The sequence below is a fragment of the Neomonachus schauinslandi genome, chromosome 4 (assembly GCF_002201575.2).
Source record: "Neomonachus schauinslandi chromosome 4, ASM220157v2, whole genome shotgun sequence".
NCBI classification, from domain to species: domain Eukaryota; kingdom Metazoa; phylum Chordata; class Mammalia; order Carnivora; family Phocidae; genus Neomonachus; species Neomonachus schauinslandi.
The window spans coordinates 75,575,537-75,863,894 of NC_058406.1; the positions used below are offsets into that span (position 1 = coordinate 75,575,537).

The 288,358-nt window shown below is 41.8% G+C and overlaps 2 protein-coding genes and 1 pseudogene across 4 annotated transcripts in view; 2 read left to right on the forward strand and 1 right to left on the reverse strand.

The window, feature by feature from the left end:
• Window positions 1-35,093: 35,093 nt before the first annotated feature.
• TGFBR3 (transforming growth factor beta receptor 3) lies at window positions 35,094-233,685 on the reverse strand. 3 transcript variants are annotated; one of them, XM_044914558.1, is made up of 18 exons: window positions 233,394-233,685; window positions 209,035-209,206; window positions 151,718-151,902; window positions 110,545-110,682; window positions 88,807-88,990; window positions 84,153-84,321; window positions 82,111-82,258; window positions 76,963-77,152; window positions 76,629-76,633; window positions 74,930-75,262; window positions 74,378-74,530; window positions 71,740-71,880; window positions 71,391-71,549; window positions 66,533-66,832; window positions 63,506-63,626; window positions 53,328-53,369; window positions 50,939-51,046; window positions 35,094-38,558 (listed from the first exon to the last, which is right to left on the reverse strand). In XM_044914558.1, exons 2-18 carry the CDS (start codon window positions 209,120-209,122, stop codon window positions 38,440-38,442), a joined length of 2,583 nt encoding a protein of 860 aa, XP_044770493.1. In that variant the 5' UTR covers window positions 209,123-209,206; window positions 233,394-233,685; the 3' UTR covers window positions 35,094-38,439. The 3 variants fall into 3 exon arrangements, with proteins under 3 accessions (XP_044770493.1, XP_044770492.1, XP_044770491.1); XM_044914557.1 differs by lacking the exon at window positions 76,629-76,633 and having other exon boundaries at window positions 50,939-51,043; window positions 74,930-75,264; XM_044914556.1 differs by lacking the exon at window positions 76,629-76,633 and having other exon boundaries at window positions 74,930-75,264.
• Window positions 185,327-186,180, forward strand: LOC110580470 (annotated as a pseudogene).
• Window positions 233,686-287,257: 53,572 nt separating the features above from the next.
• Window positions 287,258-288,358, forward strand: part of BRDT (bromodomain testis associated) — a 67,771-nt gene continuing 66,670 nt past the window's right edge. Inside the window, exon 1 of the mRNA XM_044914066.1 lies at window positions 287,258-287,446. Within this exon, the coding sequence (XP_044770001.1) occupies window positions 287,258-287,446 (189 nt within the window). The remainder of the gene's footprint in view (window positions 287,447-288,358) is intronic.

A 288,358-nucleotide genomic window follows, 5' to 3' on the forward strand; every position in this document is an offset into this window, starting at 1 on the left:
CAAAAAGAATAAAATTGGAGGCATCACACTACCTGATATCACATTATACTACAAAACTATAGTAATCAAAATAACATGGCATTGGCATAAAAACCAGTGGAGCAGAATAGAGACCCCAGAAATAAATCCACACATTTATGGTCAACTGATATTTGACACAGATGCCAAGAATACACAATGGGGAAAGGACAGTCTCTTCAATAAATGATGTTGGAGAAACTGGCAGAGGAATGAAATTGGACCCTTATCTCACTCCACATACAAAGAGCAACTCAAAATGGATTAAAGACTTAAACATAAGGCCTCCAACAATAAAACTATTAGAAGAAAATATGGGTGACAAGCTCCTTGAGATTGGTCTGGACAATGATTTTTTTGGATTTGACCTTAAAAGCACAGGCAACAAAAGGAAAAATAGACAGGTGGGACTCTATCCAACTAGAATCTTCTGCACGGCAAAGGAAACCATCAAAGTGAGAACTGACAACCTACAGAACAGGAGAAGATATTTGCATACCGTATATCTGATAAGAGGTTAATATCCAAAATATATAAGAACTCAACTCAATAGCAAGAAAACAACGCAGTAAAAAAAAAAAATGCGGAAAGAACCTGAATATATATTTTTCCAAAGACATACAAATGGCCAATGGTTGTATGAAAAGGTGCTCAACATCACTAATCATCAGGAAGAAGCAAATCAAAACCACAATGAAATATCACCTTACACCTGTTGGGATGACTATTATCGAAAAGGACCAGAGATAGCAAGTGTTGCTAAGGGGGTGGAGAAAAAGGAACTCTTCTACACTGTTGGTGGGAAAGTAAACTGATAACAGCCATTATGAAAAACCATATAGAGATTCCTCAAAAAATTAAAAATAGATCTACTATATGATTCAGCCACCCCACTTCTGGGTGTAGAGCCAAAGGAAATGAAATCAGAATCTTGAAGAGATATCTGCACTCCCTTGTTTAGTGGCATTATTCACAATAGCCAAGATATGGAAACAACCTGAGTCCACTGATGGATGAATGGATACAGTAGATGTGGGATACACACATACACACAGAGGATGGAATATTATTCAGCTCCAAGAAAGGAGGAAATGCTGCCATTTGCGATAATACTGATGAACCTGGAGGACATTATGCTAAGTGAAATAAGTCAGACAGAGAAAGACAAATGCTGTATGGTCTCACTTATATGTAGAATCCAAAAAAAACAAAAAACAAAAACAAGAAAAAAACCCAAAATAACAAAACAAAACAAAACAAAAAATGTCAAACTCAGAGAAGCAGAGTGTAGAAAGGTGGTTGCCAGGGTTGGGGTAGTTGAGGGGGGTGGAGTGGGGAGATACTGGCCAAAGGGCACAAAGTTGCTATCAGGTAGGATAAACAAGTCTAGAGGTGTAGTAGATAAGCAGGTTGACTATACTTAATAAAACCGTACTGAACACTGGGAATACGCAAGAGAGTAGATATGAAGGGCAGTCATCACACACATAAAAAATGACAAGTAGGTGAGGATATGTTCATCAGCCTGCCGGCAGTAATCATTTCACTATGAGTATGTATATCAAATCACCACGTTTTTTGCCTTAAATGTATACAATTTTTATTTAAAAGTATATAAATTTTTTTTAAAGATTTTATTTATTTGACAGAGAGAGACAGCGAGAGAGGGAACACAAGCAGGGGGAGTGGGAGAGGGAGAAGCAGGCTTCCCGCGGAGCAGGGAGCCCAAAGCGGAGCTCTAGGGGTTCAGTCCCAGGACCCTGAGATCATGACCTGAGCCGAAGGCAGACGCTTAACAACTGAGCCACCCAGGTGCCCCCAAAAGTATACAAATTTTTAAAAGAAGAAAAGAAAGCCAGTTCAGAGCAAAGCTAAGTGATACAGATGTAGGATAAAAGATGAGGTCAGAGGGGAAGGTGTTTTATTTAGGGGCATACAAAGGAAGAGTGGGGAAGATCATGTAGAGCCTGTAGATTGTTATAAGGAATTTGGTTTTTCATCTGAGCAGGAAGGGGAACCATCAGAAGATTTTGAGCAGATTAGTAAATTATCTGATTTACATTTTAACACACTTCTCCATTGGAAAAGACTGCAGGGAGGCGGCAGCAGGAAGACCAATTGGGAGGCCCAGTAGCTCAGGCTCAAAAGTCAGGAGGCTTCAAGAGATGGTAGAGGAGATGGCGAGGAATGATTAGCATTTATACATATTGTGAAGGAGGAACTGACAGGATCCACTGCTGACAGATCCATTGAGACACTTGAGAGAAAGAGAGGAGCCAAAGAGAAATGAAAGTGAGTTAATATATGTAAAATGCTTAACATGGTGCCTGATAAATAGAAACCAGTGGGGATGTCTGGGTGGCTCAGTCAGTTAAGCGTCTGCCTTCAGCTCAGGTCATGATCCCGGGGTCCTGGGATGGAGCCCCGCATCGGGCTCCCTGTTCAGTGGGGAGTCTGCTTCTCTCTCTGCCCCTCCCCCTGCTTGTGTGTTCTCTCTCTTTCAGTCTCTCTCTGTCTCTCCGACAAATAAATAAATAAAATCTTTTTTTTTTTTAAAGATTTTATTTTTTATTTATTTATTTGAGACAGAGAGAATGAGAGACAGAGAGCATGAGAGGGAGGAGGGTCAGAGGGAGAAGCAGACTCCCCGCTGAGCAGGGAGCCCGATGCGGGACTCGATCCCGGGACTCCAGGATCATGACCTGAGCCGAAGGCAGTCGCTCAACCAACTGAGCCACCCAGGCGCCCAATAAATAAAATCTTTAAAAAAACAAAAAATAAATAGAAACCAGTGAATCAATTTCAGCTATTATTATTGTTATTCTTACCGCCTCTCGTTACACATGTCATGGAAGGTAATGTATGGAGCCTGCAAGTAGTACCTAACATATAAGGTGTTCATAAAACTATTAAACTCTGAGAGATAAGTCCCAGCAGGAGTTTGTGGCCCCATCCCAAGGCTGGGTGGTGGGCAGGTGAAGAAACATTAAGCCTTGGAGACAAATTAAATGACTTATCTAGGTCCTTCCTAAGGTTGTTGAGTAAAATCAGTAAGTGGCCATACTCTATCTCACCCAGGACTTAGAATTTTAGTTATCTTCCGAGGTACTATTTTTGTAACATGTACTATGTATTTTTAGTAAAATCAAATTCATATTTAATGCAGAGAATTTAGAAAATGTAAAGGAAAAAAATTTAAACTACCCAGGAATAATATCACTCTAATATATTTCTGAGACATATACATTTTTTAAAAATTAAAACTGGGGTCATACTACACATGCTGCCTGATTCGTGTAACAATACCTTGTTTGTTTGACATTACACTTCCACAGCATCCTTTTCAATGGTATATAATGAATGAATCACAGTTATGGAATCCCTATTGTTCAACACTCAGGCTATGTCTAATTTTTTGGTATTAAAAGCAGCCCTGTGATGAACATCATTAACAGTATCTTTGCTCACAGCCCTCATCAATTTCCCAGAAGAGCTTCCCAGAAGTGGAGCTGCTAGGTCCAAGTTCATTTGTAAAGCTTTTGTGGTATGTTGCCGCAAACCTAACATTGATTGTCCGGAACACACGTTTTTACAACTAATTGCCCTCCAGGCCCGTGGCCTCCTCCTCAAGGAATATGACAGAATTATAAACTATGAAGAACTTCAAGTCCTGTCTTTATTTCCTATATGAAGCTGTGAAATAGTTTTACCTCTATTTCCCAATGCCTCCATTTGCCAAATGAAGCTACAGCACTTTGCTCAAGGCAGTGAAAAATTATCTTTGAAAAGATTATGTCTTCCCAAAGCACACATTATTTAAATGAAAGAATTCTTAGAGACCAGGCCCTGTCCTTAAAATTATCCTTCATCTAGAGAAGCGGGAAGAAATCTCCTTTGTCTTCCAAGCCATTTTTTCCTGTTTTATTTTTAATCACATCTGGAACTTTACTGATCTGAGAACTGAGGACAAGGAATCAAATGGCTCAGGACCTAACTGTCCGGGACGGCACACTTTACCCTGCTGTCTAGTGTGAGTGAGCAGTTTTAGCGAGGAGGCAGAGGGCTCTTTCCTCTCAGCCACAAGCCCTCGGCCTGGTGTTGAATAATGCATGTGTTGAACTTTGAGATGGTGGGCTGGGCCAAGCCAGCTGACCCAGGGGGATACCCCTCACCCTCACCCCAGACAGGGGAAGGTGGTGTTGGGCCACCCCCAAAGGGGTCCTAGGAGACAGGAGTGGGCAGAAGGGAGGATGGAAGCAGGGGTGGCAGTGTTCTTAGTAACCATGGGAGCAGCCCTTCCTATACCTCACTCCTGGGCCACCCATGAGCCTGAGACCCGAGTGAGTCGACATCATTGGGCATCCAACTTGTCTGCCTCTGGCTGACAAAGCAGTCCCCATAGAGTAAGCCAAATTTCCTCATCATGGTTGAACTGAAGCCATTTACTTGGATGAAGCAGAACTGGAGTCCAGCACTGGACTTTTACTTTGTCCAGGTCACATGACCTCTGAGGACTTGCTGGATAGCAGTGCTTCCCCAATACACTGTGAGTCACCCCAGAGCTCCTAGGCCATGAACTTCACAAACCCTGAGCAAATTATGTGAGGCATGGGAAGAAGGCTCCCTAGCCAAAACTCGGAAGTCTCTAGGCAATCTCTTGGTAGACACATTTGGATTCCCCTGGAAAACCTCTGAGCTCACCCAAGGCACATGGCTTTCACGGTACTCCAAAGGGACCCACAGTTGCTTTTTTTCTGGGTGGAGACCGGAGGCACTTGCTTGCATGAAGTCATCTCACCCAAGGAGCGCAGCACATGGCTCCTCGGACGGCAGAGCTGCCATCCTTTCCTGAAAAGTGCCCAGGACCCTCCCCTTCGGGTTCTCCCATGGACCGTGTTCTGGGGGTATCGCTCCTTGAAGTGCAACCAGTGGCCCTGAATGTGACCCGAGGTCCTGTGGAGACCCAGAGACTAGAGGTCCGGGCAGCCGCAGGCACACGTGTCATCATGACCTCAGGGGTCCGCCCTCAGGCAGGCCGGCTGGATGTCACAAAAATTAATTAAATCATTTAAATTGACTGTTGGGGTGTTAACCCACAGCAGGCACTGACACTTCCTCAGACTTTGAGGGCAGTGAGAGCTAATCTGAGTCATTGTAAGATGGGTCCCGGTGGAATCCAAGGAGAAGCAGGGAGGTGCAAGTCTGGCCCACTCCCCACTGAGTCATAGCAGGCCTCCCTCTGGGAGGGTCCCTCAGACGTGGGTACTCCTTCTCCCCTGTGGGGGGGCTCACAGCCCACAGCAGTTCACCCTCCTGCATGGGAGGGCAGAGTGAAGCCTACTCAGGAATCATCCAGCTGGAGGGAGGGGACAGCAACTCTTTCTTGGTTGGTTTTATTCCCATTTCTGAGTAGGTGTAATTTTCTTCCTCCATCTCCTTCTCCTCCTTTCTTTTCCTTTTCTTTGCTTTCTCTTTTCCCACATCCTACTTGGGAAGGAGGAGTTGGCGAAACTCAATTCCCCAACAGGTAAATGAACATGGTGCTTATATTCCAGAAAAATCAGAACAACCTAAGAATTGTTTGGAAAGAATCCGCTATCATATCATATATATTATCACATACACAGAGATACACATCAGGAAAATCATACCATTGTTTAACTTGTTGATACTTTCTTTGTGGTCTAGTTTAGTTTTTTGTTTGAATTATAGGAGCGCTCATGGGAATAAACAGCGTCATCTTTTCTGAAGTTAGAGCCATTAAAGTCCTGTGGGCAAGGGTGGTGAGTTTTGAGAAGCTGAGGTCAGGGTTGGTACAGATGGGAGACAAGCTTTCAGACCTAAAGCCATGTCCAAGAACTACGGTCGTATTAGGGATTGCTGCTAGATGTGAGTGGTGGCAGCTTCTTTGGGAGGCAGCAGTATAGTGTGGGGTCAAAAGCACACACTTTGTGGTCACACAGGCTGAGTTCAAAACCCAGCTCTGACATTTACATCCGGAGTGATCTCAGTGAGTTATTCAACCTCTCTGAGGATCAATTTTGTCATTCATAAAATAGGTGGTCCTGAGGACTGAATGAGCTCACATGAGTAAGCCACTTGATACATAAGTATTAGTAAATGATAGCTAGTATTTTGCAACATAAATTTTAAAAGCAATTCTGCTGTTTATATTAAGACTTGCCACAGAATAAATTATGCCTCCTTTAAAATGTTTTCTTGTATCATTTCATTTTTTAAAATACTTCTGTTTTTAGCAAAATAGAAAGACCTTCTATTTAGGGTTGTTAAATAAGGCAAATAAGCTCTTAGATTAAGAACTTAAACCTCAATACTGGTATAATTTATTAATTTGCTCAGTTGATGGAATTATTATCATCATCATGGAAGCCAATTAAGTTAATACATCAATTTCACCCATAATTTAAACAAAGAACAAAAAAAGATCTAGAAAGAGTGGAAACACTTTCTTACCTAGGCTCTGTTAATTATCAGTTTAAATTAACTTAGACCCAAAGTTGGAAAGCATGGGAAGGGAAAGGTAGCTGACCCACGATGACAGGGGGTAGGAAGCTGGGGGAAGGGTTTCCATCTTGGAAAAGACCAAAACAAGAGCTTCCACGGAAGTAAAGATTCACACAGGAAAGGCCTGGAAAACCAAGAGCTAAGTAGAGGGCTCCCACTGTGGTCCTGATCCCCCGATGGTGACTGATAACCCCCATTGTGTCCAGGCCTAGTGTTTCCGGGCAGGAAATCCCAGCCCCCACACGGGGATAAGGCCAGCCTGGGAGCAGGTCCTATGGGGGCATCTCACCACAACTTCTCACTCTCCTGAGCGGGGTCAGGTTCAGGCTCCCTTTCCCAGGACCTCAGGGGTCCGAGAGGTCAGGGCTGGGCAGGCTGGTGTGGAATCCAGCCTCATCTGTGTGGACGTCAGTGGTTAAAGCCGGGCCTGGAAGTGAGAGTGGGGTGCTGGCTGAGGGGAGGGGTGTGAGGAGCGTGAGGGATGAGGAGCAAGAGAGAAGATACAAATGTGAAGTTTCACAAGGTGGCTTGCATCTGGAGGACACAGTGAGATCAAGGGTCAGAGCAGAAAGTGATTTGAGGGTTAAGGTAGAAAGAATTCTCTTTCCCTTATATTTTAATTTTTTTCCTGGTTTTAACTTTACACTTTGGCTAATTTGGTTAATAGCTAAGGACAAAATCAATCTTGAGTTACTTCTGTTTACTTCCGAGATAGTGCTTGTGAGCCCTGGGAGGCCCAGCTGAGGCTCTTCTTGGGGTCTTGTTGGTATATCTTAGACACGTGTTTGGACTAGAGTCCCAAGTATGCAGGCATTAAAATGCTTGACCTAGGTTTGCCTCTGCCTGTGCATTTTTAAAGATTGGATAAGAGAATTTGAGAGAATTTTTAATGATAAAAGTAATGATGACAATGATAGTAAGAAACGCATGCAACACTGTTCTAAGTGCTTTAAATGTAAGAACTCATTTAATCCTCATAACAACTCTTTGAGGTAGGAAGTAATATATATATATCATCAGTAATATCATGTATGATATATATATATAGACATAGAAACAGAATCACAAGAGTCACATGCGCCACCCACTGAGCCAGCCAGGAGCCCCTCATATCTTAATTTTAAAACAAGAATCAGGGGCACCTGGATGGCTCAGTGGGTGGCGCATGTGACTCTTGATCTCGGGGTTGTGAGTTCAAGCCCCATGTTGGGTGGAGAGATTACTTAAAAATAAAATCTTAAAAAAAAAAAAGACTTAAATGAATAAATGAAACAAGAATTGAAATTTGATAACTGCTTTTTAAAAATCACATTATTTTTTTTCTGATTATAAAATTTATAGTTGTAGGAGCGCCTGGGTGGCTCAGTCATTAAGCGTCTGCCTTTGGCTCAGGTCATGATCCCAGGGTCCTGGGATCAAGCCTCACATCGGGCTCCCTGCTCCGCGGGAAGCCTGCTTTTCCCTCTCCCACTCCCCCTGCTTGTGTTCCCTCTCTCGCTGTGCCTCTCTCTGTCAAATAAATAAAATCTCAAATAAAAGAAAATAAAATTTATAGTTGTAGAGAATTTGAAAAAAAAATTTGAAACATCACAAAGAATGAAATTAAAACCACCTATATTCTTGCCATACAGAAATAACTACTATTAACACCCTGATGTATTTTCTTTCAGACTTTTTTTCTATGCATAAATATATGTACATTATTGGGCTAATACTCTACAGATTATTTTGTAGCCTGCTTTTTCCCCTGGACAATATATTGATAATGTGTTCTTATGCCATGTGGTGTTCCATCACGGATTCCCCACAATGCCTGACATACCCAGTGCTCTACCTCGCATTATTAGTTCGAACCCGGCCCTTTTGCCTCAACCATCTAAAGCTCCAGTCCCATCTCTCAATAGTTCTAAGCCTCTCGATTTCCACACTTAAAACATTCTTCTACTCTCCTCCCACCAGCAGCCTAGTAGAGGTCACTGCCTGACCTATTATCGCTGGAGTTGTGCACACTGTCAAGAAAAAAAGAAACTCAAAGTTAACAGATAACAATACAGAGTTTAGCAGTTTGCCTTCCAAACTGTAGTAGATACTTGATTACTCTTGAAACTTAGAGTCAACAAAACACAATTGCTTCAGTTTACTCTGGACAAAGATTTCCTCAGCGACAGAAAATCCTGCCCTGTGCTTCATATTCCTTAGAGTTCAGTTTACATTTTGAAACTCTAAAAGCTCCTGTTACTCTTCTACAAATGGTATCTGCTGTGACCCACACAGTGACCACATCACTAATGCCAAGTGAGAACAGCGGGAGGGGCGCAGGCAGCCTCATGGCAATCCGGGTGTTTTCAGTTTCCTGTGTGGTCAGGAGCTACATGAGAACCCAGGATTGCAAAGCAGGGAGGCACTGGGGACAACATTACAGTGCAGTGTTCCCGCTCTCCCCCTGCAAAACATCAGCAGCTTGCTCCCTGCAAAATGTTCATTCTCCTTCCTTGACAGGGCTTTGAGACTAATCTCCTTTTTCACTGTAACTTGTATTATTTAAATGGCAGAATTCAGCCCACTACTGGGCTAGCTGCAGTGGAGATTTGCAAGGTGTTGCTGGGGGCATGCCAACCTTCTAGCATGAAATCACAAGGGACCTCAAATTAGCTTAAAATCTTCTCAGCTATTTATCCTCAGTCTTTTAAAAATGCTGCAAACTGTGGGAAAATAAAAGAGGCTCTCTGTAATCCCCGAATATGATGATGGGGCAGGAAATGTGACTTTGGGGGAATGAAATTGAGGCATAATTGAAGAGGCAGCACGATCTAACAGGTGGAGGATCAGACCAGATTTTCTGTTCCTTCATCCACGACTAGCAGGGTTCTAGAGAGGGCTGGACACTTCACCTGTCGATGCTTTAGTTGTCTTTTTTGTAAAATGAGAATCACACTACTCGGTACTCTCTAAAGTCCTGTACAAGGTTCCGTGAAATATTTTTTAAAGTGTTTTTGCACATTTATCAGAATTGAGAAAGCTGATAAATGCGTTTAATAATAATATGTGATAGGCAAAGAGCACGAACAGACAAGTCATTAAAAAAACACACGTAACTAATGAACATTTCAAAGAAGGTCAACCTTACTAATAATTACAATTTTCGACTTATCCAAACAATACATCTTTTTTAAAAACAGCTTATACTAAAGAGGTTTAAAAAAGAGTCCCATGGAAAGTTGAGATAGTCTTGCCTGCTTGGAAGATCATGGAGGTACAGGTAAGCCTCTAAGTCAAGGAGGGGTCTAAGCCGGGGCGGGGCGTGGGGACCTGATGTCCCACAACCTGCCCAGCCTGGTGCTTCGTGGAGGCTCCATTGGTTCTGTTTGTTGGGAGCTCTTGCTCCTTCCACTGTCAGCACTGCTTGGTCAGCCACTCACCCCTGACCCTCAGGCCATTTGTTTCGGGGATGCTGGTCAAGCCCTGGTCTGTTCAGTGGAACTCGATCCTGGGATTTTGTCAGAATTATCAGGAAAGGGAGGTGTCTTTCTGCTGGCACAAATAGCTGTAAGAAAACAGCAGAAAGTAGAATGGTGGGTTGCCAGGAGCCAGGGGTGGGGGTGGGGGGCAGGAAATAAAGAGTTGTTGTTTAATGAGTATAGAGTTCCCATTTTGCAAGATGACAAAGTTTTGGGGATCTGTTGCACAACAAGGTGAACACACACTATGTGAATATACACTACTAAACTGTACAATTAAAATTATGAAGATGGCAAATTTCATGTGTTTTTAATCACAGTTAAAACCTTTTTTAATTACAAAGTAAGAAAGAAAGAAGGAGGGAGGGAGAGAGGGAGGGAGGGAGGAAGGAAGGAAGGAAGGAAGGAAAGAAGGAAAGAAGGAAAGAAGGAAAGAAGGAAAAGAAAACAGAGGGGCCAGGAAGTCCTGTGCCCCATGAAAAGGGCCTAACTAAAAACAGAGCCAATACAGGGAAAGTGAAGGTGAGAAACTGAGTCCTGATAACTTTGTATGAGCTCCTGAATCCAGTCATGCCTGAAGCTGGTCCTATCCATGGACTTTTTATGTCATTATTTTGGAAATAATACATGTACAAGGTTTTAAAAGTCCAATCATATTACAAGGTTTATAAACAACAACTACCGAAGTCCCCTGCCTACTCCTTCCATTTCCTTTATCTTCCTCTTAAGTGTTTTCTGCTACTTTGTATGGTATTTATTTCCATATTTCTAACCAGTAGGGTTATACTGCTACCTCCCAAGTCAATACTTCCACATATGATCTGCTGACTTTTTATACAGAAGATGAGGATTTAGCTCTATCGCTTATTATCCTTCATCCTACTTCATCCTTCCAAAATAGATATTTTTTTAAAGATTTTATTTATTTATTTGAGAGAGATAGAGAACACGAGTCAGGGGGAACGGGGAGCGACTGAGGGAGAAGGACAAGCAGACTCCCCACTGAGCAGGGAGCCCGATGCGGGACTTGATCCCAGAACCCTGGGATCCTGACCTGAGCCAAAGGCAGATGCTTAACCGACTGAGCCACCCAGGCGCCCTGCCTGATATTTTTTAAAGTTTTGGTTAAATCACTATTTAGTTTTCCTCTTACTATGAAATGTCACGTGATTACATTTCCTTCTTTCACTGGTCTTTCTAGAGGTAATACTTTCCTCCCTTTTACCTGTTGCTCATTTTTCACTATCATAATTTCTTCCTACAGTTACAAAAGCATTGTAAAACCCTCTGAATTCAACCTCCTTTTTCAGCTAAACGTCTGATATTCTTTCAGTTCCTTTTGTTCCTACAGATATTCCCTCCTGGAGACTTCCATCTGCCTGTTTCAATCTGGACTAGTTAACCTCCAGGCCTGCTGTGAGGCTTCCTTGACTTTCTTTTCAGCACTTCCTGTGGCAGAAAACAACTTGTCCCTCAAAACTGATGCTTTTTCTTCCTAAGCACAAAGCTAGAGGATTAGTTTATCAGTTTTAGCTGATGGAATGTGAGCAGAAATGACGCCCACCACTTACAGACCTGATCCAGAAAACCCTCTAGAGAGCTCCTCTTTCTCTTCCCCAGGCTGACATTGGAAGCTACGCACTAAAGATGGCGGAGTCTTTGTCTGCTGCACCCAGAATAACTTTGTGGAGCAGACACCCATCCCACTCTGCCATCTTTTATCACCGATTGCATTTTATAAACAAGAGATCATTTTTCGTATTGTTTAATTATTCCTTTTTATAGCATCTGTTTCTCATTCTAATAATGCAACATCATCTGTTATCTCTTTGAGGACATTGAAGGATTTTTGTTGTTTTGTTTTGTTAGTTTCCTTTTGCTTCCTGCACTCTGTTTCCTCCAGGTTCTTTTTGCCATCTATCTGCTTTCATAACTGTCTTTCAATTTGAGTTTTTCCTCAAGTATATGAGTATCATCATTGACTTTCTGACCATATTTGAGAGTGAGGTACTAAAAAACTGATTAAAAGCTATGTGACCACAGGTGAGGTATATTGCCTGGTGATCTGCATGCAAGTGATAAGGCGACTGGCTGGCCTTTTTAGTTGAGAACCCTCAGATCTCAGTATGGTAGGTTTTTTTTCTCTTGGGCTGGCCAATCTCCCTAGAGATGAATTTCCTGTCTAGACTCCTGCTGGGTCTCCATAAGCCCAAGTGTGGGAGTTCTGTGAACTGAGCTGGGGGTGGGAGGTGGGGGTTGGAGGTCTCACCATTCTGAATATGGAATTACCCTTGTTTTCAGAAGATTGTCCCCACCTTTTGCAGTTTCAGGGGCCTCCTCTACCCCTTGTCATATCTACTGTCTCAGGGACCGGAATGTTTCTGGTTAATCCACCACAGTAAACCTTCAGTCCTCTCCAAGGCTGGGGAGAGGTAGGAACCTCCTCATATATACTTGGAGACAATGTCTCTGTTTTCAGCCTCACGCCTCCCCCCCCCCCCCCAGAGGCTCCTGCACTGCCACTTCCTGAGCCTCTCCCGGGCTCTGTGGTGTGAATGGGCTTGATACTCCTTTGAATCTCTTTGTAATGAGTATTGGGACACACCGCCCTGACGCTCCCATTTTGACCGATGCTCTCATTTCCTTGCTGCTGGGCTGGTGAAGACTTACAGCTGAGTTCCTTCCCAGGGATCGGCCCTGGATGAAGGGACAGACTCACCCAGAGGTATCTCCCTTCCAGGGTCAGCCACATCCAATGACTGGTCCGTGAAGGTGTACAAAGGTCTGAGGCCTTGGCCTCCATTTGGGACCCCTCCGAAGAGCTTCCAGTGAGGTCAGCTGAGACCGCTGTGACTGACTCTCTGCACAGCTGTGTTTCTCCCGCCCTTCTGCAGGTGTATCTCCCAGAAACTTCCTGTAGTACATCCCCGTCTCGGGGTCTGCTTCACGGAGAGCCCAATCTAAGACACCCCCAGCTCTCTTGTGCTTTCATCTGATTTTCATATTTTAAGAATTTCTTGGCATTTCTCATTTGCTATTGTCTCCTCTTTTCTGTTTATATCTGTTTTTTTCTCCTCTGCTCTCATTCTGGTGATATTTTTACAAGGCATCTGGGATGAACACATGTATTCAATCTATCGTGTTGAACCAGAAGTGTGAAAACATATTCATAACACCATGGAAAATATAAACCCAGCCTTCTATAGGCCATGTGAAAATTATTAAAATTAACTCCGTTTTTTTTTGAGAACCATTTGAGATGGAATGTTAAATGGGAAACCACAGGGTAAATGTGACAGATCCAGATCATCAGTGAAAAAGCTAAAGAGTAGCCCAGATGCTCTCCTGACATACCCTTACCCCACCTCTAGACTCTGCTCCCCTCCCCTTCCTGGAAGAGGCCACTAAATCCACACCAAGCTCTGACTAGCGTTCTCTTTCCTCTCCAGGCCTTTGCACATGTTGTTTTCCTGGCCAGAAATGCCCTTCCCTCATTTCATCTGGGCAAATCCTCCTAATCCTGTGGAATCCAGCAGAGAACACCATCAAGCTCCACACCCAGCATCAGGTCAGGTACCGCCCTGGTATATCCAAAGCACCCCACATCTACCTTCATAACATCACTTCAACACCAGGAGTATAATTGCCTGTGACTTTGAGCTCCCTGAGCATAGGAACTGAGCATTTTTCATCTCTTTAGAACTAGCACTTCCCACAGTACTTGGCACATAGTAGACGCTCAATCGTGTGTGTGGAATAAATGAGCAAATAAATGGATCAATGGATAGATGATTCAAACAGGCTTTCCCTGGGGGTCGGTCATAGAGGAGCAAGCCCTCATGCTTGGGGAGAAAAGAAGACTTGGAGTCTATCCAAGCCCTCACCCACACTTTGATGAACCAGAGCCTAGAGGCACCAAGGCAAAGGAATCATTACAACCAAGTGCTAATTGGTCTGGGTTGGCAGAAATGGGGGGTGGGGGGAAGATATCAGACTAGCTATTTTGGAGTACTGACCCTAAAAAGGCAGAAAAAGGGAGACCACACATAAAAATCATTATTACCAACCTGACATGGCAAAAGCTTACAAAAAGGAACCTCTCTAAGAGCCTGTAATATCAACAACAGCATTACTACTAATACATATTTCAGGAATTTCTTAAAAATCTGTATGTTTTATCTCATTTTATCTTCACAATAGTTTTAGGAGTTACATGCTTATTTATAATCTACTATAGATAAGGAAACCAAGCTACAGAAAATTTGCCCCAGGCCATTCCGCTGGGAAGTGAGAGTGTCAGGATTTGAATCCAGACAGTCCCTTAACCACAGGACAATAGCCCCCACTCCTCCCATTTCCAGATCTCACCCACTCAATGCCTACCCCAGGTTGACAGAAAGGAAATCCACCCTTTCGGATAGAACAGCAATATTTCTGCCTTGGGAGCATTCCCAGCTGTGTTCAGTGCCCTAGCCCAGGTATCACAGAATTTAGGTGAAGAGAGCTGGGAAGGAGAAGGACCCAGTGTGAGGGTGATTTTACCCTCATCCCTCAACAAATGAATTGGGAGAAAGAATCAGCCCAGAGAACAAGGGGGAGAAAAGAATCTCTGGAGGGCAGGGCCAACCAGCTGTGCCTCACTGCAGAGCTGTCCCCTCCAGGCCTGGCCACGGGGACTTGGTGGTCTGCTCTCAGCTGATGGGCTTGGGTTTATGGACCCAGGAAGAAGGGGCCAATAGCAGCAGGGAGCGAGTCAGAGCCAGTGACTCACCCCACATGGGGCCGGAGGTTCAGGAACACATCACAAGATGCTGAGACACGTCTCAAACCCTTGCCAGCTGAGTCCATCTGGAACATGAGTTCTGAGCATGAAGGAGTGGGGAGACGAGGGGAGGAGTCCTAGCCCTGCGGGTCACCGACAGCTGACTCAGAGCTGACTTCCAAGGCCAACTGGGATGGCCCGGCCCGTCGCGGACCGTCCCCATAGTGCTGTGAGAGGTCATGAGAGGCGCCGGGGTGCACCTCCAGATAGTTTCCCAAGGAGGGAGGCAAAGCGGCTCCTCTGACGTCCTGCGGCTCCGTACCCATCCCCCTCAGATCTCCTTTCCCTGTCAGGGCCCTCTGTTTTCCCAGGACTGCCCACCCCTAAATGTGGGCGGCATAAGAAAGGAACCGCCACCAAAAATCCCTGGGGGCCGGCTTGTTGCTGTTCCTCTGAATCCTTTCAAAGGATTCAAAGCAAGGCCATGAAATCGTTCCCACTTGCCTAAGCAGAGCTTTCACACTTGAAATTATTGAATCTGTGAAGTTGAATTATTTATTTCATGCCTGTCTTTCCCACCAGGCAGTCAGTTTCACCAGGGGCGGTTTAGTCTTGTTCTCCAGCGCCTGGGAGAGCGCCCAGTACACAGTTGGTGCTCAATACGTGTTGGATAAGTGATGAACTGTGCATGATTTATTCCAGCCCTTAGAGGTTAGTACGAACCAACCCCACTCCACACCCCACCCCCCCCAACGTCTCTCCCTCCGCGGACCGGCCTTCGGATGCATCAGATACTCTGGTTGCCCGGTCCCCCGCTGACCGGGGCCTGGTTCTGCATTTGCTGAGACGGTAATTAAAGCTCCCCCAAGAGCCTGAGAGCTCGAGCCCAGGTCACGTGGCTCGGGCCCCAGTTACAGCTCAGGTGTCAGGGGCGGGGCCGGGCTGGGCTGGGGTGGGGGTGGGGGGGCTGGACTGGGAGGGCAGGATCTCTGGAAATCATTTGGGGACTGAACGACACGGACGAAGAATTTGAGAAGTTGGGGAATCAGCTTTTGAAAGGAAATGTCAGTAACTCAGGGGAAAAAACGAGGATGAAGGGCGAGCTCCTTGGCTATGAGAAAGTGTACTGGCTCCCAGTCAAACTGGCCCTCTTCCAGATTTTTATTTCTGGTGTTTGGTGGTTAAATTAAAAAAAGCCCATAAACTTAACTCCAGTTAGGAAAAAATACAACTATTTCAAATATTGATCCTGAATAATCCCTTCAAACCAGGCAGTGTTGGGGGGTGGGGAGACCACCCGGTATGCAGAAAGGGAGGGGCCCAGTGGGGCCAACCACAGTCCGGGCTGCTGAATTGGAATAGCACATCCCCTGCTCTGGGCACGGATTTTATTGGTCACCTACCCACCTACCCACCTCGCATTGGATTTTAAGGACCAAGGGACGGAAAGTCAAAGTCAGTTTGCAGGCATGTAGCTTCCAGCAATGATTCTCAACCTTTCTAGACCGCGCACGTGCTAACGTTTATATTTGACATTCGGTGACTCTTCCTCTCTAGGCAGAAATTATTTTTAACTCGGAAATGAATTTCAAATAATTTTATCAGATCAATAAAAACGTTACAAATACCAAATAGAAAAACTGGGAAGGGATGTGAACTGCTAGTTCACTAAAGGAAAACAAACCCCCTGAAAAGATGTTCAAAGGAAAAAAAGATGTTCAAAGGAAAACAAACACCTGAAAAGATGTTCATCCCCAACAGTTGTCAAAGAAATACAATAAAAACAATGAGAAACCCTGTTGAGCCTTTCCAGATTAAAAGAAATAATATTATTTGCAAATTTTAACTTTTGAAAACCCAGAATCAACCAGAAGACTACAGAACTGAGATCTCAGTCAAGTGACTAGTCACAATATTCTTGTTAAAAAGCAATTAATAGGGGCGCCTGGGTGGCTCAGTCATTAGGCATCTGCCTTCGGCTCAGGTCATGGTCCCAGGGTCCTGGGAAAGAGTCCCACATCGGGCTTCCTGCTCAGCGGGAAGCCTGCTTCTCCCTCTCCCACTCCCCCTGCTTGTGTTCCCTCTCTCGCTCTCTGTCAAATAAATAAATATTTTTTAAAAAGCATATAATAATTATATATATTTATATATATAAATATATGTGTATGTGTGTGTATATATATATATTTCTTCCCAAACACCCACAATAACCAGCTATAAAATGCAATGGAAAAAAAAGAGTTCATTCACAGTAGCAAAACAACAAAATTTAAAAAGTCCAGTAATTAATATAATAAGAAATGAGGACCTGTATAAAGAAAAGCATTCTGCTTTATTGCGGGACAATGAAAACAAAGACCCAGGGCGCCTGGGTGGCTCAGTTGGTTAAGCGACTGCCTTCGGCTCAGGTCATGATCCTGGCGTCCCTGGATCGAGTCCCGCATCGGGCTCCCTGCTGAGCAGGGAGCCCGCTTCTCCCTCTGACCCTAACCCCTCTCATGTGCTCTCTCTCATTCTCTCTCTCTCAAATAAATAAAATCTTAAAAAAAAAAAAAAAGAAAACAAAGACTCATACACCTGAAAATATCCAGAAGAATTAAAGATTTAAATGTAAAATATTAAATCATAAAAGTCCTGGAAGAGAATATAAGTAATCATGTAATTCTGAGATAGGAAAGCCCTTCTATGGATGACCCCAAAGGCAGAAACCATTAGTGAAAAGTTCAATAAATATGGTAATATCCAAGAAAAAAGATTAGTTTCAGTATGTTGATAAATACCATAAACCAAACTAAAAGGCAAATAATAAACTAATTACTATAAATATTAAATATTTTCTCATTGTTTTTTTTTTTAAAGATTTTATTTATTTATTTGAGCCAGAGAGAATGAGAGAGAGAGAGAGAGAGCACATGAGAGGGGGGAGGGTCAGAGGGAGAAGCAGGCTCTCTGCCCGATGCGGGACTCGATCCAGGGACTCCAGGATCATGACCTGAGCCGAAGGCAGTCGCCCAACCAACTGAGCCACCCAGGCGCCCCTATTTTCTCATTGTTAAAAGAAAACATTGCCAGCATACTTTTTGTTATGGAACATTTGTTAATATCCATTCCAAAGGAGTATTTTGGGGGAAAGTGTCAGTAAGACCTGGTTAAGTTCTTATTTCTCATCAGTAAATAACTCTGTGGGCTTTCTTTTAGCTCCTCAAAAACTATCAAGATTTTTGGTCCTTAATGTCCTTCACACATGCTGTTGTCTTTGCTTAAAAAGTAAATATTCATTCTGAGCAGCCATGTCTCATTCTTCTGGCTTGGGCATAAATGGTGTCTAATTCAAGTCATCCGTTACTGTTTATCCCACCAACATGTGTGTTTCCTTTACAGCGTTTATCAAAACCACACCTTGTAATTATAAATGTATCTGTTCATTTGTGACTTCAATACAGAGTAAGATCCTAAGGGCAGCACAGGAAGATGCCTACCTGACAGACTGGCAAAAAGCAGTGTTTGGTACAGAGTTTGGCATAAGCCAGGCAGACAACACATGTTTGTGGGATGAATGAATCAACCAACATTCATCTGGGTGTTGGAGATGTAAGAGAAAATGAGACAGTCCTTGAGTCCTGGAGCTGACATTTCAGACATTGATTGATTGATTGAATATATGGATAGATGAATGAATGAACAGGCTTGGATGAGCCTTTCATGGTAGTATTCTGTAAGGATTGCCTATCTGGTTTTTACCTCTTCTGGGAGGACCAGAACCTCGACCTGAATCATATGGTAGGGTCCAAGTATCTTTATCTACCTTAAACCCTACCCTAGTCAATACCCACATGCCCAGTCCAAAACCACTGCTGCATTCAAGGAGTGTAGTTCAACAAAGAAATTATTGAGAAGGACTTTCATTTGTTCCTCATGTGTTGATATTCAAGGGAGTCCAGTTCATAACCCCTGCAGGACTTCCCTATCTTTTTTCTCTGTCCCAGTTCCCTCTAGTCACACAAGAATCTAAGTCATCTAAATCAATCTAGACCTTTCCTTTACTAAATCCCCATTCCCCTTCTTTCCCAACAACCCCATTCCCCTCCCTAACTCCCAACACATTCCCATGACCTCTTCCAGTCCTAGCTATCTAATGGGACTTGATCCCTTTTTAAGTCCTTTCCATCCCCCTACCTTTTGGTCTGCGTCTCTCCTGTCTTCAGAATTTGTTTTTACCAAAGTCCAGGAATAAGTCTGACTAAGGCATTCTCTTGGAAAGATAGGGGTAAGTGCAAGAGAGCAAAGATCTGGAAATTACTGGAATCTGTTTGGTGGCCCGCAAACAGGGATGGGGGGGCATGGGAGAGGAGGAATCTCACTATCCATCATCCATAAAATCCCTACATGCCCATCCTCTTCTGGAATCCCTCCCTTCAGGCCTTGTTATATCTGAACCTTGGCTGAACACTGAGCATTCAGCTGCCCCTGCTCTTAGTCCTGCTATAAAGCCTCTACCAAAGAACATTCTCTCACTCTTCTTTAAAACCTCCAGCTCTGAAGCTTATGACATAGGACATACTACCAAGGAGCTCTCCTTTTTATGGCCTGGTCCCTCCCTGCTTGTTTCTTATAGATCAATCTCTCTCTCTCTCTCTCTCGCTCTCTCTCTCACTCTCATTTCTGTGACAGACCCTGGCTTTCTTATCTCTCTCATCTCCTAAATGTAGGAATGCTCTGGGGGAATTTGACCCCTTCTCTCTCTACACCTAATCCCTAGGTGATGTCATCCAATCCCATGGATGGCCCATTTACCCATAAGCTAATAACTCCTAAGTTTTTATCTCTGTACTTGGACCTCTCCTATACTCCAAACTCATATATCAAACTGCCTACTCACATCTCTATCCAAATGTTTAACGGGCATCTCACTCTTAAGAGAACTCTTGATTTCCCCCATGTTAAAAATAAAATGACAGACCCAAAATGGAGCTGCTTACTTAGCATAAGCCCCACATCTCCAAACCAAGACTTAATCACAGTTTCAGCTCTCTCAGAAATGGAATCTTAAACCAGTCAATCAGGAATTGCCCGATCAGCACTAGTTAGATAATCTGCCTTATGAACCCCTGACATTCCAGCAAGGAAAGTAACCTTGCAACAACCAACCTGCTTTTTTGCCTAGTATTCCTTGTTCCTGCTCCCTTCTGCCTATAAGTCTCATTTTGTGCAACTCCTGGAGCTCCTTTCTATCTGCTAGATTGGTTGCTGCCCGATCCATGAATTATTGAATAAAGCTAATAAGACACTCAGTTGAATTTTGGTTTTTGGCACCCACAAAGCTCCTGTCCTTACAGTTCTTTGCATCCCAGTAAATGTACCTTCCATCTTCTATTGCTCAGCCCCCTAGCCTTAGAGTCATCCTTGACTCCTCTCTCACACCCCACATTCAACCTATCAAATCTTGTCATTCCAGAATCTCCCTACTTCTCACCACTTCCACCATGTTTTCCTGTGTCCAGGCCAGTTCCCTTATGCCTTGATTAGTGCCATAACCTCTGAGGCAGACATCCAGCAGCTTCTCTCCAGTGTGCTGTTTATCACTTGGGTTAAGCACAGTGTCCTCTGGGCCCTCCTGAAGAACAGAGCCATGGGGTTTCCCAGGCTCACATAGTGTAGCCACTCCAGCACGGCAACTGCTCTGAGCCGTTTGGTCCCTCTTCCACCATCTGCCACAGCAGTTTTTACATTTCTACTTTGCTTAATTTGGGACATTGCTTTCTCTGAGCAGCACGTTAGCACTACCGCTTAGCGGTCTTACCAGGGTGTTAAATCCTGCATCACAGGAGAATGCTCCCATACCAATAAACCCTCTGCAGCAAGAGGCTCAAAGTGACCCCCATGACCATGCCTCCTGGTATTCACACTCTTGTGTGATCTTTCCCCTCGAGTGTGATCCAGACACGTGCTGAGATATATGGGATTATGCTGCATAAGAGCGTAACATCCTTCTTGCTAGAAGACTGTCTCCCTTGATGGTTTTGAAGAAGCAAGATGCCATGTATTAAACTGCCCTAAGGAGAGGGCCATGTGGCAAAGAACTGAGGGTAGCCCCTGGGAGACAGCCAGCAAGAAACTGAGGCTCTCATTACAACAGTCTGCAAGAACCTGAATCCTACCAACCACCATGTGAACTTGGAAGTGGATCCTTCCCCAGCTGAGCTTTCAGATAAGATCCCACCCTTGGCTGACACCTTGATTGCAGCTTTGCAGAGGATCCAGCTAAGCTGTGCTGGAACTCCTGACCTGAAACTGTGAGAAAAATAAATGTGTATTGTTCTAAGGCACTCAGTTTGTGGTAGTACTATTATGCAGCAATAGATAGCTAATACACTTACTCTTATCCAATCTTAGGTTCTGCCCATCATTCTCCCCTTGATCTAGCACTCCCAGGATCCAGTCCCATCACACTCTTCCAGCTTCTCTCAGTACACACTGACCAGGTCTTGCAGCTCCTTTCTTCCTTTAGTAGGCCCAGCACTTTGTGACTTTGCCCTAGTTATCGGTTTTAACAACTGTCTGTTACATTTTGCCAGAATCTAGGAGTACTCACCAAATCTCACCACCCCATTCCTACCAAGGCAGTTTCCATTCCTACCAAGAAAGGGCACGTCCATTCTTCCAATCATTTATTTAGGTCAGAAAACTGGTGTCATCCTTGATTTTGCATTTTCTCTCCTACCCTACATCCAATCACTTAGCATCTATTGTCAGATTTTCTTTTGAAATGTGTGCAAAATCTGACCCTTTCCTACCAAATTTGCTGCTCCTATCCTGGCCTAAATCACCACAGTTCTCATCAGTACTTTTGTAAGAGCCACCATTGGTCTTCTCATCTCAGTTTCTTCTCTATATCCAGAGTGATCCTTGTAAAATGTTAAGATCATATCCTGCAATTCAACACTTTCCAATGGTTTCCTATCTCATCCAGAATAAAATCCAAAGTCCTTGCCGAGACTATAAGACTACGTGCTCTGGCATTCTCCAACCTCTAACTTCCTCTCTTACCTACACATGGCAGCCCCATGGCCTCCTTGCCAGGTCTTCAGCACCTCAACAATACTGCTCCCACCGCAGGCCTTTGCAGTCCTTGTTTCCCCATAGATAGTAAATACACACACACACACACCCCACCACCCTGCCTGCCAAACGCACACACTCTCTTTGGGTCTCTGCTCAAATGTGCTCTGTGTGCGTACCTCCTCCCAATATCAAAAAGGCATTTCTTAGCAGCCTAACCTATTCCCAACACTCTAACCCTGCTCTAGTTTTCTGCATAGCATTTGTTTACTGGATTGCTTTCCCCTCTAAAATGCAAGTTCTCTAAAGGCAGGTCTACTGTCCACTGATGTGTCCCCAGCATCTAGAATAGTACCTGATACATACTGAATGTTCAATAAGTATTCGCTGGGGACGCCTGGGTGGCTCAGTCAGTTAAGCATCTATCTGCCTTCGGCTCAGGTCATGATCCCTGGGTCCTGAGATCGAGCCCCACTCAGCAAGGAGTCTGCTTGTTTCTCTCCCTCTGCTCACCCCCCCAAAAATAAATAAATAAAATCTTAAAAAAAAAACAAAAACCCAGGAGGCAACAGGTAGCAGCAGAAACTGGTACATGAGCTGCCACTTTTTTGCAGTCTAGGGATTTCCCATCTTGTATTTGTTATTGTCTTATCATCTCATTCAAAATACAGTTCTAAAACCTTATGGCTTCTACCCAGACCAACAAGGTTTATGACACGGCACAACCAAACCCCTTCTTCCTTCCATTTCCCAAACATACATCCACATCCACACCCACACTTAGACTTAGCAAACAAATTCCTCACAGAACACATTAAGCCAACCAAATATATAAAGATCTATATTTACAAAAAGATTAGGAGGAGTTTATGCATTTCACAAAAGGACCCTTTGCTTTGGAAAAGGATTCACCACAAGAATCCTTTAAATAACTACTTCACTAAATGATTTTAAAATAGGACTTGGCTTCAAGCATCTCCCCTAGAAAAAAAAGAAGGCTATATTTATCAAATATCTACTTATGTTCCAGTTACTGGGCCTGTACCATCAACCATTATTTTATTTTATACTGATATTCTGTGACTTAGTGAGTTACACCAGGAATATATCTAGTTCTTACATTAGTTTATTTGTATCTTTTGAGTTTCTTTGAGTTTCTTTATTCTTTCCCAGGAAAATATAAAAATATATAGCACTCTGGGGTCATTTAGTTTGGGGAGCAAATAAATGTTACACACCGCAAAACCAGAGAATTCTCAAAAGAGGAGAAATGAGCTTTGAAATTAGCTGGCCTCATTTAGATTGTCATGTATAAACCACGAGTTCTTGGACAACTTCCTTAGGGGTGTATTTGAGTCTCAGCTTCTTTACAGATAAAAATGGGTATAATGCCAGCCAGCTCAGAGTGACCAGAAGAACTGAATGAGATGTATAATAAAACCTAGTCCAGTGTTTGGCACATATTGGCAGCTTAAAAAAAAAGTTATTTTCTATCTTCTTTCTACAGGATGTGACAGATAACACTCATTGTAAAGACATGTGAAATGCCTAAGAAAAGGAGGAAAGTATTCATTAATTACCCAATCTGCATGATATGCTTACTATGTGCCAGGCACCGTTTTAAGTTATGGGGATCCAGTGATGAACAAGACAGACCCTATTTTTCTTAGAGCTTCCGTTCTAGATAGGGAGATACTGACAATAAACAAAGTAAAACAAATGAAAAATATTAGTGAGGAATGAGTGCTGCATAAAGAATTAAAACTGAATGATGTGATGGAGAGAAACTGGGTGTCCTCTGTAGGCTGAGTGATATGGGGAAAGCCTTACCCATGTGATACTTGAGCTTAGATCTGAATAATAAGGCGTAGCCAGCTGTGTGATGATCTGGGGGAGAGCATTCCAGGCAGAAGAACAGCAAACACAGTCCTTCAGGCAAGAAAAAGATCACAGAACATCGAGGCTAGAGCGTAACAGGTGGGCAGGAGAGTGATATTAGCTGAGGACAGAGATGAGGAGGGGTCAGATCCTTAGGGCTTTGAATGCCAAGATAATCACAAATAAAAGGCTAATCTTCCTAATATGTAAAGGATTCTTAGACGCTAAGAAGGTAAAGGACAACAACCCAATAGAAAAAACAGGCGAAGGGCAGAACAGACAGTTCACAAAAGAATACATGGTCCTTATATATGTATAAAGACACACAACGTGACTCATAAGAAAAATACAAATTAAAATTACATTGAGATGCCATTTATACCCATTAGATCGGCTAAAATACCAGAGTTGGATGATGCACTCGGTTGGTGCAGCTGTGGGAAAACAGGCCTTGTTGATAGGGGTGTCAAATGGTGCACCTTCATTCTGATGGGTGTGAGGTGATAGCTCATTGTGGTTTTGATTTGCATTTCTCCGGTGATCAATGCGATATCACCTCACACCTGTCAGAATGGCTAAAATCAAAAACACAAGAAACAACAAGTGTTGACGGGGATGTAGAGAAAAAAGGAACCCTCATGCTCTGTTGGTGGGAATGCAAACTGGTGCAGCCACTGTGGAAAACAGTATGGAGGTTCCTCAAAAAGTTGAAAATAGAACTACCATATGGTAAGATAATTCCATTACTAGGTATTTACCCAAAGAATATGAAAACACAAATTCAAAAAGGTATGCACCCTTATGTTTATTGCAGCATTATTTACAATAGCCCAAATATGGAAGCTGCTCAACTATCCATCAATTGATGAATGGATAAAGAAGATGTGGTTTACACACACACACACACACAGGAATATTATTCAGCCATAAAAAATAATGAAATCTTGCCATTTGCAAAAACATGGATGGTGCTAGAGAGTACAATGCTAAGTGAAACAAGTCAGAGAAAAATAAATACCAGGTGATTTTCACTCCATCTGTTGAATTTAAGAGACAAAACAAATGAACAAAGGAAAAAAGGGACAAACCAAAAAATAGACTCTTAACTATAGAGAAAAAACTAATGGTTAGCAGAGGGGAGGTGGGTGGAGGGAGGGGTGAAATAGGTGAAGGGGATTAAGAGAACACTTACGGTGATGAGCACTGAGTAACGTGTAGAATTGCTGAATCACCATATTGTACATCTGAAACTAATATAACACTGGAATTATACTGGAATTAAAAAAATAAGTGAAAAATAAATAAAAAAGAATTAAGTTGTAATATCCAAGCAAGAAAGAGCAAAAAAGAAAAAAAAAGGTGCAACTTCATAGGATACAATTTGGTAATATTTATTAGAAACAGAAATGCATTCACTCTGTGGCCTAGTAATCCTTTTTCTGGGGCTTTTTCCTTGAGATATTTCTGCACACAAACCAAAGAATCTACACATGAGGCAACCCATTGCAGTTTGTTTGTAAAGCAAGATATAGAAACAAACCAAGTGCTCACTAAGAGGGGCAGGTGGAATAGATTGTGGTATATTCCCACAGAAGAATCCTATATGAGAAAAAAGGAATGAGGAACTGCCTAATATTCTGATATGGAAACAAAATATATTAAGTGAGAAAAGCAAATGCAGACCATGTACAGTGTGCTCCTGTTGTGTGTGTAATAAAGGCATTCTCATTTGCTTGCATTTTAAGAAACATGACAAACTTGTAAAAGTGATTACCTATGGGGAAAATGGGCTGGGTAGACACAGGAATAGGAGACAGACTAATACATACTTTTTTCTATCACTTAAATTTTCAAATCATCTGAATCGTCTTTTTATTCAAAACTTAAAAAATAAAAAAGTTAAAGACAAAAATGAATAAACAAGAAAACCTACCGATTGAGCTAAGAACCAATAAAGGCCTTAGAATAAATTCCAAATTCTTTACCGAATGTGTTGGGAAGTTGTAGAGCTTTCAATGAGGGTTTGACAAGATCTAGCATATTTTGAAGAGAACAGTCCGGCAGCCACATGGGGAACAAACTGTAGTGGGACAAGAAGGACACAGAGGTCTGTGAGTGGAGGGGGGGTGGGGGAAGTAAGGAGTGTTCTATGTGAGAGGTCGGGATGAATTAGACTAGACTGAGGTGCTGACAGAGGGCAGCAGAATATGTTTTGGAAGTGAAGTCAACAGCACTTGGCGATAGATTGCCCGTGAGGGGTGGGAAAATAATAAGTTTGTGCCATGAGCAATGGGGTGCACCGTGGTGCTACCAGAGCTCAATAAGGGGTTAAAGTAACTCACAGACTGGGCAGTTCCAAAGGTTCTACGGAGAAGGGTGTGTACCAGCAGAGCCATAAAGGACCCTAAGATGTGAACAGACATTAACACGGTGAGAAGTCACTGCAGATGGATAGGAAGGGGCCCCTGGGCAGGGGGGCAGGAGGAGCGCTCTGCCCTGCAGAGAAGGCAGATCTCTCTCCTAAGAGCTGCTTCCGTTTTTCTCCACTGCAGCTCTGCTCAGACCCAAGGGCATGAAATGACTTGAAACCAAATCCTATTTCCATGACATACTTCTCCTAACTCCTTCCTACACTTCCTCTGTTTCCTTGCAGTTCTATCACACACATTGGCATTCTGAGAATATGCTGAAAGGGACAAATCAAGCAGGGAAAATGGGGACTGTCTGGCTAAAGATTTGGGTTTTTTGCCATTTGCTCATAACAGCGGATTTACCTTCTCTTGGAACTGTAGTGGAATGGCGAAGAACGATGGATTTCCCTGAGGTCCACGTTGGACACTCCAGCAGATGCTTCTACTTGTAAGGCTAACTGGTAGGCTACGAAGCTTTTTGTTTTCACCTCTCCTCTCCACTTAAGATTTGATAACAAGACTGCCCCGTGGAAAGACTCCTCTGCAGATGCTTGTACTTATCTTGAATCAAGAGCAGTGACCCTAGAAGTTTGTGTTTCTGATGAAGAAACTACTTGAAGCTCTGGTTTCCACTTTTGGGGTAGATTGTTATTATCTGGGTTGGGTTTTAATACCAATAATGCAGTGTTCTCTTCTTCTACCCATCCCCTTCACCAAACAGAATCCATGTGTTTTTCTCCTTTTGAAATTCAGCATTATTTCAACACTCTTGTTGAGTGCACTGTGTTCTTTGCAGGAACTATGTCATAGGCAGTTTATGAACCGGGATGAGTAACAGACCAGCATAAGCTGCTCCACCCAAATCACTTAAGAAGATTTTCAGCTCTGGATCTTTGATCGGTCAAGTGGAAGGAACCAAGTTGGGTTTTAAAGCTGAGAAATTCTTGTTGTCCTTGCCCATCCTTCTTGTGCAGATGGTGTGCTTAGTCTATAAAAGGCTCATGTTCTGGGGCTAGAAAATACTGAGAACATGTTAATAAAAAAGAAAGCAGAAAATGGCTGAGATATAAGTGTGGGGTGTGTGTGTGTGTGTGTGTGTGTGTGTATGCACACTCCTAACCCTTATTTCTTTTTAAGATAGAATTCATTTCAGTCATGTGGATCTACCTTGAAAGTTTTTTTTTTTTAAGATTTTTTTTTTTTTATTTGCGAGAGAGAGAATGAGAGACAGAGAGCATGAGAGGGAGGAGGGTCAGAGGGAGAAGCAGACTCCCTGCTGAGCAGGAAGCCCGATGCGGGACTCGATCCCGGGACTCCGGGATCATGACCTGAGCCGAAGGCAGTCGCTTAACCAACTGAGCCACCCAGGTGCCCCGAAAGTTTTTTTTTTTAATGAAATCTCAGGGGCAGTAATTGGAGGTCATTAAAAATCAACTTAAGGGGCGCCTGGGTGGCTCAGTTGGTTGGGTGACTGCCTTCGGCTCAGGTCATGATCCTGGAGTCCCAGGATCGAGTCCCGCATCGGGCTCCCTGCTCGGCAGGGAGTCTGCTTCTCCCTCTGACCCTCCCCCCTCTCATGTGCTCTCTCTCTCAAATAACTAAATAAAATCTTTAAAAAAAAAAATCAACTTAAGCTATGACATTTTATGGAAAGAGAGGTGATATCATATGACCTTGATTTTAAGTGTGAAATTAAATCTACATAAAGGGCAGTGTTCAGCTCCTCTGAAAAAGCTGAGATAGAAATTTAGACACAAATGCAGCCAATATGCTAAAACTCAAACTTTTGATCATCAACCACATCTATTAAAATTTAAACCAGCCACTTGCCCATTTTTAAACACATTGTGTTAGGGAAGAACAATGCTATATAGGTTTGGCTTGCTTCGAAACAAAAAAGATGTCTGCATTTGTCTGGAAAATGCTGTCTGGTAAATTTCTTCACTTGACAGAATTATTATAATATTCACAAGTGGCTGGATGAAATCAATACTTTATAAATGATGTTTGATTAGCTAATATTAATTTTTCTATCAGCATTTATGGGGAGGGAAGGAAGAGGAGGAGTAACAGAAATCAATTTCTGTTTTAGCTTGGGCTGCCATATCAAATACCACAGACTGGGTGGCTTACACAACAACATTTGTCATAGTTCTGGAGGCTGTTGGTCCAAGATCAAGGTGCTGGCATATCTGGTATCTGGTGAGAGCCCACTTCCTGGCTTGTAGATGTCTATCTTCTCATTACATCCTCACATGAGGCGGGGAGGGAGCAAGCTCTCTCCTGTCTTTTCTTATAAGGGCACTAATGGCATTATAAGAGCTCCATCCTCATGACCCAGTTACCTCCCAAAGACCCATCTCCAAATCTCATCATGAGATTAGGTTTCAACATATGAACATATGGAAGGAGACAAAGATCCAGTCCATAATGTTCCACCCCTGGGCCCCCAAATCCATGTCCTTCTCACATGCCAAATATGTCCATTCCATCTCAACAGTCCCCAAAGTTCTAACTCATTCCAGCATCAACTCTAAAGTCCAAAGTCTCATCTATCATCTAAATCATATATGAATGAGAATGAGGTAGGAATGATTCATCCTGAGGCAAAATTCCTCTCCAGCTGTGAACCTGTGAAACCACATTCTGTGCTTCCAAATTACAATGGTGGGACAGGCATAGGGTAGACATTCTGAAGGGTAGCAGAATACGCCATCCAGAATATGACTGTCAGAGTTCAGGACATGCCACCCCAAGTATGCCACTTTGGTACATTGATTATTTTGAGCTGTAGGTACTTGAAAAACAGCACATGCAGGAAGGGACTTTTCTGAACTCCCCTTTATCTGCCTAAAGGCAGACCTTCCAAAAGGAACTCAACTATCATAAATATTCTCTCTGGGAATTTTATCAATCAGGGAAGATTGACTCATCATGTGAGAGAGAGACTAGAAATTGACACCACACCCAACTTTGTCACAAACTATCATACCTCCTCCCATCTATTCTTCTAAGGACCCATTCATCTTCCATAAAAGCCATTTACTCTCCCCTAAGAGACCTATTATCTCCCCCTACCCTTTCCCTTTTAGGATGATATTTAATCCTGAATTCTAAAGCCACCTCCTCTGTTTGCTGGGTATCTCCCACATACAGATGAGGTACACATGTTAATAAATGTGTTTGTTTTCTTCTGGTATGGATGTCTTTTAGTACGGGGTCGCAGCTAAGAACTCAGAAAGGTAGGGGGAAATTTATTTTTCCTCCCCAATAATTCCCATTCCAAAAGAGAGAAACAGGACAAAAGGAGGGGGTGACAGGTTCCAAGCAAGTACAAACCCTAGCAAGAAAAATTCTGAGATCTTAAAAACAATCCTCTTTGGCTGGATGCTCTACCCTCCAGACCCACTAGGGTAGCAACATCACACATGGCTCAGCTGTGTAAAACCATGAAAAGTTTGAGGCAGACCCAGTATTAATCAAATGTTTGTTTTTCAGACAAAGTTTTCTTTTTTTGAGAGAGAGAGTGTGCATGAGTGGGGGGGGCAGAGGGAGAGAGAGAGAATCTCAAGCAGACTCCCCGCTGAACATGGAACCCACTGCGGGGCTCCATCCCACAAGCCTGAGATCATGATCTGAGCCGAAATCAAGAGTTGGACCCTTAACCAACTGAGCCACGCATGCGCCCTCTTTTTTTTTTTTTTTTAAGAAGTAAGCGCTATGTCCAATGTGGGGCTTGAACTCATGAGCCCACAGTCAAAAGTTGCATGCTCTACCAACTGAGCCAGCCAGGCAGGCTGACACTTTTTTTCTAAATGTTTTTAAATAACAGGAAAAAATAAAATCTGTTTTTTTTTTTTTTTTACAGTGAAAATCAGACAACCTATATGTCTTTTTATGGGTCATGGATCCTTTAAGACACTGATGAAAACTATGACTAGTTGTCATATGTTAAGGTCCCAATGAATTAGGTCTATTCCTGATTTCTTTATCTGTTTGAGTAATCTATTTAATTCTTCCTATGCCACTACCATACTATTTTTATTATAAGATTTTATACTAAATGTTAATATCTGCTAAGGCCAGATCACTCTCACCATTCTTTTTCAAAATCTTAATCCAATGGGAAATAAATATAACTTTTTAATAAATACTTCTGGGAGAAGTGAGTAATCATCTGGAAGAAAACAAAAATAGACCCCTATCCTCATACCATCACAATAATATGGAATAAAGATCTAAATTTTAAAAAATAAATTAATACAAGTATTAGCATATATCTTGAGTTAGAAACTAAGCAAGACAGGAAACCCAGAAGCCAAGAGGAAAAGACAGAAATATTCAACTACATAAAATTAAGCATTTTATTTTGGCAATATTCATAATAAGCAGAATGAATGGAAAGACCATCATGGATTAGAAAAATATTTGTCATATATGACGTGTGACATACCATATCACTAATATGGAAATTATTAAGGAAAATAAAACTTAGTAGAAAAATGGGCAAAGGAAATGTTAATATACAGAAGGACCTGGAAAAGACTAATAATTGTATTATAACAACTTAAAACTCACTGGCAGTGGGGTGCCTGGCTGGCTCAGTTGGTAGAGCATGGGACTCTTGATCTTCGCGTTGTGAGTCCTAGCACTGCGTTGGGTGTAGAGCTTACTTAAAAAACAAAACAAAACAAAAACCTCACTGGCAATGGGGATAATACAAATTCCCAAATAATGTGACATAATTTTTCAACTATCAGATTGGCAAAATTCAAAATATGTAATGCTGGTAACAATAATGAGTAGATGATATTAATTAGTACATATTGAACTCTTTATCTGGACTTACATCATTTAATGTTCATGACAATGCTAAGAAATAGATTTCTCTTAAATTAAGGAAATAGCTCAGCTAGCAAGTGGCAGAGCCAAGATTCAAACCCAGTCTGATGCCCAGAGTCCAAGCTCTGTTTCAACATGCCCAGCACTGATGGGGAGACCGTGGCAGTGTGATTTGCTACAACTGTTAGAGAAAGTAATGTAGTAATAGGTATGGATATTAAAAAAACTCATTCCCTTTGACCTGTCATCCCCCAAATAAAAGAATTACCATGATCTGGTATTTCTGATTCTTTGACTACTTGGTAGAACTTACCTGTAAAACCATGTGAGTTTGGCAGGTTTTTTTTTTTTTTTTTTTTAATTTTGCGTTTTGTTGCAAGTAGATTCTAAACCACTAATTTTCTTTTCTTTTTTTAATATTTATTTATTTATTTTGGGGGGGCAAAGGGAGAAGGAGGAGTCTCCCTGCTGAGTGCAGAGCGAGATGTAGGGCTTGATCCCAGGACCCTGAGATCATGACTTGAGCCGAAATCAAGAGTCGGCTGCTTAAATGATTGAGCCACCCAGGTGCCCCTACACCACTGATTTTCTTAATGACTGTATTTCCGATTTTCTGTCGCTTCTTGAATTGGTTTTGGCAAATTAGTTTTTCCAGGAAATCATTTATGCTATTTACTAAGCTTTGGTCTCCCAGTGCCCGATCTACCCTTTTCTTCCTGGTGCTGGAACTCAGCAAACACCTGCCAACTCCAAGTTCCTATCATCTTCAGCCCCAAGGAGGTAATTTTTCCTTGTGTGTTAATTAATTCTGATACCTCAGTTTCCCCTTTTTGCCTTTTCAGCCACTGGGCACCTGCTTAACCAATTCATTATATTAATTTCCCTGTATTGAAATATCCAGTGTGGTTTCTGTTCCCCCAACAGGATCCCCAATAGCACATCACCACGTAGTAAGTTTTCAGATTTATTAGAATGAAGTTGTTTATGGTGATCCCTTCTTTATTAAAATCTCTGCAGTATCTTGTTTGGTCCTCTTTTCATTCCTAATGCATGTGCTTATTTTTCTTAATTTTTGTCTGTCTTTTGTAGTCTTTTAAAGTAATTACTAGTTTTTGGCACTTTTCTTAACTTGCTATGTTGGATATGCTTTCATTTTCAAGGTTTTTTTTTTTCAATATAAGCATTTTACAGGTATAAATTTCTCATAAATTACTACTTTAGCTGCATGTTTGAGTAGTACTTTCATTATTTTTTCAAATCTACCTATTTCCTAATTTCTATTAAGAGTACTCTTTGAGTCATGAATTATTTAGAAGTTTAAAGATTTTCAAATGTATTATTTTTAAATTATCCTTTTCTTATTGATTTCTAAACTACTTGGATTGTGGTTAAAGAACTTGACCAGTGGGGCGCTTGGGTGGCTCAGTCAGTTAAGCATCCGCCTTTGGCTCAGGTCATGATCCCAGGGTCCTGGGACTGAGCCCTGCATCAGACTCTCTTCTTGGTGGGGAGCCTGCTTCTCCCTCTTCCTCTGCCTGCCACTCCCCCTGCTTGTGCTCTGTCAAATAAATAAGTAAAATCTTAAAAAAAAAAAAAAAAAAAAAAGGACCTGACCAGTATAATTAAGTTTTGTGATATTTGCTGAGACTTTATGGTCTAACAGTAATCAATTTTTATAAATATTCTGTATGTACAAAATTCTCAAATTTGGGGGTACAGGATTCTGTGTATGGCCATTAGATCAAACTTAATTGCATTGTTCAAATCTTCCATATCCAAATCTTTGTGATTTATCACCTTCTATAAGTAATATGTTAAAATCTATGATGATGAATTTGTCAGTTTCTCTGTGACCCTGTCACTTTGCTTTAGCACACTAGAATGCAAGGACTTATGTATAAGGATATTAACTGCAGCAGGGTATCTTGGCAAAACCCAGAAGTAACACTTCTAAATGTCCATCACTAGTGAATAGGCTAATTGTATGAAATATTTTATAGTCATTAAATTTGTTCTGTATCTATTAACCTACAGGGAGGACCATGTCCAGTGAAAAAGGCAAGTTTTAGAGTGTATATATATATATATATATATATACTCTCTCTCTCTCTCTCTCTCTCTCTATATATATATAGTGATCCCATTTTTAGTAAACAAAACAAAAATCCCTCCATCTGTGAACACATTTCATATGTTTGAGTGAGAAAAAAGCTGTTAACATCACTTCCTCCAGGGAGATGTCTGGGAAAGAGCATTAACTTTGTTTTATTTATTTACTTGGCAATTTAAGGAAAATCTAGTAAAAAAAAAAAGTGATGATCAATACTCACGAAATCTGATAGGAAAATAGGCCATGTGCAAAAAAGCAAGTCACAAATGCTATGATACGATTTTATGCATTATAGTGACATGTACATGGTGATATGAACTAAGGAAATGCCTGGGAATACACACAATAAATCAGTATTATTACCTCTAAGTGTGAGGATTATGGGGGCTTTTCCACTGCTACATGTATTATTTGCATTCATTTTATACATGTATATTAATTGTGAGTGCAAGAAAAATCTTTAGGAGATGCGGCTACAAAAACACTATGGACCGGGGCGCCTGGGTGGCTTAGTCGGTTAAGGGTCTGACTCTTAGTTTTGGCTCAGGTCATGGTATCAGGGTTGTGAGATCGAGCCCCACATCCAGCTCTGCACTGGGCATGGAGCCTGCTTAAGATCTTCTCTCTCCCTCTCCCTCTGTCCCTTCTCTCCCAACCCCCGCGCTCACTAACTCTGTCTCTCTCTATAAAGGAAAAAACAAACCCCACAAAAGCCCAGACACATCAATGCAAAATTTTACATACAATTTCAGGTAGTTAATAGACTCTCTGAAGCTCATCTATGCATCGCCTAGGTTTCTGCTACAGTAGATACATGGACAGTTTAATGGCAGAGAAAGTATTTGACCTGCATTTCTCCCTCTGGCCTCGGAGAAGTGCTGGCTCCAGGACAAAACCTTGGTGCTGAAAAATGGCTGGACTCTCATCTGTAACAAGGGCTTCCACCTTACTGGAGTGAAATGTTACTTAAGCTCCTCACACTGCTCCTGCTGTGTGGGCACCTACCTGTGTGGGGTGTTGGGGGAGGGACTACTGGCCTTAATACCATTTTGGGTCTCTGCTTCTAACCATCTAACTCACTAATTCTCAAAAGGGGGGAGAAGGTAGGGACATGTGAGAGCAGTTTGTAGACATAAACTCAGTATCATATTCAGTATCATATTTTAATCCTTAACAATAAAAAAACAAGCTATTGTTTTCCTAATATAAGTATGTCAAATGGGGGATTTGCCACATAGAACTTGAGCTTCAGAGAGATGAAAGAAGTAGCTGGGAAGGTAGGCAGATTATTCTCTTTAAGTCATACCTAGGAGGTTGAACCTTATCCTGAAAGCAAGTGGGGGGACTACTTAAAGGCTTTAAGCTGGAAAGTGACATGATTTGAGCCTTTTTTCAATTCTTTTGGTTGCACAGTGGAGAAAGAATTAGCAGGGGACAAATCTGGAAATCAGCATACTAGTTAGGCGGTTGTAGTCATTCAGTTTAAGAGATAATGGGCCTTGGATTCTGGGTAACAGACGTAGGAATAGAAATAAGTAGGTGGTTTGGAGAAAGAGATACTCCAGAGGTTGAATAAACTTGGACTTATTAATTTGGTGTGGGAAGCCAAAGAGGAGTCGAGTTAGATTTCCAGATTTCTGGCTTGGGCAGTTAAAAGGTGGTGGTTATCCAGGTCCATAGAGAATGCTGGAAGCAGCACTGGGGTATGTGGAGATCCAAATACTATTATTTCCCATTCCTTGCTTCTAGGAGGTTGACAGAAAGGCCAGGAATGGATGCAGGGGCTGACACCCACTTCTGGGCCGCCCACATTTTTCCAAGAACAGTGACAGCCCCTGCTGAACATTTCTTCTGGTCTATCCATTCTTTCCCTCTGCTCTACTGAGTTAGGGTTTTCTCTTAGCCTCTTCACTCCGGACCCCTCACCAACACAGTTGGAACAGACGATCAATTTAGGAGAAAGTCACAAGGAAAAAGTTACATCAACCTGAGGATAGAATTTAATGACAACCAAACAAGACATGCATTAATAAATTGATATATATCATTTTTATTATGCACAGATAAAGGACTTAAAACTGTGGTTATCAAAACTATACATCTAAGCATGTTCATAAAATTGCCAACACATTGAACAGAGAAAAGAATACAACAGGGGTGTTCAAACTGGCCACAGGGATTTTAAGGGTACTCTTTTTACCCTGATAGATGAAAAACAGCAACAAAATCAGGCTCACTCAGGAAAAACCAGAAGAGAGAAGTATTGTATTTGGAAACTGATAATAGTCCTTTTTAGAAAAACATCTGTCAGTTTCATGAACAACCCCCAGATAAAACAAACAGGAAAAAGGTCACACACACACAAGTCACCCAACAAAATGTGCTCTGTTAACACACCCAGCAGTACGAGCATCACTCACACCATGAGGTAGTTACAGTACGAAAAGAGTGGCACGCGTGTGCGCACCCCACACACCCACAACCATGCCCACTACAGAACACTCACAGAAAATGGGTTTACAATCTTATTACAGACAAGGAAAAGACCATTTTCATTTGTTTGTATAGAAAATGCTATAGAAACAGCTCAGACAGATGTCTCTGACTCTTAAAATACAGAGTAATTGCTGGTAAACACATCACGAAAAGCTAGAGGGCATTACACGGACCCTCTGCCTTGGGAGTTTAGAGCATTTCAACATAGCTTTAGCTTGAACAACAAACAAAACCAAATGGTCTCTGTGAATAGGGTGTAGCCTGCTGAAGTAACGAAAGACTTTGTAGACAGAAGCATTTAACTGGAATATAACAACAGTTTTAAAGAAACTCGCAGAACTTGTTATAAAGTATAGCTTGTATTTTGTATTGAAACTGTGAAGTATGAAGCGATTGGAAATGTAATAAGAAGCTAGGGAGATAACACTTTCTTTAGAAACATTTTTTAGAGACATTTCTGAGATACCTAATGACATTCACTCTCCAATTAACGTGGGATCAGGTTTATCAACAGATTTCTTGATCTGAATAATACTTCCGACAGTAAGACCTAAACAAATAAAAGGTGATGTTTTTCTTTCTTTTAAAATCTTTTGGTTTGCATCCATAAATTTGTAAATTAATTTTAAATTATGTATAAAATCATTGGCAATGTAGCATCTCTCTCAAAAATATACATTTAAATATAATCACGAAAGGCTTTAACCCTGCCCATCTGAAGATTTGGATCTTTTAATACCTCTTAATAGCTAATTTTCTTTTTAATAGGATGGAAAGGGTTTTTTAAACAGCAAAGAACTGATCAAAAGAATTCACAGTAACTGAAATTAAACATTTCATATGGAGTAATTTAAATTTATCGAAAACACTTAAATATATCTTTATACACAAATTTTTGTAGTAAAATATAGCTATAAGTGACTTAAAGACTCTAGTCTTCCTTGAAGACATCTTTAAACTTTTTTATACATAGAATATGCTAAAACAATACATTCTGCTGAAGGTTAGGCAAAGCGCATTATTTTCAAACACAGGTAGCATCATCTAATTCCTCCATTCTGATACCCTTGTGTTAAAAAGTTAACTGAAGGAAATAAATTCTCTAATCTCATATCTTCTTTTGTATGTGGAAATCTGCAAAATTTTCAAGAAATCAATGTAGATAGCCTCGAAATCGTAGCTCTCAAGTAATCTGTTTTGGTTCATATTATCCAGATTGAGTATCCACACTTCTCAAAGCAGAGTATTACTCTATGAGTGGGTAATATATCTGTCCTATCAGTGACTAGTATGATCTATCAGTATCCTAACAATGACTCTCAGTATCTCCACCTACTTGTGTGCCTTTTAGACACTGCCTTCAGGTCTTGGGTGTCATCAACATTTTCTACTTAGGGTTCCATTCAGTGAACTAGGCACAACTTCCTTATTTTAAGGGCGGCGAGATTTGTTTATGAATATTTTGGGGTAGAATCTAGCCTTCTCTGTAGGTTTCTGAGTCATTTTGGGGAGAATTCTGGAAAAAGGTTAATATTTACCTGCAATGAAGCTATCCTCAGTAGTAAATGAATTGGCATGGAAATTTCCCTCTGGCAGTCTTTTTTTTTTTTTAACACAGAGGTATCAGTTGAGCTTATTTTAGCTGCAAAGTGGCATCATATTATTCCATTTTAATGAAATCCACCTCAAATCCTTTTTGAGTTTGGAAAACATTTAAGGCAAGAGAACTAAAGCAGTCCCAAATGAGTGCCCTTTTCCAGATCTCAGCACTTTCTTGGCAGACTTGGTGACACTGTTCAGATAACCAACCGGAATCCAACAGGATCTGCTGTGCATTTGCACGAACAAGAGCTTCGCTTTGTACAAAAGGGTCTATTAAAAAGGTTGACGTGTTTTGAGTGGAAACACGAATTCTCCCAAATACATTTGAGAGTAAGTTCCAACTCGGAGGCATAGGGCATTTTAAAAAGGGGAATGAATTCTCTTTTTTAACTGAGAAAACGAATGTGCCAGATGACACAGTCTATACCTGTCCTTGCATATACCTTACTGTGCAAATTCCTCTTCTACTTTAAAATTAAATTTGCCCCCATCTATGCATGAGTTTTTCCGAACACAAGGTCATAAATGGGCACAAATCTGCAGTCCCAGACTTTGGCCATTTTCAATTTCTATCTACTTATAAAGAAATACAAAATTTGCATTAAGACATTTTTGCAGTCGGTGTGCGAGTGCGGGAGAAGGGGGAAGCTGATAAGGTCATCAGCTCGGGTTTTGGCCCAGGGCACCAGAAAGGAATGTTGCTGTGATGTGTGTCAGGATGCAGTCCCCGAGGGCAGCACCCGTCAAGCCGAGAACGTCAGCCCCTAGAGGGTGTGACAGCAAAGTGAGAAGTGTGCATCCAGAAGGTGCAGATTAGACGTGGAGGAACACACTTAGAAAATCCTGAAGTACTCCTGTCGTCTTACATCTTGGTTCAGTTACCCAAGAACCTTCGGCCGTATCTCCTCACGGGTCCTACTGCCTGCTTCTTATCCTCTTACCGACTCCTCGCGTCAGGATAAATCTCAGGGCCCCAATTTACGGATAGTCTTACCTGGACAAAGCAGCATTTTGAAAACTGGCATGTGTTTCACATTGAAAGCCCCCAAGCCTGTGCGGGGCTGGTGGAGAAGGCCGCCACCTCGGCTTTCTCGCGTGAGTTCTAGTGCGCTACGGAAGTCCAGGGGTCACACGGGGGTTAGCCCTGGGGGGGCGGGGACGAATACGACAGGTGGTCTCGGCAGGGAAATCCCTCCCTCTTCGCAGGGGCGCGGCGACGCCGTCCTCCGAGGCCGCGGCCGCGCTGCGGGCCCCGGGCTGGCGCTGGCGGCGCCACGGCTAGGCGGCGCTGCTGCTGGAGCAGGGCGTGCTCTGCGTGCTGCCGATGCTGGGCGCCGCGCTGCTGTTCTCCGAGGCCGGCGGCGTCGTGGGGACTTGCTGCCTGCCCGCCGTCTCCCCTGCGGGGAAGGAAGGAAAGGGACAAAGGAAGACGCGTGTGACCTGTGTGCATCCCTCACCGGACCGTTTCCCCGTCCGCCCGTTTCAGCCGCTGTTTCTCTGGGCGCCACGGGTGGAAGCAAGCCGACCGGGCCTCCCACAGAAAGGCCTTCGGTGTGTTGGTGTTTTTAAAGCCTCTTGCGTGGCGAGAAGAGAAGGGTTTTCAAGCTGACTGATGGGCAGTTTTAGCGACTAAGACCCGACAGAGGCCACTGAAGCCTCCGAATGTCGGTGCCTCGGCCCCGTGAAGAAACCACCACCACGTGTACTGTGTGCACTACGCAGTGTGTGCCTCTTCGCACGGAGAGGTCTGCAGGGTGACACATTTACACCGTAGCGAGAGAGGCCTGGCCGCTCGCGGGGCCTTTTTCTGAATCGACTTGCTCAAAATGGGGGTGGTGAGCCTCCACTTTGCTGGAGCTGTAGCAGAGAGCTGTGTGCCCCAAGCCCACAACTCACCTGAGAAATGGACTCTAGGGCAAGCCTGCTCCCAGAAAAATCTTTGCGGGGGAGGAGCTGAGCTGATCGCACGCGGGGAGCGTGGTTGCCAGCGAACCACCTCCTCCATCCTGCAGTTCGCTGGGGGTGCAGCGAGAGTATCTCCTAACACATGAAGCATCCCACTTTTCATGACACATCCCACTGCATTTTAACGAAGCCCATTCCTTGCGCCAAATGTGCAGTGCTTTGGAGGAGGAGGAACCCCTGGGGTCACACACATGGTTTGCATTTAGCACTGCAAAAGGCCCTAGAGGGAAGTCTTTTCTTCAGCGAAAATGGTCTCAGGGCGGCCCTCAAAAAATGGCTCTGCGTAGGGAAAAGTGATCAGCGCTCCAACGAAAAACACTGCATGTTCTCTGAAAAGTCACAGCATAAACTTAATAAACTTCTGGTCAGCGGTCTCCTGGCGCTCCTCCTCCCCCAATGTGGGAAGCCCCAGAGGGCCAGGTCTCTTGATGAATGAGCCTCCTCTTTCCTGTCATGCTGAAATACACAGTTATCAGCCAGAGAGATAAGCAACCCTCTGGCCACTTCATTAAAACAAAACTCACAGAGCAAAGGCTCTACGCTTCAAGGGCAGGATCTTAGCCCGTTACTTCCATTCCCTTGCTGGGGCCCCTCAAAAGACTCTGCCAAAAAAGCAGCTCTGCGAAATGTAGAACCGGCTCCTGCCCTAGCGTCTGGTTACAGCTTTCCCTGTCACCCATTTCATAAACCACACAACTACCACACACATGCTGGCATCAACCTTACGGCATTTATATGCTCGCTGCATTATTTGGCCCGTGCTGGATTTCCTCTGATTATCTTTTCTTCTGGGATTGGTGGGATAGAGAGGGGATAGGGGGTCAATATGCCTCAGAGGCAGAGAAACTGTATTTTCACTCTTCTTGGGTTTTTTTTTTTTTTAAGGCAATCTATATTTTGGCCCCTCCCCAGCATTGCCCTCTACCCTGCATGGATGTATGTAATAAAAGATGGGGAAATTTGCCTTATTGACAGTGACTTTTCTGCCAGAAATTCACTTTCCCCAGAGTGGGAGCTTATTTCTAGAAGGAAATCAAATCTCTTAGCTATTCTGATGTCAAAAACCAAACCAAAACAAAAACCCAGAAACAAAAAAAACCAAAAGCCTACAGAGACCTGAACGACTCGTGATATATTTTAAAAATTCAGCTCCCTTAAACCCACATGTTGATCCACACCAAGCTGGATCCTTATGTTATCAATTAGAAGGACGAATGTGGCTGTGCGTGAAGTACATTTTAAAAACATCTTTTCCCCATTTAAATAGAGGATATACCAGAAAAGCAGGAGGAATCGACACCTCACCTCTCCTTCTGGCTCACCTGGACTTCATTTGTGCAGCCTGATAGCAGCTAACGCAAGATGGCCTTGCCTCATTTGTCGACAATGAACAAGCGTCTCATCCAGACCTGGACATGTGCTTGATTATTCTGAGTCAGGAAAGGTGCCAGTTCTACTCCCTGCCCAGGAAGTCTGAATACTTGCTTTCTGATGTCTATTTGCCAAATACAATTTGTTGCCATGCCAGTTTATTTTAATCAGTGCCTATTAAAAAGGTCTTTCAACTTCCAGTTTTGGAAACTCTGGTGCTAATGCAAAACACTGTCCAAAATGAAAGCTCAAAACCAAGAAGCCCCCTATACTCAAGATTGCATTCACCATGGTGTACAAGTCAATTTAACCTAATAATCTACTGACTTTGAAACAGCATTATATGCTGACAGATGGTAGCTACACTTGCAGTGAACGTTGCAGAATGTATAAACTTGAGGAATCACTATGTTGGACACCTGCAACTAACGTAACACTGTGTGGCAACTACACTTGAGGGGAAAAAATTAGGAAAAAAAATAATCTCCTGACTTTGAGCCAATAATGTGCCAAGCCAAAGAGAATCTTTATCTGAGAATCTGCCCAGAAATACGGAAAATACCCTCTTCTACCGTGGTGGCTGTTTTCACATGTAAGACATCAGATTTCTCAATATAACCAAGTTATTAAAAACTTTTACCTTCTCAGAAATTAAGACAAAGTTTTTCTTTGTCTGATGGAGGTGGTGCTACAGAAAAAGTCACCATGAGAAACAAAGTTTAATGTGCAGACACTTCTGCTTAAAAAGCCAATAGAGTTCCCCTGGGTTTTCTGAGCTGGGCCCTTTGGTTTTCTGCTCTCTATCACGGTGACCTCTCATTTCCTGGAGTACTGACTTTCTCTAACACATCCCTTGGGTGACAAACACAACCACCCTTCTTCTGGAGAAGATGGGCAGCGAGGACCACAGGACTAAGCAGAGTAGCCCCACTTAGCAAATATAAGGAGTCCAAGGAAGGATCCTTGCTGCTCATAAACATCATAGTTGGCCATCGGAAGAAATGTGTTCAGTCTTCACACTTTGCTCCTAAAATTTCACACCCCACTGAGGAAGAGAGATATGGGGAGGAAGGGTAGTAAGGGAAGAGGCATTTGGAGGAGGGTGTGTTAGAACTAATTTGACCCAGCTCACATATTCGCCTGTGGCTGAGCTGAGCTATTGCCAAAGATGCTTTCAGAAATAGAAAAATATATTTCTTAAGGGATAATGTTTTCTTTTGCTTGACATGGAGTTGTCCAAATCTGATTTCCTGCCACCTTTGGCAGTCTACTTTACAACTGGATTCTTATCTCTGTGTCTTTCAGCATGGCAGGTCGTGGGGGAGAAACTTTATCACAGAAAGATGTGAACAGAGAGGCTCTATGGGGAAACAACAACAGAAGAATTTTAAAGAAAGGTGAGAGGAATCTCAAACATTTAGCCCAAAGGAGAAAGTTTGCAAATATCACCCAAAGAGGATTATTATAAAGAAGAGCAGACAGCTGTTCTTTATCTCTCTTTAGGGCAGAACTTGAGGAAATGAGTTTAAATGGTAGCAAAAAGGATTTAGGTCACAGAGAAAAGAACTTGCTGATTGTGGGGACTGGTTAGTTATAAGGGGAATTTATGGAATCTCTTTCTTGGAAGATACTTAGGCACCGGATTGAAAACCATATGCCTGGGGGTGATTTAGATTTAATATTACTTGATGCTGGAAAGAAAAAGATACTGTCCGCTACGCCAATGTGTTGTTTGCAATTATGTACCAATCAATGTCTTAATCTCTTGATATCTTAACTGTAATTATTTTACAAGCTTACTCCTGTAAGGAGAGTGAACTAGACTACCATTAGTTTGTAGAAATTTTCAATCACTATTTATCATTTTCAAAAATTGTCCCTCCCTACTTTCTGAGCTAAAAGACTTTCCTTCTGCAGGCAAACTCAGCATGAGGGGTAAATTTGATGTTGTTATAATTTATGAGGAAAGGGGGAAATATTCCAAGGCAGGAATGAGTGAATGAATGAATTTATTTTTAAGATTTTATTTATTTTTTTGACAGAGAGACAGAAAGCACAAGCAGAGGGAGAGGGAGAAGCAGGCTCCCCGCTGAGCAGGGAGCCCGATGTGGGGCTCGATCCCAGGACCCTGGGATCATGACCTGAGCCGAAGGCAGACACTTAACAGAAAGAGCCAACCAGGAATCCTGCAAGGCAGGACTTTAAGACCTTTCAGAATAGGGCGCCTGGGTGGCTCAGTCACTAAGCATCTGCCTTCAGCTCGGGTCATGATCCCAGGGTTCTGGGATCGAGTCCCACATCGGGCTCCCTGCTCGCGGGAAGCCTGCTTCTCCCTCTCCCACTCCCCCCTGCTGGTGTTCCTGCTCTCGCTAACTCTCTCTCTGTCAAATAAATAAATAAAATCTTAAAAAAAAAAAAAAAGACCTTTCAGAATATCCTGCCTATCGCTTTCTTTCTATATTCCTGCAGTATGGCCAACCTATTTGCACCTGCATTTTGGTTTTCTATGGCTATCTTACTTTATTTTTTATTTTTAAAAAGATTTTTATTTTAAGGAATCTCTATACCCAAACGTGGGGCTCCAACTTACGACCCCAAGATCGAGTCCACCTGCTCTACCACCTGAGCTGGCCAGGCGCCCTGTAGCTATCTTACTTTTTTGTTTGTTTTGTTTTCCTTTAGAATTATTTTATTAAGTCATAAATGTACAATAGCTTCTTAACTCTACACACGGTGGATCCTGCCGTCTTTATGGTCGCACCTGGGTTCCCACCTGGATCTTTCTGATTGCCGGGACTGAGTCTCTTACCCCCTACTTTAGTCATACCTGTCTTGCTGCTCCTCTCTTCACCTGGACTAAACTTGGGAGCCTGAAGAAACTTCAGATTTCTAGAAACATAGGAAGCCCCCCCCAGATTCTCCTAATTAAAAGCTCTTATCTGACTCAGGTAAACCTAAGGATGTGCTTGACTTCTGCTTTAAGAACACATAGTATGGGGGCACTTGGGTGGCTCAGTCAGTTGAGCATCTGCCTTCGGCTCGGGTCGTGATCCTGGGGTCCTGGGATCCAGTCCCGCATCGGGCTCCTTGCTCAGCAGGGTGCCTGCTTCTCCCCCTCTCTCTGCTGCTCCCCCTGCTTGTGCTCTCTCTCTCTCACTCTCAAATAAATAAATAAAATTTAAAAAAAACAACACATAGTTGGCTCAATTCAGGATTGCTGAATAGAAGCCTGAGGGATTAGGAAAGGCACACCTAATTCAAGACCTCAGCATTTTATTTTGTTCTGTGAAATGCAGCATTCCTTCCACTCTTAGATTTTTCTCTGCCTACACATCTGAGAAACCTTCAGTATCTTACATTTTTGGAGGACTTGGGAGTTCAGGAGACCTTTCACATGCATTCTTGCTTAAGCGTTCTTACTGCCAATAATCCTGGAGAATAGGGATCAGGTTTATGTTTACTAAAAGGAAATGTGGTTAATATACCTGGCTCAGGTAACAAGGCTAGCAGTGGAAGTAGAGCTTCAAGTCCAAGGGTTGTACAGATACACGTGGAGGGCGGCCTCCCCCCAGGACCCCCTTCCTTTTCCCTCTTCCTCTCCTCTTCCTCTTATTATCATCAGATAAAAAGATGTACATTCAGATAATTTGAGTACATTCTGTTCAGGGGCCATAAGGCAAGTTAAAGTAAAGGTAAATGATGACAACATCTAACCAACCCATCCTCCTGCATGGATTTGTTTGCAAAAGGAAAGTGTTTTTAGCTTGGAGAATGGGGAGGCACAACTTTAGAAACTGATAAACAGCAGCTGAAAACTTCTCTAAACTAAAAATAGTCTAGTTCACTCTTCTTACAGGGTGAGCTACTGAAATCATTACAGTTAGGATATCAAGAGACTGAGACATTAACTGGTACAGAATTGCAACCTACACAAAGGCCTGGAGGAAAATCTCACCAAAATTAAAAGGCATAAACCTGCAAGATAGAAGAAGAGGAAGAGGAAGAGGAGGAAGAGGAGGAGGAAGAGGAGGAGGAGGAAGAGGAGGAAGAGGAGGAGGAGGAGGAAGAAGAGGAGGAGGAAGAGGAGGAGGAAGAAGAGGAGGAAGAGGAGGAGGACGAGGAAGAAGAGGAGGAGGAAGAGGAGGAGGAAGAGGAGGAACAGGAGGAACAGGAGGAGGAAGAGGAGGAGGAAGAGGAGGAGGAAGAGGAGGAAGAGGAGGAGGAGGAGGAGGAGGAGGAGGAGGAAGAGGAGGAGGAGGAGGAAGAGGAGGAGGAAGAGGAGGAGGAAGAGGAGGAGGAAGAAGAAGAAGAAAAATAGGAATGGAGACAACAGCAGTAAAATATTGGAAACTGGTGAAGAAATGGGTGAGTGACCTAGCAGATTTAAGAGAGCCAGAACCTATGCCAACAGTAAGAAAAGCTGAGAAACAACCAAGGTATAACCCAGAACCCTCAAAAACTCAAGAAATGGTGGCATCAGATACCCCAAAAGAGAGGGTAAACATGGGGCTGCAAGCACTGGGGTTGGCTGACTCCCGTATAAGTAGCAGTGAGATTTCCCTAAATCCCCTTCTTTACTCTGTGTGGTGGGACCCTGCCCCTCTTCAGCCGGGAGGAAAACAGGAAGTTTACTCTCCACAAGATGAAACAGAGAGTCTGACCAACACCAGGACAGCTGAGAGCAGAGAACCCAGCTGAAAGAGGACCCCCAGAACACTGACAGCCAGATCTACACCCTCGAGAAAGAAAACAGGAAAACCTGTTTTACTGAAAACCTGATGAGCTCAAGAGGAAAGATCCAAAGATGTGTTATCAGGAGTTCTTCCGATAAAAGGCCCAGCCAGATCACCCTAAGGGAAGTTCACAAGCAGTATGTCCCATCCACAAGCTCAAAACTTACTCATTCTTAGATAATCCTATTTTAGTCTTCTCAGAGAGATAAGATATTATACTCATGAGATAAAAATAGGATATATATTTTTGATTCATAGGAAAAATGTTTTGGAATTTAAAGATTTGAATACAGTATGTAAAAATTCAGTAGGAAACTGGGGCGCCTGGGGTGGCTCAGTCAGTTAAGTGTCTGCCTTCAGCTCAGGTCATGATCGAGTCCTGGGATCGAGTCTTGCGTCAGGCTCTCTGCTCAGTGGGGAGCCTGTTTCTCCCTCTGCCTGCTGTTCCCCCTGCTTGTGCTCTCTCCACCCCCCTCTGACAAATAAATAAAATATTTTAAAAAATAAATAAAAAATAAAAATTCAGTAGGAAACTAAAAGATAAAGGTGAAGAAATCTCTTAGAAATTAAGGGAAAAAGTGGAAAACAGAAAAGAAAGGAAAATTAGGTTATCGTTCAAAAGGTTCTTTTTTTTTTTTTTTTTTTTAGAGAGAGAGGGCTGGGCAGAAGGAGAGGAGAAGAATCTCAAGCAGACTCCCTGTTGAGTGCAGAGCCTGATGTGGGGCTCAACTGCATGAACCTGAGATCATGACTTGAGCCAAAATCAAGAGTAGGATGCTTAACTGACTGAGCCACCCAGGTGCCCCAAGAGATTCAATTCTAAAATGATTTCTAGAATGAGAGAACACAGAAAATAGGAGAAAACAAATAATTCTAAAAATGTTAATGCTCAAGGACATGAGTTTCTAGACTGAAAGGACTCGGTTAATGCCTGGCATAATGTATGAAAATACACCTAAATCAAGGACTGTTGTAAAATTTCTTCCAGAAAAAACCAAACCAAACCAAAACAACAACAACAACAACAACAACAAACAGGCCAGGAATCTGAATGGCTTTGAGTTTCCCAAAAGCAATCTTCAGAGCTAAAGGTCAATGAAGAGTGCTTCTAAAATTCTGAAGGAAAATTATTTATGACCTAAAATTCCATACTTTGCCAAACTATCTACCATGTGTTTGTATAAACTGAAGATATTTTCAGATATGCAAGGTGTGACAAACATTTACTTCTTATGTACCTTTTCAGCAAAGAAGGAGGAAGACATGGGATAGATGATACAAGCCATTCAAAACTCCAAAGTGCAGGCAACCCCCAGAATGGTGGTGAAAGAATATAAGAAGATAGCAGTGTCCAAACAGAGAGGGTGACCAGTTCAGACAGGAACAGGTAAGAAGGCTCCAGGAAAGATTTAGTGAAGGAAATGAATCAGAAGAAGATCTGTTATCTGAATGTGTTAAGAGAAAATTGAGTCCACTGGCAGAGAGTCAACAGATGAATTAGTGAGAAGTATACAGAAAACTAAGCTCATGTGTGTGCGGGGGGAGATGATCATTAATTCTAGGGAAAATTAAAAGTCATGCAGGAATGGGGCGCCTAGGTAGCTTAGTTGGTTAAGTGTCCGACTCTTGGTTTTAGCTCGGGTCATGGTCTCGGGGTCGTGAGATTGGGCCCCACATTGGGCTCCACACTGGGTGTGGAGCCTGCTTGGGATTCCCTCTTTCCGTCTGCACACTGCCCCTCAGAGCCCCACTTGCATGTTCTCTCTCTCTCTCTAGAAGAAAAAAAATCATGCAGAAGGAACAATAATATATTACATAGCTAAATTGTGATTAGCACTTAGGTAGTCATAGTAATGTAAACAGTAAATACTGATCTACCCAAAATTTCAGTATAATTCTGTTAGGAGGATGGTGGAAATAGGGGGGCAATTAGGGGCATGAATGTATAATTGGGGCACAGGAATGAAAAGGAAGTAAATTTTCATTTTCCATTGTAGGAGGTGGACAGAAAAGGCCTAAAAGTGATAACAAGTGGCGATATTATACTCCTATTATTTCGATTTATGGATTAATGTCCAAAATAATCAGCTAAGAATCAAAAATGGTGCTCTGAGGAGCAAGAAAAGGGAGTGGGGCAGTAGGGGACTCATGTCCTTCATAACATGAACAATAGTTCTTATAGAACTATTTCAGCCTTTAAACTATGTGCAGGTACTACTGTGATAAGGCTAGAAAGTTTTACTAAAAAATAAAAGTAAATACTTTTGCCCCTCACCTCAAAAAAACCTTTATGGACTACAGATTTGCGACTCTTGAACTAGTAGGGCTCTCAGGAGCATCAAGATTCTACGGTTCCTTTCTAGCACCATTTCCATTCCAACTGCTCCTTCTCTTTCGCACCATCTCAGTAGAGAAAGTAAGTTTCAGGAATGGAGTTTTCCGGGGCGCCTGGGTGGCTCAGTTGGTTAAGCGACTGCCTTCAGCTCAGGTCATGATCCCAGAGTCCTGGGATCGAGTCCCGCATCGGGCTCCCTGCTCTGCGGGAAGCCTGCTTCTCCCTCTCCCACTCCCCCTGCTTGTGTTCCCTCTCTCGCTGTGTCTCTCTCTGTCAAATAAATAAATAAAATCTTAAAAAAAAAAAAAAAAAAAAAAGGAATGGAGTTTTCCAAACAGGGTTAATATGGCCTTAAGGAAGTATCCCTTATGGTGCCCAAAGCTATGGTATGAAAAAGGAGGGATCCAGCTTTCTTAGACTAACACACATTACAGGTATGTAAATAGATAACCCCAATTCAAACATGTGACTTGGTTTTGTGCTCTGTGTTCAGAAGGAACAGAAAGCATAATCAAAGAGAATCTGTCTAAATTAAGGATTGTTTCTGACACAGAGGCAGATGCTGCTCGAACCCCAAATTATGCCATATAAGGTCTGAGTTCCACAGCTTAGATTACTGCAGAAATTGAACGCACTGAGTCTGTGTTTGTATACACACTTCTCTCCACTGGCTACTGCATTATGATCTTTCTTCATCTAAACTTGCCGCTTAGCTGATCCAGATATGAAAACGAAGGAGTTCTGGACAGGATAGTACCACTGGGGTCTGAAGCGAGCCTTCTTCACACTCATGTGATGTTGGCTTCCCTTAGGAGAAGTCTTTAAAATGAACCAGAGGCTACGTCTGTTAGTAAAAAGTCATTCTGAAGCTTTATCACATGTGATGCTAGCAGGGTTAGAGCCCAAATGACAGTGTCTATAAACCTTTTAACTTCCAAATCAGCGTAACTTATATTGCTGGAAACCATAACAGGAAGGGTTTTTGGGTTTTGTTTTTCTTTCATCTATTTCCAAGCCTATTTCTATATTAACAAAATGTAAAAACTCCTCCCCTTCAGTCTCTGGTTTGTAGGGGAAGGGAGCAGAAACAATAAACTTGGGAATTTTTTTTTTTTTTTAAAGATTTTATTTGACAGAGAGAGAGAGACAGCGAGAGAGGGAACACAAGCAGGGGGAGTGGGAGAGTGAGAAGTAGGCTTCCTGCAGAGTAGGGAGCCCGATGTGGGGCTCGATCCCAGGACCCTGGGATCATGACCTGAGCTGAAGGCAGACGCTTAACGACTGAGCCACCCAGGTGCCCCTAAACTTGGGAATTTAATGAGCAGAGCAATAAAGGCTTTTTATCAGGTTTGTGAGCTTGGCTGTGCACGAGAGTCGGGGATTATCAGAGTGAGTTCAGTGGGGTGTGTGCCAAGAGCAAGGGCTATGCGGTAGCTGGACCTGGCTTCCTGGCCCTACCTGGCCTTAGATGAACTCTCAGGGTTTGAGGGTGTAGCTCAATGGCCAAGGCTAGTCAGGGCTCAGCAGGCACATGTTAAGCCCATATAAAATCCTCAGGGCTACAGAGTCTTCTTGGCATAGTTTCAAGTTCATTCCCAACATACAGCAGAAGCTGCCAACAGCCCTAGAACCTCCTAGCCACGCAGGACATGGGGAAAGATTGTGAGAAACGGCTAGTGTGAGATCTGAATGTGTCCATATTCCCGTGGCAAAGTATTTATTCTAAAATGCTACTCCGCTAAAAGCTGTCCCTTCTGGTGCTTTGTATGAGCTGTTCACAAGGAAGACTATTCCTAACTCGATTCACAGTGGTTTGTATATCCTCAGAATCATTACATGTAAGGTTAAGAGTCGTATTTTCTCTCTCATATGAAATATACCTCCCTCAAACTAGGAACAAGAATCTGAGGACTCAAAGCCCCACTATTACACTCTCCTCAACTTTTGCTTTGGACTGTGGGACTTCCCCAAGCTAGGCACAAAAGGATTCGTTCTGCCACAATCCAAAATGACTCAGTTGGAGGATGCAGTATTTGAAGTGAAAATTCTGGTAAGGATTAAGATATGACTTCTCAAAATGCCCTTCCGTACTTCTCCTCCCTTTAAAGCAGTCTTCTTTTCAGATTGTCTGGTTGAATGGCGCAAGGTAAGGCCAAAGATGAAGGCATTCATTGGTTCAGTGGAAAATTAATGAAATTCTAAACAGAAAGGCTGAACCTGCCACGGCCTCTGACTGATAAATCAAGCACAATTTACCTGGGTTCACAGTGTAAACTGCAAGGATCCAAGGACATAGAAGCCCAGCTAGCTCACTAGACATACCCCCAAATGCATATCTTTCTTGGCTATATCTATCTGCACGGAAACTAAGAAGGAAGTAAGCAGTCCATTTGTTTCTTCCCCACTGCACTAGAACCCCCTTGCCAGGCCTGCCCTCTGTACTGGGGTCAGAACAGGTTCTCTGCTCAGGCCAGAAGGTTTCAACCTTGGGATTGAGGGGAAGGGGCAAGAGAAGGGTGCGGGGGCACATAAGAATTTTGGGGGAAGAGGAACATAGTTTGAAAACAAAGTGCTTTGTTTCACCATTTTTGTTTGCAATTCATGAAAATATATTTTAAAAAAATTTAAATAACTTTATAGAAGAAAGACATGAGAATTTCATGCTTATCAAAGAGCACATAGCGGGACGCCTGGGTGGCTCAGTTGGTTAAGTGTCTGCCTTCAGCTCAGGCCATGATTCCAGGGTCCTGGGATTGAGCCCTGCATCAGGCTCCCTGCTCAGTGGGAAGCCTGCTTCTCCCTCTGCCTGCCACTCCCCCTGCTTGTGCTCTCTCTCTCTCTCTGACAAATAAATAAAATCTTAAAAAAAAAAGAGGACATGGCATGGGTTTTAAAAGGGTCAAGAAATTCTGGTTGAAGTCATTGAGATTGGGGACTCTGGTGGACAGTGCTCAGCCTCTTGGCAAATATGGTAATAAAATCTTAGCTTCCTTTTTCACTTCCTGCCCATTCATACGTCTGTACTGAAGTCTTGAGCGTTGAGGGAAGGGTTTTTATTTCCATTTTGTCTACATCAATTTTCTTTAATTAAACCCTAACCACAGAATAGCTTTATTAGTAGCTAACCTTCACCAACATCTCAATTGCAATTAGCATAGTGTAAACATTCCTTTTCTAACGGTGCTTAAAGCAAATAATATTTTTGCAAAACCCAACTGATGCCAAATATGTCCATGTGCAAACTGTGGGAATGACCTTTCTCTCTCGTTCATTATTATTCCATCCACTCATCCATGTCACGAAACACTGAAATGTCTGCTGTGTGGCAGACACATAGGACACACACCAACTAATATTCGATGGTCACACTCACCTGTGTGAGAATAGATGTACCACAGGGCCCCCGTCAGGAGCGCTCCGATCACAAACGCCGCAAACGCAATGCCCATCACGGTGAGGGTGTCCAGACCGTGGAAAACTGCTATAAGGAAGGGAAGCCAGTACATACTTTCAGTGAGTCTGCACCAGATGTTGCAATTTTGTATTTGTTTCACAAGCACTGTCAAGAAGGCTGGGCACGGACTAAGAAAATGAGGACAAAATGAGAATCCCAACCAAATGCAATGTCTTCAAAACTTGCACATTTTTTTTCCTCAAAAGAAAAATGAAATGATCAGATTTCCAAGATAGCCTCAGGTTGCATCCTCAGTCTGAAGATGCTTTGGAAAATGAACTGAGCTCCCATTATCGCAATGTGGCACATTGCTTCTTATTCATCAAACACTTCCAACAACGAGACAAGAAAACACAGAGAAAACACATTTCAAATAATCTACAAATACATTTTCGCGGACATTTATAGGTATGAGAGGTAATAGGAAGATAGGGGGTGGACAAGGAGGAAACATAAGGTAAGGATCAACTATTCCTATAGATTCTAACGTTTCGCTGGTCCCCTCAGATCAAACCCTCCATCCTAACAATTCTGTATTGTGTCATTTAAAACAACCTACTTTTTAACACTCTTCTAACCATGATCTTTCTATGAGGGGGACGGAAATACTTCTCACTGTGGAGTTATGTCAGTTTTATGGTCAGCAAAACATATAAATAGAACCAATTGTTCCTCCACTTGGCAAAGATGTTTATATTTGAAATTAATTCCAGGCCACAGAAATAGAACATTTCCTTTCATTTAAGAGAACTACCTTCTATGAATCACTTATAAGAAGTTAAAATCAGCTTCCAAGAGAAAGGGTTTTCAGTTGAATAAAATTTCTAGGGTGTCTATTTTTTTAAATGTAAATTTAGGGTGTAGGATCTCCCTACTATCTCAATCCCATTTCTATGTTCCTCTTGAGTCAGAAGCAACTCCGGCTGATCTCTATGTAAATTAAATCCCTTTGCCTTTCATCTTACTTCAGTGTAAAATATCTGGTTGTATGGACAAATGTGACACCCCCCTCCCCACCTCCAAGCAGCCCCAGAACTTGTAAGGGCTCAGGAAAAGTATGCCATGCTGCCAAAGATTTTGGAATTTTGGAATTTCCAAGTCCTGGTGGCTACTTTTCTAGCCATATGCCCTTTGGTGTGTCAACTTCTGGAAATGGGGATAGCATTGCTTCACCTGCCGAAGGCAGGGAGTAAACAAAAGGAGTTTGTAGAAGGTTTGGGGATTCCGAGGAAGGAATATGAACTGGGAAGAACTCTGGCGGTTAAGACGAACCAAACCATACACTCCACTTAATTTAGTCTGTAGGTATTAAAAGATGATTTGCCTTTTATGCTTACAGATGCAAAAACGGGGCACCACTGAAAGTTTTGAGGAAAACTCCTCTGAAATTCTAAAAATGGAGATGTCATTTATGAAAATCAGGCTGGGTCAGTATGAAAGAAATATATCCACATGTGTCTCTTTGTGGGTTCATGATACTCTTTCGTGATATTGTTGAAGTAAGACACTTAATTGTAACAGTGTAGTGCTTTGCATAAAGGAACTCGCCAGACTGTTATGTGTATGAGGTGAGCCATGGAGACTAACCTAGAGAGCTGTAGGAAAGAAAAAAAGCACAGATTCTCCCCACAAGGCAACACCATCTAGAAGAGCTATGGGTGCAAAGCCAGAAAGCCCAGGTTATAGTCCTGCCTGAATGCCAATTATAACCACGGGTAAGTCACCGGAATATTTCTTGGTCAGAATTTTCTTCTGTATGGTGACAAAATTGGCTCAGACAAATCCCAATGCATCATTCTGTAGTAGTTGGTCTCTTCTCTTTTTTTTTCTTACAAGTCCCCCCTCCTCCCCTTTCCTTGCACACCCCCACTGGACTAGAGATCGTCTCAAAGAGACAGCAACTAGTTTCCTTAGCACTGCTTCCCTGAGCAGGTAACTACTATCGATGACAAGTAAAGCAAACCACTCCCATAGCTGTGATTTATCGGTTTTAGATCACAACTGGTAGAAGTATACAAATAATGAACTCTCTCTAAAGCTAAGTAAGTTACTACCTTCCCATTAAGGCCACACATGCCAGTGGGTCCACCAATTCACATTTAAAAGTGGCAGACAGGAAAAAAGAAAGAGGATGAAGGAAGGACAGAGGAAAGGAAAAAGTAGGAGATTATGAAAAAAAGGGGGAGACAGGGAATGAGAGCAGAGGTCTTCTTATCAAAACTCAAAGTTTGCCAAATGCTCTATAACCAACTCATTCTTATAAAAAGCCCAGGAGGCTTCCTTTCGAAATAGATGCATGAAGACTTACGTGGAGAAATTGGACTCGGTTCCTTAATGCTTGGACCTGTTTCTGGAAAAAAAAAAAAAAATGATGATGCATTCCACAGAGAAACCAAGTTTTAAGCAAAAGTTCATCACAATCTCAGCAGAGATTGACACTTTCCTATTGGTTAATACTCTGTGAGATCTTTGTCAGTTATCCTCTTTAGATGTCAAAACTGTAACATGGGCTACTCAGAAATGTTAAGCATTGTACTTTGTCAACAATCAATTGTACAGGCTCTCCAATCTGAAGAAAACTTGAAGGCAAACTTAAGGAATTTGAGTCTGACAGCATGTATGTGTGTGTGTACACCTTTATATTTATTTACAAGAGGATTCAATACCTTTAAATACCATATTTCTCCAGTGTATTCATGATGTTTTTCCACTTTCAAAAAATTCTTTTAATGTACACAAGTTTTGTGGGGTGCCTGGGTGGCTCAGTGGGTTAAGCATCTGACTCTTGGTTTCGGCTCAGATTATCTCAGGGTTGTGAGATCGAGCCCTGCATGAGGCTCCATGCTCAACTCAGCAGAGTCTGCTTGGATTCTCTCTCCCTCTGCCTCTTCCTCTCTCTCTCTCTCTCACTCAAATAAATAAGTAAGTAAATAAATAAATAAATAAATAAATAAATAAGATCTTTGAAAAAATGTACGTAAGTTTTGTCAAAGCGTCCTTATTCTTCTTTCCTTAATGCTATTATCCTATAGTTCAACTCCTTTTTTAAAAAATAAGAATTTAGGGGTGCCTGGGTGGCCCAGATGGCTAAGCATCTGCTTTTGGCTCAGGTCATGATCTTGGTCCTGGGATCAACTCCCATGTCTGGCTCCCTGCTCAGCAGGGAGTCTGCTTCTCCCTCTTCCTCTGCCTCTCCCCCTGCTCACGCTCTCTCTCTCTATCTCTCTGTTTCAAATGAATAAAAAATTCTTTAAAAAAACCCAAGAATTTATTTATTTATTTATTTATTTATTTATTTATTTGAGTGAGCGATAGAGCACGCGCCCACACACAGGGGGAGGGGCAGAGGGGGAAGGAGAGGGACAAGCAGACTCTGTGCTGAGTGGAGCCTGACGGGCAATCTCACAATCATGACCTGAGCCGAAACTAAGAGTTGGATGCAACTGAGCCACCCAGGTGCCACTCAGCATCTTTTCATCATACATTTGCATTATTACAGAGCTTTCCTAACTGGTCTCCTTGTTTCCACCCACTGCCCCTGCTCCTGCCCCAAATATTTCCTCCTCCATATTTTCCCCTCGGAGTGAATTTTCCAGAGCCCAGAGTTGATTATGTTATTGACCTGATTAAATTGCTCCATGACTTCCTGCACTCATAGGAAAAAAATCTAAACTCCAGCCTGGCACACAAAAGTTCTGCCTTCCTTCTCTACCAACCTGTTGCTAGCCTCCTTTCCTAATGGGCCCTTCACCCATGCTGGGCTCCTCATACTTACTTAAGCTCCCCAAATTCTCTATGCTGCTCTGATCATCATACTTTTGCAAGCCATCCCCTGAAATACCCTCCTCCCTCAGACCTGCTTTGTTGGTATGTTCACTGGGAGACTTTCTCTGACTCTCCCTCCAACCTCCACCCCAGCAGGGCCAGTCTCTACCCATGTGACTTATTCCACCCCCCTGTTGTCCTACATATACTCCATCACATCGTAATTCTCTAGATTCTTTTCTGCCTGGAGGGCAGGGTCTAGTTCTTACTCATCTGGACATCCCAGGGCTCAGCCTAGCATGGAACAGGCCTGCCAGAAATCGGTGAAGGATGACTAGAATGTTGACAATGGAGACAACAGAGGGAGCTGGGAACAAGGCTATACAACAGTGCTTGTATGCTTTGACATTTCTATAATGCTTTCGTGTTCAAATCTCATTTGAGTTTCACACCAGCCCTGTGAGAGAGGCAGAAAAAGAATTCTTATCACTATTTTACAAACGAGCATCCTGAGACTCTGCTATCATGTGACTTGCCCAAGGTCACAGCTGGAAAGCATCAGGGCAGGGGCTGAACCCAAATTCCAGATTCTGCTTCAGAGGCTACATGACTGGGGAGTGTTGCTCTGTCCTTAGCAGGGGAGCACTGATTAAGAAGCTACTTGTGACTCAGAGTGAGAACAGCACAAACTGGGGGGTGGGGGTGGCGGCGGAGTGGCTGTATCATGGCCCAACACTTGTTTTTGTATGGCTTGTGAACTAAGAGTACATTCTGTATTTCTAAGTGACTGGAAAAAAAACCCCAAAGAATAAAATTTTATGACATATGAAAAGTATGTGAAAGTCAAACCTATTCCATAAATAAATTCCATAAATAAAGTTTTCTTTGAACATAACCACACACATCATTTGTATATTGTCCATGCCTACAATGCTGTAGGAGCAGCCCAGAATCGTCAGGGCAGGCACTGTGCGAGGAACAGACCTGAAACACTCACCAGCTGACCCTTCCCAGAAAAAGTGTGCTGCGTCCTGGGACACACTCCGCCCCTGCCCTTTCGAGTGGCAAGTGGTGAGTGTTTAGTGCGTCTCTCTTCGTCTCCATTTTCATTCAGTGAAGAAGGAACACATACCTTGTGTTGGAATCCACAGTGGAGCAAAAGAAATTGTGAAAAACTGACCAAACCAGCAGCATTTGAGGTCATGTTTATAAAAATAAAGAAGCTACATAGGATTGTAAATTCTCAGGATTAACCACCTCAGCTGGGCTGCCTACATTCCTGCAGCATGGGGTGCTCGGGTCCAGCTCTAGGGGAAGGAATGCTACGGGATGAAGCAAAGCCACCACAATGGAATGGTGCCCCCCAGAGTTGTGCAATGTGGTGGCGCAGGTTGTACTTAAATAAAATTACTAAAATTAAAATAACTGTGAAAGCTTTTAAGAAAATCTCTTTTTTTTTTTTTAAGAAAATATATTTCAGTATGCATAACACTCACCAACTACAAAATAACACAAGAGACTGTCTCCAGTGGGTTTGGTCCCATCAGCCTAGTGGCAGAGATAAAATAATGATGGTGACGCCTTCCATTTATACATGTGTGTGGTGTTTTACAACTGACAAAAAGCCTTCGCTTAGATTTTCTCATTTTAAACTCTCGAGAACCCTATGAAGTAGGGGTATCTAACCACAAAATTCTACTTCCAAGAAGCAGTGGTTGGATTCACTGAACTAAGTCCAAAGGCATTTAAAGGTCTCTATAGTGTTCACCATGTGAGAAATATACACACTTCTGGGAAGAGTTCCATCCAATCAACCACCCATGGCTGAACTTTGTCACTCAGAATCCCTAAGTGGTTTTAAATAATGACTCTCCCTTAAGGAGACCTCACATGTGAGAATGTGGGTTTTAGAGCAAGGCCTCTGTGATGGATGGCATTGTTTTAAAATTCTTAATGGACTTATGCTATGATCTAATCCTTCTCCCCCACCCCAAATAGGGGACTTCTCTCAGCGCTAAATAGAAACAGTTGTTGCTTATTTCCCCTGGGTGAAGTTCCTCCATAAACAATAACAAGTACAAGCTGCAGCACTAAGGTTATAGGATTGTATCCTCTTTTTTGTTCCAAAAATTCCCAATAACCCCTGTGTATGACTAAAGGAGTCTGATCTCCACCGGAACCCTATAATCGAGCTGGCATGCTGAAAGGAAAACAGGGGAACACAGCAATATTTACTTTTGGTTTAAGGGTAAAATTGTTAAGAAAGGAACCCTTGCTATTGTTGCAAAGAGAATGTTAACAATAGAGATTTATTTGCAGAAAGAACAAACTATAATCGACATTCTGAATTAAATCTCTTCATATACTCTTGAGCAAATTTCGGTGTGCCTCTAGAACCAGATTTCCCTCCTCAGATGGTTAGGCATGGTTTTCATAGATGGGATATTTCTGGGGTTATGCGTGAGTAACTGACCACAGCATTCAGCTTCCAGCTTTCAATTCAGTTCTCCTAAACATGGTAGGATCGAGCAGGCCCGCAGGGAAACAAGGTGCCTACTCGGTACCCACATCTATTGGTGTTTGGCAAAGAGGCAGAGATAGGGAGATGAAGAGAGGCCTCTGTGCAGATCTCTTTTAACATACAGTTTTTATTAACTTCACTATAAACAATCCCCTTCTCTGGGTTCTTTCAATATTTATGGCATTCACTGCAATTGCCTGGTCACTTATCTGCACCCTTCCACTTGATCAGTGGTTCTTATCTAGGGTGATTTCTGCCCCCACCCCGCACCCCACCAGGACATTTGGAAATGTCTGGAGACATTTGGGGTTGTCACAATGGGTAGTGCAGGGGTTGGCTATGGGCATCTAGTGGGTAGAGGCCAAGGATGCTATTCAAAATCCTACAATGCACAGGACAGCCCTCTACGACAAAGAGTTATCCAGCTCAAAAGCATCAACAGAGTCAAGGTTGTGAACCCCTGTATGACACTGTAAAGGCCTTACAGACAGGGTAATGTGTTTACTGTATGCCTGGCATATAATAGGTACCAATAAACATTTTTTGGAATAGCCGTAATTGTCATCTGTATCTTATTACTGTGTACATCTCCCCAAAACCAAACTTCATGCTGCTTTCGGGGTAGTCTTCCTAAATGATCTGATCATTGGTTCCTTACCCAAGAGCTTTTTTTTTTTTTTTTAAGATTTTATTTTTTCTAAGTAATCTCCGCACCCAACATGGGGCTCAAACCCACAACCCTGAGATCAAGAGTTGCATGCTCCACCAACTGAGCCAGCCAGGCACCCCGATCTTTTGGTGGTTCTTAACTTTTAGAGGTGCATACTGGAATATTTATGGATGAGATGAAATGTCTGGATTTCCTTCAAAGCAATCTAGGGACAGAAAGTGATAAAACAAGTTGGTCCATAAATGGGTAGTTGTTGAAACCAGAGGGAGGATTCATGAGACTTCATTCTACTATTCTATTTTTGTATATAGTTGAGATATATATATATATATTCCAAAGTAAAAAGTCCCTATGATACCCCTCTCCCTTGGATGAAGACTGAATGACTTAGTCTGTCCATTAGGCATTTCTACCATCTTTCTCCTCAGCTTCTCCTCATCTCTACCTCAGCCTGAGGACAAAACCTGGCTGGGTGCATTAGAGTATTTTTGTTCTGGAAAAATCAAGTGTGTTCCAAAAAGTAATGCCTCTCTTGGATTAACTTCCAACTGACGTTCACAACTTTCCTTTTCATTCCCCGTCCACCCCTACTCTCCCCAAAAACCTAGTTTGGCTGAGAGGTTAAGAGGAAGGAAAGGAAATTAATATTTACTGAGTGCCCATGATATGCCAGGTGCTGTCCCGAGCACACTTATTTTTGAAAAGTTATGTAGTGGAAATTCAGTATTTTGAACATTTAACTTGCTAAGAATTACATGTCGTACATAAATCATGGCCTGTTTGGGGATGATGTTTATTGTTCTTTCTCACTCACTTTTTTATATGTGCCCTAAATTTCAGAAAAATGATAACTTTTCCCTTTCACCGTTCGCAAAAAATTATCACTGACGTGGTATAGCCATTTTTATTGTGTAAGCCCTACTGTTCTCAAATGCCACAAAAATGGTCACAGCATCCAAAGCAAACCGCACTAACATGCCTATACTTCAAAATAGTTCAGAAAATATGGCAGGATGGCACTACCTCAACTATTTTAATTGTTTTGCCATAAACCATAATGTGCATAAAGTATTCATGTTTTCTGGGCTTTTTTTGTGAGTTACAATTCAAAGTCACAGAACTTCTAAATTTTAAGACTCTCTTAAACAGCTTCCATGTTTCCCAACATCTTACCCTCTGGAGAACAGACTTTTTTCCTAAAATTCTTCATCTTTTCAGTTCACAGTCAATTAGAGTATTTGGATGTGAACTTGAACACCAATGTGATATGTATGGCATGAAAAGGAGAAGGAGGTGGGAAGAGGATGTCAAGAGGTAGATGTCAATGTTGCCTGTAGTTTCTTAAAAACTAGAATCAACCTCCACCTAGCATAAGGCAAAGGGTTTAGAAAGGCACAAACTCTGGAATCAAAGTGCCTGGATTTGAATCCCAGATCCACCACTTATTTGTATGTGGTGTGACCTTGGTCAAGTTACTTAGTCTTGCTCTATACTTGCCTCACAGAAGGGCTATGAGGATTAAATACGAGGATCCACACAAAGCATTTAGCACAGAGCCTTGTACCAAGTAAATGCTCAGTAAATGTGAGATAATCATTGTTGTCATTTCTACGACTATCATCACCACCAGCACCGTTTTAGCAGCAAAAGAATGTTAACCCAGTGCTGGTTCCCAAGGGACTGAGATGGTGGTTCTGTGCTGCAGAGGCTCGGGCAAGTTCCATTAAAAATGGTGGCCCAGAGGAGGGACCCAGAGTTATTTAGTCTTGGCCTATTCTCTCTGTCCACAGAAGGAAGAAACACCACCTGAAATGCGTCCACGCCATTGGTATTGGGAGCTACAGAGCAGCTCTCTGCTTGGCTGTGAAGCCAATAACCACAGACTTTATCTGCTGTTGCCCCAGAAAACCCAAGTGTTGAAAAATAAGATGGACCAAATGACCATGGAGACCTGGAACTTCGGCACAGCCTTCAAAGAGTATCTGTGTGGTTAAAAGAGGACAGTGAGGGCGCCTGGGTGGCTCAGTCATTAAGCATCTGCCTTCGGCTCGGGTCATGATCCCGGGGTCCTGGGATCGAGCCCCGCATCGGGCTCCCTGCTCGGCGGGAGGCCTGCTTCTCCCTCTCCCACTCCCCCTGCTTGTGTTCCTGCTCTCGCTACCTCTCTCTCTCTGTCAAATAAATAAATAAAACCTTAAAAAAAAAAAAAAGAGGACAATGAAACATCCCACTGCTTGAGCAGTTTTTATCCCTAAAATTCATTCCAGTAAGAGATACTTCCAGAGATACCATAGTATCTGTGGCTTACAACAGTAACATACAAAGCTGGCAGGAAGAATGATCATGACCCTGCTATTATTCAAATAAACTAATGCTATTAGGCAAATGGTCACATTCCCACTTCAAGTTACTATTCCAATTCACTGAGAGGCAGAGGGAAAGCACAGACTCCAGTGGCCTGCCTCATGGAGAAATGATTCCAGAGTCAAAAGAAAATAAACATAAAAGGTGGGAGGAGTCACTCACAGAGCTGAAAACTGCCAGAAAACCGACCCCACTCAGTGCAGTTAGAACGCACATTTGCACGCAGCCCCTGGGAAGCTGGCCTATAGTCTAACCTGCATTTGTTTAACAAACCTAAGCAATGAACTTTCTTCACTGCACGTTTCTCCACTAAAAGCTACTCTCGTGAAACTGCTTTGATATTTGGTAAAACTTTCCTCTTGAACTTTTATGTAAAAGAACACTGAACTTTCAGGATAATTACACTAAGTTTAAATAAAAGTAACTACCTAATTTACAAGAGGAATTACTTAGAAAAATACCACCAAACTTAAAAGAAGCATGAATGAATTACTAGAAGTTATACTACTGCAGTATTAATGCCCAATTATTGTCGGGCATAGAAAAAAAAGCAGGCTGCTGCCATCAGTTACCCACAGAACTGTATCTCTGGAAATAGGTAAGAGTAACAGATGGAGTATGAGGTAGCGGTTGTTATTGTTAAACCACTTTCACAGTACAAAATGCAGCCAGCTGTTGCCCGATTGTGATATACTTTGCAACCCAATTAATTTACTTATTTCCTCCCCTTGGACCCAATAAACAGGGAACTCTTTGGGCAATAAATTTAAAAAAACACAAAACAATTTTTTTTTTTTTTAAAGTGGGCTCCATGGAGCCCAATGCAGGGCTTGAACTCATGACCCTGTGATCAAGACCTCAGCTGAAATCAAGACCAGAGCTGAGACCAAGAGTCGGATGTTTAACCAACTGAGCCACCTAGGTGCTCCTGGGCAATCCATTTAAAGAAGGACTGTGGCTGGTACACTGTTTCAAATGGTTGAAAACCGGGGCACCTGGGTGGCTCAGTCGGTTGGGTGACTGCCTTCGGCTCAGGTCGTGATCTCAGGGTCCTGGGATCGAGCCCCGCATCGGGTTCCCTGCTTGGCGGGAAGCCTGCTTCTCCCTCTCCCACTCCCCCTGCTTGTGTTCCCTCTCTCGCTGTGTCTGTCTCTGTCAAATAAATAAAAAATAAATAAAATAAAATAAAATGGTTGAAAACCAATCAGTCAAAGTAAAACAAACAGCAACAACAAAAGGTGTTGAAGAACTAATGAACATCTACTATGTATGTTTCACACCCCTTTCGGGATGACTGGGAAATGAATTAACATCTATTTGGCTTCTTCAAACAGTAGAGCTGAGTGTTACAGCTGAAAGGGTCTTTGGAAGCCATCTGGTCTAAACCCTTCCTTTCCCAGACATAGAAAATGAAAGTCAAGGACAGAAGGAGAGATCTCCAAAGTCCCATACCCAGTTAGCAGGGAAAGAGTTGTGCCCCAGGCTCCTGACTCTAAGCCACACCCTCCCCACTATACTCTCTTGCCTTTCCAAAGTGAGCATGCCCCTAGGAAAAGGGCAGATGCCACCACCAGATATGTCAGCAAGAATGGCACTGCTATTTTCACAAAGGTCACTCCACCAAAGAACAAAGTAGACAGCATCCATTCTATTAGGTGCTGTGTGCTTATTCTATTAGCCCCTGCTGCCTGGCCTTGCCAAATCCAACAGTGCTTAGATCAGAAAGGCCATCCCAGGGCTGCCCCCAAGCCGAGGCGTGGTAGCAGCTCCACCCAGCAGGTCTCCCAGCCAATGCTCACCAACTGGAGACAGGATGCTTGCTGGCTTTTATCAAGGCTCCAGTGCCGTGTTTCTCCTCTGCCCCTTGGGGTGGTGGAAGGAGGCCCAGAGACCTAGCCCCAAAATATCTAACCCCAGAGGCTAGGAATCCACTTTTACTCTCCCAGACCTCTCTTAGTTTGGCACCCTTAGACAATGTTTCTAGGTAGTCATAGGTTGTTTTTAGTGACAAATGTAGCTGCCCAGATAGCCTGAATGTGCCTTTGGTTCCATCCCCCCCAGATGTTGCCAGCTGCTTGATGTGTTCTTGCCCATCTGTGCCCTTCAGTTGTGATACCCGTCCCATCAGATGCTCTCCACAGTCCACAGGGCCTCAGGTCCATTCCTAACACCCCCGTGGAGCCCAGTTCTGCTTCTCTATTGGTTTGGCTGACTTGGCCTACACTAGGTCTGGCTTTGCCTTGCCTGGCCACCTGAGGCCACATCTCCTAGGACGGCAACCTTCCTTTTCTCCTACAAGAAAGTGCAGACTGCTGAATGCTCCTATGTGTGTAGGAAGAGGCACCCTTGGCTTCAAGCAACAAATGTGACTGTGTACAATTCTGAAACCTGAATTATAAATATGCATTTGGACAGTAGTTCTCAACCTTTCTTCTGCTCTGACCTAAGATGGATGGTATTCACAAACACAACACCCTCCCCCCGCAACAAGGCATCTGCGATCTGGACACAGCCCTGGGACTGCTTGTACTCAGCACAAACACTGCTAGTAGATCATGAAAGATGGGCTGGGGGCTGTTCAATCCCGGCATGCGAGGAGGACCTCGGAGGCTTCCCTCCATACTTGAGGAAGATATTTGAATGGCAAGGGAGAGTGACATTGGGATAGGGACAACTTTGATCTAATATTTAAAAGAGGAAATCGTTGGCAAACCTATCACTAATAACTCAGCCATAAGGCAGAGCAGACCCAACTATATAAAAGGCTCCTTTGGCAAAAATCCTTTTCTAAAGTTACTAATTGGCCCCCTTTTCTTTTTTTGATATTTTATTTATTTGAGAGACAATGAGAGAGAGAGAGCATGCGCACGCACGCATGCGTGAGGGGAACGGCAGAGGGAGAGGGAGAAGCAGACTCCGTTCTGAGTGAGGAGCCCAACTAAGGACTCCATCCCATGACCGTGAGGTCATGACCTGAGCTGAAGCCAGATGCTTAACCGACTGAGCCCCCCAGGCACCCTAGCCCTTAATGTATCTTTTGAATACAACTGTACTTTGATTTACAGTATTTGAGCTACTGCTTCTTTTTCACTGTTTTAATACTGGAGCTTCTTAAAAGGAGCAGCCCTCAGGCCCCTATTCTCTGACTGAGCCTCCCAAAACGCACCTTTAGCTTCTGCTTGCTGGTGGATCACAGCGAGGGGCTTGGTGAATGTCTTCTTATTCTGCATCATGGCCCAGATCATTGAGGCATCCAGTGAGGTGCAGGCTTCATCCGGGGGCACACACTGCAGAGAGGCAGAGCAAAGCAGGGTCAGGGGTCACTCTGAAGAGCCTGCACCCGCTCGGCCTGCACAGTTGTCCTGCGCCCCTTATCAGACAGCTCACAGCTGTTTACCACAGAAAAACAGGAGATCTGGGTGTTTTCCAAAGAACCATAAATAATCTGGGAGATATAGTGGCAGACCCAGGATAGTCTCAGCTGCACTTGAAGATTCAAATATCACTGGATGGCTTATAAACACTGCTTTTCTTCCCCATCTTCCCACAAAACAGCTAGAGGTTTTAGTGTTATTTAGTCTGAAAAGTAAAGAAACTATATGAGTGCTGGCCCTTCACCAAGCTGGCTTCACATAAATGGTTCCTGTTTGTGATTTGTGATTGTGGGAAACTTCACGTGCTGCCTTATGAAAGTGACAGATTTTACATTTGTTGTCCAAAAAGATAATCATGTTGTCCAGTTTGTTTGATTTTTAAATCCTGGTATAGGCTCATTCAAAATGACGCTTTCCAGGGTCGTCTGCTACAGTGTTCCAAACTGGAGCCCTGGGGAATTGTACCCACGTGTGGGGACCATGAGAACAGTTGTTTCCAGTTATTTTCAGGCCCCAAACTTAGAATTAGCATGCCCAAGCTCGGTATACCTGTTTTTAAAAAGTATGATCACACTCCCGTCCCTTTTTCTTTAAAATAACTTTATTCCTTGCCTACGCTCATCAATAGGTGAAACTCTAATGTAAATGACATCTACTTGCTTTTGTTGTTAAGAAATAGATCTATCCTTTAAAAAGCCTACAGCAAGCCATTCCCCAAAGCTAATAAATTTCAAATCACAAAAGAGCAAAGTCTTTTGGCTTTATTGTCATTGCTGCTCTGAGCAATGTATTATAAGAAGACAACTTCCTCTCCCTCAAAGCCCAGAGAAAGGCCTTCACAACAAGCGTCTTGCACAGGGAAACAACAGATTGTCTGTAGAAAGGCCTCATTATTGAAAAGATTTGCATTTTAGGAAAAGCCTTCTTACTGTGCTATCAGTTCTTCACTTAAGTAAGGGTCAACGATTGTACGTCCAACTCACAGCTCGACCCTGGACAAGATACTCAACTCCAGCCTTAGTTTCATCAGCTAAGGGCCGGGCTGGACTCAGTGATCTTTGAGAACTCCTCCTAAGAAGATTCTTTGGCTCTGTGTTATCATCTGAGAAGTCACTAGAACTGTGGAAATATTAACTACAAGCAGTAAACACAAAGACAGTGGTAACAGCTCATCTGAAGCCACTGCTCTATAAATGGCAGACTGTTGTCAAATCTACTGTCTCCTTTGTTCCTCTGCTCCCGAGGGAAGCCAGGTACTATTATTTCACTCTTCCAGATGAAGCCATGCAGATTCTGAGAGGTCAGGGGACTTGCTTCAAGTCTTGTTAGTAAGCAGCAGACCTTCCTTCTCAGTCCTCATGCCCTTTCCAGTTTCTTGTGCCTTGGGTGTAAATAGGGACTTCACATCCCATGTCATCCACTGGGACTTAGAGCTCTCCATAGAATGTTATGGAGGGAAATATTAGGATTAATATTCACACACTAACATGCTACGGATGGTGCTAGGCCAGGCTCAGAGACAGATAACAACCAAGCCACCAAAAAAAAAAAAAAAAACAAGCCAACAGTAAAGACCCCTAGTAACCGCCAGGCCTCCCCTCCTAGATCTCTAGCTCCTAAAAGTCATCCTCTGGCTGTAGGGAGCAGCTGTGTCTCACAGCCAAGCATTCAGCTTCCGCATGACTCTACCACAGTCCACTGGTGGTCCCTGGAAGGCGAATGTCCACAAGGTTAAGGCATCAATGTTTCCAAAAGCAACCTAAAGAACATAATCTGAATCATCTTATACATTCATGCTCCCAAATGATTATGATCAGATTTGCTACACTGTCATATGTAGTATAAAATTTTCTTTGGTGTTGTCAGAGGAATGGATGCCCAGGGAAATATAACAATGTAAAGCATTCAGATCAGTGGTAATCTATCCAATAATGTAATTTTTCCTCCTCCCTCTGTACCTCTATCTTACAACCTATATATTAAGAGAGAATTCCACACATACATTTATTGATAACTGCTCAATCATTAGTTTTAGACACTGACTGATATGTGACTACAAAAGTTTTATAAGTCACCTGACACTGTATGAGATAATTACAGAAGAAGTGCCCATACGGAATTATAAAAAATCATGGCAGATCACAGAAACAAAACTATGGCAGAAGACACCTTTCTTGCACAAGGTCAACTAATGAGGTATCGTCATCAACCTTGCAGATTTCCCCTTACACGGCCATTCCAACAAGGTCAAAGTGTTCCGATTTCTGTTGTGGCAACAGAATGTACTGGGTTCAATACGGGGAGGGATATGAGGCAAACATGGTGAACAAATATGAAGCTGAGAAAAATTAAAATACTTGTTAGTTTCCCTTAGAAGTCCTCCTGAGACAAGTCAACCTTATAATTCACACAGAGAAGGTCAAAAAACAATTGCAACGCAAGTCTCAGCGGGACCTGGAAAAATTAATCCTCACACTGAACTTGTCCTTTCGGCTCTCTGTACTTTTGGCACCGCACACTATCTGAATTGCAAAGATAAAGCCAGACCTCTCCCTCAATGGAAAACAGTCTTGATTTATCATTTGTGAGATACTACTAAGTAGCATGCATGGAAAAAAAAAGTCATACTGTCAGGATTTATTCTCTAAGACTCCATAAAACTCACGGTTCCCTGCTAACACAGATTTTATTACTTCAATTGGGCAGTTCCCAAACCAAAAACCTCAACCTGCAATAACTCGTGATTAAACTTCTCCGGTAGGTCATTGCCTCACCTAAAAATGTCGAAATAACACAGAGATGGATGAAGGCCCGCTAACCTTAGGTAACTTCTGGGGGTCTTTTTCCTTCTTGGTGCACAACGTGAGCTCACATTGTAGAAAGAGCAGTGAGGTGTTGAAAATGGACTTAAACACAAAGCTGAATCGCTTCTTGTCCATCTCAGCTTGTGGGATAGGAAAGTGCACCCTCTTGGGATTGTAAAATTTCACAGATTCGTCTTTAGGACAAATGTTTTCAATGATGGTGTAATCAGACATCCTATCAGGGTTTGAATATGGAGAGATAAAGCACGTTTGGATGGCAAATCCCAATTCTTGGTCAGCCTTAGTAACAGATACCTACAAAAGAACAGAAAGAGCAATGAGATCCAAGTTGGCATCTCACTTTTACTTTAGGCACAAGGGTAACATGTCAACACGGGGCTTCTGATGAGGGACATTGCTTTATTTTCATAACATAAGTCTTCTTTCTAATTACAAAAGTAATATATACTCATTGAAAAAAGATGTTTTCCATCTAAACTTGGTATGGATGATGACAGTGAATTATTTAGTTCAAATGCCAGTCTGGAAGATTCTAATACAAGATGAATTAAGTCTCTTCAACCTCCCATAAGTCCTCTGGGAGATAAAAATAAAAGCATAGCATGCACCTAAAGTGGATTTCCAAAATAAACAAAGCACCAACAGGCAAAGCACCTAATGTCATAATACTGTGTCATGTCTCAATAGGGTACCACCTGTAAAGCAAGCTATTTTTCAAAGCTGCTCGAAAAATAAAGTACAGAGGCAGAATCTATTTAACCTAGGCAGAGAGGACTGAACTTCTAAACTGCCACAAGTCATAATGAGCCTAAAACCTTGCAGTAAAACTGCAGATTCATCTCAAGTCCTGCTTCATAGCAAGCAGGCAGAGCTGGCCTACGGGCTTTGGTGTCCGGGACCGTGTAATCTGGTGGCGATCACAAGCCTGGCAAAGTGTCCTAGCTGCTCACAGGTCCAAACCAGGCCTTGCCAAGTACTCTCCCTTCACTCTTTAAGCCCAAGGGTATTTTAAGGGAAATCTAATCTGGAAATGTTTCCAACTCATTATACTTCCCTCTTACAAAACATTCGTATGGGCTCTGTCCAAACTTGCTAAGGTTCTTTTCTTTAGAAACAGGAAGTGGTGTTTGGCCAAGTATAAACAGAATTCAAACCTCAACTCTCCTGAACTCAGCTAAAATTCCCAGACCAGAGTGGATTCTCCATTTGGTGACACATGGATCGCTGCGTGAACTGCCTTTCCCCTCATGCTTCATTCCCTGCCTAAACCTAGGATCAAAATAAACTTAAACACTTTAGAAATAAAGTTAGTCCTTAACCATAAGCCAATAGCCCCAGAAGCCTTTCAAAAGGCGTGGAGATATAAACACACTTTCCATCCTGAGAACCCAGGGGAAACCCCTGACAGCGCATGGGGCTCTGAGGACACAGCACTATTTTGAAAGATCCCTCCGTGGTAACTCCAAGACACTCAGCAATGAAGGTGATTGTCATTATGTCACTGTAGTGCTTTAAAGTTCAATCCCTCTGATGGTGAGATAAATAGTTTCATCTCCATTTTGGAGGAAAAAATGAACATACAGGATAGACGACTTGTTCAAAATCCTACCTGGGAAGCACTGGATAAAACCAAGCCTTAAACCCAAGTCTTCCAACTTCAAGCCCATTTTCTCTTTACTATTTCACTGTAGCCACAGGGTTGATTCAACCAAACCCACGATGTGGCCTTGGGAGAACACCTGGTGGGAAATCTTTCTAGGAAGTAGTGTTTGGGAGTCTGCAAATATTCACACATCATTATTTTGCCAATATTTCTGAAAAATAAGATATTTTATCTCGGAAAGATGGCAAATTACATATATCCTATTACTAAAACGTACCCTTTAACATGACCTCAGAACCCACAATGCAAACATGTAGACAGAAGAAGAAATGTAAATCTTTTCTCGAATCTCAAAAAAAGCATGTAATAGTAGAAACTCTACGGTATCCCAAAAAGTTGTTTTAGAGGAAAAAATATTATCAACAAGTCCTTTAGTCTAAAATGCCCTGGGCGGGGAGGGTGGGCACAGTCAGTTAAGTGGCTGCCTTTTGGTTTCGGTTCAGGTCGTGAGATCGAACCTTGCATCGGACTCTGCACTGAGCGTGGAGTCTGCTTGGATTCTCTTCCCTCTTTCTCTGCCTCTCCCGCACTCAGATAAATAAATAAATCTTGTAAAAAAATAAAATGGCCTGGAAATGAGTAGTAGAAGGACTACAGGTCTCAGAGGGAGACAAGCCTCAGGAAATTATGTGGCTCATGCCCTGTGAACTCTGAGCCTCAGTTTCCTCCCATACAGAAGAAGGGCACCAATACCAACTAGAAACAATTACTGTGAGGATCTGTAAAGTCACAATTACATGCAAACAACATAGTTCCCAGCTAGTCAATACATGACAGCTGTAATTAGCAGTACTATTCTAGATTTAAATTTGGGGGGTTATAAACAGTTCTTTTTAATGCCCCAAGACAAATGAACTAACAGAAAAGCTGCCATGATGTGACCAACTATCACCCAGAGATGACCAAAGACCAGGTGGCAAAATCAATAATGTCTTGGAACAGGATTCTGGGGGTGTGATAAGGATGGCTGGGAGAAGAAACTTGGAAATAGTTCTCTAGACCAAACCAATGATTCAGTGAGTTTTACTTACCTTAAATAAAAAAATTTTCTTACCAGCATTGGAGTCCAAACAGAAACAAAGATTAGGTGTGGCTGCTATTTTATTTTGCAAAATATTTACAGATTCTCTATTTTAGGTGGTTTTAAACAACTTTAAAATAAAGCTGTTTAAAACATATACCACCCTCTTCAAACTCTCAGTACACCTGATATTTAAAATGGTAGCAAATAGGGGCGCCTGGGTGGCTCAGTCGTTAAGTGTCTGCCTTCCACTCAGGTCATGGTCCCAGGGTCCTGGGATCAAGCCCCGCATCATCGGGCTCTCTGCTCGGCGGGAAGCCCGCTTCTCCCTCTCCCCACTCCCCCTGCTTGTGTTCCCTCTCTCGCTGTGTCTCTCTCTGTCAAATAAATAAAATCTTTATAAATAAATAAATAAATAAATAAATAAATAAATAAATAAATAAATAAAATGGTAGCAAATAGATTCAGTCCATTTCTTTTTCATCATTTCACAATGTCTTTGACTAAATTTAACTATGAAAAATACAGATGATATATGAAAAGATATAAATGTGAAAATAAGGGAAAAAAAGAATTTCAAGTAAGCAGCACTGGGTGGACTGGGAAGAAAAACCACAACTCCCAGGGTAGGATACAGGAGGAAGACTGGCCAGTGATTAGCATAGAGCAGCAAAGCCATAAATTAGCAGAGCCAGGTACACATTTGGAAAAGAACAAACTGCAGTTGAGCAGGGCCCCTAAAACCCAGGGCATGACAGAGAGTCACTGCCCAAATGCACACAGGTGGATTGTGCAGCCAGAAATGAAAGAAGAAAATAATGCTCTTGGATAAGAAGAGATCTATAAATTAGGAACAGCATGTAGAAAGCAGTATATTTTCCCCAGTGGAGAAAGAAGGTATACCCAAAGAAAGAGAAGACCTCTCAAAACGGAATCAAAAAAGAGGAGAGATCCAGGAAAATGTCTAGAGCCAGTGGGCTCTATCCCAGAATCTGAACAAATGTGAGAGTTATTTATCTTTCTGAAATAGAAATATGTGCTCTGAAGTCACTTTCAACGTATGGAAGTATCCCATTTCGACTCCGTAAGCTTCTCACTCCTTGCACAGTAAAGTAGAACACCAGCTTGCAGTTTAGCCCCAAAACTAGCTCAGGAGAGGATGATGTTCCTGTAAGACCAGCAGATATCCTAGAATCTAATCTAAACCTGGATATTTGCACTGCTAAGTCGTCACATTTTCTCCTCTTTAAATGGCACTTTGAGGATAAATGATAGCATCGAGTGGGCTCTTGAGCCAGACAACCTGAGTATGGACCCTACTCTGAACTCCACTAGTTACTGTCTGACCTTAGACAAGTTTGTACCTCAATTTCCTCACCCCTAAAATGGGGATATCAATAGTCTTGTCTCATCGGACTGCTTTGAAGAGTAAATTACTACAATAATTATAACCAAGTTTGGCACAAAATAAATTGCAACAAATATTAGCTGTTATTACTTCATTCTTACTAGCACTACCTAATATTTTTATAGTTATTCCACGGACTTAGGCTATGCATAATCATTACCATTACATATATGGAACAGCTTAACACATTTATAGATACATTTAGATAATGATCTAAAAAAACCTTAATTTTCATGAGAAGCTACTACTGAACCCCTGTTCCAAAAATGCTAATGACAAGCAAGAACGGGGCTTTATTAGTAGAATTCACACCACTGATTTTTTTATTTTATTTTATTTATTTGACACAGAGAGAGAGAGAGAGCACAAGTTGGGGGAGCTACAGGCAGAGGGAGAGAGAGAAGCAGGCTCCCCGCTGAGCAGGGAGCTTGACGCAGGGCTCTATCCCAGGATCATGACCCCGGCCAAAGGCAGACGCTTAACCAACTGAGCCACCCAGGTGCCCCATCACACCACCAGTTTTTAAAAAAGCATTCATCTGTAAAACGCTCTCCCCATGTAGCAAATCCTGCAATGTCTTACTTTGGTCAGAAATCAACCTGGATGCATTTTCTGAGCCAAGCCCTCACGGAGAGCTGGTTAAGGGCCGCAGGGAAGAACATGATGAGGTCTTCTGGGGCAGGCACCTTGGCTCTGCCCCAGGAGCTACGACAATTCTGCCCTAACCTAAAAACCCAAGGCTAATGTCCAGGTCTCATACCTCAACATAAATGTGTCCATTCTCTGCCACGGAGAAGACCCCCTGAGAGGGCACGAGAAAGAGGTCAGTGTTGTACAGCTCCATGTTGAAAGTGATGTTTCTGTTGGGTGGGTCCTGGAAGCTATTGGGATTCCCCACCTGCCGCAGGCTGCAATTAAACTGGGGAAAATAAACAGACAAACAAAACAGAGATAAATCCCAGTCAAATGAAGGATGAAGACCCTGGAACTCTGTAAGCTTTGGTCTTTAACATCCATTTCCCCCTCCCCGCCCCACCCAATAGTCCCTAACTAAAGCCAACCAAAAAGACAACATTCTCACAAACTACCTGCTGCAAACGAACACGTACCACCACAATTTCAGGTCGGCTGAAGAAGGAGGTATCGCCTTCGTCCATATCTCCTGGAAATCCATTATCGCCTGACTCCAGATCTTCGTAACCGTCTGGCCAGCCACTACTATCTCCAGGTGATGGAACCTGTATCACAATCTAAAGGGCAAAGAAAGCACGGTGTGGTTATGACACCAAATCACAGGATTTGGTTCTACCTCACACAGACACCCATGTAATAATTCAGATGCAAACCGAAAATCTGAACTTAAAAAAACCCCAAAACTCCAAGTTTTCTTAGGATTTTACCTTCAAAGAGATTAAAAATAAAGAGAAACCCAACATACGTTCAAATTAAGACTTGAACTAAAATATGCATTTTTCCTTGTGAAAAAAGTAAGCCTTGTTTCAAACAGTGGGGAAAAACCAGGCACTGAAACAGGGCTGAACGGGGCTGTCAGTAGGCCAGTCTACACTGGAGGGGAGGGGGGGCTTCTCTTCACATCAAAAATTCTAACAAATACTAAGAGCAGGCTAATTCGAAGAGCTTTCCTTTTTGTACCCATCAAGATTTGTATAAAGTGTGAGTTGGAAACTAAGTACCTAATGTTTACTATTGAGCTAGTCTCCTCATCTTTTCTCTGTACTCCTCTATCTTTTCCTCATTTCCTCCTCCATATCTTTGTGTAAGGTGTACAGATGCAGGAAAGAATCGTGTTTTTATCTATGACAATCTATCTTAATGTTAGTTGAAATGACTATTCCTAGGTTAGTTCTAGATAACATGTAAAATCCACCTGAGGACCATGACTCCATAAATAAAATCTTAATTTCTTTGCATTTATAGAATAGTCACATTTTTTGTTTGGTTTTATTTCATGGGCTTAGATTTTTGAATATGGTGCAAAACAAAAATATGTAGTAAGTCAGAAAATTGCTACAGTTATTAACTGGAACAGCTACAATATTCACTGAAGGGAACAGCATGGGAAGAGAATATAGGAAAACCACTTCTCCATTCTTTACCAGTTCCACAGAAAGAAGTATTGATGGAATTGAAGCCAAGTACCCAGGACATTGCTTACCCTACGTATCATCATCATAATACACACACACACACACACACACACACACACACACACACACACACCCCACGAGAAGAAAGGGATTTGATTTTATTTTTTTTAAAGATTTTATTTATTTATTTATTTGAGACAGAGAGAATGAGATACAGAGAGCATGAGAGGGAGGAGGGTCAGAGGGAGAAGCAGACTCCCTGCCGAGCAGGGAGCCTGATGCGGGATTCGATCCCGGGACTCCAGGATCATGACCTGAGCCGAAGGCAGTCGCTTAACCAACTGAGCCACCCAGGTGCCCAAGAAAGGGATTTTAAAGGCTTAAGATATACCTTTCTCTTCTGAGGCATATTTTTTTGTTTGTGTGTGTGTTTGTTTTACTTAACAGATTACCATAGCCTCTTATTGGTGATAATTTAGTCATAAACTTAAAATTCCAAAATCAAGTATATCAGTAATATATGCCATTCATTATACCTGGAAAAACTGGATAATGTAAGAAAATTTAGTGTTGGAATTGGCAGGAGGGTGTTCATCATAGAGGTCAAAGGTTAATAAATTATTCCAGTAACAAAGGGAGATTAGCTGGGCCAGCCTGCTGTCAGGGAAAGATTAGTGGATGAGAGGTCAGGAAGCTGGATTCAGTCCTGGCTCTGCCGTTAACTAGTTCCTCAAATCTAAGCAAGACTCCTAATTCCCGGGAGTTCAATTTCCTCACCTGTGAAATGAGGAAGTTGAATGAGATCATCTGAAGGTTCTTTCCAGCTCAAACACTCTAAGTCTGAAGAATAATAAACTTGGGTCCATAGGAGAGTCAGAGCCCACGCGAGCCACCCTGACAGAGCACCTGATCTCCAGTCTTTCTTCTGGATGGGTCAAGTGTATCTACTGAAGGGCAGTGGGACGGACATGAATGACAGTCCCACCCACCCTGTCCCATGCCAAAGCTGAACTCGGGGATTTATGAGCCTTATTTTTACCATCAAAAGTATAACCTGAACTGCAAAATTAACACTATAAAGTACTTGTGAAATTTCATGTTTCAAATTATTTTAATATTCACTGCCTAGTGTGTATTTCTGCAAGAATTGGCTTAATCTGAAGAAAAAAGATTTAGATGAATGAGCTGACAAGAAGGATTTCTGAAAAGTGTAGGTTAGCTATTACAGTGGGTTATCATTGGGGGAATCTATGTAATCTCGCTTTGGGTAACGTCAAAAGTAGCAAATCTCCTGATTTGCTTCAATGTAGGATCTTTCTCAGAGGTGGAGAGAGACTTAATAATAATTTCTTGAGAGCTGTTTTCGGATTTCTCTTGGTTCTTTTGTTCATGAGGAAAGGAGAAGTCCTCCCATCTCTGGACAAAACTCAAATGATGCCACAGAGACCACGTAGCTGGTTAGCCCTGTGTAGACTCAGGGTCAAAGTACATCCCATTTTGTTGAGAACTGACACTTGGCTCTGTTTAGGCCTGGAGTACATGCCCCTGCTCATGGTCATAGAAACTTTAAGGCTAATTTTAAGGTAACACACGGCAAGGCTGTGGCAAAGGGCCAAGCTTTGTTTTGGAGAACACTCACGGAATTATAGTAAACCACACCATCTGGGGCTGACCGCCGGTGACGAGTACCACAGCCATTCAGGGGAGACTCCAAAATGAAGTGGGTGCCATTCATCTTGGCCTTGCAGGTAGGATCCAACAGGGTGAGCTCCATCCCTGAGTAGCTGTTGGCCTGAAACAACAACCACCAAAGACGTAAAGGGGGGGCCCACAGGCAGGTCTGCAGCACACGGGGAGCACGTTTTGCCCAGTCCTCCCATACAGTATTGGTTGCTGGAGGCCTGCATTTCCCCTCCCTGCTCGCCTCCTCCCAACCTACCAAGGATTGTGTTTGTTGGCCTTGGAAATTCAATACCAAAATATTGACACATGAGGATCTGGACCCCCTCAACTGAGAACAACAGGACCTGAGTGAGACTCCCAGCCAAGGGGAAGTGAGTCCATCCAACTGAGAAAACAGTATCAAGTCCCCAGAGTTCAAAAGTGAAAGAACGAGAAGGAAATAACTAACACACACTGGCGCAAGAGGGGAAAGGAGGTGGCTTTCTCTTCTCTAAGAAATTGCACTGACCTGAAAAGAATCTTTTTCTACAGCCACGATCATCTTCTCATCATCACATCTGACTGACAGGGCAACCTCCATGTTCCCTTGCACCTCCTCGGGCTCTGTGGGATCAGGAAACAGTTGTATGCTGGGGATGACCGGGGTCTTTGGCCGGGGGATCCCATCTGCTCCTCCTCCCTTCTGGCCTCTCCTGGAGATGTCGGGGAAAGGAAAGGGGAAACCTCCATTTCGGCCTCCGCCTCCTCGGATGGGTGGGTTCTCCAGGGCAGGCAGGGGGACAGGGTCCAGCAAGATCCGTAGCTCAGGAGGGATGGTATGGACTTCCTCATCTCTCATTTCCTCTGGTGGTGAAAGAAGAAGGCGAAACATCATCAGTGTTTGATGCCAGGCCACAATCATCATCATCATTAGAAGGAGGAACAAGGGGAACTAGCACAGAATGGGCATGTGTAAAATGACTCTTCACAAGCAATGGGTAAAAGAGATGGGGATCTGGAAGCCTGAATTCTAGTCCTGATGTTCTTTCTAACTGACTGAGTGGCTTGGGGCCAATGGCTTATTTCTCTGTGTCTTGGTTTTCTAATTTTTAAAATTGAGGTTGGATTATATCAATAGTTCTCTACTTTGGCTGCACATTAAAATCATTTGGGGAACTGAAAAAAATTCCCTATACCCAGGCTGTACCCCAGGTCAAATAAAAATCAGACTCTCTGGAGTGGGACCTAATCATTAATATGTTTAAAGCTCTCTGTATGGTTCCAATGTACACCCAAGGTTGAGAACCACTGGACTAGATAACTTCTAAGGCTCTACAAGCTATACAAATCTATGATTTGAATAAGAACATTATTGTCCCAATATATTATTGGGCCACTGAAATACCCCCCTTGAATCTAGAGATTCTTTAGCATAATTTCTCTAAGGAATTCTTGAAACAATATTGGCATTTTAAAATTATTCACTATCTCCTTTCTGCCTACTAAATTCCAACAGCTATCTAGGCATCCTGGCCTTTTAGAACCTAGTCCTGAAAAGAGAAAGCTGCTTAGGCACACTTATTCCTTCAAAGGGAGAGACGTATCTGCATATAATTAATGCTCAGTGTTCTGTCCTATTTTCAACAATTTAGGGAAGAAAAATTTTCCCAGTGTTGTCCATATCCAGTCTCAAAGCCAATGCTTGAGGTCAGTCTACCTCAGTGGGAGCAGGAAGTGAAGACAACCAGAGGACATGAACTCTCCTTCAATACTATCTCTTGGAAAAAGATGGCACAGCCATACGGATCCAAAAGAAATCAGAGCTTTGGAAGATTTTTAATTTGTACGTTGACAGAAACCTTCACAACAACTCATTGAGGTAGGGCCTATTTTTTCTCCCATAATACTGAGGAGGAACCTGAGGCTCAGAGGTTAAGCAACTTCCCCCTGAAACGGTGAATAAATGGCCCTTACTCACGCTTGGTAGCAGTACGACTGGGGTAAGGAACAGGTCTGGGGATCAGAAAACTTGGGATTTGAGTCTCGCTAGCCATGAGGTTCTGGAAAAACCTCAAGAACCTGTTAATATTCAATTTTCTGCTCCATCCAATTGGGGTAAGAACTCCTGTGTTCCCCCTGGGTGAGATCGAGAAAGTGCCTGGTGGCGACCATCCTACAAGACTACAGTCTGACCTAGGACTTCTCCCCTGTAGTAGGAGCAGCTGTACCTCAGCTGTAAGTGATTAGTAGGCACTTCTGAGAGAAGAACCCAGGCTGATTTGCTCCTAATGTAATCACAGTGAATTCTGTGATCTACAATGAAGTTCTCCAACATGCAATCAACTCTGTTAGTGAAAAATCTGTACCAAAAAGACCATTTCCTCAAAATAATCGATCACAATTCTAGATAACCTTAAGCTTTATAGTAAAATGTAGTCAAATGAATCATCAAAATTTACAACAGAACAACAGCACCATATAAGCTGAAATGAGAGTTCCTCATTGGAAAGCCTCATCTGGTGGATATTTTTACTTGAGGGAAAAAAAAAAAATCACACTTACCATTGTTTTCAAGCTGAAGATGGAATCTATTAGCCACAGGAGCCATTGTATATGATGTTACTGGACTATAGCCGTTGTCCAAAGCCCACTTGACCAGATTCTCTTGGGTTGAAGGAATGTCATCTCTTATTGATTTGGTCATTATCATGGATCTTTCACTCTCTTTCCCAAAGCCAATACTGTTAGGAGCCTAAAGATCACAGCAAAATTTCACTCATGAGTCTAAAACTAAACAGTGCTTTAAGTAAGAATTGAATATCTGAAACAAACAGATTCCACATATTGTAGATAAAGGAACTATTTATTCTTTTGATCCCTATTTTCCTTGGATTAAGGACACTGACATGAAAATCTTTAATAGCAGATAAAGAGAAATCTATTCATGCTGTTTGATCATACCATTTGGGTTGCTTATATTGATAAAAATAACCCAATGATCACTAAGTAGCTACATACTAAGTATACCTAGTATGTTACTAGAGTTGGTTTAATGTTTAAATTATATATGCATACATATCAAACTTTCCCTTATTTTTACTTAAAATGATGTATAAAATATACAATGTGCATGTTATCCTGCCAAAAATATGTCCCTGCTTCTATCTCCGGTACCCTAGATTTAAATGAAAGAAGGCACAACCTAGTTACCTCACTGTGGAGACTGTCTCATCTTTGTAAACTATTAAACTCCATATGGTGAAATAACCAGTACTGATATTTCAGTTATAATTTATGATCAATTTAGTGATCCTGTCACTGTACTCATTTGTCAAGTTTATTAACTCAATATGCTTAGATTTTGTCTTTTAAATATTAATTCCTTAATTTGGGTTATTGTCTCTCTAACCAATATTTCATCCAGCAATACAAGTTGACTTTCACTTGGTAATTAGTACAAAATTAATAGTGAACGGCAGAAATCCTTCCAAGAAAGGACTGAGTAACCAAGACATGGATGGTCAATTTCCACATCACCTGGCTCCTAGGGCAGTGATCTTGTCGGATGCGAGGGAGCTGAATGCTGCAGGGGAGGTGCCAAACCCAAGGCACCACCTTTCCAACAAGTGCTCCAACAAGGCTGGCAAGCCCTGCCGGCATGCAGATCAGACCATTTTCATGCCCTATAAAGATCACTTTAATTTCCATGCCCAATTATTTCTCCTGCATACATGCAGCATTTTTTCCCAAATTCCCCATTTGTTTCCCATTCTATTTGCCCCTAACAGGACTAAATATTAATCCTTTCCCACTGCAAAACCATAAAAGATTCACAGGCTCTAAGTTCTCTTGGCCTCTTTGGTTGTGGGATATTGGCTGAGGACACATATTTTCAATTCAAAGCTCAAAGGCTCTCCCCCAGAGTATTTTTCTGTTACCCAAAGTGCTTCTCCGAAGCTGCGTGACTGGCCAGTCACAATCATGTATGCGAAGGAACCATGCTTCGCAGCCATTTGTGAAAAACTCAGTTTCACAGGTTTGGAATCTTCTAGCTCTTACTTTGATTCAGAGAAAACGCCTTGGGGGAAGGAAGGGTTAAAAAAAAAAAACTAAACTAAAATGAAGTGAAGAAGGATCCAATTCGTTCTTAAAACTTAGTTTCTTAGGCGCAGCTTCTAGCCTTTCAAAGCAGCATGTCGTTTTGGTTGGCTGGACTTGCAACACTGGCCTAAACAGGACTGCTTGGCCTCATCTGCCCTAGTCTTTCATGTTGTTGGACAGCTGAGAAAATACTGTATTTCCAGAATACTATCATCACAACTGCCACCTGTCTTTTTTGTACCAGTATGGAATGATTTGTTTACACCTTTCCACATTAAATCTAGGAGCTGTCAGTACAACTCATATTGATTACGCCTCAGGACTTACAAAGCTAGAAATCTATCTACTACACATTTGTAAACCAGCAAGGCTTGGCAAGTTGGTTCCTTCCCAGCAATGAGCGAATTCCTCACCCTGTATTTCTGGGAGTCCCCAGGCTTTTCCAAGGCTTCAGTGTAGCTACTCCAAATGGGAGTTTTCCCGGGGAGGGGGTCCTCCAAATATCACCACTATGTTTCAGCCACATCTTTGTGAAGGATGGTGAGCTAGGTAGAGTCCAAGCACCTCCCTCCCTCCTTCCCCTCCACTGCCAAACACACACTTGCATCAGAATTGATGGTGGAGGGGGAGAGGTTGGTCAGAGATGTAATGCATATTCCCACTGGGATTAAAACATGTCTTTTCTAAGAACAAGCTGCCTATCATCAACTTTGAAGTGCTAAGGCCATCTGAAATAGTATAACAAAAAAATTTCTAATAAGTTTCCTCCATCTATTCTTTTGTTTTGGAGGTTCTTCCAAAATGTGATTACGCATGGTCCATAAGGGGCCTGAAGAAAGAGCCAGAGCTGGGCATTGTGGATGCTTCCAGTATTCCCGTTCTTGTCCACAGTCCTGCCCTTTGCATCTCTTTGGACCGTTCTGTCATTTGGAGGGTGCATTCTGCCCTATGCCCCCCCACCCCCTACAAGCACACACATGCCATTCATGTTTAATGGGGCTCTTCTTTACATTGACCCCATCAAGTTCCTTATAATTCTTTTAGTAGACATCTTGTTTTTCACTTTGTTTAGAGAAGTTGCTCTTATAGACAAATTTTTGAAAAATTGCTTGTGGAAGGAAGATGAACTCCCTTTTTATGGCAAGCATTGTGCTAGAAGCTTTACATATGTTCTTTAATTCTCCTGTAAAATATAAGGAGATGGGCATTCTTATTCCCTGATTAGAGAGGGGAACCCTGAGATGCACAGAAATAGCACATACGGTGGAGAACCCACCATGTACACCCAGTGTGGCAAGTGCTTTAGACGAAATACCCAGTAGGCACCTGACAAATGTTTGTTGAACAGGTAAATGAATGAAGGAATGAACGAACTCTACCATACCTCACAAGAACTCTCGAGGTGAGTACTATCATCATACCCGTTTCGTAGGTAAGGCTACAGACTATCAACTAAGGATTGCCATTCCTCTACCAACTAAGAGGAATGACAATCAGAAATGGGATTTGATTCCAGCCCTGTCAGGCTCCAAAGCCATGGTTCTTGCCACTCTACCAGGCTGTCTCTGAAGAAAATACTATGAACAAGGCCACTATAAACCCTATCCCCTTTCTAAGCATGACTGTATGTTTTTTTAGTAGCAGGGACCTTCCCCTCACAGCACAGGCAGAATTCACATCTGAGACTGGGAGTTAGGAAATCACAAAGCATGGAACGGATTGAGAGAATAAAAAAGAACATCATGCAACATTACCTAATTGTTTAGTAATGTTGTCATGCATTGTCCAAAATTGGCCTGGAACAGGAGTACAGCCAAAGAGGGGAATGAATATAAACAGATCTTGCACTGGGATGAGCAATCTCATTTCTAGCCTTTCTTATTCATATGAAAAGTGAAGGCATTCACAGCGAACTCCAGGAACACATGCTCAGGTACAGAAAGAGCCACTGAAGGGTCAGGGCCGAAAGAACATTTACACAACTCCAGCAGGGAATTAAAATGTACCGTATGTTTTTGCCTTTCAAAGCATGATTCCCTTTCCTGTTTTTGTTATTCTGAAAATTAAAAACATTTGGTTGGTATGCCAGGCAGCAAATGCTGTAGACACCCCAGGTCACCAACACCCCTCATGCCATGCCAGGGAAAGCAATCAAAACAGCTCTGACTTCAGAAAATCATGGCTGGGCTTTGTCCTCGACACCAAATTAATGGATCACCCTTACACACGATGGTTTATTTGGATCCTCTCAAAGTTTAAAAAAAAAAAAAAAAAACCCACAGGAACCAGAAACGATTACTTTAAAATTAAGATGTGTATGCTCGTGGCTTTGCCTGCTGCCTCTGGTGAGTGCTCATGCACGATGGTACCTAGGGGAGCACCGGCTTTGTTCACTGCTGTATCACACTGAAGGACAGATAACACCCAAACCAAAGGCAGCCCTCCCCTGCCAAATACTGAAAACATAAAATCCTCTCCAACTGATACAGTGCAGGTACTGAAAAAGGAATCAGACACAATTTTTTAAAAAGACAATGCACAAGAATTGCAATCTACGAAAGAGATTCTAAGATAGTTATATTCTTAAAAATGAAGAGGGGGAGTTTTCCTTTAACTTTCAATGTAATTTGTGCAACACTCTGTCAAACAGTTATCTTCCTAAACATATTTGAAAAAGATTTATTTTGGGGCACCTGGGTGGTGCAGTCGGTTAAGTGTCCGACTCTTGGTTTCAGCTCAGGTCATGATCTTGGGGTTGTGGGATCGAGCCCCGCATCAGGCTCCACACTTAATACGGAGTCTGCTTGAGATTCTCTCTCCCTCTCCTTCTGACCTTTCCCCCACTCTCTCTCTCAAATAAATAAATAAATCTTTAAAAAAAATTTATTTTACTAAATTTCAACATTCAACTTTTCAGGAGATTAGCTGCTGTTTGCCTATCACACCAACCAATTAAATTTCTTAAGTATATTTCCTTCATGAAAATAATGTTTAAGGAATAGGCTGGGGGTACTCTTCCTGTATCATTTCACTAACCTCTCCGTTACTGTGATTCTTTTATCAATGTTTCTCTCTCAGAAGTTAGAAGAAGCAAAAAGACACGCCAATAGCATGTACTTATCTCAAAAAGAAAATTCAACAGTAGGAGCTGGGGTCAGCGCAATTTTCCACACCTTCCCTAAATACCTCACCCTAAAGTAAGAGCTGATATTCAGTACCACGACACTGAGGCCCTTACAGGACTGTCAACCATGAAAGGCCCCATTATGCTCATTATTCTACACTTACTCTGACTGGAAACTACACTCATACACTTCAGGAATTTCACAAATGAGGCAACAGGGTCCAGAGAGGTTAAAGGACTAGCCCAAGGTCACCGTTTTTAAATGGCAGAGTCTGGACTCAAATCTCGATCTTGACCCCAGAGGCCACGCTTTTAACCACTACACTGTCTGCCCTTGTCAGGAGAAACCAAGGAGCAGCCTATTTCACAAAGTGAAAAACAACAGAGAGAGCTCAGAGAAGCAGAAACTTCACAAAAATAACACACATAAGCACAGCTTAAATTGCTGCCATGCATCAAAACAAAGAAATGCTCGACCAACTTACAACAACTTTCAGGTTTCCCTTAACATCAAAAGACTTGATCACCCAGTTGACAGACTTTTTGCACTTCAAGATCAGGATGAGATTTTTGACCACCTCAAGGTCCTTTCGAGAAGGTCTTATGTCAATTATTATGTCCACCTGGAAAGCACTGTGAATGGAAAACAAAGGCAAAGTTAGGACCCAAATGCCAGAAAGTTGCAACTCTCTCCTCTCTTCCAAGTCTTCATGTTTCCAGTGTCTGGCCAGTTGATTAAAAAGCTGGAGTTGATCCCAGGCAAATGACATGTGCAAAACAGATTGTTAGTGCACACAAAACAAAATGGTTTTACATAACAATAGACAAATATGCCTGCTGATAATTGGACGCTAAAACTTTTCTCCTTCTTTAGGAAAAAAAAAAAAGATGGCTACTTAATGTATCCACTGTTTGAAATGGACTTGGGCAACCAGAGGAGTGTACTTTTAAAGCAGAATTGTTGCTTTTCAACCTTCAACACCTTCAATGTGTAACTTTCCAATTTCCTATACGCTCAAAATCCTTCAAAACCAGAAATTTAAGTGCCAGTTTGGTAAGGAAGGTGGCAGGGAGGAGGGAGGCCTGGTAATAAAAACAAAACAAACAAACAAACAAAAAAACCAAACTAGGACACTTCAGATAAAATAAGCAAAAGGCTAGAAAATTTGACTATATTATATAAGGTTTGCTTAAGCCATTAACATTAGCTACAGAATCATATCTATATTTACTTTCCCAAACTTCTGGATATGCAGTTATTAAAATAAAGAAAACAGATGGCCAACCAAGTGATTACTGGAAAATTGATGAACACAACCCAAACTTCTAAGAATTCAGTATAAAAGAGATTTTTTTTAACCAAACAGTAACATTTCTGTCATTCTGAATTTAAAGGAAAGTATTTCTTTCCATTTGGTTTTACACACTTGTAAAGCATATGATGAATGATATACTCAAATGAAGCCTAAGGCTTAATATCTAAGCACATTTGCCAGATTTCTTCTATTCCCGTTCTCTTTTAAATTTTCCACAAAATTCTTCATGTGGGACAGAATGGAATCTTCCCAAAACTGATGTGTAGTTTATTCACTTTTGAAAGCAAAATTTGGTTAGAATTTTAACTTTGAAATCCCTCTACAATATAAATTTACATTTTAAGTCACTAGTCCACAGGAATGCAGGCTAAAGTGGGAGAAAGAGCCACTTTTCCTCTTTTATTCTCTTTTTTAATTCCTAACCATTTTTGGCGGGGAGAGTTAAATTTTTAGTCCTGGGGCAAGAAGCTGAGGGTAGAAGGAGAAAAAGAACACAAGCAAGAGGCAGGTTGTATCTAAAGGCTCTCTGGTGTGTCACCATGAAGGGTCACACCTACACACACACACACACACACACACACACACAGCTTTAAAGTATGAGTGCAAATATGCTACTAGAATGCTAGGAACAGAATTTTATTAAAACCAGAATGTTATTAAAACTATAATTATGTTAATAAGGCATATAATTATTTTTTATCAGGGATAACCTCAAAGGAGATATCAGTGCCCAGAAGTTCAGAAGAGGCTTCAGAAACTTATCTAGAATATAGGGGATCTAGAGACAGATGTAGAAAATAAAATATACCATTGGTGCCTTCACTCCCTTTTTCAAAACTTCTGTTAATTCACCCAAAGCATCTAACCTTCTACGCAGGAAGGGTTGTACCTCTCTCTGCCTCAAGTCAGTAAAGATCTTTATTTCATCTCTCTCTCTCTTTTTTAAGATTTTATTTATTTATTTGAGAGAGAGAAAGGGAGAGAGAGCAAGTGGAGGGAGGGGCAGGGGGAGAGGGAGAGACTCTCAAGCACACTCTGCGCTGAGCCAGGAGTCCTACACGGGCTCAATGTCATGACCGGGAGACCATGACCTGAACAGAAACCAAGAGTTGGATGCTTAACTGACTGCATGATCCAGGCACCCCTTTCATCTCTTCTCCGTTCAAAACACACACACACACACACACACACACACAATCACACTCACTTACCTGTAGGGGTTAGAGTTGGGGGTAATTAACTCAATGATGTGTACTTCCTTATCCTGGGGCTGGCTGGATATCACACAACCCTCTGCTGCTTTGGGCTGAAGGTACTCAGCAAGGTAATTGAGCGAGAGAAAATTCTTCCCTATGTTGCATGTGGGAGGGAACACTTGATCTGAAAGTAAAGAAGCCCAGGATAATCCGTCAAACCTCTGAGCTACGTGGTAACCAGAATCGAAGGGAAGAAGGCGACAGTGACACTGAGCAGGTTCAGGACACAGGGAAACACAAGCCCTAGGAAGTGCCTTAGAACTCCTCAGCCATGGCCCTGAAATGCCTCCCATCTGGTCGCCAGTGACCTCCTACTGACCAACTCTATTGGTCTCTTTGGGTCTAAACCTTCTCCTTTCCTGTTCTCTGTGAGACTGCTTTGTCCTCATCCACTTCCTCTGACCTATCTCTTGTCCCTTTCCCTGGTTCCTCCTCCTCTGCCCATTCTTTAAACACTAGCAATCCTCAATCTTCGGTGCACACCAGAATCCACCCATTTGGGACCCCATCCCAGAGATTCTGATTTGGAAGATCTGGGGCGGGAGTGGGGGCCGCCTAGGAAGCTTTCTTTTTGAAGAGCTCCATAGTTGATTCTGATACAAAACCAAGGCTAAGAACCCCGTTCCTTCCTCAATCCCCGTTTCATCTCATATTCTTCCCAGATGATCTCCATCACTCCCAGGGCTTCAACTTGCACCTAGATCATCACTCCTTTTCTGAGTTGCAGACTTGTGTTGTCTTCTGTCTACCAAGCACATAAAATCCAATAGGTAGTTCATAGCCTGCATACTCGCTACTGAAATCATGATCTATCCTATTCCCCAGATACGCTCCTCCTTGGATATTTGTTATTTCCTATTCCCCAGATATGCTCCTCCTTGGATATTTGTTATTTCAATTAATAGGAGAACCAAGCACCTAATTAATTCTCTGGACTGCTATGGAGAATTAGTCATTCCCTCATATTTATTCACCACAACACTACAGATCTAAAGACTGAAGGAAGGAGTTCGGGGCAAACAATGAGGGCAGACTTCCACTTTCTCACAATCTTGATGCAGATGACTAATACTTTGGTAATACTTTACAGTTTACAAGGTGCTTTCACAAACATCATCTCGTTGTGCTGAGGGCTGCTCATCACCTCCACCAGGGAAAGCAACACAAGTACCGAGAGTCTGAAGATACTCCCGTTTACACAGCACTGCGCTTGATGGGATTTCCAGCCAGTGGTTTAAATGTTTAAACAGAACTTGAAAATGCTGGCCGTGTGACAGCTGGGACCAGTGTCAAGGAAGTTCTAGGTGTAGCAAACTTTTTTTCAGAAGGGATAATTAATCAGAGCCCTGGCACGTTAATGAAACAACCTTCTGCCTCTTTCATTTAACAGACAGGATGCTGGGGTTCAAATTCATGTGCAGGTTTCACTCAGGAGAGCGGGATCGGCCCAGGAGGTCCCCAGATTGGGTTGATGCTGCCCTGCTCCCAACCCCCCCCAAGCCTGCATCACCTCCCTCGTGCCGAAGTCTACAGCACACGTGGAGGCATCCCGGCTGCGGGCACCGTGGTGCCCTCGGCACCAGGCCGAGACCAGAGGGGACCAGAGGAGCTCAAGAGGCCCCAGCAGGCAGGCTCTTCACCCTGCATTCTTCCCTACAGACCCCCTCAGAGAGAAGAGGCCAGGGCTCCGCTGACTCCGGCGGCTGGAGCAGCCTCCCCCCACCCCCACATCTGCTGAGGGTTTTGCCAGATGAACAGATGAGGAACGCACACCGTGCAACTGCAGGCCTGCGGATGCCTCCCCCAGATCACAGGATGGAAAATGATACCCGGGTGGCAAGACTGAAATGGAATCAAGAATCAGAGGGGGTGTGTATGGGTCAGAGAAAAGCTAGTCTGGAACTCAAGAGACTAGGACCCTCTTGGGACTCTGGCCTGTAGATCCATCCAGTTCACAGGTGTGCCGGGTTTGCATCTGGCGTAGAGTGGGCACATGGTGTAGGTTTCCTGAATTGACAAACAATGATGTGAGATTTGAGACAAACAACAAAAAACTCACCCACGTTGTGTCTCGGAAAGGTTTGTTTAAAAGTTGCCGTTATTAAGGGCTGGCCCCAGATGCCACTGTCACTAAGTTGAATAAGCTGATCACTCTCTGTTGTGTATACATGTGTGCGTATGAGTTCTTTTTCCCCCAAACGACCTTCCGCACGCCTGGCATCAAAACTTACACCAACTGCCAAGTAGAAAGGAAACCACAAAGGGGAATCCCCGCGTAGAAACCTGGCAAGTTTTTTGGGGAAAAAAGTCACATGCTTATTTGTATTTTAGGAAAGGACTGACAAATGACTTTGCAACCTAGAATGATATACTCTGGGAACATGGGGGGTAATGCAAACTCCTCATTTTCTTGCTGTGGAAACTGAGGCATAGGTGGCAAATCAGAGGGTTGCTTGAAGTCTCACAGTTAACGAGACTGGTTGGGATAAGAACTGAAACTCCTCGATTCTTCCACTCTAGGTATGCAGGTTAGAGTAGTAGTTCTCTAATGTTAGCACGTATCCGAATCACCAGGAATGCTTGTTAAAACACAGGTGGCTAGACCCCACCCCCAGAGTTTTCAATCCATTTGGTCTTGGGTGGGCCCAAGAATTGGCATTTCTAATAAGTTCCCAGGTGATGAGGATGCTGCTGGGGCGGGAACCATATTTGAGAGCCACTGGGGATACAGCAAGCGGAGGCTCATGGCCTGGGATCCCTGGACTCAAGCAAGGTAGAGACAAGTCAGGTTCTGGGAAGCTGGCTGATGAGTCCTGCTCAGTGGAGCCTGATCCATGGTGATAGACGACATCACCTTGTGGTCCACCAACCTAACCAAGGACCCTCATTTCTCCCAACTGCTCTTCTCCATGCTGTCTACCAGTGACTCATACGCAACTGGTGGCTGGAATCAAGTTTAAGGGCTCCAAAGGTGTTATCAAGGAGTCATCAGCTTTTACTGGGCTGGACACCAGGTCCTTTAAGTTCTTCCCTGGCTCAGCGTGTGGCCCTGGGGACGTCACTAAACTCCTCACTCTCAAGGCAGGCGACGACTGCACATAGAAGTTCATGCACTGTCAGGAGAACAGCTCAACATTCTAAGTGTTACTGTAATACATTTTCTTATTCTAACAAATTCTAGGGGGGAAAGGGTGAATAGTCAGCATTCTTTTATGCTACTAGAGTTCTCCTTCAGAAACGCAGACCACTGGCAGGGCTTAGAATCTTTGTTAAAAGAGGTTTTTCATTTTGTTCCAATGGGATTTGACTTCTATTATAAGCTACCTGACCACGCTCAGAGTCCAGTAACAAACTTCAACTTTTTGAGTCCAACACTCATCTAAAACTCTTCTCTCTACTCTGTGAAACAAGTCTTTCCATCCAGGTGCCTACTTGCATTTTTAGGTTGCGCTTACTTGGCTAAGACTTACTATACGGCATCAGGAAACAAGCATTAGACTCAAGAGTCAGGAAACCTGGGTTTGAATTCTGGCTTCACCCCTTGCTAATAATGTGGATTTGAGCAAGCTAGCTTCACCCACCACTAACCCCTCTGTAAAATGGTGGAAATAATGGTTTCCTCCTAGGATTGCTGGAGAGGTTCAGTGGGGTCCATGGGAAAAGCACCCGATGTGGCCTCTGCACACAGCACACACTCCAGCACCAGGGTCTGCCTTTCCTGCACCCGTCACACAACCCAGGTATGAGAACGGGCCAAGAGCAAGCATTCAATAACCCATGCTGTGCTGTCAAGCTGCCTGTGTTAGAGGTGGCAAGTGCTGCAGAATTCAACAGAAAGCAGATGGACGCTGCCAATGTGACATGCAGTTTTCACATAATCACCTGACTATAACAAGAACTCATTCACAAGAGTTGTTATTTCTAGTAACTTAGGGGGGCTCCAAATATACTCAACTAAAAATAATGATGAAACAAGTTATTTTTAAAAATGGGCCTTCAAGCTGAGTGACCAGATATATATATATCCTTCTGCAAGGCAAGGAAATTAAAATGGGCCATCTCTGATCGAGGCCACACAGTTCCGTTCTCCAATAATTTTGTCCTTGTAACTGGCATGGGTATTAAAAATATATTCAAACACTTTTCCTCTGCTATTGTCCAAAATCTAACTGATGTTTCAAGACCATAAACTAACATTGGCTTCCAATGTTTGCAGGTTAACAGGTAAGGGGATGCCCTAACTGTTGACTCATTCTGGCAACTCTTCCTTCTTTCCACTAGTGATCACCTCCTTTCCCTCACCTCAGATTCTCACCCTTCCCTTACTCTGACTTCTGTGCATGGATGTCTTCTAAATCCTACACCACAACCTCCTCCTCTCTCAACCATGCTACTCCCCATTTCCTGCTTGGCTGTTACCAGGCCTGTTTCCTCCGAAGGAAAAAGGGAAGGAGGGAGCATGAGGGGAGCAGGCCCAATGATCTCCCGGGTCCCTGCCAGCTCCAACATTTTGTAATTCTATGATTCCTTGCCCTAACCACCTGCTCTCTGAAAAGAAAACAACTGATTGTCATAAATCAGTCATTAATTGAAACCACATAAAATTTACCTTCTCCCACTTTAATATAAATGTTTCTTGCTATCTTGAGTTCAGTGAATGAAGTGACTGCTCCGTACTCCTTTCGAGCCCAATTTAACAGATGTTCATTTCCATGGGGGAAGCTCCTTTCTTCTGTTTCTGCTGACAAGGAGAAGTTTCCTGATGAAAATTGGACCATGGAACCCTGAGACACCTAGAGGAAATAGAATAGAATAGAGGAACATACATATTTAATGTGGTGCAGTCACCGGGAGCTGAATCTTAATTAGAGAAGGGACTTATCAACCAATGGGTATTTGTCAATCCAACCTCTACTCTTTGTTATACAGGCAGATCATCTTATTTCAGCAGCTGATTCAAGAAACAGTCCCAAGGCTACTTCTCCCAGAAAACAACAAAACTACCAATGATGCAGGACGTACGTAAGAATTTTCAAAGAACTCTGTGATATGAGAGACTTGCAGAGTGCATTGTGAATTATCATTGCTGTTTTTTTCTGATATCTACATTGAAGTAATTTCAAGTAATGGGTTTCAAGTCGAGCAGAAAGTCTTGGTGAGTGTTGTCATGGGCTCGTAGTGGGCTTCAGGATCAGGACAAGCAATCCAAAGTCCCAGTAGCAAGTAAACTTCACTTCTAGGTCTTCCACGACCATAGCATCTACCGACAGTCACCACCACGGAGACACAGCAAGAATCCCCCTTTGGTTTATGTTCTCCTGAACACGGAGATAAAAAGAATGACTGGAGACTGCCAGTCTTCTACCACATTACACTGCTTCCTAGAAGAAAGATGCATGTATGTTACCGTTTATTGTGTAAACCCTCAAATACCCACAGATAATGAAGTCAAGAGGCTGTTAGACTGATCCTCATAAAACTTTCAGGATGATTTATTCATGTGCCACATTCTTGCTCGATGTATTTAGACAATTGCTGACCCAGCACATCATGGTATATATAATTAACACATACAAAGGAGGAAAATTATCATCTTGTTGCTGCACTGTAATCAAATTTAGTTGGTGAAAATATGCATGTCATCTTAATTGGCTAGCTTTTGCAAAAATAACCGGTTTTATTAATATCAGGGTGAAACCTCAAATTGTCAGCAAAAAGGTTCATAAATTCCTAAGTCACACAACTATAAATGTATTAAATTTCACATTAACAATTTACCACTAACAAAAAGCAAAATAGTTTCTGAAGGGATTATAAATAACCAGACTAACAGCAGGTTGAGAACACGGATTTTGCTTATGGTTCTATTGCTTACAGCAGTGTTTTCAAGCTTAACGTACATACAAAATAGTACTTATCCTAACTATTGTACTGGCCTTAATATTTTCCATTCAATTATATGTATATACAGTAGCCTCCCCTTATCTGTGGGGCATACCTCCCAAGACACCCAATGGGTGCCTGAAACCACAGATAGTACTGAACCCTACATATACCATTTTTTTCCTATACATACATAACTATAATAAAGTTTAATTTATAAATGACGCACAGTAAGAGATTATTAGTGATAAAACAGAGCAATTAAAACAATATGTTATAGGGGCGCCTGGGTGGCTCAGATGGTTGGGCGTCTGCCTTCGGCTCAGGTCATGATCCCAGGGTCCTGGGATCGAGCCCCACATCGGGCTCCTGGCTCAGCGGGGAGCCTGCTTCTCCTCCTCCCTCTGCCTCTCTGCCTGCTCATGCTCTCTCTCTCCCTCTCTGTATCTCTGTGTCTCAAGTGAAAAAAAAAAAAAAAAACCAATATGTTATAAACAAAAGTTATGTGAATGTGGTCTTCTTCAAACTATCTTGTTATACTATATTCACCCTGTGATGATGTCAGATGATAAAATGCTTGCGTGAGGAGGGGCTCCTGGCCGGCTCAGTTGGTTGTGTCTGACTCTTGATTTCGGCTCAGGTCATGATCTCAGGGTCATGAGATCGAGCCCCATGTTGGGCTCCACGCTCATCGGGATGCTGCTTGCGACTCTCTCTCTCTCTCCCCCTCGGCCCCTCCCCCCTGCTTGTGCGCTCGCTCTTTCTCTCCCTAAAATAAATAAATAAATCTTTAAAAAAATGCCTATGTGAGGAGATGAAGTGAGGTTAATGACACAGGCATTGTGATGCAGTGTTAGGCTACCACTGGCGTCCTGACAATTTGTCAGAAGGTGGATTGTCTGTTTCCAGGCTGCAGCTGACCACCGATAAAAAAAAAAACAACCCACGGAAAGCAAAATTGCAGGTAAGGGGGCACTACTGTATTGTTTTAAATGCTAGCAAAGAAGTTCTTCACCAAATTGATTCCATGACCTACTAATGCTGTGGTCTCACTCTTGGCTGAAAAGTAGAAGCACTTAAGAGCTTCTAAAATATCGTAAGGTCCAGGCCACATCCCAGACCAATTAGAATCTTTGGGATGTGACCCAGACATCGGAATATTTTAAGGCTCCCTGAGGGATTCCCAAGGTCAGCCATGGTCGAGAAGCCCTGCGTTAGTTGGTACTGAGTGATCCATAGTTTGAAAAGCATTATTATAGGTCAGGGGCAGTGTGGGTACCTTGCAGCTTCCTCTATACCAGTGGTTCTCAACTGGGGTGATTTTGTCACCCTTGGGACTTTTGGCAATGTCTGGAAGTATTTTTTATTGTCACAATTGGGAGGGAGGAGCTATCTAGCGAATAGAGCCCAGGGATGCTGCTAAACATCCTACAATGCACAGGGCAGCCCCCACAATCAAGAATTATCCAAAATGTTGGGGCGCCTGGGTGGCTCAGTTGGTTAAGCGACTGCCTTCGGCTCAGGTCATGATCCTGGAGTCTCAGGATCGAGTCCCGTATCGGGCTTCCTGTTCAGCGGGGAGTCTGCTTCTCCCTCTGACCCTTCCCTCTCTCATGTTCTTTCTCTCTCTCTCAAATAAATAAATAAAATCTTTAGGAAAAAAAAAAAAAGAATTATCCAAAATGTCAATAGTACTGTGACTGAGAAATCCTGGCCTACACTTTGAACTGACCACATATTAGTAACATTCAAATACCTACTGGATTCCCAGATTGGATCCCCAAATTGACAGCCCTCTCTATGCTAGAAGTTGGGCTGTTGAGTACTTAATAAAGAACAAGGGAAGCTTCCTGGTTTGTATTGGCCCAGAAAGCCCAGAACTAATCATTACGACACTGGACATAAGCCATGACCTCGAACAATAGCTGCCACGTCCTGCACACCTACTATGTATCAGGCACCACGAAGTGCTGTGAGTTGTGGTAATGACACTTGCCAAATGTCCTGATGCCAGTTCTATATAAGCAAAACCAGTGGGGACGGTTTAGCTTCAACCTTGTTTTGACAATGCCTGCCTAAGAAAAAGTTCCTGAACCGTTTACCTGCCAAACAATAACCATGCCAACCTGTGTCCAAATCCTCCGAGGCTTAGTTACTCACCAACACTGAACTTCAGTGTTTATCTGATTTTTATGACTTAAGCACTGTAGTAAAATCTTCTTTTCACTTGTGCTAAAGCCTGTCACCGAAAAAACCCACAACAGTGCAAAGGCCATTGTCCCTCTGCCAGCACAGTTCTGAATGTTTAGGCAAGCATCCCTCGATGCTCCACTCCTTTTGTCCTCATTCATGTGACAGCTATAAAATAAAACACTTGAGTTTTAAGCGTTTTACAGAGAGTATGTTTCTTCAGAGTGGAAGGTGGGCTGTACCGTGTAAATGAGAGAAGAAATAGGGAGCAACCTGCAAATGTATCCTCAAGTCACAGAAAAGCAATCCTATGGCATGGCTGGTTCTCCAAGAAGGGGCAACTCCTGGCTGATCCCTCCAAGTACCATCAACCCCACTCAAGTCTGTGTTCTCCTGGGCCAGCGGCAACTAGGTTCATACACTCACGGCTGAGGAATCTGGAAAAGCAGTGAGCTGCCACTCCTCAGGCACATTCCAATATGAAGAAAGCAAAGCTGCCAGAGGCAGTGAAGTGTCCCTGACTGCAGGTCAGTGGAAATTTTCTGCTGTGGCAAGGGGTTAGTCAGCACTCCTCCTGACCACCCGTTCTCCTGGCTCTGAAAAAGCTGGACGTGGACAAAGGCTTCCCCCAACCCCCACCGAGATTTAGGAGATAATGTTATTTCCATCTGATCTTCGGGGCGACCTGTGAACGAGGCTACTATGATTTCCACAGTAGAGAGGAAGAAACCTCAGAGAAGCTACTGGCCTACCCAAGGTCAGAGAATCAGCACTGGAGCAAGACCAGAACAGGAGACTTCTGACTCCTGGTCAGAGCTGGCCTCTGAGCTAACCCTGCCACAAAGAACACCTCATTAGCTCCCAAGGCAGATTTCTGTTCTCTCTGTAAGCTTTGCCTTCCACCCAAGTGCCTGAGCTATGCCTTCCAGACCAAGCATTCCTTCTTTTTTTCTCCATGAGACAAGCCTTCAAATGTTTGAAGATGTCATTTGACCCCGATCATGACTTCGGTTCTTCGGGGCACTATTTCCAGCCCCCTCAACTCCTCCCCAGATACTGTGGTTCTCAGATCTTCACCAGCACAGTCTCGGAAATGTGGTGCCCGGGACAAGACTTGGGGTTTGGGGTGCGGTCTGGCAAATGCACTGTAATGGTTAATTCTGTGTCAACCTGATTGGGCTACAGGGTGCCCAGATAGTTGGTCAAACATTATTCTGAGTATTTCCGTGAGGGTGTCTGTGGATGAGATTAACATTTAAATCAGTAGACTAAGTAAAACAGACTGCCCTTCCTAACATGGGTGGGCCTCAAATCAGTTGAAGGCCTGACTCTTCCCTCTGAGTAAGAGAAAATTCTCCTGCCTGACAAACTCATCTCCTTCAAACTGGGACATCAGCTCTTCCTGGTTCTACAGTAGCCTGCTGGCCTTCGGATTCAAACTGGGACAGACTCTGCAGAACTGGGGACTTGCTAGCCTCCATAATCATGTGAGCCAATTCCTTACACCTCTTTACATATATACGTGGACCCTTAATGAGGCCCAAAATCACATTAGCTTTTCTATCAGCTGACTGGTATCGCATATTCATTAATTTATACCTTAACCACACTTGTGACAAATATTTATTGAGCACCTGCTTCCACTATGCCAGGCACCGCTAGAGATGCTGGGATAATAACAGTACAGAAGGTGACAGACAAAACTCCCCATCCTTGTGGAGCTTACAGTCTAGGAAGGAACTCAGAGGAGCATGGTAAGTAAGTCAAATATGTAATAGCCTAAGAAGTGCTATGGAGAGAGAAGAAGAGAAGGTTTAAGTGCTGTCATGGGGAAAGTCCAACTGAGAAAGTCACTGAGCAGTTAAAGCCCTGAAAGAGAGAGACAGCAAGCCCTGCAGATGGACGTCAGAAGGAAAGCATCTGTGGTTGAGACAGCAGTAAGTGTAAAGGTTGGGCGAGGGGGGGGCGGAGCAGGGAGGCCAGTGTGGCCGGAGCACTGGGATGGGTGGGCGGAGCGGTGGGGGGCGGAGTGGGGGACAGGTAGGTGAGAAGGTCAGAGAGGTCAGTGAGACCAGGAGGTCCAATCTGACCTGACCTTTACCCAACCTTACCCTGCTGCTAAGGACTTGTGGTGTTTAGTCTGGGCGAGATGGGCCACCACTGAGAGTTCATGAAAACAGCTAACAAACGTTTTAACAGAACTACTCTGGCTGCTCTGGCCAGTCTAGACTGAAGGGAGACAAGAGCAGGAGTCCAGGAGTAGACTTCTGCAATAACCCCGGGGAGAAAGGGTGGCAGCTCACACCAGGGAGGTGCTGGTGGAGATGCTGGGACCTAAATCCCCAGGTCTTGATTTTATCGGGTCGAGGCTTTTTGCATCCTTCCCTTATACTAGTAACTCTTTCATATAAATACAAAGCTTTATATTTATTCCTTAGACCCATATTTGAAGTCTGTGGAGAACACATAAAAATCCTCATTCTGTTAGCTGTCAACATCGCTGTATTTCATACACGGTGCCTTGTACACATTCATCTGCATCCCTGAGCAGTGGAGTAAGACCAGGCTAAGGTCTGTGGACTTTCAGGTACACTCTCATGCTGACCCCAGCATGCTGAACAGCACTTGCTGGGGTCCCAGGTTGTTTAGCAACTACAAAGTTAACCCCACAGAACTGTCCTCACCTCATCTCTAAGGGCTTCGTGCTAGAACCTGCCTGGAGTCCTGCTGAAATAAAGACATACTCTATCACTGTCATCCCTCCACTGGTCATTCCCTAGTCCCTGCCTCATCTTCATGGTATGGTATCCTCATTAGAGTCTGGCTTGGGTTAAAGTCTGTGGAAGAACCTAGATATAAAGAGAATAACGACAACCAAAAAATATCTTTTCTCATACAAGGAGGGGTTACGATCACAATTGCAAAGAAAATAACTACATGAGTGAATATGGAATTGTTTAAGAAAATGTGAAGAGCAAGGATTTTATATTCAGATAAAACGGCAGAAACTTTCCAAGGCTATTTATTCCATCCCCCATTCTCCACCTTATTTGTAGGTTCTTGCCATGCTACCACCCCACTTTTGGTTCGAATATCTCAAGCAACCTGTATCTCAAGGATTACAATCACCTCCTATCTTCCAAGCCGCCAATCCTATCTCCTTCCTCCACCCTGGCACCTGAGGGATCTTTCTAAAAAGTCAACACATGATGATGCAGGGTAGTATCTAAGCATCTTAGATGGCATATGACCAGAGAGGGCCACTCCCTGCCCCACTCCCCACCCCTCCCCCATCTACTCACCATATGGAATCACTCAGTGGCAGACACATTCTGCTGCTTCAGGCTCTGAAGTATTTTTACATCCTGCTCCCCACCTGGACAGCTCTTCCCAAGCCTCCCTGACTCCCCTCCACCCCTCAGGGTGGAGTGGGGCACAGGTGTCTTGTCACACCTCTAGTCTAGCCTCTCTCTCTCTCACATGAACTGTGACTATCAGCAAACCTGACACAAGAACACCACCAGGAGGGCCAAGAAAGCACCTTGTTCATTCTAAATCCCCGGGGCCTGGCACAGAGCTTGGCACAAAGCAGGGACTCGGTAATTGCTTGTTGAATGGAACTCAGTTCTGTTACTTACAGGAAAGGATATGCCATAATTTCTTCGTTCCTGTAACCCGAACTCCTTACTTCCCTCACTGCCCGGGAAATGATCTTTTAGCCAATCTTTAAACCCCACGATTTGCTTTTTCACCCAATAACTCCAACTAAAAACCAATTATTAAATCAGTCAGTAGTTCCATGTCTTCCCCCCCTCCCCCCAAATTCAGTGAACTTTCCTCCTGCTTGCTAATTAAAACCCAATCCTCTGACATTCCCTGACATGACAAACATCTTCCTGTGGGAATGAACGGAGTGTTGAGCTACAAGAATCCTGATCCTTAGCAAGGAAGTGTCTGTTGAAGGGGCAAACGTGAAGCACTTTACTGCCCAACAACCCCTGAGCTGCCGAGATGCACACGGAGCCACCTCCTCTCCTGAATGCTCTTCCCTACTTAAACCACACACATTTGTATTTTCGATTCTGGTTATGCTACCAGATTTTTTTTTAAAGAGCAGAACATTACTCTGTCTGCCAGTGCTGGGAGTTTTATTACAAGAACTTACGGCTAGGAAACGAGAGCCAAGTTTATTATTTTTTCTGGATCAGATTCAACAACCTTGTCCAAAAAGAGCAAGAAAAAGGCAAAAGAGGCAACCAGCCCTTTTGTTTCCACACCTGCATTTAAGCTTTAACTCTTAAAGTCCTAAGCAGATCCACAGAAGCCTCACGATTTATCTCCCAAGCCCAAGTGAAGTGAACAAATCCTGGCCGATGGGTGCAGTCACCAATTTCCTGGAACAGGGGTTCTCTGTTTTAGCACTTAACTCAGCACATCGGCTGACTCAGAGGCCTGGTGGTTGCCTCACAGTATCCCTCTGGGCCTCCCCCAAGTTGGTTTGGTCTTCAGTGAGGGGGGAGACAGAAACTTCGCGGAGGATGGTGCCATCCCATAAGGACTCACCTCGTCCTGTCCCCTTCCTCCTGCCTCACTGCCCTCACCTCACAAAGAATGCTCCCAGATGGAATGATCCTGATAAAGTAGTCTCATCTGAAGTTTCACCTCACCCTCTTCAAGGCCCCTCACATGTTACCTTCTCATGGGACCTATTTAAAATTACAATCCAACCCCCCAGAAGCCCCCCTCTAGCAATCCTGATTCCCCCCGCCCAAACCTGCTTTCCATGTTCTTATTGCTATTAGATTGTTAGTCACCTTCCCAACTATCATATAATTTACTTATTTATTATGCTTATTGCCCATCTCCTCCCACCAGCTTGTAAGCTCCTTCAGAGGCTGGGATCCTCGTCTGCTTTGTTCGTGGGGATATCCCAAGCACCTACAATAGTGTTGTGTATGGAAAAGATACAGAAGAAGTACTTGTTTAATGAACCAATGAATCTTGAGGTCTGATCAATTGGCAGTGCCTGCCTAAAGTTTTGTCCCTGAGAAGGATTCAGAGGTCATTCACATAGAGAAGTCGTGGAGAAACAAGGAGTGCCGTGATCCATCACGTGTCTGCCAATGGCTTGGGGCAGCCTGTGCGTGCTCCACAGCTGTCCAGGACAGTAGCCACAGGCCACACGCCACCACTGCACACTTGAAATACGGCTAGGGAAACTGACCTGTGTTGTAAATGTGAACTACACACCAGACTTTGTACTGTGTCATACAGCACAAGAAAAAGGTAAAGAAATCTCAACAATTTTTTTATTGATTACATGTTAAATGATATTATTTGACTATACTGGGTTAAATTACATATGCCATTACAATTAATTTCACTTATTTCTTTTTTAAAAGATTTTATTTATTTATTTGAGAGAGAGAGAGCGTGTGAGCACCAGAGGGGGGAGGGGCAGAGGGAGAAGCAGGCTCCCCACTAAGCAGGGACCCCGAAGCAGAACTCCATCCCAGGACCCTGGGATCATGACCCGAGCCAAAGGCAGATGTTTAACCGACTGAGCCATCCAGGTGCCCCATTTCTATTACTTTTTTAAATGCACTAATAGAAGATTTTAAATTGCCTCTGTGGTTCACATTTTATTTCTATTGGACAGCACTGCTTCAGAACCTCCTCCAATATGACTATAAGGAAGCACTGATAAGATCAGTCTATCCATCTGCTTCTTGATCTGGTCTCAGAACATAAACTAATGTCAAGAAGCCTCCTCAAGGCCAATACTTCACAAAGTGTGATCCTTAGACCAGTTTAATCATCCTGCAGATTCCAGGATGGGTAGGAATGTAGGGTCCAGGAAACTGCATTATGACTTTCCTACCACCACCCCCGTAATTCCAAGGCATACTCGAGGATCACTGCTCTAGACTGTACATACACATATTACTTAAATCCCAAATAATCTTTGTCAAGCATGAACAGGGTTGTATACAGATCAAGCAAGAATCCTCTCCTCTGCACTGGTAGGAAAAAAGGGGGGGAAAAAAAAAAAGCCAAGAGGGAGAGAGTAAAGTCAAGTCATGGATGGAGTCATCTTGCACATCTAAAAAGAAAGAAATGGGCCTTGTGGAATCAGAGGAGCCACAGCCCCCCAAAGATAAAGAAAAGCCTGCTGACATCTCAGAGGAAAATCTGTTCCAGGAATCAAACACACACCCTCTAGCTCAGCTGTGGTCCATTTGGAGCTTGAGTTATCGGTCGGATGAATGCCTGCTATTCAGGTTGTATAGCTCCTTGGGGCGGCTCTGCTCTGCTCGAACACCCAGCTTCACATATTTACATGACTTTGGCATTGGTCAAAGGGCAGCACGTAGACAATCAGGATCATCTCCTCTCCCTCTTCTGTCCTGCCCTAACCCCAACTTTTACCCACTCCTATTCCTTTGCCCTGACTCCTGTGCAGACAAATCTCTTTTTGGAGTTGCCTGCTTGGGAAAAGAGAGCAAAGCAAGAAAAACAAATAAAGCAAAGAAAAACACATCGGTATTTCCAAAATACCTGCTGTGTCAAGTATTTACTAATTCCATTCTAGAGGAAAAAAAGACAACAGGCATTTCTCTAGAATTTAGGTTTCTATGTAAATAGGATCTATGCAGATGGGTCCTAGGACTCATAACAGTGCCCACACAGAAAGGCATTGAGATTATACTTTGGTGTATTTTGTGCATAAAGTCCAGTAAAAACAAACTCACATAAAGTACTGGAACGGTACTGAAATATTTACCTCCCAGATGAGGACTAAGCCCGACATTCTGAAAGAGGAAAATCACACGCTCTCCCTACCCAATTCCTGGGAGGGCTGTGCTTGCCTATTTCCTCCAAAGCCACGTGATGTGAAATGTGATCTGAAACATGTTTTCTATTAACCATATATCATGACTCAATGTTTTTTTTTTTAAGTTTGTTTTAAAGAAATAATAACTTCCATGCCCATGAACCTACAGTCATAATTTGTAATGCTACATATTCATGAGCCATGTGATTATGGTATCTGCCAATCACACATTCAAGAAACACAAGTCCATGCAACCATTTAAAAATTCTTGGGTGTTTTTTATTTTGTATCTACAACCAGATTACTTTCTTCTACTAAAACGACTTAAAACATATTTGACACTTTTTCTCAAAACATTCATAATGGTCACCCTCTGCTTTTAATTTTTATTTTTGCTCAACTATAAAGAACTGAAGGACTGAAACTGCCCTCTGTTCTTAACACCCAACATGTTTACACAGGTCCAAGAGGAAAGCTCTGAGATGCTGCCCTCTGAATATAAACATGCACAAACTTGAACGTGAGCCACTACAGAAGCAATACTCTAATCTCCCATGGCGATGTTACAAAAATGATAGTACATGTGAATACACAAAGAGAAGCAAAATATGTCACTCCACCTGAAAGACAGACTCAGTCCACACAGGTTACCAAATTAATGAAGCATGAGCTGCTTTATAATGTACAGTTTTCCAAACTAGAGTCCCAGGCCACACAGGGACCCTTGATGGTCTTAGAAAATGAGCTCTCCAGACTCCTAAATTTACCCTTTCTCACCCGCCAATGTTAGCAGGATTTTAGGATGAGCATGACCCAAAATTGAAAGTGCACTTGCCATCTAAAGGGTATTTTTCAGGGGAGCCTGGGTGGCTTAGTCAGTTGAGCATCCAAATCTTGATTTCGGCTCAGGTCACCAACTCAGGGTCATGAGATCAAGCCCCATGTCAGTCTCAATATTGAGCCTGCTTAAAATTCTCTCCCTCCCTCTGCTTAAGATTCACCCCTACCCCTACACTCATGCGTGCATGGGCACGCTTGCGCACTCTTTCTCTAAAAAAAAAAAGAAAGAAAGAAAAGAAAAGAAAAGGAAGGGTATTTTCCAGGAAAAAAACAAAACGATGGCATCATTACTATTACTTGCCACGATCCTCAATCTGTTTTTGCCCTCCAAATGTGCTTCTGGGAAATCCCTCACCAGGGAAGATTCTTTTATTTTTCTTTTAAGTTACGTCCAGTCTGCCAATCCAGGTTCAAGGACACAAATGGAAATTTACAAGTGCTTGGCTCCAAATAGGTTCTTAGAATTCCCTTTACAGAATCCCTCTTTATCACAATGGATAATCTAAGTTCCATTTTATAGACAAGGAAATTAACACTCAGAGAAGCTACAGGATCTGTCCGAGCCACACAGCTAGTAGAAAGCAGAGCTGACAACAGAAACACAGACTTTCTTTCCCAGTGGAGAGCTGTTTCTACTCCACTACCATGGAGTAGTCAGCTACTGAACTCAAGAAAGCAGTACAGCTGGGTAGACAGAGCCCCACCATAGTCTCCAAGCAATAGTACACGGGGAGATAATAAACCATAAAGGTTCTTACTGATCACTTACCAAGTGAACAAACCTCTGTTATGGAAATGGATTCCCTCATGTTAAAATGAGGAAAATAATAGGACCTACTTCATAGGCTTGTTATGAAGGTTAAATAAGGTAATATATATAAAATGCTTGGAAGAGTGCCTAGCACATGGCTCGCGCTCTAAGTGTTTGTCAAATGTACACATACGTGTATACATAGACTCACAACAGGCCACAAGGGTTGTCTGACAGACGGTAAGGTTGACAGGCCACAATTCATTCCTCACTGTGACTGGACCATTGCCTTCTTGTCCAAACTGCCAGAAAAGGATATATGAATCCTGTTTTCAAGGGTTGGAGCAGGGCTGGCTCCAAACAGTAGCTCTGAACATCACCCAGCAGCCTGTATCAGCCAGAAACTATAGAATCTCCAGAACAGGCTCTGTGTGATAAACATGGAAGGGCTAGAGATCAAATGGGCTTTTGGGGGCTTTTGGCAGAAGTGGCAGATGGATAAGCCCCTGACTTCTAGGTACACTCTGGGTCCGAGGATCACAGCTGTGTCATTCACCCACCCAAATGGGACAAGGCAGGAGCACAGCGAAGAGAACTCCCTGGCCCAGGGGCATTCAGAGGCCATCTGAGGACAGGGTGTTAGCACCAAGGGCAAAAACTGAGAGGAAAAACTGTTCTTGGGATACACTTCTACCTCGGACAAAGAAACAAGAAAGGCCAAAGGGGCCCTTTCTTCTGCAGAAATCAGCTTCCAAGCCAGGGGGTTGGATGATGGAGGTCTGGAGTGCCAGAATTGGGCTGCCTCAAATAAACCCAATGACTCCGTGCCCAGGAAGGAGTCAGGCCATCACGCAGTCCCCGTCAGAGACGGGGAATGCAGGCCACCTGTGGGGAATGCTTACCAAGAGCCTCACTGTCTACAGCTTATGAGAGGACCAAGGCGCAGCCACAAGCTTTTAAGTCAGCACCACAGTCTCCCAGGAGACAGGTCTCTCCCCATCCCAAAACACAAGAAAATATTCTGCAACCTCCCTTAACAAAACACTCACTTTTCTACCAAACAGGCCCTTGGAGGCTGCCTACGACATTAACCAAGGGCACCAGCGATGTCACGTTTGATACAATTGCCCAAAGCTTGGGAGGGGCAGCTCCATCAGATTGCCAGATTAGCCTTGGACCATAAAGCCTTAAAGCAAGTAACGGAACTCTTAAGCAAAGAAACCAGCCTTCCCCACTCGGTGAAATCAAGTTTATTTAACCCCAATTTGTTGAATGAAAGCAAAGCCTTCACAGAGACGTGGCCCAGGCCTGCACACAGACATGACACAGCAAGTCCTGCCAAGCCAGGAAAAGTCGACGCTTGCGTGAACCCTCCAGGACAGGATGTCTTGATCAGGAAGAATACACCCAGGCAAACCTCATAAGGCCAAGGGGCCACTCATGGGCAACATTCACAAGCCTTAACCCGGCAAGTTAAGATAAATCCTAGGAAGTCTTCCAAGAAACTCTTTCTGGACAAGGATTACCAGCTGAAACTGGCCTCTTTCCAATGCTTGAATTGCCACAGTGATATTTAGGAAGAGCTCTCTTACCACAAATGGGCCAGAAATTCGTTCCTAGGAAATACGGTAGTTGACTGACCCTAGTTCATGAGAGGATCAAGCCCCGTACAATTAGGGCTCTTACGGACAAGCCACAAAACCAACAGATAAGCAGTCTCTGGAACAAAAATGCATGGTACACAACCACTTGGAATATCCCACAGGGCACAGTGAGTCATTCCACAAGAGACATTTTTTGAAAAAGAAGAAGAACCAATCTTGAAATGTTTAGTTATTTAATCTGCCTCTGAGAGAGAATTTATTTGGGGAAAGCCTCACTGGAAAATCCAAAATGGTGTATGTGGACCCCTGACCAGCATGCTCCTAGCATACAGGAGTGACACTTGCGGTTGAGCAAAAAGCTATGCTCGTGTCTGCAGCCCTGACCCAGGCTGCTCCCTGGCCCGCCTCACAGATGGAGCTGCCTTCACTGCATTTGCAAGAGGAGGATTCTCATCTTCTCCCCTCTTCAGGATCCAACAATGGCACTTCTTACGCTGAACTGCAATTCCCAATCTCTTCACCATCTGCGGCGGGCAGCTCCTCGAGGGCAGGCAGTCCATTCCATTTCTCTCTGGAATCCTCCATACCTAGCCTCTGTTCGCAACAGCCTGCAGGCACTAAAAACCCAGGTGTGGCATGAACGAACAAGTAGATGCATAAACTGTTGTCTCAGGTATCCTCATCTCATGTTTTTCTAAACGTGGGGAGAGCTGCCAAACAAGGGAAAGGAGGAATTTCGAAAAGAAAAGCAAAAAATCATTTCCAGATTTTTAAATGCAACGTAGTGGAGGATACAGGCATTTTTTTTGCTTTGTTGTTAAGTTCCCTCCTCCACAACCAAATGTGAATGCCTGAGTTATTCAAAGGGCATTTTTGGATACTACAACTCTCACTTACACATCACTTGGAGTCATGAAAAGGAATGCGTGGACATGGGCCGTGTTATAGGCTGTGCACGTCCCTTCCTCGAGCGGAGCTGAGCGCACATCTGGGGCTATTTAACAACTGATTGGAAATTTCGCCTTCTGATTTCCAGTTAAATACTGGGCACAGGAAAACAAATAACACTTGTTTTTCACTGAGCCTTGTCAGTCATCCAAACTGCAGGGCAGACCAGAGAGCTGCCTGTGGTTTGGTGGCAGAGACCCAAAATAGTTAGACCTTTTTTTCCCCCAAGTTGAAGTACAAGGAATAAACCAGATTTTGGCAACCCCAGGCTCTTCACCAACCCCTCCCCCACATCTCAGAAACACAAAACTAGATTTTAAATATTAAGCATATTCCTGGTATTAATTTACATTTTTCATTAGGATTAAATTTTGATTTGTTTTTATTCCAAAGCCAATAGCACAGCGATTGGTTTCTTGCATTTTTTTTTCAACGGCCCTGCCCTGATATTTACTTGGATTTGCTGAAGAGGCAATGTTCAGATTACCATTTTCTGTTTCCAATTAAACTGGAATATAATATCTAGAGCCGTATTATCAAAGAATCAGAGAGTCTCTTTAGAGACTGCCTAGTACCACCTCCTCACTTTAGAGATGAGGAAACTGAGGCCCAAGGAGTGAAGTGATTTTGTTCAATGATACAGAACTAGGTAGTGGCACAGCCCCGTAGTACTCAGGCCTCCCGGTACCCAGGCCAGGGTATTCAGGGGAAACAAAAATCTGAGTTACCTCTGAGTAGAGCTGCCTGATAAAATACGGAACAGCTAGTTAAATTTGACTTTCAGATGAACAGTGAATAATTTTTTAGAGTAAGTATGCCCCACATATCATATGGGCATACAAAAAAGAAATAATTGTTTATTTGAATTTCAAATTTAATGGGCATCCTGTAAATCTGTCAACTCTGGAAACCTTATCTTAGAAACCAATATCCTCTCCCACTCCATACCTCCACTCAAACATACACATGTATACATACATTTCTTTCTTTTTAATGTTAATGGCTGGAAAACAGAAGTTGCAGCACAGTAATCCCAAGGACTAATGAGACTGGAAGAAGTTGCTGCTTATTTTTTTATTTTGTTCCTCTTAGATGCCTTTCTTCCTTATAAGAATGTAAAACAACTAACACTGACATGATGAGACATTAAAAGGCTGACATTAAAAGGCTGCCCAAGGCCTCTGGATTAGACATTTTAGGTCTCATCTTGAGCCGTTTCTGCTTGTCCCAGGGCTCTGAGTCTGTGGACCTCACAGGAAAGTGCACTCAGGTTCAGAATACAATAAAACAACATTAAAACAAAACGAAACAAAAATCAGGTACATGGAATAAAGTAAAAAGATGTATTTTTAAATCCAGTTCATTGGTTTTATACCTCAATTTTTATTATTTTTTTAAGATTTTATTTATTTATTAGACAGAGAGAGAGAGTGAGCACAAGCAGGGGGAGCGGGAGAGGGAGAGGGAGAAGCAGGCTCCCCGCTGAGCAGGGAGCCAGACACGGGGCTCAATCCCAGGACCCCGGGATCATGAACTGAGCCAAAGGCAGACGTTTAACCGACTGAGCCACCCAGGAGCCCCTACACCTTAATTTTTAAAAAGAGTGCTGGAGAGAATTTTTTTCCTAACAACTTAATTGAGATATAATTCACATATTATAATATCCATCCTTTTAATCTGTACACTTCAGGGTTTTTAGTATATTCACAGTTGTAATCTAATCATCACTACCTAATTCCAGAACATTTTTACCATTCCCCAGAGAAACTGCATACCATTAGTAGCCATTCCTCATTCTCCCGTCCCACCAGCCTTCGTAATCACTGATGTACTTTCTGTCTCTATGGATTTGACTGTTCTGGAAACAAATGGAATCACACAACATGCGGCCTTTTGTGTCTGGCTTCTTTCACTTATAATGTTTTCAAGGTTCATCCATATTGTGGTATGTATCAACACGCCACTCCTTTTAATAGCCAAATAATATTCCATTGCATGGATACACATTTTTTTAACCCATCCAACAGATAATGGATATTTGGGATGTTCCCACTTTTGGGTTGTTAAGAATAATGCTGCTATGGGGGCGCCTGGGTGGCTCAGTCGTTAAGCGTCTGCCTTCGGCTCAGGTCATGATCCCAGGGTCCTGGGATCGAGTCCCACATCGGGCTCCCTGCTCGTCAGGAAGCCTGCTTCTCGCTCTCCCACTCCCCCTGCTTGTGTTCCTGCTCTCGCTATCTCTCTCTCTGTCAAATAAATAAATAAAATCTTTAAAAAAAAAAAAAAGAATAATGCTGCTATGAACACTTGTGGGCAAGTTTTTCTGTAGACATATGTTTTGCCCAATTGTCTTCTAAGGCACCATTTTATGTTCCTGCCAGCCATTTATGAGGGTTCCAATTTCCCTACATCCTCAACAGCACTTGTTATTATCTGCCTTTTTTATTAGAGCCATCCTAGGTGTAAAGTGGCATCTCGTTGTGGTTTTAAGTCTGCATTTTCCTAATGAATAATGATATTGGACGTTTTCATGTGCTTATTGACCATTTGTGTTTTTTCTGTGATGAAATGTCTATTCAAATTGTAGCATATTTCTAAAGACAATCTAGTATTGTCCCCATCTTTTTTTTTTTTTTAAGCAAACTCAGGTTGACAGTTCAGATATTTATTGCCCAGTTGAGCTATGCTTTTTTTTCAGTGTGGAAATAATTGCATAAATAAAGTTTTTGCAGACTGAGAGAGTAGGGTTATTCTTACTTCTAATTGCACTGAGGGACAACTCTAACCAATTCAATATTCTCTGGGCCACCCAGACACCCTACAAAAGAAAATCTACACAGCTGTGACAACTCCATCATGCATGCACACATGCACGTAACATGTGTGTGTGTGCACGTGTGTGAGAGAGACACTCATACTTAAAGACTCACTACTTGACAATGAAACAATCATTCTTCATCCCACTCTGTTTCCTATGTAACCAGAACAACCAGATAAAGGAACTGCACTCGCAGAGGAAACTCAATCCCACACTCTCCCCCTACCTGACACGCTCCTTCTTGCCCGCACTGTGAAATCCTAAGAAGGCCTAGAATGATTTGACGGAAAAAGCCAGATACCTTTATCGGACACTATTAAAGTATAATGTTTCTAGTCACTCTCATGGGTGGCTAAGACACAGCAACACAAGCCCCTGCTAACTAACTACGGAAGGTTTCCTTTTTAAGTTGGGACAGCTGTAATGCAGACGTGTCAAGTTAAGGTAAAAGGTCATCCTGAACAGAGGAGTAATACCATTGCTTCAACTTTTCTCACCACCCTACTTAAAAGGAAAAAACAAACCAAAACTGCTTAGTATTGTAACTCTACCCGGAAAGTAAAGACAGCTTTAAGGCAGTGATGCAGACACACCCATCTTAGACTAAGAATCAAGAGACTGCGCCTGGGTGGCTCAGCGTGCACCTCTTGATTTTGGCTCAGGTCATGATCTCAGGGCTGTGAGACTGAGCCCTGCCTTGGGCTCTGTGCTCAGCGGGAAGCCTGCTGGAGATTCTCTCTCTCCCTCTTCTTCTGTCCCCCACCCCCCAAAAAGACTGCCTCTCTCCTCTGCAACTCTGAGCTCGTTGGGTAACATGGGAGAAGTCAGTGATGGAAATGGCCAAGCCCCAGTTTCTGAAAATTCCATGGGCCTTTCTGAAGTGTTTGTAAAATAATGTAATTATCTTATCGCCAAACTTTAACTCTTAGTAACTATAAATGGATAAACAGAATTCACCACGGGTTTTCTATCCAGCAGCAGATCCCTCTGCTGCAACAGCTGTCCAGTGGATGCGCAGACCCTGAAATTCCTTTCCAGGTACACAGAGCAAGGGAAGAGCTTGCCTTCCCTTCTTCACTTCACACACTCTCTCTTAGGGAGAGCTACCCAGCTTGTGAGAGAGTTTGCATCACCCATGCACTGACCCGAGAACCCGAAGGAACAAAAGATGTTCTACCTTGAAGGAATGTACAGATGGGAGAACAGCATTCTCCCTAAAGAAAGCCTGCTGGACAAAAAAGCAGAGCTCAAGTGTCCCCGAATTTAAATTCTTGCCTTCTCCCCATGCTGTCTCCCCTTTATTGGTAATTTTAGGTTCATCACTTGGCCTGCAATCTCCTTCTGTAGGATTAACTCCAAGTAGGGATGATGTTAAATTGTTAATTAAAGCCATCTCCTTTTTTCATTGTTAGTACATTTTAAACTGATGGCCCAAAAACAGTTCTTATAGATCTTAAACAAAACTAAAGCAAATAAATAATAATTAGGGCTAAGATACTTTCCATTAAAACCCATGGAGTGGTAGGTTCATGAAGAATCCCAAAAGTGACCAGTACAACTATGATATATGCGGCCCCCACTTTAATCTAGACCTGTAGCCCAGAAAAATAGGAACTCGTTTCAATCTTGAACAGGACAGGCCAGACATTTATAATTAGAAATATAGATTCAACGTCCTTCCCAAGTGTTCTTTACTATGATTAATAACAAACAGTCACAATAACAGCAGGTAATGGGGTTAGGCACTGCACTAAACACGTTACATGTAATCTCATCTAATCAAGGTAACAACCCCGTGATGCAGGGACTGTTAATTTTCCCATATTACAAGTGAGGAAAATCAGGCTCACAGAAATAAAATAATCTGCCTCAAATTACTACTTGCATTCAAAGGAGGGTGGGCAAAGCCTTTGCTCATGACCTCTCCCATAAACTGCCCAGTGTGGTAGCCTCATATAGCTATTGAGTACCTGCAATAGGGCTGGTATGCCTAAGGAACTATATTTGTAATTTTATTTTATTTTATTATTATTATTATTTTTAAAGATTTTATTTATTTGACAGAGACAGAGACACAGCAAGAGAGGGAACACAAGCAGGGGGAGTAGGAGAGGGAGAAGCAGGCTTCCTGCTGAGCAGGGAGCCCGATGCGGGGCTCGATCCCAGGACTCTGGGATCATGACCTGAGCCGAAGGCAGACGCTTAACGACCGAGCCACCCAGGTGCCCCTATTATTATTATTTTTTAAAGATTTTATTTATTTGACAGAGACAGAGATAGCGAGAGCAGGAACACAAGCAGCGGGAGTGGGAGAGGGAGAAGCAGGCTCCCCCCCAAGGAGGGAGGTGGGACTTGATCCCAGGACCCTGGGGATCATGACCTGAGCCGAAGGCAGACGCTTAATGACTGAGCCACCCAGGTGCCCTATTTTATTTTTTTAAAGATTTTATTTATTTATTTATTTGAGAGAGAAAGAGAGAGCAAGCATGGAGGAAGAGAGGCAGAGGGAGAAAAGAATCTTAAGCAGACTCCATGCTGAGTGCAGAGCCGGATGTGGGCCTTGACCCCAGGACCCTGAGATCATGACCTGAGCTGAAACTAAGAGTTGGACGCTTAACCAACTGAGCCACCCAGGTGCCCCAATATATTTGTAATTTTAGTTAATTTCAATTTAAACAGCTCACCCACAGCTAGTGCCTACAGTATTGGACAATATAGCTCAGCACTCTAAGGGTTGAATGTACATAGACTTCATGATCATAGCCATTTCAGTTACTATCACAAATACCTTTAATTACAGGAGACAGACAATGACTATGAGTATGAAAGAGGCAGTCTGGGGTAAGAGCTTATAGAATAAGTTCCATCTGGGTTTGAAAGAATGTTACTCAATTTGGTTTTGTCCAGTGTTTCCTCATGACTAGATTCAGGTTATGTGCTTGTTTGGCTAGAATACAACATAAACGATGCTGTTTCATTTAAAGGCATACAATGTTCACCTGCACCATATTGGTGAAACTAACTTTGATCACTTGGTTGAGGTATTGTTGGGTACCCCTACTGTATATAGTTACTGTTTTTTCTTTTGTTATTAATAACGAATTTGAGACTGTGTAAATATACTATTCCTCAAACTCCCTTCACCTTTGCTATATTTAGCTGCTTCTTCCTTTTCTTTTTTTTTAAGATTTATTTATTTCTTTTAGAGAGAGAGGAAGAGAGCATACGAGCAGGGGGAGGGAGAGAGTGACTCCCAAGCAGATTCCCCGCTGAGCACAGAGCCTGATGTGGGGCTTGATCTCATGACCCTCAGATCATGACTTGAGCCGAAATCAAGAGTTGCTTAACCAACTGAGCCACCCAGGTGCCCCTACATTTAGCTTCTATTGATGATTTCTGCCCAATAAACTTTTACAATAAATGATTACAAAATCAGGAATTTCTAACTCCACCATCCCCTCTATATTATTGATTGGCATTTGAATGTAAAGAAGAGCTGTTCCTTATCCCTTTTTACTAATTTATTTATCTACTTATTAGCTGTATTGATTACAGACTCCTACTTTATTCAATAGGTACCTTTGAGATTTTAAAAGTATTCTTCAAATACAAGTGACAAGAAAATATAGATCTGGATTAAGATCACTAATTGGCAAAGTCTGCTCACTCTGCAAGAGAAAGAATATTAACTGAGGCCTCTTCTTGTTCTGGATGCTTTGGGGCAAAGAGGTTTAAGAGCCTGAGGCTCTGCAGTCAAGGACATTTGCATGGAGCTCTAGCAATAGACAACATGAGTTATCACTGCGAAGGGCAGTGTTGCTCATCATTAGACATGATATCATACCCCAAAAATTCCATCCAAACAACCCATCAATTTCTCCACAACTAGCAAACTTGAATGTTCTGGCAAACTCAAAAGGACATGATTTACAAATAGTAGGTAATATTTGGATCTTTCCACAAGAGCTGAGTTCCAGTTTTTTTATAAAATACAAATGCTTTCATTTTGGAACTCGCTGTGTCACTTTCTCAACAAACAGATTCTCGTATCAGAAAGCAGGCTTGTGTTATATACAAATAGAATGGGCTTGTGTGTATTTATTTTGTGGTCAGAGACCACACACCTAGAGGCTATTTACAATGTTTACGTTGCCCTTGATGCCACCAGAGGAGTCTCAGAGCTGAGACCAAAGCCCAGGCCACACAGAGTATGACTGCAGGTCCTGCTCTGACGTGCAAACTAGACCGGACCCTCCATCCACAGTCAAGACACACATGTGCAATGTTTGTTTTCTGTGACTGCTTATCTCCACTGTCCAAACCCCACTAAGAGCATTCTTCAAATTTAACACACTGTGGACTCGGGTATTATTTCAATAAAATAAGCCTTAATTTTAAAGAAGACCTGCAAAGGTTTGGGGTCCTTATATCCCTAAGGATAGTGCGAAGGATTGTCTGGGAGGGTTTCAAACACTTACCAAGAAAAGTCTAGAGACCCCAACTGCAAGCCTCTCTGTCTTCAGATGCCAGACCAGGGGCTGTGGGGAGTTGAGCAGGAACACGACAGGCTTGTGGTGAATGTGGACGGAGGAGATAGGATTGAGGTGCAGAGTGACCTAGGAAGCAAGAGAAAGAGGAATCTTAACACTGGCTCCCCATTAAACTCACTTAGCGCAGCATTTAGAATGCCTTTTCACAGCTCACCGTTAAGAAAAGCTGTAAGTTAGTTCAGAGTCTACGGATAAGATATATTAAGTTGAACTCCATGATACTGCCAATATTTGGCCTTTTTTTTTTTTACTACACAAATGGCTACCTCGTGTAATTCAACCCACACTAATCTCAACCAAAACATGATTCAGCTCCCAGTAATAGTGGAACACAAATAAACAGAACACTTTTTTTTCTTTTCAAAGTTAGCAAAGGCAGAACAAAAGTGACTTTCCCTCAGAACTGTCTTCTCCTTCAACGCAAATGATGAAGCTGAAAAGTGAGAGTACAGAATCCCCTGGGGACGGGTCATCCCTCTGGATCACCAGAAAAAGGACTTTCTTCTCTTCCAGGTGAGCTCCAACCTCTAAAAAGTTAAATGAGTTCTGCCAAAGAAAAGTGCCGAAAGCTAAGGGAAAGGGGCTGCCAAGGGGAACTGCCAGTGCTTTCATCATCCCAGCTATGAGCTTGAAGGGGTTTTCCAAAAAATGAAGCATAGAGAACACACAGAATAAAAACTGGTTGTATATAAACCTGGTCCAAAAAAAAAAAAAAAAAACCAGGGAAGAAAACCTCAAGCCTGGATAAGAAAAGTGTGACCAGTTTTGATAGCAGATCAAGGACTATTGTAGGTTACGACTGTCATCATTAACATCATCAAAAAGCACCTACGAGGACAGCTGGAAACAGTGGGTCCAACGACATCTTCCTGGAGCACACCAGCCAAGGTAGGTCAACGTGAACATAGAAAAGCAAAAGGGTGCATAAAGAAATAGCAGATGCTTTCATAGAAGCATGTCTCCTACTGGCTTTGTGGACAGAGGGGTGAGACAAGACCCAAGAAGCACATATGGTAAAAAGCTGAACTCACCCAAGAACACCAGAAAGTGATGAGAGGGAAAGCACAAAAAATGACCTTAGTTGGCAAGACAGAGACCGAGTAATACACTGGGAATAACAGAACATCTCAGGCCTAATCCGTAGGAGGATTAAATGGCCTAGATCTATGATCTGAGCCTAGAGAGCCATCAGGGATAGAGCGCTCAAAGCTGGACTACTTTACATCTTCCAGTGGCTGCTGGCCCACTTCGACCTCAATGTATCTCTGCCTTTTATTGTAGGGACTGCCTAGGACACCGATGTCACCTATCACAGTAGCCTCTCAGGTCACTGATAAGGCGGCAACAAACTTTACTTTCAATACCCCATGCCTTAGCACATGGTAGGCACTCACCGGGTGCCAATTAGATATTTAATTTTCTAATTTCCAATGCTACAAAAGTACTTTATTCTATTAATAATTTGCACTATGGTATGTAATATCATGTCTATTCATTAACAGCTGAGTGTGCGCGTCTTAATCTCTGAAATAGACTGCAAATACTCAGTAGGCAAAGATATGTCTTACTTTAATACTGTGCTCAAACAGAGTAGTAGACAGTTGTTTCAAGGATTGATTTATCACAGCAGATTCATAAACTTATGTTATCTAAAAGATTAAAAAGGCTGAGTATATTAATAGGTTCAAAGGGACTTAGCTAGCTAATTTACAGAAAAATTTTAAAACACGAGCAATACTATCATGAGCTATTTCTGCAACACAGCTAGGATCATTTTTACCATTTGGCATATGCAAAGTACTAAAAGCAGAGTACTAATGAACAGTGATGTCAAGTACGGCTACAGCATAATAACACATTTCTTGGTTGTACAAACTCTACCTCACAACATTTTGCACAGCTGTCTGCATCTAGAAATAAACAGACTGGTGGCCGCTGTAAACAAGAGAGGCTGCAGAACCAGAGCAGGGGCAGAGCATCAAACTGAATGTGGCATGAACAGAGAGATGCACACCATAGAAAACACACCCTCCAGAGAGGGAAGAAAGGAGAAATGAAGTCATTACTTGTTCAAGAGTACCTGAAAATTGCTAAGAAACACTCTGTCATGAACACTATGTGTCAGTAAAAAGTTTCCAGAGTTATTCATTCCAAAATTGTTTATCAAGCACCATCACGGCACAACGAATAGCCATGCCTATCCACCGAGGGCACGTCAACCCTTTTTCCAATGACTTCCTTTGCAGCCCTGAGGCATACCACTCTTGAAGTGTGTAGATAAAACAGCAATAAATATATATCTCAAATGAACAAGAATTAAAAAAAAAAACTTAGGAAATGAAAAGAAAAATGTGTATGAGACAGATATTGGTGCTGGGGTCCAAAATTTTCCAGATGGTCAAAAGGCCTGGCTCACACAATCAAGGAAAGATTTCTAGGAGCCACAGCTCTGAGCTTTCCTGGAAACGGCTCCCTCTTCAATATGTGGCAGCGTCTGGCCAAGATGAATCTTCGACTCTGGCACACAGGGCCCAGGCAAAGCCCCAAAAACCATCTGGAGAAGAAGAATTCACACTACGATTGGGAAATTAAAAGAAAAATACTCAATACTTCTTTTAAAAAATCATTTGGCAGGAACAGAGAGTCCCCCCAAGCACCCACTCACCCAACCCCTCAGCAACCTTCCTCTACTGGAATAAATCTTGCTGAGGGAAAGACAGAGGACAACCAAAAACAACCAACCGAAGAATGAAGGTATAAAAGCTCACCCAATGGTGGGGAGAACATACCCGGAATATCTCTGCAAGAATTCCTGGCTAAGGTGCCTACTTTCTCTCAGGCAGAAAGGAAAGGGAAAGGAAGGGAAGGGAGAGAAGGGAAGGGAAGGGAAGGGAGAGGAAGGGAAGGGAAGGGAAGGGAGAGGGGGGGAAGGGAAGGGGAGGGGAGGGGAAGGGAAGGGGAAGGGAAGGGGAAAGGGAAGGGAAGGGGAAGGGAAAGAAAATCTTCTTTAGAATCAACTGTAGCTCAGGATAGACTATAATTACAAAGATAAGAGCATACTGGTGAAGGTTTTCACGGGTGGATTATTGCCCCATGATCATGGTTTGAAGACCAGAGCTGAGGCAGGCTGCGGAAAAGAAACAGCCCATGGAGAAATGATACACGTGGTATCCAATGACTTCCAGTTTGGCAATCCAGACAGCTCAAGCCTATGCTACATCTACATAAAAGTAAGAGTCACTACTTAGTTCATTAGCAGTAACAAACTAAACTAGGGGCCATGTGACTGGGAAAGCTGATGAAACTAAAGGGAATGCACCCCAAATGAGGAAACGACTACTCTAAATTAGTAGATTCTGTGTAAATCTTTGGCAGTAACAAAGCATTTGAGAACTCAATGCAACAGATGAACCTTCTCACCACACACACAAAGACCCATATGCACACGACATTTTGCAGGCAAAGTCAGAGAAAATACATTCACTGCAGGGCCCATGAATTCCAGGTTAAGTACCCATTAATCCAGGGTAAGGAGTCCATTGTAGAGGAGCAGGAACAGAAACAAAATGACTCCACGTAATTAAACTAGAGATTATACCTCTGGTTTTAACAGGTCATCCTCTCAGAGAAAGAACTTATTAGATGACAACTCAGAAATAAAACATTTGTCCATGCAGTTTCTGGGGTTTCAGTGACCTCCTAAAACTGTACTTTGACTACAAAGTGGTCCGTAAAGCCCAGTCCAAGAGTTCTGCTCTCATCTTGTTTGTCTCAAACAGTGCTGCCTTTCAGTCTTCCTAACAGCGCGAGAAAATGCAAGTAAATCTAATCTGTCACATCCCATATGTAGACACTGTCCCTCATACACTGCATCTTTCCCCTAAATGGGGAAAAGCTCACTGGTTCTGAGCTAATGGAAAGCTAATCTGTTCTATGACATCTATTTATACTGGGTCTTCTGAGGTTATCTGTGTACTTCAACAAACTACCAGATGTAATTACAAAGCTCAAATGCTTTGTAATTTCTTCTATTTTATAAAGAAATTCAAAGTAAATCTTTTCTGAGTACTTTCCTGGGGAATCTGAACACAATTTTGACCAAAATCAAGGCCACTCCAAGAAGCACAAAGCCTCAGACTGGAAAGACAAACTTCCTATCTCCTATTTAGGAAGCATGTCCTTGTCCATGTTATCACCAGAAAACAACAAGGACAATTTTCTCTGGACCTTGTTAGGGTGAACACCTCTCAGTTTTCCAAAAATTATCTTTGATAAGCAAAAACTTCATATTGTCTCAAACTCTGTAAATCACTTTATGAAAATGAATTATGTACTTACAGGAAAGAAAAAAAACACCTCTCTTTATGGAAAGATGCCATATGAAAATTGTTTTGAATTTCTACGGGTTCATAGTAGAGATGCAAGATATTTCTACCAGAGTGATTTCAAAAATTCCCTATCAGTTAGACCCCCCTACTCCTGGGGTTTGTTCAGACAAACATAAGCAAAGAAAGCAAAACAACTGATATAAGAGCTGAACAGCTGTCTGATTTTGCTAACGTGTCAGTGAGGTTCCATTTCAACATTTCTGATTCTCATAACAGTCCCTATGGACCCTTGAAACAATGAAGTCATCCAAAACACTACCAGAGAGACTCCTGTTCTCTAATACCAGACCAAATGCTCTGAAATGGATGATCCAATAATCAGTTTACAAGAAGACAGATAAGAAAAGAACTCTAGCAGTGTGTCTATAACCAGGACCCGTAAAATCACACCCTGGTCTGGATATAGCCATCATCTCTCCCCTATTCAGAGGTAAGGGGACATCCACTTAGCAACAGTGTTGGGTAGTAACTGAAAACATCCTGAATCTGGGTCTCATAGCACCCATAATTTACACAGAAGGACAATGAGACATGCACTATTTCAGGACGCTGGGGCATCACAGCTGAAATCAAATTTCACCTCTCTGGGCAATATGACTTTTACGAGCTCAAATCTGACCCCAGATGCATCTGAATCATGCAACCAATTGCTGTGAATGGGAAACAGTAGTTAGTTGCTGCCACAGCGTTTGAAAGTATAATCTGGTCTAAGGAACCCCCTACAGCTGACATTGTATTTGCCATCGCTTGTCCTTTGCCATTTGGGAATTGGTATAAAAAGATTCCCTTAAAATATTCTTGGAGGGGTGGATTTGGAGCTTTTAAAAATTTTCCTTATTATATTATTTTTACATTTCTCTGAATTTCTAGAAAAACATCCATCAATTGGTACTGAATTCAAGGAATCTCCACCCCCTAAGTGACTCCGCCCCCACCCAGGGAATCAACCGACCATTCTCTCTGGTCTCAGCAGCTTGGGGTCAGAGATTTCACACTGCTATGGCAAATGATATCAAGCTCTTTTCCCCAATGATTTTGTCTTGAAACCATTTAACCTGATGAGAGGAATACAGCCACTCAATTCCAAAACCAATTCCTCCTCCCCCAAACAAGGACACAAGGACAGGATTCAGGATTGCCTGGGAGCTTCTGAAAATAATCTAATCCATTATGACCACAAAACGGCAGGGGGGGGGGGGGGAGGCCCTAAAATGAAAGCTTGAAATCTGATGCTGAAATAAGCCTGCCCTCTCTGCTCTATATTTTGAATGCCCTGGAAAAATACTCGGAACTAAATTTGGGTTGGGGGTTGAGGGGCAAGAGCTCATATAAACAGAAGAATATTTCTGAAGCTACAGGTCATGGCCCTCTAAAGGGGTCCTGGGAGAGTTGCAAGGGGATTCTAGAGACCCTGGCCCTTCCTTCCCAGAGTAGCCCACAGCTCAGTCGCTGTGGGGAAGAGAGGCAGGGAAAGGGGAGACCCCAGATGTGGGCATGCTCTGGGGTAGAAGCGCTGTGGGAGCCCTCAGCAGGCCACTGCTGATGGCAAATCTAACACCAAGAGCCACTCTTCCATCATCCGTTAGTATTAAGCATCTGCCATCTGAATATCATACTGGAGGTTGCCAACACACCAGAGTCTTTCAGGATTCTGGCCTGCAGCACTGTCCTGCCAGCCCCTGGACAGACATGTATGTCCATCTCAAAATCAGTGAAATCTTTCCCTATCCACAGGCAGGGCTGGAGCTCAACAGTGCTCCCACAGACCATGCTCATGTTTCCGCCTCTGCATTGCACTGCAATCATCTGCTTAGATGTTTGTCATTTACACACACACATTCCCCCTTACGCTGTGAAATCCTCAAGACATTCAAGGGCAGAAACCGAGTCACACTCATTTCTGTATCCTTGGGCCTAGGCAAAGCTGAACAATTAGCAAGCAGTCAACAACTTTTCTGAAAGAGTAAATAAAAGGAAGAATCAATAGAAGTTATTCAAGAAATATGATTCAAATAATGGTTACAGAGTCGTAGTATCATGTTTTTCTGGCCAAAAGGGATGGGTGTGCACTAGTAAAGAGAACGTTAACTTTCACTATGAAGTTTGACTTGAACTTTAAAACACAGTTAAGAAAAGCAGATTCCAACTCATGCTACCAAAATGACTGGTAATGTACATGGGAGAGGACCCCAATGCCACGCCCAGGCTGTTGTGTGTACAAGAGCGGCACTTATGCGATATTTGGGGACCACACTAGGCAAATACACACACACACACACACACACAGAAACTGTTTTGTTATCTTTAACAGTTTTGAGTATACAAATAGATAAAACGTGAAAAAGCCTTTGGAGGAGGTTTTCCTTCTCAGGGATAAATAACAAAGATAAAAAATTTTGACCAAACATTCTACTATACCTTGGAGCATAGAATTTTAAATACTTTTCACTGGGATGCCTGGGTGGCTCAGATGGTTAAGCGTCTGCCTTCGGCTCAGGTCACGATCTCCAGGTCCTAGGATCAAGTCCCCATGTCAGACTCCCAGCTCAGTGAGGAGTCTGCTTCTCCCTCTCCCTCTGCCTCTCCCCCTGATTGTGCTCTCTCTCTCTCAAATGAATAAATAAAATCTTTAAAAAAATTTAAAAAATAAACACTTTTCATTTAGGCAACAAAGTGTGCTAGAACAGTTAGAAATTAAAATTCTAGACAAATTAAAGGAATTCAATAAGTTGCACAATGATTAATGTAAAAAAGTTTGCTTTTATTTTTTTATATTCCCTGTCACACTTAATAAACAGACCCATTCCAAATACTTTATTATTGTTTTTAACACTACTATATAACCAAAGCACCATATAACTAAGGACTGTGTAAAAAAGTTTTTTTAAATGGAGACAGGGCATTTTATTTATTTATTTATTTATTTATTTATTTATTTATTTGAGAGAGAGAGCACGCGTGCATGTGGGTGGGGGTAGAGGGAGAGAGAGAATCTTAAGCAGGCTCCACGCCCAGCATGGAGCCTGACACGGGGCTCCATCTCACCACCCTGGGATCATGACCTGAGCAGAAATCAAGAGTTGGACACTTAACCGACTGAGCTACCCAGGTGCCTCTGAACTATGTAAATTTAATTCCTCTCAACTTCTACTTTTTATAATGGGCTTCAAATTGGCTTTGCTACTTAACTGTTTAATAAACCTGTATTTTGGCATGTATATGTCTGTAATAATAGGATGTCAGAATGGCTGGCTTGTCAATACTGTGGTGAACAGAACTGCATAATAAAGAGAATCATTGAGGTGACCAATGGGAGCTAATTTAAAAATTAGGCATAGCAAGAACCCAATTCTCACATGATCTGAGTACTGAATTAATCATTTCCACCAGCCAAATGTAGTCACAGATATCAATAAAGATTGCTGTTTGAGTACCATCTTAAAGTTAGCAAATTTGTAATAGCAAAAAAAAAAAAAAAAAAAACCAAAAACAACCCCCCCACAAAATGTACTGTTGTTCAGGTAGTGATTTAAGATACTTTAAGCTCTATAAAAGGACGGCACCTGGATTCCCCTGGCCTTGTATATTAAGCTGAAGCTGGGGAGGAATTGTGAGTGGGCGTACAGTGTCACCTTTCTAGCACGAAAGAGAAATCCGAAGAGGAGTAACTATTAAGGCATGGACTTCACAAACACTGCATTTGTGTTTCTGTTGTTAATAGGAATAGTAGTGAGAACAGCAGGGACAGCCATCATTATTGTATTCCGGGGGAAGAGAATAGGCAGGCAGGTCCATGGGTCCTTCCACTGGGTTAAGATTTGCTGCTCTCATCAGAAGTTGTTCTGCCTAATCATCTCATTATTCCCATTTTAAAGACGAAGAAATTGATGCTTAGAAGTAAATAATTTTTCCAGATCATATGGCCAGAGAGTGGTAATGCTGGGAGTAGAATTCATGTCTTGTGTTGTCCTCTTTTTTTCGCCCTACCTTCCCACTCCACCTTAAACTTAGGTGTTGGCCTTGAGGCAAAGAAGAGGACGGCGACCTAACTCTACAGGAGTAAGAGGCAGGAACTATTTTGCTTCTAGGAAAGAAAAGATAAGGAAGAAAGGCAGGGGACTGAGTTGCGAGCAAGATGATGGGAGGCTAGCACAAGCTGGGAGGTAGGTAAAACTCCACAGGGATGGGGCAACAAGCATTTTTATGAACTGTGATGTCTACATTGCCCAGCTAAAGTTGTTTGAGTTGCTTTGATGTAAATCCTTCTCTATCTCTACTATAAAAGCTTTAGTAATGCTCACTGTTCTCGTGAACGAATGCACTATGGAACTCAAAATGGTGCTGGTTGCATTTCACATCCAAGTGGATCAGCTGTTTCTCAAACAGAGCACATGTAGAATTACAAAACCGGGAAGTGGAGAGGGCCTGAGAACTTCACAGCTCTGGCAATCTGCAAAAATATACCCTCTGTATTTCTATAAGCCTCTGAATTAGCAAAGGTGCAACTCAATCAGTCCTTGAACTCCAGGGGCTCCTGGTTGATATGTGGATTAGACCAAATGACTCTCTAAGGAAACTAAATTCTGGTCAGGATGGAAAAAACTTGGGAATTCTGTGAAGTCTGGTTTCCTTTGAAAGCTCTAACAAAAATAACTCCTGAAGTTCACAGTACTGGCCCCCTAAGGATATTCTGGTCTCATCCAGCCAGGTTATGATTTTAAGTGGAAATGTTTTTAAAGGAACTTTTCAATGTTACATGGCTTATCTTTGAGAAAGGGAGAAATAACCCAGAAGCCAAAGCGGGAGAATATGTTACCATTCTGTATTTTTGGAGTATTTTTCCTGAAAAAACATTATTTTCTTTGATTGAATGTTCCACTATTTTTCAGAGGCATGGAATTTTAAATGCTTTTAATTCAGGCAATAAACTGTGTCAGAACAGCCTAACTGACAGTAGAGCAAATGCAGTTTGCAATATTTACATGAGAGTCTAGTACTTTTGCCTATTTTCCTCCACAGAATCAATCTGCCTGAGCCCCGCAATAAGTTTTCAGGGTAAGACCAGTGATCACAGAAAGTAAACAGGAAGTTGCCAAAATATGCACACAGAGTTTGGCACGCCATAGTTATAAGTGTCTAAGATGGAACATCTTCCTAAAGCCAGTACTGAAAGGTTTAAATTTCCTATTTTCTTGAGACAGCATTAAAAGTAGTTCAGTACACTTGTTCTAACTGGAAAGGGACTAAGCTACAATAAAGAGCAGGATACCTGGTAACAAATTTATTAAAGTTACTCTATATCTTTAAAAGTATTTTAAGCACTTATTAATAACCTAAAAGAAAAAGGAAAATAAAAACTAAAAGAAAGAAGGAAAAGACCTAAGATATAGGAAGTCTGAACAACATTCCTTATTGAGATCAAGAATGGTCCTGTTGACATTTACTTACAGGTAAATCAACACTGAGTGTCACAGCAGAAACTAGGAAAGGATTTTATCTTAGAATGAAACAAGAGCAAATTCTAACACAAACCATTTGTTTTTCAAGTTATATAGTTAATACTATCCAGTTATTCATTTCCCAATAATGAAGATACTGTAATTCTGTCAAAACCATACGTGTAGTCAGCAAATTTAAGCCCCGATAAATCAATTTATATTACTGGGAATTAGTGAATGTATACAGAACAGAAAGAAAAAGTGATAACATCAATTCATTTCCAAGTGAATAATTAAAATTGTTTCTTCTATTTGACACTGGGAAATACAATGTTCTGACTTAACATTTGGAAATACTAATGGTGTCTTAACTTTTTATATATAATCTCATTTCTTATACTTAAAATCTCATTTCTACTCTCTGAACTTTACTCAGGGTATTAAACATGTAAGGCAGAACTAGAGGACCTGTATTTAAAGAGAGTTTGAAAGTATTACAACGGCTTAGTTTCTCATGTAAATTGAAAAGGTACAAGCTACTCTTTCATAATACATCTCTAAAGAAATTCTCCAATTCTGACCAAAGTCTAGAAGGTCCTAACAGATACCAAGATCAAACAGCTTAAGCTGTGTTTCATAATTCAATCAAGTCCCAAACACCTCTTAAGTCAACAGCTGCTAGTGTTCTACTTCTCATTTCCAGCAAAACTATCAGTCTACCATTCGGTCTCTGACTCATCCTCTAATAAGCAGTAAGAAGAGCCAAAATGGGAAAAGTAAAAGTGTGTGGAGGGGGGCGTATTACAAAATATTCAGGATTGGATTATAAATTTAAATAGTCCAAAAGTACCAGGATCTTGTGGAAATAATTAAGATTCTTTGCCATTCATGATGTTCAGGTAGAAATGAGAAATGTGACTCATCATAATGACAAATCGCTATACAAAAATGTGATTTAAAAAAATTTTTTATTATACCCGACACACAATGTTACATTAGTTTCAAGTGTACAACACAGTGATTCAGCAACACTATCGTTATGCTGTGTTTATTGCAAGTGTAGCTTCCATCTGTCACCAGACAACGCTATTACAATACCACTGACTGGAGTATTCCCTATACTGTACCTTTCGCCTCCATGATTTATTTATTCCATAAATGGAAACCTGTATCTCCCACTCCCCTTCATCCATTTTGCCTATCCTCCCACCTCACATCCACCCCTTCTTCCTGGCAACCATCAGTTTGTTCTCTGTATGTATAGGTCTGATTCTGCTTTTTGTTTGTTTATTCATTTGTTTTGCTTTTAGATGCCACACAGGAGTGAAATCATATGGTATTTGTCTTTCTCAGTTTGACTTATTTCACTTAGCATAATACCCTCTAGATCCATCCATGTTGTTGAAATGACAAGATCTCATCCTTTTTTATGGCTAAAGAAGATGTGATACACACACACACATACACTACACAGACACACAGACACACACAATGGACTATTGCACAGCCATAAAAATGTAATTTGAAATCAGCAAATGTGACATATCCATACCATGAAATATTATTTAGCATAAAAAGAATAAAGTACTGTGATGCCTGGCTGACTCAGTCGGTTAAGCGTTTGCCTTCCACTCAGGTCATGGTCCTGGAGTCCAAGTCCCAGGATCAAGCGGAGAGTCTGTTTCTCCCTCTGCCCTTCACTCAGCTTCTGCTCTCCACCCCCGCACCCCCCCCCCGCCGCCTAGAATAAATAAATACAATCTAAAAAAAAAAGAATAAAGTACTGATACATGCTATGACATGGATGAACCCTGAAAACATAATGTGAAGTAAAAAAGCCAGACACAAAAGATCACACGTCGTATGATTACTTATATGAGAGGCCCAGAGCAGACAAATCCAGAGACAAGCAGATTAGTCATCACCGTGACCTAGAAGTAGGGAAGAATAAAAGTGACTGATAATTGATAAGGCATTTATTTTGGGGGTGAAGAAAATGTTCTGGAACAAGATAGTGGTAATGCTTGTGCTACACAGTGAATGTATAAATGCTACTGAATTGTACGCTTTAAAATGGCGAAAATGGTAAATTTTATGTTTTTTACCACACACCAATAAAATATGGTTTGAACTTCCACATGGGTTGGACCAGACCAACTCTTGAGTTACAAATCCCACCTGGAAAGAGCTTCATGTGATAGATAATACAAGGAACTCAGTTTAGCTTCGGAGGGCTGAAAGGTCCCATCAATCCTCAGGACTTCATTCATCTAAGATGGTCAAAGGTAAGCCACACACTAAGTTAGTTTCAGATGGTAATGTGATTTCTATACATTTTTTTCATTTAGTCAAACAGCGCTAGTTAGGTACCCATGATGTGCCAGGCACCATGACAATTATTTCTAATAAACTGACAAAAGATGAGGAAGACACAACCTGTCTTTCACCAATTTGCTCACAGTCCAGAGGAAAGATAGACACATGAAGAGATGATTGTAGTATATTACACCAAGACTGAGATATGTCCAGGTCGTGTGGGGAGAGAAGAGGATGTCAAGGGTCAGGAGAGGCAACAGGCAGGCAGGACAAGTTGAACCCAATCCTCTGTGTAAGAAACAGGCAAAACCTGTCATAACATGATAAATTTTCCGGTTTTTCCCACTCCTTTCCAATTTTCTGAACTACTTGGACTGGCTGCGTGACCCCTTGTCAGAGATATTTTAGAAACAAAATCCACAAACCAAGTATAAGCTGGACTGGATGAGCATTAAGACCCCTTCTGAACCTAGGATCTAGGGATTCTGTGATTTCATTAGTGAATACTTTTCCTAAGACTTTTGGAATCACTTTATCCATGTCCTATTTCATTTCTTCTCTAAAGAAGTTTGCTAAATTTGTTTTTAAAAATCCTTTTAATAAACAATAAAGTCAAGTCCTCAAGAGTGTTTCTCAACAGTAATTATCTCAAAAGAAAATGGTACTAGGATAGAGCAAATCTGTCAGGGAAGTGAGGACAGTTCTTCAGTATCTCATAAAGAGTTCAGAATACTACTGTGGGTAGGTTCAGGTCACATCTGTCTGTGTCTTGGTCTATGTGAGTCTGTGGCAGCCTATTGTCTCTTGCTTATAAGCCCAGACTCTAAAATTAGACCTAGCTTTGAAAAAGCCATTATTCTTCAAAAAATATTAAACTAAATCTCCCCTAACCTTAAAGGAAATCAATCACAAAGAATTGTTGAAGTTAGATAATTTGTATTTACTATAAATACAATTTATCGTTAACTCTGAATGTGAGGAAAATTTTACTGTTCTCTCAAAGAAAGATGAGGAAAACTCAAATTTTTCAGACAATTCCACATGGACAATACTCTAAAATATCTTTGGTTTTAGAATAGAGAAACCCGATACAGTCATCATCAGATACCACATCCTTAAGCAAACTTTTTAACCAGGGTTAACAAGTAGCAAAACTATATAATATGTGTTTCTCCTTCTATTAATTTTCCAGTCACCATGGAAGGTTCCCAGTCAGCACTGAGAAATAAAATATGGATGATGTGTAAAATGGATATTGTCCCTTCAGGACAGTGAATGACCAGATATTTCATGGGGAGGGGGGAATCTTCTATCAGCCTCAAGCTATTCTAAGAATGTCACAGCATTTAAGAGACTGCCTTTTGATTAATTACTTTTTGGCTTAAAATGGGACCCCTAACGTGAAATATGACTAATCAGCATAGCATCATAATCGAGAGCATGGACACTTACAGCCAATTCTCTGTGTTGAACCCCAGCTCCATTCCTTACCCGTGTGACCTTGTTTATCTAAAAACCAGGATCACAGTACCTACCTTTTAGAATTACTATGAGAAAGAAATAAGTTAAAACATATAAAGCACTCCTAATATGCTTGCCCATAGTTAAAAATTTAGCTATTAGCTACACAAAGGCCCTCAACAGATTTTAGGAACTGCATGCGCGTCATCACCTGAGGCATCATAGGAAGTTTCTCCTATAAATATGGATTCCCTCAGTCTTCTCAAACCCTTTTCCTTCTTGTCAAGCACTCTCCAGTTGCTACTCTGGAAACCTACTCCCACCAGAGCTGTTTATAAAGTGGGCATACTGCTCGACTGTGGTCTGGAAATTCTCAAGGACAAGCTATATGCAAGCTCAGCAAATAAGACCTCTCAGTTCTGTTCAGAAAGATGCAGAGGTATGTATTATCATACTTAATTAGTTTCATATTTTCACACAGGATCAATTTTGTTCACCTCACAGAAAAACTACCATGTCCTTTAAGAAGTCTTCTTGTCATCAGTGTCCCCAGAACGAAGAAGGAAGCTCTTCCCAGTGAATGCTTCTGATCTATGTCCAATTGACCTTTCTCTTACAGTACCTCGCACCTGCTGCCTTGTATTAAATCAAACTTATACATATAAACTATCTAAGAGGAAGGGTTGGGACTTGTCTTTTCATTACCTCAGAGTCTAGACTAATACCTGGCTCTGAGTAGGTCCTACATAAGTAATGATGAATGAATGAACAAATCAATAAACACATTTTAAAGCATAATTTAATCTCTTCTAAGATCTACATTTTCTTCCAAGTTGGCCAGTGTCCCCTGGAACCTGATCCTTTGGGTCACTCTGCTTTCCTTCCCAAATTACAGGCAGTTTGACCTGGTGGTTAATGGCAGTGACTCAGAGCCATTTAGAATCTCAGTTTTCCACTTACCCGCCTTGGGACCTTGAACTTGTTAAGACTCCATGGGCAACTGTTTCATTAACTGTAGCATGGGGATAATACTTATGCCTATCCCATCAGATGTCAAAGGATTAAACATGTCATATGTGGAAAGCACTTAAAACAGTGACTGGCACACAGTGAGTGCTCTTTTAAATGTTAACCATTGGGGCACCTGGGTGGCTCAGATGGTTGAGCGCCTGCCTTCGGCTCAAGTCATGATCTCAGGGTCCTGGGATCTACCCCATGTCAGGCTCCCAGCTCAGCAGGGAATCTGCTTCTCCCTCTCCCTCTGCCTCTCCCCCTGCTTGTGCTCTGTCTGTCTCTCTCTCTCTCTCATGAATAAATAAAATCTTTTAAAGAAAGAAAGAAATGTTAACTATTATTACTTCTACCCTCTAAAACCATGGCTAATTTTTTTTCCATTCCCTTGGTTCCTATGGAAGGACGGTCTTGTCTATATTATCCTCCACTGAGACTTAAGATCAAAATAGCCTTCCTCACCACAGTCCTGCAAACACCAACCTGCTGGCAGCCTTGGACTGAGCCCAAACCCTCTTCCTAAACCAACTTCTCTCTGGGCACACATAAGTCCCATTAAGCCTCCCCTTCGCTACCACTCTTTCTTCCCCACCTGGCAACTCTAAATGTCATCAGCCATCCTCCCAAAGTTCTTACTCATATCATTATCATGACCAACACATCTCCATGGCTCACTAAACTCTGGCTTCAGCCAGACTTGGAGATACTTCAAAGTCCCCTATGATTCGTGAGATGGATAAGGGAGTTGTTCATTTGGAACTAATACAACATGTCCTGAATGAGATGCCCTGTTTCCACGTATCTGTTTATCGACCACTCTCCGGCCTGCTACCAGCCTGGTGAAGACCTCTACCAGATACAGTACTGAAAAGGTTGAGACAGCTGCAGAGGTTTCTGTTTCCCTGGAGATGGAGTTTCATGGAAGGCTAAGAATCACCACAGCAACCAGACTACAAAAACAATCCGTGGGCTTCAGCTCCGTAACTCTGGTAAAGCAATTTGTACTCCGTGAAAAGGCTGGGGCACAGAAGTTGAAAAATGATCAAAGTAAACACTGCTCTTCAAGCACCATTTTGTTGTGCTGATTTCAAGGCATCAAGTCACAGCATCAAAGTTCTGTTATGAAAGATGCACATCAAGGCCCAGGGATTTGCTGGACTGAACTAACTGCTCTGGTGCGAAGGTCTAGAGATAAATTCATAGCACATTTTCCAAAACAACCATTTCAAATTTGCTCTAAGAGTAGACCAGGGTAAAAATGTATACCATTATATCAAGTTACCCTGTCCATGCTCAAACAGCTGTGGATCCCGACCCTGGATTTAATAAGAGAGGGAGAAAGGTGATTTTTCTGATAAAAACCTTAAATAGACTTTATGCCATACTGACCTTACATGGACTAATTCCTATAAATTTAAGAAAAAAATAATCTGAACCTCATTTAACACTAAATGAGAAAACAACCTGTTCTAGGGTCTCTAATCTACCTATGCCATAGTTTAAATAGCAAATAAGGATTTACAGTATATTACTTCTAGACTATATAGAAGCACCAACTACAAAGTACAGCAACTTAGAAATAAATGTCTTCACGGATCTGTAAAAGACTTCAAGTTTTACTAACATGATGACAGTTAATTATTAACTATGTTAATTATAGCTTGAATATGCAGAACTTTCATATTTTATTTAAAGGAGCTCAAAGTGGTACACATGAGTAGCCTTTCAACATCTTCAAAAGGTAAGAAAAAGGGCGCCTGGGTAGCTCAGTTGGTTAAGCGACTGCCTTCGGCTCAGGTCATGATCCTGGAGTCCCGGGATCGAGTCCCACATCGGGCTCCCTGCTCAGCAGGGAGTCTGCTTCTCCCTCTGACCCTCCTCCGTCTCATGCTCTCTGTCTCTCATTCTCTCTCTCGCAAATAAATAAAATCTTAAAAAGAAAAATATACAATTCCCATTAGACAGAATTTATAGAAAAAAATCCTCAGAACCTCAATTATATTGGGAGTGCACAGCGCATTTAAAAAAAAAAAAAAAATGGTAGGAAGAAATCTAACTCAAATTACCCTGAACAAAACATTTAGAAATTTGATTAGAACAATGTGATGTGTACACACACTTACCACATTCCTCTTCTCTAGATGCACCCCATGTATAGTGCTGCTTCCTGAACCTATTGTGGAGAGGGGGTCCACTTGTATAATTTCCGAGGTTTCAGCAAGATGCTTAGTGAGTAGGGAGTCAGCTATCCACAGAACTCAATTGTTCCACAGGCCCCACTGGCCCAGCAGTTTGCAATACATAAGGAAGTAATTAGTATTACCTAACACTAATTGCTTCACAGACAGGAATGAATGGCTCCACTTAAAGGTTTTTCTAGCTTCTCCTTGTTTTATCTCCAGGTTAACAGCCATGAAGTTACTAAGCTAACAGAGAAAATATTCTTATTTCGTATGATTTGTGCAGTCATTTATTCATTTGGCAGATGCTAAATGGCTAATATGTGTAAGGCACTTTGGTAGATCCATCTTTCCCAAAGTATGGGGATGCTTAAGAAATGTTAAGAAATAAGAAATTTTCACCTATAGTTTATGTGTTCATTTTCATGGGCATTAAAAACATAATTTCATGTTGAGGATATTAAGGTGAAGCCAGTTTTTTTTTTTTTTTTTAAGATTTAAAGACAAATAATTAGATAAATAGTAATACAGGTAGTATATCAACACTGCAAAAACTGAGAGCAGAACACGTAAATGTTTATTCGGGAAGTGCCACTAGGTAATGAAAAGACTTCAAATGCAAACTAGATACAAAACTTGTCCTCAAAAAGTTCACACTTTAACAGGTGCAAAAAGATAATAGACAGATGTAAATGTCTGTGGGAGGAGCAAGGGAGCACTTCCGGCTGGGCCCCAAGGGTAAACAGGGCGGAACAGGCAAAACTAAGGTGACAAGGGCAGGGAGAGCCTCAAGAGAAAGGTCAAAGCAGGGGAACATGGAGAGGTGTGGGGAACATTTAATTCAGAGGGAACTGAGGAAATGTATAAAAGAATATAGAGAAATAAAATTGGAAAGGTAGACTGGGGCCAGATCTCAATGGGCCGTGAAAGCCAAGCTTAACTAATCAGTGAAGGCAATTGAATAGCGTGTAATTAATATAAGTCACTGAGATGTGACCATGGCTTACCTCCTGATAAATAATGGGTACATCAATTTCTGGCATATCAAGTATCACTTAAATCACATTAATGCCTTAATTTATTAAATCCACTTCAATTGCCTCACTTACTTGCCCAAAAGAATATATATCGTAATAGAGCTTTAAAAAAATCCCATTTTTGGATCCCATTCCAAGTTTAATATGGTATTGTTACTAAATTACCAAGGAGTACCTCACAAGGTAAGGAAATTAAATTTTGGTCCTCAAATCCGTCTCCCAGATCTAAGGAATTTGTTCCCTGGGCTTGTTCCCAGCTCACAGACCCTCAATAAACACTTGCTGAGTTTGGGGTATATTTTAACCATAATCAATGAATCAGGAAACTACTGTGAGTTACTTGCCTTGAGCACTTTTACAAGGAAAAACTCATAGGGCCTATTAATTCTGGTCCTGGTTATATGCAAAAATCCTTATCTCCAACCCTTAGTTCTCTACAGTACATGAAATAAGTCTGACAGTCTTCTCTCTCTCTCTCTCTCCTTTACCATCCCTAAAGGAAAACTACTCTGACATTCTCCAACCTAGAAATGTCTTCTTGAGATGCCTGCCTAAGTCTTGGCAAGAACTAACAATAAGTTTCCAGTACACACCTGGAACAATTTTGGGTCATGATCTCTATGACCTTTTTGAAAAAGCAAGTAAGGGTGCCTGGGTGGCCCAGTCGTTAAGCGTCTGCCTTCGGCTCAGGTCATGATCCCAGGGTCCTGGGTTCGAGCCCCACGTCGGGCTCCCTGTTCAGGTGGGAGTCTGCTTCTCCCTCTCCCACTCCCCCTGCTTGTGTTCCCTCTCTCTCGCTGTCTCTCTCTCTGTCAAATAAATAAATAAAATCTTAAAAAAAAGAAAGAAAGAAAAAGCAAGTAAACTGTTGGTAAGTAATTTTGGAATGAAAGTAGGATTATCTGATTTACAAAAAAAAAAAAATTTTTGTTTGCCATCAGGGAGAATTAATTAATTATCCTTGCCTGAGAAATGGAGAAAAGTAACTTTCACTATAAACTACAAACACCAATGCTTCCCAATCTTGTATTCCTTTCAGTGTGAGACTCACTCATTTGGGGGGAAAAGAAAGTTCTGCTGAAGTATCTTACTTTGGGAGTCAGTTTCCCCATAAATGGAGAGGCTAAGACCAAAGCCTGTAGTTAATTTGAGCAACTGACAGTCAATAAAAGTCTTTAAGATGGATCCCTAGGAATGGATGCAGTTGACAAGAAAAAAATGGCCTGATGTGACTGAATCATCCATTCAGAAATGCCAGGTCATAATAAATGATCTGTGTACTCAATTAAAAGACTGACAAAAATTTAGTTTAATTTGCCAAAGTAGAATACAAAAGAACAAAATAGAAGATTTTTCTTCTTTCAAGAACTGAAAATATTCCAAAATGAGAATTTATTGAACTTTTCAGACCAGTGTGAACATGCTTTAGAGAATTTCTTTCCTTTTTTTTTTTCTTTTTAAATTTTTACTTTAACTTTGGGTCAGTGTATGCCCTGCAGTCCTTTATGCTTGGCAGAAGCAAAACAAATCATGAAGTACTCAAAGCTAATCCTAAGGGCAAGTCAAGAGTTACAGTGGTCTTCTAAAATAGGTAGCATTGACAAGATAAATAGTCGTAAGACAAGTTAATTTATCTGGTTTTGTTAATTTCTTCTAGACATACTTTTCAATGAGAGAGCTTCATGATTTATACTGCATTTCAGGAAGACTGGCAGATTTTTCTGTTTTCTTTTTTTTTTTTTTTTTTAGATTTTTCTATTTTCTATTGAAATACAGAACTTCCAATAAATAAAAATATGATTTTAAAACAAAAGAGTCGATGCAAACAACATTATTACACTGTCAGGTTCTAAAAACACTATTTTGTTGGGATAATCCTCTTTAATAAAGACAATGGCTGCTCTTGGTTAAAGCATAAATCATTAGGCTGAGAACAAGTGTCAGTCATTATAATCAACTCATTTGGTGACTGGGAATTCTTTCAGGCCAACGGGCAATGTGCTAAATGGTCACTGTTAGGCACACTGGCCAGCTCTGGAGCCAAGGTGCAAAGTTACAAAGTTCTCTCATTTTTCCTCCACTTTTTTTTACTTCTTTCTGCCACTTTTTTCCCCCCAAATATTTTACTGGCTGTTCCAGAAACAAAAGAATAGGGAGAAAGGTGAAATTAGAATCAGTGGACTTAGTTACTGCAAGCAGGGCTGATAAAATTCTGTACGAAGCAAAAGGATAAGACACAAAATGAAAACTGTGTATAATAAAGCCACTGATTTTTAGTGATAGAAGAGATTTTAGAGATATTCTACTCCAAATGCTTGTTGTAAATAAGGAAATTGAAGCCCAAAGAGAGAATGGCATGCCCAAGTTCCACAGCTGGTTATGGCATCACTGGGACTAGCACCCAAATAACCATTCCAGTAATCTAGCTTCTACTTATCCTGCTAATGGAACCGTCTATGTCTCTTCTTATAGAACTGATTCTCTGCTTTTGGGAAAGAAGGGCTCCCCCAGTCTTCAGAATTCAGGGCCAGCATTTTTTACCACTGGATAAAAGAACACAGAAACATAAGAAATCCCAAGAAACAACTTTGCCCTCTGCAAAGCATCACATGATCTGACCCTTACCTAATTAACCCCATCTCCTATTGCTTTCCTCCTTGCTCACTCTACTCCAGCTACCCCAGCCTTCTTACTCACCTCCAACAGGCTCCTTCCAAGCTTAGGGCCCTTTATCTGGCCCATTCTTCCCTTGGATCGGTGCATGGCTCTTTTCCATCATTAAACTCTCGGTTCGAATGTACCTGCTCAAAAAAGCCTTTCCTAACCACCCTAACAACAACCCCTTCTTATCACTTGAAGTGTACTCTGTGTTCAAAACCACATAAGCATTGAGAAGGCTGACACTCTGCCTTATTTACCACTGTATCTCTAGTCCCAGAACAATGCCTGCACACGGTAAACCCTCAGACATTTTTAGAATGAATCAATGCATCAATGTATGAAAGACAAAGGACAGATGAGCCAACATATGGGGTAAACTCCACAACACGGTGCTGAGAAATACCTCCATTTATGTTTTTATATAAAATTGAAGGGAAAAGAAGGCAGCTGTAGATACAGAAAGTTAAAGAAAGCCTGCTGGTTTCTATCTAAAGTGTATCTGCAAGGTATTTCTGATAAAAGGTCATTGCCAATAAAACAAAAAGAACTTTCAGCCTCCTTGAAATATGCAAGAATTCAAGATCAAGCCATAATATATTTCAAAGTTCACCTAATTCTGCCAGCAGGAGCCCTGCAGTGCTGAATTTTGGGGCATGTGAATGATATATTGTTTTATTGAAACATTTTCCTAGATTCCTTTCCAAATTCAACTCCACGGTCTTTTTATCCCTAAAGGGCAAAACACTAACCTGTTTCCAAGCTATTTGGTAATATTTTGGCAGAGATAATCCAGTAGAGAGAGTTGTTTGTAGAGAACAGAACTATCGTTAGTAACAGGACGCCCCAACCTGCCCCTCTCTCTAAGCTCTTAACCTATAGGTGACAAGCCAGCTATTTCATATGTAATACTTACCAGATGGCTGTTTCATTGTAGTTCAAAGACTCACCTCCAATAGGACTGAGTCAACAAACAACACTGGGAGCAATATTTAAGTTCATGGTTAAGGAGAGCAAAGAGGCTGAGATCATCTAAGTGGGAGCAAGAGCAGGGGGAGAAATCACTATCCACTCTATCTTTGCTACCTTTGGCAAATTCTCAAGACTGGGGTTGTCAGGACTGCCAGTGGCCTGGCACGGTGCCTGACAGTAACAGGTATTTAATAAATATTGATTTAATGATTGAATACATGTCTAAACCTTGGGAAAACCCAGCCTGCCCACAGCTACTCACTGCACACTGACCCCATCTCTAGGAAGTATGTGCTGCAGATTCAAGTTTGGGCTAGCCAACTACTTCCCAGCTCCCAACCCAGGGCAGACTATTTAATCTCTCTCAGCCTCAATTTCCCTGCCTGTAAACTAGAACTAACAACAAGTCTTTACAGGGGTGTTGAGAAGGCTGAGCAAAATGCCAGTTTATAATCCTCTGAGGAAGCAGCATACCGGTGTTTGGCTTTGGCCCTGATTGGAGTGGTACCGTTACCTCCTGCCGATAGGTCCTTGGACCATGAAGCAGGATGACAAACCAATGATACTTGCATACCTGATCCTCGGCCACCTGGCCTCCTGATGAAGAACTAAACGTTCTTCTGCCATTTCCCAGCCTTTCCCTCAACCTTTGGAATTTGGGTCTCATTAAAGACCAGGCCCAAAAGACAGAGTTCGGGCAGCACAAATTCAACCATTATCACAGGTCTCTTTCTTTCTTTTTTTTTTAATAATTTTTTTATTATGTTATGTTAATCACCATACATTACATCATTAGTTTTTGATGTAGTGTTTCATGATTCATTGTTTGCCTGTAACACCCAGTGCTCCATGCAATATATGCCCTCCTTAATACCCATCACCGGGCTAACCACTCCTCCCCTCTAAAACCCTTAGTTTGTTTCCCGGAGTCCATAATCTCTCATGGTTCGTCTCCCCCTCCGATTTCCCCCTCTTCCTTTTTCCCTTCCTTCTCCTAATGTCCTCCATGCTATTCCTTATGTTCCACAAATAAGTGAAACCATATGGTAATTGACTTTCTCTGTTTGACTTATTTCACTTAGCATAATCTCCTCCAGTCCCATCCATGTTGATGTGAAAGTTGGGTATTCATCCTTTCTGATGGCTGAGTAATATTCCATTGTATATATGGACCACATCTTCTTTATCCATTCGTCTGTTGAAGGGCATCTCGGCTCTTTCCATAGTTTGGCTATTGTGGACAGTGCTGCTATGAACATTGGGGTGCATATGGCCCTTCTTTTCACTACATCTGTATCTTTGCACTACTGGGTATTCACCTTGTCACAGATTTCTTTACCATCTTCCTGTTCTCGCAAGGCTAACCTGAGCAGGCCCAGCTCTTAACTCCTCAAAATTTACTACATTTCTGGGGACTTCAGAATCCAACCAAGACTGGTCCTGAGAATACCACATTCATTCCACACCTAACCCTGACACCTCATCTACTCAGAGGTGAGTCCCCAAATTGCAGAACAGAAACTCAGTCACCTGCCTTTCCATCCGGAATATGCCTCCAGAGAAATAGGCACCTGGGAAGTGCTAAAGCCATGAAGTCCTTCCCAGGCAGCTGAAGTCACCAGATTATGAGGTAAAGCTAGAGGTTTTCCCCAATCTGTGGCTGGGAGGTTTGGGGACAAACATTTTATCTTTAGAGGTCTATCTAAACTGCCTCTTCCAATGTTAAAGATTACACCAATTCATCTAGCTTTGAAGACCTAAGTACATGGTTCAACCCATTCTCCCACCATAAACACCCACAGGCAAGACTATCAGGCACAAGCTTTCATAGCTGCCAAGATACTTGCTGTCCTCAACGTATTTCAGACTCCTCAGCTCAGCTCTATTTTATTTACCAGCCTCCTCCCCTAGTCATGGAAAATTCTCCCTCTAGCCCTCAGCCAAACCACATCCCTATTTCAAACCTCTCTAAATTCTCACCTCCAAAAAGCGTTGCCAGGCTAACACACCTGGCTCCAATTACTCCAGCAACAAGCCTCCCCCAGCCCCAGCCCCACATCCTTCCAACATGCCCGATTCGTTAGCACTAATGTGTTTATTTCGGCCCAGCTGTACTTGATTAAATCTTTTTGGTTAAGTTTTTCTCATATGTGTTTAGGGCAATAATATGTGTCTGTGTCTCTGTCCTTTCTGTTTACAGGTGGTGTTCTTTGCCCTGGTCTGCACATCCAAGCACGAGCTCTATGAGCTCCTGCTTTCCTTGCTCCCACAATGCTTTGCACTGGCACACAGTCTACGAAGGCTGCTGCCGATGACCGTCCAGCTGCCTGGGTCTAATTATGTAAGGAGAGGCCTTTGCTCAGGCAAACTGAAATGATTAGTTCCTCTAATCTTCGGTATTTCGTTAAATAAAAGAGAGGGGGAGATTCTTTATGTGTGTTCTGTCCTGATAAAACAGTAGAACTGTTTAGAAAATCATGAAATTTCTATTATATGAGGCAATAAGATCTAAGCAGTGAAACTCAAAAGCATTTTCCCAAGTATTTTGAGGCCAGATTTGTCCCAGATCTATAATCCTACTTAATCCAGGTTTTCTTAAAAACAAACAAACAAACAAACAAACAAACAAACAAAAAAACCCACACACATAAGAAGACAGCAGATACCCTTAGTTTACATTTTAGTTATTAGGTGGTTCCCACTGGATGCTAAGGGTTTCTTTAAAGATATTTTCTGGTTTAACAATTCCAGAAACTCTTTTAATTCTACATTTCAATCAGTATTTTGTGCTAAATGCAAGTTAGGTTGTTTTTCAATCTGGTGGAGTGGACTAACTATATCTAAAAATGTAACTTTAACTCTCAATGTAGACTTAAAAAAAAAAAAACTCAAAACACTGCAGTGAAAGAAATACTAGATCTCAATCTTCCCAACCTCTTTTTATTGACAAATGAAGAAACTGAGACTCATATGGTTCTACAGATTTGCTCAAGTTTAAACAAAAAAAGATCTTGATAAATGGAGGAACTTCTCTATTAACACCTACAATTCTGTATTGTCTCCACACCTTGAAATCTGAATTAGGAATTCAGATTTACTTTATGACTGAACCAAACATACTAATATCAATAACCAGATTTGCCAGAAAATATAACTATTTCCAAAATAAAATTTCCAAATAAAAATTTGCTAACAGTCTATTTAATAAAACTAAACTGTTACAATCACCATATGCACTTGTTCATTCAAGCATTTATTTCACATATATCTATTGAGTGCTTACTATACGCTCGGTATGTTCTAATTACTGGAGATCTCAGTGCACAAAATAAGACATCACATGGATATGCTAGTGGAAGGGACCGACAATAAACATGTCCAAATATAAATACCAGGTGGTATTTTATCAGATGGTAGGAGTTATTTTTAAAAAGTAAAACAGGATTTGGAGACAGTAGGGGTGAGTATGGCTATTTTAAATGGGGTAGTCAATGAAGGCCTCTCTGCAGAGGTTAACAGCTGGGCAGGGACTGGGTGAAGGGAGGCAGGAGTGTGCTCTGTGCTCTGGAGGACATCAGGGCCGACAAGTGCAGTACGGTGAGACTGGGGCAAAGTGGGAGAGGGTGTGACCACTGTGCTGGGGGTGGGGATTTTATTCTAAGTGTAATGGGAAGCCACTGCAGGGAGCTCAGGTGGTGAGTTTTGTTACTAGACTTAAGTTTTAAAAGGCTGATTGACGCTGCTGTGTGGAGAATAGATCTTATTAGTTAATAACGACAGCAGCTAACACTCACTGAGTGCTTATTAAAGCCCGAGCACTGTTCAAAGCACTTGTCACATTTTAACTATTCTATTGTCACAGTATCTATGAAGCAGATACTATTATTAAAAAACCTGCCCAGAGTCACATAGCTCATAAATAGTGGCGTCAAGCTCCCGACACAGGCCCTCTGAAGGGATCCGGGCTAGGAGTTCACTGCGTCTCAAATAAAGATGTGATGGTGGTTCTACTGTCTACCGAAGGTGGTGGTGGGGGTTGGTGTTGAGGGGGTGGGTGTCAAGTAGAGGCAGATTCGGAATCTATTTTTATGGTGGAATAAGCAGGATTGGATGTGACATCTGAGAAAACACAGGAGGTCATGGATAACGCTAACAGTTTTGGCCTTGGCAACTGAGTGACAGTGTCCTTTACAGGGACAAAAAACAAAAGCAGTGAATGACATGGGGGCAGGAGAATTACATGGAACTCAAGATAATCTCCCAAGCTAATGAGACACAGGGAGTGTATCAGCAGTTTGTAGCTGCTGTAACAAATTACTAAAAGCTCAATGGCTTAAAACAACAGAAACTTATTCTCTCATAGTTCTGGAGGCCAGACGGCCAAGATCAGTCTGAGCCAAGTCAGATTACGGAGCCAAAATCAAGGTGTCGGCAGAGCTCTGCTTCCTCCAGAGGCTCGAGGACAGCATTCACTCCTGGCCCCTTCCAGCCTCTCACAGCTGTGCTTATTTCTTGGCTTGTGCCTCCACAGTCACGAGGCTGTCTCCCCTTCTGTCTACGTCAAATCTCTGTCTTACAAGGACACATGTGATTGCATTGAGAGGCCACCCAGATAATCCACCTCAAAAATCCTTCAATTAGCCACATTTGCAAAGACTCGTTCCATAAAACATTCATAGAGTAACATCTTGGGGAACGGGATGGGGGCACATCTTTGGGAGCCACTATTTAGCCTATCACAGGTGTGGACAAAGACTCAGCAAAATGTATCCCTCCTCTGCATGAGAATTTGGTCTTCTGTTAATGCTCTTAACTCAGTAACCCTAGTAATCTAACACAATATGTCAACTATAATAAAAGGCAAGTTCCTTATGGTAAAAAATTATCCTTAACTGGAAAACTGTATTAGGATTGGAAAGATTAAAAATACCTGCTAGGAGGAGAGATCTGGGGGGTTCCCTGAGATCAGTGACTCTTATAAATCGAGCATTTCCTTCATGGGCACCAGAGAAACTATTTCTATGAGCATAGTTGCCTACTAGCTCCTGGGAGGTATAAAGTTTCTAAACCAGGGCAAGACACACACACACACACACACACACACACACACACACCCAGCATTTGATCCATCAATTGGAGAGCTCTGGATGGGTATATGAACTGATGTGTAGAAGCCACAAGGCATCCAAAAAAGAGGAACACCATGCCACTCTGCTGCAAGCTATGGTCCTTATCCTGTATCCCTTTAAAGCCACCTGTGCCCTGTGATAGTCTCTTGGGTCTGAATGTTTATTTGAACCCAAGAAGACCCCATGGGTGTTTGTTACTGCATATAATACAGATATCATTTCAGCTTCATTATTTCCATTTCTTCCTCCACCAAACCCTTTAACACAGTTACCAGCAAGGAAAAGGAGCAGAGCCTTTGTTCCATTAGTCGCCTTCTGGTGGTCTCACTATAAGCAGAATGGCTAAAAGGGGCAAAGAGAAAGGAAAACTTGGAAAATACAAATTAATAAATCCACAAAAACTGAGCTGACTGCTCCCTCGAGGAGAAGTGAGTAGTACCTTCAGATGAATAGGTCATGCTTCCTGCACTAGGCCTTCAAGAGGCCTCCCCTGAAAGATTAAATACAAAAGTCCCAACCCACATCTCTGCTGGAAATGTGCAAGTAGACTCATTACTCAGAGCCAAGATAAAGGATAAATCTTTATGAGTACCGTAAGTATGACTCATAAAAAATAGGAAACACATGTAGGACATATACACAGTCATAGGACCGCACCAGGGAAAGTGTTTAGGAAATGTATATAAAAACACACGGCAGAAACAGGACTAAATATTACCCGTGTACACAACTCCAAAACACATCAAAAAAACTCACAGCAAGTCAGGGGTCCATATCACTCTGGTCTCTAATAAACAGAGGTCATTTCTCTATTTGAAAATACTTTTTTTTTTTCTTTTTTCCTTTTTTTAATGAAAAAAGGGGGAGAATGGAATCAAGAAAAATTAACTTGGAGTGGGCTTTGAAAGATTTTATGATTTGGGAAATTTGAAAAGCTTCCAACTAAAACACTGGGAATTAGATATTTACAGCATTAAAAACAAAAAAAAATCTTTTCAGAGATTGTTCACAATGGCAGTATTACCATTTCATTTACATTCTCGCTATCTTAACCACCAGCAATGATAAGGGAAGAAAAAGAGTGGAATCTTCAGCCCCTATGAAAGCAGGAAACAAAACAGCAACACTGACAACATACAAAAAGCAATAAAGGGCCAGCATTGAAGCCTCTAAGGGGTGCTGGGCTCCACAGAAAGAACTAATGGTTGGAGACAGGCAGAGCCCTCTGGCTAATGGCAAAAGATAAAAATCAGGGCGGGGGCGGGGGGGGGGGGCTTCAGAATATATGGGAGAGCAAATGGGTCCCTTAAGTCCTCCAGGGCCAGATGACAAAGGCAAAATGCCCAAGCATGACTCATCATTAGAAATTAAATTCTTCAGGGCGCCTGGGTGGCTCAGATGGTTGAGCGTCTGCCTTCGGCTCAGGTCATGATCTCAGGGTCCTGGGATCGAGTCCCACATCGGGCTTCCTGCTCCTTGGGAGCCTGCTTCTCCCTCTGCCTCTCTCTCTCTCTCTGTCTCTCATGAATAAATAAATAAAATCTTTAAAAAAAAAAAAAAAAAAAAAAAAAAAAAAAGAAATTAAATTCTTCAATCGCCTTTGATTTTGAAAGGCCCTCAAATGTGAGACTCAAAGTGGCAAGCCAAGGAGACACCCTAAATGCCCATAAATCTCACAACAAAGCATGCATGTGCATGTCCAGATGGACCTTTAGCTCCCTTGGACTTGAGCTTTCTCCTGTATCTTCAGAAACTACTGATTCCCAAGGAATACACTACCTGCCTGTCTTTCTACTTGAGGTTGAGAGGAGTAGGAGAGGAATGAGTATTGTTTTTAACTTAAGTGGTTAAATTTACATAAGATTTCAAGCAAGCCAATGCTCTATAAGCAGCTATTTGGAGGTAGAAGTCTCAATACAACTTCCAACCCACAGAATGATCAAACTGTAGACCACTAAAAGACCACCCACCCACCCCACAGCATGGCTAGAGCTAAGAAATGTGATCTCCCATTTTCTGTCCACCTTCCATTTCTCGGTCCTCTCAGCAGGGGCCATAGCTCTTTCTTCCACTCTCCCAAGGCACCTGCACATGTGCTTACATCAGTAGGAGTGAGACCACACTTGCCAAGGGCTCACCTCTTAAGATAATGAATGCTGTTTCAGACTTAAATCAGTGCACAGGTACCTACCCTGTGGCAAGCCCAGGGCGAGGCACATAAAACCTACAGCCACATCACCAACTTGCTGTAGCAGATGCAGAAAGAATCAGAGGAGTGTACACATGAATCAAAGAGGAATTAAACTTTCATATGCACATGTGGTATTTGGGCTCCAGGCAAGAATTATTGCACTATTGCACTGATCCCACATCCTATGGTTGATTCTCTTTGGCTCACCGTTAGGCCCAATAACATCTAATCTAGTCTTTCTATCTTCAGAAGAAGCTAAATCATACCTGCAATGTGCTTCTCTTCCCCCAAAGGATGTAAAAATTCTAGATTCAGCCAAAGGACTCTGTAGTTTAGGTGAAAAATGCCATTAATATAAAACAGTATTGCAGGATGTCTTGGACTAGAACCCAGACAATACCAGATGACTGTGGGCAAGGAACCATTCCCAGGAGTCAAAAGCATGGCCATTTCCACTTAGTTTTAGCATTCTAAATCAGGAGGGCCTTCAGAGCAAAATCCTATCAGAATATTTTAAAAATGGTGATCAATAAACTCATAAAAGCTAATTCATTAAAAAAAATCTTTTTCAATCCCATTCTGATGCGGTTAAAAGAGCTATCTAGTTTCTGGGCATTGATACTTTAGCATTTCAGACAAGGCCAAGGAACTCAGGGAAAGGACTATTTCAATTAACCACCAGTCTAGCTGAGGTGCCCTGGCAGTCTGGAAAGGAAAGGACAGAGCACACATTTGCAATGCAAGTCAAAGCAGCAGGTCTCCCAAACACGGATTCGGATTCCTGTGTCTTTAAGAACAGACCCTCATAAATAGATTGCTTCTGCTGGACACCATGCTCTAAATAAACAGACTCTTCTGGCCGACATACAACTTCCTGTAGGGTTCTGGTGGGTAAAGCTTGAAAAAGGCTGCCAAATCCAATGACCAGCAGCTTTTGAGCTGACTTAGAAAACAAGCCACAAAGACTTGAGTCCAGAGTAAACAAAGGAAAAAGCCACATTAAACAGGGAACAAATTACTATACAGGCAGGGATATTTTAAGTGCTCACTGAGCAAAAAACAAAATAAAAAAAATCACGTTATTAGATATTTAACAATACAGGGTAGAGTAAAATGCCCTCTCTCAATTGGCAGAATCAAGGTTAATTAATTCCAGCAATATTAAGAATTGGCTGGGAATCACCCTCCTACATCGTGAGGACAGATCATTCTTAACGGTCTAACTTCAAACCTGGCTCAGATCGTATGAGCTACCCAAGGGAGCAGCACGGAATCAAAAACCATTTAGAGCTTTTTACCCAGCTGAAGGCAAGGACTAACTAGTCTGCTAGCAGACTGACTAAAATCTCTAAGAGTAGAGAAAAATGTAACAAAAACTCAGAAACAGAGTGGGCAAAGACTGACACAGAGCTCTGGATACTTGAGAGTAAACTGCAGGAGCATGAGGCTCAATTAGGAAAAATAAATCAAAGCCGTAATCCAAAAGGAAGGATACCTGCTTAGCTATGGTGGTTAAGAAGGACCTGAGGACAAACACCAAATCCACAGATATAATGCAAATCAAATAAAGGTACGCTGTGGAAACGGGGAGTAGCCTGGGGCGTCTGGGTGGCTCAGTCAGTTAAGTGTCCGACTCTTGATTTCAGCTCAGGTCATGATCTCAGGGTTGTGGGATCCAGCCCCGGGTCCGGCTCCTTGCTCACCAGGGAGTCTGCTGGGAGATTCTCTCTCTCTCTCTCTCTCTCCCTCTGCCCCTCCCCCCTCTCTTTCTCTCAATCTCTCTCTAAAATAAATTTTTAAAAAGAAAAGGGAAGTAGCTTAAAAAGACTTACAGTGATACCTTAAATAACATCTTTAGTATCATTCAAGAACCCAATATGCACAATGCAAAAGAGGTCCCAGACTTGGTTCCTGTCCCTAAGGAGTCCACTCACCAGCTGGGTGTGCAAGATTAACACACATGATTCAGCACCAAATAATATAAGAAAATACAGAATCCCATACTCTGAGGAGGTACAGACTGGGGGTGAGGGGAGAAGGAGGGGTTCAAAGCAATCTTTAGAAGAGAGGGAGAGGGAGGAGGGTAAAGGATCAGGGAAGGGTTTGGCACAGTCTGAGTTCGGAGAGAAATTCAGGTGGAATGAAGAAAAAAGGTGCGGGGCAATGGATTCACCTGAAAGGTTACAGGTGAGGTTCAGGAATCTGCACTTAAGCATCTCTAAGGGATTCCACAGTTGGAAAGACATGGATCCACAGGGTTAGTCCAAACCCTCACTTATGCAGCCTTTCCACTCATCTTCCACTTTGTTTTTCTTTCTTTTTTTTTTTTTTAGATTTTTATTTATTTATTTGAGAGAGAGAGAGCATGAGCAGACGGGAGGGGCAGAAGGAGAAGCACACTCTCCACTAAGCAGGGAGCATGATGCGGGGCTCAATCCCAGGACCCTGGGATCATGACCCAAGCCAAAGGAAGATGCTTAACCGACTAAGCCACCCAGGTGCCCCTCATCTTCCACTTTCAAGCCCCAGCCCACCCCACCTCCCACTGTCCCCATCACTGTCCCCATCCCTATTCCAGTGGTTGGCAAGCTTTCTCTGCAAATGGCCAGATCATAAATCTTTCAGGCTTTGTCACACTACTCAGCTCTGCCATTATAGTAAGAAAGCAGCCACAGACAATATATAAATGAATGGATATGGCTATATTCCAATAAACTTTATTTACCAAAAAACAAAACAAAACAAAACAAAAACTTTGTTTACAAAAACAGGCATCACACTGGTGAATGAATAAGCAAAATATGGTATAGCCATCCAACGGAATACTATTCAGGAATAAAAAGGAATGAAATAACTAAGACATGCTACCATATGGGTGAATCTCAAAATGCATTATGTTAAGCGAGGGAAGCCAGTCATAGAAGTCACATACACTGTATGAGTCCATCTAAAGAAAATGTCCAAAACAGGCAAATCTATCAAGAAATAAAGTCGACTGGTGGTTGTCTAGGACCACAGGCAACGGGGAGTAACTGCTAGTGGGTACAAAGTTTCTTTCTGGACTGCTGAAATGTAAACTTTACGGTATGTAAATTATGTACATACAAAATAGGCAGCAGGCAGAATTTGGCCCAAAGGCCATTGTTTTGCACTCCTTGAACTGTACCCCAGCCACACCATGTACGTGGAGGAACTTTCCTCTACATGTGGTTTCTGCTTTTCCCTCTGTGTATACTGAGGCCTCTCTCCTCCTCTACCCAGAACCTTCTACTTGACTTTCAAGCCCTTTATTAAATGCTCTCTCTTCTGGGAATCCTTCCCTCACCTGCAGATAGAATTACCACGCCCTCTTTCAGGCCCCTGCAAAATTTTGTTAATTTTAGAACAAATAATGGTCATATTATTTGTCACACTGCACTAAATTTATTTGCCCTCAATCCTCAATAAGTGCTGAAGACATAAACACAAGTAAGAATGTAGCAGGATGTCTACCTAGCACGCAATGTAGGTCTTCAGTGAGTAACACTGAATGCGACCGTAAATGAGTGAATTATGAGATACTATGTAGAGGAAATTGTTTTAAGAAGTGATCCACAAGCTAGACTGAAACAATCAGTCCCAGGAAACTGGTTTAAAAAGCTGCAGGGTGAGTGGAGAAAAACACAGAAATTCAAGAGACATTTCAGAGGAAACGTCGATAGAACTTGGTGATTGACCAATACAGGATTTGAAAGGGATGGGTAGATCCAAGAGGGTTCACAAGTCTCAAGAGAGGTGGTTGCAGTGGGACGGGTGGGACCGGGACGTTGGGCTGATAACCAGCACTGGGGGAAGGAGAAAACCGGCTTACATTCAGTTTTAGAGCCAATAGAAAGAGCTGGCATTTGATTGTTTACTGTGTGCCAGGCACACCTGGCAGCCCTACGTGCCATACGGACACCTCTCAGTCCTCAGTAAACTCTCTCAGAACTGCTACTATCATCTTCATTTCACAGATGAGGAAAGGGGCTTAGAGAGTGAAGTTAACTCCCCCAGAGGCACATGCTCGGCAAGCGACTGAGCTTAACACCACAAGGACCCTTACTGATAGCTACTCCTCCACAGCATGTCTCAGGCACCTGGGAGCTTGAGGTAAGACCTGAGGGGCAGGGTTCTGGAGAACCCTGACTGGAGCTCTACTGCAGAAGCCTGGAGAGAGCGTTGGGAGTCTTCCACATGGAGGTGACAACTCCAATCCCGAAAACAGACAAGCTGTCTCAGGGACAAGAGAGAGGGGGAAACAAAGGCCAAAGACTACACTCCAGGTAGGAAACCCTGAGAAGGAACAAAGAGCTGGGAAAGAATCAGAAAAACAGATGGAAAAGTAGAAGGAGAACCAGCCTAAGGTATCATCCTGAAGCCCAGAAGGAGATGCCAGAAAAGGGAGGACAGAAAAAGGAGCTGAGGAGGAACAAAGTGGGGAAAGATGCTATGGGAGAAAGCGCTCTGCCATAGGAATCGGGGTCCCCGGGTTCCAGTCCGGCACTGGCACCAACTTCTCGTTTGACAGCGAGTAAGTCGTCACTTCACTCCCTGGCCCTGGTCTCCTCTGTCAGGTAGTCAAAACTGGATTGCCTCCAGTCCTAGCACCCCCGTAGCTGGTCAGAAGGGCATCATCAGAGAGAAGCTCAGGAGAAGAGAAGTCAGGTTGCAGGGAGGATAAAGAAGGGCGAGGCAGGACACACAGATGTTCACTCATTCAAGAAGTTGGAGAGACAAGGATAAGAGAAATACAATGGTGTGGAGAGATGATCAGCAGGGCCAGGTTCACGCATGGCCTCTTCACCGTGGAAGAAAGAAAAGTAAAATAATTAAACACGCTAATTTTCACAGAGATATTCAGAGAACGCAGTGGGGAAACGACCGAAAGTGATATAAGCAACATTTTTGCAGAATGTGAGTATTTAAATCAGAGATATTAGCAGTAAATTTCTTTTTATTCTCAAACAAAATGTCAACAGAGCAGATAAGCAATGAAAACAAGAGAGTACAAGTTGGAGATTTGGATACTCTGCACACACAAGCTGGGCATTTGCCCAATCTGCACATCCGGGTCTCAGATTTGTAGACCTGCTCCTTACTTTGGTCTACTGCTTTTTAAAATGCTCTCCAAAATGTCCTTCAAGCAAAAAGTCACATTTTCAAATGTGGAGGGTGCCCCTGTTAAAACATTTTCTAACAACCTTTTTAGGAAATTATAATTTTTTAGCAGTCAAGGAGTTACCATGGCAACAACAGCATGCGTCAGGGCTGTAGCCCTAACCTCCATAAAGACAAACACCACACTGGCTAGAAAACTCTGCTGCTGAACAAATTTTAGAGGGGGTCAAGGTAGTCTCTTCTCCAGACTGGGGAAGAGGCAACAATGAGAAGCTTTTTCAATCTGTCACCTCCCAGCCAGCAAAGAATACAACCCGGCATTACCTCATGCCAAAATGGCAGAGTCCAATCAGGCTCCATCCCTCTGGTGGGGCAAGGAGCAGTGCTTTCTAAGGGCAATTTTACAGCATCTGGACATTACTGTGATAAATGACAGGGTTTAAGTGACGTGGCCACTCAGCATCTTGGTAGGAATGTTGTAACTTCTTTGCTTAGTTTGTGTCCGCATTTGTCTGCTAAGACCTGATGTTTACTATTATCGCTCTGATTTCTGCTTTCACTTTTTCTAGAATTCCCAAGCCGGGTTTTTGGAGAGTTCTTACTTGAGAGTTGGCTGTAGTTTCTCATTCAACATCTTGCCCCAACATGTCAGAAACCATCCTTGACTAGCGTGGCCAGTTCTAAACTGGCCTGCATCGTCCTCTGTTGAGCCAGCAGCCAGGTCTAGTTGCCATGCTGTCCCCAACCCTGCTCCTCTATCCAGTCCTGGCCTAGCACCTGCATTCTGCCCAGTGGGGTGTCATCATTTAAACTGCACTGAGTATCTTTGTTCAGGGAAGGGGCAGCTCCCTTCAAATGATGTGACTGGCCTATTTATTTAGGGTCTCCAATCCTACGTGAGAGTCAGATTCAGTTGTCTTTCAAGTTAATGAAATAACTTCCACAGCAAACACTCAAATGAATTGAGAAATGTGACACTTGTCATCAGTTTAACTTTCTGATACATCTGCTGTAGTCCTGCAACAAGATGGTCAGTTCAGAGGCACTCTTACCTAAAAGGCTGGAGTGATTTCCAAAACAACCTCCATTTAAACAAACACCAGGCAGCGTGGATTTGTTTAGGAAAGAAATTTCACCAATATGCAGTGTGTGTGTGCGAGCAGTTTACTCTGACACTTGCTAAGCATATGCTACATGTAAGATCTGAAACATTAATAGCCTTGAGTTTATTTGGATTTTTTCTGCACATACACAGGACTAGCATTAGAAAGTCACCTGTGAGTAACTGCAGTGGGAAAAATGCCCCAGACAGAGAAGGAATGTAGCCAGTGTGCTATAGTTCAGTGTGCACTGGATACTTCTGCTCTCACCTAGGTAGTCTCCAAAAAGCCAGTCTTGAAATTCCGTATCAGTTCTTTTAGTGGTGATGAGTAAAGTTAAGACACCAGTCCACTCCCCCAACCCCCTCACTGTTCTGTCTATATTTTAGAAACTAAGGGGGAAGAGAGAAGTTGTCCACCTACTAATATTGTGGAAGCAGAGGGAAGACTGTGTAGAGGTAGTTAAGTAGGTAGGTAGTAGCGATCTCCAAAATGTTTAATCCCTGAACTTCCAGATACCTCCAAGTAAGCAAAAAAGATGTCAATTCAGATGTCAAATCCCACATACTAAAATGCCCGTGTGTTCATTCGTCCCTTGATGTGTTCGTTCTCCCTTATCACATGGTTCAAGCAAGTTTGGTTACAACAAGTCATGGATAGCAAGCAGAGAACAAGTGGGTTACTTGTGTGAAGGCAGCTGAAAGCCTTATGGGGGGGAGGGGAGGAAACAATGGACTATGAAGGACAGATGGGAGGTGGCATTTAGTGTGGCCATTAACAGCCACGGAAAGTACAAGGGCTCCTCAGCTCCCTGCATTTTATAATTACTAACACTTGATGTGATAATCTTCTAAAGGAGGAAGGAAAAAAGACAGCGAGAGACCAACCTTAATACTGCCCCCAAAGCCACAAGGGAGGGAATGAAAAGGGACTGGGAGCACTGGAATGAGCTATCACAAGCCTATGCAGGAAACCCAAAGCCTCAGTGGGAGACCAGGGGGCTCACCTAACAGGCGGAGCCAAACAAGACTGATGAGCAGGTCTCGTGGCCCGGAACAGGGCAAGAGCTAACGGGAGAAGGGAAGTGGACTGGAAATGCAGAGACAGCTTGGACCGTAGAGTCCAAAAGAGCCAGCATCCACTGCCTCCCTAAGCCTCGTAACCAAGTAACTTTGTGGGTAAGGGAATTGTTAAGAGGCAAGCAGAAGAGTTAGCATTTCAGATAGATGTGTGAACTTCCTTCTCGTTCTCCCAACTGTGGTTTTTCCTGCCCTCAAAAGAAGCAGGAAAGGAACAACTGTATGCCACAGTCCTCAAGAAGGTACAAAGTAAAAGTGACTTGGAGCCACATGTGTGATTAACCACACATCCCATTTGGCCCTGCCTGCCAAGAAGCGTGGATCCAAATTTCATCGTCAGTCGTACCAACCACATGAACCCATACAGCTCACAACTGTGCTTTTCTTTTTTCTTTGTCCTCATTCTGCAGTTCTGCTTATACTGTTGAGATGTCTTGCTTTAGAATGAGGCAGAGAATAAGCAAATACATGGAAGTAGGAAGGGCTCTGAATTAGTAAACCTGGTCCCTTTCCCATGACAATGGAGCCTTCTAGAACTTTCCTCCATACAGCCAGTTACTGGCACGTCCATTAACAGTTGCTGCTTTAATGTCAGGACAAATACATAAATTTAAACACCATGTCCTTTACGCACGTAGGTAATGCTGACTAGGGGCTTACCCGCAGCAGCTTTTCCTTGTAAACAGGCAATTAGATAAGTCGGAAATAGAAAAGACACATCACCACATAAAAGCAGGTCGCAAAAAAAATTAGATAGGAAACAAAACTGTTGCCATTCCAGCAACTAATGAAAGTATGTTACAGTAAACAAACCTCTGGTGGTGCTATAACTCCTCTCAGGAATCAGGAAACACCCTGAAGGCCCAAACTCTGATTGGGGGTGGGGGTGCATTTTACTTTGAAGTCAAAGAGCAAGAGGAGCTGGTTTTTACAGGATCAAAATGATGACACCAGTGTCTGCTTATTCTAAAAGACAGAACTGATCTCTCGGGGCTGTTTACTGTCTTCTGCCCTTCTCTGTCGCCAGAGAGTCTTTTTCAAGTTTCCTGTTCACTTCCAGGCCTGTTGTTTCCAAAACCGATGATTACAAATGAGAGGTGTGGTCTCAGATGAAAAATACAATTATAGGTCTCTATGCTGTCCTGAGGGGAACCCAGCGGGGAGGCCAATGGCAAACCGGTGCTTTGCTACAGAAGGCTTTGGATACATTACTGTAACAAGCGCGTTTCTGATCCAAATTCTCTGCTGGCCTATAAAATTGTTTATCTAACTTAAGCGCGACTGTTTCCCCAAATCTTGTCAACCTGCGGTGGTTATTACTTCCAAGTGTAGGATCTGTCACCTCCTCCACACAGGAAAAGCAGCAGCCTCTCCTCAGCTTTAGAACCTTAAGACTCCTGAGAGGCAGGAATTTAGCAAAATGTTAGAGAAGGGTTGATTTACAATAGATCTTACTGCTGATCCTGCACCAGTAACAAGCTGGGGGAAAGAGGGTTGATTTAGTAATTCCCTCCCATTTAAGGAGGACATGGTGAAAAACAACTACCTTGGTCACCAGAGTCAAAGTCAATTATACCTGGGAGCCAATATGGCATTCTTTTTGCTAATTTGTAAGCAATTACCTCGTTTCATTTTGAAAAATATTTGCCTTTAATATTCAGTAGAGGCATACAGAAAGGCTACCTCTGGTCCTCCCACTATCACCCCCAAAACAGATCAGCTGTGATTTTTAGCACAGTCCATGTCATAGCATATCTACAAAAACCAAGTTATCCACTGAGAACAACAGAAAAAGCAGGTTGGAAGACGAAGCAATCTTGGTTTAAAAAAAAAGTGAATACAGTCAAGATGAACTTTATTGGCTAATTTAGAATACTAACAGGTTGTATTACTGTCTTTTAAACAGCTTTACTGGGGTGTCTGGGTGGCTCAGTCAGTTAAGCGTCCGCCTTCACCTCAGGTCATGATCCCAGGGTCCTGGGATCGAGCCCCACGTTGGGCTCCCCGCTCAGCATGGAGTCTGCTTCTCCCTCTCCCACTGCTCCCCCTGCTTGTACTCTCTTGCTCTCTCTGTCAAATAAATAAATAAAATCTTTTTTAAAAATTAAAAAAAAGGGGGCCTGGGTGGCTCAGTTGGTTGAGCGTCTGCCTTCAGCTCAGGTCATGGTCCCAGGGTCCTGGGATCGAGCCCCGCATCGGGCTCCCTGCTCCGCGGGAAGCCTGCTTCTCCCTCTCCCACTCCCCCTGCTTGTGTTCCCTCTCTCGCTGTGTCTCTCTCTGTCAAATAAATAAATAAAATCTTAAAAAAAAAAATTTAAAAAAAACCCAGCTTTACTGAGATAAAATTCACATACCATAAAATCCACCCATTTAAAATGCAATCCAGTGGTTTTTAATATATTCACATTTATCAATGGTGTTTAGCATATTCATATTCAATGGGGGGACCATCACCACAATCTAATTTTAGAATATTTCTGTCCCTCCCAAAGAAACCTCGTACTCATTAGCAGTCAACCCCCACTTCTCTCTTTTGCCCTTCAGCCCTAAGCAACCGCTAACTCGCTTTCTATCTCTATAAATCTGTCTTTTCTGGACATTTCATACAAATGGATTCATATAATATGTGGCCTTTTGTTTTCTGCCTTGTCTTCTGTCACTTAGCATCATGTCTTCGAGGTTCCTCCAGGGAGCAGCATGCATCAGTATTTCATTCCTTCTTATTGCTGAGTAATATTTCACTGTGTGGACAGACCACATTTTATTTACCCATTCATCAGTAGATGGACATCCAGGTTGTTTCCACTTTTTAACTAATATGAGTAACGCTGCCATGAGCATCCATGGACAAGTTTTTGTGTGGACATAGGTTATCACTTCTCTTGGGTATACAGTTAGAAAAGTGGAATTGCTGGGTCACGCAGTTCAAATGATTTTAAAAACTGCATGGCTGCACAGTCATTCATGAAGAAGGTGAGAGAGATTTAATATTTCTCCACCCCCATCTTACTATCCATAAACAATCTCTCTTTGCTTCTCTTTTCATTCTCTTGTGGCCCAGCTGCTCGTGTTATCCTCTACACTCACTCTCTATACATAAAATAGTCCAAGGTCTGCTATACGAGGGCAGTTCAGAGCCAGATGGAATTTCCAAAGATCACATATCCCAACATCTTGTTTTCAAACAGGATTGAACTACAACCATCTAATTCTTAGAAAGTCCCCAAAGAAAGAAAGAATGCAATTGCCCTCAGGTGCCCAGTCTCGGAAATATCTTCAAATCACTAACCCCAAATCATACCTATACTATGTGAATACTGAACAAAGAAGAAAAATGTTTAGGTTTTTAAGCAAATTTTAGAGACTATGCCCTCTAGGCCCTATCTCTTTACTCCCTCACTGAACATACCATGTCCCCAGATGCCGGCTAGTTTGATGTATCCTCTGGACTGCGTGAACGTTTTAATCTAACACCGAAACGCAAGTGTGGGAGAATTCAGTGGTCATTCCTAGAGGTATTTTTCTTTTGCTTCAATAGTCTTATTTGAATCTACTGTCACGGTCAACAACAGTAACGCACAATTTAACATCCAGAATGTCTGTTGTTGCTGCTTCTGTAATAGCTCGAACTTTTCTTTTCCTTCTTAGTTCCTCTGAGAAAGCACATATAAAATGAGTAATTATTGCTGCTAAAGAATTGCTGGAGTCAGCAACGCTTCATAGGAACTGCATTTCCTCCTCCTCCTTTCCCTCCCACCACAAAGTCTCCCCCATACTTTAAGAATTAAAGACATGTTACCAGGATAAAGAAATCTGCCCTGAAAGAGGCATTGCTGCAACCATGGCAAGCAACCAAAAGTATTAACAATAATTTCCAATGGAGCTGAAAAGGTTAGATGATTTGTCTTCGAAACGAGCCAACTCTGCACACTTTCACGAGATTAAAATCAGTTTGCTTTTCCTTCTGGACACCTCACCTCTCCTACTCCTACTCCCCCCAAAAGGCAGAGTAGTGAAGGCACATAAACAAACAGTTCTGGAAATTAACTTCCCTGACCAGAAGAAAACTCAAAGATAAATTCCATTTGGCATTAGTTAACCTACGCTTCGCTGTGATCAGGATTTATTGTGGTTTCTCTCTCCCTGGAGAGGGAATACCTGATTGATAACATTTCTGAGACACAGAAGCTTAAAAATAGAAAGAATGACAACTGCGTGTAATCTTAAAAGAAGTATGATGACCGTTACCCACAATCTAGGTCATTTCTGAGCCACAGGAAAGAGAAGGCCACTTTTCTCTTACTCTGATGACCTTGTGAAAGTGAGTTATTTCTGCACCTGTCTGTCACCTGTAAAATGAGGATAATAACAGGACTTCGTGGAGTAAGTGTATGAATGCTTCAAATAGTGCTGAGGACAGGTGAAATACCAAGGCACTATGAGCTTGGCTCATCACCATCACCACCACCTAGACCATCGCTATCTTCGAGAAGCTGCCCAGATGGCATAAGGAGCTAACCCCCAGGGCTTTTCAGTCAAGTACAAAGTGCTGCCCTCTTTACTCGAATGTTTCCCATTCCCATCGACTCATCCTGCAGGAGCAACAGGTTCATAAGACAAAGCAAAGAAAGAAAAAAGGTCACAGGAGAGGAGGAGAAAGAACTTTTACAATTACAGAAAAATGGCCCCTGTTTTGTTTTTTCACAGTCATGTTTCAAAGATGAAATCCTTAAGAATATTCTTTCCAATATGGGAAGTCAGGAAAGTTACGAAGCTGAAAAATCTCTCTAGAAAGAAGTCCTAGAGTTGCCTGGTCCAGAGAGCAATCTGTTATATGAAATCCTTCTCTTGAGTGTACATTGTGTCCCCCTCCCCACTTACATAACGTGAGCATCCTTGTTAAACTCAGGATTGGAAAAAAAAAAAAAAGGCCTCTTTTTTCAGAGAAGTGTCTTTACAAGCTCAGAGGGGCAGTAAGTAGAAATCTGGGACCTGCGCCTACCTCTTTCTGGGGCTGGCCGAGCCCCGGGTCAGCAGCACGGAGGTTCAGGACGTGCACCTCCTGCGGCAGCCCCATTGTCCCTCTGCTGGCACACCCTGACAAGACAGTGAAGCTCTCCATCAAGGCCTGCACCGGATGGGAGGCATTGACGGGCGACAACTCACACTGGGTACTGGGCTCCGGACCTGCAGAGGGAAGCACAAACACAAACCCCTCAGAAACAGCAGTGAATTATGCTACAGTTAAATTAATTATCCTAGATGATCAAGCCACTGCCAATCCACCAGAGGAACCTCTCCAGGTAAGTTGTTTCCAGAACTCAATGGCAAAAAAGCTTAGCCTATTCTAAAACCCCAATCTCTAAATTCCTTTTAGATGATTTTGATATGTATTTAATTATTTAAATTCCCTTTAGACACACAAGTCCACAAATGTATTCCTCCGAATGGAGGAAACCTCCCGTTTGACATCTGTGTTCAATTCTTTCATCCTCTCTTAGAAGAAAACCAGAAATAAATGGAATAAATTGCCTAAAGACCAATCATAGTATGCATAAATAATATTTAACAACTAAAATTGCACCAAAAAAGTATAAGATACAGTCCCTTACCTTTAACCAGCCCCCCCCCCCCTTCTTAGAGAGAGCAAAACAAACTTAAGAACAATACAAAACAAGATATAACGAGCAGGGGCAATTGGGGCCAGAGTTGTATAGCAAAGTTGGGGCCAGAGATCAGAAAACAATCCTCCCAAGAAAGGGAGAAGCATATGAGTAGAGCCTCAAATAGAAAAAGTAGAACCCTGATCACTCTTGGCTCCTGCTTCCTCATTCTGCCTTCCTCTAATAACCAGAACTTAAATCCTAACATCCATTCCCGCCCATCTCTACCTCCTGTGGCCCTCATCGCCTCTATCTCTAGACAACTGTCTCTAGTCTTCCTAAAAGGAGACTCTGGTGTCCAGCACTCCAAGCCACCTTCCATGCAAGCACCGTCCACCTCACCCAGGGTGCTCAATGGGATGGTCACTCCCAATGCGAACGCCTGCCCTCCCCATCTCTGCCGGTGTGTCCTGTCCCTTAAGGACTGCTGGCCTGTGAATAGAGCCCAAGCTCCCTAACCAGGCACACAAGGTCTTTCTTGATCAGCCCCTTCCTCTCTCTCCAGCCTCACCCCACCTCACTCCAGCAACCCCAACTGCCTTCTCCAAAGATACCATGATGTGTCTTCACTCCACGTCTTTATTCAAGCTTGTTTCCTTTACCCAAATTCCTCTTCCACTCTAACTCTGCCCCACAACAAACACCCCAAGCCAAGAGAGGTACTCTTCCTCCAACCTCACATAATTTCTCTGCCCATCTCTGCAATTTCTACACTGTAACCACCAGTGTATATACATCTGTCTCTGCTAGTCCAGTGTGACCTCCCGGGCGGTGGGTTACTCATCTTTGTATCCTCAGCACCCATCACAGCACCTGGCGTGTACAAGATGCCCCCAAAATATTTGTGAAATGAATCACTGAGCTTTCAAATAAATTGTTCCCTCCCTGATTGGTGATTAGGGCACCATTCTGGGGACTTGGATTTGGCTGTAGGGAGCGAATGGGGAAACAGATGGCTACAATGATATGAGGTACAGCCCCACTTGGGCCTCACTGCACACTGGCTGGATAGATAGGGACATCCAAGAAGAAGGAGGAACTGCGATACGCCTCTGCAAGTTTGGTGTTGTCTCCATTTGATACCTGGGGAGACTGGGACTTGAACATACAGCGTCCTCTAAACCACAGCCTTCCAAATGGAACCCAATGAAAGACCTGAACACACTCCAATCAGTTCTTCCTGACTTCTACATATTAAAAGTGCTCTCCAGGACCACAGCCCTAGTGTAAAATGCAAAGGCAGTTCAGAACCAGGCAATCCTGCACCCCCACTGCTAGACTGTAAGCAGACACCCTGCCTGGTGTGCCAAGTCTATTTCAGAACTCACGGAAATTATCGAGGCTGATAAAAGTTATCTGGTCTGAAATGAAGTATGTACCTTCTCAAATAATCACTACTGCTCTCTGTGTTGCCAAACTGTGCCCAGCTGCTTTCTGAGAAACGGAGGTGGTGAAGGAAGATGTCGCAGTGGCAGAAGGCAGGAGGTACTGGACATCTGATTCCTGAAGTCCCCGGGTCCGGCAAACAGGATGAGCAGGTGCTCCCCCTACTGTTCCCCCTCTGGCCTCCCCAACCGCAGTGGGACGCCTGCTGTATTGCATGCCCCACAGCTCCGGAGTCTCCTACTCCTACTCAACTGTGGGGACACACTCCACTCTGGGGAACTGGTTTCACACCCTCCTGCCACAATTGTGCCATTATCACAAATTAAGCGCAAATAAAAATGCTTTTCAGGGTGGGGGGATGGGTGAAGTAGGTGATGGGGATTAAGGAGTGTACTTGTCATGAGTGCCTGGTGATGCATGGAAGGGCTGAGTCACGATACTGTACACCTGAAACGAATACTACAGTGTATGTTAACTAACTGGAATTTAAATAAAAACCTAAAAAGGGGCACCTGGCTGGCTCAGTCAGTAGAGCATCTGACTCGATCTTGGGGTCGTGAGTTTGGTTGTTTTTTCTTTTTTAAGATTTTTATTTATTTATTAAAAGAGAGAGAGAGAGCAAGCACAAGCGAGAGCATGAGTGGGAGGAGGGGTAGAGAGAGAAGGAGAAACAGATACCCTGCTGAGGATCCTGGGATCATGACCTGAGCCAAAGGCAGACAGCTAACTGACTAAACCACCCAGTCACCCCTGGGGTTATGAGTTTGAGCCCCATGCTGGGTGTAGAGATTACACAAAAAATTAAAAAAGAACAACTTTTCGCCTCCATTTCTGTATGCATGTGCAAAGTTCCACCTGGCCTGCGGTTCCACCCAGAATATATCTGCAATCTGCTTGACTTGCCCTCCTCCTTGCAACACCACCATTACCCACCAGGATCTTTCTTAAATCACCACACTGCTCATCTCCACACTGGGGTCAGAGCAAAAACTCACTGGCAACAAATCAGAGGATAAGGTATTTCCCAAAGTGGGAGGGAACCAGAGAGGGGACACCGCCAGCACTGAGGACTAGCACTCCTCACCTTAGAACCTATGGTTTCTGTCCTGCCAGAGTCCAGGGCAAGGCAAATCCCACTTAACGGGCTACAGTTCCAGCTATGTGTTATACGAATCAGCCCAAGTCAAAGAAAAAAGAAAGCAATGCACACGACACTCTCTGATCAACTGATTGGATAACTGCACTTTACAGAGACCCACTGGGGTCAATGTTCAAACACACTCCATATAGAGTATCTCCGACCCTCCGACACACCAGAGTAGTAGTTAGTTTCTGAGGTTCCTTAACGAATTTTTTGCCACCAAGTTTAAAAAAAAAAAGCTACAAAATATGATTAAGCTATCCTTAAAGCCAAGAAAGCAAGAAAGAAAAGAGGAGCGCCTGGGTGGCCCAGTCGTTAAGCGTCTGCCTTCGGCTCAGGTCATGATCCCAGGGTCCTGAGATCGAGCCCCGCATCGGGCTCCCTGCTCGTTTGGAAGCCAGCTTCTCCCTCTCCCCCCACCCCCCACCCCCCGCTTGTATTCCCTCTCTTGCTGTGTCTCTGTCAAATAAATAAATAAAATCTTAAAAAAAAAAAAGAAAAGAAATTAGGAATCATCCACCCTTATCCTCCAAAGGTATATAAGAAATGGTGCCTTCAACAATTCAACATACAATGTCACTCTGGTGTAGTAAAAAAGTAAAACAAACTGCTCCTATTTATTAAGTGCTCACTGCAGGCTAGGCAGTGCTAGGTCTGTACAACCTTGGACACCATTATACGGAAGTGGTATTATCCCTATTTTAAAGAAAAGGAAAATAAGTTCAAGGCACTTAAGTAAGTGCTTTAAGGTTGCCCAGTCACCCAAGGACTGAGGCTGACACCTATCTCTGGGGCTCACATCTCTGTATGGTGAAATTTTCATAAAAACATATTGGACATTTAAGGAAGAAATTATACCAATTCTCTACAATCTCTCTCAGAAAACAGGAGCAGAGGGAATACCTCCTAACTCATTATATGAGGTCAGCATTACCCTAACACCAAAACCAGAAAAAGATATTGCAAGAAAACTATAGACCGGTATCTCTCATTAACACAGATGCAAAAATCCTCAACAAAATAATAGCAAATTGAATCCAACAGTGTAAAAAAGAACTATACACTGCAACCAAGTAGATTTATCCCAGATACATAACATCTGAAAATCAATTCATGTAATCCATCTCATCAACTGGCTGAAGAAGAAAAATCAGAAGAAAAAAGTCACATGCTCATATCAACAGATGCAGAAAAGGCGTTTGACAAAATCTAACAGTCATTCTTGATAAAAACTCTGAGCAAACTAAGGATAGGAACTTCCTCAACTGGATAAAGAGCATGTAAAAAAAAAAAAAAAGCCAACAACAACCCTATAGCTAACATCATACTTAATGGTGAGAAACTAGAAGCTTTCTCATTAACATCAGGAATAAGGCAAGGATGTCTCCTCTTACCACTCCTTTTCAACACTGTACTGGAAGTCCTAGCTAATGTGTAGCTAGGTATGGCCATGTGACCAAATTCTGGTTAGTAAGCTATAGCCAGAGGTGATACATGCAATTTCTAGGAGGTTTCTTATGAAGGAAAGGAGCTATGTTCTTCTGTCCTTTCCTCCTTCCTGTTAGCTGGAATACAGATGTGCTGGGTAGGGCCAGAGCAGACATCCTGGGCCATAAAATGGAAACAACATGCTGACTGGGACAAAGCAGTAAGACAGAAGTTGCCTGGGTCCTTGATGAACATGGAGCCACTGGATCAGCTCTGGACTGCTTCTTTTTATATGGAACACGTGTAACTTTTATTCAAGCCAATATTATTTTGGGTTTTCTGACACTTGTAGCTTAATCTACCTTTATTTTACTTCATCAAAAATGCCAACCTTCTTCGCACCAGAGACTCCACATACAAGGTGTCCTCCAGGAAGACTTTCCCATCATTCCTGTTCCTTTCCCCTGCCTTGGTGTGGCAAATTCCTACTCATTCTTCAGATCTCTCAAGAAAGCTCCTCTTACTTCTCTTACATTAGACATACACTTTTTAATACTCTCATGGTACTCTTCATTTCTCTTCATTGCACTTCATGTGGTTATACTTATATAATTATTTGTGCAATGATTTGTTTATGTCTACATACACCCAAAGACTGCAAACACCACAGAAAAATGGAACCCTATCATTCTGCTTATTGCTGTATCTCTCATCCCAGCATAATGTCGAGCACCCAGTATACACTCAAATATTAGTGAGGGAAGGGGAGGGAGAGCAAAGGGAAAGAACCACGAGATGCTCAATGCTCAAAGGATTTCATACAAATAGGAGACTCTATCCCAGAGTTCTTCCTTTCACTCTTTACCCAGTAGCCAAAACTTCAATCTTGTATTAAAGGGGGGAAAAAAATATCAATTATGAGATGAGGGAGGTGGCATTCTGAGTTGCTAAGAATCAAGTCCCAGTGGGGGCTTCCCCACCCTCAAATGTCACAGCAGGCAGGAACCACAAACTTGTTTTTGTCCTCGCCTCCCAAACCCTCTGCTGGCAAGGCCCTTCCCTTCAGGTGGCACACCACTTCCCTCTGCCATCAGCAAGCCCCCAGCCTCCTGCCTCCTCTGCGTCAGGCCCAGGCCTTGCCGACCCCCTCCTGAAGCCACAGCCTGCCTCTATGTACTGGCCTCCCGGCCCTCCCCACTGGCCTCCGAGCAGCTTCAACTGCAGGCTGTTCACGCAATGCCAGAGCCACATCCAGTGAGCAAAGCTTCCACCTGGGAGGAGTGTGAGCCACCGCCAGGCTCTACCACACAAGCCTAAGCTAGCAAGGCGGCCACCACAGGGCCCAGATGCAGCACCTCATCTCCGCAGAGGCTTGGAAACCAGGAAAACATGTTCCAAAACCCTGTCTGACTCATCTGCTCACTTCTGTGGTGAACTGTGAGCTCTGGAGCTGCCCGTGTAGGCTCTCACTGACAGCCTCCGAAGGCTGGGAGTTTCTCTTGTGGCCACCACGGAAAGCCACAGCCCATCCTTCCCTGAGCAAGCCCTTCCCCACAGTCAAGAGGCGAGTGAGCAGCGTGCTCTGTGATGATGCTAAGCAGCATAGCAGAAGTTACTTGACCACAGGAAGGCTCAATCTGGGCACAAACGATAGGGAAAGAAACGCCAGCTGAAGGCAACAGTGCCATAAACACACACTCGTGTTCACCTGGCACCATTCTTCACGATTAAAAGGCATTTTACAAAAAAAGGGGGGGGGGCATTTTACAGATACTTTATCTGAAGCCTCACAGAAACTCTGTAAGGTGGACAGAACAGATATTATTTCCACTGTAAGTAAAACGCTGCAGCCACAGAGCTGGGTGCCTATCTCGATGAAGTGCTTCTTGACAGTAACACACAGGTTCACCTCCAGAGACATTTCTCACTGTTGCGTCCCCACCTGGATACTTCTGTTTATCCTAAGCATCTAGTACATGCCCTGTCCAGGATTCTTTGGGGGTGATTCCCAAAGTCTAACATTCCCTTGGTCGGAAAGCGTGAGCTGAGTATATCCTTCTCTGCTGGCTACACAAGCAATTTGATCTCCCCCAAATCCTGCTGGGCATTGTGTTTTGTTTGCATGTCCTCTTTCCTACCCTGAAGTCAGACTCTGTTTTTCCTTCTCAGTATACCCTCCTCAGCCACCAGGATGCACCCATGGCCCCTATTCGCCTGCAAGATGCTACTTCTATTGACTAAAAACATTGACCTGAAGATAGCACAGATTCGAGTCAACCCTGTGGTGAGAAACTCTCCAGGTGGCCCAGACCAAGTGGCCTCCTTCACAAAGCAAGGCCCACTGTTCAGCAGCTGGGCCACCTGGGGCAACACTGTGGAGCATCTGGTGACACCCTAGGCCTCCACCTCCTGTGAGGAGCCAGGGTTTAATTCTTCACGAGTATGGTTATCATGCACCTTCTCTGGGCCACACACTGTGCACATATTGTTTCTAATCCTCATAACACCGCTGTAAAGACAGGTTAAAAACCCCATTTTAAAGTGGTGGAAACCGGGACTCCTAGAGGCTACGTAACTTGCCAGAGGTCACCACCAGTAGGGGGCAGGGTGGGATTCGAACCTGGTCTCCTAGACGCCAGGTCTGAGCTCTTCCGGGGGTAAGTCACCGAGGGCTTCCACCGTGCCTTTTCCTGGCCTTCACCTCAGGGCTTCGTGAACAAACAGACTTACTGGTCAAACATACACATTAACTCCTGTTTGATAAACTGCTTGGTTCACACTTGCAACCTTTTGGGCGATTTAAAAGGCTTCATAAACTCAATGAGAAAGCACAAGCTCATTTCTCATTTTACCAAATGTCATCTTCCTCTTTTTCACTCATTTGCTTATCTGAACACATGGGAAATGTTCCTACGATCTGGCTATCACATCAATGTCTAAATTCCCCGTTCCACTTAAAGAAAAAAATGCAAAGGGACTCACCCTTTCATTATGTCCTTTAGCTACAACACAGCATTCGATCTGTTAGAGAACCCCCACATCCACACTGGCTGCAGGCCAGCCCTAAGGCTTGAGAGAATGCAGACGAAGCATCTGGGAACAGATGCATTTGCTGCACAGACTTTAAATTTAATCTGTCCCCAAAGAAACTAATATCACACCTTATGCAAGGAGTAAAATATTGGGGCTGGGGGACTGACTGTTTGGGGGAAGGAACAATAAGTAATTTTCACATTTAATAAATGTGATCCTTAACCATTTTAAATACCAATGCATACCAAGTTGACATAAACATCTGGTACCTATTGCACATAATTTCCAGCACACAGATTCCCCATATCACCCAGGGTACTAATGAGGAGCGTGTGTTCAGCTGCAATAAAAGTGGTAGAGATGCAGAGGGAATCGAGGGGTAACATTATAGCCTGGGACCAAGACATTGCAGTGGGGAGATTTTATTCCAACAACACCATTGGCTAATAAGGGTTTCTGTTATTGTCCCACGGGGAATTCTGCAATGCTGTCAGCTGTGAAGAGGGACAAACTCCCACAGATTGTACGCCCGGGCACTGCAGGATCTATTCTGTCCCTGAGTTGAAAATTCCTTCTACCCCCACGGGATGCAAGAATCTGTAGGAAAGGGCACCCAAGATGATTTCTCAGCCAATAGTACAGCCTGGCTCTAAGTGAGCGTCATGGAAGGGAATGTGACAAACGCCAGGATATGATGTAAAAGCAAAGCTCCAGGAAAGAACACCTGGAAGGCCTGAGCTCAAGAGTGCCTGCAGCATACACAACATATGCTGGTGTTGATACCGTCTCCAATTACAACACTGTGGAGATACAGCCCCTTGGGGATGGAACTGTGGAACTCATCACCATTAAAATCCAAAGGGAGCCCTTCTACCAAAGTCCCACCTAGATTTTTCAACAATAAAACTTGGTTTAAGGCAAAAGTTTATCCCTGGTAGGAAAGAGACAAGCAGAAGAGTTTCTAGTATTCTAAAACCTGTAATGCGTATTTCTCAGGAAAAAAAACAGCCAGATTTCTCTACAGCACAACTCCTTAGACATGTCTTATCATAGTTTCATCCTCCAAGTGAATACTGAAATCCAGACCTTCCTCTTGACAAACCAACCCTCTTCCAAGAAGTCAACTGCCAACTTGTTGGGCCAAAAGCCAATGCATATTTGTATATTGTTGTGTTCAAATCATGGTGCAACCATACTGAAGAATTTCCTGTGTTCAAGTTATGTTTTTAAAAGTTCAGAAAGAAACAATAGGAGGGCATCTTTAAGAATTTAAATTCTCAAAGTGTTGGGAAGTGCCAGGTTATAAAGGGCACTCACTCTTCCATCTAAGCAAGATATCACACACAACCAAGAGTATCAGAGGGGACTCATGCTGCTCTCTGAGGAAGTGGGGTTTTCTCGTGTTTTTTATAATCTGAAGAGAACAGGCAGCAGAGGAAGTATGTCCCAGAAGTCACCACTAGGCATAGCAAGAGAAGAGTCCTGTATCAGGTGGTTACAGGAGGAGCACCGGACCAGGAAATATGACAGCCACCATTTTAAATCCAGATCTGTCACTTACTAGTTGCTTAACCTTGTCCTTAAGCTTCCCATAATCTCTTTCTCTCTTACTTTATGAGAGGCTCATAGATCATGAGATACTCTACATGCCAATGCTTTACAAATTTCAAGTACTTTTAGAGACATAAAGTCCCCTGAGGGGAAGAGAAATAAATGAATGAAAAAATTTTCTCCGTTGAAAAAAATGTTTTCTTTATGAGTTTTTAGAGTGATTAATAAAATATCTATGGTAAGATGTTCTTATACTACTTCCTAGCCACTACTCTCCAAAAATTATTTCTAGGGATTGCAGTGGAAAGATTTAAAATAAAACTATGTGCAATATTAGAGTAAAAATTCCTGTTCTCTGAGCAAATTCTAGAAGTACAATTCCCAAAGGTGAGAAGAGTCCATGTTTCTGCCTCCAGGGAATTTCCAAAATCCAGAGAGTAATCTATGGCATCATCTTGGCTGACTTTCTTCTTGTTTACTTTCAATCTAGAAGATGAAATCTCGTCTCCTCTTCTGACAAGATCTAAAGGAAGCTAGGAATAAAGGGGACACTGGCTCCCCTTCAGTATTCATTTATGGGGAGATCAGAATTTATGGATAGAAATTATGGGATGTTATTGCCATAACAAATGGTTCAGCACTGAGACCAAGAACAAATCTGAAGATTGGAAGGATGGAAGAAAATGGGATCTGCTTTCTCTTGTATGAGGCTGAGAAAGTCTACTTCTCTATTTAAAAAAAAACATACTTAATTGATCTGGATTCAAAATATTAAGCACAATTTAGTCATGTAACCAATAAAAATTATAATTTGATTCCTACCAATGCAGTATTTTCTGACAAAGTGAGACTTGCAGCGCTAGAAAGCTGCCCGGCATTAACCCTGAGGGAGGACATTCACCAAACCCGTTCATCGGTCAGACCTCAGCTTAAACCTAAGAGAGTCGCTAACCTGATTTTCTTTTTACCTCTAGCAAACTGATTATCTGATGATAAAGAAAGAAAAAGATGGGAGGAAACAGAGGTAAGGATGTGCAAAGAAACACAGAGGTACAACATGCTACTGTGAGCATTTTCTGGGACTGGTGAGCCCTCAGGGCTGGGGTTCAGGGTCTGGGTAAGTGGCAAGACAAGAAGCTGTAAGTGGGGGTATGGTAGGAAGGATGGAAGGAGAAATCCACAACTGCTGGAGTTGAATCAAAGCCTGTAACCACTAGTCCTGATTATAGATAGGACACAAGAGATTAAAAAGAAAAATCTACCAACTTTTGTTCTGGCCATGTAAAATAATACTAATTACAGCCATGTGTACAAACTGGGCCACGAACTAAATAAAATACACTGACTTTAAGGATTTTATATATAATCAAGGCATTCAACAATTGGTTGTTAAAGGCATGAAGGAAATGTTTAACATGAATGCCAAATGATCAAGCATCAATGTATACGTCAAACTCAATTACAATAATAAACCATATTCCTTCCTCTTCAAGCTAGGCAGCTCACTGCTCAAGTGTTTCTGTTAAGAGGGAAACAGAGCTGACGGTTTGTAGAGAAATCTATGAACAGCCGGTGTGCTGTTACTTCTTTCACCGTGAAGTTAAAAGGTTCAGGAGAATCTATGGAGCTGGTGTTTCCAGAGTCTGCAACAGTTATGGGTCAATCAAGTGGCACCATTGATAAGACCGCTAGGTGCAGACCAGGGAAGAGGAGGGTGGTGCCCAGCTAAGTAGCCCTGGCTCAGAGCCACATTTTCCTACCTGATTAAATTAACAGACTCCATAAACCTGTTATACCTATTATACCTTTCCTTTATAGCCAATATCAGTTTTTAGTTATAAATCTATCTGGGCATTTGTCTGTGTGCCATTCATTAATTTGGGCATATGTCTTATGTCTTCTACTTAACTGGAAACCACATGAGGGCAAGGACCATGCATGTTTCTTGTGCTTATCCTCTATCTATGCTGGAGCCTGGCACGGTGCCTGGCATGTGGCAGGTGCACACAAATACTTGTTGGGTGAAGAATTCCTTAAACAACCAAAACCCTAATTCTCTACAGACCATGAAGCCAACTGTCCCAGGTTTGTATCTCAGCCCTGCCACACTTTAGCTTTGTAACCTGGGGCAGGTACTTAACCACTCCATGTCTTTGATTCTTCCATCTACACATTGGGGATAATCACAGTATCTGCCCCATAAGACAGTTAAGTCTTAGGATTAACTCATTTTTATTACTATATGACTATAATTATTATTACCATCTCTCCAGCTATGGCACGTGTCCTGAAAAAAAAAAAACAAAAACTTTTAAATCTATCTCAACCTCCTTTCGCATTAGGAATCACAGAATATTAGAGCTTACAGGATGGGTTCCATGTAGATCAGTGTCCTCACTGTCACCCACAGGGCGAAGAGAGTTCTATGGCATATTTCATTACATTGCTCTTTGTGTTATTGTGCTTCACAGATACTGTTTTTTTTTTTTATAAATTCAAGGTTTGTGGCAACCCTGAGTTGAGCAAGTCTATCAGCAGCATTTTTCCAACAGGATTTGCTCTCTTCGTGTCTCTGTGTCACATTTTGGTAATTCTTGCAACATTTCAAACTTTTTCATTATTATATTTGTTACAGTGATTTGTGATCAGTGATTATGACTCATGGAAAGTTCAGGTGATGGCTAGCATTTTTTAGCAATATTTTTACATTAAGGTATGTATATTGTTTTTTTAAAAACATAATCCTATTGCACACTTAACAGACTATAGTAAATTGTGGGGGAGGGAGAAGCAGGCTTCCCACAGGGGCTCGATCCCAGAACCCTGGGATCATGACCTGAGCCGAAGGCAGACGCTTAATGACTGAGCCACCCAGGTGCCCCGATCTTGCTTTTTAAAAACAAGCCATTCAATTAGCCCAAAGTTTCCGATTTTGGGGGCACCTGGATGGCTCAGTCAGCAGAGCGTGTGACTCTTGATCTCGGGGTTGTGGGTTTGAGTCCCACGTTGGGTGTGGAGATTACTTTAAAAAAAAAAAAAGTTTTAGATTTTGCTATGCTGGGTCCATAAGCAACTTCTGAAAAGATAAAATCTAAATGGAGATATCAGTTTAACACTTGGCTAGAAGGGAGGGGTTTGATTCAATCAAACTGTATTTAACCTAAAGACAAATATAAGAAATTATTGTACTGCTGTTTAATAAACTCCCCCCAAAATTTAAAGCTGAGGTAAATGAGACACCTGTTCAGAAACCACATCTACTAAGCATGCTCATGACAAAACTCTACACACAGTTAAAGTGCTGTCAAACACACATCTGTATCTGACAAAGCAACCTTTCAAAACAGATGTGTCATAGGATGTTTCAAAGCTTAACTTTTTTTTTTAAGTTTGTCACATTTAATCAAAGCAATTTCTGTTTTTCGGAAATCTGTGTGTTATTTGGGGGGAAACTTTTCTTCGGTGTTTTTCCACTCTGGATCAACTAGCTCCTCTCTTTTCCTCCCAAGTGAAACTTCGGAAACCACTCTGCCACAGGGAATTCACCTTTTCTCACATGGAGACAAGCTCTAATACTTTCAAATGGTCAATTTGAAAATGTAATCCTTTGCATGCCAAATCCTAAAACAGAAAGGACTTTGTTTCAAGATTTGCCCAGAAAAATGTACCAAAGCTTAATCCATTACTTATTTTTTTTTAAAGATTTTATTTATTTATTTGAGAGAGAGAGAATGAGAGACAGAGAGCACGAAAGGGAAGAGGGCCAGAGGGAGAAGCAGACTCCCTGCTGAGCAGGGAGCCCGACGTGGGACTCAATCCTGGGACTCCAGGATCATGACCTGAGCCGAAGGCAGTCGCTTAACCAACTGAGCCACCCAGGCGCCCTTAATCCATTATTTAAAGTAATAATTAATTCCTTTGCCTGGTATTTAATATCATATTCCCTTCCCCTCCCCCACCCCCTTACTTCATCTGGCCCAAAGAACCACCGTACCACCATACAATAAAGGCTTCATTTATTCAGCACTGACTGGTAACGAGATATATACCACATAAGCAAATCTTCCAAATAAGTAAGGCTTGACTCCTTTCAAGAAAGAGACTTAAGTCATTTTTATGGGAAATCTACCTAAAAGGTACTATACATACATAATTATTTCCTGGCCACCCTAAATATTCTCAGCATCCTGAATATCACTAATTTTTTTTTTTTTAGGACTTGGAGGTCATCATTATGAATAGTAATTACAACTTATTAAACTTCAGTATGGTATTTCAGTTTTTGTCTCTACAGCAAATGGTCCCATATTTGTGTTTTATACTTCTGCCTAACTTTTTTTTTTTTTAAGATTTTATTTATTTGTCAGAGAGAGAGAGAGAGTGCAAGCACAAGCAGGGGGAGAGGGAGAGGGAGAAGCAGGCTCCCCGCCAAGCAAGAAGCCTGATGTGGGACTCGATCCCGGGACCCAGGGATCATGACCTGAGCCGAAGGCAGACGCTTAACCGACTGAGCCACCCAGGCGTCCCCTTCTGCCTATACTTTTTATACTTCTGTTTTTCTACACTGGCTGCAGGTCTGCCTCTCTGCTCCAAGCCCATCACGTGTCATCTTTCACACTCAATTCTAAGTCAGCAGCTTGGATGAGGGCCATCCCACCTACAGAGTAACCTCTATGGACTTCTGACGGCTATCTTCCTTGGAACTCACCAAATGTTTTGGTTTCCTTCATGTGCGACAGATGCACAAACCTGCTATAAAAGTGACACTGTATGACAATATTAGCAACAATATTAGTGACACTGTCCACACTGATCTAACCTGAATGGCAAGCCATCAAAGAAAGTGAAGCATATGCACTAAGGGTGAACTGCTGGGAATTTAGTTCACACAAAAACTGTGCTAAAGGCCCTAATCTTCTATCACTCTGGGGCTTCAAGCATTTTAGAAATATTATCTTTTCAAGAGGAGGAGAAAGCAAATATATGTATGACGAGGTCTCCTGTGTGTGCGTGTGTGTATACTCTTTATTTTTCAGGATGAACAGATATTAACCTGCACGTCCCAGGTTAATTACAATTTTAGCATCATCTGCACATTCTTCTACACTAGAGTTCTTCAACGGAACTTGTAATCACTATTCCTTCCCATCTTCACTCCGCCACCAGTCCTAGAGGACAGTGTCCCTGCGATCGGATGCTGCTACCAGTAGTCCCTGTTTTGGGTCAGTACAAATGATCCATTGTGTACAGTACAGTGGAGGGCAGGCTGCATGCTGGACAGTGCCATGTCACAAAGAAAACACACAAAGCCACCAAAAAGCCCCTCTATTGATATTATCGGCGGCCTTCTAAAACCAAGTCATGACACGGAATCTTCCCCGCCTTCTGATGTTAGTTGGAAATATGGGTCAGATTGCCCTCTTTGCAAACCATGATTATGTTTAAAAAAAAAAAAAAAAAGACAGATACTGAGGAGTTTAACAGACTCAGAGGCTCACGTTTTAAAGCTCTTTTCTGGAATGAAATAGTGTTTCTTTGCCCCAGAGATAACTCATAATTTATCCTAAATTTTGACCTTTTTTACTGTAAAAAGCATAGGAAGTTGCCTGGAAACAATGAATGGAAGTGCACTTTTTTATTAAACAAGAACAGGAAACTTTCAGTAGTTTATGGTAAAACTACATATTTGAGCCAAAGAGAAAAATTAAACTGTGCTCTTTTAACTCTTAACTTTTCACTCTCTCCCATCCAAAACATACAAGAACATGCAGAGCTGACACCCATGAAACACATCTCGAGACCAAGAAAAAATGAACATTTACAGGCTTCAAAAATATTTTTTCTCCAAATTACTTAATGAGCCTCTTCACACGGGCCTACACCTACTTATTCTATTATTGCATGGCTCAAATGAGTCATAATAAAACTCTGGAATATTAAAGACAATAAGTGAGGAAATTCCAGAAAATATAAAAACTATTTCAGGGAACCAAAACAGAACTGTATTTATTTTTCTATCCTAATGCATAGGAATGAATAAACCAGCAAATAAAACAGGTATTCACAAAAGTAAACACACATCTGGATGCAGTTCTATAACATAAAGTCTTCCAAATCTACCACCTCCTCCATACTAGAAAAATTATTTCCTTAAACAAAGTTAACCCCAAGCACCCCTCCACCGAACTCTAAGAACCTTCTACTATACCAATTTAAAAACAGGTTATTTTTGAGTCCATGACACCCCACACAGCAAATGACACTTAACAGGGGCTCCATGCATGTTACAGAAAGGAAAAGCCCACATGTAATTTTCATTCACTTTAGTCTTAATCCAATCCTGTCCAGGTCATGGCTCCAAATGCATTAAAAACATAACCCTTCCCTGAGCCTCAGTTTTCTCATCTTTAAAATAGGGGTAATACTTATCCTGGCTAACCCCCAGGGTTATTATGAAAGAAATGAGATCATGCATTTGAAAGTTGTTTTTTTAATTCAATCAGGAAGCCCTATAAAAACATAAAAATATTACCAATAAATATATGAAAAATCAGTAGAAAAGAATATCCTTTCTCCTCACAGGCCTACCCTCTCTCTTTAAAAAAGCAGCTCACAACATACAATAACAGACCTTAAGAACAAAGAGGAAAGAAGGCTTATCTTGGGGATAGAAGCCCCAGGTTCTAGTTTCAGCTCTGCCAGTAACAAGCTGCTTGACCTGGGCCACCTGTAAACGAGGGCTAACCCTGCCTATGCTGCCAAAGCAAACTAACGTAATGGATAGCAAAGAATTCTACAAGCTTAAAAGCAAGATACCTATAGAAGAGACTGATTAATTAGAACTGCCTAACAAAAATGCTTGGACTTTCATGGCTTTATTATAAAATCGGATGACAAGGAAAGAAACTGCCTGTGGCAAGACCCATCCTAAAAGACCCTCCCCTAAAGAAGACTAAGAAAGACAATGGAGTGGAGAAGCCTCCACAGTGGAAATGCAAGTATTAATTATGTAAAGGGACGGGGGCTTTAGAAGTAGGAACGTTGAGAAAATAACTATGCATTAGAACCCCTTCAAGTCCAATTAAACTTATAAATTGACATATTGGGTCAGATTTTCTCCATTCCCGGTTAAGACAGAGAGGCAGGCAACCCTAACTCTACATGTGCATGCCCAGCATTCCAGAACAAACAGCAGGTCATGCAGAAAGCAGCAGAAGGAGAGTAAGAGGAGAAAATAGATCAACAAACTACAACAGATTGGTCACTTAGTAATTAAAAAGAAAAAAAGAAAAGAACCGATTTGAAAGTTCAACTCGAGGCTGAATTCCTATCAGAAAACTACTGGAGGCCAAAGCCTACATCTGCATAATACTTTAAATCTGAGGCTGGTCTTTGGAAAAACATTTGACAAAGATTATCAAAACATCTATTTTTCTTTCTTTCTACTCATTTTTCCCCATTATTTTTCATATTAACCCCTGAGCTTCACTCACCACTCCTGCTTTCTCAACTACAGTAAGCAAATACGTATAAATAGGGACTGGATAGACACTGTATAACATATTTTTCTATACCTATTCTTTTTTTTATCAGATATTTCTCTTTTGTAAGTGCATGAATGGCAAATATTCATACAGCTAACAGCCAACAAAATGAGCTGGTGCACAATGCTGATGTTGGAATCATCCTAACAGTGATTAGACAGTGTCGGATTCTCCTTGGATTCCAAAATGCTCACTTTTTAAATGAGCATACCACCTCTTCCAGCTGTGGGGTCTTTCTGGGATTTTATTTTGAAAATCACTAGAGACTGTGGTTCACACCTATTGGCCTTAACTGAAACTTTAGACTTATGCTATAAGCATTAACATTCAAGTACAGCTTTACCTGCTGGGAGCACATTAAGAGCAAAATGGAGCTTTAAGAAATTTAATTACATGTATTTTTTATATCCCTCTATGTAAGCAGAATAAACCATCCTTATTTCACCACTTTTTCCCCTAAATTAATACAGAACTTCAACTATAGTAGGATAGGATTATTTTTAATTACTCCCATATAACCAATATTCTTATTAAAGAAAACATCCTGGGGCGCCTGGGTGGCTCAGTTGGTTAAGCGACTGCCTTCGGCTCAGGTCATGATCCCGGAGTCCTGGGATCGAGTCCCACATCGGGCTCCCGGCTCGGCGGAGAGCCTGCTTCTCCCTCTGACCCTATCCCCTCTCATGCTGTTTCTCTCTCTCTCTCTCTCTCTCAAATAAATAAATAAATAAAATCTAAAAAAAAAGAAAACATCCTGTCACCACATATGAATCCATCTAATCATTGAGTACCTTATCATTTATCATCTCATCAACTATGCATTTGACAAAATCAAACTGTGGCCCTAAGTAGTGAAAATTACTGGCCTCGCTAACAACTCAAGAACCCAGTATACAACAAGAATTCTAGTTATGCATTTGCTTTAAAATAAGAACAATAACTTTTAACTCCACCTTAGGCTGTGGACTTTGCTTCTAACTCGATGGAGGAAAAAAACTACCACGAGGTCTAATTCCAGTTAGCATTAGTGTGTTAATGCAAATCCCTAGCCATCTGATAGTATTTTTACAAACAAAGCATCATAAAGAATATACTGTTCAAAAGGCATGGAAATTGTGCTTTTCCAAGGTCCATATTTGACAATCTTTAGGAGAAGATTGTAGATATCAGCACAGTGTAATATGTGAGATGTAATCCCTCTTCATGACAAGGTCACTTGCAAAAGAACACTCTGACCTTGGCAAAGTTCTCAAAAATTTAGACAAATAGGAAATGCAAGAAGTGTTTTTGTTATTTCATTGTTGGTGTTTGTTTTCAAATATTGCCTGTCTTAAATCACCTCCTTGATTTTTAAGCTGGAAAGGATGCAAATGTCTGAGTTACTGTAGTCACCTTTCTCCCTCTGCTTTTAACTGCCTATAAAGCAAGCTCTGTAGACCCCAATCTTAAACTGTGCTGGCCTTGCCAGGACAAATGTTGGCCCATGTATTCCAGCAAGGCCATGAGTATTCTGAAGGTCAAACAAAATACGGATTATTTCCAGTCAGAAAGGAAGTCTTTGCTTTCTGGAAGGTGGCCCCCAGCTCAGCCTTGACTTGGTACGCTACAAGGCAAGTAAACCAAAAACTGGAAAGAGCCTTCATTTTTAATCAGTACTTTCTGAAAAATGCTACTGATAACAGGGAGAGAATGTGAATGTACTTGATGTTCACATTTCCGTCTGTCTTGCCTTTTCTCCTTTTACAGATGCATATACACGTTTGAAATAATACTTCGCTAACGAAGTTTTCAATGTAAACTACAGAATGTCAATTTGGATTCCTGCACCATTCATGAAAAAGGTTTGACACATCACTTAGGGTTTTCTTCCTATTTACCAAACAAGTTTCTGTAAGTCCTGCCCATAGTAAATAATATCCTAGTAATAATGGTGCTAAAACAGAAAAAGGGGGGGGTGCTTTTTGATGTCTACTTTTCATAAAGGCCTAAAAACCTAATTGTTTTCAAATACTAAGGTATAAGACCCATTGGACCAGTTGCGATTTGCATGCCTATGGGGCAAACATAACATTCTCTTTCTTTGGCACATTGAAACAGAAAGAAATCTCATCTGCCTTTTTTGCAGATGAGGAAACTGAGGCCCAGAGAAACTAAGGGACAGTTTAGCTTGGCTGTCAGCACCTACCACAACACAACACCACTCTCTTCTGGGGTCTGGTCATCCAGAAAGGCCTTCTGCATCCCCAGCTCTGGCACCTCATCTTCACTTCCCGTCCCTAACATGCTGAAGGCCCACCTAGACTTTTAACACTCACCCTAATGGTCTTCACTGCCTCCATGAAGCCTCTCTCAGCTAGACGAAACTCACCCCTCCCTCTGGATTCCTGCAACAGGCTGGTTCCTCTCTGATGGGCACACATCATAGCACCAAGCTGCATGATTCCCCCCCACATCTAAGCATATTAGAGTCAAGTCAAGTGTTTTCTTCTTAATCCCTCCCAGCCCCTAGACAGGACCTCGTACATAGTAAGTACTCAATAAATACTTGTTCAATGGAATTATTTGGGTGATGAATGAATAAAATGGTATTTCCAAGGTTCCACAGCAAGCGGGCAGCAGCAGCAAAAATAAAACCCAGGCTTCATGAGGACCAAATGCAGCTGGTACCATGCCACCATGAAAATCCATGGGTGCATTTGTTTTCACATGTGTGGTGAGCTGTGTATTGTGTAGTGTGCGCACACACGCAAGTCCTCACAACCAAGCAAAGAACAGTGAGACTTCTCACCATTAACTAAGCTTTGGTTTTTTAGTAAGTGTCCCCCACAACCTTAACCTTACCTGTTATTTTATATCAAAATTCTAAAACACTGGATCATTTCCTCTTTTTCCCTGGCTTTTTTAAAAGTAAAGTTTAGGACAGCAGGAAAACTGCTGAGCTGAGACACAGAGAAAAGCTGACTCTGCACATGCCTCATTGTTTTCTATTTTCATTCCAGCACAGTTGTGGCTGGAAACCAGCATTTAGGATTCCCAGTGGACCTGTGTCCCTGGTGTTTCAAAACGTTACACTTCATACACTACTCAGAGAGGTGTGAGGCAATTGAGTATGTTCTCTCATATATATCATGTATCTTTGGGGAAGTAAGCAAAATACGTGTTTGAGGAAAGGAGGAGAAAAAAGCGACCAAGGGAGTTTTCAGAGATGTAATTACACATACACAAGTGGGACCTTCCGTGTGTGTTTTGGAGGTGGGAAGTTGAATGTAAACATTGACTACATTTGTGCTTGCGACTTTTGTATACATACTGAATCACCACACACTTGAGCACACATCTGTTAAAAATGCTGACACATTCATTGTGAGAACATTATTTACTCTATAAGGGATTTGTATTCCGTTGTTGTTGTTTTTTTTTTTCAGGTTTTCTTAACTTTCCTCCTCAAATATATTTGATACCTTCGTTTTAAATTTTTTATTATTTTACTGTCAACAGGATCCTCCTACGACCCATGGACATGGGTCATTTTGCCAGAAGAGCAGAACTGATTACTCTTTCCAAAGTGCTCAGCTTTCACCTCTGGGAGGAAAGGCTGTTCATACCTACTTCAGGGGACCTACAAATACAGTGTCCTTCCTTGGAAGAGCTCAAAACAACCCTTCAATGCTGACCATCACCCCACTCCACCGTCCCTGTACAGAGGGCCACTTCTCAAAGAGCTAAGGCATCCCACCGGTTGAAAATAACCTCTGGCCCATACGGAAATGAAAACTCAAAGGGAGCAGAGAAAATCTTTCCACTGAGGGCCATTCTCCTATTGGGGGGAGGGCCTCCAGAGTCAGCTGCATCTAACATAGAGCCTTTCCTGGTGGTGATTTATTTTTTTAGCATGATACTAAATCCACAGCCCACAATAGCAGGACATTGCTGTCAGGGCACCAAGGTCTCTCAGTGTAGCTGCTCTCACAGCCTCCCGAAGCCATGAATCATACCTCTACGCATGATGACAGAGATAGAGGCACACCCCACCCCACCCCCAATCTAGAGGATGCCCGCTCTTTCTCTACTCACGCTACGATGCGTTATTTCAAAGACATTTTACTTCCTATAATTTTTCTCCTTAAAGACTTTAAGAAGAGAATGGACTGGCTTCAGGACAATGGGGGAAGAGACACTGAATTGCTAATCAGAAGACAAAGGTTCAAATTCTGAATTGGCTCCTTAGAAGCCATGTCACTTAAAGCAAGTCACAATCTCTCCAGGTCTTTGTTTCAGATACATGGTAATAGCAGCACATTTTTCTTGGGATTGTTAAAAGATTTCAGTGAGATAATACATAAGAAAGTACCTAGTACGTATTAGGTAGTTACTAACCTTTTGCCTATAAAGCAATCATAATGCCCAGTTAATACATTTCAGAGGGTGTGACCATTCAATAATAAAGGCCAGTAAGAATATTCTGAGCCCTTTGCAAAATATTCTCAGCCAGGTTTGGGTAGCAACTGAAGTGGCCAACACCTCTGTAAAGGTATTACACCATAACTGTAATTACACCATAACTTTACAACATAACTGTAAAGGTATTACAGTGTTACAGGCGTAGGTGTTAACTGCCATAGTATTTACAATAGAGAAATACTAGAAATAACCTAAATGTTCAGGAGGGTACATCTGTACCATGAAATATATACACTGCAGTTAAAATAGTGTTATTTATATTGACAGAAACATCTTAATGACATATTAAGCTTTTTTAAAAAATTATAGAAAAGTACGTGAAGAATGATACAACTTAAAAAAAAAAAAAAGAATGATACAACTTATTAACTCCCTAAAACTATGTGTAGATGTACATAAGTGCACCGAGAAAAAGGACTGAATACATAATTCTAACTGTAAATAGTTCTTACCTATGGTGGGGGTGGTGCTAGAGTGGGGTCAGGGAGCTGAATGGGCACTGCGACGCTGCTCTGTGTCTCTCTTATTTAACTTTTTACCATGCACGTGTATGTTAAGTATAAGTTGTATAATGAACGCAAACAGTTTTATTTGTATGATTAAACACTAAAAACACATACTCTATCATATAAATAATTTTGATTAAAGCCAACACTGGTTGAGTAGTTTTCTGCTCTGGATGTCTTATTTGGGGCAGCATCATATGCGGTTCAAAGAAACCACCACCCCAGTGTCTCCGTAGGCAGCAGAGAACCCTACTCCACTTGTGTGATAACAGCCTCTCCTCTACTTGAGGGCTTTGCCCCCACTTCCTCCTCCTCTGTGGCCAGTGACCCAGCAGACCCAGGATCTTGCCTGGGCTCAGTAGCAGGCAGTAGTGAAAACATCTGGCTTTGACTCCTCATTCTGCATTGTGCCACCTGAGACTTTGCTTTGGTTTTCTGATTTGTAAAATGGGGACATACCTATACCTTGCAAGGCTGTCACAGGAATTATATGACACATGCTAACGTGCCCAGTAAAGGGCAGCTTTTAACACCACTATTATTAACCAGGCAACGGTATGGGTCTCAAGGCCAATTCTCATCTGTAAAATGAGACCCCAATATTTGATTATTTTGAAAGCTTCCAGCTATAATATTCTATGAACATATAATAAAGTAGAAAAGTAGACAAACATGCTGAAAGGTGCAGCCAGGCGTCTGGGACCAGAGAGATGAGACAACCTCCGAGGCAGGGCCTTGGCAATGATGTGACTTGTGTGACTGTTATAACATCATGGGGTAAGAAGAAGAGAGGATAAGAGAAGCTTTTGTTTTCCAGTCCAGAAGACTTAGAATTTAGAGAGATAATAGAAAGACACACAGAGAAACATATTCATATTCTTCTACTGCCAAACAGAAAACATTTTCAGTATCCCCTAACACCTGCTTGTACTAGTACCTAGTACCTAGTACCTGCTGGGAATAGCAAAGCATTACAAAACAGGGCAGCTTAGTGCGACTGGCCCAAACACAGCCTTCAACCTCCAACCCGCTCAACCTCTGGGACAGAAGTGCAAGTTAAATCCTTTTAGAACCAATAGTATCTCTATATAACTACATCTATCTTTTGGGGCTCAGTTAAAATTCCACCTCCTGTGTTAACCTCTCAAACCGTCCCCATTAAAAGCCATCTCTCTCTTTGAATTCCCATAGGCTTTGTTCTTCAGCTTTCTCAATTTCTACTTTACGTTACAGTTCTTTGCATGCCTGTTTTACCTCCCTTACAGGGCCATAAACTCCCCTGTAAGCTGAATAATGTTCCAGTCAGTCACCCACTCACAAACATTTACTGAGCATCTAGCTGTATTTTATGAGATATCATCCAAACCACGAGGGATACAGAAATAATAACACTTTCTCCATCTTCAAGGAGCTCACAGTCTGATGAAAAGATGGGCAAGTGAAAAATTTCAACAACCAAGGTGCTACGGGGACATGGAGAATGAACCTCCCTAATCCACCTCAAAAGAGGGAAGATGAAAGTGTCAAAAAAAGTCTTCCAAGCAGGTGATGTCTGAGGTAATTCTTCAGGATTAGTTAAGGGGTGCCTGGCTGGCTCAGTTGGAAAAGGATGCAACTCTTGATCTCAGGACTGTGAGTTCAAGCACCATACTGGGTATAGAGGTTATTTAAAAATAAAATCTTTAAAAAAAGAAAAGAATTAGTTGAAGCTACCCAAGCAAAAAGGAGAGGAAAGGACAAATATGTACTAAAATCAATAGAGGGGGCGTCTGGCTGGCTCAGTTGGTAGAACATGCAACTCTTGATCTTGGGGTCATGAGTTCAAGCTCCATGGTGGGCGTAGAGCTTACTTAAAAAAAAAAAATCAATCAATCAATATAGGTACATCTACTCTGGAGAAATGGGTGGCAATTGCACTCCTAGGTATTTATACAAGAAAAATTAGAACCTATGTCCACAAAATGACATGTTTGCAAATGTTCATACCATTTTTTTCATAATGAAAGGGAACAACCAAATGCCCATCAACAGGTGAATGAATACACAAATTGGGGTATAGCCATACAATGGATGTTCTCAGAATCAAAAAGGAAGAAACTACTCATACGCAGAACAATTTGTTTGTTAACTCAAAAACATTTTGCTGAGCAAACAGAGCCAGACTCAAGGGAGTACATGAAATTCTGGAACAGGCCAAACTAACCTATCATGATAGAAAGCAGATCAGTAAGTGCCTGGGGCAGGGATATTGACTACAAAGGGACAGGAGAACTGGGGGGAAGGAGGGGAACGATATAAAAAAATCTATATCTTCCATAACTTGATTGCAGTGGTGGTTAAAGAAGTATATACATTATCAAAACTCATCAAACTGTACCATTAAAATATATGCATTTTAGTCCATGTAAATTTTACTTCAATAAAGCTGACTGATTTTATTTTTTTAAAGACTGCTATTTATTTATTTATTTATTTGAGAGAGAGAGAGAGAGCGTGCATGTGCAAGCACCTGTGTGAGCAGAGAGGAGGGGCAGAGGGAGAGGAAAAGAATCCCAAGCAAACTGCACTGAGTGCAGAGCCCCATGAGGGGCTCAACCTCATGTCCCCCGAGATCATGACCTGAGCCAAAACCAAGAGTCGGATGCTCAACTGACTGAGCCACCCAGACACACCCAATAAAGCTGATTTAAAATAAATAAATAAATATATATATATATATATGTATATGGCACAGTGTTTAAGAACACAGATTCTGGAGGGGCGCCTGGGTGGCTCAGTCAGTTAAACGTCTGCCTTCGGCTCAGGTCACGATTACAGGGTCCTGGGATGGAGTCCCACATCGGGCTCCCTGCTCAGCGGGGAGCCTGCTTCTCCCTCTGCCTGCTGCTCCCCCTGCCTGTACTCTCTCTCTCTCTGTCAAATAAATAAATAAAATCTTAAAAAAAAAAAAGAACACAGACTCTGGAGCCAAGTTCCTGTTCTATGACTAGCTGGCTATGTAAGAGTTAACCAGTATTATTATTATTATTATTAGCATTAGCATTCATATTCATATTCCAGGCAGAGGGAAGAACACAAGCAATGGTCTAGAGGTAAGAAACAGCACTGTAGTGTAGAGACTACAAAACAATTTAGTGGTGTGGAACATAAATTGAGAGGAAAGACATGAAGGAGATGAGATCAGAGAGGCAGAAAGGGTCAAGGTTACTCCTCTCCATGTCTTCATGCCTAACAGAGAGCTTCTGACACAACCAATCAAATGTTTATTTTTTTAAAAAATTGATGAACATATCAGACGATACCACTTGAAACCCATCAGGATGGCTATCATCAAAAAGACAAATAATAACAAGGGCTGGCAAGAATGTAGAGAACTAGGCCCTCATATATTGTGGCTGGGAATGTAAAATGTAACCACTGAGGAAAATAGCTTGGCAGTTCCTCAAAAGGTTAGACAGGGAGTTACCATATGAACCAGCTATTGCACACCAAGGTATACATATGCGCAAGAGAAATAAAAACATATGCCCACATAAAAACTTGTAACACAAATGTTCTTAGCAGCATTATTCATAATAGCCCAAAACTATAAACAACACAAATATTCATCAACTGATAATGGATTAATACAATGTGGTATACACATAAAATGTAATAGTATTTAGCCACAAAAAAGAGTGAAGTACTGATGTAGGCTACAATATGGATGACCCCTGAAAACATTATGCTAAGTAAAAGCTGCCAGACACAAATGTCACATATTGTAGGACTGCATTTACATAGGATGTCCAGAATAAGCAAATCCATAGAAACAGAAAGTAGAGAAGTAGTTGTCAGGAGCTAGAGGAAGGGGATACCGGGGAGTGACAGCTAATGGGTATGGAATTTCTTTTGGGAGTGATGAAAATGTTCTAAAATTGACTGTGATAGTGGCTGCACAACTCTATGAATGAATATACTAAAAACTAGTGAGTTGTAACCAGTCACTTTAAATAGGTAATTATACGGTATGTGAATTTTGTCTCAAAGTTGTTATAAAATATTTAAAGAATAAAATATCAATGGTTTACTTATTTCAAGAAATGTTTGATAAAAGTTAAACACAAAAAAAATTTGAAACATCTCTTTGCATTCAATTTGTTCAAATCCCCTATGTGCCAGCTCTGATGGCCACAAATACTGAGTAAGACAGAGTACCTTAGCCTTAAGAAGCTATACTCTAGAAGTGGGAAGAGAGGCACGTATATAGGGTGGCACCACATTAGAGGGCCTCACAGAAAGCTGTCTAGGACCTGAGAGAACACAAACCAGGGCCAGGACCTCCTCTCCATTACTTTGTCTTTGGCCTCTTATCCTTACATGGTCCTACTAGATGTGCATTTCTTCTACTGCAAGGCTGTTCACATTTATTTTGACAGGAGACCCCTATGCTAAGCAATGTGATTGATTCTCTAGCTGATCAGTCTAAGCCAGCCATGGCAACTCTATTACTAATTGCCAGTGACTGGTTCAAGGACAGATGGCACTATATCAATTCAGCCAATGAATGCAAAGAGAGAAATGCTGGGGGTCTGGGGAAAGAGGCTCTCTCACTCTTACGAAAGCCAAAGGCAGCATCACATCACTCTTCCTTGGACTATGAACAAAACCCTGATACCTACACTAAGCCATTCCTACAACCACCAGGAGACCTGTCTTCAGTTAACCCTCTGGTAAAGACAGAACAACCGGCGCCTGGGTGGCTCAGTTGGTCAAGCGACTGCCTTCGGCTCGGGTCATGATCCCGGAGTCCCTGGATCGAGTCCCGCATCGGGCTCCCTGCTCAGCAGGAAGTCTGCTTCTCCCTCTGACCCTCCCCCCTCTCATGTGCTCTCTCTCTCATTCTCTCTCTCTCAAATAAATAAATAAAAAATCTTTAAAAAAAAAAAAAAGAACAACCTAAGAACTGAATGAAATTAGTCCAGTTTCCATTTTCTCCTGTCCACCATGAAGTTAAAAAATCTTCTAATGATGCCACCTGATGTCTTCTCTTCCCTCATGGGTCAGGAAGCAACCATGGAGCAGAGACTAGAGGCTCTAGCTCTGTTTCATTTCCTCCCTCAGAGTCTAGCACATGGTCAACCGTTGCAAGTCATGTATTTCAAAAGAACAAAAAACAATGAACAGAGTTACACTTAACCCTAAATATTTTAAAAAGCAGAATTTAACAGAAAAAAAAATTACCTAAATAAAGGCCTTCCCTATTAAAATAAACTTCCACAGTTCCCTTCATTGCCTCAAACAAGGACCACGTTTTACAGAGGGAAGGCTCCTGTCCCTTCCCCTCCACCACTTCCAGGAAAAGGTCCTGGGCTTCCAGGGAAGGTAAGCAGCTTGGGGTAGGGACACTGTAGGTGTCATGTAAAATGCCAGGCAAAGGGCCAGCATTTGATGCTAAGCATCACAGCAACAATCACAACAACAGAACCAGTGGGGCGTGTATAGACTGGCGTTTACAACATGGAATGGTACTGGTTTCTATTCTCAGCATGTGTCACTGACTTACTGACAAGACAGTTAAACATAAAAAGGGTCCATTATCAGTGGTAACTGGGACAAAGTCCCTGGGCTAGAAGGAATAGGAAAACTCCAGCAGTAATCCCCAAACCTCCTCTGTCTCAATAGTTTCAATTTCCTTCTCCAAACCTTTTCTAAAACTGCTCTTACCAAAATAAACCAATTTAAGTTGACTTCCACTTCCTTTCCCTGATGTGAAGGCACAGAAGAATGAGCAGGAAGAGACACAAAAGATCCCAATTATCCACCCTTTCTTAAGGCTCCTTTGTACGCCTGCTGCATAAGATCATTTATTAACTAAGAATAAGTTACTGGTTTATGATAACACAGGGCCTGGCACACAGTAGGCACTTGATAAATGTTTACTGATTGACCACAGCAAACTAGAAGCAAGCATGTGAGTGTTGGACAGAGAGGAATAAAGCCTTGTCTCTCCCAGGGTCACTTTTTAGCCAACCTGCTAAAAACAATAATAGTGCACGTCTTCAAAAAGCTGAAAAGAGCTGGTTTTGCAGCTACGGTGGCTGTTACTCACTGCTCCCTGAATGAGTAAATCTATTCAGTTTCTCTGACCCCCGTCCAGAATACAAGTGAGTTATAGCCAGTGCAGACCCTGGCTCGCAGCGAAGTTGTTATTAACCTCACTGGCTAACTGTAAACAGATACTAGAGAAACCTGTTCAGCTCCAGACTGTCCAGACATCATTCTGGGGAAGGGCTTCACCTAGTTCAGGGTACTGGGTTTTCAGATCGCCCTGAGGTCTGCTTTCCAAAGCCTGACAGAACCAGCACAAAACATACTCTAACAGTCTTCTTCCTATCTCTTGCCCAAGAGAATTTCAGTGTCATGATAGTTAAAGCATATACCTGGAAAAGTGGGCTTCTTCCCTTGATTACAATTACACAGAGGGGAAGCACAGGATTTGCCTATACCAATTATCTGTGCCCATGATGAACTCTCAAATATGACCAATCAACGCCGTCAATACTTTAGCTTCATTAACTGGCCAGAGGAAAAAGAGCCTGCCACTTGGCAAACTCACATTTCACACAGGTGTCTCAGCCAAGACAGGGCAGAAGCATTACATCCATAGCCCAGAGTACAAATGTTCGGCACCGAAATGAATGGAAACCAACAGGACACTTGTGGTTATAATTTCACTTAAATCCTCAGATAAAGGAAGACCACTACTGATTTGGTTTGGTTTGTCAACAGGAGAGTTCATAAGGAATTACCATGAGCAAACAGTGGCAGCCACCCCAGTAACCACAAAGGCCTGACTACTGAAGGAGGACCAAGTACACTTAGCTTTAGGTCCTTCCCTGCAGTGAAGGGTCCCTTGGGATGGGTCACCTTCATGAGGGGCAGCAGCTGCTTAAACCCCAGGACGCACAGGGGAAGTTAAGGAGTAAAGGATCACAGGGAGAGAGCCTGGCCTGAATCCCTCTAGGAAGGGACTCTGGTTGAAGCCCACATTCTTCTCACTGTACTCGTAACCAGTAGCACCCCACCCCAGGACCCTCTCCCCTTTTATCCCAATTCCTTGACATCTGATCAGATCAAGAAGACCAGGTGGCAGACCTCAAGGCCTCCTCAATGCAATGAATGGCTATTTTAAGTTTTGGGTTTTTTTTAATTAAGCTCTACACCAAACGTGGGGCTTGAACTCATGACCCTGAGATCAATCACATGCTCTACAGACTGAGTCAGCCAAGCGCCCCATGAATGGATATTTTACACTTTAAAGCTAAGGCTGACTTACATGTAAGAGTCCCTCTTTTTTTTTTTTTTTAAGATTTTATTTATTTATTTGACAGAGAGAGACACAGCGAGAGAGGGAAGGAGTCCCTCTTTCTCCAAATATATGTCATTCCTGAACATCTCTGCTCTGTTGGCAAATCACCAATGCCAGCCCTCTCAACCTCCCCATCTCTCCCTCCTCCCCAGGGACATAGAAGCCACAGTTAAGCAGACTTTCACAGCGACAAGGCACAGGGTGGGGAGGGGAGCTCTGGAATGACATCAGAAGACCTATGCACTTGTTCCAGCTCTGCCAAATTAGCCGAGTGAGTTTAGCCTTGGCTTACATATCTTTAAAATAGGGGAGTGTGGTTTGATGATTTTTATGGGTCCTTCCAGCTCCAAACTCTGGGAACTTTCAATATAGACTATAGCTTCATCTATCTACACCCCGGTGAAGTATCCCAGTGAGCATCTAAATGAGGCTAAAAGACGCATATGCTGGAAGGGTCCAGCCACGGAATCATAAAACCTAAGAATGCTAGAAGCACCCTAGAACATAACAGTCTCTTCAAAGGAAGCTCTGGGTTTCACAGTGTGCTCAAAGATGTCTATGGCTCACCATTTCCCACAGGGAATACTTGGACCATCACTGTGAAAGCGAGGACTCAAACAGGACAAACTCCAAACTCAGTTATTCCAGACAAGGGTCTATTCTAAAGGTGCAGACCCAAAAATAGCTTTACAGTTTACATAAAAGCAGGACCTAAAATAAGATTTTCAAAAAGTCAGATCCTGGGTAATAAACTTCCTTCTAAACCCATAGCTAGAGGCCAGCCCTGTACAACGCAAGGGTATACTCAAAAAATTACCCATTCAAGTACCTGGGTCTTTGCCACCTTCTTTCTCTGGCATAACCAAGATAAGCTCACCCTGGCATGGTTCTGTTTGGAGGATACCAGGCAATTAGGCCATGGTGCATGTCCCCCAGGGGCAGAACACTTCCCCAGCTACTTCGGTTTGGTATGTCTTTGTTTTGGTTTAGCCCTGGCAATCTGGCAGGCAATGTACTTCCAGGGGGAGCTCTGTCCATGGTGTGAATGCCCCGGCCTTGAGGTCCTTGTTCATGTCCATAAACAGAGCCCAGTTGCCACAGTGACTGGTGCTAGGAGCAGCTGCTAAATAGCAGAGGTCACCAGAGCTTTCTTTGGGTTCTACAGCCTGGGCTATGTGTTCCTATGCCTCTGTGAACAATGGGTCAACGGGCGCTGCAACCACACCGGCCAGTACTTCACATGGGAGTCTGGGCACTGAGGAGGAATGTGATTTCACATGGGGCCCGTACCCACATGACAGATCTCAGCCAGAGGGCACAGGAAGAGTAAAGGGCATAGGAGTGGCAACTTCCTCCCAGGGGTTCCACAGTCCCCAGAGGGTGGGAGGGGGCAGGGCCAGAGTTTAGTGCAACAGGAAGGACCTTGGAAAAGTGAACATGGAGTTGAGCCCGTGACGCTTCTGAATCGTGTAGGCCAATCGGGTGCTTCCTCCCTTCTCCGTGAGGGTGTGACTCAGTTCTCCCCACTTCCACAGCAGGAAACACTGCACCCCACCTGACACGTGCAGGTAAAAACAAAAGAAAAAAAACAAAAACAAAAACAAAAAACCTTCTGGACTGGAGCTGCAGAGGTCTTTCTAAATTAGAAACTATCCCTATTGTGTTTCCATCTTCCAAGGCAATCCTGCCCAAAGGCCACAAGATCTGCTTGACCAGTAATACAACTACGGCAGGTGTGAAACACAACTGTGTCTGGAAACACGTATACCCCTGGCCACCCCCCTTATTGTCCGCTTGCTAAGATTAGAAACAGTTATTTTTTACTCTGCAAAGTAAAGCTTCTGTCCTCAAGGTAGATGCTTTCAGATAAAAACATAAAAACAGCTATAAAAAAGAGATGATAAGGCAGGTCCTCTTGGCCCTTACAAAACCAGGTTACCTTGGCTGGGGCCCAAGGAAGCCATAGAATAGAACCGAACATAAACTTCACTTAACATCTTTCAGACCCAGCCCCATGTTAACATGGAAGTAATAAACATTCTTTGGTCCCAATGCCAGTTCCAGAGACGGTGATCATTTAAAATGTAAACAAAATGAAGGCTTATCTCTCTCAAAAACATATGCTTCTGTCTTTACCAACCATGAGCCAATGAGACCACAAAAAGGAGAGGAAAACAGGATGAAAGTTTTCTAATTTATCAGTGTAACTCAAAGGTAAACCTGAAAACTTGGATCCATCATACTTTCCAAACAGGGCCCAAATGTTTCACACATAAGATGTTTCTGTGTTATTCCCACCATTGTAGTTCATTACAGGCCAGAGGAAACTTAAATAGTTAAGAAGTTTGTCCTTAGGCAAATACTTCAATAATTTAGACTTCAAAGACTCCGTATTAACCTCTGTTTACACAAAGTAATGTGTTTCCTTTGCCTGCTGAACATCAAAATGCTTTGCAATTAATTACCTCTATTTTTAAAACCCCCAAATACTGTTAAATATAATGGCCAATATACTGGGGGGGGGGGGGGGAAGAATGTTCAAAATCTGCTCCGTTCTCTGAAGACACAAAATGATAATTAAGACAACATCCATGGAATTTGATTGATGTAGACGATTATTTAAAAAAAAAAAAAAACTTTTCCCCTTGGAGCACCTGAGTGGCACAGCCGGTTAAGCATCACACTCTTGGTTTCAGCTCAGGTTGTGATCTCAGGGTTTTGACCTCAGGGTCATGAGATCAAGCCCCGCGTCCATTAAGACTCTCTCTGATCCTCCCCGCTGCACTCGCTCGCTCGCTCTCAAATAAATAAATTAAATCTTAAAAAAAAAAAAACTTTTCCCCTCAAAATGACAATTTTTATCGATTTTTTTTCCATTTTGCCTATGAACACTGTGAATCTAAGAATGGAACAGTTTTTTATCCACTTACAGAGAAATTCAACAAAGTTAAAATTCCAAGTAAAGGCACAGCTTTAGAAAATTCAAAGTTATTTCATTTTCTAACTAGTTAGTACTTATACCTTCTTTTCTTTAGAGCATTCCTCGTTCATGATTAATGGAGCACCTTAGAAATTAACTCCACACCTCCCACAGGGAAGTGTACACAAAAGCACAGCAGGTGGCTTAAATGGCAAAGAATTTTATAAATACTAAGGTCATCATGGAGACAATGATGAATAGTCCTTGGAATTTGTATGGGGAAATTTCCAGGTTTTTTTAAAAGCTATTTTCCACTCTATTACCCTCAAAATATCCACATTTGGCAATAATATTATCATCTATGGAATATTTAATATGTGCCAGGCTCTCTTCTAAGCATTTTACTTTATTTATGTATTTATTCCTCAAAACCAACTTGAGATATACAATTGCCTTCATTCTACAGCTGAAAACACTGAGATGGAATGATATTAAGTAACTCACTCGAAGTCAGGAAGTTATTGACTTACTGATTGAAAGTGACTAAGCCAAGGCCAGCCGGGGCGGGGGCGGGGGCGGGGAGCGCGATGTGGGGGATGCAGGGACGGTGGTACCTGGACTAGAAGGCAGGAACCAGCATTCTGGTTCCCAAATCAAAAGGTGTTTCTTCCCAGAGAAAATGCTGACCCAAGATAAACTAAGGAATATGTAAATGAGTTCTGACCTAAATACATGTCCTCTTGCTATAGAAAACTAAGCTACTGGCACCTTACAGAGAGATACAAACACCAAAGAAAAAAGGAAGCTCAGATTTCCTTAATTAACTGTGCAACGTTCTCAGCTAATGTCATTTTAATTTTACATATATGTTCTACAACCTAAAATAATCTTTGCAAATTACCTAAGAAAAAAAATTTTTAAAGCCTTCAGAAAAAGGAACTATTTGGACTTTCTATGTTAAATTTTCGCTACATTTTTCTCCTACATTGTAATGTTTTGATGGTTTTTTTACAATTCGTATTTCTGGCCACCTTGTTTCATTAGCACTCAAAAGCGGAGCTAAGCTCATATAACATCACGGGGGCTAGAGTGTGAGGCTGCCATCCAGCTGAGCTGATTTAAACACCCAATTCTGACAGCATGGTATACCTCTGCCTTTCAAAAACTTAGAAACCTTTCCTTCCTTTCTAGAAAATCTTCACATTATCTAAACAGAAAAAAAGTACTTTTTTCTGAATGTATTTGAAAGTTGCAAATAATCATAAGATTGTTATTAATACTTTTTCCTGAGGTCTCATTTCCTATTCTCTGACAGGTTCTCCTTCAGCTCAGGCACCAAGAATGGGCCACGACATACGAGTCAAAATGAGAGCGGCCCAGCGTGACCCAGCATGCCCAGCGTGGGTGCAGCGGCCCAGGCCCTGGGAGTGCCCCATCGGGAGCTGGCGGCCGGGCGCAGAGGGGCCAGGGGGAGCCAGGAGGAGCCAAGCCAGCCCACGGTGGGCGAGGGGCCAGGCGGGTCAGAGCCAGGTGTTTGGAGCGGCCAGAGGAGCCGGGTCCTTCATGATGAAAGATTTTGAGACGCTTCTCTGTCCTCTGTGTAGTTGGTAGTTTGGGTGGTGAAGAGATGGCTGAGTGTGTCAACACCCTTCTCCAGGACCTTACCAGGGGAATCAAAGACTCCATCTGGGGCATCTGTACCATCTCAAAGCTAGATGTTCGGATTCAGCACAAGAGAGAGGAGGAGCGGGAAAGAAGGGCAAGCGGTGTCCTGGTGCACAGGAGAGCCCAGAGTACAGAAAGGAAGCAAGAGCTTGAGCTACATGTGGTTAGCAGAAGTCTCTTGTTTTATCAAGTGTTTCCTCCTGTACTACAGTCAGTAATAGCCCAAATTATTGGTGATCCATCACAACCTAGAGATGTCTGGTCATAGCTGGAATTCTTCCTTACCTCAGTTTTCAGTGCTCTTTGGGTGCTCCCTCTGTTTGTGCTTCGCAAAGTTGTAAATGCCATTTCATTTCAAGACACAGCTGATGTGGCATTTAAGGTAACGGGGAGGAAGCCTCACCCATTCCCTAGTGTCAGCAAAACAACTGCTGACATGCTCTTCAACCTTTCACCGCAAGCTCTTTCCCTCATCCAGGGCATGTCTGTGAGTCTCCTTCCCATCCACCTTGTCGGTCAGCTGGTTAGTCTTCTGCATATGTTCCTTCTCTACTCACTGGACTGCTTTGAGTATCATTGGTTCAATAAAGGAACTGAAATGCACCAGCAGTTGTCAAACATAGAAAGGAACCGGCCTTACTACTTTGGATTTGGTTTGCCCCTGGCTTTCCTCACAGCAATGCAGTCCTCATACATCATCAGGGGCTGCCTCTTCTCCCTCCTCTCCTCCATTCATTATCAGTGCCAATGAAGCAAAGATCCCTGGCAAAGTCTACCTTTTCCAGGTGTACCTCTTCTCCTTGGTGGTTTTCTTAAGCAACAGACTCTTCCGCAAGACCGTCTACCTGCAGTCCGCCCTGAGTAGCTCACCCTCTGCAGAAAAATTCTCTTCGCCGCATCCGTCTCCTGCCAGACTAAAGGCTGCTGCAGGCCCCTGAGTCGCCTGCCATCCAGAGGGGATGGGTGGGATTGGAAGGAGGCAATAGGAGCTCTTTTCCTTGTCCCCTCCTCCACCAGGGAAGGCAGGACCTGCTCAGCCAAGGACCCTCTGCCTGTTCCCTTCTCTCTGAGGAACTGGGATTTCTGTCTCTGGTGCGTGTAAGGCACAATCGTCCTGACACCAGTGGGTGCGTTTTTAACACTGGTGAGTCTGAATGGACCACACGTTTCTCTGCAGGTCTTTTCTGGCACTTGCCAGCCCCCGTGCCTGGACTGATGTGAATACTTTTTTTCTCCCTGTGCCATTGACCCTCCCAGCCCCCTGTCCTGCTTTCCACCCCGTTGGATGAATGGGTTTTATCATTCTGGCTGTTGTATATTGTGGACCTGTTATTTGTGTTGTTTTTCTGTGAAGCACATATATTGGATATAGGAGGGAAAGCAGTATCTCATTTGCTCCTGGCCACTCCCTTTATAGCTGTCACTGTCTATTGTTTCTTATAACTCAGGTTAGATTTTGGTCTCTCTGGCTCCGCTGCAAAAAACAAGCCTGAAGAGATGGGACAGGAGGAAAGACCTCACAACCAGATCTACTGCGTTTGGGGGAGTGATTTTCTTTCTTCCCCTTGTAGGAGAAAAAGCTTTTTTCACTGGTACATTTAAAGTTCCCCAGCTATAGGGAGGGACCAGTTTTGGACAAGTGCCCCTGCAGCACCGAATGCTCAGAGAAGCTGAACTTGGAACTCTGAAGGTCTGAAGTATACTGCTGGCCACTGCCGGGTCTGTCTGGTATTTCAAAGGAAAATTGGGTGCTGCAAATAGGAACCAAATGGGGTTGACTTATTAAACTCATGAAGCCTGTGATTGGTTGGTGTTCTCCTGTCATTTTAAAGAGAGGAAATATGGGGAGAGGACAGATGTCAAAACATTTGTCCAATTTTAAAATGTCACAATTAGGGGCGCCTGGGTGGCTCAGATGGTTAAGCATCTGCCTTCGGCTCAGGTTATGATCCCAGGGTCCTGGGATTGAGCCCCGAGTCGGGCTCCCTGCTCAGTGGGGAGTCTGTTTCTCCCTCTCCCTCTGCCTCTCCCCCTGCTTGTGCTCTCTCTTTCTCTCAAATGAATAAATAAAATCTTAAAAAAAAAAGTCACAATTAAACATGAGCTAGTTTCAAAAAAAAAGTGAAAGTGACATTTCCCTGCACTAAATTGAAAACAGATTCACATTCAAGTGTTTAATCGTTGATTCCATCATTTGAATACTGAGCACCTATAGTTCCCAAGTTCTTGCAGCTGTCAGAGATAAAGCAGTGAACAAGGTAAGCAGCCTTCTCTTCTTTCATGGAGCTTCCATTTAGGCAATTAAAAAAATGTGGCAGATCAAACTTTTAAACACAAAGCTCCTCCTCCAGGAAAGCACATATGCAACAATGCATGGGGGGTGTTTTATAGAGTGAGGTCCAGAGACCCAGGCCCTGCCTTTCCCCTCTGGCTCACTGCCCCGCCACAGGCTCAGTGGAACAAATTTCTATGCCAAATGCGTACCCAACTAGCTCAGAGCAACTCTACTTACAAATACAAGCCTTACTCCTTTTATGAACAGGGAGCAAAGTCCTTTAAATCCCGTCGCTACCCCATTCTGGTCACTTGTAGACAACCCTTAATTATCAAGAATCCTTTTACCTCGCTATCTCCATTCAGGTGGGTTATTTGTTAACCAAATTCCATGCAACTCTACAGGGCAGAACTAGGGGCTGAGAGTGGAGGTTTATGGCCAGGTGGATTGCACAACACAAAGAAGAATTTCCCAAAGGTCGGGGATATTTTAAATTCAAGTAAAGGCTAGAGGCTCAGTCAACAGGATATTAGAAAGGTGATTTATGTACCAGGCTGAGCTGAACCAGATAATCTCTAAGGATCCTTAAAATACCAACATACCACAAATCTAGAGCTCTAGTAGTGTGCCTTATGAATGTAAAATCTACCCAGATGTAACTTATCCTAAAACATTACTTGAGGATAATGTTACTAATGAGATACAAACTCAGATGTCATGAAGAAATAAGCAACCTAAAATATACCACATGTTAACTAAGCAATAATTTTAATAGCACACAAATACTCAAAGCTACGGCTCAGCAGAGTTACTAAGTGCCCGGCAGGTTTTGAGCACGTGAAGCATCCTATCTCATTAAATTCTGAAAATGATCTAGTGAGATGAATGCTATTATTATATTACCTCCACTTTACAGATGAGGATGCTGAAGCAAACAGAGGTTACAAAGCTATTTATTGGCAGACTTGGGATTAGCATTTAAGTCTACGCTCTGAAGCACTATGCTCTGTTAAGCTGTCTTGTTGGGAGTTAGAGAGCATCTTCCTCTTAGACTGTGTTACATAAAGATCCTGAAATAGTTAACTACTTAAAGGAACCTTTGAAATGTGATGAATGAAGCTTTTCTGATGTATGATAATCATAAATTTCCTTTCTAGATATAATACATACTAAATTTGCTGTATTTTACTAAATTGTAGAAGTACTCAGAGAGTTAGTTCAGTTTCCAAATCTTATTTCCAAGTAGTAGCTTAAACACTAGAAGAATCTGGCTCAGAATCAATTACAAAATTTCCTATGACAGTATAACAAACACACACTACATTAGATATTTATATTTCTGCTAAATATCAGAGATGCCCAAATTGGTGATTATGACAGAGCTGGCCCTCAACTGTGGCAGTTTCCATTACAAAATCCGCATTACAGGAATTCAGGATCCTGTCTAAAAACTGATTGAGACTGATACTTAATGGGACAATACACCACTGGCTTCCCCCCCCTTTTGTTTCTTCATCTTTAAAAACTAAAGCCATCAAGTCTCCTTCCATTTAAACTGAAAAAGGAAAATGTTAGTTCCAAAGTTTGGGATTCTTAATACATTCCAGCTGGCTTTTTTTTTTAAGTCTACATTTGTAAATATTAAGGATGTCTAAGGACTCTTCATCAAGGTTTTTAAAAAAACAAGTACTAAATAATTAATTTCATAAAGATTTTAAGTATATAATGGATATTACAACCTTAGCCTGCCTCAATATAGATTTTGGTGGTATATGAAGAACCCATAACAAAGAAAAATGACTTATCGAAATATTTGTAAATCTCCACACAAAAGAAGTTTCATGTATATGCACAGAATATTATAGCACAAAAATTCTAGGAAATCACACACTTTTTAGTTTGTGATACACATAAACTGACAAAAAAAATATTCAGCAAAAATTAAAAATCTTCACCTTCTCAGTATAGTAAAAACCAATTAAGATCTAAAACTACAATTTTTTGAAGGTGACACTGAAAGAAATAATTTTACAGGCCTAAAAAGTCAGAATGCGGCTCTCAAATCCCTGCCTCACAAATATTACTATATCATATCCTCTAGATATGATCCTTTTTGTCATTAACTTTGTAAATATCACTCTCTAGAAATTATGTGTAATGCTCCACAATGCCCATGCTGCCAAGATGACATCTTTGACAGCAACAGTGATTTGGACTCATAAAATTTGCGAGCTGAAAGAAACCTGAAGATCCTCAGGCTATGTCTCTCATCTGCGAGGTGAAAAAATAGATACAGAGGTACTGAGTGACCTCCCCAGGGCCAAGACTTCTAGGTGAAACACTTCACTGAAACTTCATTTGGGCCAGAAGACAAGATTCGCCCCCTCCACATGCTAAGATATCTCTTCTTTTATTTAGCAAGCAGCAATTCTGAAACGTTTTGGTCTTAGGATCCTTTTATGTTTAAAATTACTGAGGACTCCAAAGAGATTTTGTTGGTATGAGTTTTATCCATCAACATTTAGCACAACAGAAATGAAAGCTGAGAAAATTTTTTAAGTATTTAATTCATTTAAAACCAATAATAATAAACCCACTGATGCTAATGCAAATATTATTTTATGAAAAATAATTATTTTTGAAATAAAACTATTTAGTGAGAATAGCGGCATTGTTTTACATTTTTGCAAACTCTTTAACAACTAGCTTAATAGAAGACAGCTGTGTTTTCAAATCTACTTCTGCATTCAATTTACTGTGATACATTGTTCTGGTTGAAGGATATGAAGAAATCTGGCCTCACACAGATATGTAGTTGGAAAGGAGAAGCAAATCTTAACAGTCTCTTCATATACTTGTAGCTAGCTAGTTCTTCTTCGATATTTTACCTAAACTCATTAAATAGTCATCACTTAAAGGTTAGTTGTAATGTGCAAGCTGAATTGCATAATAAACTTTTCATACCTCGTTACATTAAAATCCACTGCTCTCAAAATACTGAGTAATTACAAAGGTAAAACTAGTAACTTTATAGCAGAGAATTCTGGCAGACACCACTTTTGCCAAGTGATAAAGGTCAACATCACCAGTAATAAGACGTATCAATTTAATGTAACCCCGATTTGACACCCTGAGAAGGGCACATTTCCTATGTGTACCCTTCCCAATAATGCATAATCTCAATCATGAGAGAATATCAGATAAACTCAAATTGAGGAACATTTTCCAAAACAACTGGCCACTCTTCAAAAGTGTCAAAGTCACTGGAAAACAGAGAACTGTCACAGACTGGAGGAAACCAAGGAGACATGACAATTAAATGCAATGTGAGATTTTGAGTTGGGTCCTGGAATAGAAAAAGAGCATCAGAGGAAAAATTGGTGAAATCCAAACAAATTCTATACTTCAGTTAATAATATTGTACCAAGATTAATTTCTTAGTTTTAATAATTGTTCTATGGATATATAAGATGTTATTATAAGGTGAAGGTGAGTAAAGCGTATGGGAACTCTTTGTACCATTTATTTAAGTCTTCTGTAAGTCCAAAACTATCTGAAAATACAAAGTTTTTAAAAATCAACTGCTTTATCCTGCACTATCAAGATGCGAGATCTTTTATTACCCACACATGATTTTGTAACATCATGTATCGGCCATCTGGAAAATCACAGTTCACAGAGTTATGCAAATATGCCAGATATTGACATATTTCTTATATGATATCAAAAAATCGTATTTGTTCATATTTCCATTGAGCTCATCAAAAAGGTATTTAACTATTCAGAAACTGCCATGGTCATGGGGATGAATATAAGTTTTCCAAAACTTTAATTTTTGCATGAAAAATAAAATTTTTCATTGGCAACTAAGATTGTAAACAGTTTTCTTTGAAATCACAGGATCACTTTGTTCATTTTCGAAAAATGCCTGCCAAGTACCGAAGGCTAGATAACCATCGTTTGTCAGTCGTCCTCTCAAGTAAAATGGTATTCCGTGAAAACAGACCAGTTCAGCTCACAATTCAGATAACTGAGCAAGTGTTTCCTCAGGACGGCCACGGCGCTTTGGAATGTAGAAGAGCAACTTGCCTCCTTCCCATTTCATAGAGAATGTGAAAAAGACATGTATTTGAGGGTTTTTAATTCCTTTGGCAAAAACATTCTTAACCGAAACTGGTGTGTGGCAGTGAAGTGCTACCTCGATCCCTGCTAAGGCACCAACTGTTTTCTCCAATATTCCTCTTGGAATACTGCAATGTCAACCCCGTGAAAAAGACAACTTTGAATTATTACAATAATAGTTCTGACCTCACAAACTCTTGATAAGGTCTCAGATCCATGACCACACTTTGAGAGCCACTGGTTTAAAGAGCTAAACCTTCAGCTCTTGCATGAAATATACCAGCACTACTTAAGCCAAGGTAAAGAGTACTAAAGAGTCTTAGGCTAAGCTTTACAGAATGTTTACCAAGAGGCAATAGCTTCTTGCTGTTAAAGACATTATCTAGTGACAGATCCAATACCTGTCTTTAAAACAACCACCACAGGTCACTCAGACATTGTTTTACCTAAGAATCTGAAGACAGTGACCCCTCACCTGGTCTCCACAGGCTAGCCTTCATCCCAACATCGCTTCCTTCCCCCAAAATAAAATACATTAAGGTTCAGATTTATTACTTTAGCAAAGTTGTTTCCCTTTACTGTACTTTATGAGTGAGACAGGGTTATAATTATTGATTTATTCAATAAATATTAAGCACCCACTATGTGCAAGGGACTAGTGATTGATCAGTGAACAGTCCCTGCCCCCTCCCTGAAAGGTCACATTTAAGCAGGGACAAAGGCACTGGGCAAAGTCCTCCATTTGAGAATTTTCATATATACGGAACAGCTACACCAGAGCTTTTGCAAACTGACTTAACTTTTGTGGAACTTATATTTTAGTGGGGGGAGATAAATAATAAACACAATAAGTAAATTATAAGCATGTTTTAAAGTGATAAGTGCTATGAGGGGAAAAACCAGCAAAATAAGAAGGGATGGACATACCAGGAGTTCAGAGGGATTACAATGTTAAGTAGGATGGTTTAGGGTGGGACTAAGCCCACAGGTACTACACAGATGAGGAAAATTACTGTTAGGTGGTCTCACTCTGTTGTTTCTGGGTTCTCCTCTCTCCCCCCACCCCCAATCCTCAGTGCCACTAGTACCTTTCTTGAGGATTCATGCCTACCCTCCAACCTCCAGCTAAAGGCCAAGTCACTTCCTCTAGCGGAGCAAGGTCTTCTCCATCCTAGCTCCAGATTTATTCCTTTGGCTGTTACGTTGCTCATTTCAAAGCCACCTGAGTCCTTAGCTCAGCCAACAGCAAATCAGCCATCTCCCAAAGAAATACCCTGACCTGCCTTATCTCTGTTGGGAGCACACAGTTGAACAATAAACTCACTCTGCCCATCCTAGGTTTGTTTCAGCTCTCTTTCTTTTCCCAAATATACAGGTTCTCTAAATAAGGATTAACTTTGTAAAGACCTACTACGTGCCACAAACTGCTGGCTGCTTTTTTTTTCATTTTTTAGAAAGATTTTATTCATTTATTTGACAGAGAGATAGAGAGAAAGCACAAGTAGGCAGAGCGGCAGGCAGACGGAGAGCCGAGCAGGGAGCCCAACATGCATCTCATTCTCCTGACAATCAACAGACTAAGAGTAATTAGCAGTACTCTATAGATTAGGCAACAGAAGCTCTGAAAGTCGTAACTTGGGACTCAAACTCAAATCTCCAAAACAAGAAAAAAAGAAAGCTTTTTATTGACAACCTCCTCCCAACTTCATCACACACCTTATACCACTTCGGTGCTCCCACTGTACTGCTTTAAGCAGAACATAAGGAAAATAAAGAAACTGATCATTGACAGAGTCTGTCTTTTCTGCAAAATTGTATTTCATGATCACGTCTGATTTTTGAACCAAATATATGTCTGAATAATAAGACTTATAACTTAAAGGACTGGGTAAATATGTTCACCATGCTAACATTTTCAAAGAACACTATTTCTAATAGTTTCATTTAAAATAAACACGACCCAGGGCGCCTGGGTGGCTCAGTCGATTAAGCATCTGCCTTTGGCTCAGGTCATGATCCCAGGGTCCTGGAATCAAGCCCCACATCGGACTGTCTGCTCAGCGGAGAGCCTGCTTCTCCCTCTCCTCCCTGCTCCTGCTCTCTCTATCTCTCTTGATATCTTTGTGTGTCTCTCTCTCAAATAAATAAATAAAATCTTAAAAATAAATAAATAAAATAAACATGACCCTCTGATTTATATGCATTATCTCATTTATAATCATCACCAGAACACAGTCTGGTAGATACTGCTGATGATATCTCTATTTTTTTTTATGTGAGGACACTGAGGCTATGATTATACAGCCTGCAAATAGCAAAACCTGAGCCTGAACCTGTGTCTGAATCCACAGCCCAAGGTCACATCTACCACACAATCTCTGTCAAGAATGAACACTGTGCTGGAGAATTACTTTTACTAAATAAAAGTGTAATAGTCCAACAGATTCATTCTGGTAAAGTCCATAGGCATTCCTCACATTTGGAGCATAAAATCTCTACAAAATCCTTTAGTTACAAGTCTCAAATAAAGCTTCACCAGAGTGACTGTGCTCTAGCAAAAATCTGCTGGGAAAAACCCAAGGGTCCAGCAAAAGGACACAACTTTCAGCCTTTGGATTCTGATATTGCCCCTAACTCTGACCTTTAGTCTAAAGGAATAAGGATACTCATTTTACCTCAGTGAAGAGATCTTATGGCTATCCCCTGGTCAGGAACACCAGTTTGAGCCTCAGGTAAAGAACATATTTCTTGGGGCGCCTGGGTGGCTCCGTCGGTTAAGCATCTACTGTTGGCTCAGGTCATGATCTCAGCATCCTGGGGTGGAGCTCAGCGTCCTCAGGCTCCCTGCTGAGCAGGGAGCCCGCTTCTCCCTCTCCCTCTGCCACTCCTCCTGCTCGTGCTCTCTCTCTCAAATAAATAAATAAAATCTTTAAAAAAACACACACACACATTTCTTAAGTACACACTGAACTCTTGAGTTCCTACAACTTAGAGCAAAGCCATCCAGGTCAATAACTCACTTCAGCAGCAGCCTTAGTTATCTGTGCCTGAGTTCACTCGCCAAATGGCCAGAGGAAGAATTAGTTTTCATCATTATTAATAAAGAGTTGTTTGAAGAAGACAGAATTATAGCTCTAAATAGAGGTTCTCAAACCTAATTCTAATGAAACAGTCATGCATAATGAATAATGTTCACATCTGGACATACTATAGTCTTCAAAAAGAAGTACTGAAAACTACAAAAAGCAGTGCTGAAAGAAATTAAAGAAAACCTACACAAATAGAGGGGTATACCATGTTCATGGATGACAAAACACACATGACACTACAGATTCTGTGTACTTTTCATTCTCTCAATGGCAATCGTAACCCTTTCCTCTCCTACTCAAATATACTTAAATATAAATAATCATGGTTATTTTAGGGTAACTTTGAATTTTGTTTTATCTTTTTAAAGAAAATCTTTAAGACATCAATTTAACTATTAGTTGTAACATTATTCATGATATCTTATAATTTATATGGGAAATACCAGTAAGTCTTGACATTGTGGCACAAAACTACTTTCTAAGATAAACACGCAATGAGACTAAAAAAAATAAGGCAGAAAAAAACCCTCATAGTCATTTATTGGTTCAAAGGCTTTACTGCCAACTTTAAAAATATCTTTCATGTTCTCTCACAGCTCTGAGATCTGCATTCCTATCAACTCCATCAAGTTGCCTGGGAGCCATCTGCAAAAGGGGTTAAAAGTCCAGAGTTGTTAGTCTAGGTCTGCTGGTTGAGGAGAAGGCAGGTTGCCCAAGGTATCAGGACAGCCAGCCTCACACAGAGTAAACAGAGGCCACTGTGCTCTCAGGAATAAATTCCTCAACCAGAACACACTCTCCTGAGGTTTTCATGTAAGATTTTTCCAACAGATTCCAAGTTGAGTAATAAACAGAAATAATAGATTTTGTTGGGCCTTCCTTGAGTTCAGGAAGATCTGACAATATCATGAAACAGCCTAGCACAGGCCTCTGAAATTTTTCATTAGAATTCTTTTCTCCTGAATCATGTTAATAAAGTACGACTTGGCCTGGGATTTGTACGTAACTACTGACTCACAGCTGCCCAAGCCCAGAAGGATGGGGAAAAAACACTGAGGTCTGTCAGTAGGAGGCAGGGCCAGACCCAGGGGCTGAAAGATTTCTGGAGGGGTGTTTTCAAACAGTGCTATATACTGCTTAGAAAACAGCTCCCTTAATAATACCCGATTGGCTCTGAGATGTCTGAAATACTCTTCTCTACTTTCATCTTCAACTGACTGCATTGCTCCAAGAGTCACCGGCACCAGCCCTTGGCCCAGAAAGCCTCAAATCTCTCTCATCTTTAAGGGGCAGGGACTTCCATTACCTTCCTAAGATTCATCTGGCCGAGCTAATTCTAGGTACTATTATTTTATAAGATATGTCAAATGTAGCAAAATACGAAATGCAAGCCTATTTTCCCCCTTCCTTCATACAGTATATCCTGAACTTAAATTGGCACGCACTTGATTTCAGATTGAGATTTTTTGAACACCATTTTCCAAATGCAGTAGCAATTTGCCGTCCTAGGCCAGCCAAACAGAGGAAATGAGGAATCTGATTTGTTTTATTTTTTGGGGGGTGGGGAAGGGTGGGGTACTACTTAAGGCCTGATCTTGGTGCCTTTGAACGTTTAACACTAAAACCTGAATTATTTCATAACAAACTAGAGCTCCCTTTCCTCTCCCTAAGAAGAGGCCCTTGGGAAGTATTTATTTGTGTTTCTCTCACAAAACAAAAAACAAACAAAACTTCTAGAAGATGTTCTCTGAGTTCCCTAGCTCCGCAAGGTCCATAAGAGCTCCATCAGCAAAGAGCCTGGAGCAGTAAACTGGGAATTTAGGGAACAATGTGGCCACAAGCACTTCTCCAAAAAGAAAAACAACTCCCCTCTTGGCCCAACTCCAAAAGGCAATTGAGCTGGATAAGGTCCAGGTTAATCTCTGAACAGCCTCTCTGCCAACTTTCTCCTACAGGCATTAGGTTTTTCAGCATGGGCTTTGCAAATAATCTAAAACAATTAATTAGTGCTTTTGAATTCACCCCGTACCATTAATGAACCACTGCCAGACAGCCTTTGATGGTGTATTTCCAGAGCTAATTAAACGTGGCAAAACAGAGGACACAGACTTGCTGGGCATTCGAGAGGGCCAGGCTGGGACCTGGCCAGTGACAGTGAAGCCATCCTTGCAGACAATCCTGGGGTGACAAATGTGGCAGGGGGGAGGTGCCGCTGCTAGGGTCAGGCCCTCAGGGTCCCTCACAATATGCCAGACACTGCTCTCAAATTATATAATTAGCAGGGTATTGAAGTTCAGACAATTCATTCATTGTAAAGACTTTTTTTTGTTCTAATGAGTGAAAATGCTTAATTTGATACTGAAAAGTTTGGTACTGCTTCTAGTCCATACTTCCACACCTCCACCCCCTGCCAAAGACTTGTTTTCAAATTAAAAAAAAAAAGTACAATAGTTTTAAACACTAAATATTAATATAAATCTCACCCCCAAGTTCCCTTCTCTCAATCACAGAGTCCACTCCCATAACCTCTATCATGTGGGAAATCTTTCCATTTTTTTCACTAATGCCACACAGAATTCCAGGCTGCTCCACATGCATGGCCAACAAAATAAACACATTTTTGGGAGGCCCAGAAAAAAGCTAGCAGGGGGCCCAAAGTAAAAATGCTGTTGCATTCCTCTGGATTTTTCTGTTCCAATTTCAAAAACAGAACGACCACCACCGGGGGCTTGTGGCGAGCTCTGGAGCTGTACAACCTTGCCCTCCTCCACCATGACATTGATGAGGTCTGAGAAAGCAAATCAGAAAACCTTATGAACCAGTGGCAAAATAAAGTTATTTTAAAAGACCACTTTTCAGGCACAGAGGTTAAATCTTCTCTGTGTCTTATCCCAGTTTTTAATACATATGGTGTCAGCTCCTTAACTCTTAAATCTCACAGAATCTACTGCTAAAGTAATAGCTGCTCAACAAAAATCCCTAGACTCTCTGGCCAAAGTTGTTCTTGACAATAAGAAAGTAACTGATTATCGTTTAGCTGAACAAGGAGGTGTCTCTGCTGCGGCCAACTCCACTTGCTGCACCTGGATTAACACTTTTGGGAAAGGTGAAACTCAGCTACAAGAAATCACTGGACAGGGGTGTCTAGCTGGCTCAGCTGGTAGAGCATGTGACTCTTGGCCTCGGGGTTGTGAGTTCGAACCCCCAGCTGGGGTAGAGTTCACTTTAAAAAAAAAACAAAACAAAACACTGGACAAGCCACTTGGCTTAAGAAAGTGACTCCTTCAATGGGGTCTTTCTTTGACTTATTTGATTTTGATTGGTTTGGGTCCTGGGGACGATGGCTCCAAGGTACACTCCAGACACTGGGAATTACCTGGTTTCTAAGAATCATGATAATCGCCCTAGTGTGTTATATTCTCTCAAACACTTTAAATGCATGTTCATAGCCACTAACCACCAAGCAAATTATCTCCCAGAAAGTGAGAAAGGAAATGGAGAAAATGACCAACTTAAGGAACATGAACCTGAAGCTGTGACCTGTGAATGAATACCACACAGAAGGTCAGCAGAATCTGTGAGAGCTTCAGAGTGTAGTTGGGAGAGGTGCTAGTGCTGTCAATTTTTATCGTATTTCTCAGGCTGAGAGTGATCATAGGGGGAGGAAGGGATTGTTAAAAACAAGGTAACAGGCTCAAATGGAGTTATGTATGCTAAGCCCCACATCACCAACTGACTGAATCACAGTTTCAGCTCTTCCAGAAATAGAACATTGAACTAGTCAGTGAGGAATTACCTGGAGAGCACTACTGAGGTAATATGCCTGACAGACCCCTGCCATCCCCTGAAGAAGTGACCTTGCTACAACCAATCCACCTTTTACCGCTACAAACTTCCTTGTCCCGCTCTCCCCTGTCATTTTGTATAGCTCCTTGGAGCTCTTTTCTGTCTGCTAAATGGGATGCTGCCCAATTCATGAATCATTGAATAAAGGCAGTAAGATCTTTAAAATTAAGTAGTAAATAAATATGGTATCAAGGTGCTTAGTAAGTATCAATAACAACTTGGGAAATTTTTTTACTCCTGAAAAATGTTAATTTTTTAAAGTTCTAGCTTGGAGTCTGATAATAGGAATTAAATAGGAATCAGTGAGGAAGCCAGAGTTTAAAACTAAAATAGCAGCAGCAGAAATGAGGTGTGCCCCCCCCTTAACGCTAACTTTTTTTTTTTAAGATTATTTATTTATTTATTTGACAGAGACACAGCGAGAGAGGGAACACAAGCAGGGAGAGTGGGAGAGGGAGAAGCAGGCTACTCACTGAGCAAGGAGCCTGATGTGGGACTCGATCCCAGGACCCTGGGATCATGACCTGAGCCGAAGGCAGACACTTAACAACTGAGCCTCCCAGGCGCCCCTTAACGCTAACTTTTTTTAAACACCCTTTTTAACCTACCTCAACTCCCCCTTTTTTCCAGTCAGCTGGTACCATCCTTCATCACCTAGAGTCTCCTGAGCCTAGCTGCCCATACCAATGTCCCCAGGCTCACTGAATCAACACAAGTTTCCCACCTTGGTCTACTAAGTCACAAGGCAAGAAATGCGAAAAGACAAAAGAGGTACATGAAAGGGAAAACCGGGGGAAAACTGCTTCTTTAATAACTATGATGATTATGTTGAAGTGTAGCCCCAGCTAATAAAGATGCACCTGGTTTCTACGCGTGCACCACACTTACGGCTTCAGAGCTTAAGGTTCAAGGTCTCTGAGGAACTCACTCCCTCAAACCAATTTCCTCTCCAGCACATGAATCCCTCGGACCCAAATGAGTTTACTGAAAGGTTTTCAAGATAGCTATTTCAAAAGCAAGCCAAAACCAAACTCCCATTTACAACAGTAAGAATTTTCTAGGTGTTTGCAGGTTCTATGTTACAATTAGAGCACTGAGAAAACAGATGATCTATGCGTTCAAATGAGATCTGCAGACCAGCAGCATCGACATTATATGGACCTGTTAAAAAATGTATAGTCTGTGACACATCAAGAACTACTAAAACAGGGGTGCCTGGGTGGCTCAGTCTGCCTTTGGCTCGGGTCGTGATCCAGGATCCTGGGACTGAGCCCCGGATCGGATGGGGCTCCCTGCTTGGTGGGGAGCCTGCTTTGCCCTCTGCCTGCCACTCCCTCTGCTTGTGCGCTCTCTCTCTCTTTCTCTCTGTCAAATAAATAAATAAAATATTTTTTAAAAAAAACAAAAAGAAGTAGTAGAAGTAGTAAGCAGGCCAGGTGGCTGCTAGAGTGGAGACTTAGAGCCAACTGGGGGCAGGTGTGGGGTTGCATATAGCCTTGCAATTTTTACCCAGAGTGAGACAGAGGCACTGGAGGGTTTGAGCTGCAGAATGTATGATTTGAAGGATGTTTTAACAGGATCCCTGTGGCTGCTATGTTGAGAATAGACTGTTGGGCAAAGGTGCATTTGGGGATACTGGTTGATGGCTATTGTGATAATTGAGCAAAATGATGGTGGCCAGGATCAGATTTTAGAAGGGAAGGCCCTTGGCTGTGATATGCTTATGAAATCAAGAATGATTTTGTGATTTTCATGTGTTCCTTTAGGGGAAGAAAGAATTAAGACTTCTATCTCCGATCAGTGGAACACTAGGCCATTAATGGTAGTAAAGATAATCACTTCTACATACCAGTGAAAGCTGTATCTTAAAATAAACCATCTAAAAATCTCTTTGCCCTAAGAATGACTGTTCTTGAATAATCATAGTCTTAAAAGCCTGGACCCTCTCTTCCTAATTTACTTACTCTCCTCATTGCCAAGTCTCATTCTTTTCATTCCCTCGGTGGTCTTTTTTTCAGGATTATGGATTTTGAGGGTCTTACCAAACTTTTTGCAATAACGCTTCTCATAACAAAACCAGTGTTTCAGAGAAGTAGAGTTGTGTCCATCTTTATACAGTAAATAAATGTGTTGTGTGTAAACTCATTTTTATAAATTAAACTACATATTAAGTTTGAGGTTGATACGGCAGGTTTTTTCTCTGAAGAAAATAATCACTTTGAAATATGTTTTATAATACGGATATTCACAGTGGTTTTGCCTGAGAGCAGGGTATACCCACCTTGCTTTTGGAGTTGGAATTTATAAACAGACAAACATTAAGCTAAATCTAAATCTTAATGTGCATACAAATCATCTGAGGATCTTGTTAACATACAGATTCTGTTTTAGTAGTTCTTTTTTTTTAAGATTTCGTTTTTTTATTTGAGAGAGAAAAAGTGAGAGAGCATGAGTGGAGAAGGAGAGCTCATGCGCTCTCTGTGTCAAATAAATAAATAAAATCTTTAAAAAAAAAAAAAAAAAAAAAGAGCGCACCTGAGTGGCTCAGTCAGTTAAGTCAGTCTGCCGTCAGTTCAGGTCATGATCCCAGAGTCCCAGGATCGAGTCCCACATCGGGCTTCCTGCTCAGCGGGAAGCCTGCTTCTCCATCTGCCTGCAACTCCCCCTGCTTGTGTTCTCTCTCTCTCAAATAAATAAATAAAACCCTTTAAAAAAATAAATTAAAAAATATTTTTAATAAAGAAATAAAAGGGGAAATGATCAATGGTGCTCTCCTCTAAATCAAAAGAAAGGGGCAAGTGGGAGCCAAGCGGCCCGGTGCTTCAGCTCGCGGCATCCAAACAGCAGTGCGGACGTGCGCATGTGCATCCCGCTGGAAACGCTTGCAGAGCCAAGTGCTGTAGCAGCTCGGTGCTGTCACCGAGGGAAACAAGGGCGCAGCTCTGGAAGCTGGTGTTCTGCTCTCCCCGGAGGTCGGTGCTCCCCAAGCATCCTCCCCGATGGGGCAGAAGCGTAGGGAGGAAGGGAGGTGTTACTCCTGAGGGTTCTGGTCTATCGTCTAGACTAGGACTAAGTTATTCAGGCATATGAGGACAAAGGGAAGCAACACAAAGAACTTCAAGCAGTTACACGGGAAATTTTTCCTTTTGCCATAACTACAACTTATCACTATATAGTTCCCTTCACTGCCAACAGAGAGAATAACTTAAAAAAAAAAATCAATTTTTCCTTTGGAGGCATTAAGATTTTCCACATTCCACTCTAGGTTTTGGTTCTTGGGGGTTTTGTTTTGTTTTGTTTTGTTTTAAGATTGCTATGAGTTGGCAGGATAGGGCAGGAGAATAGCTAGGCCTCAGTCCCCAGAGCACCTGCCTGCCTAGTCTTTGGAAGGAACATTCTGAGAGCAAGTGCATTTTTAAGCCCTCTAGAATTCTGCCTGATTTACAGTGTCCTCTCAGAGAACAAAAATATGACTATATTGGACTTCAAAATAAATCTTTTTTAGGACACTCTGGCAGAGAATTGTTTAAAAAAAAAAAAAAATGTAAGTCAGCCAGGAGCTCACATGGATACAGTGCAGTCCGGGCCAACCTTCCAAGAGGGGCAAGCACTTTGATGCCCCAATTCCTGTGTCCTGTGTCCAGGGCTGTCTGATAGAGGGCCTCACGTTGGAACCCTTCCCGGAACACTCCCTGCTCCTACAACACTTCCAAAACCAGCACTGGGGGCACGGAGCTCTATCAGTGATTCAAGGTAGTCCCAGAGTATGAGGCATTAGTTATCAAAGCAACAAGTTGAGAAAGCCTCATTTCCTATATCCACAATGTGTGAAAGTATAAGCTTTGAGCAGTCTAACAGCTGTGTGGGCACATACAGCTAGCTCTGTGCTGGTGGAAATGTTGATCAGTGTTTATAAAACAGACCATCGCTGGTGCCCTAAAATAACCCAAATAAATCAGGGATCCAAAAAGCAGCGTGGCAAAGATACAGTCTAGGATAAGGATGCAAAGGAGAGAGAAAACTGGCATCTGTTCACTTGTCTGACATCAAATCTACGTACAATCTTACTCATGTTCTTGGTGAACATCTTGCTTATGCTATGCACAGCTGATTACCCAACTATCTGCTACGAAACCGCCTTTGCAAATAAAAAAAAAAAAAGCTGTTTTAGACATCATATCCTATTCCCCCCCCCCCCCCAAACCCCCAACACACACCCAAGTCCATGCAGGGCAAGGGACTCTTTGAGAAACAAACTCATTTTTTTTTTTAAGATTTTATTTATTTGACAGAGAGAGAGCGAGCGAGAGCAGGAACACAAGCAGGGGGAGTGGGAGAGGGAGAAGCAGACTTCCCGCTGAGCAGGGAGCCCGATGCGGGGCTTGATCCCAGGACCCTGGGATCATGACCTGAGCCGAAGGCAGCCGCTTAACCGACTGAGCCGCCCAGGCGCCCCAAACTCATTTTTTTCTTGACGACTGCTACATGTCCCAGCTTGGTGTGTGTGTGTGAGCACATGCATGTTGGCTTACTGTTTCTATGCAAAAACACAGAGCAGGGAGGGACCCCATCATGCTTGTGTGTGCACGGTCTCCCCCCAAAAAACACAACATTAAATTCAGGTCACTCTAGCCACTCTGGGTCTTTGAATACAGTTCTTTACTCTTTAAGATAAATAGAAAGTTGGCACCGTGGTGAAAGCACATACAGCTAGCTCTGTGCTGGTGGAAATGTTGATCAGTGTTTATAAAACAGACCATTGCTGGTGCCCTAAAATAACCCAAATAAATCAGGGATCCAAAAAGCAGCATGGCAATGACACAGTCTAGGATAAGGATGCAAAGGAGAGAACCTGGCATCTGTCCACTTGTCTGACATCAAATCTGTGTACAGTCTTACTCATGTTCTTGGTGAACATCTTGCTTACACTCTGCACAGCTGGTTACCCAGATGGCATCGCAACTGACACCTCCTCCCTATGTATCCAAGAGAGCAATTAAATACAAAGGTGGTTGGGGTGCCTGGGTGGCTCAGTCATTAGGCATCTGCCTTCGGCTCAGGTCATGATCCCAGGGTCCTGGGATCGAGCCCCGCGTCGGGCTCCCTGCTCCGCGGGAGGCCTGCTTCTCCCTCTCCCACTCCCCCTCCTTGTGTTCCCGCTCTCATTGTCTCTCTGTCAAATAAATAAATAAAATCTTTAAAAAAAAAAAAAACAAAAAAGATGTATTGCCAAACAATTTTTAAAGTGAAAACTAGTGAGCCTTAAGCCCACAGGAGCATTTATGTTTTAAACTTCCCACTTTTCTTAGATAGATTACAGGATTTTTTTTTAAGACTTTATTGATTTATTTCAAAAGACAGAGAGAGAGAGAGCACAGCAGGGGGGTGGGAGAGGGAGAGAGATAATCTTAAGCAGGCCCCACGCCCAGCATGGAGCCCCACAAAGGGCTTGATTTCACGACCTGAGTGAAAATCAAGAATCGGATGCTCAACCGACTGAGCCACCCAGGCGCCCATGAGATTACAGGATTTAAGACAAGGTGCTAAAAACCTAAGATAATTTCGAACCAGGAGGCGTTATGGTCTTTACACAGCTCTTGTTCACCAACAGCAGGGCCCTCCCTATCCACACGCTGCACAACAACCCAGGAAAAAGAGAGGGGAGAACAAGTAGGGGTTTTATTAAAGCAACCTCTAACCCTGGGATGCAGCTTGCTGACCCCTGCCTCCTTCACGCTCAACCACAAATGGAGAAGGAAAGGCTTTCACTAAAGACCCAGCCAAATCCATGGGGCTAGAACAGGCCTACTGTCCTAACTCGAGTTAATTTTATGTGCTGTGCTGTCCTTTGCCCTCCCTGGCTACATTTCTAAAGGAGGCCTTTTATATAGCCTTCACTCCTTCTGCTACCAAGAACCCTACAAAAGAGCTTCACAGTCATGTCAGTGAAGTGAGAATGCAAATAAAGAAGACCCATTACTTGAGGGTCCTTCCATTCTGATGACTTATATATGTCTCTTCTAAGGTGAAAGGAGTTTAATCTGGTTCCAGAATGACTTACTGGTGACTACTCAGTCAAGTGAAGGGCTTCAATCATTCCACAATGAGGGTCTCCTACACAGAGGCTCCAGTGGAGTGGTGGATGGGCTGGACTCTAGAGCCAAACTGCCTGAGTTCAAGTCCCAGCTCTGTCTCTTATTAGTTATGGGACTTTATACAAATATTAACCAAACTGAGTCGGTTTCCTTGTGTGTAAAATGCAAATTATGATAATACTAACACCCACCTCATAGGGTTGTCTTATAAAAACAAAACAAGCTAGCTGGCAGAGAGCAAGCCCTTGATAAATTGTTGGTCAATATGCCAAGCAGTGTTGTCTTTGAAGCTAAAGAAGCCATATTCTCAGCCTCATTTTTTTGAGGCCACAGTTCAGATTCTAGGATTAAATAGTATATGCCTTTGGGCGCCTGGGTGGCTCAGTTGGTTAAGCGACTGCCTTCGGCTCAGGTCATGATCCTGGAGTCCCGGGATCGAGTCCCGCATCAGGCTTCCTGCTCGGCAGGGAGTCTGCTTCTCCCTCTCCCACTCCCCCTGCTTGTGTTCCCTCTCTCGCTGTGTCTTTCTCTGTCAAATAAATAAATAAAATCTTTAAATAGTATATGCCTTTGGCTACATGGGAACGGAGGAAAAATCCAAACCTCAAAATGAAATCCACAACTCTCGTTCTGATCTTTAAGGCCCTCCGCAACCTACACCCATCCTTCCTTCCAAACAGACCTCCTGGCCTATTCCTTTACCAATTCTCCAGGTCATCTACCCTTTAAAAACATATCAAGCACCTATGTGCCATATACTGTGCTAGGCATTGTTCCACATCTGGTCAACCAGCCTTTGCCTTTCTAGATGGCCTTCACTTAGCTAGCCTTCAAAACAGAGCTCAAGATCAAGCACATCCACAAAGCCCTCCATAGCTACTCCAACCACCAGGGCTTCCCCTTCTGACCTCTCTGAGGTCTTCTGGCTTCTATTTGGTATTTACCATATATTGATTATTTTGTTATATGGTGAAATTTTATATGCCTAACTAAAGCACAAGTGATTCAAAGGAAGGGATGAATCTTACATTTCTTTGAATAACCCTGACTGACTAGTACTGTTCTTTGCACTTAGAGGGACTCAGCAAATTAGTGATTTACTTGTGGTTTCAAGATGACACAGCACACAGCAAATACATTATCATTCATTTTAAACATGCTTCTGATCAATACTCCCTTCATAGTGTAGAGACTTAAAGGCTCAATCATCAGACCTAGACTAAGTAGGGGCACCCGGGTGGCTCAGTCGTTAAGCATCTGCCTTTGGCTCGGGTCATGATCCCAGGACTCTGGGATAAGAGTCCTACATCAGGCTCCCTGCTAAGAGCCTGCTTCTCCCTCTCACACTCCCTCTGCTTGTGTTCCCTCTCTTGCTGTGTCTCTCTCTCTGTCAAATAAATAAATAAATAAAATCTTTAAAAAAAAAAAAAAAAGACCTAGACTAAGTAGGTTCATGGTTAAATCTGCCACTTACCAGCTGTGTGACCTTGAAGAAGTTACTTAACCTGTCTGTATTCAGTTTCTTCATTTATAAACTGGGGATAAACAAAGTACCTACACTTCCTAGGACAGTTATAAGGATGAAGTGAGGTAATACATATAAAGCACTTTCAACAGGACCTGGCACACAGTAATTAACTAATTACTCTATAAAAATTCATTATTATTATTATTACTACTATTTTCCTGAAGTTCAACTCCTCCGGAATGCCCCAAAAAGCATTTTGCAAAGTATGCTGAGCCTATACAAAAAGCTACTGGATTCAGTATATACAAAATATTTCTCCCTTCTTATTTCGCCAATAAGTTTTTCAAAAAGGCATCTCTTGGGCACCTGGGTGGCTCAGTTGGTTAAGTGTCCAATTATGGATCTCATCTCAGGTCTTGATCTCAGGGTCATGAGTTCAAGCCCCACATTGGGCTCCACAATGAGCATGGAGCCTACTTTAAAAAAAAAAAGGCATCTCAAATGCTGTTCACAAAGATGTATTTAGTTCATGAAAATATACTGAGCTACACATTTTCATGTGTATGTTTATCTCTGAAAACTGTATTTCAATAAAAATTTAGCATTAAAAAAAAGGCATCTCTACCTCTACCATTAATCATTTCCCTCAGGTTGCTACAAAACTGGTAATTCTACTGTATCTTCAATTTTACCATAATTCTCAGCAAAATTTTGAGTATGTATACAACTCAAAAAATATTTTACCCATGGCTTGAAAGAGCAAGGAAGGTCTTAACCAAAACTGAGTCACTATCTAATACATCAAGGCTATACAGAGCCATCAAATTCACCACTTTCCCATGAAGTACCTTCTTCAGTTATGTTTTTTAGTCTGTCCCAGGCATCAGCAAAAGCAGAAAATTCTGCCTCAAACCCACCAAGTATGGTAATACCTCTTGTCATCAAAATAGCATTTTCCATCAAGCCATTTCTCTTTCTCTCTTTTTTTTGCTACAACTTTTCAGTGAGTTTTTTTTAAATATTTTATTTATTTATTCGACAGAGAAAGAGAAATCACAGTAGGCAGAGAGGTAGACAGATGGAGAGGGAGAAGCAGGCTCCCCGCTAAGCAGAGCCCAATGCGGGGCTTGATTCCAGGACCCTGGGATCATGACCTGAGCTGAAGGCGGACGCTTAACTGACTGAGCCACCCAGGCATCCTTTTTCAATGAGATTTTAATTAAGATCAGTTTTAATGCACAGGCTAAGAGACAAATAACTCTTCAATCATGAGACAAAACGAAACTGCTGACAGAGAGTGGGCAGTTCAAAGTCACACTGGCATTTAAAAAACAAAACAAAGAAACTACCAACTTTCTCTCAAGATATTTGCAATGAGGGGGGACATGCTGCTGTGCAACCTCATAAACCAAGTTCTGCAGACTGACTTGCACTCAGCCTGTGTGCCTACAAATGACTCCTGGTCTGAGTTTACTGCGGCCTTCCCCACTTCTTTTTTTTTTTTTTAATATTTTATTTATTTATTTGAGAGAGAGCGAGAGAGAGCCTGAGCTGGGGGAGAGGCAGATGGAGAGGGAGAGGCAGACGCCCGGTTGAGCAGGGAGCCCCATGCAGGACTCAATCCCAGGACCCTGGGATTATGACCTAAGCCGAAGGCAGACGCTTAACCGACTGAGCCACTCAGGCGCCCCAGCCTTCACCACTTCTTACTGGCTTCTTCAGTACAGCACAGAGGTGAAGACCACAGATGCAAAACCTGGCTCCTCCACTTTCCAGCCACATGACAGTGTGCACATCACCTCCTCTCATCATTTGTCAAATGGGAAAAATAAGCCTACCTACCTCAGAGCTGTGACTAAGTGAGCTCACGAAATAAGAATATCCTTATTCATTGTTAGATTCTGTAATTGTTTAGCCCAGTGCTGGGTTGTGGTGCACACTCAATAAATGGCAATTATTATCATCACTATCGTCTCATTTGTATGTGAATTCAATAGCCAAAACCAAGAGGTTAATCATTTTTCAAGTCAATGTGTTTCTTGTTGAGACCAGCCAGTTTACAGAACTGGTCCAACAAATTCTTTCATGTAGCTCATTCTACAACAGACATAAAGCAAATTACCACAAAACAGAGCAAATTAACCTTCCAAATTTGTTAAGTATCCCTGACTGGGAATGCTAAGATGATGCTGTGGGGGATCTGATACTCCTACTTAAGCAACAATGTTCCCACCAAGTCTTTCGCTTCTTATCTCCAATCTCATACTCTGGTGGCCTCCAGGAAGCACAGCTCTGTACTTTTTATAAAATTACACATTAAAATACCTAAATAGGCAAAATTAACACTTCCTAAGCATCCTGTGACAGGGGTGTCACCTCTCAGTAGATCTATTTATTTTATGATAAAAAACAAAAAAAGCTTTCTTGACATTCTTATTTAGGACAAGAAAATAAATGTAATCTATGCATGGAGCAAAATTAAGTGGGATGACACATCAGCATTATTTGTTCTCTACACATCTCAACCCTGAGGTTTAGTTAGACATCTGTGTCACTGACTCTAGAATGTCTAGCACCAGTCTAGTGAAATACAACCTAGGCAAACATACTATGTAATTTGTCGTCAAGTATTTTAGGTCCCTGAAAAACATAAATACTCACAATACTCAGAATTTGCATAAACCTCACATTTTCGAAGTTCTTCCAAACAAGAGACTGAAGAAAAATATATCTGAAAGAATATAATGAACGTGAAATCTATATTCAGCAACTTACCTGTAGTGGCCACACAGGAACTCATCAGTGCAAACAAGGCCATCACATAGTGAGAAGGCATTTTTATTTCTCTAAAAGTGTGCCCCATTCAGTCACCTCAGCTTCAGACTGTAGACAGTGTTGGCAAATCAGAAGTAGCCTTAAAAGTCCTCCTTCCCAATTTTCAAATCGCCTGTAAAAATAAACATATTTCAAGAAGAAAACTTAATGCAGAAACTGCTTTTCAAAAATACACATTAAAGTGAAATGAAGAATTTCTAAAAAGTGTAAGGTTTATTTATCTTACAAGATGCCTAGACAGCACTCCAGTAAGCTGATGTGGGGGTGCTAATTACCCAGTAAAGATTTTTAAAGCAAATACTTTTGTAAAGAAACGCTTAGTTTTAACACTTTAAATCTTTGGTTTTATATAAAATTTTTAGGAATACAGAAGAAAATCAAGATGCACCTATAATAGAACATTACCAGTTATGCTGCGGCACTAAAGTAATCAATGACGCTTGACACATGAACTTCCTAGTGTCAACAAGGAAACACAACTCTGATCAGAGACTCAGTCTAATGTTATAATGACAGAGTCATCCCAAGGATCAAATTAAAATGCATTTAGAATCAATGTGAAAAATAAAGAACCATGAAAAGGAAAGCTCTCTTTTCAACTGTTTGCCAACATTTTAACAGGAGACAAGTCTTCCCTGTCTCTCAACCCCATGTGAGACTCTGGTTACTGGATCAGAGGATCCAGAGGTACCTTCTAACCTTATACTATCCAGAGCCTTGAATGACAAGTTTTAATGGTGATTTGTTTAACTTGAATATCCCTCCTATGGTCTTAAAGATTACTTCATTTAGACACACCGAATGTATTTTCCAGCCCTATATCCCTGAGCCTGGCACAACCCACAGAAATTGTTCAATTCAACAAGCATTTATTGAGCACCTACTATGTTCCAGGCTCTGTGTAAGGGCATGATTCCTTCTTATCAGGAATTGAAGGTATCTAGCAACTGGCTAAGAGCACAAAGACCCTGTCTCATCTATGTGCGGAACAAGGCAAGATCATGGAGTTTCCAGGAACCATCTCAAATAGCCGGGAACTGCAGCCTTCATACCCGCACCCAGGAAACACTATCTACAGAACCAGCTTGCTACCTTCAGAGACAAAGCCAGTTTGGGTACTTGTAAATGCAGTGCAAAAATATAAAAAACAATGGCAAAATAAGTTTCTTTTTTTTTTTTTTTAAGATTTCATTTATTTATTTGACAGAGAGAAAGAAAGAGCACAAGCAGCAGGGAGCGGCAGGCAGAGGGAGAGGGAGAAGCAGGCTCCCCACTGAGCAAGGAGCCTGATGTGGGACGTGATCCCAGGACCCTGGGATCATATGACCTGAGCCGAAGGCAGACGTTTAACCGACTGAGCCACCCAGGCGTCCCGCAAAATGAGTTTCTAATTAAATGGTTTTAGTTCACTGCATCAAGTGTTAAGGAAAAGATATTTAAAATGCCTCTTTTCAGGGGCGCCTGGGTGGCTCAGTCATTAAGCGTCTGCCTTCGGCTCAGGTCATGATCCCGGGGTCCTGGGATCGAGCCCCGCAATGGGCTCCCTGCTCTGCGGGAAGCCTGCTTCTCCCTCTCCCACTCCCCCTGCTTGTGTTCCCTCTCTCGCTGTGTCTCTCTCTGTCAAATAAATAAATAAAAAGCTTTAAAAAAAATAAAAATAAATAAATAAAATAAAATGCCTCTTTTCACGGGGTGCCTTGGGTGGCTCAGTCTATTAAATGTCCGACTCTTGATTTCAGCTCAGGTCGTGATCTCAGGGTTGTGACACGGAGCCCTGTGTTGGGCTCCACGCTGGGCATGGAGCCTGCTTAAGATTCTCTCTCTCCCTTTCCCTCTGCCCTGACCCTCCTCCCTCTCTAAAAAAAATTTTTTTTTTAATTGCCCGTAACGAGGGAAAGAGGATGACTGGGGGGCAGTGGTAGGAGCACAGGAGCCTTTTCACTGATTCCCATTTGAGTTTTCTACCATTGGGGTTTTGCAAGTATTACCTATCCAGAAATAACAATAAAGTTCTAACATCCAAAAGAATTTTTTACATATGCCTTGAAACTAAATTATTACATGTGCAGGAGGTACTGTTGTTCAATCTTGATGCACGATAGTGATTAAAAGCCTAGTATGAATAGAAATGGATTACAATGGCAGTTAAAAGCCTGCCTAGGTATGAATCCACTCTGCCACCTACCAAATGGGTTATGCTGGGCAGATTATTCTGCATGCGTGACCCCATCAAATGGGCCATTGTGAGGATTACATTAGCATGCACACGTGCGTGCGTGCATGTGTGTGTGTGTAAAGCTTAGAACAGTGGGGAACACATAATAAGCAATCAATAAATGTTACGTGTCCATTCCTTTTGAGGTATATTTATACCAATGAAATGGAAAAATTAGGATGTTTATTTATGTAATCCTCAGCTACTATAAAATCAGTTCAATCTTTTGTTTACTGGAAAATGAATACTTCAACAGACACAAAAAGGAGGTAAGCTAAAGAGTGGAATCACTAAAAGAACAAAATTACCAGTCAAGTAGAGGCACAAGTCATTAGTGACACAATGGTCTTGTCTCAAAAACTGCCTAAGTAGATAATTTTGGAAAGCATGAAACTGACTTCAATCACCCCTTTAAGTCCAACACTGCTGTCACCGTAACTCCACATCATCTCAAATGAATTGGAAGTCTCCTCTGTGAACTTAAAAAGTCAACGACAGCAGGGCGCCTGGGTGCCTCAGTCGGTCAGCTCAGGTCATGATCTCAGGGTTGTGAGATGGAGCCCCGCATCAGGCTGCATGAAAGATTCTCTCTCTCCCTCTCCCTCCCCATCTGCCCCTTCTCCCACTCATGCTCTCTCTCTCTCTCTCTCTCTCTAATAAATAGTCTTAAAAAAAAAAAAGTCAATGACAGCAAAGATAATTTGACCCATTTTTTCCCTCCAAAAAATTAAATTTCCTGAATGGATTGATAAGGAAAACTCTCCAAAAGAATATGCTATTTCAGCAAATGCTAAGAGCAATTTTCATAAAGCAAAACCCTGTAAGGAGATCTCAGAAGAAGATGGCTTCCCAGAGGATTTTTATGGAGCACATAAACTATAACCCACACGAGGCTTGCGGGAATATTTAATGAGCTTATGCCCCCCCCGGCCGCAGCTGCAGAGGGTCTGTGGGACTGTGAGCATTAATCCAGGGGCTTAACCCAGGTCTGAATGAACCTGTGGAAAGAAAGGCAAAAGCTTCTATTAAAAATATAGACTGCAAATTGCTGACAAGAATATTGGGCAATTATTAAAATGCAGCAATTACAGATATAACAGAGCCAAGCTAAACAGTTTGATGCCCAAAGGCAAACCACAGCAAGTTTATACCGGATTTTAAAACATCTCCGAGGAAGTCCAAGACAAGTTGAAACTACCCACTGCTGCTTCTAACAAAGAGGGAGCTTTTCTTCTTTTAGCTTAAAAGTCCCTCCGTAATGTAACTTGTTCAAAAAGAAAATAAACTGCAAAGAGTTTTTGTCTAATCTTCTCAATGTGGTGACAGGATCCTAAGGCGGAGGAGAATAAAAAGGGAAGCATGTCATTCCCATTCTGTGGAACTCCAATATTGGCTAAGACTTGTACACATCAGCACCTTAACGTACAGCCTAGGGATCAGTTCCCCAACTAGAAGAATGCTGGATGATCGAGGCTCCTAGAAAGTTGTAGATCGGAAATACAAACTCCTGTTTTGTTCCGTAAGGTTATATCATGCTCAATTTGCAAAGAGCAGGGACTCCCCACCCTGGGTTTCTAAACTCACTGAGTATCTTTGGTCTTTATAAACTAAATGCTTCCTTGAGAAATATAAATGAAGTACTCTGTGATCTTGAAGGAACAATTTGGGGTTCACTGTGCAACAGTCATTTTGTCCACATTGCAAAGCAATGTGTTCCGTTCAAAGGGTACCAGTACTTTTAGTGCCTACAAATGAGCAAAAAAAATTTCTGAGAGCTTAATGGACATAAAATATACACACACACACACACAAATGTGATACTAATTCTTCTAATTTCAGAGCTCCTCTGTGTCTATTTCTGAGGCCATTAAACGGAGTGTGCTGCCCCACATTCTCTAGTGATCCAATAGTATGCACAGGTAAAGAGAGGGATTAGCTGAAAAACCCCTCCCCAAATGAAAACCATCATGGGTTAAACCAATGTTCAAAAGGAACTGGTTGGGAACAGTATTCCCTGGGTTGATCCGGATGTTTTTTTAAAAAGGCGTAACTTTCTCTATCTTAGAGGAAAAACGTGGTAAAATGATGTCTGGCAATAGGCTAAAAGCCAGCAAGAGAAATTACTAACTTCCCCTTACATGTCTAACACAGATGGCTATATACATGAGATTATTTAAGATCAGAATTTACAATGAACATGAAGTGTATCAATTTCCCAATTAAAGGAATTGGCATGCTAGAGATAAGTAACAGCTTTTAAAGCTGGAAGAGATCAACATGATTTCATTGATGAAGAGGAACCCAAACTCCAAGCCCAGCACTTGCCCAGGGTAATACGGCAATGCTAAGACTAGAAACCAGGTCTTCCCATGACAGGCTCTACCTCCTAGATCCAGATCTGTCACCACAAACAAGGAACAATTTTCTCCCTCTCAATTCTCAATCTCTGATAACAGAACAGTTTTTCCAAGAGAGAGAGAAGCCTGCCAGAGCTGCCGTCAGACAATGGGACCTGCATGTTGACATATACCCTCCACACAAATCATTACTGATCACAATCCGTGACTTGACTTCAGGACTATAAGTGGCAACTCTAACAAATCAAGAATCCTTGATAACGCTGTAGGACTCCAAGTTCTCTGAAAATGCAAAGCGCAAGATGAAGCACAAACTTGTATACGGTCATATCTTAACACTAAGACTATTTAGGAAAATATTCAACAAATTTGAAGATCTTCAAGACAGAGATATATTGAGTGGAATAAAAAAAAAAATTACCATTCCTTAAACTCAAATGGTAAATAACACCTGAGTTTCTGGTACCTTAAACATGAAATTATTTTTTAGCAGATCATTAAAATGTCTCTGGTCTGACACGTAAGTGAATTTTTGAGAGAGAAATATACTGTTAAGTCTGAAAACAGTTAAATAAAAGCCAGTAGAGGAATTGTTCTGATGGTTATTCAACATGTTATTCAGGGGATTTAAGAAAAGAGGCAGGATGGATGACATCAATATCTAGCTTGGCAGCCTGTAAAAAGGGGTATACAGGATGTAGAAGAGATACTGCTGTTTGTCTAATGACATTTGGATGCCCTTTGAGACCCGTACACAGAAAAAGCAAAGCCACCTTACTGAATCACAACAGCAACTCTCAGATTTCTACTATAAAGAGAAACTGGTAATTCCAAATCCCCATTTTCAGACAGATTTGGCAAAAAAGGGAAAAGTCCTGGGTTTGGAGAAGAAATCTCTGGAATCCAGTCACCTGGGTGGCGCAGTCAGTTAAGCATCGACTCTTGGTCCTGATCTCAGAGTCATGAGATTGAGCTCCACGTCAGGCTCCACACTCAGCATGGAGTCTGCTTAAGTTTCTCTCTCCCTCCCCGCACCTCACTCTCTTTAAAATGAATAAATCTTTTTTTAAACAATTAAAGTAAAAATAAAAAAAATTTTTTTTAAATCTTTGGAATCGCATTCAAACACAACATTTAACAAATATTTACTACTATAAACCAGGCACTGTTGAAGATGCCAAGGATATAGCAGTGAAAAAAGGAGCCAAAAATCTTGCCCTCATGGAGCTTATATTCCAGATAGAAGTAAAACCATTTGTTACATTAGGCAAGATATTTAATTTCCTGAGCTTCATGTCTTCCTTCAGCAAGTCTTTAGTTATTGCTTACTCCATGGCAGGCAATGGGAATATAATGGCCAAGCAAAGAGATATGTTCTTTGTCCTCAGGGGCTGGTGGGATAAACCAACCAATATTCACAAATTTGTAATTAGACACTATGATAAGAGATCTAAAGAAAAAGTACCCACAAACTGAAGGATAAGTGGAGGGTGAGGGATGACATTACAGGTAGAGGAACTATTACAGGTCCCTGATGCTGGAGGGAGCAAGGCTGAAAATCCAAAAGGGAAAGGAGAGGAATAAGGCTCAAGAAAGGGTTTAAGCAGGTAAGTGGTGGGATCTACTGGGTTAAGATTTCCCCAGGACAGGGGCACCTGGCTAGCTCATTTGGTAGAGCTGCGGCTCTTGATCTTAGGACCATGAGTTCAAGCCCCATGTTGGGCATAGAATTTACTTAAAAATAGGCCCTATGGAAAACAGTATGGAGAGTCCTCAAAAAATTAAAAATAGAACTACCATATGATCTAGCAACTCCACTTCTGGGTATATATCCAAAGGAAATGAAATCACTATGCTGAAGAGATACCTGTACCCCTGTGTTCCAGCCAAGACCTGGAAACAACCCAAGCATCCATCAAAAGATGAATGGATAAAGAAAATGCAGTATATATGCACAATGGAATACTATTCGGCCACACACACACACACACACACACACACACACACACACACAGGAAATCCTGCATTTGCAACAACATAGATGGACCTCATGGGCATTATGCTAAGCGAAATAAGTCAAACAGAGAAAGACAAATAGTGTATGAGCTCACTTGTATGTAGAATCTAAGCCAAACTCATAGAAACAGAACAGGGGCACCTGGGTGGCTCAGTCGGTTAAGAATATGACTCTTGATCTCAGCTCAGGTCTTGATCTCAGGGTCTTGAGTTCAAACCCCACACTGGGCTCCACGCTGGGTGTGGAGTCAACTTAAAAAAAAAGAAAGAAAGAAAGAAAAGAAACACAGAACAGAGAACAGACTGGTGGTTGCCAGAGGTAAGGGGTAGGGGAAGTGGGGAAGGTGGTCAAAAGATACAAACATCAGTTATAAGATAAATTAAGTCCTGGGAATATAATATACAACATGATGACAACATGTTAACAATACTGTATGGTATATTTGAAAGTTGCTAAGAGAGTAAATCTTAAAAGTTTTTATCACAAGAAAAGAAATTTGTAACTAAGTGTGGTGATGGACATTAAGTAAACTTATACTGTGGTGATCATTTTACTATATATACATATATATCATTATGTTTTACACCTTAAACTTATACAATGCTTTGTGTCAATTATATCTCAATATAACTAGAAAAAAATAAAAATTAAAAATAAAGATTTCCGGGCGCCTGGGTGGCTTAGATGGTTAAGCGTCTGCCTTCGGCTCAGGTCATGATCCCAGGGTCCTGGAATCGAGTCCCACATTGGGCTCCCTGCTCCGCGGGAAGCCTGCTTCTCCCTCTGCCTCTCTCTCTCTCTCTCTGTCTCTCATGAATAAATAAATAAAATCTTTAAAAAAAAAATAATAAAGATTTCCTTGAGTACCCTATAGAGAACAGACTGAAGGGAGCCCAGAGTGCATGGAAGATCCATTGAGACTCTTAAAGCAGAGGAGCACCTGTCTGGCTCAGTTGGTAGAACTTGCGACTCTTGATCCTGGGTTGTAAGTTTGAGCCCCACATTGGGTATAAAGATTATTTAAAAATAAAATCTTTAATTAAAAAAAAAAGACTGGGGCACCTGGGTGGCTCAGATGGTTGAGCGTCTGCCTTCGGCTCAGGTCATGATCCCAGGGTCCTGGGATCGAGTCCCGCATCGGGCTCCCTGCTCGGTGGGGAGCCTGCTTCGCCCTCTGCCTCTCTGTCTCTGATGAATAAATAAAATCTTTAAAAAAAAAAAAAAAAGACTCTTATAGCAGATCAGACAAGAGGTTTAGATCGGAATGGAGCCCCGGTTTCTTCTTCTTCTTCTTTTTTTAAGATTTTATTTATTTATTTGAGAGAGAGAGAGAGAGCACATGTGTACACATGAGCAGGGGGGAGGGGCAGAGGGAGAAGCAAGCTCCTGATGAGCAGGGAGCCCCAGGATCCTGGATCCCAGGACCCTGAGATCATGACCTGAGCCGAAATCAAGAGTCAGATGCTTAACCAACTGAGCCACCCAGGTGCCCCAACCCCGTTTCTTCATTTTTAAGATGAAACTAACCCTACTTACACCACAGGGTCATTCCAAGAATCAAATGAGATTATACATGTAACAGCAGAGAGCTATCATTATTTGTCACAGTTGACTATCTCTACCAAGGAGAATGATCCTGAGGCCTAAGATTCATTTAAAATCCCACCATTCTGTGGCTAACAGGGGCAGGGAAAAAAAGAATTACTTTTGAACTACCTTACATATGGGAAGGAATTCCACATGAAGATTCAATGGGAAGGGAGGCAGGAGGTGCAGAGGTTACAAGATGTGCAGAGAAGATGGACTCTACTCTCCCCGGCACCTCCAGGGCCTGGCCCACCCTCACTCTTGACTGAGAGTGTGACCAACACATCTCTGGCCCCAGCATCCTTAGTTTCTTTGGGGCTCACCTTCAGTCAGTCCTTAAAAGCCCCTCTGTCTATCCCAAGCACAGCAGACCTCATTGCCCAAGCTAAATACAGCAGAAAGGGGAGGGTGGGCATGGATACATTTCGCATTGTTGTGAAAGACCACGTTTTGTTCAAGTTCACAAACTAGGATTTTTCACCCACCCTTGCAATATTCCAAGAACCACCTTTCACATTTAATATTTTTGCATCCAAAGATTTCTGTTGCTTGTAATTTTAAGCTAAAATTAACAGAGAACTGTGTGCTTGGGGATTCCAAACCTGGCCTAACCAGACATGTTCACTTTGGACAGCCTCTACCACCCCCTTATCTGTAAGATGTTAATGACATTCTGATTGTAATATATGAGATAGAATATGGGCACGGTACCTAAAACAATATCAGGCCCACACAGTACATTCAGAAAACAAAAATAGTCATTGAGGTTTTTTACAGTTAAAATACCCCTAGACTTTCAAAAAACCAAGCAAATTACTAGTAGCAAAATAATATAGTTTATATCAAATTTTTATTAATTTGGGGATTAGACTTCATTGTCTAGAATTTAAAAAAAAAAACAAACCTACATTACCAAAAAACGATGACTCCAAACTCAATACAAGATAGGAGTCCTAAAGATAGTCATAAGATTGCAAAGCTGTTCTGAATAAAGCTACTGTCTCAACAACTCCGGTATAAGTTACAGGGATCTGGCTGCATGGGCCCTCCTTGACTCTACCTTATGATTCCCAAATTAGCTTCAGGGGTTTAGCCGGAAGCTGAGGAACTCAGCCTGGCACGGCCACCAACCAAGCTGCCTGGAGTGAGGAATCAGCTATCCACCAAAAGGGCTTATTAAATCACGGAGGCCACAATTATTCCAGCAAAAGTCAGCACATCTGAATATCCTCAGTACACCAGTCATCATCCTTTAGGCCCTAGCAAGCAAGCACTAAGCCATTAAAAAAACTTTGCAGAAGCTACATCTATTAGACCTCCATTAGACTATTTTGCACAATATACAGTAATTTACTAAAATATTTTAGTCACATGATTATTTATATTCACAGGGATTCTGCAAATATATGAATTCAGAATAAACACTTCAGCAGTAGACTATTCTATTCTGCTAACTGCAATTAAGCACTTACTTTTTTCTTCCTCTCACTGACTTCCAATATAACATTCTATCTCATAAATGGGGGTAATCCTTCAATAGATAACATTTCAATTATTTAACTGATATTATTTGGTAAAAAGAGGGCTCAGCAGCCAAGGCATGTGAAACATTAAGAATTAAAACCCTTCGGGGCCCCTGGGTGGCTCAGTCCGTTAAGCATCTGCCTTCGGCTCAGGTAATGATCCCAGGGTCCTGGGATCAAGCTCCGCATCGGGTCCCTGCTTGGCGGGGAGCCTGCTTCTCCCTCTCCCACTCCTCCTGCTTGTGTTCCTGGTCTCTCTCTCTCTCTCTCTCTGTCAAATAAATAAATAAAATCTTTAAAAAGAAAAAAAAAAAGAATTAAAACCCTTCAGTGGTCACCCACTGCTGTCAAAGATAAAAACCAAAACCCTGCCCATGACTGCTGGATGTTGACTACTTAGTCTGACCTCATCCTCTGCATGCTCCAGCCACACCTGCCTCAATTCTGTCCCACAAAAGGGCCAAGCCCTTGCTTCCAGAAGCAGTACTCCCAACTGTGCTGGAACTCAATGACCTTCCATAGTCTCCCTAACACAGCCGCTTACCAATATCTTCAGGTCTCAACTCTGTGTATAAGCACTACTTCTTTAAGGAAGCCTCCTATTCCCTCAGAAGAAGTTAAACTTGGACATGGAATGTAATGCAAGTCAACTCTGCAGGTAAATGTTTATGTGATGATTTCATTCCAGGTATGGCTTTCCTACATCTGTTCACTCTAGAAAGAAGGATCTCAGTCTAGCTGGTAGTAGTAATAGTCTACATACTTGGCATACAGTAGGCATCCAATGAAGGTACCAGAATGGGTAGCAAGTATAAAACACGACTATGTACATTCTAGTTAAAAGTATGGAAGAACGGTGAATTATCAAAATATTTCTCAATAATAAATGATAAACCAACAAATAAGAGCTGTGTATAAGAAAGAACCTATTCCTCAGGCAGCTTCAAAGGAACAGGAGGGACAGGAGTTCTGATATCTACGTGTTTTACAAGCTCAGACAAGTCACTCCGTTCTGGGCTTTAATTTCTTCATCTCTAATATGAAGAGATAAAACAAGAAAATCTTTTATTCTATATCTTACTTATTAGTTGTCCTTATATGGACTAACAACTAATTCTGAATCCCTCCTATAAAATGAGACTTCAAATACACTTGTGGAAATTTGAAATACATGATCATGCAATGGCTAGTACAAATGACTTCACAAAACTGGAAGGTATTATCCGAGAAAAACATTCAATTTGACAACATAAGTGTAAATAAGATACTAATACTACAGTAGCTATTTTTAATACATAGCTTATATAAACAAAAAATATTTAAATCATTATTTTCTGAGCACTGTAGGCACACACAAAACTTGAATTTTGTCAGATCTGCCCATTTTATCAGAACTGCCTATTTTGGGGGCACCTGGGTGGCTCAGTCGGTTAAGCGTCTGCCTTCGGCTCAGGTCATGATCCCAGGGTCCTGGGATTGAGCCCACGTGAGGCACCCTGCTCAGCGGGGAGCCTCCTTCTCCTTCTCCCTCTGCCTCTCCCTCTGCTTGTGCTCTCTCTCCTCTCAAATAAATAAATAAATACTCTTAAAAAAAAAAAAACCCTGCCATTTTCCTCAAACTCCATGAACTCTACTCATTCCCCTCACCTCATTCTAAAAACCATTCTGATTAATCCCACCCACTGTGAACACAGTCTCCTTGACATTTTGTGTATAATTTGTTCCATGTTATCTTCTACTCAGAGCCGACCCAGAATGTTAGAAATGGAGAATATTCACTCCAGCCCTCTAATTTTACAGATTAGCAAACCAGGAATTAGAAAGGCTTGGTGACTGGCCCACCGTTACACAGCTAGTTAGTAGCACAGCCAAGACTTGTCCACATTCTGCTTTGTAATTATTCTGTGGTTGTTCGTGTTTTTATTCCACATTCCCCTTCTTATTTAGAGGCTAACACGCTGCTTTCCTCTTCCGACCCCACAAAATATCTCAGCTACCACCTACTGAGCACCTACTGTGTTTTTCACAATTTCTCATTTCATCCTCTCAACAACCCAACAAGACAGATATCCTTTACTCTATAGTGCGAAAAGTGAGGCTCCCAGACGCTCAACCACCCCTGGGCCACCAGCTGGTTAAGTCCTGGCACCAGCTTCTGAGCCCAGGTCTGTCTGATTCTCTTAACACTACAAACGGGAGCTTCTCCTCTATGGATGCCAACCAGGCCCTGCACAGACGGTCACCTTCTAGCTAGTGGGCAGCCTGATTCAATCCGACCTGAGGTAACTTATTTTGTTTTGAAACCAGAGAGGCGAGGCTCAATTAGTTTTATTTTACTTCATTCATTCACTCAATAAACATGTATTAGCACCTACCACGTGCCAGGCACTTGTTCAGGAAGCTGGGGACACGGCAGTGAACTAAACATGATACTGTTTTCATGGAGTTTACCTTCTCATGGGGGAGAAAGACAACAACTTTGTAATGTGTCAAGTGATGGAAGTCATATGAAAGAAAAATAAAGCAGTTTAAGGAGAAAGAGTGTTGAGAGGACGGATGTTATTTTAGATAGGATGGTCATGGAAGGTGTGATGTTGTGATTTATAATGGAGAAATATATATTTGGTCTTCATCCCTATTTCCGGCACAAAGTTCCTAAAATCCCTGGAATTTCCTAAGTGATGACAGGAATAAAGGTGTCTTTTGTTGTGTTAATGAGGTGACCTCCAGACCCTACCTCAGAATAGGGCTACTTACCAGGAGAACCAACCAGGTCATTAGAGGGTTGGACCTTTCAGTTCTTTTTCAGAGAGGAGCTAGAGGTTGACTCAATTGCCAATGGCCAAAGATTTTTATCAACCATGCCTATGAACACAACCTCTGTAAAAAAACCTAAAGGATGGGGTTTGGAGAGCTGCCATGTTGGTAAATACATAGAGACTGGGGAGAGTGGCTTGCCCAGACAGCGTGGAAGCTCTATGCCCTTTTCCCATACCTTGCCCTATGCATCTCTTCCATCTGGCTGTTCCTGAGTTATATTCTTTTTTTTTTTTTTAAGATTTTATTTATTTGACAAAGAGAGAAGCAGTGAGAGAGGGAACACAAGCAGGGGGAGTGGGAGAAGGAGAAGCAGGCCTCCCGCGGAGAAGGGAGACCGATGCAGGGCTCGATCCCAGGACCCTGGGACCATGACCTGAGCCGAAGGCAGACGCTTAATGACTGAGCCACCGAGGCGCCCCGCTGAGTTATATTCTTTTATAAGAAACCAGTAATCTAGTAAGTAAAATATTTTTCTGAGTTCTGTGAGCCGTTCTAGCAAATTAATCAAACCCGAAGAGGGGGTGGTGGGAACCTCCAATCTGTAGCCTGCGCTTGTGACCCCTCAAGTGAGAGGGCAGTCTTATGCAACTAAGCTCTTAACCTGTAGAATCTAAGGTTATCTCTCCAGGTAGATGGTAAATAGTGTCAGAATTGGCGGTGTTAGGGAAGACCCCCCCCCCCCCCACACACACACACAGTGGAATTGGTTACCAGTTAGAGGGCCTGTCAGATGAGGTAGCATTTCAGCACAGGGGTGTGAGATAGAGCTAAGAAAGAAACGCATCCCAGACAGTGGGGATAGCAAGTGTAAAGACCCTGCAGGGAGTACACACTTGGTGTGTTTGCAGAGCAGACTACATACAGCACAGTATAGCGGTATGTGTGGGGACCACCCCCGGCCTACCTGGGTTCCTGCCCTGCCTCTTCCTACCAGTGTAGCTGTGGGCAGCTTACTAAATACCTCCAAGTCTCAGCTATAAAGTAGAAATAATGATTCTATTTCCCTAATGGGGTTGTTATTAGAATTAAGTAAATTAATAACACACAAAGCACTTAATACCTAGTATGTTCTTAGGTTTCAGGAAATGGTGGCTATGAATTTTAACTAGGTCATTGATAACATCTCCGTTCAAGACAATTTATTTTCAATTTGATAGTTTTGAATCCAAGGGTTAAATTACGCTGTTAGCTTTGTACATGGCCAATAACTTCCTCCTAAACCTTCGACTTCCTTAGCTGGGCTTCCTGTCCTGATGAGGAAGACTCTGTGGGAACCACACTGATGTTATCACAAAACGAGCAGGAGGCAAATCACTCTAAGATCCCTGTTACACCATTAGAGATTATACTCTTCATTCAATATAACCCCTACCCCCAAGAATCAGATGCTTCTTCAGAACTGTAATTTATTGTCCCTTGGATTTAAGTCATTGGTTTCATAAAACAGATCTCACCAGTCTTGACTCCTCACTAGCATCACTGACAGAAGCAGGTGGTAATTTCAACTGCAATCCTGTCTTGAGAAGGGTTAAAACTTCTCTTCAAAATTAGGACATATTTTAATTAAAAAAAAAAAAAAAAAAAAAAAAAAACAACCTTTCTCCATTGTCCTTTTGGCCTAAACTTAACGTTTCTTTTCAAAGAAATTAGAACATCAAAGCAAAATTCAAGAGTCATCTGGCCTGGCAGTCTCCAGACTGTTCCTTAGAGCACAGCCCTGAAGCAACTCAGGAAGGTACAGTGAGTGGCCCTGTGGATGGGCCCAGAGCCAAGGGAAGATGTCGGGGCCGCAGGGAAATTCTGCTCCTCTGCCCTATACCCTCTCCCCCTGCTCTTTTCTTTAATGCTATGTTTACTTTTCATCTGTGCAACCCAATGGGTTAAAGGGCAAATCACAGGCAGAGAGAAACCACAGCAAGCCCAAGCCTGTGACAGGTTAACTGGGAATCTTCCCAAACCACTTGTAAGGCTGGGGAGAGCCCACGGTTGCTGTTTTCAGTCAATTAAAAAGAGGTCAATGTTCTAGTATGACAGGTCTTGAATGAGGCTTTTTAAACATCAGATTCTCATCCTTTTAGACAGACCTGATGGTTTTCCCTTTGTAATGTCATAAGTATACATTTTACTGGAGCTATAAGAAATCCACAAGATCTTCTCATTCATTTATTCATCTAATAAATACTTATCAAGGGCCTGCTCCATAATAGCACTGCTCCAGGTACAGGGATTCAGTAGGGAACAAAACATAAAAATCCCTGCTCTCACGGAGCTTACCTTCTAGTTAAAGGAGACAAATTATAAACAAAATATATAACTGTATATGAGAGAGATAAATGCTAAGAAAACAAAACAGAGAAGAAGGAAAGGAAATATTTGGGGTCTTTGGTTTGGTTTGTTTCTTTGTTTGGGGTAAGGACCTACAGGAAGTGAACTCTGAAGATATGTAAGAGAAAAACATTCCAAGCAAAGGAAACAGCACGTGCAAAGGTCCTGAGACAGCATGTTTGGAATGCTCAGGAAAGAGCCAGCAGGCCAGGCCACTGGAGCACAGAGAGTGAACCAGAGAGCACAGGAATGAGGTCGAAAGAGGTAATCACCAAGGGAGTCATGGCTGGCTGTGTGCAGCTTTACAAATCATTGTAAGGATTCTGGCTTTTACACTGAGAAAGATAGGAACATTAGAGTGTTTTAAGCAGAGCAATGACAGGATCTGACTTAGGCTTTGTCACGGTCATTCTGGCTATTGGGTGGAGTATACTGCAGAGAAATAAAGTAAGAAGAACTACTCCCCAGCTGTGTGATCTTGGGCAGGCCACCTAACCTCCTGGTACCTGGCTGTTCTCATCTTTAGAGGGACTTAAGGAGGATTATTTCTAACCACCACTCTAACCACTAAACTATGATTCTGAGTTTATGTCCTTTGCATTTTCTATACAGTTACAGTTTATATCCACTGGAAGCCTCATCTCTCCCCAAACCTTTCAGTGAAGTAGACCTGAGTTGAGGAATTCAATTTGACAATATACATTATAGGCCAAGCCCATGCCACACTTTCAGGATACAGAGATGATGAGACTCAATCCTACTCTAGGAAAGTCCACAATCTCGCAGAGAAAGAAAGTGAGTTCTCAGGAGGTAGCAGAAGTCCTGTAAGAGAAACTAAGGGAAGAAGCAACTAACCCACCTGCCAGGTCTGTGTAGCTTCTCCACAGACACTGACAACAGAGAGAGAGAGAGAGCCTGGATGAGTAAGCAAGAGACCACCAGAGAAGGGAAGCGGGGGATGCTAAAGGAGAGAGAAGTACAAAAGCAACAGAGCATGAGAGCACGAGACATGCTCTGGAAACCATAAGGACTCTAGTATGAGCATAGTGAGGTTCAGGGAGAAGTGGAAAGAGAAACGGCTTGAAAAAGCAGGCTGAAGCTACACTGTTAATAACTGGACATCTCGTGCCAAGGATAATGGAACAGCAGTGACTTTTAAAATACAAGAAATGGGGCGCCTGGGTGGCTCAGTCGGTTAAGCGACTGCCTTCGGCTCAGGTCATGATCCTGGAGTCCCGGGATCGAGTCCCGCATCGGGCTCCCTGCTCGGCGGGGAGTCTGCTTCTCCCTCTGACCCTCCTCCCTCTCATGCTCGCTGTCTTTCATTCTCTCTCTCTCAAATAAATAAATAAAATCTTTAAAAAAAAATACAAGAAATGAAAACACAGATCTGTGTTTTAGAAGGTACCAACCAAAATGGATGAATAATGGGAGAGAGAGATGTTGAAGCCAGGAAAACTAACTGGAGGACCTGTGCAGTAATGCACGGGAGACGATGATTTGGAAATGGAGAAAAAAAGGTCAGCTGAGATCTGCTAAAAAGGTAAGCCACATGTCACTGGTGTTATTCAGGTCAGGGAAGTAAGCAGAAGGAAGTTTAGTGTGCCTGAGGCTCCTCGCTTGCTAACTGGTGCCATTTACTGACGGAGGAAATGAAGGATTGCGACTGGGGACCACAGAGAAAGAGCATGTTGGGTTTGGGACTTGGTTTTAACAGAAAGACCTACAGAACAACCAGGTAGCTGCTAGAAATAAGGGTATGAAATATAAAACTGGAAGTTACTGGCAGAGACATGGCCATTGAGGCATGGAAATATGAACGACTAAATGTAAACTGAGAAGAGAAGGGAAAGGGAAAATATAGAACATCAGAGAATGCCAGCACGTAGTGATCAAGCACTGGAAAAGAAACCTGAAGAGAGATGGGGAAGGAAAGGGGAAAACCTGAAGTAGCTCCAGGGAAATTAAGATGATTAAACACAGGGAAAAGACAAGAGTTAAGCAGCAAAGGCCCCCGAGAGAGGACAATGGAGATAGATGCTGACTGAAAGCAAGCACGAATTTTGCACTTTGCACCTTTTCTAGCACCTTAATATGTCTTAGTATGGTGGGTGTGGGAGCCTGCCTGCAGCAGGCTGAAGAGTTTAACAGGAGGTGAGAAGAAATGAGCCAAGAGCCAAACACCACTAGCCCCAACAGATGACCTTGTTACCAAAGATTCTGTACCATGAAGAAAGTTTTATTCAATACTCTGTGGAGGTGTAAGGTGTGAGAAACAGGAACTAAGATCTGCTGGGGGTGATCTTCTGGCAGCGGAAAGGAGATTTCTTAGTTAACACCTGGCTCTCACAGGACCACTAATCCTGAAACTAGCCACAGGCATTCAGAAAGCCTAGGTGCTTCTGACAAGTGATGAGGACACGAGATGCACCCACACATCCAACTTCCAGTTAGGCTTCTCACACCAGCATCCCTAGCCTTTCTTCACCAGCAGAGTAATGCTCAGCAGCAGGGACCACATTTCCATCTGAGTAAGGTAAAAAGTGTAACAAAAACCCCACAGCACCGACTACCTGGTATGATGCTGGGAGTCCATAACCAGACACCTTTGGGACTGGAAAAGGCTTTACCAAAAACACCAGCCAGTGTCAGCAGAATCTGCCTGACTACTCTTCTCTTTGCTCTCTGAGAAACAAAAAGGAGCTGAGGGAGGAGTTTTTAATCCCAGATTTATTCTTAATTTCCAATACAAAACACTTGAGAAAAATTTGAAAGCCAACCAGAAAGACTAACAGATTTTTTTTAAATGTGCATCTACAGTCCTTTCTCCTTTACCCTCTACAAAAAAGCAACCCAACCCCCAAATGATCATTTTCCTTGGCTTGATTTCCCTATTTTTGTGATATATAATTGGAAACAGACTGCTTGTTCCTGGCTTCAGAGAACAGGATCTTTGGGGTTACAGGAGTTGCCAACTAGAGAACCTCGGCCTTAGCAAAGTTTCTTTTGCAAACCTTTTACCTATATACCTACTTAAAATATATCTTAATTCCAAAGAAAACACTTAAATCCCTCGTTATTATACAAAAGTGCATTTTGTCCTAATGAATCAGATGCTACCCTCCCTTTTCTACATGGTTAAGCTAAATAGAATCCTGCTTTGTGTTCAGTTATCTCCCGTTTGAACATCACCAAAAGCCCTACACCCAGCAAGGTATCTAAATGGAATGCTTTCTGGAACTATTTTGAAGAATTTAGTAGGACAAGTTCTACAGGAAACCGTATTAGCCCACACACTAAATGAAATTAAAATCTTGAATATCTTAGAAAGCAACAACTCTAATAATGAAATAAAGGACGCCACAAACTGAAAAAGGCATAAATACAAAAAAAAAAAAAGTGAAATGTGAAGTGTATCAAGTAGGTCTTCCTTCCCCTGGCCAAAAACATGATGCATCCAATGGTTGTGCAACAATTGTAATGGATGAATATGATGAATACAAAAGAAAAAGATAGGTGTGTCTTCACAAAGTTGGTTGTTATCCTAAGTAATTTTTTCATGATTCAGAAGGTATATGATGAATACATGACAGGTAACAATCTCTATAAAGACAGAAGAATAAGAAAACTAAGGAATGTCTGCTCAGAAAGGCTTTGACAAAAAGAGACAGACCAGTAATAGTAAAGATGCCCATTTAGAAGATCAGAAACTTCTCCCACACATATAGGGAAGACCTTACAATGTAATAATGCAAAATGTATGTAATGAGTCAATGGTGCTTTCCCTCAAAGTTGAAGTTAATTTGCCAGCCAACTATACGAAGTCTAATATAACAAAATGAGACATTTATTCTTTATGGACACTCAGAAGAGAGTTTTGTGTTTGAGTATGTTTTGTTCTAAAGGAAAAATAAAAAAGAGGTAACTCATAACAACACAGGCAGTGCCACACAAAAGACCCAGGGCTTTGAGATTGGAATCTAAATATTTTACTTAAAATAACCTTCCAATTATATATATACATATATATAATTATATATGTATACATATATATAAATGTATATATATATGCCACCTTCTGCTCCAGCAATCATCATACAGTTAATTGCGAAATGAAATTTGCAAACAGGCACCAGTGTATTTTTGCATCCAATGACCAATTTCATACTGGCAAAACACATAAATCACTAAAAATGCTAACAGAATTATACTCTCAAAAGGGAATCTTTTCACACACCAAACTGAAATTAAGCATTCATCAAGTTTCCGTTAATAAAATAGTAAATAAGAATTTAAAAAAAGAAATCCAAAGTTCTGCTCAACCGTCCACCTGGTCCATTTGGTGTTCTTACCCATTAGTGGTGGTTAGTCATCAGACCTATAAAACCGCAGACCTTCTTCCAGGGGAATCCAATCAACAGGAAAGCCCAGGGACTAGTATTATAAAGACTGTTTTCTAAAGATCATTTTTTCAAGGACTAATCAACTTAAATGTGTTTTTACAAATGTTCCATCTGCAATTTCACACAAAATCCTGACCTTCAGCATGTACCAGGGAAACGAATTATGTACTTGGAAGGACAAACAAGCAGATGCTTCTTCCTCTGCAAACAGCGCCCCATTCTGACCCCCTTTCCCCTGGAGTGCAGTGTCCAAGAGATAGGGAGAGTATATGCTTCTGTATTACCATCCTTTTTCATAAAGTAAAGATAGCGATAACATTTTAGATTTAATTATAAATTATTGCTGTGGCAACAATTTAACATTAAATCCTAAAAATGAACTTTGCCACACTCTATTCTAATTCAGAGTCCTCTTGCCAGACTTGAAAAAAGTTTCAGGACAAACGTCAGTATTAATCTTTTTTTTTCCTATGATTACCTTAAGCAGGAGATATCAGGATGGCCTAAGGGCATGACTCTAGGGCTCTTATTTCAGACTTTCAGTAGTAACAATTTTAAAAGGTACCATGCCTTGTAAGTATACCCTTAGTTATCCTCTTATTAAGTCTTGAAGTTTGACCTAGAAAACTAAAGAATAAAAAATGCATAAGGTCCAAATCAGAGTGGTCTCTTCAGACACTAAATATTGCACACATCTTAGTTGAGAGATAAAAATCACTACTCTCCTTCTGAAAGAAGGAAAAATGCTCGGAAATCTGTGCTAAATTTTAAGCAAGGACTTTGCAAACAGAGAAAATAAAGCTCAATGTCACTTAACAAACAAATGTTCTATTTCAAAAGATACTAAAACAAGAAATCTAGAAATGGACAGAGCCCAGGAAATGAACCTAGATCATTTTTTATAAAGTCCTTCCAAGCTGTGTTGATTTATTTCAGCTTGACTAGAAACCAAACAAATTAGTTTGTGTTTTATAAAAAAGAGACAATGCTACCATTCCAAGTGTTAACTCTGAAGATGTGAAACCAGAGAAATTACTGCCATGGATCTTGGTGCAGGAATTTTCTTTCAAAGCCACAAAATCTCTTACTGAAATTGTTCAAGGCTCACTGTTATTTGTGGAAGGCTAGCTTTTCATATCACCTAGATTCGCTCTTTTACATTCCAAACTGTCCATATTTCTAGAGGTGATACAAGATTACTTACAAGTTACAAAGTCCCCTAGAAACATTTACTTACTTGAGTTATGCAAATTTCAAAAGGTAGTTAATATTAAGTTTCAAAATTTCAAAAGTTAAAAATCACAAGGAAAATGCTCCAATGTACAAAACAAAAGTGATAAAAATCATTTTCAAATAGCTGTTAAGAGCAAAAAAAGAAAAGGGGGAAGATTAATTCCTTTAAGTCTTAAAAAGAATAGGACAATACCTTCTTTTAAGCAAACCAATTCTGTCAATCTATAAAGGCTTTCCAAGACAAAGCCTTAGGAAGCCTTAAGGCATCTTGGCCCCCTGCTATCAGAGGCTGGAAAGAGGACAGCTAATTTGCCAAACTCCAAGACCAGGAACCAGAAGTCTATTAGGGGTAGGGGGCTGAAAAATGTTTGCTGAAGAGTATGAACTATATCAGAGCATGGAAGACTAAGTTAAATCCTAAATAAGATGCTACCCTGAAGTAACTTTTGCAATGCTGAGATTGAGAAAGAAGGGACTAAATTTGAAAGTTATTTTTTAAAAGGATCCACATGACCCTAGCTTGCTAAATGAAATAAAGTCAAAACTACCTGACACACAAGAAACAAGAAAGGAAACTAGCCTACAAAACTGCAGGCAAAGACTGAAAACCTTTTTTAAAACTCAGTTTCAGGGGCGCCTGGGTGGCTCAGTCGTTGAGTGACTGCCTTCGGGCTCAGGTCATGATCCGGATCTAGCCCCGCATCGAGCCCCGCATCGAGCCCCGCATGGGGCTCCCTGCTCAGCGGGAAGCCTGCTTCTCCCTCTCCCACTCCCCCTGCTTGTGTTCCCTCTCTCGCTGTGTCTCTCTCCATGAAATAAAATAAAATCTTTCAAATAAATAAATAAATAAAACTCAGTTTCAGAGGCACCTGGGTGGCTCAGTCGGTTAAGCGTCTGCCTTCCACTCAGGTCATGATCCCAGGGTCCGGGGACTGAGTCCTGCATTGTGCTCCCTGCTCAATGGGGAGCCTGCTTCTCCCTCTCCCTCTGCTTGCCTCTCCCCCTGCTTGTGTGCGCACGTGTTTTCTCTGTCAAATAAATAAATAAAATCTTTAGAAATAAATAAATGAAACTCAGTTTCACTGTTTTTCCAAGTATGTTAATTCTTAAACAATGCTTGTATTATATTTACAAGAATGAGTGTCTATAGACACTTCACACTTCTACTAGACAAGTATGATACTTCTGAACTATTACTATTTACTAAAATATAAGCCTCTGAAGAATGCCTAGAATTGCTGTTACTCAGGATAACAATCCCTCATTGTCTTGCACTTGGAAGATGTTGATGAGGAATGATAATGACAGAATTATAAGTACACCATCCTCCCTGAGAACAAATTCACTACATCCCATTTTCTACAAAAGACAAATGAGGATCATTACAAAAAGATTCACAATGGATCTCTTTAGACTACCAGTTCTCCTGGGAGAACTTGAAATATTATTCAAAGTGCACAAAATTACCTTACACACACTTAGGGAAAACAAACGGAGAAAATGACATGTGAGTGTATTTAATACCTGTCCAGCCACCAGAGTTCTTGACATATGTCCAACATATAGGGCTGGTCCTCAAGGTCATTCTTATTGTAATCAGTTGAAATTAAACCCAGTTTTCCACTGTAAACTCAGAAAGCAATTTGGTGATTTTGCTAGATAAAGCCACAACGTTTTCCGTTTCTGAAATGTATGTTTGACACCCTAAAAACTGGTTTAAGTGCCTGATAGACATCAATGGTGTGCTATACTCCCCCTATTGGCTGATACTCAAAATAACAATGGATTCCCCAGGGGTTGCCTTTGAAGTGCTGGGGTTCAAAAGTAAGTTGGTGATTTTTATATTTAAAAACATGAGCTGGATCAACAGTTGTTAAGCAAAGCTGCCATATAATGGTCCGATTCCATCAAAACAGGAAAAATTAAAGTTGACAAATGACAAAGACAAACTGAAGGGCTGAAAATATGCTGAAGCCTTGAAACACTAAACAATGCAGAATTAAAGCCAAAAGCAGAGAACACCAAGAAACAGAGCAACATCCTTTAACTGACACAATGGCATGAAATCAATTTCATTTTAATCGCCCTTAAGGGGGTAAGAATTATTTCCCTGCCTCCTGTGCCAACCCCAAGCTGTTTCCTAAGGAAGCCAAGTAACTCTGACGATGTGTAGAGAATAAAAGAAATTAAGAATAAAGATTCATATTAATACCAATCAGGGTTCTGTTTTTCATTACTTGGATCCAGTTTCAGAGCTGTAATGCAGCACCCCAATAAGTACATCACCTAAATTAATTACAGATACCTTATTCCTGTTTCAAGGGATATGTCCAACTAAAATGGGAAGCTGAACAACAGCAGAAGACCCTGGGCTCACTGCACACAAATCTGACTGCGCCTCCTGCACTCGGTGACTAAGCTAGCTCTGAAGCCAGAACAGAAGGTTATGTTGCTAGAGCAAGTAACTAACCTCTATAGTTTCATCTGTGAAATGGGGCTAATAGTGTTTTAACCACAGAGTGGGTGTGAGGTTTAAGTGGTCCGCAAGGCATATAGGAGAGTGACACAGTTTGGGCTCAGTAAACGTTAGCTATTATTACTCAAGAAAAATAGCTGATTTCACAGTGAAATAACCGTTGGCAGCCTTAAAGTACCATTTCAGGAAAATTAAAAGGTCTTGACATGTGCTTCGTTACTTATAGACTTCTTTCCACCCAAACCGCTCACTTTTCTTCTAAGGGAGATGTTCAGAAAACGCATGGTTCCCCATCTCAGGCTGTCACTCTACCATCCTTTACCCTCTTTGCTCTTTTCCCATCACCTCTGGGCTCAGGACAAGCTGCTCTAACACTCGTGTAGCGCTTGCTCGGTGCCAGGCACTGTTCTAGTTACTTCACATATATTAAATCATTCAATCTTCACAGTGACTTTATGAGACCCATTATTATTCCCATTTCACAGCTAAGGAAATGAGCGATTTTCTTCTCTCAGCTCTTTTAGTACACACTAAATCCATTAAGTTCCACGGTGCCAAGGTAATTCACGCTTGACAACGCCGGCTCCCTACCCTACGTGATTCTGGAAAGTGGGCAAATGCCCTAATAATAACAAGTCTGCAAGCAGATTCTTCTAGCAACAGCCCAAGAGTTCCAGTTTGCTCTAATCAAATGAACATGCTAAGAGAAGCCTTCAAACTGACCTGGGTAATGGGCTAATCTGTTAACGGGGAGCGCTCTCTGCGGGGCTCCGGGCGGCAGCGATCCGCGCCGCCAGCACAACACCCGGAGGGCGCCCGCTGCCGGGAGCGCAGCTCCCGTCGGTGCGCGAGTCGCAGGGCGCAGCCTCCGCAACGGCAAATGAGTGCAAACCCACAACAAACCTTTCCCACCGACGCTGTCACGCGCCCAGATGGAAGTGGCCCGCGCGCCCCGCGGGGGTCGGAAGAAACCGCGGAGAGGAAGAGCGAGGACAGGCGTGGAGGAGGAGGCGTCTTCCCCAGGACAGCGCATCGCCCCGAGCGCTGCCCACCCGACCCAGGACGGCCGCTCCCCACGCACCGCGGGCCACGGGTCCTGGCTCCTCCGAGCGTAAACACTGCTGGACCAACACGGCCCTCCCAAGCCCGGGGGTCCGGGCGGCCGGTGCGACCCCGGCCACGAACAGGCACGGAGCCTCGCGCAGCGCCCACAGGCACCGCGCAGCGCCCACAGGCACCGCGCAGCCTGCAGAGCCCGCGGCCGGAACGGGCGCAGGGCTAGTGGCGCGGCCAGGGGCGTCCCGGCGCGGACTGTAGCGCCGCGGGGCCGGGCCCGCACGTACCTCGGAGGCGGTGTGTCAAGCGGAGATCCACCCGCCGCAAGTTGGAGGAAAGTTTCCCCGCCCAGCGGTCGGCGGCCGCGAGCTCCGGCAGCTGCTGCGCCGCGGCACAACTACGCCATCCGGACCCGCCGGGACTTTCACCTCCTGCAGGGAGCTCCAGGAATCGACCAGGGAAAGTGGCCGGGCACGAGAGCCGCCGATTTCCCTCTCTCACTCACTGGGAAGAGGAAAGCGCCGCTCGGCGTCCCCGAAACCCTCGATTACCCCCATCGGGCCGACGCAGCGCACTCGCTCTCCCTCACACACACACGCGGGCGGGGACGGGCAGGGCGCCACAGCAATCAGCGCGCGGGGGGAAGGGCACTCCGCCGCCGCCGCCCCACCGAGGGCTCCGCGCGGCGGAGAAACTCCTCCTCCCGCCGCCCGCCTCCTCTCTCCTCCCCCTTTTCCTCCCCTGCTGATGGATGAGTCCCGAGCGCTGCTGGAGCCAGCGTTTCCCTTCGGGCTGAGGAGGGAGGGAGAGAAGGAGCACGGAGAACCGCGGGGCTGCTGCGCGCCCGAGGTGGGGCGGCGAGTGGGTGTCTCAGTCCTGGGGGCGGTGGGGACGCGGACGCCAGCTGCACGGATCCGCTCCCTCAAACTGCGTCCTTCAAACTTTCCAGGTCTCTGGAGGCGTTGGGTTTTTATTTGGTTTACCTCAGTCTTGATAATAAAAATTCTAAATCCTCCAGTAAACTGATCACACCCTCTTGCCCACTCCTTAGCAAAGCCCCCCCCACACACACACCTGTACACATTCATCCTGTCCCTGTTTGTCTTTCCCACCCCTAATCCTGCTTGTTATCTCAAGATGCACTCTGATGGTGGGCGTCAGTGGGGTCTTGCCTCCTTCTCTCACAGCGGAGAACGCCTTCCCCAGCCCTTCTCCCTGCTCGCTAAATAAATTAATACAAATAAAGGAGCTAGGTCAGCTTTACCGGCGTTACCCTAACTTCGGCGCGATGGAAACGAGGGTGCAACTTCTGCGTACCTACCTGTGCCTGTGAACTGCCCATTGGACGAGTGACGAATGCAGTAAGCAGAACGCCACTTTGATACTCGTGCTTACACCTCGTTTTTCTATTAAACGACATCCTTAAGTCACAGGACACTGTTTTACCAACGGGCTGGTGAAATGATCATGTGCTGAGAGATTTCTGAGACTGGACTTCGAGTTGGACAAACAACTTAAACTCTCCGAGGCTGTTTTCTCCTCTGTAGAGCGAGGAACTTGGCCTAGGAGACCTCTCCCAGCTTTAAAGTCCTAGGCCCTTAATATACTGGAATGGAATAGAGAGGTTTCTTATACTATTGCTTATATTATTAGTTGGAAAGTTACTCCATTTCCCCACTTTGAGAAAAGAAGTATTTCTTACCCTCTTTCCCTTGTACCTATACAGAGGGAATCCAGGAGATACTTTCATAAAGGTCAAATCATCTTTGATTACCTGGCTTACTTTAAAAACCTCCCCAATGGACCATTCCTTCCTTACCAATATTTATTGAGCACCTACTGCTTGAGAGGGTTGAACTAGGCCTTGGAGATATACATAGCCATGATACCCTGAAGGCAAAGCAGTCTAGGTGAAGTTAGCCTCAGCTTTGATATAGTCTCTCTAGACTTAAGGCCTTAGATTTCTCTCTTTTTTTTTTTTTAAAGATTTTATTTATTTATTTGAGAGAGAGAGAGAATGAGAGAGAGCACATGAGAGGGGGGAGGGTCAGAGGGAGAAGCAGACTCCCCACTGAGCAGGGAGCCCGATGCGGGACTCGATCCCGGGACTCCAGGATCATGACCTGAGCCGAAGGCAGTCGCTTAACCAACTGAGCCACCCAGGCGCCCCGGCCTTAGATTTCTCATAGACTCAAATTACATAGTATTCATGCCTCACACGGTCAAATTTTAGTTTCAAGCGCAGACATGAACACTTGAATTGGGTGTGAATATCTAATCCTACATTTAAACGTATCAATCATGTTATGACTTTCTAATTTCTTTTTTTTTCAAGTTTTTTTTTTTTAAAGTAAACTCTACCCTAACTCTACACAACTTTGAGATCTCATGCTCTACTGACTGAGCCAGCCAAGCATCCCAAGGCTTTCTAATTTCTAAATAAAATGGCATGGTAGAAGAAGAGAGAGAGAAAAACCAAGTCCTAAGTAATTTAATTCTTAGGAGTGTCTTGCCTTTGAAGAGTGAAATGACTGTTCACAATGGAGCCAGATTCTCAATAATGTAACTATCAACATCTGTTGAACAATTACTCTGTGCCAAGCAGAGTCCAAAACATTCTATACATGTGAATATATTTACTCCTCACAGCTTTATAAGGCTATATGCAAACTGAGGCCCATGTACAAACCTATATATATGCTAAGGCCTTATAACTTGTCACAATAGCATAGCTAGTAAGTGGGAGGTCCAGGATTCAAACCCACATCCATATAGTTCTGAGCCCAAGTCTTCAACCAGCAGAGCATACTGCTCCCGAAAGCTTTACATATTGGCAAAATGAAAAGTTTGAGGGATTTGGGGCTGGTTGGGTTCTGGTGTGTGTGTGTGTGTTTTGTTTTTTGGGTTTGTTTGGTTTTATTTTGGGGGGCAAAACATCTTTAAAATTCAGGGTTATTTAATTAGTTCAGCAGTTTAAATAGATGACATGAAAAAACACAAGAAATTATATAGGTAGTTACAAAACTGACAATGTCTAGAGGTATTTTCTCTTCAAATCTTTACAGTAATAATGTGATATTATTTTCATAAATTCAGAAACCAGAAACATTGAGCAGAGCTTTAAAATAAACTTACATTTTTGGTTCCCCAGCAAAGTTCTAAAAAAATGATTCCCCTACCTTTTATTAAGGGCAATATTAACTGATTTGGGAGGAATGAATCCTCTCCTTTCATTGGTTATGAATCAGGACTGCTTCCAAGTTACAGTATTTGTCACCATAATATACAAGATTCCTTTGGTCCAAGGTGGTGTCTTGCTCATTTTTTCTGAAATTTTTCAGAAAGAATTATAAGCAGAGGGCTGAAATAAAGAGGTGTACTTTATCTATCACACTTGGGGAAAAATGTGATAGCCAGAGTCTCAGTAATTTACTGAGGCTGTGTTTCTCACAAGGAACCTCCCCTCCTACAGGTGCAGAACTGTTCATTTTACGAGGACTCATATTTAGTGACCTATCTCCAGATACTGTTGATTAGCAGACAACTGAACAAATTCATACTAACCTGTTTATTATGTTCCTTATAGAAGCAAACACCTCAAATTTCTGAAAAACTGTATCATTAGAAAATCATTTGGTTTTTCTTTTTTAACAGGTCCTCATATAGTACTTCGCACATGCTTTGCACTTGACAAAGTCTAACTCACTAAATCCTTATAATAGCTCTAGTATCCTCATTTCACAGATTAGAAAACATGAAAAGAGAACTCAAGTAACTTGTCCAAAGTCACAACCAGCAAGTGGCAGAGCCAGGTCCCCTGGCCCCACAGTCTGCTCTGAACGTCCACTTTGGGCTGCAACAGGTCAAAGACAGCCTCCTTCCATGCATAGAGAGAGTCTTATTTCTTTAGGCTCAATTCTTTAAAAGTTTCAAAAGATAAAAACAAAAGTTTGTGTAGGAGAAATATTACCCACTACTACCACATAAAAATAGATTACTTTCACCCAGTAAAGGGGAGAAGGGACCCTAACTTTAAAGGTTGTCTGAAACAGCCAACATCTTGGAGGCAATTGCATAACTATTCTTAAGAATGTGTGACAGAACATGAACCAAATGTTCCATAGTGTTGTGACAGGATACTGGTCTACGAACTACAATATGTGCTCCTATTTTCTCCTTGGTTGACCTATTACTACAGACAGATTTACTATTTTATTTCTAAAAATCGCCTATAAAGATTCCAATTCATACCTACAGGTGTTTTCTATAGCAACATAATCTAAAGCCACATTTTCTATATCTATAGCCAAGATTAGAATTTGGTTTTCGCTGATGAAATTTGTGGCTGGCCGATTTCAAATTAATGAGGAAAACGTACTGTCAGATGAACCTGCATGCAGAGCAGAGCCCAAAACAGACACCTGATTCAGGCCTGAGGGATGCCTCAGAGAATTTAGATATAAAAATCCAAAGCAAATTCCCTTAGAGTAACCACAGAGTTCCTGCAAACTTATCATTTCCTGTGCTGGTGCAGGAACCTCCAATGGAGGCTTCCACAATGCACCTTCGATTTCCCCCTCGGTAGGGCTTCTGACAAAGCAGGACACCTCACACCATTTCAAAGTAACAGCAACGCCCCCCCCCCCCAAGATCCCTGTGGTCTTAGCTCCGTAGGGGATGTGGCAGACTGCCTGCTCCCCCTGTCTCAGGGAGCAGGGATTTCAGAGGGAAGACTTCACCCTGGCCCCCACCTCCATGGCTGCCCTGTGGAGAACTTTTGTTTTGGCCTGGAGAAGGGAAAAAAAAAAAAAATTACAAACCAGGACATGTTATTTTATGTGGGAAACCAAAAAAAGACAAGGAGCAGCCAGGACATATATTAGTATCTGTGAATATTACAAATTTCATCACCTTCATTTTGACAAATACAAGAAACTACTAAAAATACCCAAATTTTTTTAAATACCCAAATTTTAAAATTATTATTGCTATTGTTATTGACCTTCTGTTATTACTGTTGTTATTATTGAGCACTTTGTGGAAGGCCTTGATTTAAGTTTGGCCTTATAAAATTCATTTCCAAACATATTTTGAAAATGGATATTTCCATATATTCATTACAAAATTACTTGTTATACATTTCTTTAGGTCACTCACTATTCTTTTAATATGTAATCTAAGCAGGAGAGTTTCTCAACTGGGTTCTGCAGACACATTCTTTTGATTTCAGTAATGAGTTCAATAAGAAGTTTGTTTTCATTTTGTATTTTTGTTTTAATGATAATGACTTTAGTTTTCTTAAGTCAGTGTTTTTCAAAGTGGGAAACTTATTCCCAGAGGTACCTGCGAATTTTTTCTTTAAAGAGAGTCTTTACATTGTTAACATTTGAGAAATGTGTTATAAAATATTTAATTAAAACTTCCTTTAAAGTTTCCCCAGTTTACTCTTACAATTTATGCTGCTTTCTGGAAGACATTAGTTTCTTTCATGTTCCAAAATCCAACCAATATTCACTGAAATTTGCTAAGCCATATTAAGTGGTAAAAGATATAGAGGTGACAGGAAATATAATAAAAAGATAACTAAGGAACAAAAAAATATTACATGTTAACTATCAAATGTGACTGTAAGTGCTAGGAAAATTGAGATGATCAGAGCAAGGTAAGAAGTTAGCTGAGGATTCAGCAGATGCAGACAATTGAAAGACCATTCTGAACAATGACAAAGGAATGCAAAGCCTATAAAACAGGAGTGCCTGAGAGATTGGTCCTAAGAAAGATGCTAGAATAAGAATGGATTATTCACTTTCCTGTAAGAGACTATAAGGGCCTCACAGTCCTGTTTCCATCAGTCCGCATGAGAAATCCAAGGCTTCTTGGCCGCCTGAGTGGCTCAGTTTATTGAGCAACCATCTCTTGGTTTTGGCTCAGGTCATGATCTTGGGGTCCTGGGATCAGGCCCCACGTCGGGCTCATGTCAGCCCCATGGTGCCTCTGCCCTCAGCGGGAAGTCTGCTGGAGATTCTACCTCCTTTCCCTCTATTACTCCCCACCCAACTCATACTCTCTCTCTCTAAAATAAATAAATAAATCTTTAAAAAGAAAGAAGAAAGAAAGAAAGAAAGAAAGAAAGAAAGAAAGAAAGAAAGAAAGAAAGAAAGAAAGAAAGAAAGAAAGAAAGAAAGAAAGAAAGAAAGAGAAAGAAAGAAATCCAAGGCTTCTAAGTCATTGTTTATCACCTGGATTCTTAACATCATATGGCTCTCAACATCCCCTAACTTAATTCAATCTTTCTCCCTTTCTCAACTTCCAGTTTGCCATCTGAGATTTATGACAAATTAACAGTAAAATCCCTTGTATATTCTGCCTCTGGAAAACTCTGGGCCCTCAGTTCTTTGACTTTTTCCTTTCCAGTGACCAGCTTTTCCACCCTACTGCACTTGCTTATTACTACCATGATAATGTCCAGGTCTTTTCATCAGAAATAACTCCTCCACCTCCCGAATCTCAGTTTCTTTCTTTCTTTCTTTCCTTTTTTTTTAAGTTTTATTTATCTATTTGAGAGAGAGAGAGAACATAAGTAGGGGGAGCGGTGGGGAGGGGGAAGAAGCAGATTCCCCACTGAGCTGAGAGCCCGATGATGCAGGGCTCAGTCCCAGGACTCTGAGATCATGACCCCAGCTGAAGGCAGATGCTTAACCAACTGAGCCATCCAGGCACCCCCCAAATCTCAGTATCAAGCATTCCTCTCTGACCCCCAGTCTTTACTGTTCCAACTCATGCACTCTAGTATCTTGGCTCCAACAATTCTAATGATCCCCACCAGAATCTGTAACCCATTATCCCTACCACTTTTTCACCGTCCACAACCATGAGTGATCTCACTTTAAATTTAAGACCACAGTGCTCAATGGGTTCTTAATGCTGCTCAGCAATCCGACTATGTTTTCCTTATGAGCTCAGTCTCTTATTCTCCAAGAGGTTATTTTATTTCTCCTCCTCTTTCCTCAAATCTTCATAACTTCCACCCTCTACTTGAACTCAATTGATGACTTTGCTTCATATTTTACTAAGAATATTGAAGAATATTGAAGCCTTCAGAAGAAAATATCCTCACCTTCCAACCACCACATCTGCCAATTTATCTGTGTCTATTTGTCTCTGTTCTGATTTCTTTCTTTTTACTCTGCATGAATTGGTCCTCCTCCATCTGCACACTAGGTTCCATTCCTTCAACTACTGAAGGACTTTCATCCTGTAGTAATTCCTTTCACCTGTATCCTCAGATTTCTCTCTCATATCATTCCCATCAACTTATAACTTTCAAACATACTATAATGTTTCTGATTTTAGAAAATCTTACTCAACCCCACATACGCATCTCACCCCCATTTCTCTACTCTTATAGTAAAACTCCTCAAAAGGGGGTATCTATATTTGTTGCCCATGCTTCTTTACCCACCATTTCCTCCTCAACTAGCTCCAATCAGATCCTACTCTGGTCAAGGTCACCCTGTGGCCAGACCAGTGACAAATCCTCACTTTTCATTTTACTTAACCACTCAATAGCTTATGACCCAGGAGCTCACTCTCTCTTCCTTGAGACATTTTATTTGGCTGCAGGGACATGGAGCATTAGTGGTTTCCCTCTTACTCCACTGGCTGATCCTTTTATGCTGGCTCCTTGTCTTGTTCCCAGAACCTAAATGATGGCTTGTCCAAGGGTAGGGTCTTTGATCTTCTTTTCTTCTGTTGAGACTCTCAAAGTGTTATCATCTAGAATCATCTCTTTAAGTATATCTACACATTGTTGATTTTCAAAATTTTATCTCTCAGTTGGTTAAGTGACTGCCTTTGGTTCAGGTCATGACCCCTGGGGCCCTGGGATCGAGTCCCGCATCGGGCTCCCCCCGCTCTGTGGGGAGCCTGCTTCTCCCTCTCTCTCTGCCTGCCACTCCCCCTGCTTGTGCTCTCTCTCTGTGTCAAATAAATAAATAAAATCTTTAAAAAAAAATTATCTCTAGCGTAGACTTCTCTCCTGAACTCCAAACTCATGTATTTAGTTGACATCTCAACATCTCCCCTCAATTTGCTCAGTAGAAAAATCAAACGTTTGCTCTTCCTTCAAATTATTACTTCCCACTATTTCTATTGTAGTTAAAATACCATAATCTCTAAACTATACCATTTTTTTCACCTATTCAGTTTTGATCGCTCTAGTCTCCCTGCGTCTAATTTTGCTTCCCACCCATTAACATACATACATGCACACACACATACTTACTCAGTACTTTCTATGTACAGTTCACATTAGTGAATAATCTGGCCCCTCTTCAAAACAGGCTTCCTGTGTAAGATCACATTAGATTACAGGCATCATGAGGCAGGAACCATGGCTATCCTAATCAGCCCTGTATTCCCTGCTCCTGGCATGTCTTTTTTTTTTTTAGCTATGAGTCTGAATATGGACTCTTTTTTTTAAATTTATTTATTTATTTATTTATTTGACAGAGAGATAGAGAGCACAAGTAGGCAGAGCGTCCGGTAGAGGGAGAAGCAGGGTCTCCACTGAGCAGGGAGCCTGATGTGGGGCTTAATCCCAGGACCCTGGGATCATGATCTGAGTCGAAGGCAGACGCTTAACTGACTGAGCCACCCAGGCACCCCCTGGCATGTCTTTCATCTAGCAGGTATCCAATAAATATTACCAAATTAATGAATGGCTTCATTCCAGAGATAGAAACCCACTAAGAACAATGGCACAGACAGAGACTAAGAACAGTGAAATTTTGCAACAACCATTGAGAGAGATGCACCTCTAGAGGCTCAACAAGAGACTGACCCAAGGGCTTTGGATGTTATGCAGGCCAGGACTCGAGAGACAGCAGAATACATTGAATCTGCAAGAATTGGCACAAATTTGTCCAGACAGGAGGAAAGCATTTGGTATAAACATCATGAATGAAGCTTGACATGGAAGCCAGAGGTTCTAGCATGAGGAAGGGGCTTCCTGATCTCAGTCAGACCTGTTAATACAGAGTACATAAACCAAACCCCCAGACCAGAGCACATAAGCATACTGACTAAAGTTAGCTGAAGGGAGAGATTCAACTGCCATGAAAAGTGGAAATAATACATAATGCCTTAGCATATCAGTCTTAAGAGATCTAGCGATAGAAATCTTAGAGACAGAGAGAAAAATTACCATACTACTATCATCCTTCTTGGGAAACGCGGCCATCCTGAGATGCTAAACTAACAGAGAAAAAAATAGAACTTAAAGGGTCTTTGGCTACTCCCCAAGTGTGACAGAAAGGAAGGAAGCATTCATCAACTTCAAGTCTCCTCCCTTCCCACTCACCTTTTCCCTTGGAGAAAGGACAGCATATTTCCTTCTTTGCCTATTGTCCCCTATACTACACAGTCCCACTAGCATCCCCTTCGGCTCGCTCTATGGAATGCTGAAACAACTTCAACTCTGTTTGAAAAATCAAGCGAACTAATTGTTCAGGCCCTGTTTAAAACTCAAAAGCTTCAGAGGGTTTTGTGCATTCGGTAAGGCTTTTTGTTCCTCTTCTTTTCTTTTCTCTTTTTTCCTCACCAAATTTTCTCTCGCTTTTCCTTAAATGTAATTTTACTAAATTTAAATGCATAAGCAAAGTATATACATTTGTAGAGTTCGTGCACATTTGTAAAATCTAACATACAAGTTCGTAAATATTATAGATTTTTTTTTCCTCGTATGAATTATTTTCCAGTCTTTCTTGTGCCAAATATCTTCAAAACTTCACCGGGTACTCTTTCAACTTTTCTCAAGGCCCAAAATTTCTCAAAATACGAAGTTTGGAGGGAAGAAAACTTCCCTGGGAATGCTGAACTATAACTTTGCATTTGACCTGGGATAGTCTCAGATTTCATTCCATTGGATAGAAATCTCTTTCAACATTTTTTTCCAGAGAGCTAAATGGTATGTATCTTAAAAAAAAAAAAAAAAATGATAGACTGAGGCTCCCAAACGGGTTCTTCAGATATTTGACTTTTCTTAAATAACTCCGACTTCACCTCAGCTGGAATTTCAAGCAACTCTTGAGTGTACTTGTATCCTTGCCTGGGTGCTTTTCTCTTTCCTGTATTTTTTAACTAACTGGTATTTCAGCTTATAAGATTATCTTTCAGAGGAGGATATAGTGGGGTTTTTTTTTCAATAGAATTCTGCAGCTCTATAGCTTTTATAGGTATTGTTCTGTCAAACTCTTGTAGCCCACTAAGGTATGGTATGGCATTGGGTATTTATGTGGTAGACATGCAGCATCAGCACATTTGGGGGGAATAGACAACTTGACTTGGGGAAGAGGTACATTAGTTGGAAAGGGTGATATGCCTGAAAAGCATATTTTGAAAGGCTTTGTTATCTTTAGGAAAACCTCATGTAGAAACACTAGAAAAGCATCATGTCCCAAGGGCTTTGATGTGGCACAGCTCTGGTTACTGTGTATTTTCCTTGTATATACTGGTCCATTAAGCTCAAACCAACCTCATAATTATGTGATTGTGACAAGATTTAACTGAATGGACAATCCAAAAGTCCTGAAGGTCAACTGAGGGGCCCTCTATCCAATAATACTTTTACCCGTCAGTTATTTTTAGGTTGGCTTGGTGAGAATGTGCTGTGCAGCTATGCAAAGGATTACACATGTTTTGTTTCAAGACCCATTTATTACTATTGTGTGGGCTGAAATGTGCACAAGTTACCATACCTAGGCACAAAGTAGACGACTGATCTCAAAAAAAAAGAAAAGTTCTTATTTATAAGAGATTTTCAAAATACAAAGATTCTAACAAATACCCATGTATCAACAGCCAGAATTGATCATTGTTAACATTTTAATAAATTCTTTGTCTTTACATTTAAGAAATAAAACACTGCAGATAAAGTGTCCTAGATCTCCCACTCAACTCCAGTCCAGACTGATTACCCGCCCAGTCTCTTCAGAGGAAACCACTTTCATGGATTTAGTGTGTATCCTTCCAGAGTGTTTTGTTATACTTTTACATATACATATATGCGTATTTGTATATAATATATATGCATATGTTTATAGAGAGCTATGCTTTATAATATGAATGTGTCTATTTTACAATGTTACATAAGTAGCATATAATCTAAACTTACTTTTTCATTCAAAGCTATGATTTTTAAATCCTTCTGGGTTGTATTCGTGGACTGAGTTCATTTCTCTAAGCTGCTAGATAATATTCTAAAATATTCTATTTTTTTTAAGATTTATTTATTTATTTGAGAGAGAGAGAGTGCGGTGGGGGGAGAGAGGAAGGATGGGAAGGAGAGGGAGTCTCAAGCAGACTCCGTGTTGAGCGCAGAGCCCAACATGAGGTTCGATCTCACAACCCTGAGATCACGACGTGAGCCCAAACCTAGAGTTAGACACTTAACCCACTGCACCACCCAGGCGCCCCAGGAGATTCTTATACCCATCTTTCTGTTCACGTGTGCAGCAATTTCTCTAGTCTGTGATGTATAAGTAGAAGTGGAATTGTTGGGTTGAAAAGTATAACAATTAAAATTTCATAGGTATTATCAACATAATAACACAGTTCTGGTTACAGTGTATTTTCCTTGTATAAACTGGTCCATTAAGCTCAAACCAACCTCATAATTATGTGATTGCAAAGGGATCCCTACTCCATAGGGATTTAGATTAAATTAGATTCCCTTTGTTGGAATGAACTACTCTACTTGTCCACATTCTCACCAATAGTTGATACTGTCTGACTTTACAATTTTTTTAATCTAAAAAGTGATTTGCTTTGCCTTGACTCCTAGTAAAGTCAAACATGGTTTCATATATTAGCCATTCCGTTTTCCTTCTCTGTGATACATGTTCAATTCCTAGACTGAGCAAATCTTAGAAGAAATTTAAAAAACTAGTTTCCCAAAAAAGCACTCATACTAAAATTTTGACATAAATAGCTAATGTTTAAACTGGTATATTAAAAAAAATTTTTTTGAAGATTTTATTTATTTGTCAGAGAGAGAGAGAGAGCGCACAAGGTGGGGAGCGGCAGGCAGAGGGAGAGGGAGAAGCAGGCTCTCTGTTGAGCAAGGAGCCCAATGTGGGACTCGATCCCAGGACCCTGGGATCATGACCTGAGCTGAAGGCAGATGCTTAACCGACTGAGCCACCCAGGTGTCCCTTAAAATATTTTTTTCAAAAAAAAAATCTTTTTTCATTTTTGTGCATCATGTGAGATAACCTGTTTTAATTTCTCTTAATGCAAATAAAATATGCTTCTTGAAATGATAGCAAAACAAATACCTTCAGTGTTTAACCCAATGTTTGGCAAATAACAGGTGTTCAATAAATACCCGCGGAATGAACTTTATTTGTTCAGGAATAAGGCAACAGGTAATTTTAGAAGGAGAATTTCAGAAATAGTGCTCTGCTAAAGATAAAACTATATACAAAAAACGTTAAAAATACACAGTCAACACTTTTCTCTCCTAATCACATTATCTCTTGTAATGACTTAGATTGATGGCTCCATTTTTTAGGTTCAAAATCAAATGCTTCTAATACTAATCTTTTAGGCAAAATGACTTTTTTAAAAATTCAAATATAGTTGACACGCAAGGTTACATTAGTTTTAGGTGTACAACACAGTGATTTGACAAGTCTATATATTATGCTGTGCTCACCACAAGTGTAGCTCCCATCTGTCGCCAGACAACACTATTACACTAACTATATTTCCTAACCAAGGTGACTTTTATCAGGGACTCAACATGAAAAGTCTACGCAGAAGGCTTTCGTGTCTTCCCTCTGATGTGTCCTGGCTTTGACTACAAATAAAACAAAGAACATTGAGTGTAGTTGTAGCAATCCTGAGTTTTCAGCTGAAAAAGTAACACATAAGTATTCTTAAAATAGCAAGAAACTGCTTTGATGCTCTTCTTGCTCAGTTGACTTGAATTTTGTGTGCAGATACTTGTAAGTTTGTTTAATCACCTGGTGCTCATCACAAGTGCACTCCTTAACCCTCATCACCCATTTCACCCATCCCTCCACCCACCTCCTCTCTGGTAACCATCACCTTGTTCTCTAGAGTTGAGTCTCTTTCTTGGTTTGTCTCTCTCTTTTTCCCCTTTGCTTGTGTTTTGTTTCTTAAATTCCACATATGAGTGCAATCCTATGGTATTTGTCTTTTTTGACTTATTTCACTTAGCATTATACTCTCCAGCTCCATCAATGTTGTTCCAAATGGCAAGATTTCATTCTGTTTTATGGCTGAATAATACTGCAATGCATACAGCACATCTTCTTTATCCATTCATCTATTGATGGATACTTGGGCTGCTTCCATACCTTGGCTATTATAAATAATGCTGCTATAAACATAGGGTTGCATGTATCCCTTTAAATTTGTATTCTTGTATTCTTTGGGAAAATACCCAGTAATGGAATTGCTGTATTATAGGGTAGTTCTATTTTTAACTTTTTTCTTATAAAACAAAACAGTGAAGTATCCCATATAAGAAACTCCACGCCTTGACCATTTTCACCTTGCAATATGTATTCTTGACTCACTCTTTTATGTTGACACCCTTGCAAAATCAACAGGGTGGTCCAATATTAAAGCTCTTGGTTTAGAAAATAATTGGGGTCACAGGAAAGCTGAATCATCATATAGCTTTACAGTATCTCAAAATAATGAATACTAAAACTGCTTCTATATATTTCCCCAGTGGTGCTCATAGTAAAAGAGATGGGCTTCACAGCAAACTCAGGAGAAATGAAAGAAAGTTACTCTCTTAAGGAAAGCAGCTGACAAAAATATCATGCCTTTTATGATAATAGGGCAGCATTCTCACACTGGTATGCCAAGGTCTGCTTCCTTGGCCAAATGGGATTAGGAAAAACATATTACTATATTAACATGGATATTAATTAATGCATTAACATTAATGTCAACATAATAACATTAAATATTACATCTAATATTTAATGCTGGCACAGTTACATTAATATTATTATAATAAAGCCTCTCAGAAGTTCTAGAGTTTAAAAAAAAACAAACCATTTTTAACTTTTTTTTAAGTAGGCTCCACAGAACTCGAACTCATGACCCTGAGATCAAGACATGAGCTGAGATCAAGTCGGAGGCTTAACCGACTAAGCCAACAAGGCACCCCCCATTTTTAACTATTTTTAACCCCACATTTTCCAAACTTTTTGACCTCAGAGTTCTTTTTAAAATGTGATATCCATAGAACTAATGTTCTACAGAACACTGTTTGGAAAACTCTGATATAAGATAACAAACATAATTTATTATTTGATTTAAACAGTTATACATTTCATCAGTGTATTTCATCAACAAGTATTTCCTCTACTGGTGACTGATATCTACCAAAATGAGGTTCCAGAATGTCAGAGAAAGAGTTCTAGACCAAAATTCAGGCCCTTTCCTCCCCTGTCTGCCTTTCTGCCCAACAAACGGCCTTCTATTTAGTCCTTACAAAATGGTAAGAAACTCTGCCCTGAGACACTGCCCCCCTCCCACCTTGTGTCAAACATTAGGTTTGAAGACTACTATACCTCAGCCCCTGGTAAACTGACTCAAATATCTGAGCTGCTTCTCCTGAGCTCCATGTAAAGATGAATTACCATCAGGCCTTATGAAAGTAAAGGAGTATTCTGAATCACCCCCAAAATTAAACTGAGTTCTTATACAGTCTTCTTAATTGTGGTGAAAAACACATAGCATAAAATTTACCATCTTAACCACTCTTAAGTTTGCAGTTCAGTAGTGTTAAGTACATTCACACTATTGCAAAATAGATCTCCAGAACCTTTTGACCTTATAAAACTGAAATTCTATACCCATTGAATAACAACTCCCCATTTCTCCCTCCCCCTCCCCAGCCCCTGACAACCACTACTTTACTTTCTGTGTTTATGAATTTGACTACTTTAGATTCCTCATGGAGATGGAATCATACAGTATTTTATCTTCTTGTGACTGGCTTATTTCACTTAGCATAATGTCCTCAAGTCCATCCATGTTGTAGTATGTGACAGGCTTTTCTTCTTTTTTAAGACCAAATAATATTCCATTGTATATGTACCAAATTTTGTTCAGTCATTCATCCATTGATAAACATCTGAGTTGCTTTCAACACTTGGCTATTGTGAATAATGCTGAAGTGAACATAGTGTGCAACTATCTCTTTGAGATCCTGCCTTCAATTCTCTTGGATATATACCCAGAAGTAGGAATGGCTGGATCACATGGTAATATTTACTGAGGATCTCTATACTGTTTTTCACAGTGGCTGCATCATTTACATTCCCACCAACAGTGCACAAGGGTTCCCTTTCTTCCACATCCTCACAACACTTATTTTCTGGTTTTTTTTTTTATATAATCTTATACAGATAGTTATTAGGTGTATTTTTATTGGTTTTTGTTCTATGAAAAATATATAACAATCCTTCATCAATCCAAATATTTGATTACCTGGAACACATTCAAGTGGTCCCCAAAGAAAAATAAGTAGTTTCTCCAGTATAAAAGGAAATCACAGTAAGAACTAAAAATACAAATACTCAATTAAGGTAAACTATATTTAAAAATCAGAATGAAACAAGTGAGTCATTTTTGCAGTTGTTTGATCTTTTATATGATTAAGATGACAAGGATTTGAATCTGCTTTTACTCAACTATTTGTTTAAATAATAGCATGGTAGACATTTAAACATTACAAACACTATTGTATACTGTATTATGTTTAAAGATATTAAGCTGACTTTTCCAACTGTTTTTGAAATTTTATAGAAATTACCATATTAGAATGAATGGTGTGTGTTTCCCTGATACTCAAGAGATTTCTGGGAAGTTTTCCTATCAATATTAGGAGGGTCTATAATAATAATACCTGTGCTTTAAAACTTACAAAGTACCAGCAAGCATGTTATTTTATTTAATCTTGCCAACATCCTTTTGGGCTAAATATAATTACTGAAAAACTGAGGTACAAATTATCTATCTAAAAACATATATAATAAGTGGTTAGCTGAAACTCCAAGCTGAGTGTGCTCTCTCCAAATCCCTACCTCTTTTCACTCCTCCATTAGAAAACATAGTTCTATTTGGATTAGTTTAGTTTTGAAAATATTTTTTCACATCTTTTTGGGGTCACTAAATACACAGAACACCTTTTTTCTTTTCCAAATAAGGGCTCAATTAATTACCTTTTGGACTTAGTCTCTGTGTGGGAAGTTAAAACAAACATGCAATGCCAATATAGCTCCCAGTTATGAACAGTCAACACAAAAACAAGTTATTGTCAAACCTCCAGATGGTGGGGGTCAGCAGCACACATCCCCACATCTCATGAAAGAAGAAGGTTGTAGATGAGGACCAGGGCCAGGCTCTCTCCAATCCCTGCCTGCCTGCTATGCCTAGGATCTCATTAGATCAGCAGAGATGCCTTCCAAGTCTTCCAAAATTACTGAGGGTCGGTGCATTTTTAGAAAAAGCAGTTTTTGCTAGCAGGTTTTGCTAGCAGTCTGCTGGATTGGTTACCTCAGTTGTGTTTTTTTTTTTCCCCTATGCCGGCTTAGGCCTTTTCTCTCATAAGAGAAAGAATCTAAAATTTAGGTATTATATAAATAAATAATTCAGATATTGAGTTGCTGATGGCAAATTGGGATTTATCCATAAAATTTTGAAATAAGACTCCCATGTGAGTTATACATTCTTATACCTGGTTCATAGTAGATATAAAAATATACATATATGTATATACATTTATATTTATTTGTAAGTTCATAACAACTTATATGAATATCTACTATAAGTACTTATATCATATATTATATAAATAATATAGATATAGATATATCCACTAGGAGCCAGGAGTATCTCCAAAATATGTTGAAAAACTTGATAATTCTTATGAACTTTGGAAACTTAAAGACAGAACAGTGGTTAAAAGCCTAGGTTTTCAGATCAGAATGACGTGGGCTTAGATTTTGGTTCTATTTGCTAGCTGTATGAACTTGAGCATACTGCTGAACCTCTCTAAGATTCCTTATCTGTAAGAGGGAAATAATAACATCTACCTTTTAGAATTCTTATGAGAATTAAATATAAGATAATGACAGGCTTTGCACACTTCCTGGCACATAGAATGTGCCAATACATTGTAACTATTATTAGTACAGAGCCTTGGGATCATTTCTCTTGGCATCAATTCCTATAGAATAATCCTATTAATGTTGAAAATGTAGGTGATTAAGTTGAATCTATAATGACACTCTGACATAACTCGAAATTACATATTTGAATAATCCTTAGGATCAGTTAGTTTATTTAACACTTGTCTCCAGGGTACAGGAAAATGTTAGTTATTTGAGCTTTCTAAATTTAGTATTCCAAACCAACAAAAACTTACTACTTATCCAAAAGAAATTTTGATAAGATTTCCTATTACTCAGGACTGTTGATGAGTTACTTACCTCTAGATGGAAAGCAATATACAAAGCTCTTTTGGTTGAAAGTGATAGAAATGCAACTCAAATTAGCTTAAGAAAAAGGGAATGTATTGGCTCCAGCAAGTGGAAAGTTTAAGGGTTGGTTCAGCTTCAGATGGTGCTAAATGTTGCCAGAGCTCTGGTTCCCTCCGTGTGCTGGCATCATGCTGCAGAGAGCTTCTTCCATGAAGCCTGGGGTTAGGACTATAAGCTTAAGGCTTATGTGGTTCTTTCAGCTTGACAGCACAGAGAAAATTTTAGAGCAAAAAATCCTAGAGAAGATGCTTATTAGTTCAGAGTAGGTGGGGGCACTGTGGTCATCTCAATAGGACCACATGGCCTGGGGAGAGGATATTTCCAAAAGAAAATCAAGATCTGAATGCTGACAAAGGAGGATGTTAGAGTGAGTAGGTAAAGACTAGAGATGCCCACAGCAGATAGTTTCATTTGGATTGTCTGAAAACAAGGACCTCAGCAAGGCCATCATGGCATTTATTAAAACATACGCTACCTCGTGGAACCACATAAAAATGTTTCAAAGGGCATTGGGGTGGGATATTCTTGACTCATGCTCATTCTTCATGCTAAGCTCCACATGTGGTAAACACCTGCAAAAAAAAAAAAAAGAATTTGTTATCCTCATATGGTCTGCATCCTAAGCAATATAGTATTTATGTAATTACATGAAAAAAAGAGGAAATTATTTTTCCATATTGCAAAAGCAAATAAGACTATTAATAAATAATAATTGAGTACAATTACATGAAAAAGAAACAAAAGAAAAAATTTCCCCATATTAAAAAAGCACACTGGGCAATTAATAAATAATAGTCTAAAATTTAGCCAACAAAATAAGAACAAAAGAGTTAACATTCTATAACCAATTTACATAATACCAAAAATAAAACAAAAGGAAGACATTAGCATTAACTTGCATTAGCAAATGACTATTGAGTCCATTTTTCCAAGTGTAACAATTATATTTGCAAGGGAAAATAAGTCATTTGAACACATACAAAAAAAAAAAAAATCCAAGAAGGAAAACTCTATTTTCTTTGTTTAGCCTCAACAATGAAAATAACTTTTAAACTCCTGATTTCATTCTCCGGTATTCTGGTACACAAGTTCATCAAATACTGATGCCTCTCAAATTAGAAGATTCTTGCTGAGACCTCACTTTGCTCTACAAACGTGATCTCATCTTTCAGCTTGGTTATGTTCCAAATCCAGGAGTGAGGGCAAGTTTATGATCAGGGAGGAAGAAAAGGAAAATATTTACATAAGCCCCATAATACAACTTTTTTAAAAATCAGAAAGAAATCCGTGCTATATATATAAACTCTCTGATACAATCCAAATAGGGAATACTCACAGAATATGGGGAAGAAGTTAGAAAAAAGCAGTCATCCTTTGCAATGTAAACACGAAAAACAATGAGATGAGCCATCTAAAGATATCCTCCCAAGAGTGACATGCCCAAAATTTGACACCTTATTATCAATCTAATGTAGAGTGCCTTCCTAAACCACCAGTATATTACATAAAAAATCTCATGTGGAAGGCATCACAATCAAACATTAACTTATTAATTAATATGTAATAAACTGGTACCTTAGAAGTGAAATATTGCAATGAGTAAAGCTTTTGCAACTCATGAGATGAACATCAAGACTTTTTTTTTTTGTATCTCCAGAGCCCTTTTGAAGGAGAATGGACATTATATGCCCCATCAAACATGGTAAGTAACTAGTTTCACTTTATGAAAAATCTAATCTTTCCTCTAATATTCTCAAAATATTTACTAAGTTCTATCATGAGAGTTTCAGTACCTTACCTTTACCATCCCAATTTACCTAAATATGGTATAATGTAACCTCATTGACCTTTAGTGATGATGTCTATACAACCAAATGTGAAAATAAATAAATTATACAATAATAATACAATTAAGATAGATATTTATTCTACTCTGTATAATTCTATGTTAGATTTGTGTTTAAATTGTGGAGTTTCTTCTCTTAATATTCTAATTTCATTGTAAACTCCTGCTTTCATTTTTTATTTAGATTTTTATTTATTTATTTTTAAAGATTTATTTATTTATTTTAGAGAGAGAGAAAGACAAGGACAGAACATGGGGGGGGGAGCAGAGAGAGAGGAGTGAGAGAATCCACAGTGGACGCCCCGCTGAGCGTGAAGCCTGTCGCTGGGCTCCATCTCACGACCCTGAGATCATGATTTGAGCTGAAATCAAGAGTCTGACAGTTAATCACCCAGGAGCCCCTATTTAGATTTTTAAATCCATTTAGATTTGGATTAAGATTCACTCTGTTGTAGCCTTCTCTTTGCACTTCCAATTTCCTGCAAAGCATGCCTTCGTGTCCCCCGCTTTGCCTAGCATAGAGTCATTTATACACCAGGTGTTCAGAAAGTATTCCTCAAATGAATGACTAAAAAGCCCCAAAAAGTTACGAAAAAGAGAAGATACTGTCCCCAACATGTATTTTTTAGCCAGCATTTAGGCTGCCAACTTCCATTTTGCTGAACGAGTGTGAGGAAACCATGCTTTGTTCTTTCACCAGCGCATTTAGGAAATGCTCATGGCTCAAGCAGAGAACTACTGCTTTCTGTTCCCTTCTGGGGAAGACCCACTGCAGACCCTCACCCCACCACCCCAACTTACAACAGCAAGTCTCTGATTGACGTTTCCTTCTTTAGGCCCCCTTGATTAGATCAGTGAATCCAAGGGGAAAGAGAGGGGCAGCCCACGTCAGTGTGCATCCTACTAGGGACCTTGCTACTAGGGAAGAGTTTCTCTTAGCCTCTGTGATGTTGTCCTGGATTAAACCATGCTCCCTCATTTGCCCCCCTCCCCCCACCCCTCTTTACCACTTCCTTTTGATGACATTTATTGAAGAAATGGGTTAGAAGTCTGGGCTCTAGCACGTAGCAATCTCAAGTTTGAATCCTGATCTACCAACCGTTACCACAGGCCATTGAATTTCTCTAAACCTCAGGGTCCTCGCTATGAGACAGGGTCAGGCATTGTTGCTGTGAACATTAAATGATACACTCCATGGAAAGAAACCGAGCACAGTAAGCGCTTCGTGAGTGTTAGTTATCATTAGAACCTGTTAGACCCTAATTTAAATGTTGATTATTATCTCTACTTTGGATTCAAAAGGCAATCTAAATGTAAAGTCAGTTCTTAACTCTCCGATTGAGAACAAATCACTGACAAGGTTCTAAGTTTAAGATAAAGGGACTAATAAGATCAAAGGGTAGCAAATAAAACATCAGAGTCTATTATCAGCTCTGCCACGAGCTAGCTGGATAAATCTTAAACTTTTGGCTCTCCTTTGTAAAACAGAGAGAAAAGCGTAATTTTCTAAGGAGATGTGTACAGATTTAATCACAGAGAAAGCAATCACTTATATATGGTAAATTTTGAGCTAACATGATGAACTTTCATACCTTTATATTTATTTATTTTTTATTTTTTATTTTTTTTAAAGATTTTATTTATTTGACAGAGAGAGATACAGCGAGAGAGGGAACACAAGCAGCGGGAGTGGGAGGGGGAGAAGCAGGCTTCCCGCGGAGCAGGGAGCCCGATGCGGGGCTCGATCCCAGGACCCTGGGATCATGACCTGAGCCGAAGGCAGACGCTTAACGACTGAGCCACCCAGGCGCCCCATGAACTTTCATACCTTTTTAAATCAAGAAAAATAATGTATCATTATATATTTATTCCATAGGTGTTCATATGTTTTTTAAAGATCTATTTATTTATTTATTTATTTTATTTTTATTTTTTTAAAGATTTTATTTATTTATTTGAGACAGAGAGAATGAGAGAGAGAGAGCACATGAGAGGGGGGAGGGTCAGAGGCAGAAGCAGGCTCCCTGCCGAGCAGGGAGCCCAATGCGGGACTCGATCCCGGGACTCCAGGATCATGACCTGAGCCGAAGGCAGTCGCTTAACCAACTGAGCCACCCAGGCGCCCAAAGATCTATTTATTTATTTTGAGAGAGAGTGTGTGAGTGGGAGGGGGGTGTGTTAGAAGGAGAGGCAGAGAGAGAATCTCAAGCAGATTCCCCACTGAGCTAGAAGCCTGACATGGAGCTCAAACCCACAACCCTGAGATCATGACTTGAGCCAAAACCAAGAATTGGACACTTAACCAACTGGGCTACCCAGGCGCCTCTCCACAGGTGTTCTTGAACTCAATCTATGATGATCTAGAGAATATTTTGACAGTATGTGATTTATTCTTAGATTGAGATGTGGTTAAATGTTAAGGATTTCACTTCCACCTACCAGAATAAAAGCTCCAAAAGGCCATCTCTTTAGTTCACTCTGTATCCTCAATACCGTGAACAGTACCTGGCATGTGGGAAGCCTTATAATACTTGCTCAGTTAGTGAACAAGAGGATGATGGAACATGGTTCTTTATGAATGCATCAGGGCTCCTAATCTCAGATCGCCTGATGTTTAGAAGTTGTTGGGTAACTTTCCATTTCTAAGCATTCTCTTTAATCCTTAGAGGGTTCACATCTCTGTAAAACCTAGTCACACAGACAAGATCTGGTCAAGTCCTGGGTTTTTTTGCTTTTCTGTTTTATACATTTATGTTATGTACAGATCATTGGGCAATTTTTTTTTAAAGATTTTATTCATTTATTTGACAGAGAGAGAGAGAGTACAAGCGGTGGGGGTGGGTAGGGGGACGGCAGGCAGAGGGAGAGGGAGAAGCAGGCTCCCCACAGAGCAGGGAGCCTGATGTGGGGCTTGATCCCAGGACCCTGAGATCATGACCTGAGCTGAAGGCAGACACTTAACGACTGAGCCACCCACAGGCGCCCCTCATTGGGCAATTTTAACAATAACAAGAAAAAATGGGGATCTGAGGTTTTAACTCTACAAGGTCAAAATCACTAATTAAAAAATAAATTTTTTGTTAAAAAAAGATGAGATTCCCTTATTTCAATAAAATGTTTTGACCTTTATTTTTACTAAAGTGTACCTTCTTGTTTGGGCATTGCAGTAAAACCACCTATATGTCATGAGACTGCTAACGTCAGAATTCTATTTTGTTTGAGATAAACTCTTCTTACAGATTCATCTCAAAGACAAGATATCTTGTTTTTCTGTTCAGGCAACTACTGATAAGCAGCCAGTTATTTATGCTCCAAACACTTTAAATAGACCCCAAACAATGAGATCTGTGAAACTAGAATGAAGCTTTGAAAAATATGAATAACAAAGACAATTATGATAAAAGATTAGCTGTAGTAAGCATTCAATATTTTCTCTGCACGCTTTTATGTGTTTATGAGCCTGGGTGGCTCAGTAGGTTGCGTGTCCGACTCTTGGTTTCAGCCCAGGTCATGATCTCGGGATCTGGAGATCGAAACCCCACTCCCCATTGGAACCCCCCCTCAGTGAGGAGTCTGCTTGGAGTTCTTTCTCTCCCTCTGCCCCTCTCTCCACTCGCACTCGCACGCACATGCTCTCTCTTTCTCTTAAGTAAATAAATACATCTTTAATAAAATAAGATAAAATAAAAGTACTCTACTCAAGGGGCGACAGGGTGGCTCAGTCAGATAAGGACCGACTCTTGATCTCAGCTCAGGTCTTGATCTCAGGGTCATAAGTTCAAGCCCCATGTTAAAAAAATTTAAAAAATAAAATAAAACTAATCTACTCAAAACACTTCTTGCTTTAAGTTTGCCTATCCCAAATATCAATTAAAACAAAAAAGTAAGCACTTTCATTTATTTATATTTCTACATCTATAAATACCTGGAAATACCTAGAAAATACAGCATCCATATACAGCATTATTTTTTAGAGGAAAGAAATATGTTCACAGTGAAATGTCTCTGATGTTTACATTAAATGAGTGTAGATACTAATCTCTCAAAGAGTCTGAAGACTTCCTTTCTGTCCTAGACAAAGAAGAGTCCTCTGATTTAATATTTAGTTTGTTCATTAATCATCATAGCTCTGCATTACAAAACAAAAACAACAATATATTTTACAAGGTAAAACTGCTGACTCCTTGTTTACTTAAAATATGGTAGAAGCAAGCATGAACGAATTATAGAAAATACATTTTAGTGATCAAAATACAAAAGATTAAAAACATATTCTGTCTACGTTAATAAAACTTTCAAAGGGATCATAACCAATTCTGTCAGTCTCAGAAGTTCCTGTTTTGGCAGTTAAAAGAGAAGGAGAACATGAAACATCTTGTGAATTTTTTTCTTTGTGGATAATTAAACACAAGTCATGAGAAAACAAATGTACAGATGTACACCATATTTTCATCACTCTGAAGACTTGAGTCATGTACTGGGGATTTAATATTCAAAAGAAGCAACATTTGAACTATGTTGGAGACATGTTACTGGCTCTTCTCCTAAATTAATGTTTTTTGGTAATTTTATCAAGCTTAGCCCCTGTGTTCTCCTTTTTATTTGAAGTAACTGAGTTTGGTTATCATCTTTCTTCTTCTAGGGAAGCCAAACACACCGTCAAATAACCATGCACATTATTAAGGTGTGAGTGTCGGGGTGAGGGTTGGCTCTGTATGTGGGCAGGGGACATCACCCTTCCCTGGGCTTTCTCTTCATTCATAAATGACAGTCACAGAGAAATCGGTCCTGCTGGTTGCTATCACAAAAGCAACACCGTTTCTCCTGGAGTCTGCAAGAATCTGTCTCCTTCCACTGGGTGTGGGAATTGATGTTCATAAATGGAAACTGATAGGTAATGTTATATATGTGTGTGTGACACACACACACACCCCAAATGTATATATAACTTACAACTATCATAAGGACTAGGCAGAAAAAATATACAGGGCCATAAGGCTGAGAAAATAGGGAGATTTTGATATAGGGGGAAGGGGGAGATGTCAGGATAGCTTCCCTAATGAAGTTAGTGTACTGGGGATGGGGGTGGGGAGTGGGGCTGGGAAAATTGGGGGAGGGAAAGTATTCCAGACTCAGGGAGCAGACAGGAGGGGGCTTGGGGAGCTGGAGAAACCGAATGAATGTCAGTGCAGCTGGATCTCAGCTGCGAAGCTGGTAGGGATGGAAGAGGAGACGAAGCCAAAAACACGGGCAATAGTTAGATCAAGAAAAGCTTTATCTTTTTTTATCCAAGGAGCAGTGGGAAGACACTGAAGGGTAGGGAAGGGTGTTTGCATGCTGAAAACCTCACTCCGGCAACAGGGCTAGCAGGAGGGTCTGGGGCAGGTGGAGGGATGCAGGCAGTCTGGCTAGGTTTTGCAGTTCTTGCAGTTTTCTGCTGCAGGAGAGTCACAGTGGGGCTGGTGCTAAACTGAGGATGGGAGCAATGGCAACAAGGGAAGGTAATATCCACAGGCCAGTGAAAGTAACCATCACTTTGGAGAAAGCAGGAGCTTCAGAACAGCCCTTAAAATGCTGCAAATTCCATGCAATAGATTTTCTTTTTTTTTTTAAGATTTTATTTATTTATTTATTTGTCAAAGACAGAGAGATACAGAGGGAAAGAGCACAAGCAGGGGGGCAACGGCAGGCAGAGGGAGAAGCAGGCTCCCCGCTGAGCAAGGAGTCTGATGCAAGACTCGATCCCAGGACCCTGGGATCATGACCTGAACCAAAGGCAGACGCTTAACTGACTGAGCCACCCAGGCATCCCCATGTAATAGATTTTCTCTCACAATAGTGGAAAGCCACCTGCTGTGTGTCACTAGTGTTTCCTCCACGTTTCTTCTCATTCTGGAGGAGTCTGTCAGCTCAGATTCCATCAGCAGTACACCAGATGGTGAGGGAAGGAAATCTGATGGTGAGTTTCCAGGCTATGGCAGAGAAGGGGGGAATCTGAGAGGCAACAGAGAGACATAGACATATCTTTTGGGGGGCCATCATTCAACCCCCTACATTGTCCATTACCCTTCACAGCCAACTCAAACACAAGTCCTGGAGAACATATCTTCAATCTGTCTCTCTCAGCCACTGATCTTCATTGCTATGAAGATGCTATGCTCCGCTGCTTTATTGCTATGACCCCAGTCAGGGTACTTTGTGCCTCTTGAGCATTTCTGCAAGGGCCCGCTAGCACCACTGGTCTCCTGTTTCTACTCTTGGCTCCCTCTTCCACAGTTCATTCCCTATAAAGTAGCCTTTTAAATATATGTATCAGACCGTATCACTCACCTCCTTAAAAACTTCCAATGCACTTAGAACTCCCTTTGCACTTAGTATAAAATCCAGCATTATCCAGTCCCCACTCCCTTCCCCAGCCATTCCTCCAGCCCCTTCTGCTAGTGTTCTAGCCACTGTTAGCAGGCCTCCCTCTAACTGGTCAGGGAGGCTGTCTCTGGCTGCCCTGTGTGGGGCGTTCTCTGCTACCCTTTAACACAGTACCCTCTCCATGACTTCCATAGCATTTCTCCATTTGCAATTCATTTACCAGTTTAGTAGCCATCTCTTCACACTAGATTGAACCCCACAGAGGGATGAACCAAGCCTCTCCTATTAAGCACTATATATCTAGAGATTGGCTGAGCATACAGTAGATGCCGAATAAACAATTTGCTAAACGATTGAGTTAATTAATGGTTCCCATTGCTTATAGAATTAAGAATAAAACTTGGCTGGCATTCCATGTCCCTGGCCTCTAGTCTCCACGTACTGCCTATCCTGCCTCATCTGCCACTTCTTAGCGAGTTCTAGCTCCTACAGACTTCTGTCTTCTTCCCACTTTGATTCATGCCACTTTCTCCTTCAGGAATGTCTATTCCCTCCTCTGCTTACTACATCTTGGTTGTTTTTCTAGTCCAGTTGAAATCTCTCCTCCTCCAGGAAGCCCTCCTGATATCACCTCCACCTACATTATTCTCTCCCACCTCTGTTCTCTTCAAGCTGCTTTGTACTACAATTTCATTGTTTCAAGTGATTCTCACTTACGCCTCCAACCGGACTAAAGAGTAACTCTCTGTTTTAAGCTTCTTCAAGTTGACATAGGAATTGAGACAATGCAATGCCCAGAAGCCAGCCAGCTACTGGCTATTTTCTAGTCTCAGTTCTGTCCACAACTAGTCAGGTGACCTGGGGTACTTCACCTCACCTCTCAGTTTATTTTCTTCCTGTGTAAAATAAAGGGTTGGGCCGTATTATTTGAAGCCTCCTTTAGCTTTGAGATGCCAAGATTTTTTTTTTTTTTTAAAGATTTTATTTATTTGACAGAGAGAGCACAAGCAGAGGGAGAGAGAGGGAGAAGCAGGTTCCCTGCTGAGCAAGGAGCCTGATGTGGGACTCGATCCCAGGACCCTGGGATCATGATCTGGGCCGAAGGCAGACGCTTAACCAACTGAGCCACCCAGGTGTCCCGAGATGCCAAGATTTTAACAATCAATCCATTTTAACAAATCCACTTCAGAAGTGGATGTAGAAATTAAGTTAGTTACTAATAAGGAATGCAGAAAAGTGCTGGGCCGTGAGAAAGCCCTCAACACATGAGTTGCTGGTTACTTCATTTTTTTTTTCCCAGCAGGAAAATGAAGGTTTAGCAATCTGAATAAAGTAACCCAAGTCAACAGCTAGTAATGACAAAGCCCAGGACCTCCAGTTTAAAAAAACAAACCCTCGCTTTCCCCCTGCCTCTGGGATAATCACAATCACCTTACATTACCTTACACACAGGGATTTTAGTTTATAAACCTTTTCATAATCATCTCATTTCACCTGCGTACCAACCCCATGAGGCAGGTATTATTATACTTATTTTTCACACGAGGACAGTGAAGTTCAGAGGGGCTGAATCACTTGCTGAAAGTCACACAATCAGTGAGTAGGTAAATGAGGACCACACCCCAGAATTGAGCCACCAAGCCCAAGTTGTCTCTAATATGCCACAGTGCACTGCAGGAAGGTGCAATTAATGAAGCGAACTTTGTTAAATCACATCTCTTTTTTTTTTTAAGATTTGATTTTATTTGTAAATGGGCTCCACACCCAGCACAGAGCCCAATGCGGGGCTTGAACTCAGGACCCTGAGATCAAGACCTGAGCTGAGATCAAGTCAGATGCTTAACTGACTGAGCCACCCGGGTGCCCCCTAAAATTTTATTTTATTTTTAAAGCAATCTCTACACCCAACACGGAGCTAGAACTCACGACTCCGAGACCAAGAGTCGCATGCTCCACCGACTGAGCCAGCCAGGCACCCGTGTTCAATCACGTTTCTGCCAATAAAAATCTAAGCCAAAAATATACCAATAAGTTGTTTATGCTAAACTTAGAAAACCTAAGAGCAATTATTTGATGAATTTAAGTGCAGTTTCTGCTATCCCACCCTAGTGTTCTAACAGATCCACCCAGGGCTCAGCGCACGTGCGGTTCTCATTAATGCTAATGTGGATTGCACACGCCAGCTCTTCATGTAAAACACACCCGAAAGCATTCAACCATTAAAGAGGCAGGAACTTCCAAGAGTCAGGCACAAGTAGTCATGTGACCAGGCACCCTGCTGTATCCACTGGGACTGTCTGCTGACATAGTGTGGAAGCTTCATAATTTAAGCTATTTTTCCCCCTAAACACATTTTGAAGTTTGGGAAGATCCAAAAAGATCATTTCAGGATCTAATCCTGGGTCAAAAGTGGAGGTTGGAAAGCTTTTATGGTTTGTTTACTTTTTAAAAGTTAAAAGGATTTGTATTTTCAGATTCTTTCACCAGGGCAAGTTTAGACCAAAGAGCATATTTCCAGGAAGGTCACCTTCCCCAATTTGAGTGAAACCGTAAGAGGCCTGGACTACAAGGCCCAGGACACAGGTTCTAGTTCAAGCTCTGCTGTTTACTCCAACAAATCCTTTAAACTTGAGCCTCGGTTTCCCTGCTTAAAAAATAAAACAGATTAGGGGCACCTAAAGCGTATGCTTTCAGCTCAGGTCATGATCCCGGAGTCCCAGGATTGAGTCCCACATTGGGCTCCCTGCTCAGCGGGGAGTCTGCTTCTCCCTCTGACCCTCCCCCCTCTCATGTGTTCTCTTGCTCATTCTCTCTCAAATAAATAAATAAAATCTTAAAAAAAAAAGATTAAAAATAAACAGAAAAAATACCTGTCATCCGTACTTCACAGGGGCACCATGAAATATTGTTCGTGAAAGTATTTTGCCTCTATAAGGGATTAATACTACCACTGCCAAAAGGTGAACCTGAGAAAAATGCCTCCATTTGCAAAGTATGTGTGTATATTCTGCCACCTAGTGGCCAAATGAAGAAATTATTTTAATTTTGTTCCTAATATTAAGATTAAATTAATGAAATGAACCTTGTTGATATTTTTAGAAACTTTGAACCAATCCTCTCAATGTATCAAATTTTTTATCAACGCTTATTGGCTCTATCAATGTTATATCACTGAGGCAGCAGAAAAAAACAGTAATCAGATACATAATGACATAACTAATGTACTTGAACTAAAATTTATGACCTGTCCAACATATTTTTTCATGACAGATCTGTTTTTTTTTTTCCCCAGCATATAGTCATTTAACGTGAGAGTAGTTATCAGGTGCTACTTTGCCAGGGCTTCCGCAGGCAACCAACCAAAGTTCCTGCTTGTAATGGTGCTTACATAGTGGCAGAGACAATCAGTGGATAAATATAAAATATGTTAATTGATAACGAGTTCTGTGAAAAGAAACAAAGCAGAGTAGGGGGAATGGAGAGTGACTGGCAAGGCAGTACCTGTTCTACTCCAGACAGGGTTATCAGGAAAAGTCTCTCTATAAGAAACCTAACTAAAGGAGGTGAAAGAGGAAACCACGCTGAAAGTTGGGGGGCAAGAGTATTTCAGGCTGAGGGAACAGAAGGTGAAAATCCTTCAAACACATGTGATTGAAGAACAGCAAGGAGGCCAGTGGAGCAGAGAGTAAGGGGGTGGTAGGTGACAAGGCCAGAGAGGTGGTGGGGATGCCAGGTTGAATAGGCCGTGGTTAGGAATTCACACTTGGCATTGGGATCTCGAGTCCAGTGGGAAGGCACTAGAGGATTTTGAGTAGTGGAATGACCTAATCATTCTGAGTAACCCTCTGACAAACAAAATACCAAATAACCTGACAGACAAGTTTAATGGAATGCCTGGGGAGAAATGGTTCCCATAAGAACGTAAGTTTCTCGAAACGTTTATAAAAGCAGCTCTTTTAAGGGAACTCACAGGGGGCGGATTAGAGAGGAAGAATGCATAGCATCTTTACACTGAAATAAGTTAAGTCAGGAAAGCCAAAGCTATTTTTACTCAGGATTGTCTCAAAAAAAAAAAAAAAAAAAAAAGCTTTGGTAACAATGGTGCATAAATTCTGAAGACACTTCAATGCAGAAAATAAATATTTACTGAATGACCCCTATAGGCAGGTCATCTGGCAAGTTCAGTTTGGATGACAAGACAGGGCTCTAACCTTAAAAGCACTTATAAAACATCCGAGGAGATAAAACACATGCACATAAAAGATAACGCAAAGCAATGCATAAATGCCAAAGGGGAGCTGGTGCCCAAGGCCACAGTTTATGGGAGGTAAGGCTGTGCTCACGTATGAGCTTCAAAGGGACATGTGTCCCACAGGAACTGGGGCAGGGAAAAGAGGGCGGGGGTGGGGTGTAGGAGAGGTGGCCTGGGGCTAGGACAAAACCCACAAAAGTCAAGAACTATGCCTGAGATTAGGGTCTCACAGAATTTTAGAACTGGAAGAAACTCATCACAAGAAAATTCTGTATGTATGGTGATGGATGTTAACTAGACTTATTGTGGGGATCATTTCGCAATATACAGACTTGGTCACCGACCTACAATGGTTCGGTGTACGATTTTTCAGTGGTGTAAAAGTGATATGAAAAAAACACATTTCGAAATTTGAATTCTGATCTTTTCCCAGGCTCGTGTTAGGCAGTACCATGGTCCCTCGTGACGCTGGGCAGCGGGTCACAGCTCTGAGTCAGCCACGTGATCACGAGGGTCACAACTGCTACACCTACAACTACACTCTACCCATACAACCATCCTGTTCTCACTTTCATGTAATCTGTTACGTAAGATATTTAACACATATTATAAAACACGTTTTGTGTTAGATGATTTTGCCCAACTGTAGGCTGATGTTAAGTGTTCTGAGCACACGTAAGGTGGGCTAGGCTAAGCTATGATGTTTAGCAGGTTAGGTGTATTAAACACATTTTTGACTTACAGTATTTTCTTTGATTTTATTTATTTGACAGAGAGAGACACAGCGAGAGAGGGAACACAAGCAGGGGGAGTGGGAGAGGGAGAAGCAGGCTTCCCGCGGAGCAGGGAGCCCGATGCGGGGCTCGACCCCAGGACCCTGGGATCATGACCTGAGCCGAAGGCAGATGCTTAACCGACTGAGCCACCCAGGCGCCCCTACTTTTCTTTTTATGTTTTCTGTTTCTTTGTTTGTTGTTTTTACAGATAGATGAGAGATATTCCCTAAAAGTGCTTTTGAGTTGTTTATGATTTTTCTCAAAGAGTATCATATTGTAAGGGGCGTATTTTGGGGCATATTTTTTCACTCAATTTTACCTATTATATAATATTTTATTATGTATATGCCAGTTTATTCATTCACACTCCTGTCAGCAACTGAGTTATTCCCAGGTGTCTGCTATTGTTAACTGTGCTGTTATGAACACTCTCTGCATGTTTCTTGGCGCAGACGTGCTGCAGTTTCTTTCGGGGTATGCAGAGGAGGGCAACTGCTGGGTTGTGGATTATGGGAATTTTCAATTTCAGAAAATAATGCCAAACTCCTTCCCAAAGTGCCAACCAAACCCAATTTAGGTTCTCTCCAGACTCATTTTAACTTAATCACCTCTTTAAAGGCTCTGTATCTAAATACAGTCACATTTTGAGGTACTGAGGGTTAGGACATCAACATATGAATTTTGCAGGGTGGGGGTGTTACACTATTCAGCCTATAACACCTTCTATTCCTTATTTACTAAGAGTTGATATATGAATGGATGTTGGATTATATCAAATGGGGTTGGGTTTTTTTTTTTTTGGCATCTATTGGTAAGATTGTGTTGTTTTCCTCTTTTAATCTGTTAATGTGATTATTATTTTCATTTATGTGCTAATTTTAAGATATGTTTAGTATGAGTGAGTATACTGTATTTAAACTTATTTGACACTCTTCTTTCAGGTTTGTCCCTTTATCCTATGAAGGGTAGCAGAATATGCCACCCTAAATATGTTCCTTTGGTATATGGGTTGTTTTGACTTGTATGCACTTGAAAAACAGCAAATTCAGGAAGAGGTTTTCTCTGAACTTCCCATATCTGCCCAAAGCCAGGTCCTCTAAAAGGAACTCAATGTCGTAAATCCCTTCCCCAGGAGTTTCATCAACCAGGCAGGATTGACTCATCACAGGAAAGGAGACCAGAAGCCAGCACCAAACCCTGACAAACTTTGTCATAAGCTATCATACTCACATCTGTTCTTCCAAGGGCTCATTTATCTTTCCTAAAAATCAGTTATTCTTCCCTAAAGGGCCTACATTTCCCCCTCCCCTTTCCTTATTAAGATGATATTTAAGTGTAAATTCTAAGACACTTCAGAGAGTTACTCATTTTTCCCTGGGTGTCTTCCATAGATACATGAGGCATGCATGCTAATAAATTTCTGTTTGTTTTTATCTGTCAATCTTTTATTACAGGGGTCTCAGCTAAGAACCTGGAAAGGTAGAGAGAAAATTATTTTTCCTCCCCTATACCTATAATCAGCACAAACCAAGGAAAAGATTTTCTAATTTGTGTAAAATAAAAGCCTACTCCTGAATTTGGTAATCTTTTAAAAATTTGGGGGGCACCTGGGTGGCTCAGTCAGTTAAGCGTCTGCCTTCAGCTCAGGTCATGATCCCGGGGTCCTGGGATCGAGCCCACATTGGGCTCCCTGCTCAGCAGGGAGTCTGCTTCTCTCTCCCCTTCTCCCTCTCTGTGTGTGCTCTCTCTCTCTAGTTCTCACTCTCTCTCAAATAAATAAATAAAATCTTAAAAAAAAATTTTTTTTACATAGTTTAAGTTTGCTATCTTGTAAAAAAAATTTTTTAAAAAGCAAAACTTTAAATCCATGGACATTTTCCCCTCCTTTCTACTTTTTTTTTGAGTTTATTTTTAAGTAATCTCTATACCCAGTGTGAGGCTCGAACTTAAAACCCCAAGATCAAGAGTCGCATGCTTGGGTGTCTGGGGGGCTCAGTTGGTTAAGTGACTGCCTTCGGCTCAGGTCATGATCCTGGAGTCCCAGGACCGAGTCTGGCATCGGGCTCAGCAGGGAGTCTGCTTCTCCCTCTGACTCCTCTCATGCTCTCTCTCTCTCAAATAAATAAATAAATAAATAAATAAATAAATAAATAAATAAATAAATAAATCTTAAAAAAAAAAGAGTCGCATGCTCTACTGACTGAGCCAACCAGGCACCCCTCCTTCCTACTTTCTATCGGGTTTTAAAAATGGGGTGCAGGGGTGCCTGGGTGGCTCAGTCAGTTAAGCATCTGACTCTTTATTTCAGCTCAGGTTATGGTCTCAGGGTTGTAGGATCGATCCCTGCATTGGGCTCTGAGCTCAGCAGAGTCTGCTTCTCTCTCTCTGCCCCTCCCCCTCCTCATGCTCTTTCTCTCTCTCTCAAATAAATAATCTTTTAAAATATTGTGGTGTAATGAGCAGAGGAAGCCCAAGAGTTGATCCATGAAAATAATATAATAATTTATTTATTGTTGGTATCTGTTGTATCCCCAAAAAGGTATGCGATATAAAACATTCATTCTGCTTTTCTGTGTGTCTATTTTTTTCCAATCCTTTATAATGAAACTTTTCAAACAAATAGCAAAGATGAAATAAATTTGAGTACCAGTATATCACTATCTACCATTCCCATTAACATTTCTGTATACTTGTTTTATCACATACCTATCCATTTCTCTATTGATCCATTAATCACCTAATTTTCTGATGCATTTCCAAGTAAATTTGAGAAGTCAGTACACTTCCTCCTAAATACTTCAACTTGTGTAGTAGACTAGTGTCAAGTATTTTTTAAGAGTTTTAATTTCTTTTGATGTAACATTTATACACAATAAAATGTTCAGATCTTGAACACTCATGGAGTTTTGACAAGTGATACGCCTGTGTCACACTGAACTCCATCAAAATATAGAATTTTAACATTACCCAAGAAGGTTTCCTCATGCCCCTTCCTGCTCACTTCCCACCCCCACACACAGAAGCAACTACTTTTCTGATTGTTTTTCATCCTTCTTCCTGTTCTAGAATTTCATTCATCATTCTGCTTTTATTTTATGTGTGTATGTATTTATTTTACCAGGAGCCAAATGCAGAGATAATTTAATTCGATTGGATTTATGGCACTTTATTTAGACTCTCCAAGAAAAGTTGAAGTGGGTATGTGAATCATCATCATTCTGTTTTATTTATTTATTTAAGATTTTATTTATTTATTTGAGAGAGAGAGAGAGACACAGAGCAGAATTTGAGGGGGAGGGGCAGAGGGAGAAGGAGAAGCAGGCTCTCCGCTGTGCAGGGGAGCAGGGAGCCCCACGCAGGGCTCAATCCCAGCGACCCTGGGATCATGGCCTGAGCCCAAGGCAGCCACTTAACCGACTGAGCCACCCAGGCAGCCCATCATTCTGTGTGAATCAGTAGGAAGGTAGACAGTCAAATCACTATGTTTAAACTTTTTTTAATTACATAAGCCATTTGTTAACTTCCACATCTAACAGGAAGGTTAAAACTTAAGAGGAGAAACTTTCATTTACAAAACCATGGCAAATTTTGTATTTTTTTTTAAGATTTATTTATTTTAGAGAGAAAGAGAGAGAGTGAGGGGAGGGGCAAGGGAGAGGGAGAGAGAATCTTCAAGCCGCTCCTCGTTGAGTGTGGAGCCCAACTTGGGGCTCTATCCCACAACCCTGAGATCAGGACCTGAGCCGAAACCAAGAGTTGGATGCTCAACTGTCTGAGGCACCCAAGTGCCCCAAAGTTTGTATTTTTAAAATGAGACTGTGATATAATAAAAATTAAATATTTGGCCTTTGTTCCACTTTCTGGCGTAGGATTCCTAAAACCCTTGGAATCTCCAGAGTGATGAGTATCTTCTCTGAGGTAACGAGATGATTCAAGGTGGGGGCTCCTAGATAGCTCCAGGACGGGGGGCTAGCTATCAGAAAACCCAACCAGGTAACCAAAGGATTAGAACTTTTAGCCCCACCTTCCTGATCTCCAGGGAGGGGAAAGAAGCCAGGAGACTGAATTCAATCACCAATGGCCAATGATTTAATCAGTTATGCCTATGTAATGAAACCTAGATAAAAGCCCCTAAATGATGGGGTCCAAGAGCTTCCAAGTTGGTAAACACAATGATGGGCTGGGAGGGGAGTGTGCTCTGAGAGAGCATGCAAAGTCTGTACACACATACTCCCCTCTCCCACCAATACCTTACCCGATGCATCTTTTCAATTTGGGTGATCCTGAGTTGTATCCTTTATAATAAGCTGGTAAGCATCAATAAAGTGTTTTTTTCTGTGCTTTGTAAGTCATTCTAGGGAATTATCATACTGAGGGGGTTGGCAGGGGGTTTCACGGAAACCCCCAAATTTTAATTTGCTGGGCAGAAGTGTGGGTACCTAGGCTTCTTATAAACTTCTTATATGTTCACTATTAACAATGGCTTAAATTTCTCCTTCTTAGTTATGTTTTATTATTATTATTTTTTTAAGATTTTATTTATTTATTTGACAGAGAGAGAGATAGCGAGAGCAGGAACACAAGCAGGGGGAGTGGGAGAGGGAGAAGCAGGTTTCCCGCCGAGCAGGGAGCCTGATGTGGGGACTCGATCCCAGGACCCTGGGATCATGACCTGAGCAGAAGGCAGACGCTTAACGACTGAGCCACCCAGGCGCCCCTTTAGTTATGTTTTAATAGGAATATGGCCCATGACCATTAACTATGCTATTTGGTGCTACCTTTGCCTTATAAATGTTAGTGTCAGAGAACTATATAAAATAAGTAAGGTCTAGGGGTGCCTGGGTGGCTCAGCGTTAAGCGTCTGCCTTCGGCTCAGGTCATGGTCCCAGGGTCCTGGGATCGAGCCCCGCATCGGGCTCCCTGCTCTGCGGGAAGCCTGCTTCTCCCTCTCCCACACCCCCTGCTTGTGTTCCCTCTCTCGCTGTGCCTCTCTCTGTCAAATAAATAAATAAAATCTGAAGAAAAAAAAAATAGAACTACCCTATGATCTAGTAATCACAGTACTGGGTATTTATCCAAAGAAAATGAAAATGCTAATTTGAAAAGATACATGCATCCCTCTGTTTACTGCAGCATTACTTATAATAGCCAAGATATGGAAGTAACCCAAGTGTCCACTGATAAATGAATAAAGAAGATGTGATACACACATAAACAGACACACACAGAGTGGAATATTACTCCGCCACAAAACCACAAATGAGATCTAGCCATTTGCAACAACACAGATGGACCTAGAGGGTATTATGCTAAGTAAAATAAGTCAGACTGAAAAAGACCAATAACATATGATTTTGCTTATACGTGGAATCTAAAAAACGAAATAAACAAAAAAGGAGTAACAGATCCATAAATACAGAGAACTGATGGTTGCCAGAGGGGAGGGAAATGGAGGGGATGGGCAAAAAGGGGTGAAGGGGAATGGAAGGTAAATCCCCCAGCTATGGAATGAATAAGCCACAAAGGTGAAAGATACAGCATAGCAATACAGTCAATGCTATTGTGATGATGTTGTATAGTGACAGATGGTAGTTACACTTGTGGTGAGTATAGCATAACACATAGAGATGTCAAATCACTATGTTGTACCTGAAACTAATGTAATATTGTGTATCAACTATACTATAATGAAAGCAATTTTTTAAGAAAATGAAAAAAATTACCTAAAAAATTAATTTTAAAAATAACAAACATGTACAAATGCATTACTTTCATTATATCACTTATTACATTAACTATTGTGGGGGGATGCTTAAATTTTTTTTCTAATGGGATACTTGATCATACATGCACAAAAACCGGATTGGTCTATGTCAGCATTTTCCCAAGTGTTATCTATGGACCTGTACATCAGAATCCCCCAGGATACATCTTAAATGCTATTGCTTGAGCCTTGTATTCAAGACATACCAGCAACAAACTGACTTATTCTCCGGTGTTTAATAATAAGCAGTGAAAGAGAATCAAATGTGGGATAATTTTATGGTGCTGTGATTCCCTGTTATTTACTGCTGTTGTCCATGAAGTATCTCAACACTGGTGAAATGCTTCCCACACTTTAATCTATTGACTTGCAGCATTTCCAGCATTTCAACGTAGATTCCAGATTAAGTAAAATCATTATTAAAGAAAAGACTAGACTTTATGCCATCAGCTACTTGCTTTAACAATTTTTGTCTACTTAGTGAACTAAAGGAAGAAACTGGAGATAGAGAAGCCATGGATAGAAGGAAATGAATGAAGACAGGTAGAAAGAGAGCAGCAGAGATGGCCCTTCCTTCCTCAGAATACTCCCCCCCCCCCCCCCCGTTTCTCAATCTCCTAAACTCCAGAGACTTTCATTTCTACTGCTTTTCATCCATTCACCTCAGACCTGGTCCTCACTCAGAACTGCATGACCTCCAGGGCTGCAAAGGGAGTTTTCTTTCTCTGATCACATTCCCCTTCTTTCCCTATTGCCTGAACTTGTTGACCTGCTTTTCCCTCTTGTAACTCTGGTCCCTTGCACTTCTCTTTTTTATCTTCCCAGCTGGACGACCTCATTTCCAGTTTCCCTTTCACTGATTTTTTAGCCTAAAAAAGAACCTAATATTGGGTTATAAAGGTTATAAAACCCTGTTCCAACCACTTCAGAACCCAGAGCCCTTCGTGCTACTGACCTCATTGTGCAGAGTGCCCTGTAGGGCCTGGTTAGAGGCTCCCTACATTCTTAGGACAGCCACTTTGGCATGGGCATAGCCCAGGGACACAATCCAAAGCCCTAAAGCTGAAACTTCTCATCTGGGATTCTAAGATTTTTTAAAAATTGAATTAATAAGTTCCTTGAATGCCATTCAAAAGTATAAGAAGGTAGATACCAATTAGATTCTATAACCAAGTATTTGTTAAATAGGTTATAGTGAAGAAATAACAAAACTGTTCCTTTTCAACAATTATTGTATTGGAGACTTACTTTTATAAAAGAGACAGCAACAACATTGATTACAATAGGGAGAAAGGCATATACATTTTTCAAGTAAGTAGCATTAATTACCTCTCTGCAACTATATTACCTTATCGCACTTTTAAGAGATGATTTGTTTATTCTATTAGCCTAAGAGATCATAGGTTATAACACATTCTCTCATCACTTATAATTTCAATTGCTTCACTTTCTGGCAAAACTTAGGATCAAGAAATACAAGCATTGATACTGCAATAGTGTTGTATGATGACAGATGATAGCTATATTTATGGTGACCCCAGCAGAGGGTATAGAGATGAGTTGAATCACTTTGTTGTACACCTGAAACTAATATGACATTGTGTGTCAACTATACTCAAAAAATTTTTTTAAGAAATATAAGTATTCTTGGGGTGCTTGGCTGGCTTAGTCAGTGGAGCATGCAACATTTGATCTCCGGGGTGTGAGTCCAAGCCTCATGTTGAGTGTAGAGATTACTTACAAATAAAAAATCCTAAAAAAAGGGGCGCCTGGATGGCTCAGTCAATTGGGCGGGTCATGGTCTCGGGTTCCTGGGGTTGAGCCCTGCATCGGGCTCTCTGCTCGGCGGGGAGCCTGCGTCCCCCTCTCACTCTGCCTGCCTCTCTGCCTACTTGTGATCTCTCTCTCTCTGTCAAATAAATAAAATCTTTTTAAAAAAAATCCTAAAAAAAAAAAAATAAGCATTATTGATTCTGACTTTACTGCAAACCTCAGTATTTCTAGGCAAATACAAAGAAGTTATAGATCTAGCTATGTAAAATTTTTAAAATCAGATAATTTTACAATTTTAAAAAAGATTTTATTTATTTATTTGTCAGAGAGAGGGAGGGCATCAGGCAGAGGGAGAAGCAGGCTCCCCGCTGAGCAGGGAGCCTGATGCGGGGCTCGATCCCAGGACCCTGGGATCATGACCTGAGCTGAAAGCTGACACTTAACCGACTGAGCCACTCAAGCGTCCCTAATTTTACCATTTTAAACATAGTCAAAAATCCTTTTTTTTAACCACTAAAAACATGTAAAAATTTACTTATACATCAATAATCATCCCTCAAAGGACAGTAAAACAAATTCAAAGGAAAACAAACCAAAATTAATGAATAAGAATCTCTTCCCTTTCATGATTTGTGCTCCAGTTTGTCAAAATAAAATTCTTTTGTTGCTTATTTGTTTCTGAGGAGCCTTGTGTACACTGTAAAAATTACAAGAGGGGGAAATCGGAGGGGGAGACAAACCATGAGACACTATGGACTCTGAGAAACAAACTGAGGGTTCTAGAGGGGAGGGGGGTGGGGGGATGGGTTAGCCTGATGATGGGTATTAAAGAGGGCATGTACTGAATGGAGCACTGGGTGTTATACGCAAACAATGAATCATGGAACACTACATCAAAAGCTAATGATGTAATGTATGGTGATTAACATAACATAATAAAAAAAAAGTTTAAAAAAAATTACCTGTGTGTCATAATTTAGGAAGTGGCTGAGTTACAATGTGGAATTCTCCAACAGAAATGCATCCTAAGAATGTATTAGGTCAGGACAAGGGGTCAGAATTCACTAAAATTAACAAAAAGCCTCCTAAGAAACAATGAATAAGCAATGAATAGGCAACAAAAGACTTCTAGCAAACAGGTTTGTTTTCCTTTAAATTTGTTTTAAATTGCTCTAATTTTACTATTATTGCACTTTCTCCGATTCTGTCAGAGGGGAATTTCCCCCTTTTAAACCACTTATTTTAGTTCTGATCAAAGAATTCAGATGTGGGAACAATCCACTGGATCACTGAAGGTGTCTTCTTCAGTTTCCTGACATGGATTATAATTGTTAAAAGCAGCCAAAAGATGAGGTCATTGTTTCATGTATGGATTTTTCCTTTGGTCTCTTTGCTTCTCCACGACAATAGAAAATACATGTGCCAATTTCCACCAATTAGATCCACAGAGTTTTTATAATTTCAATGACACTTGAAAGCTGGTACCCTGTTTCAATTGCTGGACAACCCCAGCAAATATTTAGGAACTCTTTAATCTACTCCAGTACAAGACAGTCTCCTGCCGTCAATACAGAGCCATGTCAGGGAACTGCAGGCCTCTTCTCAAGCACAAGTCAGGATGCCATCTTTAACTTTTTACTTTGGCCAGTGGATTCTTTTTTTTAAAGATTATTTATTTATTTATTTATTTGACAGAGAGAGTGCACACAAGCAGGGAGAGTGGCAGAGGCAGAGAGAGAAGCATACTCCCTGCTGAGCAGGGAGCCCGATGTGGGGCTCGATCCCAGGACCCTGGGATCATGACCTGAGCCGAAGGCAGATGCTTAACGACTGAGCCACCCAGGAGCCCCTATTAGACCACTATTAAATGAACACCTGCTCTGTGCCAGATACTCTACTATGTACTGAGGATAAGGCAGTAAACAAAATAGACAAAAATCCCTTCTCTGAGCTTCCATTCTAGGGAGAGAGAGATAGATTAAACAAACAATTCTATAATGTATTAGATGGTTATACGTGCTGTGGAGAAAACTGTAGCAGGGAAAATGGTTAGGGAGTGTGGGGGTGGCAGTGGTAGTTGCTCTTTTATTTAAGGGACAACGTGACAACACGGTTGTGCCTTTTCCTTTAGTCACAATGAACTACAGGGCAAAGGGATTAAATAAGGATTTAATAAAAGTTGTCATCTTGCCAAGCATGAAATAAGAAGGAAGAGGAGGTAGAGGAGTCGAAGGTGATTGCAAGAAGGAATTATCATGATTGACTGGACAAGAAGGGAAGAGGCTACAGTAGGTAAGGGATAGTGAAAAGGTAATAGGGTTAATGGGTTACTGATTCTGGTGGAGGCGAAGGATTGTTGGAATCCATAAGTTCCTGATTTTCTTCTGGGATGGAAATCGGAAGCCCCACTGGGATTTGATCCTCCATTTTTATTTTGGAGCATGTGACTCATCAACACCCTTCTTCAGCCCTTTAGGAACCTAGACTTGGGCAAATGGACTCTCCTTCATAATGGGTCTTCTCATAAAGAGCCTGAAAATGCAATCAAGGCCAAACAGACAGGCATTCATGTTACTCAAGAGGTCTAGAAACTGCTGAGGACTTTCAGATTAGGTTATAGCCCTTTCACAGAGACATTCTCCGTGACTTCCTACTATACCTGATTTATATTTCTTATGCTGACAGAAATTCTTTACGTCATGTAGTTTCAGCATTCTAGATGCAAAATTAACTTTTAGTGTTTGCCAGTGTTATTTTATTACTTACAAAATCTTGATTGACAGGGTTAATGGGACTGAATCTGACAAATAAATTTTAAGTTGATTAAACTCATGTTTTGTGGTAGTACTATATAAAATTTATGCCTTCTTTCCTCACAGATGGGGCCCATGTTTACAGCCCACCTCCCCAAAATTATCTGTAACCTTTATTTGAAATTATTATATTAAGATAATTCACTGTTTGCTATATTCATTCACATCCAAATTTGAATCTTCTACACATTTAAGTTACATATGAGGAATATATATTTAATTATATTTAATACTATTTATTAAATAAATACATTTGATAAAGGAAATTACTAGCGTATAACTAGTGATAAATTTTTTAAAATTTACAATAAATAAAATTTTTTTATTTATTTGAGACAGCACACCCATGTATGAATGGGAGGGAGAAGAAGAGGGAGGAGAGAAGCAGACTCCCTACTGAGCACTGAGGCCAATGCAGGGCTCAATCTCATGACCCTAAGATCACAATCTGAGCTGAAATCGAGTCAGACGCTCAACGGACTGAACCACCCAGGCACCCCATAAATATTTTTATTTTTAGCAATAAATTACCCTCTATGTCTATATGTATTAAGTTGCCTCCAAATTCCTATACAAAACCATTCGTAAATTTAAATCTTTAACTAAGTTCTGGGGACACTTGTGAATCCCATAGGAGACCAGAAAGTTAGGCTTCCTCTTGTTGAATCTGATGCTAGAATGAAGGGTGGAAACTTTAAAAGGTCTTTCATTTATGTTTGTGTGATATATTGATTTAAACTGAAATGGAACTCTTTGATGCTTTTCTAAAAAAAAACAAAAACCCATAAGCACAACTATTTTTATGTGTCACAGAATAGCCCTGTGATATCCTAGTCTCAGCCACTTTTCCCCCAATATTTTAGAAGCTACTTTTCTCTATTGTCTCTTTGTCACACATCCCCTGGCAAATCTCAAGTGTTTGGAAAAGCATCTTACTTCTCCATGAACATTCACCAATGTCCACATCTTAACTTTTCAAATATGTCTTACTAAGACATTTCCCCAGATTTTTCTCCTGTTCTCCATAAGAATTATTTCAAACAAATTTCACTCTTCTAACTTCCTTCCTGCCCTCCGCTCCCATCTTCAGCTTAGACTGAATTTTGAGCTGTATAATAAACTCCCTATTCAAAATCTCTCTCCAGATATTTTATAGGCACCCTGAATTTTTATGTTCAAAACTGAACTCATGATCTTCCCTCTCCCTCAAACTTGCTCCCCTCCTACAATTCCCTTCCCAGTAAATGATGCCTTCCTCCAAATGCTCAAGCCAGAAACACCATCATCTTTACATCCAATCTAACAGCAAATCTTCAGGAGTCTACTTCCCAAGTAAACCCATTCTCCATATTCTCCATTTTACAACCATTTTGTTTCTTTAAAAACTCAAAATCTGTTTTTGTCACTCTCCCCCTCCCTGCCCACCCATGCCCTTAATTCAAATTTTATTTGCCACGGTCTGTAAAACCTGGCAGGATCAAAGGACAATGTACTCAATGATAATACACTTTAAAGGTTTTTGATACTTTGCATTCATGGTGTTTACTGTGTAGTGGGGAAAATAGACATTAAATATGTGCCTGGCTATATAATTACAATTGTAATAGGTGCTATGTAATTATGTTATAATGAGAGTGTATAATAGGAAGACCAATCTAGTGGAGGCCTCCTTGAGGAAAAGACTTTGAGGGAGACCTTGAGTGTGGGAAGGGAGTAGAGAGAAGAGCCGGATATAAGAGCCCTGAGGGGTGGAGAGGGGAAGGGAGGGGAGGGGGTGGATAACAGGGTAAGGGGAAGAGGTAAAAGGTCAGTGTGGCCAGAGATGTGTGCACTATTGGAGGGGTGGTTGGAGCTGAATATAGATAATTCAAGTAGAACCTTGTAGCTCACCTTAAGGGTTTTGATCTTTATCTTAAAAATAATGGAAAGTAATTGAAAGGTTTTAAGGGTGTTAACATGATGAGATTTAGCTTTCTAAAAGATCACCGGGGCTTCTCTGTGGAGTATGCACTTTTCCCCAACATTGGTTCTCAGGAGAAGGAGAGCCAAAAAAGTTGACAGCTGAACAAGATTTGCACTGAGTCATTCCTGGCTTTTATTTCCTTTGACTTCCCTTAAGCCTTTCACCGTGTGAGGGTCACACCCTACGTATGTACCTAGATCACACCCTAGTTCCTATCTTTTTCCTGCCTAATAAGATTTTAAACAAAAACACGGAACACGAATCTCACCAAAGTGTACACTACGGCTTTGACTCTTCTGTACATTCCTTGATTATTCCGTTACCTGGAAGTAAAGACCTTCTAGTTCTTTCTCTGACTAAAGTAAGCCATTTTGCGTGTTTTAAGTAAGGAGAGCCTTTCCAATGTAAAACTGCTTGCCGCTCCGGTTATTTCTGTGACCTCTAGCAGTGTGTTGCTTTTCTGTGAACACCTGGACGCTCACATAAAAGCCCCCAAATTAAGACATGCCAAGCTGTTCATGGCCCCCAGATCTGCACTTCAAGAAACTGAAGATAGATTGGTTTTTGATGGGTTTATTGAGCAGCTCGTAGGCTGTTTTTGGCTTCCCCTCCCCCACCCATCCTCCCATTCATTCATCCATCTAGGAATGACTTTTTAGAAACATTGTTTGCAATTGGATCCAAAAGGCAACTTCGGTGCTAAATACATTCTTCTAACACACATCCACATATAATAAGGAGGTAGTTGCCAAGACTCTTCAAAATCCTAAATCACTCTCCACGCAGCTGCTTGCTGTGAAATTGCTCTTAAGTACCATTCTAAACCCAATGAGCTCATGTGGGCTCCAACCTCAGCTGCTATCTAACGCTGAGCATTCACTACGTGCAAGAGATGGGAGCTGTGGGGAGAACTGGAGAGCAAGTGTGATAAGGACGAAAACAGTGCAAGCTCAAACTCACGAACCCCCAAAACAACATAGGGCTAGTTCATTTAATTGTTTTAATGGTAAACTCCTTCTGGGTGGCGCTCCTACGCCTAAACCCCCAGCTCTCTGCCCCGTACCTGGCATTCAGTAAAGGCTCAACAACAGTGCACTCACCCGGTGGAAGACCTTCAACCCAGGCCCAAGCCCTGGCGGCGGAGCTGAGACCTCACGCACCTTACCCGCCGCCCGCTCCAGGCCTGGCCACGTGACACGCTCAGGCCAATGGGCGGGCTGCCCGCCGCGGGTCTCCCATAAAGGCGCCTGTTGCTGCCAGCTAGCGGCTGCCGCCATTAGGACGAGAGCTGGCTGCGACGGTCGGTGAAGAACGGCTGCCTCGCACCGCTTCATCTTGTGCAAGCTGGCGGGAACGATCAGATACGGCCTTTTTCACACGGCGTGACACAGCCTCTGCGTGGGCTACTGCTTTGGGGTCCGTGCCCTCGGTGCGACGCTGAGCGGGAAAGAACCGTTTTGTCCTCTTCTCCCCTCCCCCATCAACACTGTGCAACCGGCGAGGCCGTTGGGGAGGCCATCCCCGTGCGTGCCTTGCTGCCCAGGTGAGCTGCCAGTTGCTTTCCTTTGGTTTAAAACTGCAAGCTTGTTGCCCCAGTGGACCCTTTTAAAATCTGGGGGCTTTTCTCTTAAATGCTTGGGGTTTTTTTGCAAGGAAGGGGTGGGGAGAAGGAGGTTGGGGCGAGGACGTGAGGTTTCCAGTTGTACAACCGCCTACTCCCTATCTTGGAAAACGCTCATGGTCTTTGGGTCTAGGATTGGTGGATCGCTCTATATACTGTAGTTTGGGGAAAGCAGGAGAAAGTATGAAGCTTTAGCTGTAGCTGGCATTTTTGTTGTTTTTTTCTCGGTTCATCATTTGGGACTGGGACATTCCCACCCTTGATTTTGTTTAACATTATTAAGCTCTTGGAACATGCCTAACCCTCTGCTGGTTGCTGCAGAACCTGGGCCTGTACTCAAGGTAGGGGCTTATGTTAAGAATTCAGATGAGGTATCTACATGGTGCTTCCGGTCCCATGGGAAGGACCCAGGTGGGTGGAAGGGCGTGAGGGAGGCCTCTGGGGTAGAGGTGATAACTGAACTGGGTCTTGAAAGACAAATAGAAGTTAGTCTAAAGAGTGACAGGAGGAGCTCTGGTAAGCAGGAGGAAATTTTCAAGAGCATGGACATGTGTGAGCACAAAGTAGGGTGGGACTGCAGATTTTGAGTGTGGCTGGCACAGTGTTGCAAGTTGGAATAGTAGCAACATTTAAATCTAATAAGAGGGAAGGGGTTTGTATGTGTGTGTATTGTGAACAGTGGTGGGTTGAACAGTGTGATTGTAAGTTACTAAACAATAATCAAAACCTCACCATTGTATCTGTTGAGGTGGGAGTAACAAGTGAACTACAGAAAAAAGTGGTTTGGGTAATAGAAAATAGGAATACCCTAAGTATTCAGAAAATGTAAATTTATATTCCACAGTCAGGGAGTGTGTTGATGGAGTTAAAGAAAAAAGCAAGGGAAGAACCTTGAGGGATATTAATGGATTGGCAGATGAGATATGGAGATATCTTCTGGATTTCCAATCTGACTCTTCCCTTAGCACCCTGTTCCTATCTCTGTCAAAGCAGTAATTATATGTATCCTGTTGTAATTACCTATTTATAAGTCTGTATAAAGAGACTGTACACCTCAATTACTAGTTTAGTGGCACCACTGTAGGTGCTTTATAAGTATGTAATAAATGAACAAATAGAATCTGGGAAAAAAGCGGTATCCTGGAAACCAGAGAAGAGTTTCAGGAGAGTCACGATAGTCTAGTGATAGATGTTGCTCAGAGGTCAAATGAGATAAGACTCAAAAGAATCCATTTAACAACTAAGTATGGTAAGTATTAGGCTTAGTGTAAGGGGACTTTTAGAGGAATGGCAGGGAAAAAGTTGAGTGTGGGGTGGGGTGTAAAGAGAATGTCATTTTTTAGGATGCTCCGGTGTGAGGTACAGAAGAGAGAAGATTGAGGCTACAAGGAGACAATAGGATCAAGAGAAGAATTTTTAAGGACACTTGAGAAAGTGTATACGGAGGGTAAGCTAGTTTAGAAATGTTGACAATATAGGCAAGAGAGATGAAGGACCTTTGTTATCTCCTTATCTGGAGTACCTGGGAAAAGAGTTCTAGACAGTGAGGGCGTCCCATTCTTAGACTGAAGGGAGGAGTAGATGAGAAGTTTGAATCACTGTGAAGAATATACATTTTCTGGAAATTATCTGTTTGACTTTAAGTGAAGCCTGATTTTATTTTGAAGAAATCATTTTCTCCCTTGAATTGGAAACCGCCTGTTTGATGTTGCAGGATTGGAATCAGTATTTGAGCTCACACCGGGTGGGTTACTGAGCACTAGAACTATCTGGTGTTCAGAATCCGTACTTTTTTTTTTTTTTTAAGATTGTATTTTATTTGAGAGTGTGTGTGTGTGCGCGTGCACACACAAGCAGGGGTAGGGGCAAAGGGAAAAGCAGACTCCCCGCCAAGCAGGTAGCCTGACAGAAGGCTTGATCCCAGGACCCTGAGATCACAACCCGAGCAGAAGTCAGAGCCTGTCAGATGCTTAACCGACTGAGCCACCCAGGCGCCCCCAGAACCCAAACTCTTTAGTTCTGTGCTATACTACTTCCCTGCATGTGAACTATTTAAGTTAAACCAGAAGTGCCGACACATACCGGAATAACTTATTCTCTTCCATTTATTGAAATGAGGAAAATATTTTTAAACAGTCTTCATTCAAAACCTCAAAATTCAACTCTTAACAGAGCCTTCTAAGTTCAAGATATGTTAATTTACATTTTTGTTTCTTAATCAGCTCAAGTTTCCTTGAAACTTCAGTAAGCATATGGGGCAACACAGTTTAATATTTGCACCATTATTAACTGAGTTAATAATAATTGAGGAATTATGTAAACATTTTTTTTCCTTGGCAAACTCAAGAAATTGGTTGGTCTTGGTGTTTTTGGAAGCGTGAAACCTTTGCCAAAGAGATCAGACTTCCTGATATGTCTTTGTGTGCATTGAATTAAAGGTGAATTTATATGTTTCTTGTAACATTTTTGGAAACATGTTTTTGCTTGTGTCTGCATTTTAGGAAATCTTTGGTTTATAAGTATTTGTCAGGGGTGACTGGAATATTTGCAACCACTTCAAATACTTTTTTTCTTAGAAGTTTAAATTTTTACTCTTGTACACTGTTGGTAGGGCTATAAATTAGAATAATCTGTGGACAGCAATTACACATATAGCAACATTTAAAAGCATTGTCCCAGAAATTGTTAAAAGAAATATATCCAATAGGCCTGGCCAAAAAAAAAAAAATATATATATATATATATATCCAAAAGTATTGGCTATGTATGCAATGATGTATTTATGAGGATATTCATTGCAACATTGTATTTAATAGCTGTATTTCCACATTCATATGATGACCTACTAGGCAGTCATTAAAAATAGAGTGGGCTGCCCTGGGACAATTTCTAATATGAATTAAGTGTAAAAAAACACTATTTCTAAAAAGATACATAAGAAATCACTAATGAAAAAGAAATAAAAAGCAACTGCTAACAGTAAAGAGGGGTCCTAGTTGGCTAGGGGACAAGAATGGGAAAAGAGGGGTGCCTGGGTGGCTCAGTCGGTTAAGCATTCCACTCTTGGTTTCAGCTCAGGTCATGATCTCAGGGCCATGGGATCAAGCCCCATGTTGGGCTCCAAGCTGGGTGTGGAGCCTGCTTAAGATTTTCTCTGCGTCTCCCTTTCCCTCTGCCTCTCTAAAAAATAAAATCTTAAAAAAAAAAAAAAGAATAAGAAAGGAAACTTTATTGTATACCATTCATACTACATGGATATTAAAATTCAAATATATATGAACTTGTCTGCAGTGATGGCAGTGCTCTATAGCTACGCTGTCCCATGCAGTAGCCAGTAGACATATACAGCTACTGAGCATTTGAAATGTGGATGAGTTTTTGATTTTGGTAATTTTGGTTAATTTAAACTTAAATAGTTCTTTGTGGCTAGAGCTTGTCATATTGGACAGCGCAGCTCTAGCCCTTTAATTTTCTGTTGCATGCAAGTTAAATCTAAAAGCTTGTTACATATTTTTGGCCAAAGGCCTTTATAGGTACTGTGTATATTGTATCTTGTCTAGTCAGGAGACATATAGTCTTTTATCCCAATACATGCTATTTTATTTTATTTTTTAAAAAGATTTATTTATTTGAGAGAGCAAGAGAGCGAGAGCATGCATGCACGGGGTGGGAGGGGGAGGAAGAGGGACAAGCAGACTCTATGCTGAGTACAGAGCCTGTCTAGGGTCTCGAGATCATGAACAGAGCTGAAATCAAGAGTCAGACACTGAACTGACTGAGCCACCCAGGCTCCCTTTTATTTATTTATTTATTTATTTAGATTTTTAAAATTTATTATTTATCTGAGAGAGAGAGCAAGTGAGCACAAGCAGGGGTAGGAGCAGAGGGAGAGGGAGAAGTGGACTCCCTGCTTAGCAGGGAGCCTGATGCAGGGCTCAGTCCCAGGATCCTGAGTTCATGACCTGAGCCAAAGGCAGACTCTTAACTGACTGAGCCACCCAGGCGCCCCTTTAGATTTTATTTTTAAATAATCTCTATACCCAACCTGAGGCTTGAACCCACAACGCCTGTCAAGAGTCGCACATTCCACCAGCTGAGCCAGCCAGGCGCCCCCCAATACATACTATTTTAAGTTTTTACTAGTTAGTGTTATCTTACAGGTACTACAAAAATCTAATTTGGGATTTGACTAATTTTGTGCAGATGTTTGATCAAAGTACCAAAGCAAGAAAACAAGGACACAAGTGGGGTTGAAATATAAGGGACATATGAGGAAGTTGCATGAATAGCTGAAGATATATGGGTTATAAAGGAGGAGAACAATTTTAAAAGAGTTGTTAGCCATTTTAAATACTACAGAGAAGTCTGGGAAGATAATTGAGGAAGACAAGTGAGGGCTTTGAAATATTTCAGGGTGTTGGTGATCTTTGGAAAAGCAGTTTCACAAGGGGGTTGGAGAAACCAGATGGATGTATTTGCCCTTTAAAACATTTTTTGCACCTAAGGTTGGTTGGTTGGTTGTTTTTTTATGTTAATAAGCATGTAGCAGGAAAAGTGGTTAAGTTATTTATTTATTTATTTATTTATTTATTTAAGGGGAGGCGTAGTGGGGCAGAGGGAGAGAGAATCTTAAGCAGACTCTATGCTGAGCACAGAGCCTGACACGGGGCTTGATCTTAGGACCTGAGCCGAAACCAAGAGTCAGACAAACTGACTGCACCACCCAGGCACCCCTAAGTCCTTATTTTTAGAGCAGTTTTACATTCACTGCAAAATTGGGAGAAAGATACAGAGATTCCCCATATACCTACCAACTCCCACACATGTTGCCCTCCCCCATTATCCACAGCTCCCATCAGAGTGGTACATTTGTTATAATAGACGAACCTACAGTGATACCTCATTATCACCCAAAGACCTTAGTTTGTGTTAGAGTTCATTCTTGATGTTGTACATTCTAAGGGTTTGGGCAAATGTATAATGGGATGTATCCATCATTATGAACTAATACAAAATCTTTTCACTGGCCTAAAAATCCTCTGTGCTCCATCTTTTTATTCTTCCCTCTCCCCAACTCCTGGCAACCATTGACCTTTTTGTGGTCGTCTTACTTTTGTCTTTTCCAGAATGTCATATAGTTGGAATCATACAGTATATAGTATAATATATATATACACACACACACACACAATATAAAGACTTTGGCTATATTGGCTTCTTTTGCTTAGTATGCATTTAAGATTCCTCCATGTCTTTTCATGGCTTGACGGTTGATTTCTTTTTTCTTTTTTTTTTTTTAAGATTTTATTTATTTATTTGAGACAGAGAATGAGAGACAGAGAGCATGAGAGGGAGGAGGGTCAGAGGGAGAAGCAGACTCCCTGCCGAGCAGGGAACCTGATGCGGGACTCGATCCCGGGACTCCAGGATCATGACCTGAGCCGAAGGCAGTCGCTTAACCAACTGAGCCACCCAGGCGCCCTTGACGGTTGATTTCTTTTTAGCGCTGAATAATATTCCATTGTCTGGATGTTGTTCCAGTTTATCCATCCTCCTCCTGAAGGACATCTTGGTTGCTTCCAAGTGTTGGCAATTTTTGAATAAAGCTGCTATAAACATCTGTGTGCAGGTTTTTGTGTGGAAAGGTGTTTTTAAGGAAAAAATTTAAGAAAATGACTAGAGCATATCTACAGATAGAGTTATCAGCAGAAATTATTTACAAAAAAAGAATTAAGTGTAGAAAATGTAGTCTCAGGAAGAACAGGAAATATAATTATGTATTGTATAATCTTTAGAGGAAAGCCTTCCTAAACCTAATTAAAAAAAAAAAAAGAAACATATGATAATGGAAATAAAGGAATAATTAATGAAATAATAGGATTCTGGAAAAGGGGAAAGATCTTCATGGAAAAGAGGGGAGGCACTTAAGAAATATAGAATAGGAAGTAAGCTAAGAGAAGTTAATTTTTAAAGGGTTTCTCTTGTAAGCTTAGATCCTCTGCAAAAGGATATAGTGGAATTGAGGTTTTGATGAGGTTTAGAAAATGCATTTTTTTTAAAGATTTTATTTATTTATTTGAGAGAGAGAGAATGAGAGACAGAGAGCATGAGAGGGAGGAGGGTCAGAGGGAGAAGCAGACTCCCCGCCGAGCAGGGAGCCCGATGCGGGACTCGATCCCGGGACTCCAGGATCATGACCTGAGCCGAAGGCAGTCGCTTAACCAACTGAGCCACCCAGGCGCCCGAAAATGCATTTTTTTAATTGATAGGCATTCATTAAGTAATTCATTAATTTTTTTAAGGCAAATTCCTGAGCAGTGGGACCTAATTTAAAAGTAAAAAATTCTTTTTTTTAAAGATTTTATTTATTTGTCAGAGAGAACAAAGCAGGGGGAGCCACAGGCAGAAGAAGAGGCAGACTCCCTGCTGAGCAGGGACCCCCCCCCCCCCCCAATGAGGGGCCCGATCCCAGGATCCTGGGATCATGACCTGAGCCGAAGGCAGATGCTTAACGACTGAGCCACCCAGGTGTCCCTAAAAGTAAAACATTCTGGATTTCTCTCCCTATTTCTCCCTATATAAAAAAAAGTGACATCTGCTGTATCTCTAACATAAAACTGAATCTGAACACTTTAATTCAGCCTATGTAGCTCTGTCCTAGGCATTAGTCAAATAAGACCTCAATCTGTCTTGGATCAGTACAAACAAGGTCCCTGCTGACACTGAGTTTACATTCTGAGAAACAGGGGAGGGAGGATTGGGAGACAGTAAAGAAGTAGACAAACATGGTAGTGGTGAAGCAGAGTAATAGCTGATGGATTAGCATTGGGGAGGAGGGGATAAGAACGCCTACTTAAAATGAGGTTGTGAAGGAAAAGCATAGAGAAGATACTTGAAACACACAACAAAGGTTTTCTATACAGACTATATGAAGAGCTAAAAATAAGGTAATAGCAGACAACCCAATAGAAAAATGGGTAGGACTCTTTAACAGGTGATTGACAAAGAAGATACTCATGTGGCCAATAGACATATTAAAAAGGTGTTTCATATCATGAATCCTCAGTAAAATACAAATTAAAATCACAATGAGATCCCATTATACATTCACCAGAATGGCTGAAATGGAACACACTGATAATACCAAATATTGACAAGGATGTGGAGTAAGTAGGATTCCCAAAGCTCTGTTGTGCATATAAATTGGTATATTTTGGAAAACTGGTATCCACTAAAGTTGAACACACATATAACCTATGACCCAACAATTTCACTTCTGGGTTTATATTCAACATGATGCGTGCACATATTCACTACAAGCATGTTCATGGCAGCGTTTTTGATCAAACACTGGAAACAACCCAAAAGTCCTAAGAGGAATGGATAGATTGTCGTATAATTCCAATCATAGAATACTGTACATCAATGAAGATGAACAAATAAAACATAGTTAAATCTCACAAACATAATACTGATACAAGGCCAGAGTGTAATACATATTAAATACAATATTTATGTAAAGGTCAAAAACAGTCACAATTTAAGGGGGCAGAATTCATCATAGTGGTATCTTTGTGAAGGAGGGAGGGTATAGTGATTGGGACACTCCAAAGATAGACTAACTTTAAATAAATACAAAACAGTAAGAACCAGTTTCAGTTGCAACACTAGAATATCTCCTTTGTTCTTAATGACATTAAAAGTTCTAGTTATTGTTTGTATAACATGAGAATAGTGTAAGGAAGTGCAATAAATTACAAGATTGATAATCACCTCCAAGTTAATTCATTTTAGTGTTCTTTTTTTTATTTTTAAGATTTTTATTTATTTATTTGACAAAGAGACAGCGAGAGAGGGAACACAAGCAGGGGGAGTGGGAGAGGGAGAAGCAGGCTTCCCGTGGAGCAGGGAGCCCGATGCAGAGCTCGATCCCAGGACCCTGGGATCATGACCTAAGCTGAAGGCAAACGCCTAAGGACCGAGCCACCCAGGCGCCCCTTTAGTGTGGTTCTTAATCCTGGCTACACATCACAAGCACCAGGGAAATTTAAAAAGCAAACAGATTTGTAAGCCTTATCTCCAAAGACTGGGGCCTGGGCTTGGTATTTTTTAAATGATCCACAGTACCTCACACCCATTAGAATGCCTGTTGTTAAACAACAGAAAATAAAAAGTGTTGTGAGGATGTGGTGAAACTGGAACGCTGTAGACTGTTGGTGGGAATGTAAAGTGTTGGAGGTGCTGTGGAAAACAGTACAGGATTCCTGAAAAAAAAAAAAAAAAGATTACCATATGATCCATCAGTTCTCAATGCTGCACTTCTGGGGTGTGTCCTTAACAATTGTAGGTAGGGTGTTGAAGAGATACTTATACATCCATGTTTATAGCAGTATTCACAGTAGCCAAGAGGTGGAAGTTAACCAAGTGTCCATTGATGAATGGATGGATACACAAAATATCATATATACATATAATGCAATATTGAACCTTATAAAATGAAGGAAATTCTGACATATGATACAATATAGATTAATCTTGAAGACATTATGCTGAGATAAACCAGTCACAAAAAGACAAATACTGTATGATCCTACTTATACCCAGAGTAGTTAAATTCATAGAAACGAGATAGAGTGGTGGTTGCCAGGAGCTGGAGAGAGGCAGGAATGAGGAGTTATATAATAGGTATAGAGTTTCAGTTTTGCAAGATGAAAAAGTTCCAGAGATTAGTTGCTCAAAAATGAGTAATATGTACTAAATAGTAGCATTTTAATATGTGTCTTATTTCTAATAATTAGATTTTAAAGTAAATCACTTTAGGGGTGCCTGACTGGCTCAGTCGGTAAAGCATGTGACTCTTGATCTCAGGGTCATGAATTCAAGCCCCACATTGTGGGTGGAGCCTCCTTAAGTAAATAAATAAATCATTTTATTTAAATTAGCAAGAAAAGTCCTCTATTTTGATTTTCTTCTTTCATTGAATTAATTTTAGAGTAACTACATACCACGGTTATGTTTAACATTTCCTATTACTTCTTTTTTACCAGAAACTTACAGACTTTAACACCTCAATTTGTATTTTCGAAAAGCAGAGGAAATACTGTGAAAGTTTGAAATACCTTAAATCATCCAAAGCTAAGGCATACATAATGAAACAACTCTTAGTACTTATACAGAAAGAGGTTCGTATTTGTTTACAGATGTATTAATCATTTGGCTTTTTTGTTGTCTTAATCATGATGTGATGTAAAATATAATATTACACTTTTTAGTTCCTATAGAAACCATTTTAAATGTGCTTTGAAGATAACTCAGTTTTATTTTTGTATTTTAAGGACATGTACTTATAGGCAACATTATAATATCAGGATTTGACCCCGTTGACAATGTCTCTGTCAAGTCGACAAACAGCTATTGTTAACCCTCCACCACCAGAATATATAAATACTAAGAAGAATGGGCGATTGACAAATCAACTGCAGTATCTACAAAAAGTTGTCCTGAACGCTTTATGGAAGCATAGTTTTTCCTGGCCTTTTCAGCAGCCTGTGGATGCTGTGAAACTAAAGTTGCCAGTAAGTATATCTCTCAAAGAAATAGACTAGCCTTTAATATTATGAAATATACTTAATTTAATAAAGACCTCTAATTTATTCTGTACCACTGAAGAGTTTTCCAATGAGTATTTTTCCTAAACAACAAAGTTCATTTTTCTGAGCATTGAAATTCTTATTTTAACAGTTTGGTACATTATAGTACATTTTTTTTGTTATAGAATGTGTTACCTGACTTTTTTTTTTTAAAGATTTATTTACTTTAGAGAGAGAGAATGTGTGTGTGTGTGAGAGCAGGGGAAGGGGCAGAGGGAGAGAATCTCCAGCAGGCTCTGTCCTGAGCCTGGAGTCTGATGTGGGGTTCCATCCCATGAACCCAAGATTATGACCTGAACCAAAACCAAGAGTCAGATGCCCAACCAACTGAGCCACCCAGGCGCCCTTCACTTGACCTTTTGGTGCAAGGTTGTCATGAATGTCACCTTCTTCATGAAGTTGATCTTGACACTTCTTGGTAGCCGTAGATGCATCATATACAGAATTCAACTTTAGGTCTTCTCTTAGGTATTTTCAGCCATCTGACAACATAATGGTTAAGTAATTTGTTGCATAGTTAGCAAACCATGATGCTGGGATTATACTCTGTATCTGTCAGACTCCATAAATTTTAGGTGTTTCTTCTTCATGCCCTTCACTTTTTATTTTCCAGGATAGTTCTACCCTTACATTCTTGTTTTTGTTATTCTTTGTTATTTTTTCTCTGAAAAAAATGCCATGGCAGTCAGCTTTGTTTCTCAGTACAAAAGTTTCAGTTTCCAAATTATGGCTTTTTAAAGGTAATCTAGTTAAAGTATATAGCTTCTTAAATTTCTTTGTGTACCAATAGTTGCAGTGAATTTGTTCTTACTACTAATGTTTAAAATTTCTTCTTAA

What these genes read in the sequence shown, in the direction of transcription:
- TGFBR3 (XM_044914558.1), bottom strand. Translation starts at nt 209,122, where the DNA reads ATGGGGCACACTTTTAGAGAAATAAAAATGCCTTCTCACTATGTGATG. An exon ending in TCGGCCAGCCCCAGAAAGAG is followed by an intron (nt 110,683 to 151,717) that starts GTAGGCGCAGGT and finishes CTTGCTTCCTAG; the next exon opens with GTCACTCTGCACCTCAATCC. An exon ending in ACCGAGTCCAATTTCTCCAC is followed by an intron (nt 51,047 to 53,327) that starts GTAAGTCTTCAT and finishes CCTTCCTTATAG; the next exon opens with CAGTTTTCCACGGTCTGGAC.